We start from the raw sequence: 288,358 nt of genomic DNA on the forward strand, positions 1-288,358 counted from the left end.
ACATTGCTTGATTTGTTTCCTTTTATGGCTGTGCAACATTTTTGAAACACAAACCTTTGCCGGATAGGAAACTTAGATACAGGACTATAAGATCTTTTGGTCACCAAACTGAAATGATATTTCATATTCCACATGCAAACTCATCTGAAAAATCCCCGGTTCTTTTACGCATGACAGATGTGCTCCTGATGAACTTTCAGCCCTAGTAATCTGCATGGATTCTGTGCTTTAGTTTGTGGTTGGGAGAGATGTGTTACAGTGAAGACCGCTGTGGGTCATCAGTGTCATTCTCTTCTATTTTCTAATTCTCACCGGATACACTTTTAATTGCTCTCTGAAGTGACGGGTAATTATCGGTGTGAGTTTCAGATGCACTCTGGATATCATTTTGATAGCGATTAAAGGAAATAATTGATTTGACAGTGGCGTTTAAGTAGGGATAAAAGCTGTGATAAATACAATGTAAGATGAAAGCTCAGGTCGGCTTCGTTCTGTTCTGTTCTGCTGATTATATATTGATCATGCACGGGGAAAACAAGTCGACTTCAGTAATGAGACTCAAGCTGGATTTATTGGCTGTATTGAGCTCAGTGTTGTAAGTGATTTCTTGACAGGATCAATCTGAGACTAAACAACTGATTGGTGTATTTTGCACTTTGATCAATTCATTGGTACTTTTCTATGAACAACGTACAAAAACAAAGACTGAAACACAAAAACAACAGTATTTATTTCAAATTTTTCCGAGTATGAAATCGACACTGAACTAAACTGAGCTGAATAATGCCACAATTGTCTACCGTAGAAGAAGACAAAAGTTTCAATGTTACAATGCTCTAAAAAATAATAATTGAAAATATAAGTGTACATATTATATAAAATATTAAATATTTGTATGTAATATTTTATATAATGCATAAATATTATAAATATAATATAATATTTAATATTTTGATTATTGCAGTTGCTAATATTGGCTACATAGAAATTAAATATGAATGAAGACATTCAGAAATGGTCTATTGATAATACATATGTCATCGTTATAAAAAATACAGGTTATAATTATAAAAGAGTCTATATATATATATATATATAATATATATATATATATATATATATATATATATATATATAAATCACAATTCGTGATAGCTATAAAATATCCATAGACCATGTCTTCTGTCGACCTGAAATTTAGTTTCATAATTGATGATTTTTTTGCAATATTAAATTAATCTGTATTTTTTTACAGTAATTAAATTGACAGATTATTTACAATACTGTTATTTGATAAAATATATTATCTGTTAAAACTGTTATTTTTATAAATGTTTCTGTTTATAAATGTGACTGATTTTTGCAATAATAAAACTGTTATTTTTCTGCTATTTGTTAAATACAGATTATTTACAGATAAATTTACAATAAATAAATTTACAGATTATTTACAATATTGTTATTTGATAAAATAAATTGTTATCTGTTAAAACTGTTATTTTTCTGTTATTTCTTAAAAACAGATTATTTACTGTTTTTTTTTACAATAAATAAATTTACAGATTATTTACAATACTGTTATTTGAAAAAATAAATTGTCATCTGTTAAAACTGTTATTTTTATAAATGTTTATTTTTATAACTGTGACTCTGCTTTGAAACAATGTCAAGAAAAAAAAAACATAAAACACTATTTGAATGAATGTGACTTCAGCAAATGGTCAGTGAAAGAAATTGCTTGGGAAAACATTGGTGGTTAACCTCAAGAGGTCACATTTTATGAGCTGCTTTAATGTCTTTTGATTTTCTATCAGGCTCACAGCCCTCTTCACAGCGTGTCTAAATACATTTAAACCCTGATTTATGTGATTTTGTGACTATAATGAATTGTTGTTGTATTGATTCTTTCAGTGCATCATTGAAATGTGCTGCTCTCCAGATGATGACGTTGGAGAAAATGTTTAACATTTAATTTCTGTTCCTCCTTTAGATAAAATCGAGAATGGAGAGGTGTACCAGAGACACAGGGGTCCCAGCACCGGCCACACGGAGGAGCAGGACGTGAGTCCTAAAGCACAGGAAGTGAGCGGTCAAACAGGAAGCAGCTGGAGGCGAATCATTCTGCTGATCCTGGCCATTACTATACACAACATTCCCGGCCACACGGAGGAGCAGGATATATATATATATATATATATATATATATATATATATATATATATATATATATATATATATATATATACACTTTACAGTATAGTGGATGTGTTGCACATGTTCAAATATAACATTACTAGTGATTTTAAGAGCAAATTGTTTAATTTAGGGTTTTTGCATAATGATTCATTCATGAGTCTATGTGGCCTAATCCTATGAGAAGGCACTGTTGCATAATTATTCATATCTGCATGTGACCTTTCCCTATGACAGGCGCGTCAAATGGTGATTTGATCCCGTACTGAAACATGAGTTGCATAGGTTCATTTGCACACTGCAAAAATACAGGTGTTTCCTTACGATGCTGACAAAGCGACAGGCTTTCGATCAGCACAATTTTTACATTTATGCACAGGTGAACTGGGGCTCATTAAAACAAGATTCAGTCTGACTTCGGCCAGTTCATTATCACAAACACATGATTGTATATATAAACGTGCTACATGAGCATTTGCACCATGCTGCCTGCATTGTCCTCTTATCAGCAGTGCTTTGGGCAGCACTTGATCACAGCTCCCCGATGCGTTTGCCGATCTGAGCAGCGTGAGTGAGGTGAATGTGGACGACAGGTATCTGAGCTCTCATACTGGCACAATGTGACCCAGCTGTCCTCAATGTGCGTCTCACGGCCCTCGAAATCAGGCACGCTGATGGACCAGCTGCAGAGCGACCAGTGAAGAGTGAAAGTGTGTAGAACACAAGATTTAATTACACAGTGTCTCTCAGCTTGTTCTTTTCATCCTGGATTAGCAGACTCTGAAACGGACGTATTGTCAGCAAGACAAGCATTTCTCAGAATGAATCATCTGAACGAGGAGAGATCAATAGAGCGCTGTGCTTTAGCATGGCTTTGAGAGGAAGGTACAGCACAAGGTCGTTAAGAAAATTAGCTGTTATATAAAAACTGATGAATCAGACGTGATGGTTCAACAGAGTACTACATTGATTTGAACTCATTATATCAGCCACATTTTCTGTAAAATTGTATAAAATAAGTTAGTAAGAGTTAGTACCTTTTTGTTTTTATTTTATTAATTAATATTTTTTTTCTTTAAGGCTGCATTAATAATCAGAAATGTGTCTCGAGCAGCAAATCAGCATATTCAAATGATTTCGGAAGATCATGTGACACTGAAGACTGGAGTAATGATGCTGAAAATACAGCTGCGCATCACAGAAATAAATATCATTTTAACATATATTTACATAGAAAATAGCTATTTTAAATTGTAATAAAATTTAATAATATTACTGTTTTTACTGTATTTTTTAAATTAAATTAATGCATCCTTGGTGAGCATAAAGTACTTTTTTCATTAACATTGAAAAATCTTACTGACCCCAAAAAATTTAACAGAATATTTCAAAATTTCATTTTATTTTATTTTATTTTATTTTATTTTATTTTATTTTATTTTATGTGAAGTTAAATTGAATATACAATAATTAATTTTAAATTCATGAATTGAACGGAGGAAAAAAAACTATTATAAATGGACTTTTTCCCTGACTCTTAAAACAGTGACCTGCCAACAGGTCTGTGCACAGATCAGATCAGTCTCTATCCACCACATACTTCAACAAGGAAATAAGCCCTTTTCTGTGAATGTGCAAGATTTCTGGTTCATTAGATGCCGTAGGGAAATAACGAGAAGAAAAAAAAACAAAAAACAAGTGCAGTAAACTGTTTGCACTACAAGCAGGTGTGTTCATAATTAAGATAATACATTTAAAATAATATGGAAAGACACACCAATTTGCAATATCAAGCAGCAAAAAGAGCTATTTTGCACAGGTAAAAATAGCTGGATGCAGATGAGACCGGAAGCTAGACACATTAAACTCTTACGGGGAAATTAAAGTGGATAAGGTGCAGAGCGTTGAGTTGAGTGCAGATGTATTCGCGGCGCCTTCCGTGACATGATGATGAGCTGACCTTTGCCTCAGGTCTCTGATATATGATCTAAAGTGCTTTTGGCCGATTAGATCTTGAAAAGGTCAGTATGACAGACAAACGAAGCCATTGTCCAGAATACACCTTTACCAGCCTTCATTCACTGCTGTAGCTTCAAAAGTACCTCCTTAAAGGTGTCAAAAGCAGTACGTTCCAGCTTCAAAAAGATATTAAATGCTTTTTTAATGTCCAGATTTACATTAGTATAGTGTCTTGACCTAAAAAGACATTTGCCTGCACAGTCCTACACTTATTTTGACATCTTTTCAACTCCTTGTTTTTATTAGATGCAATAAATATTGCATGCAATATGCCATATTTTATCCTTTTTTTTAATGCTGAGGATATGCTGCCCTGCATCATATTTGCTGAATGAAATCCAGTACTAGGATTGCTGTTTTTAAAACTCGTGCCTGTTTTGCATTTTGATGCATTTCGTTGCATTTGTGCTTTCAACAGCCATTTGTTAAGGTGAAAAGGTCTTGTATTATCATTAATCAGCAGAAAAGTTGACGGAAATATATGATTCCTGTCTGGTTTTGAGATTGCAACGATTTGTTCAATACTCAACCCATTTTCAACTTTAACAAATGAGTCAAATGAGATGTGGAAATGCACATCTATACACACATTTATAAACTTATTTGACATTAAAATGGAGTACATGAACATATTTTTAAGTATAAAGCAAGTATAACAATTCTTTTTGTCATTAAAATTTTAAAACATTTGACATTAACATTGTACAGCTGATATTTGTACATTTTGCATCGTCGGATCTGTTAATATTAGACTTTTTTTCAAATCAGCAGGGTTTTTTTTTTTCTTTTTTTTTTTTCTTCAAGGTGCTTTTTTTCAAGGTTGCCAACAACATGATCAGTTGATCAATTCTTCATCCAAGACCACAGTAGATCTTTTTTCTCTTTTGCAAAAGCTAAAAAAGCCCCAGTGCAGTGGATATCAATGCTGGCCCTCATGCAGCCAGGTTAGGATTTCATGCATTTTAAAAGCCTTCTTTTCTTTAAAATCAATTTGACAGTGATCTCTGTAGATTACCTTCACAGCCTCAAAACTGGAGGAAGCAGCAGAGCCAGTAAATGAAGCCATCACTCTTAACAACAGAGTTTAAATGCGGTCTCTCATCAGGTTGTGCTGGTCCTGTGACCTTAAATGTCCCTCAAAACACAAACGAAATCACGTCAGCAGGTAATCAGACTCATTTTGTGTCAGTTTAAGCTGTGTGTTGCCTGTTAAGAGTTGTAGCGACCTGTTGTCAGTGGAACATTTCCATTGTAGTAAACCGTTTTCAAGTAATTTCATGCAGTTTTCTTCTTTAAAAGTTGAATCTGAATGGAACTGCATCTGCGTTTCTGTTCGACATCCAGGACACATGCACAAAAGCATCTGAAGGAACAAAAACCAGAGCTGTCTCTGATAGTCTAACAGCTGCTGTGGTCCAAATAAAAAGAGGCAAATATAAAAAGCATATTTTTTGCATATATTAGCATAAATTATATATTATTTCCATTTTATTGAAAATGCTGCAGCACTTTCAAGTGACTATCATTTATTATTTCTCTGGCTTTGAGTCTCATCACAATGAATTGTCGAGTCGTCTGAGTCTACAGCATTTGGCATGACGTTAATTACCACAAAAAAATTAATAAAAAATAAATCACTTTAAATCAGGTTACAATCAAGTTAATGGTGAGGCACTTACAATAGAAATAAATCTGGCCAGCAAATTCGAGAGTATAAATATGAGCCCATAATTGAATTAAAACACTATTAATTTGTCTGTTTTATGGTTTTAGGCATGTTGTTATTGTGGCACAAAATAAAATTGAGTATAATTGCACACAGAAAAGGTTATGAAGCCATTTTTCCCCACAATAAAATCGTAATAACACTTTTACTAAAAAAAAAGATCTTTATTGGAATTGATGGTTCTGTGAATCTTTTCTTCGCACAAAAGGTTCTTTAGATCATTAAAAATTAAAATTAAAAACTTAATTTAAGAAGTTACTGAACAGTTCTTTGGGGTTTGTGAGTTGATTCAATGTAAATAATAACTAAATTATAAATAGCTACTGTTTCTCGTTTTAAGATAGAAGCACTCAAAATAAAACACTTGAAAAGTTCAAATAGGAATATATTTAATATATTTTATGGGAGAGAAATAATAATTTTTGCGAAACAGTAAAGTATGAATAATCTACAACCATTGTGTGAATAATATGCAATCATGTACAGTAATTAACCTGATTACGAGTATTTTAATGTGTAATATGATCTAATGGAATCTGATGTCTTCAGTTACTACCAAGCACTGATAACAACCCACTTCATAATCACAATCATTACAATCATCTGCAGCATCTTACTCCACGCTGTCCTTTCATCACGTTCACAATCATCAGCACCAGCACAGACTCCACCAGAGATTTCTGAATTCATCTCCTTTATAACACCAGCTCTGCATCATGACAGCGGCGCTTGTGTAACACGTTCACTGCTTTTATCAAGAGATTTCAGGATAATTACTGTCTGACTCCAAATTGTCCACCGTGTTCCTGCTCTCAGAAATAAACCCTTTTTTGTGCTTTTTTTCATTTTGTCAAGTGTTGTGACAAGTTAAAAATGCCTGAGCGTTCTTTTCTGTTCTTTCTTGTTCCAGCTTGCTGTTTGTGAGTGAAAAAAAGGGCAATGTGAACAACTGCTGTATCATTTGGTACATTTTCATGTATTATTAAAGTCTCTAAATGATCAACGTGATCTAAACTTTGCTGTTAAAGCTGTCGCACTCAACCTACTCCATGCATTCTGTCTCTGATTGATAGTTTAGAGTTTATTAACTGTTCAAAGGTCTTTTAGTGTAATTGTAGAAATGTCCAGCTTCAGCTGGAGCTTCACGTGTCTTTTCTTCTGTCAAGTCTTGAGTGATTTTGATCAAGTAAAGGTCAGAATAACTGCAGTAATATTTCCAGATGAACTCTTACTGGACTGAAGCAGCTCAGCTTTACTTGATTCTCCATCAATCATGTTTCAGAGTCTCAAATCTGATCATCAGGATCTTTTGAGGAGTGTTTGTTTCCAGAAGCTTTACTTTCACTGTTCCTCAGCGGAGGAATGATCTTCACAAGCCTCCAGAACATCTCACATCTTCTGAGGAGCATTTATTTCTTCATCTCTCAATCAGCATTGCATTGCATCATTTAAATCTCATCTTAAGACATATTACTGGAGATATAGAGTAATGACTGATATTTATATATCAATCATTGATTTACATTACATGCATCAGAATTTCTTGATCATAAATATCAGCATCTGTAATAAAAAAATATATTTTTGCTGTTTTTTTCCTCCATGTATCACACTGTATGAGCTATAAACTGATGCATCAAATATGATACTTAACAAGAAAACACTTTTTTATTTTTATTTTGTCTGTCATGGTTTACTAAATAAAAAACAATGTCAAAACATTTATTCTTTTTTTACCATTTTCATGTGAAATTATTTTATTTGCATTTAATATTCAGGTTATCTCGCGTCCCTCTTAGATTTGTACATTGCTTTCAGTTGAGAGCCTCTTTTATTCAGCGCTTTTGGACCAGAGCCCATGCTATCATGACCTCCCATCACTTTCTCCAATAAAATGTTCAGTGTTCAGTGCACGACCATTTCTTGTCAGTTTCTGAGAGTGTGAGAAAACAGGACATGAGCTGCTCGCTTCTTCTTTATGAGCACCAGCTTTCATCTTCTTCTGTGTCACATCAAAGATAGGAAGCACTCCAAAGAGAATAAAAAAGAGCAACATCTCCTTGAATAATGCTGGGATGTGCTTTAGGCATTTTGGCTCTTTGTGGCCTTTTCGAACCTCAGATCTTGATTGCAAAGCCACAAGGCTCTACCGACATGTTAATGAAGCTCTGAAATTAGATGAACCCATGCACTTTGGGGGAAATAACACATGTGGATTTGCTCTCTGCTACAGTCTGGATGTTTGATAAGGTTGAGTGGAGTGTTTCTCCTCGGCGGCTCTCTGATGGCACGGCGCAGGGCTGTGCTCGCATGATTCCTCCGGTGGATTCATTAGGATCCTTTGCTGGTTCTTAAGCAGCGGTGAAACCCAGCAGGCTTTGTAGAGCCTCGCTGTTTCTGTATGTTGTTTTCCATTGCTTCTTTTCTCTCCCAGAAATCTGTTTTTCTGCTAGACAAAGTGAAATGTGCCGCTTTGAACAGTGTTTGCGTGCTCCTGCTGCACATCAGATCTACTTTTCTTCTGATAAGACAAACAAGTTAAAACACTTGCATGAAGCATCATTGCCAAAAATATTTAGGCTTACATTTAAGCTTTATGTTTTTGAATTGCATTTAAAATATCCATCCATTTGGATAACACAGTTGCAACATAGAAATACCGGAAAAACTTAATATGATGCATATTTGTAAGTAATGCATACAGATGGATTAGATTTATTAACTATTTGCATCCATTTAAATAATCATATTTCAAAATGTAATCATTCAAATAGCTTAGAATCAACATAAATCTTTTAAATATATATATACACACACAGTTAGGTCCATATATATTTAGGGTTATAAAAATGATAACTAAGCATGTTATAATTATTAAAGCTTAAAGTCTGCACTTCAATTAAATTTTAAATTCTATTCTGGTGGCACAGAGCCAAATTATGAAAATGATAAAGCTGTGGAATAAGCAATAATCAATTTGGAATCAAAATGTATTTTTTGATGCTAAATATATAAATCTGGTTATTGCGTATTTAAAACACATTCAGTTTATTACTGAAATCTGAGCTGTTTCGTTTATGTACAATATGACTGACAGATATGCATCACATTAAGTTTAGTAAAACTGTGTAATCCAAATGGCTCAAAACTTTTTTCTTTTTCTTTTTGATGTCCTAGTTGCATGGTACGAAGACTTTAGCCTTTTATTATCATTACTCAGAAGATTCCTGGAGAAGACTCTGGTTTTCATGTTGGTAAAAACATCTGCAGACTTTTATTCACAGTGCTGAGGTCAAATGTCTGCAGAGCAAAATTGCGTTCATGTTAAATGTCAGTGAAATGAAGAAGCTGGCAGACGTCTAAGAGTGTGCTTTTGTCTGCTGTAGAGCCCTGCTGTAACCCCTGTCAGCCGCTGATGGCGGGGTTCTGCTACTTTTGTCAGGACATAATTACAGTGTTTGCAGTGCAGCGCTCTATTGATATTCCTCATACAGTACATTCTGTAAAAATGTGTTCAACGTGCAATTAAATCAGCCTGAACCATTGAAAGGAATAGTACATCCAAAAATGAAAATTTGCTGAAAATGTGCTCACCTTCATACCATTTATGATGCAGATGAGATTATTTATTCATCAGATTTGAAGAAATGTAGCATTGCATCAGTGTCTCAGCAATGGATGCTCTGCAGTGAATGGGTGCCGTCAGAATGGCCAGAAACGTCAAATGCTATCAAGGCATTATTTGATGGACTGGAGTGCTGTGGATTATTGTGATGTTTTTATCAGCTGTTTGGACTCTCATTCTGACGGCACCCATTCACTGCAGAGCATCCATTGCTGAGACACTGATGCAATGCTACATTTCTACAAACCTGATGAAGAAACAAACTCATCTACATCTGGGATTGGCCTGAGGATGAAGACATTTTCAGCACATTTAAATTTTTAGGTGAACCATTCCTTTAAGTAACATAGACATATAGAGATTTTTGGTATACTTTTTGAAAATCTCTCTCATTTTTGACAGCTTTAAGCAGGTAAAGACACTTTTCTCCCCAAAGGCAGGCCGCTTATTCTAATTCTGTGCAGACAGATAGCAGCTGAAGTGAGAAGGGCAGTGAAGTAAAGCTCATGGAGAAAGTTCCTCACTATGTCAGAAATGATTTACGCTGAGAGCGGCGAGTGGAACGGAGAGCAGATGCAATAGGCGCTGTGTTTGGTGCCCTGTATGCTTTTTTTTTTTTTTAATATATTGTGGGTGTTTTTTTTGTTTTAAACAGAATTAAACACATGGGAAAGATATAATAGTTAGCTTAATGGGCCGTTCCTGTTCTACAGTACTTTTAAAAAATTAATTTGGCTTTGTCGTAATCTAAAGAAGACTTGCAGAAATTTGTCAAGCTCTGACACTTTAATTAAACTATTAATTATATCTTAATTATTTACCCAGTGGACAGGAAAAGAAAGATGGAAATAAGGAGCTGAAGATTACTGTTGCTCAGGGAGGATTGAATGATTTTTTTTTTTTTTTTTGAGGAGAATATATATATATACACACACACACACACACACACATGAATGATTTTTTTTTTTTTTTTTGAGGAGCACACATATATATATATATATATATATATAATAAAATTAGGTTATAATATATATTACAAAAACAGAACAGTTAACTTGATCAGTTAATAATAATTAATAATAAATATAATATACTAATAATAAAATTACTATATTTATTATCATCACATTTTATATGTATGTATTGATATATTGATTTTGATTTCACATGGTTAAATGTTCATATTAAGCTGTTCATTCGTTTAGTTAAAAATGGGATGCGCTGATGACAAATATATAAATCAATTTATTGTGTATTTAAAACAAGTTTATTAGTTAGCTGTTAATGTTAAAATTGTGTCATCCAAATACATGGCAACTGAATTGCAATTCAAATAAATCTTACATTTAAAATTTAGAAAATATCCTTGGGCTGTAAATTATGTGTGTTAACTCCTTCTCATTGTACATCCGTTCTTTGTTTCTAATGTGACAGTCTCATGCTTTATCCTGACCTAGAATTAAGACACGATTCTGAGCTTAACTTTGAATGCATGCATGCATAAAATGCATCTCCCAAGATACTCTCTGCTCTCTTTCTGCTTAGTTTCATCAACATCACACCAGACTCAAGGGTTTGAGGAGTTTTAAAAATTCAGATGTGATGCAGAATTACGGATTTTAGTTTATTTGTAATAAGCATGAATTGTTTTGACTCCATAGATAATTTTTTTTAAGTGCAAAATCTGAAAAAATAATGCACATGTGAATCATTAGCATAAGCTCCGGGTTTTTTAATGCACACAAACACACAAGCATTGTGAGAGGATCAAATGCAAATTACATAGTTTAATAAAGTTCATTGCTACATGTTGACATTATTAGTTTAAGCACGAAGATCAATGGCCTTAAGTCTTTCTATGTGTGTGTGTGTGTGTGTATGTGTGTGTGTGTGTGTGTGTGTGTGTGTGTGTGTGTGTGTGGTTTCAGTTTCCTTTGGGAAACACTGGGCTGATTTTCATATGCGCCTGCAGTTCATTAAGTTAAGTGCAACTAAATGCAGTGAATAACCTTGTGAAATACGGTCATTTGGCTGGAGGTTTTCTTAGCACTTCCCATCTGAGAACTTATTACAAAAGCATTTTATGAACAAAGCATAAAAAAGCCCTTCTGCAAAGATATCACAACTAATCTGAAAGCAAACAGATGGTCCTTTGAGAGCGAACCAACCCTGATTCAATATATAGATTGCACTCAGGAAAAGAAAATTATATATTGCACCAGAACTTTACTCTCTGTTTCCCATTGGTTTGCTGTCCGAGCTGAACACAGGTGAGATGGTCATAAAGTGTTCAGTTATTTGCAGTCGTGTCTCTTGTGTATAATCAAGCATTGCTCTCTAATCTCTAGTAAGCATGCATGAAGCCGCTAGTATGACTCTTTAATTAAACTCACTGCTGGTATTTGACTGCCACACACTTTATTAGACTGATGTGTGAAAGAGACATTGTAACTCGTCATGTATTGATCTTATGCATCGACTACCTCTTGTTTTTGTCCAATTGTAGTTGTAGTTTCATATATGCTGCAGAAAGGACTGCACTGTAACCGATTATGACTGTGCATTTGAAGCAGTGTTTTATTGAGCGGAGTTTAATCACTTTGAGTGTTTTCTCGCTGTTATTTCTTTCAGATTTATTTCAGGAATCCATAGGGAATGTATGATGGGTGTGAGACTGTTAATGTTGCTGTCGAACTTGTGGCCATAGTGAGCTGGAAGATTTTTATTTTTTATTTTTTGGCATACATGTAAGACAGATTTCTAGACATTATTGCAATTTTTCAATGTAATATACTCACATGACATCTAATTTGTATATATGATTGTTTATAATAAAATGACAGTTACATTCACAATCAAATTTTTTAAAATGGAAAATATAGTTTTTTTTTTTTTTTATTAACACTGATATTTGCATATTTCATACATTTTATGATATTCTTATATTTTCAAATATATACAATATGTGACCCTGGATCACAAAACCAGTCATAAGGGTACATTTTTTGAAATAGAGATTTTATACATCATCTGAAAGCTGAATAAATAATCTCTCCATTGGTGTATGGTTTATTAGGAGGACAATATTTGTCTGAGATACTTTTATATTGAGATGTAAACATCATCTGAAAGCTGAATAAATAAGATTTGAAACTATTTGAAAATCTGGAATCTGAGGGTGCAAAAAAATTTAATTTTTATGATAATAATTTTTGTTTTGATATATTTACAGTATAAAATTTACTAAATATCTTCATGGAACATGATCTTTTCTTAATATCCTAATGATTTTTGACATAAAAGAAAAATCAATAATTTTGACCCATACAATGTTTTTTTGGCTGTTGCTACAAATATATCTTAGCGACTGGTTTTGTGCTCCAGAGTCACATTTAAATACAATATACTTGTATAGATCTGATATAAAGACAGAGAGAGAGAACAAGTGAGACTGGTGTAATTATAATATAGTTGTTTTATAATAACATTTTAATCTAATATTCTTACAGTATATTAGATCAATGTGTGTGCATATAAATACAGAACAAATCCTTACTTTTGAGCTCTCAATTTAGCATTTAAATTAATAAAATGGGAATATAAAAAGTATATACATTAATATAGAGTATTTTGACTTACAGTACACATCTATTTCAGTAAAAGAGCATGCAAAATATTCCAGAGGCAATTGGTGCATCACCACTTTTGGTGATGTGATGAAATAAAATAAAGAAAATAAAAGTGACTGTATGCTTTTTTTGTGACGATGAAGATTTATTGTGATGGGAGTCCCGAGGCAAAGAAATTAAGCACAATTTGTCCATTTATGATGTGCATGACTCACTTATTAAAATAAATTAAACATCAGAACTGTGCTGCATCACTTCGGCGTGCAGGACTAGATACGTCACTGTGTTTTAATAAGCATAAATACTGCGCACATGCATCCAGAACACACTATAATGCTCAACTAAATCTGCATTAGACATTTTAAATCATTCATCTCACCTTTTAATTATTGCTTTTAAGTCAAGCCTTTCTCTATTCTTCAAGTCAAGAAATGTCTGTTTTATGCTGGAGATTTGGTCGGAGAGATAAGACGTCTTCATTTGTCTCTTTGGGAAGATCATGTTTTATGTATGGAGGTGGAGTATAGATCAGCTCGAGGGGACGTTTGTAATGAATCTGTCGATGTGATGCGTTCACGTCTCAGAGCATGCTGGGATTAACATGTACATGTGTTCACCTGCGGTGTATTCCACACAAGAACAATGTGATTTCTTATTGTGTAGTTCATCAGCACTGCGGTGGGTCCTAATGACAAGAGTTATTAAAACTGCTCTGAAATGTAGAATTACAACTATTAGGCTTCCAGCAGCATTTATTTCTCATCAGATCTCATGTGGGCAGAGGAAAATGCAGAGGATAGTCTAAAACAAGGCAAAGTGGATCAAATATAGGCCTACACAATTGTTTAGTAGATTTTCTGCTTATTGTGGGATAAAAAACTGCATAATTTAATACATTCTATTAAATTTAAATATAATGTATATAGTAAAGCGTATTAAGTTGATGTAACCCATATGGTCTTAATGTTTATGTGGAAAAAAGAAGAAGAAGAAGAAGAAGAAGAAGAAGAAGAAGAAGAAGAGAAAAACTGATGATGCTTCATACCAGGGTTATTATTATTAACTAAAACTAATACCATAAATAAATAAATAAATAAATAAATAAATATAACATAACATTTACATAAATAAATATAAAAACAAACAAACATACATACATTAACTGAAATAAAATAAAATATACATTTCAGCTATTTTTAAAAAAGTACTAAAATAAGTAAAAGTAAATCAACTAAATATGAAAAAAAATATACATAAATATACATAACATACATAAAAAAGAGAACTATATATAGGTGTTTCTAAGGCTGCATTTATTTGATGCAAACAGTAATATTTTGAATATTATTGCAATTTAAACTAACTGTTTTCTATGTGAATATATGTTAAACTGTAATTTATTCCTGTGATCAAAGCTGTATTTTCAGCATCATTACTCCAATCTTCAGTGTCACATGATCTTCAGAAATCATTCTAATATGATGATTTGCTGCTCAAGACACATTTCTGATTATTATCAATGTTGAAAACAGTTGTGCTGCTCAATATTTATTTATTTATTTATTTATTTTTGTGGAAGCTGATATTTTTTAATTGTCATGATCCTTTAAGGAATATAAGTTTAAAAGCACAACTGTCACTTCAACCGCAGCACAAGTGTTTACTTCAGACTTTTATCTGATTTAATGTCAGGTTGATTTGATATAGAATGCATTTACATATCCTCAATTTCCTCTGAGCCCAGAATGATTTTTTCTGGCTAAAGATAAGATTGACCTGATTAATCTGAGTGATGGCTTTGAATTAACGTATTTACACAAACACACACGCGCGGATCTGTCCGGAGGTGTGTGCCGCTGCAGTGGATGATGGGAGCTGAATTGGACTCTGATTGGATGTCAGTTTATCAGATGGCTGAAGCGCGTCTGTCTCGATGCTGTGTGAGATGTTTGAAATCTAAACTCAAATAGCAGAACAAACCACATGAGATCGAGACAAATCCAGCCCCACACATGCACCGATGACACGCTGATAACAGGAAATTGAGAACTGAGAGTAAACAGGAAACGAGTTTGGAAAGTGTTTCTGAACATGAACTTTGTCCGACGTTACACGTTTAATACAGGGGTCCCCAATGCATCGTTAAATATTAATAAACATTTGACTCAAAAAGGAAATCATAAGAAAGGTTGCCAGAATTTAACCGTGAAAGATACAGTAGCAACATTTTAAGTTTACAGATTTTTAATAAACTTAAATATTGTTAATATACCAATTTACTAAAATCTGATTTTACCTTTATTATAAAATAACAACCACCTTAAAAACACGTCTAGTGAATTTCCTTCTCAAAATTATAATTTCTTGCAATTCTTAGTTTATATCTCACAGTTTTGAGTTTCTATATTGCAAATTTTACACTTTTTTTGTTTTGTTTGTTTGTTTGTTTGTTTGTTTATTTTATTTTATTTTATTTTATTTTATTTTGTTTATTTTATTTTATTTTATTTTATTTTATTTTATTTTTTTTTATTTTATTAGTGTCATCATGTCTATGAGGCAAGTAGCCTATAGACTGCATTAATCACTTTATTTTATTTTTTATTTTATTTTATTTTGTTTTGTCCTGTGGCAGAAACAGACTTCCATAAAAGAAGAAAGAAAAAAAAAATCTCTGCCAGTGGGTTAAGACAAATAAAATTAATTCAAAGAGCAAACAAGCAAGATTATTATTCTTTAACTGTTATTTCCCTCTTGTTTATGCAAACATTTTAAAATGAGATATTTTTCAGAAACACATGAAAAATACACTAATTGACACTGAAGTAATGTAATAAATATCAATTTAACGACATAAAATTGAACAAAATTGTGTGATTATGAAGTATTTTACAATGGTTTCAAACACAGCTCAGCCAATCACAATCAAAGACCAAAACTCTCTACTGTACCTCTCTATCTTTAAAAGGAATCTGAAAATTAAAGTCATGACCTAAGAACTAGACGATTGCTGGACAGAAGAGTGTTAACAAACGTCCTCACAAAAGCAGAACATCTGAGCTTCTGAGCGATAGGAAAGGCATAAAAAATGTTGAGCATACAAAAATGTATTTCAGTCTGGTCCTTACAAAAAGCTAAATTCAGAAGAACACGGTGCACAAGTCATGATTTTAATATATAATTATAGTGCTTTTTTATGAGCATTCGCCATATAAATCCCCAATCTTTTGTTGTTTGAAGAAGAGCCTCTTAGATGTTCTGAACATCTTATTTTGTGTTTCACAGATAAATTGAATTAAATCTAATATGTAGCTGGAAAAATATTGGAGTGAAGGCAGACAAAATGTAATGATGTAATGGTTAAAGACAATATGTGCTAATGCTTTAGGTTGAAAAGACAAAACAAAAGTTGCATTGGAAGAACATCTAAACTTGCTTACATCTCATAAACTGACCTAAATGGAGGGAAAATAGTTTTGTTTTCCAGAACAAATATATAAACATTCTTATATCAAGAAAATTATTTGAGAAGCAAAATGTCTTCTTTTCTAAAAAGTGAATGGAAATGTATATTTATGTCTAAAACATAAGCATGAGATTAAAAAAAAGAGAGAGATAAAAATTGATAAATGTACATTTATGTCTTATAAATTTTAATGATTTTTAAAAGTATTGCAAGATATAAACTTATAATTCTGTCTTTTTTCTCTCACATTTTTCCCCCACACAATTTAAATCCTGCAATTATGTTATTTTTTGTTTCCACCACGGAATAAAATTGTAAAAAGGTAATTGCAACTATTTTTTTTAATTTTATTTTATTTTATTTTATTTTATTTTATTTTATTTTATTTTATTATTTTATTTTATTTTATTTTATTTTATTTTATTTTATTATTTTTTATTATTTATTTGAACCCTTTTTTATGTTATTTTTTAATGTGGTGGAAACAGGCTTCCATAAAAATAAGAAAAAATCCATGCTAATAGAATCAGAAAAACAAGATTATTTTTCTAACCCCATTGTTTGTTTTTTATCATCCATTTTGTGGTATTTAAATTGGATTTATTTTTTTCTTGGTTAGTGAGAATTAATATCTGATATCATTTTGCTTCTGAAGTAAACTTATCTCGATTTAAGAATGTGTAGATATTTGTATTGGAAAAAAAAGCAGAAATACTGAAGAAGAAGCTGATTTTCAGTGACTAAGATTTAATGAGTGAAAATGAAATGTTCTGTTAAGAGTTGATAGCTCGGTCAGGCGTGTTGCAGAAGAGTTTCTGCCTAATTGCTCTCTGTCAAACTAATATTGGGCCAGAAGGATGTGAGGATGAGGAAACGATGACAGAAATTTCATTTCAGGGTGAATTATTTCATTAAAGGGCACATGCAGTGTTTTCTGACAGTATTGCGTGCTGCTGTCACCAAGTGGACAAAGCTGGTATTGTGAGATCTCTGCACACACACACACATTTTGACACACATGTTTGTTTTTGTGAAAAGTGGGGACATCCCATAGGCGTAATGGTTTTTATACTGTACGAACTGTATATTCTATCGCCCTACACCAACCCTACACCTAACCCTACCCCTTACAGGAAACTTTGTGCATTTTTACTTTCTCAAAAAAAACTAATACTGTATGGTTTATAAGCATTTTGAAAAATGGGGACATGGGTTATGTTCTCATAAGTCACCCTCTCCTTGTAATACCTGTGACATGCCCATGACATTATACAAAGTTGTGTCCTGATATGTCACAAAAACAAACACACACACACACTCACTCACACACACGTGCTGTTGTGATCATGTTAGTATGTTTTAAGCGGGAGAATCTGGCAGACAGGGTTGGAGCGAGCGAGCGAGAAGGAAGTGTTCACATCACACCAGATGGAATCTATTAGCCGTCGCTGAGAATCAGAGCCGCATTGTAAGCACTGAAGCACCTGGACTCCACTATGGGTCTCAATGAGGTCCTGTGTGTGTGTGTGTGTGTGTGTGTGTGAGAGAGACCAGCATCCAGATGTGAGCTGAAGCTTGCAGATGTTGAGATATAATACGTGTCTTTATTTAGTATTTGTGTCGTACCGTCTGTGTGTTTCTCCATAGGGAAAGCTGTTCTGCATTAGTCTCTTTACATCCGAGGGCTTGTGCTTTCGTTTTGCTCTTGACTAAAGGATGGATAGATACATGGTTTGTTCAATAAGTGACACAGGCAGCAGCTGAACTTATGATACGGCATGAGGAAGAGGCCTTTGTCAGTGTTTTTCACAATGCACATCGTCTCAGCTGGACTATAAACCATGATATTAATGTTTGTGATATCTTGATGTCACATTTAACAGATTAAAGCTGGTCGACAATGTAGTTACATTTTCCTTATAGTATATTTTGCTTAATAAAAGCAATATATAAAACAGGATAAAGCTACTTATATATCTAACTTTGAGAATATGGTGTGAGATTTTCATTAAAACATACCTTATACATGTTTGGAAAACTTTAACCTAAAAAGGAGTTTAATAAAAAAATCATTTTAAATAATAATAATTTAGCTTTGCTTATGAGGCATTTATGTCAGGCTGTGGCAAATTAAAAAAGGTACTTGCAAAATTTTTCACAATTTGCACTTTTCTCAGAGAAAAGAAAGAAAGAAAGAAAGAAAGAAAGAAAGAAAGAGAAAGAAATATAATTTTTTTTGGAGTTCCAAGGTATAAACAGAATTCTGCGTTTACATCTCACAAATACTACTCTGCATTAATTCTATTATACTGCACTGTATTCTGTTCTCATTTATCCTTCTTTCTGTTCTTTCTGGTTAAAGCAGTAATGGAGTGGATACTTGCATGACCGTAAAGTCCTTGAGTTTGTTGTTTCGAGGAACCGGGAGAATCCCAGCCCTCTTTGAAGGGATTTCTGGGAAGAGAAAGCGTTTACATTCGCGTGATTAGTTTTTGGTAATTAAGGTGAGCTGGCTGAGCATCACAGGGAAGCCACGTCAGATCTTTTCCATTCATTAAAGAACTAAAACTTTCCAAATGCTTTCCAAACATCAAGAACCCTCAACAAATGATAATAGTAGACATTATAAACTGTGCAGTCAGCCGTGACTCTTGAAAAGCCATGTTTATCAACCAAGAACTACAGCCTCTTTTTGGATGTTACTGAAACCATAAACTTTCTGGGCCTGAACTTTATGCTCAATCCCGTGTCGTGTATTTCTGTGATCTTCCAGATTGGACAGGTATGCACAAGCTGAAGTGCTCCTGCTAACATTATTTGACCTTGACTCTGGTTGTTTATTCAGAGAGGCGTCTGGACGTCTCGACCTGACCTCCTCACGGCCTCAGAGCTCTGTAGGAGGTTTTCGGATGTGTTTGTGCAGTTTCTGAAACTGTCTGGTTCTCCATCGCGAGCCGCAGACAGGCAGTCAGACAGTCTTCTCTCTCTCTGCGCTCTGAAACAAAAGTCTGTTTGTTTTCCAGGGAAAGCCACTCTTCTGTTTCTCCCCTCTTTCCCAGCGCTCTTCTCCCAGTCAAAGCAGTCCTTGCATTCCCCAGTACCCACATACTCAAGTGGACTGTTAAAACCAGATGCTCAGAGACTCTTCAGAGAAACGGGGAAGGGTTTGTGTAGCTCCAGTGTAGGCAGCGTTTGAGGTACAGAGCACATGTTTCTGACCGGATCCACTGAAGCCACTGGCCCAGACATGCAGTGTAGAGTTATTTTAGCAGCATTAAAATACTATCATTGCTTCTGCTAATACTTTGAATTAGATTTTATTTTTCTATTGTCTATTTTACATTTTAAAATAGTAATTTTGTTGCAAATACATTCATTTATTAATGCTATTTATTACTTTTTATTTAGTAGTTTTAGTTTGTTTAGTTTCAGTTATTTTTTTGTTTTTTTTTTTTGTTTTTTTTTTTAGTCATTTTGTTGTGCTTTTGTCATTTTGTTATTTATTTAGTTTATTTAGTCTCAGATATTTTAATATTTTCTCTTTAACTGGTTACTTCTAATAATTTGTTGTGTTTTATTATTATTATTTTTTTTATTTATTGGCTATATAGTATTTATAGTTTATATTTATTAGTTTTAGTTTGTTTGGGTTTTACCTGATTTAATTAATTATAAACTCTAACAAAATGTTATCATGCAAAAATAGTATAGTATTTATGGTTTATAGTTATTAGTTTTATTTTGTTAAGTTTCAGTTATTTTGTGTTTTATATTTTCTCTTTAATTTTAATTAGTTTTAGTAATTTTTGTGCATTTTTGTCTGTCTGTCTGTTTATCTCTCTTTATGTAGATCTTTATTATTATTTATTTATTTATTTAGTCTTTATTATTTTTAACTTAAAATGAAAAGTATTGCCTTGGCAACTATAGATAAAATAAAATGTTTAAAATATTGTTTCAAAATATTATTCATTCATTCATTCATTTATTTATTCATTCATTTACTCATTTATTTTAGTGAACTTTTCTTGTATGCAAAATATTTGTAATGGTTTAGTTTTAGTTAACTAACTAGTCCTGGCTGGATAAGTGTGACATGAGTGAAGTCACTCCTCGTCGCGTTCAGCAGCGGAGGTGACGTGATCTTGGAGCTGTCAAAACATTTTACAACAAGTTTATATTATTTCTAGCTAAATGTGATGAACTCAGCTGGAATAACAGTCTCCCGTCTGCTTCTCTGCTGGAGGTGTTTCTCTCAAACCCTGAATCATACCAACATCAGTCCACACACACATTATAATAAAGTGTCACAAACTCATTTTAATAGAAAGAGATCTTATGCACGCTTTAACTTCAAATAAAGCAAGACAGTTTTCTTCAGCAATCTCCTCAGATGTGCTCATTTAAACGATGAAGGTTAGAGAGGAAAATATGCAAATGAGCATAATGGGCAAATGTGTTTGCAAGATATTAACACAAAGTGGGTCAGTGAATTGATTAAAAATGTCAAAATGGATAATAATAATTGTTTTATCATATATTTAAAATTGTGACCAAACAGTAAGACATCCGCTATTTAATATCAAGCCATAATTAAATAATTTGCCTGGGAATCTCATATGATTTATAGTTATTACATTACTGACGTCTGCACTGTTTAATTTCTAAATTAGTTGTTTTTAGAGATGTTTTAATACATTGACTAAATTTACGGTAAAAAGCTGTGGTTGCCAGAATTTTACCACAAAAATTTAATAAAAAAAAAAAAAATAGTATTTTACCATAATTAAATACGTAACACACATGAAAAAAAATAATGCAATTAACATTAATTTAACAACATTAGATTTTACATAAATGATAAGAAAAAACTAAGAAACAATGTTTAAAAAAAAAAAAAAAACAAACAACAACAACAACAACAACAACAAAAACATCAAGTTTGAAATGTAATGCAGGGAATCCTGGGAAAGTCAATTTACGGTTATTCACTGTAAATTATACGTTCTTTTTCCACTTCCAAAAACAGTATACTACTGTAAAATTGCATGTAATGCCCAATACAGTTCTTTCACCGTGTATAGTACGGGAACTTACCGTTAACCATTTAAGAGGTTTTTGCTGTAGCATTTTTACAGTATTTTACCGTTAAATTCACAGTCATTTTTAACAGTGTATCGTACATTTGGTTTTAAACTAGTTGGATCTTCTTGGCGAGAAAGACTGTTTGGTGAATGTTTATAGCACACTTTTTCACCACAGTTTATGCTCAAAAGTCTTTTCATAAGCTGTAGCTTTTACTCTGTCAAACTGAAGCACTGGCGTCAGCGTTCGATGTTTGTTGGAGCTGATCTAGCAGCGGTGTGAGTTATTTGTGTTAAACTGTTTACTAGTCCTGTGAGCGGGTTTAACCAAACACACATGCTGACAGGAATCTGACCTTCACAGAAAATCATAAACAGCTCGTCAGCCAAGACCCAAACACTTCCAGACTGATTTCTTGTTGAATTGAGATGGGCATCAGTTTGGGCTCCTCACAGACGGCTTCTGTATTTATCTGTTGGTTTTGATTGCCTCTATTGTCCTTTGTAAGTCGCTTTGTTTTTTATTTATTTATTTGTTTTATTGTGTTTTTGGTTTTTGTTTTTTTGTTTTAGTATTTTTTGTGTATTATAAAATAAAAAAAGTCTGCCAAATCAGGGTTATCATGCAAAAATAGTTCAGTTATTTATTTATTTTTGAGAACAATTACATGTATTAGATACGTATAAAGTCTGTCAAATCCATGAATTTGTTTAAATTAATTGATTCTGTTTCTGTTTCAGTTTGTTTTCCTCAGTATTCAAGTTCATACATAAAATATTAAATTAATTAATTTAAATATTGTAGTAAAAATATGTAGTTAAATATTGCTTTTTTAAAAATGTTTTGTTTGTTTTTATGCATTTTTTTATTTTAATAATTTTTGAAAACTATAATATATTATATATGTAAAATATTATAAATATACATAACATCCAAAGGCTGTCAAATCCATATTTGACCTGATTTAATAAATGATAAACACTGACAAAATGATATCACGCATTTTTCATCTGGATTGATTGATTGATTTAGATTTATTTATTTGAGGACTGTTAGATACAATAGATCAAATCTAAAATCAAGATCAGGGTTTACTGCATGCACACGCATCCTTCTTTATTCCTTCTTCATGTCAATTGCTTTTTAAGCTAAGATGAATGCAGTCTGACTCATAATTTTTTTTTGCATGATTTAAGCTAAAGAAGCACAATATATGGTACTGTTTTGTCAGAGTTTATCCTTGTTTTGACATACTTGCATGCTTGTTGCCTGGATAGAAATACTGTAGGCTGATTTGCCTTTAGGAGACTTTGGTGCAAACATAATGCAATTATAGATGAAGTAGTGCCCTTCTCAAAGCCTGCATTTACTGCATGATTCATTTTAATACTGCTTATGAAATCACTCATAGCAAGACTTGATGTATGCAACACTAACGACTTGAATATAATCTTCTAATAAGCACAACAGTGCATTTCAGCATCTTCTTCTCCACGCTCTTCTCATATGTCATTTTCATATTTTCTGCATTGTTTTCCACATGCGTTCAGATGAATTGTTTTCAGAATAATGAACAACACTAATGTCCCGATCCTTCGTCTCCAGCGTCTCTGTGTGCCTCATCATCACGCATTATGTTGCTTTTGACTAAACGAGTAGCTGTTTCTGAAAATTCATTTTGTGTGTTGTGATTTTTGAGAATAAATGGAGTCTGGAAATCCTCATTCGCTTCATATGTCAGCGTCACAGCTTCAAAACGTCCCAATGTATGCTGAAGTCTGTTTCTCATCTTGTCCACGTGTCTTTTTTTGCACAAATGCATCAGTTTGTCAGCGATGGATGCTTCATATTTCTCTCCATATGTTCTATATGTCTCTAAATGTATATTTTTGCTTTAGTTGCAGTAAAGCACCATTAACACTATGCTGAAAGCGATCATAATTTCTCATCTGCTGAATTTAAGTGAACGGATGGGTCAGAAATGACCAGCGCTGCTAAACAAACATGTTTTTGTGGATTTGGGATGGTCGGTTTGTGATAAACCTGTTTCTGTTTCCTCCAAATCCATCAGGAATAAGTCGGCTAGAGCTTGTTTTTGTCTGATATTTCCCATCTTGTACTTGATGTATTATTCAGGCTGTTGTTGCTTGATTTTTTTTTTTTTTTTTGTCTGTGGGGAAAAAATGCCCACTGTATTTACTAGCTAAATTAAAATCAACTATTGAATTTAATGATCATATCAAGATAGTATCTCAGGTTAATAAGAGGTATGTGTGTAGTTAAATTATTTTAAAGCTTTAATTGCTCATGAATTTATAAATAACAATTTTAACCCATTAATTGCATTATTTTTAGTAATGCAAAATGATATAATTTGCATTTTACAATTTGAATAATTGCTTATTTTAAAATGATTATTATTATTATTATTATTATTATAAATGCATAAATGAGCTTATGAGTATACGATTCAAGTCAAGATCATAATTTAACTGTCATTTAATAATTGAAGTGTTTAAAAAAATACATTAATGATATTTAAATTCTCATGAATTACTTTCACTTATTTTTTTATTTATAACGTTCTTTATATTATTATTTATATTTTACAGTTTGAACAATCTCTTATTTTTCTGATGATCAATATTATATATTTATATATATATATATATATATATATATATATATATATATATATATATATATATATATTTTATATATATATATATTTTTTTTTTACCTTTATTTAACCAGGAAAATCTCTCTGAGATTAAAATCTCTTTCACAGGAGAGTCCTGGCCAAGAATGGACAGCAGTTACATCACACTTACAAATTAAAACAACAAATACAGCAACAAATACAGAATTTAAAACACTAAAAACAATTACAAATCAGTGAATCTTCTTCGAGTGACCGAGTAATAGATTTAAAATGTTCCATAGGCAACAGAGTTTGTAATTTCAATTTCGTTTGGATTGAATTCCATTCAAACGGAGCTGCATACATAAAAGCCCTTTTTCCCAGTTCAGTTCTCACAAATGGGACAGAAAGAGTAAAATAATTATCAGACCGGAGGGAATATTTCCCAACACTTTTCTTTTGAATTAGACAACCTAAATATGAAGGCAACAACCCCAGAATAGTTTTATAAATGATTAAGTAAAAATGAATTTTCCTTCTAGTAGACAAAGATGGCCAGGATACTCTATTATACAATATACAATGATGAGTTAAAGGTTTACTATCTGATATAAATCTTAAAGCGCTGTGATAAACAGCATCCAATGAAGAAAGAAGTTGAGAAGAAGCATATTGATAAACCACATCACCATAATCGAGTACAGGCAAGAAAGTAGCAGAGACTAACCTCTTTCTTACATTAAATGAAAAACAGAACTTATTTCTAAAATAAAACCCAAGCTTTATTTTTAACTGTTTCGTTGAATTAGTTATATGAGACCCAAAAGATAATTTATCATCGATTGTGATACCAAGATATTTATATTCTTTCACTAACTCAAATCACATTACCTTGCAAAGTCTGAAGAGGAATAAAGTTGTCTACCGCCTTTTTCGAGCTTGAGAATAACATGATTTTAGTTTTATCAGCATTCAGAACAAGTTTTAGTGTATGAAGCCGTGACTGAAAAACATCAAATGCCGCTTGAAGTTTAATCAAGGCTTGCTGTTTTGAAGGTGCACCACAATACATAACAGTGTCATCTGCGTAAAAATGTAAATTAACGTCTTGATTACCATGATCGATACTGTTTATGTAGATAGTAAATAAAAGGGGCCCTAACACGGATCCTTGAGGAACTCCTTTAACAATCTCCAATAGTCCTGAATTTTTGCCCTCAGCCTGAACACATTGGGTTCTATTGATTAAATCATTTTTAAACCAAAAAATAACATGTTTTGATATATATATATATATATATATATATATATATATATATATATATATATATATATATATATATATATATATATATATATTAATAATGAGCTTTAAATGCACATTAATTATTCAATAAACATTTTAACCCATGAATTGATTTACTTTTAATTATGCAAAATTATATCATTTACATTTTAGAATTTGAATAATCGCTTATTTTAAAATAAATCTATTATTATTATTATAAATGCATAAATGAGCTTATTAGTGTAAGAATCAAGTCAAGATTATAATTTAACTGTCATTTAATAATTTAAGTGTTTTTTTAAAAAAAACAATACATTAATGATATTTAAATTCTCACTAATTACTTTCACTATTTTTTTTTATTTATAATGTTCATAATATTATTATTTATATTTTACAGTTTGAACAATCTCTTATTTTTCTGATGATCAATATTATTATTATTAATATATATAATAATAATGAATATATAATAATATTATAATTATTTTATTTTTAAATAATGAGCTTTAAATGCGCATTAATTATTCAATAAACATTTTAACCCATGAATTGCTTTACTTTTATTTATTCAAAACATTATTTGCATTTTACAGATTTAATGATCTGTTTTTTTTCCCCTCTCTAATGATTCACGTTGACTTTATGTGGTTCGTAAACTTACGAGACGAACTGTGTGCTAAAAGTTCAGTCTACGCTTCAAAATGTACTGTATATGCAGGCTGTGAAAATATTTAGTGAAAATGTGATGTAGTGAGAAAAGAAAGCAGAGAGAGAGAGAGAGAGAGGGCTGGACTGATGGCTCTCTATCTAAACGTTATTCTCTGCAGTCCTCAAAGAGCACATTGTGCTTTGAATCTCAAAAACATAGGGCCCCTGTTCTCCGGCTCTCTGTCTCTCATCCATCTCTCTCCCTCTTTCTCCACATCCCTCCATTTCCTCCACCCCACCCTGTTTTCATTTCTCCGTCTCTCATCTCTCTCACATGATAAGGGCTTTAAGAAACCTTAAGGGATTGGAAGAATTCATTTCTCTCGACCTGCTTTTATTCTTTGTTTATTGAGTTTTGGCAGAGTCTGTCAACCCTCCCTTCCCTCTTATTATTTGTTTGTCTTATTTTCCTAGAAGGAAAAGCATGCTGATGGCGTTTGATTAATTGACCATAATAAAAGAATTACATTCATTACCAATATGTACATAATTTTCCAGATTTTCCCTAAAAATCAGTGCTAAACGTGCATCTGGGTGTCCTCAGAACAGAGAAGGTTTTTCTGTGAGCAAATGCTGTTAATCAGAGTTTGGACATCATTCAGGTTAGGTTTAGAAGGACTTGGCTCCACACTACAGGTGTGTGTGTGTGTGTGTGTGTGTGTGTGTGTGTGTGTGTGTGTGTGTGTGTGTGTGTGTGTGTGTGTGTGTGTGTGTGTGTGTGTGTGTGTGTGTGTTTATACATGAAACACGGCCCACAATCCAACTTTCTGTCTGGCTTCTTCAGAGACGCACCTGCCGTTCTCAAAGCTGCTTTTATAAGAGCTGAAGTTTGAGAGGAAACAGTGAGATTCTGCATTACAGTGCTGGAAGTTAGAGTTATATGGGACAGAATGTGTCTGTATAATAGTTGAGCTTTAATTGCTCACATTATTGTTCCCTCATGTAGCTGAAGTACAAGGTGTTTTAAGCACTGCAATTGTAAACATATACTTATTAAACAAGTACTTACATACACAAATACACACACACACACATGTAGCCACACAAAAAACAAAAAACAAACAAAAAAAAAAAAATATCTATATATATATATATATATATATATATATATATTATATATATATATATATATATATATATATATATATATATACTAATAAGCTTTTTTTATTATTATGATATTGACACTGGTTAGCTACATTTAATAAAATAAAATATATATGTTGAAAGTTAGTCAACTAAATGTGTTTGTTTAAAAGTTGCTGAAATAAATTGATTGTAACCACTTACCTTTTTTAAAAAAAAAAAAGAAAGAAATTCAATTAATCTTTTTTTTTTCTCTCAGTTAGTGATTTAAATTTGTAAGTTTTGAAAGTTTGGTGTTTTTATTTTTTTAATGTTTTTGAACAGTTCTTTTAAATTGTAATAATATTTCACAATATTAATGTTTTCACTGTATTTCTGATCAAATAAATAAAATCTATTTTAAAGACAATTAAAAATGGTAATTATTTCAGTCTTCTGATACATGTGTGCTTCATGCTTAAAAAAATACTTTAGTCTTCCGATACCAAAATCAATCATTAAACCAATAAATGAATTAAATTGTAAATGCAATTAAAATTTAATTGCAGTTTATACTTGTATACTTCATGCTTATACAAATACTTATATATCCATATATATATTCATCCAATAACAATAAATAATTAATACTTAAATAATGCAATTTATAATTACTGTACGTACTTTTGAGTATACTTACTCATGCTTATACAAATGCTTACACAGCTTTGTAGATTGTAGATACAGTAGAAGCTGTATGTACAGTATGAGATGTGAGTGTGGTGGCATTGACTCTGGTGCAGCAAAGCAAAGCTCTGGTCTGTGCCTTCTTTGAAACAAACTAATGGCAAATGACAAGCCAGCACAAACATCTTACACTCGCCAGTGAAACTTTGCATTAATATCCATGCAGTGCAGAGCAACGAGAAAATAATATATAATAAAACGTTGTATTTTGTATATGTACAGTATTTTAAGAGTCTTTTACTGACTTTAGAGCATTAGAATTTGAATCTTCTCATGATTTTAAAAAACGTTGATCTGAAGGCTTAAATTCTTGAACATTTAATGCTTTAATAATTGTTAAATTTTGCATATACGCAATGCATATCCTTTTGACTGAAGGCCATTTTTCCTGGTAATTATCTCACATTGAGATCAATGCTACTTTTTTAATCTCGTTAAAATTTGCTTAAATTCTTGAATATTTAATGACAAATTTCTATGAAGATTGATTGATTGATTGATCGACTGTCTTTTAATAACTTTTTATTGCTTTTTAATCTTGTGTAATCCTGACATTTGTAAAAAGTGTTATTTATTTTACCTTTCAGAAACCAATATTTAGCATAACCTTTTATAATTCATTTTTATAATAAATTAATTTACATAGGACTGCAAAATGTAATCTATAATGTTTCAGCACTGTTCGGTGAAGCATTGCTTTGAGCCAGTTGCGGCAAAACCGAGGCTGTTCTAAACTGTTTGTAGGTAAATTTTCCCACAGTTGTGAGTGAAAAGCAGCGGGTGCGCAGGTCAAAGGTCGCTGGAAAGCCGTAGTGATTGGTGCAGATGGTTTAGGGGATTTTCCCTCATTTCGCCCAGATCCCCATGCTCTTCCCAACACACAGATGCCCATTCAGGGCAGACCCCCGAGGATGGAGGGGGGCTCCAAAGGCCCTTTGTGCCCAGAGAGGAGCTCTGTGGTCAGACACTGGAGCCACTGTCTCCCCTCTCAATGGAGGCTTCTTCATGCTTTCGCAATAACGCTGGAATGTTTCCCTTTATGCATTTATTTTTTGTTTGTTTGTTTGTTTTAATACAGACGTCAGCCCAGACACACACTGTATCACAAACCCACTCTCTCTTGCTCTCGAGCTCATAGACAGAGCTAAGAAAGGGCCGTGTTGTAATGGCATTGTACGTTTTGAGATCTCCACCCTGTTTTACTGCCGAGAGCTTGCGGTTACTGAAGCCTCACAGAAATAGACCTGCCTCAGAGGAGTGAAATATGCCAGAGAAGAATTCCTGGGGATGGGAAAACATGTTTCTGAAGGGCTGTTGTTTCCACTCTGTGTGAACATTAGGCCGTGGACTCTTCAGTTGGGTGAGCGAGTTCGCTTCGCCCTTCTCCAAAAACTCCCCTTGGTTTTCTCTTCAGTCTTTCATTATGCCACACCACAGTCTCTCCTGTCCTCTCATCCGCTCTTCATTTCTCTTCCTCTCTCAAGTCGACATGCAGTGGAAAATCACCCCATCTATTTTCTAAATGCATCTCATAGATCTTATCGTGAATGATTAATCCATGCAAAATCCATGCATCCATAAAAAATTAACCTCAAAACGTTTATTAAAAATGTCTTATTTTCCACACTGCCAATTTCATATATTTCTCATGATTAAAAAAAAAAAAAACTTGATCTGAATATTTAAATTCATGAATGTTTAAATTTTTTTATATATATATATTAGAATATATTATTAGAATTTTTTTTTTTTTTGTGAAGAAAAATGCATTTATTCCTTTTTGTGTGTGTGTGTGTGTGTGTGTTTGTGTGTGTGTGTGTGTTTGTTTTTTGAAAGGGCATTTTGCTTGGCATTTCTTCAGTTTATCTGGTAATTATTTCACATTAAGATCAATGTTATCTCATAACTCGATCTTCTGGGGAAACGTCACTTCTTTCTGATGACATATCATTTTATTTGATTAAACCCCGCACCTTTCTCCCTCCATCCAATCAACAACTGATGCACAGAACCGAGTCCCCACCTTCCTTTATTTTATTTATTTTTTCTCCAACAATGACTCGGATGTATATCACAATATCTGCTGATTTGCTGCTGCTGCTACTTTTTCACTTTTTAACCTTTCTCTGAACTGGAAAATTAGTTACACCTAACCAGACACAATGCATTAACGTGACGCGTAATAAAAACTGTATTAATGTCTGCTGCATTGCATGTTATAGCCCCGCCCACCATGAAATCTCATTGGTCGAAAACCCACTCCGCATAGCTTTTAATGTTATGCATGTTCTGGTCGGCTGGAATTTGTGTCATGTTGCGTTTTCATCGTCAGTGTGCACAGACTGAAAACTTATTGCATCAGATGTTCTCTTTGTATGTTCATGTATTCTTGTATTGTTGTCGCTTAAACAGTAGAGCTTGACCTTAAGGTCACGGGCTTGATTTCCAGTAAATTTCCACTAATGAAAATGTAAATAAATGTTCGAATCAGTACTTTTTCAACCTGTAACTCCAAAGATTGGTGCACATGGATTGAAGGATTTTGTTTCAAACTTGTATTTCTTCTGTGCAGCACAGAAGGAGCAGTTTTGAGTCATGTACTCATCGCTCATTTGCATACAGTTACAATGAATGAGGACCGGACAGACTAAACAGAACAGACTGAAGAACCAGTTACAGTACTGCATCAGATGACTAGGAAGAAGAGTCATTTTGCATTACTTTAATAGTAGTTTAATGCTGTGTTTTGTCATTTTGGAGCTTGACGGTTCTAGTTCTCCTTCATGCACATTCATTTTGGTTGCATTACTTTGATTTGAATCGGTTCTATTCAGTCTCAGACTCTCCAGCATTACGCAGGTTCACTGTAAGCCTTTCCGTGACTAGCTGTCATTAATCTGACTTCTCTGGGGGCAGTGCCTTGAGCGCATGCCAGCACACATCGTACAGCAGGAGAGATTGAAGAAGGCTGGTGGAGAGGGGGAGTCAAAACAGAGCAGCCTTTCTTGCTTTGTGAGCGCAGGACTTCGAGAGGCTAATTGCATTGCGATGCAGAGAAGTGCAGGCCAAACAAACAGAGCTGCTTATCAGTTGTGCGGCCGAGACCACCCTCAGGAGAGAAACCGGCTCCCAGCACCTTCCCACAAATCTAAATCATCCTCATAATGAAGCGTTGTTCGTTTGAGTAAATGCCTGCTGACACACTCGTGAGCCGTTTACAGTCTCCCTCTTGGCTTGTGTGAGAAACTCTCACGCAGGATTATCCAAACACAACAGCGTGAGTCCAGATGTAGCTCGTGCCCCATCCGTAACCCGCTTTTCTCGTGCTCTTGTGGTACGACACACCCGTGTGTTGTGCTTCAGAAAGCCTTCGTCTGGAGAGCTTTAGTCAGCAGTCGTTTCTCAAGCCGGTCGCCGCTGTTAAATCTCTCGCTGAGATCACGTGTGAAGTTAAGAGAGTTGAAAAGATCTGCGTGTGCTCACCGTTGGGAACTGATTTAGCTGATTTTAATGTCTGGTTCTTTCAGACATGTGGCATACAGAATAGCTGCCACTGGGGCATAACAGATATGAAAATCATTAAATGAGGTTGTTGGAGAAACAAATCCAAGTTGACAGCATTTGAGCACAAAGCAGCTTTAAGTAGCACAGGTATATTTGTAGCAATAGCCAAAAAAACATTGTATGGGTCAAAATTATCCATTTTTCTTTTATGCCAAAAATCATTAGGATATTAAGTAAAGATCATGTTCCATGAAGATATTTAGTAAATTTCTTACTGTAAATAAATCAAAACTTCATTTTTGATTAGTTATATGCATATTATGCATATGCTATTTTCAAATAGTTGTATCTCGGCCAAATATTGTCAAACCATACATCAATGGAAAGCGTATTTATTCAGCTTTCAGACGATGCATAAATCACAATTTAAAGAAAAATGGCCCTTATGACTGGTTTTGTGGTCCAGGGTCACATTTCTTCAGAAGATTTGGAAAAAGAGGAATTTGGACTGCATTAATAATAGTGCTTTTTTGGCATTTTGGAGCTTGAAAGTTTTAGTCCTCATTCACATGCATTACAGTATGTTAAAAAGAACAGCCAGAATGTTCTTCAAATTCATACAAATTAGCCACTTGTTGGTCAAAATGTAAAATAGTTATGAATTGCCATTTTAATTTAAAGGAACAGACACAAATGTACAGTGTTGCTTCAGAAGATTCAGAAGCAGAGTCATTTGGACCACTTTAATACCGATCTGCCAAAAAGGAAAATAGTTGCGAAAAAGTTGAAAAGATCTGTGTGTGCTCACGGCCGGGAACTGCTTTAGAGATAATGTCTGTTTCTTTCAGAAATCTGGCTGTTGGCATTGGCATTCAGAACTTTCCAGAAGGCCTTGCCGTGAGTCTCCCGTTGCGTGGTTCTGGGGTGTCCACATGGTGAGTCCAGACAGAGACACATTCACATCCAAAACCTAGTGAGCTGCCTGCATCGGAGCCCTTTTGAGGTGTCATCTGCACTTCCAGTGCAATGGCTGCTCCGAACAATTTAGAGATTGTAATATGGACAAACATTTGCAGATAAGGTGATCCTAGAAGTTACCAATTTAAATAAGCTATTTTTTGAGTCCAGTCTGTTTGATAAAATAAGGCCTAATCTGTTTTATTAAACAGGCTATGGTTTGGGGTAATTTGGTGTAAGATGTAGCTTTGTAAAACTTTTTAACTCTGTCGCCTATGAGGTTTATTTCAGTTAGGATTAGTGGTTGACAGATATGGAGCTTTTTTGGATGGCCAATGCCGGAGTTTGTACGTTTGCAAGGTTCATGGATTTAAATACATTTATTACATGTTCAAAGACTCACTTAAAGTATAAATTGTCTGTTTGTTAAATGCCAAAAAAGTGTGAGAAAGTATTATAATATTTGCTAGTAATTACTAATAATTAATTATTATCAGACAATTAGGATAAATAAATAAACAAATACATATTATTTATTTATCTATTTGGTTAGTTAGTTAGTTAGTAAGTCTCACTTTTGACACATATTGGCCAAACAGAAATGTTAAATCAATCAATAAATAAATAAATAAATAAATAAATAAATAATGTTTAAGTCCTGCTTCCAACACTTATCGGCAAAACAGAAAAACTTAACAAAAATAAATACATTTTTTAAAGTTACTTTTTAGTCCTGCTTCTGACATTTATTGGCAAACAAAAAAATTAAAAACAAACAAATAAATAAATAAATAAATACAAATTACTGTTTAAGTCATGCTTCTGAGTTCTGACATGTATCGGCAAAACAGAAAAAGGAACAAATAAATAAATAAATAAAAAATACTGTTTATGTTCTGCTTCTGACACATATTGGCCGAACTGAAAAATTAAAAACAAACAAACAGATCAATAAATAAATAATTACTATTTAAATACAGTTTCTGACACTTATTGGCCAAACAAACAAACAAACAAACAAAAAAAAGAAAACATAAATAAATAAAATAAATGTAATATCAGCCTTGGCAATATATTGGTCAGCTACTAGTTAGGATGCTGTCTTAGAAGGAAGCTGCTCATGTAGGCAGCTCTCTAGGTTTTGGTCTAAGGCCACAGCCACACACATTTATTGTGGTCTATTTGTCTTAATTTATTCCTAATATGTCCTGATTGATTTCTGAGATGTTCTAAAGCCTGCTAGTGGAAGAGATCAGAGCGCTGCAGTGTTTTGTGTGTGTGTCTGTCTCACAGGTACGGCCAGCTGAGTGGGATGGTGGAGCCTCTGGCGGGGTTGCTAGGGGCCGTTGCCGTGGTGCTGGCGGAGCCGTTGCTACCGTACGCTCTGGCCTTCGCCGCAGGAGCCATGGTGTATGTGGTGGTTGATGACATCATTCCTGAAGCCCAAGTCAGGTGAGCAGCAGCACAGTGAAAAACTGCAGATGCTCACATGACACAATGTGTGTTTCTTTCACATTCGTCCATTCTGGGCTTCATCTTCATGATGTCACTGGATGTGGGGCTGGCTGAGCTTTTTCATTGGACGAATCTTCGAATGTCAGCTGACTGAAAAAAGAGACCAAAGCAGCCTTTCTTCTCAGTGGATAGGTTTATTGATCAGTGGAATATTTTTCTACTTGGTGTACTTTGTCATTTTTTTGTTATTTATTTTTTGTTTTATATGGAAGCCTGTTTCTGCCACTGGTTAAAAAATAAAAAAAGGTAATTGCAACTTTTTATCTCAAAATTCTAACTTTTTTTTTTTTTTTTTGTGGAAAATGAGATATAAAGTCACAATTTTGAGAATTGTGAGTTGTAAATTAGAAATTTGGTGGAATTTGTGTGGAAGTTGTATTTGTATATTCTTTGTTTGTCTTAATTGGTCTTAATTGCGAGTTTTTGTCTCTCAATTCTGAGAAAGTAAGTCAGAATTACACTCAAAAAGTCAGAATTGTGAGACATAAAAGTCACAATTTTGAGAAATAAAAATTGCAATTCTAAGAAATTGTCATAGTTGTAAGAAAGTAGTCTTTTTTTTCCTCAGAACTGGACTTTGTATCTCACAATTCTGAGAAAAGAAGTCAGTTTTCTAATTTTTTATTCAATGGCAGAAACAGGCTTCCATAGTTTCATAAATGACTCACGGACCACATTTATTTAGACGGCGGAAAGATTGATTGCAAAATACTTGAAAAATTATTCAAACTTGAATGAGTGACTTGAGGAGTTGTTTAGGTGTTTTTGTTTTTGTGTGTGTGTGTGTTTTTGAGTGTTTAATTTAATTAATTATGTTCTTAATATTAGTGTTGTGCACTCATTTGAATGAAAGGCAATGATGACTAAGTAAATTGGATGTTTTTGAACTAGTCTTTCCAGTCAGCTGTTTGCTTGCAAGTTATGAAATGAAGTTGTCATTTTATGGACATTGATATTTTTGAATTGCTGATGATTACAGATATGCAACAAGACTATGAACAATAAGGTGAAATGTGAGGTAAAATTCACACGTGTATATGATGTAAAACGAATACTGTACAACTCATGTGTGTTCATTTGTTCTGCACTGTGTGTGAAAGACATTGAACCTTTTTATTTCATTGCTCAAACAGGGAGAAATAAGTAATAAACTGATTTTCTGACTGCTGTTGTTTTGAGGCTAACTGATGTCTTCTGGCACACATTGTTACTTTGAGTGTAATTTAATGTTTTCATCTACTGTGCCATTAACAGTCAAACACAAACATCCAGCTTCTTCCTTCTGTTTATACTTTATACTGTATGCATACATGGAATTACAGTACTCTGGCATTCATAAAAGACTGCAAGCTAAAAAACGTGAAGAGCAATAGTTGTAATAACTCTTATCAGGAAATACTTTACATATCATAAAAAGTGGCTGAAAAAAAAATCTGAATTCTTTTTTTTATATTTTAATAAATGATATGTTAAAATACCAACCTACTGGAGTAGTAAAATCATTTTTTGTGCCTTTATAATATGATACATTATATGGATTTTAACATTCTTGACAATAATTACATTAATCAAACTCTAGTTATCCTAGAAAATCTTATCAATAATGTTGATATCATTATATTATAAGTTAAGTTTAGCTATGCTATGCTATGCTATGCTAAGTTAAGTTAAGTTAAGTTAAGTTAAGTTAAGTTAAGTTAAGTTATGTTATGTTATGTTATGTTATGTTATGTTATGTTATGTTATGTTAAGCTATGCTATGCTATGCTATGCTATGCTAAGTTAAGTTAAGTTAAGTTATGTTATGTTAAGTTAAGCTATGTTATGTTATGTTGTTATGTTATGTTATGTTATGTTATGTTATGTTATGTTATGTTATGTTATGTTAAGTTGAGTAGCTATTGTAGATATTTTTATAAGTTAAGTTTTGTTTTGTTTTGTTTTGTTTTGTTTTGTTTTTTTAAGTTAAGTTAAGGTAAGCTATGTTATGTTAAGTTAAGTTAAGTTAAGTTAAGCTAAGCTAAGCTAAGCTAAGCTAAGCTATGCTATGCTATGCTAAGTTATGTTATGTTATGTTAAGTTAAGTTAAGTTAAGTTAAGTTAAGTTAAGTTAAGTTAAGTTAAGCTAAGCTATGCTATGCTATGCTAAGTTATGTTAAGTTAAGCTAAGCTATGCTATGCTATGCTATGCTATGTTATGTTAAGTTAAGCTAAGTTAAGTTAAGTTAAGTTAAGTTAAGTTAAGCTAAGCTATGCTATGGTATGCTATGCTATGCTATTCTATGCTAAGTTAAGTTAAGTTAAGTTAAGTTAAGTTAAGTTAAGTTAAGTTAAGCTAAGCTATGCTATGCTATGCTATGTTAAGTTAAGTTAAGTTAAGTTAAGCTAAGCTATGCTATGCTATGCTATGCTATGCTATGCTATGCTATTCTAAGTTAAGTTAAGTTAAGTTAAGTTAAGTTAAGTTAAGTTAAGTTATGTTATATTATTGGCAATATTTGGTCCCAAACTAGCTCTGAAAGCTTAGTTTTTCCCCCGTTTCTTTTTGTTTTTTAACATTTATTTTAATATTAATTGCTAAAATACTAGATACAATCACACAAATCTGTCCCAAAGGTTGGTAACATGTTTTAAAAAATAGCAGCTTCAATAGAAAATAAGAACAGCACATATAATTTGTAGTTTTACAGTTCATGCCGAGGGTTGAGATTTGAACATTTTCTGGATGATAATTACTTCAGACTCTGCTTTGTACTCTGTATTCATGGAAAGTGCCGATGAAGTAGTCAAAATAGTATCTGAACTACGAGGAGAATGTGGAGGAAACCCAATGTGGTCATTAGTCTTGTGGTTTCCTCTTGCAAAGTGGCTAATCTACAACAACATGTCACTCCTATGCATTTATGCAAAATCTTTTTCCTTGGTGTAAATGTTTTAATGCACACAGAGTTAGAGTCTGAGCTTCAAATGATTTTCCCTCACTGTCTCATTTTTGTCCTCCACGGCATAGCTTAGGTCTTTTGTTCAAACTGCACATTTACTTCTTCGTCCATCACTTTGTTGCATTATCCTACACGTCGACCAAAGAAACTAAATGCCAAATTCCCATATACCAGTTGAATATGCCTCTCCATAAGCTTCTTACCGAGCTCAACCAGCTGGATCGCATATTTATGAATCAGACAATGCATCGTGGCAGCAGTTTGACGAGAACCACAATGGATTCAATTTCAGCCCCTAAACTTTCTGATCATGCCGAGGTGGATAAGAAGGTTGCAATCAATACTTCATCACATCAGAAGCCTTACTTAAAAGATTTCGTTGCTGATCCCTAAGTCTTTAAATAAGAGGTAGACCGACCGACTGCTTGCACCGAATCGCCCTTCATCTGTCTTTTGTTGAGTCAATAGAGCTCAGTTCTGAATGTTAACTCCAGACTGGAGCTAGTTATTGCAATTAACAAAACTCACTCTGTCTTGAAAGTTACATTAGATATTATTAGTTTGTCGTGTAAATGTAACCATACTGTAGAAAGCCCCAAAAATAAAATAAAAAAAGCTCAGTTTTGAATAAATGGCACACAACAACTGTTTATGAGTCGTGCCGCTCTCATCACCCTGACCCAGATCATGAAGAAAAAGCCCTTTATGTTGTGTTTTTCACATAACCTGGAATAGAGCTGTGGTTTTGGTTATGGCATGTGTGAAGGAATGTGTTGGGGTTAAACAGAGAGACGGCTCACAATGTCTTTGTGTTTGGTCACACAGTAATGCAGCTTGGACGAGCTCACCTACCAAGAATTATGTGTGTGGCTGAGCACATATTATTCATAAATCATTGCTTCTGACCACATATGCACAAGCTCCTTCAGATTTATTTCACTATATGGTGTTGTAAAGGAAATAATTCTATCAAAACTAAATCTGAATATATAATAAATCCTAAATATGCTGCTATACTCTCTTAAAAATAAACGTGCTTTAAAAGGTTCTTCACAGCGATGCCATAGAAGAACCATTTTGGTTCAATAAAGAACCTTTTAGTCAAAGTTTCTTTAAAGAACCATCTCTTTCTTACCCTTTTTATAATCTGAAGAACCTTTCACCTTTTCAACCTTTTTTTCAATTATGCTGTGATTCAATGATTCAGTGATGCTGTAAATTTAATTTTGAAGGTAATTTTAAGCCTCAAATGCCATGTAGTCTCTAAATTAATCTGGCCTCATAAAAAACTGCATGCAAAATATTATAACACACATTGAAAATATTGGTTAATTTATGTTAATGCATCATTAATATTAGACATACCGAGAGTAGATGAGATATTACAAAGCCTTCATAGTACACACCATATATACAAGAAAATAAAAAAATAAAAGTTTTGGGCAAACTACATCCCCCATGATGCAGCGCGGTGCTGTGCGCGTGTGCGCGCCTGTGGAATGAAGAGCGCACTTGTTGAGTTTGGGAACTTCCAGAGGCTTGAACTTCTCGGTTTGGACGCAGCGGAGCTCTCTCATCAACATTATCATCAGGCCATATGGATTCCTGCTGGCTTTTTATTTCCAGGACTATGTTTTTCTCTGTCGGAGTGAATGTTGATTGTCTCGAGTGTTTTACGCGTTAGACGCGCACCGTTACAGCGCGCAGGAGGAATGCATAACATTACTGCGAGGATGAAGAAGACGTGCCTTTAATCGATTTATAGCTATAGGAGAGTTCATGTTTGGTGGAGAGATATGGGATGCTTTACAGAAGGACGATTTATGGACTATCATTGGACTTTAAATGAGACTGGAGAATGGAGAACATCGCTGCTCTGCCAAGGTAAGAAGAGAATTATTGCATCTTAAAAGACACGCTAGAAAAACGCTACAGTATTATAAAGACTGCTGACTGTCACACTGAAAGCCTCACATTGACTTTATTCTTCTTCTGTGGCTCAGATGAAACACTGTGTGTGCTGTAGTGGACAGATGTGATGCACCTGCGCAAGCTTCCCTCAAAGTGATTATTATTTCCCCACCTGTGGTGTCTGATAGAGGTGTTTGTACTGCATATAATTAATAATTGTCTTCTGTAAAATGAGTTTGACGAGTACCAGCCTGTCTGATGAGGATGGTGTGGTTCCTTAAGCTTGTTTAATTACAGTACGTGTGTTTTCAATATCAGATCTATAGATCAACTCACTCACTTAAAATTATTTTGAAGATTTTTTTTTTTTTTTTTAGAGCTGAGACATATTTTCTTGTTAAGTTGGGTGATTGAATCAGTTATTAATATTTATTTTTTTAATGTTATGTTTTCCCTTATATTAAATTAATCTAAAAGTCTGTTAAATGTCAGCTTTCATTGTGACAACTTACCCCGTATGGTATGACAAAATGCAATATGAAGTGTATTTCCTGCTGTTGATTAACATGTCTAAAGAAATCTATATAGTTTAGGATACTTTTTTTAATGGTGATTATTATTATTATTATTATTGAGTCAGGATGAAAAAAAAGTACCTTACAAATGTGTCCCTGGAGCACAAAAGCAGTCATAAGTAGCACGTAAATATTTGTTGCAATAGACAAAAATACATTGTATGGGTCAAAATGATACATTTTTATTTTATGCCAAAAATCATTAGGATATTAAGTAAAGATTATGTTCCATGGAGATATTTTCTAAATTTCCTACTGTGAATATATCAGAACTTAATTTTTGATTATTAATATGCATTGCTAAGAACTTCATTTGAACAACTTTAAAGGCGATTTTCTCAATATTTAGATTTTTTTGCACCCTCAGATTCCAGATTTTAAAATAGTTGTATCTCAGACAAATATTGTCCTCCTAACAAACAATACATCAATGGAGAGATTATTTATTCAGTTTCCAGATGATGCATAAATCTCAATTTCACAAAATTTACCCTTATGAATGGTTTTGTGGTCCATGGTCACAAATTAGGGAATTGAAGGGGGAAAGCATTTTATTGGTTTACTTTTTGTTCTCAAGAAGAGCATTTGAGTGGATTTGAGAGAGAAAAAAAAATTAGGCATAAAGGTTTATATTGCTGACAAGGGACTAGATCATTTTGTGTATCGACTTTGATTCTCAAAAACAAACACTTATATATTAGTACCTCAAGAAAGTTAAAGAAGACTCTTTTGTCTCTGTAAGCCAGTGCAAAAACCAATGCCACTGCCACTTAAATAAATAAATACAGAAACTTTACTGGCCACTTCCATTCTGGACAGTTGCCCCGGAACTGGAAGAAGGACTTCTGGACTAATAAAAAAAGAACACAGCTACATCTTCAGCAGTCTGTTGATCTGTACAGAAAATAAAGCCCACTGATTGGCTGGCAGAAAGTGCATCAATCCTTTGATTGGTGTAATCAGAGAAACGGTTTCCTTCTGTCTCACCAGGGCATCTGATTGGACGAGAGACCAGAAGCTTTAAAGTTCATGTGTAGGGCAGCAGATCAACCTGATTGACTTTACACACTGGCTTCTGCTGGTCTCTGCTGGTCTCTGCTGGTCTATTTCAGTGGTGCAGTCATGAGTCCTGGATTTTAGTCTGTTTGTCTCCATCTGCTGGTCATTTGCTTATTCTTGCACTGCTTTTATAAATTTTTTTTTCTCCATTTCTCTCCTAATTGGGGTTGAATGGGCATGTATTGTGTGATTTATGCATATATTGCTGCCAGAAATGTAGTGAATGTGTGACACTGACAGTGTTTTATTTGATCCATTGTAGAGTCATAAATGAACATTCGACTGTTAATACATATTTTGTTTATAATGTACTGTAGCTCTCTTTGCCATATGCACTTTTCATCATGGATTATGCAATCCTGACGTGAAGTATCTGCTCTCGTTATTTTAGTACACATACGATTATTAATCATGAGGATTTTCTTGAACTAATGCTCCCAGAAGATCATTAAAATGGTTAATTTTTCTAAATATCTCCGCTGAGGTCAAAACATCAGGACTGCGCCAGTGCTGCGGGCTTCTAATGAAAGTAATGACTTGCACTGTTTGTAACTGATACTGGTCATTAGGACAGTGTTTTATAAGCTAATATGGATTGTGTTTCTACACAGGGTTTGGAGTGTTTTCAGATATGAATCGGCTAATATTTTCCATGTGTACTCTTTGAAATATTTTGAAAAGCTTCATATTTCTTAGTCCTGTGAGCTACACAAGATGTTGAACTGGATATTCAAGACTCACATATTTATTGAAATAATATATAATGATATTAGACAATGTTTTTACTATACTAAAAGACATATTTAAAAAACGTCTCTTTTCTTCAGAAGAATTTTAGAATTTTTATTATTGATTAAATTGAAAGATTCTGTATGATTTTTATCAGTACTATTGTTGTTACTGTATGTTTTTTGTATAGCAACCTCACTGATCTGAGCTCATGCACTTCACATTCACATCTGAGTAAAGTATTATTATATTTGAGAGTATTATTCACAAATAATGCGTTGTTTCACTCGGAAACTGGTGCATAAATAAGATCAATAAGGGCTTATGACCTAAATAAACACAAAACCTGTGCTAACTGAAAGAAAACAAGTTGACTCAAAGATTGAATGTAATATTTGGTCATAATCTAGCAGAATGAGAGATTTTTTAAAAGGCAGATCATTATTGATTAAATCAAGGATACAAATCAAGGGTTAAACATGCAACCAAACAATGCCATGTGATGTAGCATCATGCTGTTTGAAACATTAATTACTGCGTGATTTCAAATCCAATAAAAAATCAGAAAATTTTATTTTCTGCCAGGACATTATTCATTGAGGTACAGATATTTCCATTAACCCTAAAAAACATGTAATGTGTAATTTAAAGTATGAGTAAAACACCTGTGAAAAATCAAAATAAAGAATTCCTTTATATTAACATTAATGCACATCAGTACTTTGGGCTTTATTTTCACTGAGTTTTTCTAGTGTTCAGGAGTTTCTGTTCCAAACACAGCCAGAAGATGGCAGCAGCGCTCTATTACTGAACAACTGGAGCAGGAGGTCCTGCAGAAGTGACAAGTCCGTGCATCTGAATTTGATGCATCTCAGTGTATTAGAACATGAATAAGCACGTGACATCAGTAGATCACAGCACATCTGAACACCATTTAAACATCTCACCAAAACCGTCTCTCCTCAGCTGTTTGGATTTAAGTGTCTTTTTACACTCTCTTGTGTTTGCAGGTATCAGTGATTATAAGTCTCTTCATCTACTTCTGTCACATCTTAATCACACTCTTAAATCCTCTCGATTACAGTAATATCTCAGTGTTTTAGTTTACGCTCAGCAGTCATGCAGATGTGAACCTCACAGTGGAAATCAATCACACACATTTACACAAATATACTAGCAAAGACGTTTTGAAGTTCAACCAAATAAAGATTAAAATATTGTATTTAATTTTACCAGTTTAGACAGACTATATATATAGGTCCTATCTCCTGTGAGATTTGTATATTAAATATATTTATATACAATATAAATTATATAAATATATACATGTAAATGCATGTAAATATTTTCAAAATATATACTGTATGTGTGTGTATTTATATATACATAATAAATATACACAGAACACATATAGAACGTAAACAAAAACTTTTATTTTGGATGCAATTAATCTCGATTAATCGTTTGACAGCACATATATATATATATATACATTTTGACCCTTAAAGGCAGATCATTGTTCAGTATTTCATCAGTCGTTTGAATGGTAATGATGAAAATGTACGAAGTGCTAAAACTTTCAGTGCAGCAAATCTCAGTATTTCTTATCTAATGCATATGCAGCTGTTTATCCCACAGGCAGTGCTCCAGCTGTATTTTATTAAAAATCTTTGGCTTTAATCTTTTGTCCAGAAGGCTTTGGAGGTGTTTCTTGATGTTAGTCTTCATTTGTTAGCAGCTTTGTGAGGGCGGGTTGGTTTTAGATCTCAGTAATACCTAGTTCCGCTTTAATAGGATTAGGCTTTGGACTGCAGCGGTGTGTGTGTTTGTTTTTGTTTTTGTTTGTGTGTAGTTCGGCTTTATTTGGTTCTAGGATGGCAGGTGAGCTTCAAACTATTAGAGAGGCATCTTGTTGTTTACACTTTCAAAGGGTATTTCCAGCTCACATGTAATGAAATCTGACAGTATTCTGCTGAGAAATGATTCCTAAAGGAACAAATTAAAAAGAACTCCATAATCTTTGCTTCTTTTTATTTCCATGCATTTTTTTCTCCTTCCGTTGGGTGGCTTATATAACCAATGAGAGACTAGATTGCACAAACATAACACAAAGCAGGTAGAGTCTAAATAAAGGTCCAGATAGATGAAGGCCGGTGAGCCAAGAAAACCTTCAACATGATGTAACTAGTACAACCACCTACACTGTTTTAGTGAAAACAGAGAATCGGTTCTTACCTCAAAACTGTTTGCTTGACATTCTGGTTTTAATGTTATTCATTTAGAGTAGAAGTTCATCCAAAAAAGAAAATTTGTTGAAAATGTCCTCACCCTCAGGTCATCCACGATGTAGATGTAGTTTGTTTCTTCATCAGGTTTGTAGAAAAGTAGCATTGCATCAGTGTCTCAGCAATGGATGCTCTGCAGTGAATGGGTGCCGTCAGAATGAGAGTCCAAACAGCTGATAAAAACATCACTGTAATCCACAGCACTCCAGTCCATCAGTGAACATCTGGAGAAGACAAAAGCTGAAACACATCCAGCATTATGATGTTTTTACTTTAAACCTTTGCTTCTGGCTAATATATGAGTCCATAATTCAGATTTCTCATAGCGCTTGCATATTCTTGCAATTTTTATTGGTCGCTTTGCATAAAAGCATCTGCTGAATTACTAAATGTAAATGTATAATATAACTTCCTCCAGTGAAAAAGTGCATCTCCTGTTGTCTCTCACATCAAAATCCAGTCACATATTTGTTTAGAGCTGTTTAAACGCTGCTTGATCTGTGCAGATTTCTCTCCTGATTCAGACCAGAACACTTTTTCACTGGAGGAAGTGTTATTATGGATTATGCATTCGTATGTTAGTTAAAAACATCTTAATGCTGGATTTGTTTTATCTTTTGTCTTCTCCAGATGTTAACTGATGGACTGGAGTGCTGTGGATTATTGTGATGTTTTTATCAGCTGTTTGGACTCTCATTCTGATGGCACCCATTCACTTCTGAGACACTGATGCAGTGATACATTTCTACAAACCTGATGAAGAAACAAACTCATCTACATCTGAGGGTGAGGACATATTTAGCAAATTTTCTTTTTTGGGTAAACTTCTCCTTTGTTTCAGACGTTTCTTCTAAATCTCAGTTTGGGAAGTTCTGGGAAATTGTGCTTGAGATGTCATCTGAAAAGGCAGTTCTTTTTTTCTCAGAAGACGAGTTGAGAAGTCTCTCACTGCTGTCTAGGAGAAGCGGCTCACAGATGCCAGCTTGCCGTCTTCCTTTAGTTTAGAGTCAGTGTAGAGAGTAAATACACGTGTGATTGAACGCTCGGGCTAGTGATGCAGCGTCAGATGTAAGACATGAGGGCTTCCTTCTGTAAGGCTCCAGGGTGTTTTTTGTTTCAAGCACAGATTTGCATTGTGGCGAGCCAACTGGCTAACCAAGTCCATAAAGCACAGTAGAGCATTGCTTTTACTCCTGAATCGCAGACTATTCAGTGTGTTTGACCTGCAGGCTTGCTGCTCCCCGCAGCTTTAGACATTTTTCACTGTCATCTGCTGCTGTTGGAAGTGAAATTGCAGTGTTCACACACAGCTAATAGACTAAGATCATTGATATTACAAATATTTAGATTTATCAATATTTATCAGTTTAGATTAGGCATTAATATGCATAAAAATGAATGTAATTTGGTTTTAAATGCTTTATTTCTGTGCAGTGCATTTTTTGTTTTTTCTCTCTATGGGTTCTCTCTTGGGGACATGATCACGGCTTCAATTGTAACAGTACAGCTCAGAATGAGTAGTTAATACACAGTAACTTACATTTTAGACACAAAATGCTTTGTCAATCATATTCCACAGCTTAAACTAACTCTTAGAAACAAGTTATGAAAGGAGTTATAAATAGGTTCCTCTATTGGTTCTTAATGACCATTAAGAGTTATTTTAAGAGACCATTAAATCGGATGTACAGTATGTCAGATGCATCAGGTTTTAAAGAGACAGTGCTTAAAGTGAAAGCTGCTGCAGTCTATCACTGACTATGTTTACATGTGCACCAATAATGTAGAGTATGGACTTAAGTTAGTTTACATGCAATTTTCAATATTCTGATTATTTGCTAAGAAGTGTGTTTTTTCTTACCGTCATTATTTGCACAACACAGATGATGATGTGACATACATTAGACGTGTTACTGGCCACTGTCCACTTACATCAAATGAAAAACATGACTATACACACATATATTGGAAGGTTATTTGGCACCGTGATGAACATCTCACAAAGTTCTGTTACAGTCGCTGACACAATGAATGCTATTTACATCGAGTCTACACTTGAGAGGATTCGCGAGTTTCCGTAACTCATCAAGTGATGAGTGGATTCTGAATTACAATGCCTCTGATTGGCCTTCGTGTTCAAGAAATCATCAGATATGTCTCTGATTGGCCACATTGCTCAATGCTGCAGAACACATTAAACACAGTGTTTAAATACCAAGTTCACATGAACCAAATGGATGCAGATGGTACTGAGTGAAAACAGTTACCCAGTCATCTGGGGAATATAGACTTGCAGTTTTAAGAAATAAAGTCAGAATTGTGAGATATAAGCTAGCAAATAGAAAATAGTCTTTTTTTTTTTTTTTTTTTTTTTTTTTTTACTTGCAGTTGCAAGTTTATATCTCACAATTCTGAGAAAATAAATGATAATTGTGAGGGGAAAAAGGCCGAATTGCAAGATATAAACTTGCAGTTGCAAGAAAAAAGTCAGAATTGTTAAATGATGAAAATACTATGTGGCAGAAATGGCCTTCCATAATGCTTTGACAATATTTGATGTAAACACGATCATGTCAGTGAAGTACTTTCAATTGAAAATTGTATACATAGAAATTGCATATTATATGGGTCATTCCAAGTCAACTTCAACTTTTTAGTTTCGAAAGCCAAAATATTAAATGTCTCGGATGTGTATCTACTGAGTAATGGGGCATCAAAATGACAATTTTGAGCCAGTGAAAAAATGGGATTCAGAAATATTGCAGCATCACTATATTATTTTCACACAGAGATTGGTAGGTCTGTTGACCTTGACGTTATATGCCAACGGTGACAGTTCAAAAATGGCAAAAAGCACGACTTGTGGTTTTTTGTCTCAAGTTTGCATGCCTGTAACTCAAAAGGTGTTTAAGATATCTTAAAGGGATAGTACACCCCAAAAATAAAATCTGATGTTTATCTTCATTTTTGGGTGAACTATCGCTTTAATATCTTTTTAGATTCTGGTTCTTAACAAACTTTTCTTTTGTTATCTTAATTGTAAAGGCCCAGAGATACGGAGATCTTAATGCGGCTCCATGAGTAAACTGGAAAATTGTCTCTAAATCTTGGGTGGAAATCATCATTTTGACCCCCATCTACAAAACAGTGGATCACTCAGTAAATATACATCTATTTCATTTAATATTTTGGCTCTCACTGCTATTTATGTTGGTCTTTCTACAGAAAAAAATAAAAAAAAACATAAATCTAAAAACTGAGCTGGGGACGTTTTATTGAGAATTAAAATGAATATACAGTACTGTATTCAAGCACAGAAATACAATAGGGGACTGACACTACGCAGTATGCAAATTAAACTCTGTGATGTCATGAATATGCTAATTAGCGACCGCAAGCAAGTTTAAGTTACTTTCCCTTAAGTAATAGTTGTCATCAGTGGCCTGAACGCTTTCTAATGTCATCATCACAGATGAGGAATTGGCACAGGCCACTGAGTTTGGCCTTGGCTACACTTCCAGCTCTTTTGACATCCAATCTAAAGACATTTATTCCACATGCATATGTCACAACATCACAGTATGTACAGAAGCTCAGAGAACACCGTCCCCGTTCTGTTCCCCCGACGGTGGCTTTAGGAAGCAACAGCTCTTAATGGGGATGGATGGCACCATTATGTAATTCTAGACTAAAAGAGCAGATCAACATAGAGCAGGGGAAAAACTGTGAGGGTAAGAAAACAAACAATGAAAAGAACATTCAAAGTTTTCTTTCCACTTCAGCTCAGTGTTCATAAAAAACACACTTTCTGCTTAGTTCAGCCTTCCCTCCGGGGACTGAAATGGAGAGTTTGGCCTTGGAGAAGGAGAGGGAGGGAGACTTGTGTTTTTGTGTCTAATTGTCCTGGTGATTGAGAGGGAGAACAGAACGGAGAATGAAAGCGTGAAAGAGAAAGGGCCCTCGGTGACACGCTGGTACCCATGACGACGGGCCCTCGGGGGACCGAGCTCCACCTCCAGCTAAACACCCGCAAATTGGGCCACTTCGCTTTGTGTGCTTCTCCACTGATCCTCGTGCCAGAAATATCAACATCCTTCTTAATTCTCTGTCGTCTAATCATTTTCTCTGGAGCTGGTTTGCAAGTCGTTAATCGTGCTGCTATAGATCATAAGGAATCAAGAACGTATGACGGAACAATGAAATCACGGCTCGTATAAACTCTGCGAAGTGAATTATACAAAAGCTCTCCGTCTCCTTCATGGGGAACAAACCTAAACCTTTTGTGGTGACCAGTTTAGTCGGCATTCACCAAATGAATTCAGTCTGGAGAATCTTGGTCAGAAACAAGATGGGTTCACTTGCGACTTTAATAAAAAGGATTAACCATGTAAACAAACAAGGTCATATTATAATAATAATAATAATTGCTTATGGCAAACAAATGTAGTTGTGTAAAAATACTTGATTTCAATTATGTAAATGTGAAAAAATGTTCTTAATTGAATGTATTACTTCATTTTCTAAATCTTTGATTAATGAAATCAGGAGATATTTTAAGAAAAGGTATTTAATTCTAATCTGTAGGGCTTCAGGACACATCAGATGTTACTCTAGAACCTGTTAGAGCCTGAAAATGTTACACATTTAATTCAACAGCTGCTGATTTAGTAGTTGTTTGACACTCGAATATGATTGTTTATAAGTTCGTCCGTCTTCAGCAGTGTCTGTAATTAAAACACACTGCTTCAGATCACATCCTGTTGCAGTGACTAATGAAACGTCTCTTCACAAAGACAAATACGTGTGTGCAAAAGTTTACACTGAAACGGATGTCAGATCATAACTGAATTACCTTGTACTGTAAACTCGGAAATATTTATAAATATTTAGGCTCTGTGATATTTTAAAAAAATGTACTTCATTCTCTCTCGAGGTCTGAATGAAATTGAATAATAATGTAAAAACTGAATAATTACTAAAAGAGTTAAACTAAATTAAATGGAAATATAATTTAAGAAATTAAAATAGCATTATTTTTTAAATATGCACATAAAATATTAATATTAATTTATTATGTTAATAATATTAATATTCAAATATTATTTTATTTTTTTAAATATATTTTATTTATTTTTTATTTAGTTAGTTGTGTGACTGTTTGCATGCCCGTGTGCTTCAGAGTTTGACTGCATGCATCTAGCAGCTCCAGAGAGTATAACATCAGGGAATTTGAAAGCAGCATAATTGCCTTACAAAAGAACTTTGCAGTAAATGTTTACTGCCGGTCCACTAAGATTACCTGCTGTTCTGCACGCCGGCCTCCTGCTGAGAGATCAGACTGCATTTAACATGATGCTGAACTTCATCTGTTTTATTAGGGTAATATATGCTGAATAATTATGAATATCAACCAGGTTTATGAGATAGTGGTCCAGCACAACATCATGTGAGCTTGTTTGCTGAAGATGACAAATAAGATGATGCATGGATATTAAGAGTCTGGCATTATTATTATCTTAATGATGTATTATTGGCATTGGCAGCCGTTTGTTCAGGTTACTCTGGGCCACACATCTCGTAATAGTGCAGGTTAATGTTTTATAGGTTGTGTAAAATGCAAAATATTTCTACGATTTTACAATATTCAACAGTAATTTCGTATTTTCGTCATCATTCTAGAATTTTACTGTGAAACCAATGGAGACTAGGTTATTTTCCTTTAATTTAATACATTAAATATATATATATATATATATATATATATATATATATATTTTTTTTTTTTTTTTTTTTTTTTTTTTTTTTTTAATACATTTTCTTAATACATTTTCTCTTTTATGTTAGAGAAAATATCTAAAGGGATGATTGACTCTGATTATCAGTTGCACTTTAAAATATTTATATTAATAAAGTTTTATAATCCGTTAGGTGGGATATTTTTTGCAGGACTGGTGTACAGAGGCAAAGACAGTAATTATAAATTTTACAATATTTAAAAAAAAAAATCTTACTGTAAAATACTTGTATATTCCTCTACTTTTATCTTTAAAGCCAATGTTTTCTGACCTTATTTAATAAATTAAATAAAATTGTGCTTGACATGGCAATTGATTGGAGGGAAGAAAATAGCTAAATTAATGATTTAATTAAATTTCTCACTTTTTTGAAAACTTCCAACTACAGTGTGCTTTTCATACTATTTGTATAAAAAGTATAAAAAAGATTTAAAATAGACAGTCCTTCTCTTCCATGCGAGCAGACCTACTGTAAATATTAATGACTCATTATGCACTACACAGATTTTTGTCCAATCAGATGCTCTGTAGAATGAGAATGTCCCGCCCCCCTAATATAAAATCACTGTTCATGACGGTGGCTGTATTGCGACAGATATATTTCACTTTATTCTCAGCTGATTGGTCCAGTTTGGGTCTGCGATCTCTTACTCTAAAACCAGTCCATTTTCTTGAACCCAAACAACAGTTTGCTCGATTTAAACACAAACTTGCACTGAAACAGGCTTTGTTGAGGCCATTGGAGGATAAAAAGATCCACAAGCTCTGTTTGTATCAAATGAAACAATGCAAATCATGCGATTACGTGTTGAACCTCCAGCACTTTCTGGCCTCTCTGAACCCTCCGCTGGCGTCCCGTCCAACCTTGGGCGAGGAATTTGGGCGCTGTGAACCCATAAATGCTGTTGTGTTGTTTTGGATTTTATTTCTCGCAGCATTGTTCACCAGTCTGTCTGTGTGTGTGTGTGTGTGTGTGTGTGTGTGAGGGAGGATGATGAAGAACAAGATCACATCAGTGCATATCACACATCGGTTTTTAATCAAGCAGTGTGTAAACTTGAGTTTATCTCAAATCTACGATGAGACCCACAGAGAGCAGAATTCATCTTTCCTGCAGTTTGTGGACAGTGTCTGGATTGTTCTGTAAATAATCTGATTTCTGAACACTGTTCTGTCAGTTCTGGATAATGTCTGAGTCTCTTTAGGTTGGAGTGGTGTCCAGCTTTCTCTTTTTCCAACGCTGCTTACAGTTTTAATCGATTAGTGTGAATAACACAGAGCTGTTCTCCAGGCATCTTACATTGAAGCGGCCCTGATAGAGAGATTCCAGTTTGATTTGTCATGCTTGCAGGTTTAATCCTGCCGTCCTCTCTCATGCTGGACAGTGGTGTGGCTTTAATCTGAACACTCTTCCCACCGTCGACATCGACTGCTTTCATAACCCATAGGAACACTTAGGGTACCAGATTAGAGTTCTTCAGCTTGTAACAATAGCAACCCAAAGAGAAGCATATTAGATAAAGAAACATGCTTTGAAACTGCAACCCTAGTGAGAAATATCTACAAGTATCTTTCAGTAAGAAGTGAACCACGTTTTCCTTAATGTGAAGATTATTTTAATGATCTAAAAGACTTTTTTCCATTATAAAGAATCTTTTGTGGAATAAATGTCAGAGATTCTTAACCATTGATGCCAATAAAGAAAAGTAATGAAGCTTTTAAAGAACCATCTTTTTTGTGTTATTTGGCAATACGGAGTGCTTCAAGAACGGTGTAAATATAACACATGGCTGGTCAGCGTAAGGGTTTGCTACATTTTGTCTTTTTGGGCGAGAATGTGCTTTTCTGATATCGCTGTTTTACTCCTTAGGCACATTGCGTAGTTTATGATGTTACAAAGTTACAGGTACAAACCACAGCCAGACGTTTCAAGGCCAGATAATCAGGTCTTCCTGAATTGTAAAGATACATTGTATACTTTAGGGATTTTTTTTTTTTTTTCTGCAGTCAAACATCTGATATACTGTAGTAAAATAAAACACAATTTACAAGAGCCTTTAAAAAAATATATTAAAACAGCGCTTCTATTCCCAGAGGTCCTTGTCTCTGAAGTAAGGTGTCCTGATGAAAGTGTTTATGCACAGGCCATAAACACTCAGGAGGAGAAAAAGCTTTAGAAAGTTTCATCTCTGGTGGCGAGGAACAGTTGTAGTGCATGTGTTTTTTTATTTATTTTTTTATTTTTTTGAAAATGTTCAGAAAATGTTGTATAATCATCCAGACACTATTTATTATATCTGTGTAAATATAACCCTCGTTAAAATGTATTTAGTTGATTCGATTGTTTATGCTTTTAAAAGTCGTTGCACCAAGGCTGCATTTATTTGATCGATATGCTGTAAAAACAGTAATATTGTTGTGAAATATTGTTACAATCTAAAACAGCTGTTTTCTATGTGAATATATATTGTAAAATATAATGTATTTCTGTGATGTGCAGCTGTATTTTCAGCATCATTACTCCAGTCTTCAGTGTCACATGATCTTCAGAAATCATTCTAATATGATGATTTGCTGCTCAAGAAACATTTCTGATTATTATTAATGTTGAACACAGTTGTACTGCACAATATTTTTGTGGAAACTGTGATACATTTTATTTTTCCGGATTGACAGATGAATAGAAAGTTCAAAAGAACATGTATTTATTTGTTTAATTTTATTTGTGTCCATGCCTAATTATCAGACTACCCTGCTCTTTCTTCAGAATAAAGACCTGAATAAACATGATCCCTCTCGATTAACTCCTTGGCAGCTCAGAAGTTTCTTCAATCTGCAGAATGTCAAACCTAGTTTCCCGAGGACAGCGTGGTTTTCATTTGCTTTGACGTTGGCCTTCCCCATGTCTTTCTGCTTGTTCATTTAAACCGTGGAAGACAATCAGCACTAATGGATGAAAAATGTGATAAACATTAGAAAGAGGCTGGTTTGGGGTCATGATGCTCTCTGGCTGGAAGATGAAGAGATGAAGTTTCGCCAATTAATGTGATGGTCTGTCCTTGAAGGGTTCAGTGCTTACAGTGGAAATAATAAGAGACAGTCATCTTCTTCTCTGTCTTCACATTGATCCAGCTTGTAGTGTTCTAGTGAGATCAAATTAAACCTGCCCAATTTTTATCAGCCATTAAGTAACCCTAATATGAAAATTACACTGCCATTCAAAAGACTGGTAACACTTTACTTAAAGCCTTTATGTATAATCCATTATAAAAGTAGTTTTAATGCATTAATTATGCCTTGTTATGCACCTTTGAATGCATTGTACAATCTCATGAACAATTGTAACCACAGTTAATACATATAACACTTATCAATTCATTGTTACATTATGCATTTTAAATTTAGTTATAATTATTTACAACAAGAGATAATTTATTACAACGCACATTATGAATAATTTTAACGAATAATACCTATTAATAATGCTGTCTTATGCACTATTCATAAAGGCTTTAAGTGAAGTGTCACCAAATGTTTCCCCACCAGTAAGACTGATATATTCTTGAAAGAAAAGGAAATGCAAGGATGCATTAAATTGATCAAAAGTGACAGAAAAGTCTTTCAAAATGTCAAATTTCAAATAAATACTGTTCTTTTGAACTTTATATGCATCAAAGAATTTATATGCATCAAAATTAATCATGATTTCCACAAAAATATGAAGCAGGAAAAACTTAAACTTGATTTAAATATTGATAATAATCAGAAATGTTTCTTGAGCAGCAAATCAGCATATTAGATTGATTTCTGAAAGACTGGAGTAATGTTGCTGAAAGTTTAGCAGGGGTCAGGTTTAAAAGGGGGTCATCAGATGCCCATTTTCTACAAGTTGATATGATTATTTAGGGTCTTAATGAAAAGTCTATAACATACTTTGGTTAAAATTTCTCAATGGTAGTGTAAAAAACACTTTTTTTTTACCCTGTCAAAATCAGCTCTGTTTTCAGTGAGCCGTTTTGGTGCATGTCCCTTTAAATGCTAATGAGCTCTCCTGACTCCGCCCCTCTCTTCTGTGGGGTGACGAGCCGCTCTCTGAGAGACTGTTAACTTTAGCTGCATTCGTTGTGGAACTTGCTAACTAGTACATTATTAGGAAAGGTGAAGGTGAAGCTGGACCACGAATTAGTCGCGCGAATCTGAGAATGGCTTGATCTGAGAAAAGAGTTATGATTTTTGGGGATCTAAAAAAAAAAAAAAAAAAAACACTGGTTGGATTTTTTTCATTGTAGGGTGGTTGTGTCAACTCACTGCTAGCAAACATTTCAGCTCAAATGACATGTTAAAGTGAATTGTTAAATGATCACTATTTCCTGAGGTTTAAACGCCTCCTTTGAGGTTTTTCAGCCCTGAATTCATATCTCCTCACGTGCTCATATCTAACCAGGCTTTCTGGTGCCAGTTTCGAGTTCCTTTATCTATCACATCCTATTTCTGTTGGTTGCAGGTCAGAAAGGAAGGCAAGCAGGGGAATTTGGAGGTGTAAAAGAATATGCATATTCCCATGTGGATGAGATAAATTGCTGTTTATGTTTCAGCGTAGGCTGACAGACATAATGTTCCTTTGTTTATGTTTTGGATGAGGACCTGCCTGGCAGCGGCCGCTAGATACTGTACGTGTTGAGACAGCCAGAGCTGCTGTATAACTGTACCGCCGATTCCCAGAATGCCAAAAACTGGCACCTGAAGGCGTTTGTCATGGGATCATGCGATCTGAGCTCGAAAAGTCACATTTGAATATATTTATTTGAATTGGTATTCCTCCTTCGCGTGCTGAAACACAACAGCTAACTAGATCTTGGCGGCCAGGCTTTACTAATGAATATTGAGGTGGGCCCAAAAGGAGTATAGAGTGATAACTAAATGAGAAGTCAGCTCCTCTGCCTGCTGTTTCTCCCTGATGGCCTGCCGCTGGGAGCCGTCATCAATAGCTGGAAAGGAAATAATCCACAGTGGGACAGGAGCCCCGAATCAAGCCACTTCCCACGGAAAGAGCCCATTGCGGAGGACACCAGCGCACAGGAACCGCAGCAGACCAAAATAAATGCGAATCCTCAAAATGTTAAATCCAGCTTCCCAGCGAGTAGCATTTGAGGACAGCGTGGTTTTCATTTGCTTTGATGTCGGCCTTCGCCGTGTCTTTCTGCTTCGTCATTTAAACCGTTGAAGACAATTGATGAAAAATGTGATAAACATTGGAAGGAGGTCACGATTGTTGAAATCTCGCCAGTGTTTCCTCTGAAACTGAAGCGTGTATTTGAGCCACACGTCGCCGCTTTGGCCTTCTGTGCGCATCTATGGGAGAAAGCGGCAAAGATTATGCATCTGGTTACTCAACGGTTCCCGCACAATGCAGATGAAATGGCAGATGTATGCAAGCTTTAGCTGATTCGTTCCAGGTTTCTTCCACGCACAGTGACTTTGAGGAGCTCTCCGGGAACGGATCCGAGAGGGAGGTGACGAGGGGAGCGGACGTGCTTCCAGAGCTCAAAAATGTCGTCCTCAGAAAAACCGAAGACCTGAAAGAGAGCCATGTTTGCTTTGGATGCAATCAAAAGAGTCACCGAGTGATAACGGATCTTTCTCTGTTCCTGTAAATGACCCGTTGACAGACGGAAAGGAGACCGTCCTTTGTCCTCGTGCCATCGCAGTACCAAAAAAAGAGCGCTTCCTCTTGTATTAGTTCTATTTCGGTCTTACTGTGGGATTAGAGGCAGAGCAGGAGAAACCCTGTGCTTCTATATTGTTTTAGTCATTTCGAAAATATTGATATTCAATACCAAAAATGAATAATTAATAATAATAAAAATACACAATGTTAAGGACATAACATTTGAACAGTATCTGTTAATTTATCTTTGCTTATTTACATGCTTATTTACCTCTAGCAGCATGTAATCATATTTGTTGCTAATTTTAGATTGTAATCCTTGCAAATTAAAATCGTTTAATCACACAGAGTTACAATTCTCTTTTGTAAGTGACCTTCGAGTCACGCTGCGTCAAACAGGCAGAAAATATCCGCTAGAGTTACACAACCAGAGATTAGAGGATTTTGGTGTCACAGCGGCATCATGTTTGTGTGTCAGAGAGAAAGCGTTTCACAGTCGAATGTTGACCTGTGGCTGGTGTGAAACACACTCATATCACAGATGTTGAACTACCTTTTTATGGGATATTCCTGCTTGCTGTCTCTGACTGACAACATAAAGATGTTCATCGATTTTCAAAACCAGAAAGTTCCAGCCTTGGCTTCTGATTGGTCGATACGACATTTTAGCCATGCCAAACATGTGCAATATAGTAACACGTTTGTTTTTTTTCTTTTGTTATCAGTATCTTTTAAGCCATGACTATAATTGCGATACAGTGATCCCTCTCATATATTCTCACTTAAAAGTCAAGTTTGTCATTTCTGCACCATCAGTCCAGTTTGACTGGAAAGGACTAGTCCTGCAGGAATTATGTATTTTATGTCATATAATAAAACGTGAAAATCTCACGAGCTTTTGTTGAAGGCATTTTATTTCAGGTATTTAATCTAAAAACCCATTAAAAACAGACAAAAAACAAACAAACAAAAAACATTGATTTCAGGACGATGGAGCTGAAAGTGCAAAATTACTCCTAAAATTTGTGTCTGGACTATTAAATCAGCTCAATGATTTTTGTTGTGAATTTGATGTGGAACAACCTGGTTTTCTGACCAGCGTCAGATGGCAAGAAAAACAAAAAAACAGAACAAAACAAAATAAAACCTTAGGTTATGATATTAATTTAGCTTTTTTCTTTGCTGATGCTTGTGGTGCATAAATAATGCATTTCACTGTCAAGTTTACACTCTGCAAATATTTTCTAAACAGGTTTTATTGCATAACGCAGGAAATTTGACTCTAATTTGCTTAAAAGTGAAGATTTGTCATGAAGTGTGAAGATCTTCCTGGGTGCCACCATGTCCGTGTAACATCATACCGATAACATCAGATTTGGGGATTTCCGTACAAGTTTCCAAGTTGATCGTTTGTCTGTTGTACAGCACTTTTCCAAACAGGATGCAGGGTAGTGTTATATATTAACTACAATTTCAAAAGAACACACGAGTCGGGTTAAACTGATCATGAGCATGTTTTATTATCTGCGAATCACAAACTGAAACCACAGAGGTACATGTAACATACATGTCTTGAAAAATAGCCACAGAGAGGCTCTCAGTCACATACACAGATGCAAAAATAACAGCGTAACTAAGATGTTTTGCCTGTATCAGGAGAGCAGACAGAAATGTGCTCTTAACTGATATGATGAATTGCTTGGGTTGGCTGAATTATGACCGGCTCCTGCTTTATTTGATCAGTTTAAGGGATTGTGGTGGAAATGTAATGCTGTAAATAAGGTCTCACTCCCTCACAGTCTTTGGGGATCAGCAGAAAAAAAGCTTGGAAGGATCTCAGGTCGGCGGTTGTTTTCAGCAGGGAAGCATTTAGCTTTATCATGCTTCTTCTCCCAACTTTGAGCATAGGCTGTGTGTGTGTGTGTGTGTGTGTGTGTGTGTGTGTGTGTGTGTGTGTGTGTGTGTGTGTGTGTGTGTGTGTGTGTGTGTGTGTGTGTGTGTGTGTGAGAGAGAGAGAGAGAGAGAGAGAGAGAGAGAGAGAGAGAGAGAGAGAGGGTAACATTTCAGAAGGTGTAATGGACCACATACCTTGAAACTCAGGTATGTGAGATGTTTTCTCCCTTGGTGGCCAAACATACCTGTATAAGTAACCTTTCATTATGAATGAAACCTTGTTACTACAACTACAGTACTACTCTTTCTCTCTCTCTTTCATGATTCCTCACAGAATCCAGCCATAAAAATGGAATGTACATTATAACATGCAGATTGTGGATGAATAAATCAAAAGTAGGGCTGTACAGTTAATTGGGAAATTGACTAGTATCTGGGATTATTAAAACACAAAAAGAAATCTGCTATGAAGTCTGCATGCTCTGCATGCTATTTCAATTGATAAAACTAGCACCAGAAACACACAGCAAAGATTTTCCTGTACAACCTGCCAAAATAAGAGTCTGGTTTTACTTGAAGAATTTGTGACAGAAATATACTACTATTGTACAGTAGAACATGCTTTACATAATAATAATAATAATAATAATAATAATAATAATAATACAGTTGCAATCTTTGTATTATTGTAATATTATAATAAAATATCTGACCATTTTTCTTTGAAGGTTTCATTAAAAGTTATATAATTTTATAGTTTTAAATATATATGATATCACTATTTAAATATCGTAAATAACACATGCATAACAAGTTCTTCAATAAAATTTTAATTTGCGTGATATTTCCTAAAATAATTACAAATATATTATTTGAAAATTAATTAATGTAAACAAAGAATTTGAACCATGTAAAATGTGAAACTTTTTGATTCTGTAATATAGCATTTTCACGAATAAATAAGTTGTTAAAACACAAATAGAAAAGTAGACACTGCACTCAGTAATCTTGTAAGTTTGTCTGCAGAACTATCAAAATAAAAGTCCCTTCTGACGCTAATTAGCTAAATAAAACTTGATGCCAAAAATGTAAAAAATGTCAAATATTGTCTGATTTATCGGTTTAGGCAATACATCGGTCAACCACTAAAACTGAGTGCTTTGCATGACCTACAGATGACATTATGGCTTTGATAGGATAAGCAATTTTAAAGACATTTCAAAAATACTTTCATACATGAAAAATATTTTACTTTGCTGCCACTTAAAATCGGGGTCTTTAAGTAAAGCAGGTTGAAAACCACAGGGATCGATGTCAAATGTGTCAAACTGGGAAAATGTCTTTTTTTTTGTAGTTTCTCCACTCAAAGACCGAGCAAGCACACAAAAGAAGGTGAAACCATAGAGCCGAGCCAAAACAGCTAATGGACAAGTGATGAAACCGTGTTTCCTGCGCTCTGAAAGAAGTGCTGAGAAGTCGCTCGGGCTTGATAAGTTTGATGGCTGGACATGAAATTAGTTTGTACATTAAAATAGTTCGCCAGATCAAGTCAAACATGGTCGGAAAACATGATGAAGCTATCAGCCAAACCTGAGTTACTTCTCCTCTGACAGTCGCTGCCTTTTTCCAAAAAGTATTTCAGAGGTCCAAAGGATGTTTTTTTTAAGGAATACTAAAAAAAAACTTGGTAGCAACCAAGAATATTGTTTTACTGGCAAGGCAGAGTAATTTACTGGAAATATGCGTCAGGGAAAAGTATATATTACTCTGTTTGTCTGTGTGCATGTGTGTCTGCAGTGATGAAGTGTGTCGTCAAAAGACACGGTGCCTACGTGACTTGGATTGATTGTTTCAGGTAAAAGAAGAGTCCAGAGGATTTGGCTCAGGCCCATGTAGTAGTGACATTTTTATTTATGATACTTTCTCCATGACTACCAGGCAGTGTTTAGCAGTATGATCTTTCAGTAAATCCTATTATATTCACTTTAATCTCAGATATAAACCCTGGCAGGGCTCGTTCCAACAGTGTGGTTTTAGCATATTACTGTATTATCCCACTATCACTCCATACATCCATGATGGCTGACATTACCATTAAAGAGATCGTTCACCTAAACGTTGCTTTTCTGCCATTATTTTTCTAGCCTTTGTCGTTCCAAACTCGTAAGACTGTCGAGCATAAAGGAAAATGATTAAGAATTGTGTTGTTGATGAGGCTTCAAAAACACTCGGAACCCAGTAGCATTAAAGTACTTTGTGCACCATTGTCAGCATCTGGATAGTTTCTATTTAAACCTTCATTCGTATGCATTTCTGATGTGATCGCAAAATGCAATTCTTACTACATAAGTGGTTGTGCTGACTTAAAAATTTCCATTATTTAATAATTTTAAAAACAATGAGTCCCATTAACTAATAATTGTGTGTCAAAATGGCAAAATTAGGAATGCACGATTTTTTGTTGATATTGATATGCCGATATTTCTCAAATCATTTTGGCCTACTGTATATACGATGCCGATCACTTTGTTTTGAAACAACACAAAGTCTCTCCTGTGTGGAAATTATAAACGTATTATTTTTAATTTTGGTTAGTTTTGAGCAAAAACTTATTTGTTGGAAGTAATAAACATTACCAAAATTATTTGTAAAGAGGATACATCGAAAGCCTTGAAAATAACTGTAAAAAAAATCAATCACCTCCTGGGGTTTATTTGATTTATTTATTTTCAGACAGATGCAGCTGAAACCTTTACATTTTATTTGTGGGCTTAACATTAACAGATGTTCCTCAATGTTAGTTTATAAAGTTTGCAAAAATAAATAAATAAATAAATAAATAAATCATCAAAAAAGGTATTTTTTTTATTTTTATCTAAGAGCAATATTTCTCTTGGAATTGATAGAAAGATGTAAGTTGTTCCTCCTCCTTTATTACGTAAGATAATGGTGCATTTTAAGGGGTGTTTCTAGGAGAAAGTTTTTAAAAGGGTATTTTTTTTAAATATAAGTACAATAAGACCTCTTCAACTGTTTTTTTAAGAATATGTTTACGTGAAATGTTTTTCCTTTGCGTTTTTGAAAACTTTGTGTACAGGCAAGGGCAGGGCGATATATCGCATGCGATTGTCACGCGCATTTCGTCAGTAAAGACGGTTCCCTGATTAGCGGTAAATCGCCATCACCTGCTTTCAGATGGAGCGGCATTTAATAGACAGAGCTGTAGTTCACTGACAAGCTACACAATATTGCGTTCATTATCGAAGGCGATTCATCTGCGATAATGAACGCGATATTGCATAGCTTGTCAGTGATATATGGCTCTGTCTATTAAATGCCGCTCAATTTGGAAGCAGGTGATGGTGATTTAGCGGTAATCACGGAACCAGATTTACTGACTAGATGCGCATGATCATATCGTTCGATATATCGCCCAACCCTAGTACAGACGACATTGACAAAATGATCCCCATTCACACAGATCTGCGGAAATGACTAAAAACGCTGCATTGTGCAAGCCAGGCCAGTAGTTGGCGCTGTCACTTTGTAAATAAACACTACATGCATGCGCACATACACATTCCTATAGACTTAACACGTAACATGCATGTGCATGATGTCGCTGTTTCACAAAATCACATTTTCGTAATTTACGTGGGGGCCCTGTACATGACAGTTTTCTAATAGCTAAAAATGGAACACAACAACAGCATTTTGAGGGCCCAAGAATGCAAACATTTGAAAACTGTTTTTAAAAATGATACCGTTATCGTCTCTGTGTAGACTACAAAAATGCTATTTTGTGAAAACTAGTGCTGTCAAAATTAACGTTAGTGCATGCAATTAATTGTTTTTCAGTTTAACGTGTAAAAAATATTTAACACGATTAAAATAAAGATGCCATTAAACAAATATTAAAATATACTCTTTGTTTTTCTAAATTAATTTGAAAAATGACTGTGAAATTATTACAATATAAAAGTATTTTTAAAAACTTTGTAAAAATGTGTGATTAGTTTTTTATGGATCAATGACAGCACTAGTGAAAATGTGATGTCATGCACATGCATATTATGTGTTTACATAGTGTTTCTTTAAAACATGGCATCGCTAATGCATAATACAGTGCTTTATGTCATTTTCATGGATTTGTATGAATGGGGATCATTTTGAGAATGTTGTCCAAAAAATGCAAATTACAAAAGTTGTACCCATTGTTTTCATAAACGTGCACTTTGAAACCCATTTTCAGGCCCCCCAAAATATACAAATGTCAATTTTTAGTTGAAAGCGGTGTTGCGTGAATACCCCTAAATCTTCACACATAAATAGAATTTAATTTGAGTTGAGTTCTCCTGAATCATTACTGACTGTAGGGTGCTCCTCACCTCCATAGGAATTAATCTGGAGAGATATCAGAAAGACTTTCCACTTTCCCCCCCTCAGACTCTCCTTACACAACTGTTTGTTGATCCTCCTTTGATCTCGGTGAGAGTCCACAAAGCCTATGCTTTCAGTCAGACCGCCTTTTGGAACTTCCTGTAAATACAGTACATAATGAGACCCCAGATTGGATATTGTGTTTTCATTTATCCCAATGCAAACATTTCGCGTCACTGGAATTAATTAAGATCAAGATCTGTTATTATTACTCAAAATGTCTCTTTCCCATACTTGGCACACCATTTTTTAGTTTCCTTGGTGCCATCCCAGTCAACTGTAGAGGCATGACTGCCCAAAACTGGTTTGACAGCATGCGCACCGCTGCTCGATCGAGTGGGAATGAGTAGCAACAAATGCATGAGCTGAAAAAACACAGGAAGGAGAGGTATTCCCACTGGGTTGTTTATCCAGGCTTAAAGCTCTGCTAGACCTTTGCCACGCTGCCACGGCTATGAAGTCATGCTTTCTGACAAAAGCGGCCCCAAAGTCCAGTGTGTGTATTAACAGGCAGAAGTGGTCAGCAGGGAGTGCCGGTCTTTGACCATTCTTTGACATCATTGGAAAAGTTCTCTCGAATTCGCTCTATAAATGTGCAAACAAGCAAACAGACCCCATTATCTCTGAGCTAAAGCGTTCTATCCTGGCCTGGACTTTTTCAAAGATATGCTCTTCACTCCTGGGACGTTTTTTGATTGAGTTTGATGGGTCTGAAATAATGATGTCTGTTTAAATGGGTGGTGTTTGCATGGTTTTGGTGCATTGACATTATATATATATATATATAAAAAAAAAAACTGCATGATTGAGTGTAAGAAGAGGAGGTGTGAACTGCAGATATTTAAGTGTGCAAGAAGTAAAATGTGTATGACTTGATGCCAAGCACTCCCTAAAATGATTATTTCATGCTAACTTTAGCATGTTACCATTGACATCTATCTATCTATCTATCTATCTATCTATCTATCTATCTATCTATCTATCTATCTATTTATCTTACAGTAGTTAGCTAGCTAGGAGGTCCTTGAGTTCATATCGCCCACCCCTAGACTAGTGCAGTCTGGCTCAGCTAGATTATTTACGTCTCTGGGTTTGTCAAGGCGCACATGACCTGGTAAATCAAATATGTAAAGATTGTCCTGAACAGCAGGCCTTGCTTTGAAAGCTCTCCAGTACCTCCTAGGGTTTTGTCTCACCTTTAATAGATTCTCTAACCATGACAATTCAGTGTGTTTTCCACCGCCTTTCCTCCCTGTGAGTTCTCTAATGCAGATGTATGTTTGGAATAGTCTGGAGTTTATTTCTCCGTTCCTAAATCGACCTCACCATTATTATGGCTCTCTTGCCTTTGTGGCACAAAACCGCAGTGGTTTCTATAAAAATATTCTCAGTGCAAAGAAACAAAAGCCTGACGTGTTTAACTCTGATATTTATATTATATCAAGCTCTTATTATCAAGGAAATTTGTAAGCACTTCTCGTCGAGCTCGCTCATCAAAACACTGGTTAGGGTGCCATGCGGTGCGGTTCAGGCCATCGACCCTGATTTAGTATGAATGATATGCTACAGCGTATTTATTTGAGCTCGGACTGCATTCTTGGAATGAGGACTTGGCTGGTGTTTCTGACCAAAGTGGCCATGCTAATAGCGATAGCACGTCGACCCAGTAGAACTCAGCACCTCTGGAGTCTGGAACGCCAACGTGCAATTACACAGCCATTTACTGCGAACCCGACATGAATCATAGCAGCTTAAGCAAGAAGAAGAATTATGAATATTATCATCGCTTAGCAACAAGTAAACTTCGGGGTCTCTGTGCATAGTGTGGTCGTGTGGGAGATAGAAGAGCAGAGGATCCCACGGCCTTCACGTACAGATAACAGCACCACATTCCCACAAACCCACTGTGCTTTTGTGCTGTCATGCCAGCAGTGTCTAGCCGAAAAGAGCAATAGGAAAGATAAAACATAGACTCCATTAAATCAAATTAGAGTGATTTAATGAGTTCAACTTCGAATTCACAGACAGCATAAAGGAGAGGAAGCAGGTCATGAACGATTTGGCCCACTTGGTGAATCGAATCTGCCTAGGACCCCAGAGGGTCTGACATTTGTAATGCCTGATCAAAAAAAGACACTTAAATAAAACTGTGTAAATGTGTGCATAAAATTGTTAAATTAAACATTGCGTATAGATTAAGTGATATTCTGTAAAAACACAAAGAACGAGAAATTTTATTATATATGTGGTGTACTATACATGTCTTTTGTGACTTCATCTCATCTTTTCATTGGATTGCTCTTTAAAGGGGTCATGAACTGAGAAACCAAAATTCACTTGATCTTTTGACAAGTCATTGTACAATAAAAACATCCTGTAAGTTTCAGAACTCAAAACTTAGTTGTAAGCCTAAAAACAGCTTATATTGAAGGTAGTCTGCCAAAACGACAGATTGTAGAATGTTCTACTCTATGATGTAATAGTGTGGATAAACCCAACCTCCACAGAAGATCAACAACATCGCTGCCTGTTTAGCCCCGCCCACTGATTGTACATCACAGCCTGTTTAACCCCGCCCACCTAATCTACATCACAGCCTGCTTATCCCTGACCATGGATTCTACAGCACTGCCTGTTAAGCCCCGCCCACTGATTCTACATCACAGCCTGTTTAAACCCCGCCCGCCACCTAAACTACATTACTGCCTGTTTAGCCCCGACCAACGGTTCTACATCAGAGCCTGTTAAGCCCCGCCAATGATTCTACATCACAGCCTGTTTTTAACCCCGCCCACCTTAGCTACATTACTGGCCTGTTTAGCCCCGACCAACGGTTTCTACATCACAGCCTGTTTAGCCACGCCCAATGATTCTACATCACAGCCTGTTTAACCCCGCGCCCCACCTTAGCTACATTACTGCCTGTTTAGCCCCGCCCAACGGTTCTACATCACAGTACGCAACTGCCTGTTTAGCCCCACCCACCGATTCTTCTGAATGTTTTAAGCATGATGTGAAAATTTAATTACTATACTGAATGAAGTAGTGTAGTATTCTTAGTTTTTTTTGTTTATTGTTTGATATTGTTGATAACGTTATAAGATTTACACTTTCTTGAAAACGTGCAACTGGTTTGTAAATGTTGTCATTATAAATGAGTTGTGTGAAGCAATTGTTTCAGTTGATTCAGATTTTTGAAAGCCACTCTGATGTAGCTAAAGTCTATTGGCTAAACCATGATCATTTCCTGCTTCAACTTCCTTTCACTATAGCAAATATATCAACACAGGAAAGAAAACTGCGCTTAGCAAGACATTTCGTGGGATCTTTAAGAAAGAGTGTTTTTGTAGCTCTTGGAAGCTCAGACGGAGCCGCTGGAGGCTGCTGGGTTGGGAAATGCTTGGAATTTGACTTCACACCTAATGAGAGCTCAAACACACACTGACAAATGCATGTTTCCTTCAAGGCAAGAGAGTACAGGGAAAAAAAAAAAAACATTGTTTTTGCATGCATTGGTCAGTTTTGAGCTTTTGGGCTATTTGGCTTTTCATAACGTGTTGTTTCACACTAGCAGAAAGAAAGCATCCAAAATACATATTTAAGTGTTCATTTTATCTATTTGTGTCTGTAGATGTAAATTACAGTACATATCTATCTAATTACACCAAACTTCACAGTTTTATTCCTATGAATATTCTGAGGGGGTTGTTCATACATCATTTCTTTTTCATTTTATTCTTAAAAACATGGTGATTTATTGTTATTATTTTTTTCTGGTTGTTGACAATATTTTCTGATTTATGAAGTGCTCAAAAGAGAAATCTATTATCTATTAACTATGAGCAGCACTTATATGCAAATCAGTGTTTTAAGTAATTATGAGATACTAGTATCAATTTCAACAAGTTTATATATATATATATATATATATATATATATATATATTTCTTCTGTTTTTAAAGGTTTAGTTGTGTTTTTTGTTTGTTTGTTTTTTTCCCATTTTATTTATTTATTTATTTATTTATTTATTTATTTATTTATTTATTTAGTTATGTTTTTGCATCAAGTTAAACTAAATCAAAATGAGAAATGTTTCCTTGGGAATTAGCTGAATTCCGATAAGTTTTGTTTTTTTAAATTAACATTTGTTTTTTTTCAAGTAGCAGTTAAAAATAAAATAAAAAATTCATTAAAAAATGGTTTTATTTGTATTTTTTGTTAAGTATAATAAACAATGCAAGTTAGTGCATATTTAATTTGATATCGCCTCATGCATATGTATACAGAATTTCATAAAACTTGTAATACGAAAAATGTTTGAAATTATTAATTTTTAATAATTAATTAAATTACATTTTTATTTAGTTAATTTAATTAATTTTGCAATTATTAATTGTAGAAGTATGATGATATCTGTTTATTTAATTATTATAATTTATTTTCTTTACCCTGTTCATCTGAAGAGTCTTACCTTAAGACAGCAGCTGAGGAGCAGCAACAGGGAAAATGCTCATCGTGTTGCAGAACAAAAGTTCTGACAATTTCTAAAACATGCGTATAAACACACATGTGCGCATATTGTGAATGTTTGGTTGTGTCTACAGGCAGCGTTCCACATCGCGGACGCACCGAGCCACACACTAAGATACCAAAGTGTGTACTAGAAGACAGTGGAAAAGCTGAGGTAACGCTATTACACAGCATTCTTCTGAACGTTCAGCAACCACTAAGTAAACTCTTGATTGTTCAGGTGGAACAGAGACATGAGGAGCTCAAGAAAAGGTAAACATAATCGAGCGAGGAAACAGACTTTATTTTGAGCAGCTCCAGTTGTGAGCGTTGCTCATTCAGCACAGATATAAATTTATCTGGCAAGTGGACTGAAAATGAAAAAAAAGAAGGGAAGGATTTTGTTTTGGAGGTTGGGTTTGGTCTAAACCACCACAAACAGGCCTGATGTTCACAAAGGTGGTCACGGTGGCCACAAAAGAGCCTTCGGCAGCTCACAGAGCCCACACATACCCTAGCGACACAGAAACACGCTGCTTAGTTATTTCAGAGCAGGAGAAAATATACACATGCAGAGTTTGGCTTTAGTTAAGGAATCTGAACATGTTCTGCATTTCAGTGTCAGTGAACAATTACTGTAGGGAGTTCAAGACTGATACCGAAGACTGTTCAATTGATGCTGATATATTCAAGGGCTCAAATGAACTTTATTTTGATAACTTCTATTAAATCTATCAGTCCCAGGATTTTATACAGGTCAGTGGATAAATGCATGAATTGGTAACTAAATATCAAGGTGATTTATGCGAAGTGGTACCATTTTTGTTTGGAGTTTGAGGAGTTCCAGGTTTAGTTCACGGTATAACTTTTTTATGTAAAGTAAATAGACTGAAATTGCCTCTGTACATTGGTGGATGCATGTCATGGGGTAGAATACATTTGTTTCATTTTGTGTTGTGTTTCTTGTTAGAATGGATACTTAGCATTGCAAATGTGCTTAACTGATGTTTATGCACAACATGTAAAGGGAAAATGCACTGAAAGGGTGTAATCTTTGCTATAATCTGTTGCTGTCTCTTCAAGTTAGTGCTAGATGATGAGCTAAATCTTAAAATTGCCGCAAACAATTAAACATTCAGTACTGTATTTTCTGTGTCATAATGAGTGTCGATCCAGCACTGTAATGTATTTTTTTTTAGGGATGCACCACATATTGAGACCATGTTTGTCATTGGCAGATATTTTATTTTATTTTGTTTTTGTACCAGATGATGGTGACACATTATGTATACTCATATATATATATATATATATATATATATATATATATATATATATATGTTATTCACTAATATCTAAAGTTAAACTTTAAAAACATTTTAAAAACAATAATTTAATAACATTGTTGAATTTAGTCTTTATCCGTGTGTCATGCTGTACAAACTATTGTGATGCCTAAATTCACTTGTAGCCTTTAAAACAGCTGCTTTCATTTATTTATTTGCTTTTTTTTTTCGAAAAAGTATAGAAATTTTGTATTGTTATTTATATTTTGTATGCTATCAGCTTATCAATTTTTGAAGTTTTCATTTTGTTTATACTGTATGTGTTGTACAGTAATTAGCGATGCTCTTTTATCAATATTCTTACTGATGTTTTCTCAGTACTAGATGCATCCCAGCTGTCTTTTTTATAAAGTGACAAAAAGTCTAAAAACGGATAAAGTCAGCCATGACAAAACGTGTCCCTGCTGTAAATGAAGAGAGAGATGAACAGAAGTCTTCGTGCCTTTTGCAGCAGTCTAGGCTCTTGTAAACCACTTCATAAGTATCTCAATATGTCCATCCTGTTAGTGGCCAGCAGTATTAATATGGTCTCCACTGACCTTAAATTACTGTGTGTGTGTGTGTGTGAGTCAGAGAGAATGAGATCCATCTGTAGGTGCTCCTTGCATGTGCTTCAGTTTAACCCCCTAATCAGAGCAGTGTTGCGGCCGTAGCAGAGGCAGAAGATGTGCCTCATCTTACCGCCTATCCTTGCCTGCCGAAATCAAACTAATATTAAACTACCCTGTGAAACTATTCCATTTCCATTCATGCATTTAGCACATGCATTTATCCAAAGCGACTTACAATAGAGGAGCATAAGCAAACTGTCATACATGGTAGAAGTCATAGCATGCAACACGAGGGTGAGTAAATGATGACAGATTTTAATTTTTTTGCATGAACTGTGCCTTTAAGTGAGATGTCCTGTCTAGGTTAGTCGGTTCCCACAGCCTAGAGTTACCGTGCACAGGGAAGAAGGACCCGTGGTAAGAAGCTTACGACTTTGCCAGGAACCATTGGTTATGGAATGCACTTCCTCCCGGTCTTAGCGCTGCCGCTTGACCACTTGGGAACGGAAGGTTCATTTATTGGGGGGTTTTTGTGTAAAAGCACTGGAGTAAAGATGGAGAGAGAGGGAGCCATGTACGGCTGCATACAGAGACAAGAAAAGTATTCATTTGTGTAAATTTATGTGCTTGATTCTTTCTTATCATCTTCTCATGCCTAATTTCTCTCTCTTGAGTCACGCTATACCACATTCTGCAGATTGAGACATTACATTGTCATCATTTATTCAGTCTCATGTTGACCCTCAACCTGTATTATTATCAATTGTTTTTTCTGTTCAAACACAGAAGAGTTGAGACAGGATCATGCACTCAGGATCAAGTGTACTTCAGATTCATTAACATATTTATTGACACAAATGTTGAAGTGGCACAAATGTTCACCCATGATGAGCGTCCATTATTTATCATTATTATCAGGGTAACCACAATATATTTTCTAAATCATGTGAACAAGCAAATGTTTGGCTGACATGTGTTTCTGGTACATCATCCTGGTGTCCACTTTTGAGCTCCAGGACTGTAAACCTCTAAACAACAGTTGCATCAGCTCATGACATTTGCCTGTGACGTTATGGGTTGTGTTATGCAATGCTGGGCAGTATTTAATCGAGCAGACGGCCTGTGCTGGCCCATGAGCTCCAGGGGGGATTGGCCGGAGGAGATCCCGGTTAGGCTGGGCTCCGAGCACTTTGATGACATCATCTCCACCACATGTGTGAAAAACCACATTATCGATCAGTTCTGTGGTTCAAAAGCAGAAACGCCCTCTGTTTCTTCCAATCACTTTCTCTTGAGTTCCTGTTAGGGGTTTGCGATATGTATCATCTACAATAAGATTGATTTAGTATTGTTGTAACGATGTGCAAACTGACTTTGAGTGTCACTAGCTTTGCAACAACACAGATTCAGAATGCACCCTTTCATTGCATAATCCAGCCTATTCAAATTCAAGATATAGAAATATTCAGAGCCATTTTTTCCCTTGTGAGTTTTGTTTTTTTTTTTTTTTTTTTTTTTGTTTATATATATTGATATTTTTTGACTTTTTTCAGAATATATGCAAATGTGCAAATGTCACATTGTTTTACATTTTAGACACGATATTGTCTATTTGTTCTCATTGTTAATTAAATTTTCGATTAATACCACAGCAGAAGTGTTTTGCGTCTCTGAGAAACACAGCAGTCTTTCATTAGTTAATAATTCTGTGTTTTAAACAAATTTGTTTGATGAATTAATCAATGATCAAACGGATCAGCCATTTGAACAAATTGGTTAAATTAATGGTTATTCATTATAAAACGGATAGTTCCAGTCCTTGATTCTGATTGGCTGAGCTATGTTCGAAGCTGTTGTGAATTACTCTACAAACATACACCTTTGTTTACGTTTGTGTGTTGCTCGGCAACCACTTTGTTGCAACCACAACTGATTCTGATGAACTACATTGTTTGTTGGAAGAATACTGTTTTTATTAATATCACTACACTGTATTTGCTCAGTTTTATTTAGTGAAACCTTACTACATATATGGAATAAACGTTTTATAAAAGCAATAAGCCCTGTGAAGCCGTGGTTTACAGTGAATTTATAACAGCTAAGAGGGTTTTAGTCACTCTGCTTCGTGTCGTGCCTAACATTGCCCTAAGCTGGTATAAATTCACAGTAAACCACGGCTTCTTGGGGCTTATTGCTTGGATAACTCACTCATTAAGACAAGGGCTGCATCTAAAATCTTATTCTTTCTGAGTAGGTACTTATTTTTAATAACTAATTACTCCGGGACTCGGAAAGTAGTTTCTATATAGTATGAATGTGTAGTATGAATGTAATCACAACATACTGTATTCGTCATGTGACCTTTTAGCATCAGTATAGCATCGCTTCACTGCCTTTCATAAATCCTTTCCTGTGACCTCATGGGATAGTAAAGTGTTCACAAAATGCACACTTGAAAATCTGGGGTCTTTTGGCCTCCTGTTTTATGAATAATGTAAATTCGGAACAAACTACTGTACTGTTTTTCGTCTGCTATATACAGTAGTATGGAAGTGTGCGATTTTGGATGCAGCCAGTGACTTGCCGCTACCTATTGGTGGTTTGAGTTACTTCTAAAAGATAGCATTATTTATGCACTTTTTCATAAATGCCGTTTAAATGCATTCAAGCCACATCTGAGCTGCATTGAACAGTCTGTGTAAATGCATCTAAATGTCACTTTAAATGCATCTTCTGTTCCAAAGGTGATTTTTTTGACAGTGATTGGTTATTATTGTAATTGAATTTAATTAAATATTAAGATATAATTTTTTTTTGTCAGTATCGCTCACCCATAGTTCCTGTACTTGTCTGTATGCATTACGTCCTTTTGAGTGACAGGTTATAATGTCATTGGAGGACATGCTTCCTTCTCACTCTTTAGATTATCCACGCTAATGCTAGACTAACCACAAAGTCAGTATTAGGTTCTTGGTAGTAACATTGTCGGGCACTTTCCTACGTAAGTACCATTTTCTTCTTTTCAAATTCATGCATGTACAGCTACAAGTACAGTTTAAAACACACACACACACACACACACACACACACACACACACACACACACACACACACATTAGAGAGGCAAATAAGCTCAAGCCACATCAGACGCAAGTGAACTCGATCGCCACGGCATATTTTCCCATCAAACATCAGCTCATCAAAACAGAAGAACCCGCATTATGAGATTTTCCTCTCCATCACTGCAAAAAACGCTGTAAAATGGCACATGAAAGATTTTGTTCAGTCTGTTTAAAGTTATTGTTGTGATTATGGATGGCAAAGCTGGAAAAAGGTCAGGACTCAAATCACAGCTCGTAAAAGGCAGATTCTGTCGTTTGTTTTGGGTCTTAATTGGCGACGGGGTGCCACAGCGCTTCAGTACCAGCTGCAGCTGGGATTTAAGATGGAACCGTTCAAAGACGAGCACAAGGACTTCTTCATTGTGCGATCTGTTAGAAGGCGTAATTGGAGTCCATATTATGGTCTTAGGCCTCATGGTTTCTGTCAGTGATGTTGTTGTCTTTTGAGTAATAGGTTACTTGTAATAGGTTTCTTCTGCTGTGATGCTGGCACAGAAATACTCACATACCATACACACTTAAACCCACTTGGTAGGCAGAAAGCTTCTTTATTGGGCTGGATGTGGATGGACGTAATAAACAGAGCCCAGCAGATGATCCCTGTGAACACACTTGTCTTCTGTTAGTGTGTTTAGGTGCTGTGACCAATCTCAGTCAGGTTTAGAGCATATTTTATGTCATGAAGTGATTTTTTTTTTTTTAATGTTTCTGTAATGATTGTATTTTATGTGCAAGAGAAATTAATGCTCCATTATTAAAACGTGGAATTCTAATATACAATCCCATGGACAAAAAGTAGTTTGGCACAATCTTTTAGTATTTCTTGGCATATTCTTTTATTATTTCTTGTGGTTCTAAAAGTGTGACCACAAAAACCTATAAACCAGGAAATGATGTCACAGAGAAGGACCCCCGGAGACCCTCATGACTGTGTGTCAGGGTCAAGAAGTCTCTTAAAATATCAGATTATTTGACCTTTTGATGAGAGAAATGTGACGTGACTCTTAAAAAAAATCATAATATTTGAATAATATTTGTATTTTATGTATTTTAAATACAATTGTATGCATTATATATACAAAAACACTTACTTCATAATGTGATTTCCCACAACACTTTCCATTTTAATGAAAGGTTATATTTTTGTTAATTATTTGAATAAAATATCAAAAGGTTAAACAATGCCGATATATTTTCAGAGCCTTCTATACCTTTACTTTGAAAAATGTTTTAAAAAAATCATCAAATCACATTTTAGTAATTAAATATAAACTTGTTTTTCCCTCCAAAACAATGTTTAACAAGTTTTAAACTAGATTTGTATTATTTCAGATTATATTTTATGCAAGATCTATATTTTGAAAGATGTTTATCATAGGCACTCTTGTCACTGACCTGTATGCACGATTCTGATTGGTGAACAGATATAATTTTTGTCATTATCGCACACCCCTAATAGAGACCTGTCAGGTTTGTGTCGGGGTCCCGTTCGCATTGTCAGGTTTATAATAACCGTTTGACTGCACTTTTGAATGCTTTTTAAAGAACCAAGCCTTAAAAGCTATACTGCCTCTCGTGAAAGTTATTATAAAGTTTATTATTCTGTATGGATTTATTTAGACCTGATTGCCATCTAAAAGCTCAAGACACACTTTGAAAGGTGAAGGTGGAAAAGACGCGTTGTATTCTCTTCCATGACTTGTCAAAACAATTTCTTATTCAAATACCCCAACAAATCACCACAGCCGTAACTGCCTTACCTTGTCAAGACTCATCTCAGCAGTGGTCAGCTGACACACATGAAACCGTAACATGCCACGTATGGCAAATCTCTCTTGACTTTTACATGTGGGGAAAAATGAATCAGAAGCAGGTCCTTTGACTTTTGTCTTTTATAAACTCGTTTCCACTTGTTTTCCACTGGATTATTAAAGGAAGGAACACAAACACTATCCAATCGCTCCGTACCAGGGGCATTATAGTAGTGATTTACACCAATCATCTTTAGATGTTATTCGTATTGACGTCAACTAATAGTGGTGCGATTATTATGATTAAGTCTTTGGCAAAAACGGCACGCAAAGAAAACAGCTGGGAGTTTTAGAAAACCTTCGGAGGGAAAAGCTGTGCCGTTTTTGAAGGTACTCCAAGAAAAGTAGTATTTTCATCAGGATGCCAGCCTCTCCCCCTCCGTTCTTGCACACTGTTCATTTATCCCGCTGTGGATGAGGGGAAGTAAAGACTGCAGACTAAGTATGGATGTCTTTTAGCAGCCACTGAGTGCAGCAGGATCCACGGCTGAATGATCCGTCCGTTTCATTAGCAGCAGGGCTCTGCTCCATACTGGAACTCTACACGCCGCCTAAAAGGGTCCAATATCAATTGATGACGACGCTCAATGAGTCTGGAGTGGTTTTGTATGTGTATTTGCATGTGTATGGGCTTTTTTCCCCAGTGTTTAGTTGACTGCCTCTGGCACGAGCTTCCTGCTCTTCTAGATTGCGTTATCGCCAAAGTTTAATTTCCGAAGAACAACAGGACTTTGTCATTTATCAGTTTAAAGATTCATTTAACATTTATGGAAAGGTTTCTTGGACCTACACTCTCAGAAAAAAAGGTAAAAAATCTGTCACTGGGGTGGTACCTTTTTTAAACGGCCTGCTTTTATGTACTTATATGTATACTTTAGGAACTAATTTGTACCTTTAAGGTACCAATTTGGACTCTTTAGGTACAAAGGTGTGCCTTTTGAGATGGTACCGCCCCAGTGACAACTTTCGTACCTTTATTTTTTGAGAGTGTACAAGGAGTAAATCACTGAGGAATTCTGTGATTTTTGTGAAAGTCGAAAACATTCCCACAACACCTCAAATATGATGGAAACAACAACTGCAACATTTTGAAAACAAATTGTTAGGCCGTGTCCTAATTACACACGACAAGACAATCAATTTGGGTGTCCACACCAGCCGCGACAGAATCAATCAAACATCACAGCCAATCAGAAGAGAGTGTGGGCGGGCTTTCTCTGGAAGCTCACTGCTCTCACAACGAAATGGATACGTTTATAATCTAATTCATAGATATTAAACCTTTTTAACATCATTAAATGTTCATACTGAGTGACTGATAACATCTTTGTCATGAAATACACTCGTTGTGAGTTCGCAGTGAGTTCACAGTTTTAACGGACATCTTTCCTTTAATTTATTTTCTATCTGTTGTTACTTTCAGTATGGATATTAGTGAAAGTCGTGACATTTGTCAAGTATGGTAACCCATACTCGAAATTGGTGCTCTGCATTTAACCCATCCGAGTGCACACACACAGCAGTGAGAAGTGAACACACCGTGAACACACACCCGGAGCAGTGGGCAGCTATATCCAGTGCCCGGGGAGCAACTGGGGGTTTAGTGCCTTGCTCAAGGGCACTTCAGCCGTGGGTATTGAGGGCGAAAGGGAGAGCTGTTCATTCACTCCCTCCCACCTACAACTCCTGCCAGCACCGAGACTCGAACCTGCGACCTTCTGGTTACAAGTCCAAATCTCTAACCGTTAGGCCACAGCTGCCCCCATTTAAGGTCACGCAAAATGATATTTAAACTCATATTAGACACGTTTAACTTTGAATAAAGCACCTGAGATTATCTACTGTCATATAGTTTGTATGTTGTTGTTCCAGCTGCAACGTCGCGAAAAAATAGAAACCGTTTCAAAATTAGAAATTTTGCGTGTCGCTTTCACGGCTAGTTTGGACAAAAACTCAGATTTGTTTGTGTGCCACGGCCTCGTGTGTAGTTAGGACACGGTGTTACACTGTACACTGTTGCTAAGCCTTGACAGCTGTGCAATCTGCATACAATTAAACGTTTCAGTGCTTTCTTGCTTGACTCGTGATTGACCCGATGATGACCAATTAAAAAATGGGGAAACGGCACTTTTCAAGTTTTTTCTCCAAAGTTTGCGTGTCTGTAACTCAAGAAGTATTAAATATATTTTAATGCCCTTTTAGATATTGGGTCTTAACAAACTTTCCCCATTTTTGAATGGTAACAATTGGCACATAATGCAACAAAAATTGCTAACGTCAACAGATTTTACTAACAGACCTATCAATCTCTGTGTAAAAATAGCATTATAATGCTGCCATCTTTCTGAAGTCATTTTTACCCCCCTGTAATTTGGCTCTGAATCTCAGGTGAAAATTGCCATTTTGACCCCCCTCTACAAAATAGTGGATTACTCCATAAATATTCCTCCATGTAATTTAAAATTTTGGCTTTCATCACTATACATGTGTGTCTTTCTTCAGAAAAAACTCTTAGCGGAATCAAAAATGTGAGCCGGGGACCTCTGGTTGAGTTTGACATGGAATGACCCAACTGCAGCTTTCTGCAGAGTCACAGTCATCTATTTCTCGCTCTCTCCTGCTCTTTCACGCCTGCCACTGTTGATCCAGAAGATGCAGCAGCTGTAATGACTAACCTGCCCGCCTCGGCCCTTTCCTCCGCCCTGTGCCAACGCATTGGACCAAGGATTCCCTCGCCTTTTTTCCTCCGTTCCGCTACTTATTCGCCCTTCTGTCTGTTAGCGGCCCGTTAGTCACCCACTCAATCCCTCGATGCATTCCTATAATTGTACTTCCAGGGATGCAGCCAGGCAGACTGACTGGCGCAAGCTTTCAATTTTTCATTCAGATGACAGTGATGTGATTCACTGCTTTGCTTCAGTGTTTTTGTGTTTGTTTGACGTTTACCATGTACTTGTCACCATTGACACATGGCAGGTTTTTAGCTCGCGTTACTGGAGTGTACTTTGCCCGTTCTCGATTTTATTATTTACGAGAATGATCGTAAATGAAATTTGGGAAATGGATATTTTAGCGCTTTTATATCTAATTGTGAGTCATGGAACAGTTTCTCTGGCGCTCCAGAAGCGATAGTCACCTGCTACTCCATGTCCTCACCCTTCTGCAAGCCAGTGGAAAGAAATGTTCCATCGGGTTTTATTTCTGTTTTCTTACGTCTCCAGGAGCGAGATGCTCGTGTTGCAGGAACAGAAGCACACCCTTGCACCTCGTCAGCAGTGACGCGGGTTTCAGCGAGCGCTTTAGTCTCCTACTGTAGCGTGTCCATTTTTACTAGTGGAAAAAGGCTAAATTTAGTGCAGAATAAAGGACAGCATGTTCATTTTGAGATATGACTATTACTACGTGCACTAAGTAGTGCATCAGTCAGGGAGGACAGACTGAAGATTAGGTCACACTTTATATTAGGTGACTGTAACTACTATTTACTAACATTTGGTAACTACAGTACAAGTACAAGTCTATATATTTACAATGTTGTTCTGTAAAATTCTTACAATTACTTCTAATGAGTTTGAAGTACAGTATGGTTAGGTTTAGGAGTAATGGTAGGGTTTGGGTTGTAGGGTTAAAGGTTAAAGTTTACAGTGTACTGTAACTCTTCCCAAGTTTGTAATGAGAATGGTTTATACATCTGTTGTCAACAAACCATTTTAAAAGAAGATTTCCTGTGGTTTTCTACCAAAATAAAAGCTGTGTGGTATGACTTTTGCAACATAATATAGCAAAACATAAATATATGTGTACAAATATTAGTATTGTAATTGTACTGTTGTCTCTTGCTATATATTAAACAACAACAACAACAATAATACTAATCAATAGTATTACAATAATATGTCTTTATTGTTTTTTAATAATTTTTTTTTAATATTATTATTACTATTTGTTGTTATATACCTTAACAGTATTAATATTGTTAAAAAATAATCAGTAGTACTATAGTAATATTTCTTTATTGATTTGTTTAATTTTTAAAATTTGAGATGATGCAGATAATAATAAATGCTATTATAGTATTTTTTTATGTTTCATTATTGTTGTTGTTTTTGTTGTTGTTCTTGATATATAACTTAATATTATTAATATTATTAATAATAAATAGTAGTAATATACTGATATTTCTTTATTGATTTAATTTTAGAATTTAATAATAATAATAGTAGTAATAATAATAATAATAATAATAATAGCTGTAAGCAGTGGCTACCAGGCTTCAAGCACTTAAGGCATTTAAGCATGTAAGGAAAAATACATTAAATATTATTTAGCAAGGCTGTACCCACCTAAATCAGTAATTAAAAGGCATTATTGGCAAATCCAGGTAAATAACCATAGAAATGTAACGTTTTTAACGTTTATGACTGTTATTGTGCCAGCTGTGATCTGATCTCCTTAAAACTTAGCATGCTTGTTTAGGATCACCTGTCGCATGTGCTCAGCAGGTTTCGTGAAGTTTTGAGTTTTCCTGTAGGCTTTATAGGATTTGGGGTAAATTTGGACGGGCCCCTTTTCTAAACTACCCCATTATATCGTCCAACAGGGTAAATTTCAATATTTTATTTTATTTATTTATTTATTTATTTCCAGATTGAACAAAAAACCTAGGACTAGTTTGCAAAAGTAGGTTTTTACATCTCTCAATCATTTCACAAACAATTTGATTTGACAGCATTGGTTCTAGAGGCAAAGTTGTCCGGAATGAGGAGTTCTTATGTATGATACAAATATCATGCCTATTTGCGAAAAACACAAAGTACACGTTTATGCCCTTGAAAAAAAACAATATTGCCCCACCAGTGGCCAATTTCTTTCAAAGTCCTTTCAGACATTAAATTTCCTTGTAGACCATGCACAACAGTTTTCATGTTGATAGGACAAATGGTTGTGCAGTTATAGCCAATTTTGTTTTTCAGTCTTATAGTGCCACCAAGTGGCCAAACTAAAAAAAATAAAAAAATAAAAATTCCCCCTGTAACTTCAAATTGAGCTCTTACATAAGTGTTCAGAGTTTGGCGAAGATATCTCATTCCGTTCAGGAGTTATAGTCATTTTAGTAAAAGTTTCCCCGCCCCTTTCAAACATTTTGGTGCTCCTTTGTGACAGTTGGTCAAAAGTTCAACTTTTTTTTTGATAATTATTGATATTCATTTTCCAGAGATTCTTTCTGCACTGGTTTGGTTTCGATCGGACGAAAAACCTAGGAGAAGTATCAAGTCTCTACGACCTATGGTTTGGTCTGCACGATCAGTTTTATGTGGAAATCGCTGATCCGTGACCATTCTAACAATTACAATAGGCTTTCAGCACTACACGCTTGAACCTCTAATGATAATCATTGCTATTAGATTAGAATTTTAGATTTGTTAAATGATGCACATGCAGTAAAAATATTTATGGCCAGTAAAGGCCCTAGTTATGGGTTGATGTTTACAGTGTAACTACAGATTACTAATACAGTACAAGTAAATTGTAAGTAAATTAACATAAGTAAATTGTACCAAATGATTAAGCATGTACAGTAGTATTTAAAGTCACTTTATAGAAAGTGTGAATGAAGAGGTAATAGACAGGGAAAGAAATGTTAGACACGAATGCTTTTTGTTTGAAAGGGTTCAGGATGGGAAGTTCCTAATGAGAGCCACTCGATTACGGTTATTAATGCAAGATGTTTCAATTTCCCGCTTCTCAGTTCTCTCTTCCTGGCGAATCAAATCTCAGCGGGAAGGAGCGCTGGGGGGCTTCTCAACGCCCAGAGAGATCTTCTGCGGAGCATCATATATCTGACATGCTGAAATCCAGCTTTTGCGTGAGCGGCGTCCTGGAGATACGACAACAGCAGAAATGTGAGAGGAAATGGAAAGATGGGATGGAAAGCTGTAAGTGTGAGATGGATAGCTGGTGAAGTGTGATTTGGAAAGGATTGGGTGTTTTAAAAGACTAACCTTTTTTTGTCCAAATGGGCATGAATGCCAACAATAAACAAAGTGGCCTGGCAGGAGATTTGCTCCATAACAAAGAGAAGAGGCCCGCAGTTGGAAAGATCTCACTGGAAGCGCTTGCGTTTGTTGGATGATAACGAGTCCTGCTATAAGTGGGATTTTGGCCTCCGTTTTCCTCCTACACAACATTCTCATCCTTTATAACGTATACTGTACTTCTCACTTTTTCTCTCCCCATCTGGCTGTCTGTTTAAAGAGACACACACTGACTAGAAACTCAGATATATTACACAGATACTGCCAATGAAACTTTGCGATGCGCGAGTCGAGAGCGTTAGGGAGACGGAGAGAAAGATATGGCCTTACTGTGATCTTAACCATAGTGACAATCTTCTGCTCATGATGAAACTCAAGTTTGATAGTTTTTACATTTTTAATAACAAGTATGGTTGAAATATAAATATATTTATATTTTTTAAAATATATTTTCAAACATTTACAAAAAATGGGCAAAAAATATTTTGGTACAAAATTTATTTACATAAATATATTTTGATACTTATTTTAGCAAATATATGAAAACTTTAAATGCAAAAATCTCTTTCTGAGAGATTTTTCTTAGATTTTTTCTTTGAAATGAGCATTTTTATCCAGGTCCTGATAAAAGATTTTTTGTCAGTCCTTTTTATTTTATTTTATTTTATTTTATTTTATTTTATTTTATTTTATTTTATTTTATTTTATTTTATTTTATTTTATTTTATTTTATTTTATTTTATTCTGTGAATGAATTATTGAATTAATGAATGCATGAATGAATGAATGCCTGAGTTTTTATTCATTTTTATTTTCTTTTGTGGTTTATTGCATTTTATTGTAGTGAGTATTCATGTTAACATAACACGTTATGTCTTAATTGAACATAAACAAGCAAAATTAATATTTTACTATTACTTTTACTATTTATTTATTAATATTATTATTATTATAAATTAATAGATAGGACAAAAAATGTCATTTTCCCAGTCGCTGCAGTATTCTGCCTCATTTGCATAATGTTGAGCTCAACTTTGTCACTGCGCCAGTGGTGTCTGTCGCTGACAAAACACAACTCTCATTGAAAATGAATGTTCAGTTGCTTTGTTGCGGTGAATCACTGTCTGTATGAACATCTCTGTTCGCATATATTTCAAAGTCCTAGTAATTATGCATTTTCTTTGCGTGTGAGTTGAGGTTTCACGGTTTGCACAAGCACAATAGGCACAAAGAGTATAAAGGTCACAAATTCACTCAATGTTTTGCTTTAGCACATTACTGAAATTTACTTTTTACTTTTTTGGCAGAGGATCCTGACCAAATGGATTTGTGTTTATTGTGTTTATGACAAGAAGTTAAATAAAACCTGTCAACTTCAGTAAGTTCAAGACAACAAAAGCTCATGATGCACATGATTTGAGCAGCGAGGAGGGCCTGTCGGTTTCCTGCAGGTTTCTGGGTCCAGCTCAAAGCCTGGTCTCATCAGCATCTGCAGTCCAGAGTCGGACTCCAAGTCAAACAGAGCGAAGGGGGATAGTCATTGATCCGGTGGCTCAAGGGGAGAACAGACATCCTTAACAACTGCTAGACCTCCCTACCTTCCTCGCTGCTGTAACTGAGAAGAGTTTATTCGTGGTATATGGTCTGAACTCTGTGCTTTAGTCCACATTAGCTTGAATTACTGTTTGCTTATTTGGCTATTCATTTGGGTGTCCCCAGAAAAACGTTCTTGCACCTTGCTGGCTCTGGTTTCAGGAGTCTGCTTTCTTTGGGCCTGATGTTAAAGCGTGCATGCATGCACATTTATAAATATGTATTTAGTCTAGACGAAGAAAGAAACTGCACTTGACACTGATTTGCAGGACTGTGCATCTGTCTTCATGCATTGCTTCTATCCATGTGTGCTTTTGTACTTGCATTAGCTCTGAGAGTACATGTGTTTGTTTTCACAGGCTGTACACTTTATGGGGGGATATTAATCCCTTTACACTTTCAGTTTGAATCAGGTGTCTTATTAAATATTAGGCCTAAACCTTTTAATTTGATTCAGTTTGTGACAAACACTCAATAAAGATGCCTAGATGCATGTTAGCTATAGTTTTTTAAAAATGTTTTGTTTCATGTTTTTACACATTTTGTTTTTTGTTTCATGTGTTTGTTGTGTTTTGTTTCATGTATTGTTTTTTGTTTTGTTTCATGCTTTTTTCCCCTTTCTGTTTTGTGTTAAATGCATGTTTTGTTTTGTTGTTTTATTTTATTTTATTATTGTTTTGTTTCCTGTTTTGTGTTGTTTTGTTTTCTATCCTTTGTGTTGTTTCATTTATTTATTTTTATTCATTTTTTATTTTTTTGTAATTTATTAGAAATTGCCCTGATGTTGATTGGCTAGTCTTTGATAGATTCTCTCAACGGTTAAGTTTAGGCTTTGGAATGCTGGCCCCATTTCAGTAGTAGTGCTATCTATACTGTATAACTTAATTTATTATATTATATTATATTATATTATATTATATTATATTATATTATATTATATTATATTATATTATATTATATTATATTATATTTATGTTATTAGAAACAGAAATATTACATCAGATGGAAAATTTTTTTGCAGACCACCATCTTCGTCCCTGTCCACTTTTGTTTGATTCTAGCAATTCAGATGAGGTATTGCGGCATGTGTATGTGGGAATGTGTTTATGTTTTGGGGGTTGGCATAGAAAGTCAATGTGAGACAATTCATTCCACATTTTTTATTTATTTTTTGTCTCTTAAAAGGTATTTATTTGCATATAAGTGAATCACAGTTTGTTTATGCGAGTCTGTGCGTGTGTGTTGATTCATTTTTGCATGTGTTTTTGTACTTCTCACTCTGTGTTTGTTATGGCGGACAGAACGAGAGAACCGTCTTAAACAGGCAGTTGGGAGGCGGAAGAGACCTTGTGGTCGGGGTTGAATTATTGACATAGTCCTGGCCCAGACCTTACCCTTGTGTCTCCAACAAATCCCTGGGCCTGGAATTTGACCCACTCATTTACATGCATACTGAGAATAGGCCTTATCCTGGTCCAGTAAAGCAAGCGCGCACACACGCACACACACACACACACACACACACACACACACACACACACACACAGCGTTCCCGGGGGCAGAGTTTCATCGGGACCAATCTGTACTCATGTGGAGCCTCCGGCTTTGGGGTTTGGAAAAAGAAGAGAGTGGGATCATGTTAAAGAGTTGACTCGTTTTAGATCGGATTGCATAATCGTGTGCAACATTCAGTTTCGGCCTTCAAAACTGAAACATTCCACGTTTTAGGATTTAGGTTAAAGGTTACTCTGAAGTGGAGCGAGCGAGTGGTTTTACACTTGTTTGAGCCCATGCTGGACATGTTTAGAGGATACTGGTCAGTTAGCAGGATTGATGTTGCTCCAGAGATGCTGCTCGACGGCATATTTATCTTCACCTCATATTTCGTATGTGGCGCTCTCTTCAAGATCTTTGAGTGCAACACTGCTTTTAATTTGTAGTATAATTAAGCTTTTTAATTCATTGATTCCTGATTCAAGTCCCTTTCTTTGAAGCCAAATGGAAATAAATAAACACTTTAATTAACTTTTAATGAAAAGGCTTGAATGCCTCAGCCCCACTCTAATATCCGAAACATCATGGCACCAGATTTTTATAATTTGAAAATTGGATTAAAAGAGGACTGGAAAGGAAAAGTATTATTTTTTTTTTGCTTCATTTTACACACAGGCTTATAATGAGTTGATATTTGTCTATGTTGTGTGTGTAAGTGAGAGAAAGTTGGCACTTGCAATATTTTTAGTGGCTTTGCATTCCCAAATAAATTAAAAAATGGAGTTGAGTAAATTTATATTCAAATGTATTTATAAAACCCCTAAACTATTCCGACAACATGTTTTGCTAAATATACTTAAATATGAATTTATGTCAGGCTGACTAGCAGTTATGTATTTATGCGATTTGTGTGTGTGTGTGTGTGTGTGTGTGTGTGTGTGTGTGTGTGTGTGTGTGTGTGTGCACGTGCATTTGGAAAACATATGCGTTTGGCCTGCAAGGTCTGTTCCCAGAAGCAAGAGATAATTCCCCTGTGACAGATGTTTCCAGATGTGTGGAATAGTTACTAATTGCAAAAGACTCCCACAGAGCTGTTTCTAACCCCCACCTCCTCCACTTTCCATGCAAGCCTCTAACATTAAAACCCGATCAGGGATAAACTCTTGCTAACGCTCCGCATAAAAGATCTCGCCCTGTGGATGCGCACTGGCAAACGTGCGCAGTGGGATAGGGTTCGTTTTTACCAATTACATGATCTTTGAAATGTCTTTTACTAGGCTGAGAGGATTGCCAAGCGAGGCTTGATCTGTTCCAAAACCTAGTGCAGCATCATAGATGCACTCCCAATACGAGATCTGTTTCAAAAGGTCGGAAACTTAGTTATGCTGCCTGCTAAGATACTGTCTTTTGGCGAAATTCGAAGGCGCTTACTGCCAAGCTGCCAGTGTAAGCAAAAACTAACAGGAGATATTCGCAACCCAGGCTTATTGGAAAAACGTGTCTCTGCCTACATTTTTGCAAAACATACCTGTACATACAATTCAGTTCCCAACTGTACATACAATTCAGTTCCCAACTGAATTGTGGCAACTTTTATTAGTTTCCACTAGGGGTGTGACGAGACACTTATCCCACGAGATGAGACGAGACACGAGACTGGGTTCACGAGAACAAGACGAGATTAGATTTTTAGACTTTTTTTTAAAGAAATCCTCTTTTATTCAACTGAAAAACACAAAATGCAAAAAAAATAAATAAAATAAATAAATAAATAAATAAATGTAGGTTCATTTTGAAGTCAAATTGTACTTTATGAAATTAAACATCTATTTTAATAAATTTTATGCAGGTATAAACAACATGTAAACACTGTAAAAGGTTTTGCCACAAACTCAACTGACAGGCAAGTAATTGCACAAATTATATAGTATACATAAAAATAAATAATAAACAACACTAATAATATCCCTTTAAAGTAGCAGTCAGTCAAGTTTTATTATTTAGTAAACTGATTTACACTTTAATAATATTTTTTTTTCCATTTAATTTTTCTCAACTCCTTTTTAATAGTATATACATTTTCACATCAATTTATTAAAAGTTTAACAAAAAATACATGTTTAGGGCCCTATGAAATGTTTTATTTTTTCTCACCATATTATTTATATTTTTTTATTGTTACCAAATTCTGTGTTTTAGCATGTCTAACTATTTGAATGCATAACACAACTTAATTTATTCTTTTTTTTTTTCTTAAAGTGGCCTTATTAATTATTTTTTTTCCCCTCAGAAATTCTGTGTATTTACGTTTTTCTGGTTATCAAATGAAGGCATAAAACATTAATTTCATCATTTCTAATTTAATTATTGAAAATTAAGCAAACTTAATTTTTTTGTCAAACAAAAGGGGATTTATTATTAAAATTAAAACAAGGAAGAAATGTTGTGTGATTATTCCTTTAAAATAACGTTTGTTTCATTTTAGTAGTAGTAGTAGGCTGTGTACATTCTATTGTCGTTATTTCAAACCGGAATTTTATTTTGACGGGTTGCTGTGAATACCTTTACAGTTCTGTGTTGTGATATGATGCTAGTTTTACTCAAATCAAACATAATTTTCCCGCTTATCATGCGGCCACTTGCCTGATGTGAACATAATATCTTACATACCTTACATTACATACCACTGGTGAATCTCGTCACTGGTGGATCTCGTCACACCCCTAGTTTTCACACATTGTGATAACGGGGCAGATTTTCGGTTACAGACTTGCACAATTCCTTGCACAATACTATGAAAATTCCTCAAAAAACTTCTATCATAGTGCACGATTTGGAAACAAATGCATTTTGAATTTTGAGTCATGTAACCAGCTCAATATGTCTGGCTTTTCTGACATAGTAAACTTGCTTGGTAGCACACCCGGTACAGCATTACACTTGTGATGTGAAGCACTCCTGTGAAACACGAGTCACGATAAAAGAGCTCAAACACTTGTATAAGCAAGATAAATTCAGCAAATGTGTTTTATATCATGTTTGTTTTTAATAACCCTGTTGGTTAAGTATAGTGTAGGTGGTATGTTATTTTCGAACGCAATTGGGTAAGGTTCGTCTAGGGTTCGACTGGGTTGAATGTTAAGGGGAGAACCATTGCACACAATCTCTACAGATAGTTCTTCTGGCCAGGAAACATTACCTCAGACAGAGGACTTCTTCCTCATTAGGATGCTGTTTGGCATGTGAGTGTTTCTGTGATTGCATGCTCTCTACCTGTCGTCTTAAATATCAGCATGAGAGCTGAGGCAATGAAGATTTCTAGAAGAAGACGTAAGCCATACAGATAGCTCATAAAGACTGTTGTCTTTTCCATCTGCAGCAGAGGAAATAAACACAATGACTTACAGCAAAGGCAGAACCAGTGGAATAGCTAACTAATGGTATTGTAATAACTTTTAGTAGCATGACAGTAAATATTTTCATAAAAATTTGATTCATCTGATTCATTTTAGTGAATCAGTTCACTTGTACATTGGTTCAATAGAATGATTTGTTTTGGAAGCATTTTATGGTGTCTTTTTTGTCGTGTTATAAAAGTGTGTATTACATTGTCTGGGATGATCCGGTCAGGTGCCGTTCCATCAGGATGGACTGTCTTTCAGTGCTCCCGTGGGCTGGTTTGCGTACTGTACGGCTTGTATTTTAAGCAGCCAGAAATGTTTATCTCCGTTTCTCTCTGTAGCAGGTAGCATTAGCGCGTACCCTTTCTTGAATGATCCCTATCAATTCATGATGTAATTCCAGTGAACCACAGCCATCTGGGACCATAACAAAGTGCTCAATGTTCTAATCACACGCCACGTCTTTAAAGGGCAGTGAAAAAAGTGTTTTGAGACACTAACAAATATGTTTTGCACAAGATGAATGGTACTTTTTCCAAATTGTTTTCGGAAATTAAAAAAAAATAACAAATTATTTAACATTGAGGAAACGTCACATGAATGTGATGTTAAAGTTTTTGATTTACACTAGATTCGAAGACATACGTCAATAGTTTCTCTGTGATAATAATGAGATGGGCACTTTTTCAGCCTTTCAGGAGCACTGGATGCCAATTAATTTGTGATATTCAATTTTAAAATATGAAATAATGTAATTTATATAATTTATATCATTATATTATTATTGATGTGGTGTTTTTTTTTTTTTTTTAGGATAGATTTGTGGAAATTATTTTGTGGTATATTTTGATAAATGAATATATATATATATATATATATATATATATATATATATATCACATAATGTAAAGTGATGTATATATTATATTATATTATATTATATTATATTATATTATATTATATTATATTATTTTTTATTTTTTATTTTATATTTTATTGTATTATTTTTTAAGATTTTTTTTTTTTTTATTTTTTTTTTGTATTTTTGTACAATTTAATTAAAAATATAATTATTTATTTATATTATATTATATTATATTATATTATATTATATTATATTATATTATATTATATTATATTATATTACATGTATATTATATTATAAATCAAGTAAGCTTGTTCAGCTTTCAAAAACAAGACTATAGACTTAATCCATGGCTTAGCTGTTTTAAATAATGTATTCATAAAAGGATACATGGACTCATACAAAAGCAATTTGTAAAAATTTCTTGTTTAAATGATTAAATTCTTTTAAGTACTGAATTCACCAAACGCACCCTCATATCCCAACACCCTGTTGTCCTACACGCCCCGATCCCAAGATGAAGCCCGCTTAGATGTTCCAGACACTGTAAGAATGTCTGTTTGTGGAAGAGCGTTTTAATAAAGTTGGAAAATGGAAACTGATGAAACACACACCCTCATCAGAGTAACATCAGCATTGCATCATATCAGACAAGCATTATTAAAAAGGATGAGGTTACAAAGAGATGATGTTTGATGGTCTGTTTTAAGGGTCTTCATTTTATTGATTGCAATGCTTATAATTTAATATTTTATTTAATTTTATAAATTTGTACATTTATTTTTATTCATTTATTTATTTTTTGATTCCCCCCAAAATGTAATTGATTTTTATTTACTTATTTACTTATTTTTCATTGCTTGACTCCCTCACTTATAGTTCATCCCTCACAAGCGATGCTGATATGATTTGGTCCAAATACCAAAGACTTCATTAGGTTTTTCTCAAATAGAATCTGCCAGGGATTCTATAAACAAAGATAACTATAGACCATTGTTTTGGGACCAAGAGATATTACAGCTCTATTTGGTTTCAAAATTGCTTTTCTATGAAAATTCTGACATAATTTAGAGAACAAGTAGGAAAGATGATGCCAAATCTGTTGATAAAATTCCACCGGGTGTCCATCTGGATCTGTTTGCAGTGAGGCTGCAAGGAGGCGGTGGAAAAATGAAGTTTAATGACCTTCAAAGTTAACATGTTTTTTTTATGTTTAAGACAATCAATTTTAAACATTTAATGAACTGGATATTTTCCATTTCATACTGCTTTTTGGACTTTTCTAGGTTCTGAATGTTTGGAGGAGGAAGAGATTTGAATTACTTCTATTTTTGAAGTTCTATTTTACTCCAAATAATTGAATTTGGGCAGCAACCAGTGATTATTTTGATCATTAAATAAGCTGATTAATTGGATAAAAAGCCACTTTTTATTAAAAAAAAAGAAAGAAAATATTCCACATACTGTCCAATCTTGTCCTCCAAACAATGGACAGGCTACGAAAATGAATATACATCATATAAATGATTTTTAAGTAGTAAATAAAACATTAACAATTATTTGAGTACATGTTTAAAAGGAAATACTGTTTACATTTTTCTACATAAGAATTTCATGTTTCACATTTGTGAAATTTACTAGCATATTGTGAAATTTGATTCACAGGAAATTTTATACCAAATTTGATTGTGCCATATAAGCTAGGAAGTGAAAATTATGAGGAACATTCATAATGTGAAGAGTGCGTTAAAATGGAATCATTACATTCTAAAACATTTATTTGTTTGTTTGTTTGTTTGTTTGTTTAAAGCAAAAGATAACCCCCCCCCCACAAAAAAAAAAAAAATAGGTTACTCTTTACAATAAGGTTCATTAGTTAACGTTAATTAATGCATTATATGCATTATATTTTGACCAGGTCTCCCTGGAAGAAGAGATTATTATATCTCAATGGGATTTTTTTCCTGGCTAAATAAAGGATAAATAAATAAATAAATAAATAAATAAATAAATATTTACATTTAGTCATTTAGCAGACGCTTTTATCCAAAGTGACTTTGATGGAAGCAATCAAAATCAACAAAAGAGCAACGATATGTTTAATTAAAACCAATTAAAATAGAGACAGACTAAATATTAACTAGTAAGAGGTTGTATGAACACATTCATTCATCTGAGCATATAATTATATTACTGTACATTTGCAAAAGGATCATATTTGGGGTTCTTGACATTGAAAAGTCAAGTCCTTTCCTAAGTTCTTCTGGATTTAATGTTATTGAAAAGTTTTCCGTAGTGAGACGGTCATCTTCTGTCATTGATCTGCAGCTGGGCGAGCAGTTCGCTAATGTGTGCCAGTTTTACTTCACATTGTTTTTGTCTTGAAAAAGAGAATTCTGTTCTTTGTTAAGAATTCATCAGATTTTGTTATTTAACTCCCATTTGCTTTGACTGTCAGAAGTCAGGAGACACAGCCAGGTTTCCAAATCACGTTCATTGTCTTGTTTTCTTAAAAAAACAATGATTTTCCCTCTTATAACTACTTTTGCTGTTTCCCCTATGAGTCATGAGATGAGTCATTTGTTTCCAGGAATAATGTCCATTCTTACAGAAGATAGTTATTAAAATGACTGTAATTGATCAATGAGGCATTAAACACCATCTGCTAGTGAGGCGTGAAGGTGAGTGTGTTCAGAGATGATTCTGCTGCCAATAATTGGTTATTCTGAGTGTTTAGTGATGAAGTATTTATATGTGAATATGATTATTGTGTAAGTCAGTATGAGAATGTTTTTTTGTTTTGTTTTGTTTGCATTATATCAAAATATTTTACCCTGTTTATACATCAGATGCATCACAAGATGTTCTGATTATCGGCAGGTTTAATAAAAATAACTGTTAATATTGAGCAACTCGCATTTCAGGCCAAACTTGGCCAGTTAATTTGTATATTTGTCACTGCCAATGAAAATCATTCCAAAAGAAGCCAACTTTCTGATCCATAATCTGACATATTATAATATACAGCTGTTCTAAAGTGTGGGGTTGGTAAGATTTTTTAAAAAATGTTTCTAAAAGAAGACCCTTTATGTTCACCAAGGTTGCATTTATTTGATCAAAAATAAAACAATAAAATCAGTAATATTGTGAAAATTATTTGAATTTAAAATGGCTGTTTTCTATGTGATTTATAGTTTAAAATGTATTTTATTTCTGTGATCAAAGCTGAATTTTCAGCATCATTACTTCAGTCTTCAGTGTCACATGATCTTCAGAAATCATTCTAATATGCTGATTTGCTGCACGAGAAACATTTCTGATTATTATCAATGTTGAAAACGGTTGTGCTGATGAATATTTTTTTTTGTGTGTGTGTGTGGAAACTATGAGAATTTTTTTCCAGGATTATTTAATAAATAGAAAGTTCAAAAGAGCAACATTTATTTGAAATAGAAGTCTTTTGTAACCTTAAGAATGTCTTTACTCTCACTTTTGATCTATTTAATTTGTCCTTGCTGAAGAAAAGTTCTACATTTATTTTTAAACCAACCAACCAATCAATCTAACCAACCTTAACCAACCAACCAATCTTAACCAACCAACCATCCTTAACCTACCAACCAACCAACCTTAACCAACCATACAACCAATCTTAACCAACCAACCAACCAACCAATCTTAAAACCAACCAACCATCCTTAACCTACCAACCAATCTTAACCAACCAACCAACCAATCTTAACCAACCAACCAACCAACCAACCAATCTTAACCAACCAACCAACTAACCAACCGATCTTAACCAACCAACCAACCAACCTTAACCAACCAACCAATCTTAACCTACCTTAACCAACCTTAACCAACCAACCTTAACCAACCTTAACCAATCTTAACCAACCAACCAACCAACCAACCAATCTTAACCAACCAACCAACTAACCAACCGATCTTAACCAACCAACCAACCAATCGTAACCAACCAACCAACCAACCAACCAATCTTAACCAAACAATCTTAACCAACCAACCAATCTTAACCAACCAACCTTAACCAATTAATCTTACCCCAAACTTATACTGGTAGATAGGGCCTGTTTGAAATTGTGGATGCAACCACATAATTCAAGTATGGTTTGATATAAAATGTACTTAACATGTCTAGTTCACTGAGGTGTTTTTTAAATCCTATTCCTATGAAATGCATGCCACTCTGCTCTGTTCTGGTAAGGTTTAGTGTTGTTTTTATTGCTTTGAATAGCAACGGTTTTTGTCTTCACTTACATTTCCTTTAACCCTCTGGAGATGTTCTTATGTTCAGTGGTTTGGTGGTTGGATGCTGTACATGTGTGAACTTCAGCTCAAATTCTCCTACAAAAAAGTACTGATCATTTTAGTCTAAGAGCAAACACGATTCAAGTGTTTTATAAGGATTTGTTCTTTTCCAGGTAAATATCATTCATTCAGGTACGAAAGTAAACAGCCACGGCTATTTAAAAAGAAGCGATAGGAGAGCTACCTCTGTTTGGAGCGATTAAAGGAAAGAGATATATATCGGTGATAATTGACATGTCACAGGGAGTGGAGGGCTGGTTCTGCTTGGCTTCAGAATCATGCTGGATCTGTTATTTGTTTTTCCATCTGTTCGGAATAAAAGAGGGAGGCTCTGTTGTCTCTGAGACAGCTGTGATGTCAGAGATGGAGAAAGATTGGACGGCTGTGGAGGATTGTAGGGATGAGATGTGAGTTGTTTTCTGTATTATGGTAGTAGTAGTAGTAGTAAAATGCATATTAATTGGGTTTATCAAGTTTATCAACAAGCATTTTAGCTGATATTATGACTTATATGTCATGGCGTTAGTGCTGGTTGCACTTTTTCCAACTGTGTCAGGAGACAAACAATGAAAAACCTGCAATATGTTGGTCTTTCTGCACTGAATATTATTTTTTTTTTTACATAATTTTCTTAAGGTAAGTGGTTGCAAACATTTTAGTTTAGCTACATAAAAAAAAAAATAGTCAACTAAATTTGTTTATTTTAATGTAGCTAAAATAAATTGATTGGAACCACTTACCTTAAAACATTAGTAAATTCAAATTAGCAAATTACTGTCAAAAGTGACAGTAAAGACATGTATAATGTTAAAACATTTATATTTAAAAATAAATGCTGTTCTTTTGAACTTTCTATTCATCTGTGAATCCTGAAAAATAAAATTTATTGTGGTTTCTACGTAAATATTATGCAGCACAACTGTTTTCAACATTGATAATAATCAGAAATGTTTCTTGAGCAGCAAATCAGAATATTAGAATTATTTCTGAAGATCATGTGACTCTGAAGACTGGAGTAATGATGTTGAAAATTCAGCTGCGCATCACAGAAATGAATTACAGTTTAACAGATATTCACTTGTAAAACAGTTATTTTAGATTGGAATAATATTTCACATTTTTTAAAAGCCTTGATTAATAGAATAGACTTTCAAAAACAATACCAACCCCAAACTATTGAACGGTAGTGTAGATGCACCAGATAAACAGACGAGAGTTTGCCACATGAGAGTCAGTCCTAAAGATCAATTATAAAAATGCGAACAAAATGTCTTTGACATTTGACTTCTATGATCACTTTACTTGTTGATTCAGTGCCACAATTCTGACTGGGCCTCTTCTGTTTTGTTTCAGATGCATCAACCACCCAACTCCGATGGGAAACCACGGCATGCTGTCATCTGTTCAGACGGAGTGACATTTGTCTGGTAAAAATCACACCGCTACATCAAATAAACTCCCCGACGTAAACACACACACTGGGTCTCACAGGAGGCTCTGGATAGTATTATTGAGGAACTGTACAGTAAATAAAAGCCGTGTAGATTTACAGAGCCTGAATTTATCACTCGAGCGCTCTCAATCTCACTCAGCACAGGAGAGCAGATGATCCAGGACTATAAAGTCCATCCAGCCGTGAACCCAAGGGAAAGAATGTTATCGTCCTCTAAGCTTTCTGACATTTACAGCATTCGTCCTGATCCTGCCTCGTCACACCATCTCCTCCAACCCCAGGCCTTTATTTATACCATAATTTATACCAGGATTTACTGTATGAAGAGAACAGTTTGTTCTCTACTGGATATATTTGACTACAAAACAAATATAAATTACAATAGAGTTGCGTTTTCATTCAGCCCATCTGCCTTTTTTAAATTTGTTTCGCATTGGTCTGAAAGGAGAAAGCACTAAATATTTTTGTGCCAAATGTCTGTGTTGGTGTGAACAGGCCTTAAAGTCACTTCATCTGTTTTAGAACAGATGTCAACAACCTTAGGAAGCACATCTTTAATTGAAATAGTTTCCAAGTATTTGTCACTTTATCAGTTTTTTGAAAGCTTTTACTTTATTCCAAAGGATAATAGCTTTTACTCCACTTCATAATAACAGGGAGCAATGCCTTAATATATAAATAAATAAATAAATAAATAAATAAATAAATAAATAAATAAATAAATAAATCATGATCCAATCTAAAGCGCAATGACAATCTGAAATGTCCGATTCATGAACAAATCAATTTTATGGGACAAATACAGAGTTCTGGCATGAAACTCTAGATGGCGCAGTCGGATAGGTCACAATCTGATGTAATGACATCATTATCACATGGCAACTGATTGGTTCTCTCCTGTATCAGTAGCCAGTGAGCACGCTGCTCAACATTCAAATATATGAGTAGTGCTTGCCGTAGCAGTTGCATCTTGCTTCAGAAACCCTCCCCCTTCCCCAGCTCCACCTGTATAGATCTGCTATGAGGTGATTCATGTATTCTATATGGGGGTTATTTCATGTATGTTATGTTTGCATCTCAATGGCAGTAAGTGTCCTAGTTTACCTGAATTCACCCTTCATTCAAAACACTTTTACTTGTGTTAAAGTTTATACTATTTATACTTTTACTGGACTAGTATTTCATCACTTTATGTACTGTCAGGATTTGTATGCTAAGCTCATCTTTTTAATTTCTCTAAAACCTTAAGTGCTTATAGTAAAGACAAAGTGGTAATTTTATGTCCCAAGGTATTTAACATGTCCAGAAATTAGACTTAAATTGCACTTGCCTTTTCTTCATATTTACTTATGAAGTTTACTATATAGTACTGGATTATTTTGATCACTTAAGATGCATGAATTATATTTTAAATAAATTATCGCACATGATGCAAATATTTGTTGATAATGTTGAGTAATTCACTTTTATTTTCGCATTTATAAAATAAGATGTTTTCACACCGTAAATATTGCAGTGGTGACTTATAAATACTTACCTAAATAAAACTGCAAACATAAAATTAGCCCATTTGAATTTAACATATTTGACATTTTAAAATTAACTGGATTAAATATTTTCATATCTGTTTTCAAAACAAAAGAAAACTTTGCAATGGTGACGTTCATATAACAAATGGAAAAAGCAAACGAGTAGATGGCTGTTGTTCTGACATGCCGTATGTAAAAGTCGTCTTTGGTAGAGATGGAGTGAGATGAGATTGAAACTGACCCGATTAATTGGTGGAGAACCTTATTGGTCTTGACCCGGTGGGAGTTCACAGTGAAGGAGGAGGTCAGCATGACTCTTCAAAGTTTCTCTGATCTTTGTAGTAGCGCTTATGTGAAAAGCAAAGACCGAAAAGTCTCTGTCCTGATGCGCTAATGCAGTCTTTCATCTCCGCGGTCGCTGCCAACTCGCCGGTTACGGTCACATCGCCATGGCAATGTACAGAAAACAAATGGCTAGCCGTGATGTCATAGTTGGACAGCTTCAGTCACGCCCACGGAGTGGAAGACGAGGACTGTGGGAGTGGAGTAACTCTAGAGAAGGATGCTACTGTATCCCATTGTTTCTCTGTGCTACCTGCCGTCAATGCGCTTCAAAAGGTTACAGTTAGCATGACAAAAGAATCCAACTGGAACAAGGCCTTCTCTTAAGCGGCTGTTTGACCGCAGAGCGTGAGAGTCCTGCAATGTGAAACTCATAGAGTTATTTATCTTTTTTTTTATTTTTTTTTTAAATTACACATTTTCACAAGTAAATATTGAAAAAAAAAAACATATACATATTGCAAACAGAAAACTCCTGGGACTTAAAAGTTGCCATAGTTGAAAAAACACAATTGTACAAAAGTGTAATCCTTCAGGTGTCATACACCTGTCCTGCTGGCCTCCTTCACCAGTAAATCTGTGCCGGTCAGCTGGAATAAACACAGGGGTCATGCTAGCACCTCTTCAGAGATCTTCACAGAGAGACTTTCTCATATGGAGAGTGAGCGGCTGTGAGCGGCCTCTGAGTGATTGTCAGCGACGTACTTTACAGAGAAGGGAGGTGGTTTTGGTTTGGTTGAGCTTGTGCATCTGCATGTGCCTCCATTTGTTTGTTATAGTGATGGTGTAAGGAGAGACACCCTTTTCTCTTTCTGACCCCCTTCCTTCTGAGTCCCACATCAGTCCATCTGGTTTATGTTTGTTTGGTTGCATCGGGGTCCAGATGGCTTCAGAGCTGCGCTTTAAATGTCCTGCATGGGTCATCTGTGATGAGGAAGCCCTTCCTTATACATTGAGCCATGGAGATTAGAGTCTAGCGGTGAAGCGCTGGTCATTTATCCTCTACGAGCATCCCAAAGAGAGATACAGCGACTGCTAACCTGTGGAGGGCAGCGCTTGGGGCCAGTCGGCTAATGTCAGGCATCTATTCCGGCGCTTCTACAGTGAGCGGTGGAGAATGTCTAAATTCGTGAGACAGATATTGGCGAGGACGCTTCAAAAAATGGCCTCCTGCATCACATACGACAATGTCATGAACCAGTGCAATGCATAATTGAAGAATTCCTCTGTAGTTAAATCTTTTAAGGTTTTATGGTGAACTGTCATTGCAAACAGAGCTGGAATGTTTGTAATATACAAAAGCATCGTTTGTGGCTTTGTCTACGGTTCATTTGTTTTCACTAACCATAATGTTCGAGATTCTTGGTCGGTGAAGCACAATAAATCAAATCATTTCAGTCTTTTTGTTCATCATTATGCTCAATTGTCATTTTGGATGATGACATCATCCCACAAACTACCGACAGATGACGATAAATGAGGGTAAATGCTGTTTAAATGATGTTTTAAACAGTTAAACATCCTTTTTTTTATCCAGACACATGGATTTGTAACTTTAGTTTATGAAAAGCTTGAGGTATTTACATCATAAGGGATTGCTACTAGACCAACTCTTCATCCTAGTAAATATAATAATGCTTCATATGCTGCATTGTTACAGAGTGAATTTGCCATTTTTATGCTCTGTATTTCTTTGCAAATCGCTGTATTATTCCCTTAAGATAAATGCTAAATGCACATTTTTACATTAGATTGCATTTTTCAGTGCAAACATGATTCCTTTTTGTTTAAATTAGAATTGTTAGGTTTCATTTTCAAAACCTGGCTTGCTGCCCTTAAGACTATAATTTCTGTCTGCAGAATTGTATTTAAGAGAGATGTTTGATGTGTTTAGCACAGATATTTGAACATGTTTGCAGCGTTACCTGTTTTGCATGATTCCCTTCAGGTGCCACAATAACGCAGACGGCGCATGCAAATAAATAACACCATGATTCGTTCTTGGTGAACCCCCTCTAAGAGAACAACAGCAATGCTTATAACGAACTTCAGCAGCACAGAGAGAAACTAGTCTGTCTTTCACAGCAGAAGCTTCTTGACATTTAAAAGCGGTTTCAGTAAAAGTATTTTTATGCAAATTTTGGATATTGCATAATGATTAAAATGCACCAATGTATGCCATTGTGTCATTGAGATGCTATTGTAGTTTTTATTAATATTATGAATTAGTTTTTATTTTTTAGATTTTCTGTTTTCATTTGAATTTTAGGTAATGTATTAGTAATTATGTTGTGTTTTTGCAATTTTTTTAGTAGTTTTTTTGTGTTTAGATAGTCTTTATTAGATTGCATTGGCAATGAGCAGAAAAAAAAAAAAAAAAAAAAAAAAAAAAATTTTTATATATATATATATATATGTGATCATCTGATTCTGCCAACATGGCTAACTGAGGTTTTCTACTGGAAAATAACTTAAAAAATGTTCTGTACTGGAAAAATAAATTAAAATAAATAAATTAATAAATGTTGTGACTGGATAACTGTGCTAACCACCACATCAAATACCTTCAGTCAACCTGAAATGCCTGAAAGTTTGTTGTGTAATTACAAAACTCACATAATTATAAATTGTATAATTACTTCCAAAACTTTCTCACATGATTGCGTTCCTGAACATCATGCATCTGAGCGTAAGATAAAATGACAACATTTGTTATCATGTTCCAATTCATTAATTATGTTAGAAAAGCAGTCAAAAAAGTTATTACTGATACTTTATACAATATTCCAAGTTTGATTTTCCACTTTTTGGATGGGAGCACAGCTACTGAAAAGCTTCCCTTGGTTTTACGTTGTGCATTCAAAAAAGTTCATGATTTTGCAGAAGAGGTTTAAAGGCCCAGCGTCGGATATTTGCAGAGGTTAAGCTGAGTTTGATGACATCTTTATAGCGGCGCTGTTAGCTTGTCCTCTACCTTAGCCTGCAGTTTCTCACACTTCTCTCCTCAGGACTCAATTCAGGCCAGATCTGCTGCACTGAATGGAGACGGGCAACAAAAGCTGACATCATTCCAGTAGGATCTGATTGCACGCATGCACAAACACACACACATACACACACGGCCCCTCGCCGGGCCCCCGGAACAATGACATCACAGGCTCCCCTTCACTCGCGCTTTCTGAGATGCTGCGTTGCCCTGAACAACAACACTGCATCGGGTCGTCATGTTTGTGTGTTTGTGACAGAGAAAAAAACTGACGACAACAGGCAGCTCTTAAAGGGACACTTCACCCCAAAAAATCATCATTCTGTCATCATTTACAAACCTCCGTGACTTTATCTTTTTCTGTGAAAAACACAGATGATATTTTAAAGAATGATTTGCATGCAATAAGTGTCAGTGGGATTTGAAACAACACTGGACCCCATTGACTTTCACTGTATGGACAAAAACCAAGACATTCTTCAGAATATCTTATTCTGTGTTCAACAGAAGAAAGTAAGTTATACAGATTTGCAACGACATGAAAGTTAATTTTTAGGCGAACTATCCCTTTGAGCGTGTACAGCTGTAAGCATGCAATTTACAGTGCATTTTATCCAAATGTCGAAGCACTGTTTTATTTTATTTACAATAAAATAATCTTTTTCAGGTATTGAGTAAAATATCTCACATATTTTTTACTTTTACGATGACGTGTCCATTTTAAGATGACCTACACTGAAAGAAATTTTGTTTTTCTCAGAAATTGATAGTAATTTCACAAACAATTACAAAGAAACAGCAAGTATAACACACTGAATTAATCCTGTCATTTTGTTGTAGAAAAACTTAAATGGTATCTTACATTTAATATCCCAGTTGCTATTTTATTTTATTTTATTTTATTTTATTTTATTTTATTTTATTTTATTTTATTTTATTTTATTTACTGAGAAATATAATAGAAAATCTTGGTTTCCCATGTTTAGAGTCAAATAATAACAACTATTATTATTATTTAATTTTTTTTTTTTTTTTGAGTATCGAGTAAAGTATCTCAAACAAAAGTTTTTTATTAGTTTTTTTTTTTTTATAATTATATGTTGTTTTATTATTATTAGTTTTTAGTATTATTATTTAATTTACTGACAAATACAGAAAGAAAATCTTGGTTATCCATGTTTAGAGAATGAAATCTGTTCAGGTATTGAATGAATAATCTAAAATATTCAAGTTACTATAATTTATTTATTTATTTATTGGTTTGTTTTACAAACTAATACAATGCAAAACATCCATTCCCTATGTTGGGAGAATCATATGATCTTTTTCAAGTACTGAGTAAAGTATCTAATATTTGTTTAATAATACACTTGTAATGACGATCTGCATTATTAGATGAAGTACTTTCAATTTATTGTTAAAGGTACACATAATATTGATCTTTTTAGTACTAAGTGAAGTATCTCATATTTGTTTTAAATGACATGCATTTTTTATTTTTTGATTAACTATCTCTTTACGATTGTACAGATGAAGCAATCAAACCTCAATAGAGCTAAATTTTAGTGCAGACTCCATATTTGACCTAGCAGTTCAAGCTGTGGTTTTCCCAAGAATCTGTGTAGGATTGATCTCTGAGAACATGGGAATAAATGAGATGCGTGCCGCTCTTCATCTGCATACGGCCGACTCCCCATGACTCTCTTCACTAATTCCATGCCTGTACTCTCCTCCCACGATGCATTGTGCTGCCGTGATGTCAGTGTCCCTCAGAACTTCATCAAAGAGAGTCGAGTGAAAGGATCGGGCCGGGAGACGTGGACAGGAATATCAATTTGCTCTGGAACGGGATGCAGAGGCTGCAGTTTTCCCGGCTTCGGCCCTCCGGGGTTTGAAATCAACCAAACAAATTTGTTTATTAGATTTTTCCACCTCTCTTCCTCCGAAACGACATTCTTTCTCTTTTCTTTTAGCGTTTTTGTGCAGCAGTGGGACTTGATTGTCTTCCTTCCCCCTCACGGTGTTTTGGAAAAGGCTTCTGTAATTAGTGCTCGGCTGAATTAATTACGGAAATGAGGATGTGAAGGATGAGAGAAAAGATTTTGGGGGTTGGGGTTGAAGCGATTGTATCAGAACCCAGTGTTCCCACTAATTAATCTCTTCATTCACATGACAGGAATTAGCAGGCCAAATCATATTTGCCTGATTCTCAGTCTCAGTCCGTGTCCAAAACAAGTGCTCTTTCGTTCCCCTCTTCATTCTACACCATGAGTGTCCTGTTGTTGGGAAAATCATGTGACTTATTTATTATTAGTTTTTTAAAGCATTAAGTATCTCAAATATTTGTAAAAAAAAAAATTAAAAAAAAAAAAAACGTGTAATATGTACATGTAATATCCAAGTCACCTATTTTATTTTATTTTATTTTTTTATTTTATTTTATTTTATTTTATTTTATTTTATTTTATTTTATTTTATTTTATTTTCAGTTGAAAACCTTGGTTCGTTCCCATGAAAGGACAATCATGTTGTTGTTGTTGTTGTTATTATTATTATTATTATTATTATTATTATTATTATTATTATTATTATTATTATTGTTGTTGTTGTTGTTATTATGCATAATCACATAATCTACAGTAATTAGTCATTTTAATTAGTAATTTTTATAAAATAAAATACAAGTTTTTTATTATAATTTAAATTAAAGTAGAAATATAAAACTTGGAGAATTATATGATCTTTTTTCAAGTAGAAAATTAGTTGAATTTACACATAATATTCAAGTTAATATTCTTTTGTGTTCATTTTATTTTATTTAAAAATACAAATTGAATGTTGTTCAGTAGAAATGCTTCCAATTTTTGGACTGAGTATATGTGTGTGTGTGTGTGTGTGTGTGTGTGTGTATTTATTTATTTACATGACTTTTCCAGTTTTATATTTGTTACATTTACACATAATGTAACAACTTTGATATATTAAAATATTTGACTAGAATTTGTTTTATGACAAATACAACAGAAATCCTCAGTTTCCTATGTTGCATTTTTCAAGTATCGAGTGCATCATCTTGTAAAATTCAGATGTAATATCAGTGCTAGTATTTTTGTTTTTATTTTAATTAATAAATATGAATAATTTCGTCAATAAATGTCATGGCCGTAATTCTATAGAGAGTGTGCGTCAATAATGACGCACAGAGCTCAAGTTTGTTTTGTCCCACCTCACTACTGCTGGTAAATTGCAAATTTCCCTCCTCTGTCCTCTCTTTTTTTAAAGTATGATTCCCGACGCTGCTCTTTCTCTCTTGTCTCTGGATTGAGATGTTGAAGGCGTCTTACCCCATTTTTTATTAATTTTCCCATGAAATACCTTTAAGCTTCATTCTGGCCGGGTCTACTGAGTGATGTCAAACATTTGGAAAATACGTGATTATCTGCACTCAAAGACACACACACACACACACACACACACACACACACACACACACACACACACACACACACACACACACACACACACACACACACACACACACACACACACACACACACACACAAATCCGAGTGATCAGTCCCAGTGTTTACAGCGGTTTCTTCTGTTATTTGAAAAGCAGAATGGCTGTTAATAGCAGTAATGGAATATAAGTCTGTCACTCCTCATGAGCAGTGAATCGGTCCCAGACTGGCCCATCCAGAGGCCAGCATGCATTACTTCAATTGCATTAAGAGACATTTGCTATAGCAATTACTGCCTGTGGGAAATGAGCTTAACCTAACGCTCCTCTCTCTACCCAGAAACAGCTGCGAGGCTCTCGAGCGCGATCGTCCTCGCTGTCATTTCCTTTCCTTTCAGACAGATACTCTACCTTCATCCATCTTTTTTCACTCGGTTTCGTCCCTTTTCTCTCTCTTTTTCTGTGGATTTATTTTGGAAAAGATGCCCAGTTCTGTATTTCAACTAAACGTCAGTGTTATTTGTGGCGTTTGGGTCAGTGTTGTTTTAGTATCATTGAGATACTACAATTTTTATTAATATTTTAAAAATATTTTTAATTAATATATCAGTGTTTTAATTTTAATTTAATTTTTTTATTTTTTGTTTTAGTTTTACTTGTTTTATATGAAATCTTGTTTAATATAAAGTCATAAATTTGTGAGATAAAATGTGTTTTTTTTTTTTTTTATTACATAAATATAAACTCAGAATTGCCAGATAAAAAATAGCTATTCCAAGGGGGAACAAAATCAGAATTGCAAGATTTTAACTTGAAATTGTAGATTAAAAAACCTAACATTTCTGAAAAAAAAAAAGATTTTTTATTTATTTATTTATTTTTTTTATTCTGTGGTGGAAACAAAGACAAAATTGCGAGATAAACTTGAGTGTGAGTTTCTAATTTGCAATTAAGAGATATAAACTCACAGTTTTGAGATAAAAAGTTTTAATTGGGAGATAAAAATTTAAAAAGTTTTATAGTTTATAGTTTTTATTAATATTTGAAAATATTTATATATATATATATATATATATTTTTTACTTTTATTTTAGATGTGTTTTTTTTTTTTTTTTTTTTTTTCTTACTGTTGAGGTTTGGTTTTTGTTTTTATTTTAAAATAAGTAAAACCATCTCGAGATTAAAGTCATTATAACGTGAGATTAAACAAAATTTCAAGAAAAATGGTGAAATAAAATGTTGAGATGAAACTCAATTAAGAATAAAGTCGTTACGTTTCGAGAAAAAAAAGAAAAAAAAAGAAAAACTTGTTAATTTTTGAGAAAAAAATTCAAAATAAAATGTTTAGAATAAACTCTCAACATTTTAACTTAACATTTTTTCTTTAAATTTAGTTTAATCTCACATTATAATGACTTTAATCTTGAGATGGTTTTATTACTTTTTTTTATTATTACATTGTTATTCTCAAATAAATTACGAGAAAAAAGTCGTTAAATTTTGAGAAAAAAGTCAAGAATAAACACACCCGTGTCATGTTCGTTTCACCTCGTTGGAGCGTCTGCAGTGGCATAGGTTGAGAGAAATACATGGATGTAGTATATGATGCGATCGACTGGGTTCGAATACGTCTCTGGCCGAACTTGCTTTACTTCCTTTTGTCATCACATATCAATTGCTAAAATAAGTATTAAGTGATTTAGTTTCAGCTGCACATTTGAATCATAATCTGAACTCATACATTGTTATATTGATCTCTATAATTACCACATTCCTTAGTTCCTGGGAATTCTGTCAGCGTTGTGGTAACGGGGGAAAAAAAAATCCCAAAACTCCACGCAAGCAACAAGCCAGAGAAATTTCCAAATGAAAATAAACCATGCACACATATTACAACAGCAGTGTCAAACAAAACAAAAGTTGACATGGTGGAAAATGTTATGAGCGCTGTGTGCACTTTTTGTGCTTCCACAGACCCGCAGCCTTTGGTGTGGTTTGAAGGGACGGCCGTTTATAAATGATGGGCGGCAGTGTTGTCACACACACACACACACACACACACACCCAGACAGCCGGACTCGCTCGTCTTGTAGTCGATCTCACACAGGCAATTTAATGCATAGGTCACCCAAAAATAAAAATTCGCTGTTAATTTATTCACCCTCAGGCCATCCAAGATGTAGGTGAGAAGATTTTTAGCTGAAATCGTGTTCCTTGGTGATTCATAAAATGCAAGTCAGCGGCAACAGTCACTTTGAGAATCAAAAAAACATATCAAGGAATATAAAATGAACCCCAGTGACTCCTGATGATATATTGAGGTCTTATGAAGTGAAACGATCAGTGTGTGCAAGAATCTGTACATTATTTACAACATTATCACCTGTAATCCAGAGCTTCAAGCAAACGGTTTGGAGTCATGTCCGGTTCACAAACAAATCATTCTTTTGAACAGATTCTTTTTAGTGAACTGAATGAATCAGTTCACCAACTCGGACCGAATCGTCTGAATCAGTTCATGGCTGGAGCAGCACAGATCTACAAGTTACTCAATCAAAACTTACTTTCAGACGCCTGACAGTCACTCCGACTCTAAATGAGCCCAAATAGCAGCGTATCTGATCCTGTGAAGAACGAACTGATTCAGTGCTTCAGTTCCTCCAGCAGTCACTGAACTGAGGAAACCGTTACACTCGGACCGAAGACTGATGAGCTGCTATACGCAGACGTGAACAACACGTTCTCACTCCCAACTCATGAAGAAATGGAGGACCCTGTGCATCAAAAAGTGACGCCAAAGTGTCCTGACCATACATCAGTATGAGACGAGCTGGGAGTGAGAACATGTTGGTGCACTTGAATGAAGGGGCCAAATGAAAGCTTTTATGGTTTCTCATTTATCATGATCTTTTATCTTTTTATACCTGCAATTATAGCACTAGATCTACTGTTAAAATTCTTTTAAATGTTGGAAAGTCTCCCTCCTTTAAAAGTGTTTAAAAATCTCTTATGGACTGTTCTAAAGGAAATAAATTCTCTGATTTGTTATCGCATGAGCACAGGACTAAATGTTGTTAGTTTTATGTGTTTGTAACTTGTTTTATTGTGAAACTTTTTGTGCTGGACTCTCTGGAAGAAGAGATTTTGCATCTAAATGGGACTATCCTGGTCAAATAACTTTATATACTTTAGACATTTTAAACATACACATTTCACATTATTATTGGGTGCTTTGGTAATATAATTACTCTGTTTAATTAGATAAACAAACTGGTGAATCATTTTTTTTAAACCAGTTCATTAAAACTAACTTTCCGAAAGAACCAGTTCACAGAAAAGAATCGTATTTCCCCGTTTGTCTGAAACTACAGGTAATAATGTTGTGAATAATGTTAATAATGTTTCTTGCACAGACTGATCATTTCGCTTCATAAGACCTCAATAAATCGTCAGGAGCCTCTGGGATTAATTATGTGTTCCCTGATATGCTTTAATAAACTGATTTGTATTTTATTTTATGAGTAATTCAACTGCAAATTTTCATTTTTGGGTGAATTATGCGTATGATCTGAATGAAGGTATAAACATGCAGGTGGCCGGTCAAGCCTCGTTTTGTTTAGTGTGGGACTGTCACAGAGTAATGAATGAGGTGGACGTACACTGACCAGATATCCTGCTTCTGTTCATCGTTCATCACATGTCTGAACAGCTCTAGCTGCCTTTCTGCTCGTGTACTCTCGGTTTTCTTGAGGATGCAGTGACCGCTGTCATCACCCATGACACACTCCGTCCTGTCCTCCGCTGTCACCGGAGGGAAATTATGACTCCCATTATGACTCCCATTTACCCCTCTTTCTTCACCTGGCTCACGGAAAACAAAACAGAGACAGACTTTCCCTTCGGGCCGAACAGGAGCTGTTGTTTTTCGCAGTTTAGTCACTTTTAATTTTAAGGAGCGTACTGGGGAATATTCCAGCGCCGTGGCGTCTTCAGAAATGTGTGTACTTGTATTTTTGACTCTTAGATGGCAGACGACTTAAATCATGCTGCAAAAACTAAAAAAGAATTTTGGTGAAGATCGTTTAGAATGGGGAATTAATGACAGTATAAATATAGGCTAGTTGCAGTGTCTGTGCTTGTGTTTTCAGCGTGTGGGTGCAAGATCAAGAAACTGCAGAAAACCAAAAAGAAAATAAATAAAAGGTCTTTCTTTCTTTCTTTCTTTCTTTCTTTCTTTCTTTCTTTCTTTCTTTCTTTCTTTCTTTCTTTCTTTCTTTCTTTCTTTCTTTCTTATTCATGTTTGCTTTATTTAATTATTTATTTATTTAAAATGATAAATATTGCTAATAACCAGGTGATAGCATATATTTTCATATGGTTGCATAGACAATATACTGACAGTATCCAAAACAAAAATAAATTATGGTACAAGTGATGGTTTACGCAAAATAGAATTCATAAAATTCCTTGTTTTTACTGAATTTATTTAACATTTTAACATTTATTTATTTATATACTTAACTTTTGTTTTTTGACAGTTTGTTTTAATGTATTTATTTTTATTCTTTTTTTTTCCTTTTTTAATTATTACTTTTTTGTTTATTTTTTTTCATATTTTAGTTATTTATTTAAAATAATAAATAATGGCAATAACCAGGTTATAACATATATTTTCATATGGTTGCATAGACAATATACTGACAGTATCCAAAACAAAAATAAATTATAGTACAAGTGATGGTTTATGCAAAATAGAATTCATAAAATTCCTTGTTTTTACTGAATTTATTTAACATTTTAACATTTATTTATTAACTTTTGTTCTTTGACATTTCACTTTTATGTATTTACCTTTTTTACCTTTTGTTTTTAATTATTATTATTCTGTATTTATTTGTTGTTGTTTATTTATTTGTTTGTTTGTTTGTTAAATTTTCAAATAATTATTTTCAAAGCCTTGTCTGCTTAGCTGAGTGCATGTGCACGACATCCATGACCATAAATGTATAAAGCTAGCATATTTTCATATGTTTGCATAGACAATGTACTGACAGCCTCTAAAATTAAAACAAATTATAGTACAAATGATGGTTTGTTGAAAACAGAATTCACAAAATTACTTTTAAAGCGAGATTATTTACATGTTTTATGTTTTAAAATTATGAAACGGCTTAACTTTTATTAGTCCTGTCAAAATATAATTCGTAAGTGCATTTGGCACTCCAAGTTTCTCTGTCATTTCTAAATCAACGAGTGTGCTGCTTTCAGCTGAATTTCAGTGCAGACTGATTTTCAGATTTGTATGTCTGTGCATGCATAAAAGTGTTTCCAGTTTAGGTGCCGTAAATTCATTAACAGTCTATCTAAACATACTAAAACGAATAGCAGTGAAAACAAATGCAGTCTTCCAGCCGCCGACGCTCACAAAAACACACAATATTCAAAGCAAACCGTAACCGCAGTGAATATGCAAGGCTTATTTTACAAACATTTGCATAAAAATAAGCAGGATGCCGAACTTCTATTTAGTTTCATCCCACACCATAATAATCTGTAACAGAGCATGCAGAAGCGTTATCATACGTTATTACAGATGAGTATCGTAAATCATTAAATAAGCATGGCTTTTTAATGATTGCAGATTGATGCTTTCTCTATGTTGGATGGTATTACTCCATGCCATTGACGTCAGAGACGTTTGATTAATGAAGAGATGCAGTCAGCCATCAGCTATTTGTGATTTTATCCTCCACTTGCATATGCAAGAAGGGCCAGCGCTTAAAGCCTGGATTAAAACGGCTAATACTCACTTCTGCTGCATCACTCTGAATCACCGCGGCTTGCATTGCTCGCTTCTAACCAAACAAATAGGAGTTTCCCAGTTTTGCGGTTCCCTCGTCCCCAGAGAGGCTTTTTCAGGATTGTGAATTTAATTGCATGTGACTTTGTGTTCCATGCCAAACGCTGTAAGATCTGCTGGGACTGACAAGAGGGCTTAAAAGGGAGAGTATCTCCTCAGTGGCCTGCACATGTACCGAATTATCGGACATTTGTAAGTGGGTAGATAGTGTTACCCCTCCCTAATTTTCCAGCGTTTAACGTCTACCTCTCTGCAATTTTGCCTGTCCGCCTGCCACGGAGTCCTGTTACTCGGTAAGAGATGACTCCTGGATAAATCCCATAATCCATCTGTTCCGCCCTCCTGCGTGGAGGTGTTTTTCTGAGAGAGGCAGCTAAGTGTACAACAACGCAATGGCCACTACTATTTCACAAACACAGCAAACAATGAGCATTCGCGATCCCCGACGTCTGCTTATATTTTTGTCCTCTTCATTTAAAGGCCATGTTTATAGTAATTGATAATTTTATATTTGATATATTTCCCATTTGTATTTTTATTTGAAATTTTTTTTTTTAAGATTTTGCTGCTCGGATTATCATCATGACTGTATTTATTTATTTACTCTTTTTTTATTTTTTTTTTACATTACATTTACTTTTTTATGTTTTCTATTTATTTATTTAACTTTAATTTTTTTTTTTTTTTTTACTTTTTTACATTTTATCTTTATTTCTTTAACTTTTAAAAAACTTTATATTTGATATATTTCCCATTACTATTATTATTTAAAATTTTCTTTTTCCATCTATTTATTAATTTTATTTTTAAATTTTTATGTATTATTATTATTATTATTATTATGTATTATTATTATTTTACATTTTCTTTTTTACATTTATTTATTAATTTAAATTTTATTTTTAAATTATGTATTAGTATTATTTTACATTTTCTTTTTTCCATTTATTTATTAATTTTAATTTTATTTTTTTACATTTTCTTATTTATTTGTTTATTTATTTATTTATTTATTTATTTATTTATTTATTTATTTATTTATTTATTTATTTATTTATTTATTTTCTTATTTATTTATTCATTCAAGTAATCATTTTCAAAGCTTCATCTAGTTGAGAGCAGGCCCTGATTATAAAAACGAAGACGGAGATATTGCTCTCTAACTCTGTTCAAAGAAAGCTTTGTTTGTTGTGCTCTGCTGAAATTCATGCCGGAAAGCTGACGCTGCTCGGATTATTATCAGCAAGACCCTGAAATTGCTCGGATTGTCCTCTTGCTCCATTTTGTCATTTGATCCACAAGTCGCTTATTAGAAGTCCACCAGTGAATCAAAAAGTTCATTCAGTTATTCAGTCCAATTCAGAGATGTTGTAAATAAGATCCTGCTTATTTATTTGCTCCACTTCTTTCTAATTATTTATGTAATAAATTGCAGCTCTTAGTCAAAAAAATGTTCTCCATTGTTTTTTCCATACTTTTTTTTTTTTTTTGGTTCCAAATACCACTTTCTATTTGTTACAAAGTTTGGGTTTTGTGAAATACATATAATTTTATGTGTACTTTATTTGTACTACACTAGATAAAATAAATGATAAATTTTTTTTTTTTTTTGGTACAAAAAACTTAAAGGCAATGCAAACACTTTGAGAATATGAGAAATCATAACAAATGTAATTTAATCTTCTGAAGCCTGTAGCCTTATGTGAGGGACACATTTAAGTGAAAATGAAATGCATTTTCTTTTTGTAAAACTCTTCCTCTCCTCCGTGCCTTTTTAAATAGTCAGACTTAATAATGCACACATTTAAATCTTGCTTTGCACATTATAAGGAAAAGAGCAGCATGAACATTCTTCAAAATACCTGCTTTTGTGTTCCACGTAACTTTTTGGTCAACTATTATTTTAATATATATATATATATATTATCAATATCCAGAAAACATCTTGGCCTCCTAAAATAGAAACATCACTTCCTGGCTAAAAAGAAGGTCATGGGATCTCAGGTGATGGTTCCGTTATGTCAGGCAACACGGGTTAAAGGTTAATTTTGGGGTCAGTGGGCCAATTAAATCATTATGTTGACGGAACCCGAAATAACAGGTGAGCACAAGGACAGGACGTTGACCTTTTGTGTGCAGGGGTCACACAGCTGGAGGAAACTGGCTTGTATGTGAATGTTAAGACACACCTCGCTGCATCTGAGTGTCTCTACTGTATGTGTGGGTGTTTATGCTAGAAAACATTGCTTTAGGGACATTGCTCACTAATCTAATGTGAAATATCCTTCTTGTGTGTGTGTGTGTGTGTGTGTGTGTGTGTGTGTGTGTGTTTTAGCATGGTTTCTGCCAGGAATCTGCACAAGCCAGTTCTCACCCTCGGACGGGACGCCCACGGACCCTTCGCAGACTTTCTGATGATTACTACAAGTCAAACATTTTCAAAATCGTAAAACACTTAGCCTGAGGAGAACTAACCAGGTTAGTGGCATTAGGGCTTTGACAGATATAATGTTCTTGCATCTAAATAAGAGAGATGGATATAAAATAACCATTACTGCAGTCTAAAGTGTCTGCTCAAGAAACATTTCTGATTATTATCAATGTTGAAAACAATGTGCTGTTTGTTATTTTTGTTGTTTTTTTGGTGAACTTTTTTTTTTCAGGATTCACAGATGAATAGAAAGTTCAAAAGAACAGCATTTATTTGAAATAGAAATCTTTTGTAACATTATAAATATCTTCACTGTCATTCGATCAATTAAATGCATCCTTGCTGAATAAAAGTTATTTATTTATTTTTTATTATTTAAAAGCTTTCTTAACCCAAGCTTTTGAATGGTAACATATCACAGATTCCACAAAAATAAGAAGCAGCACAACTTTTTTTATGGCTAATAATCAGAAATGTTTCTTGAGCAGCAAATCATCATATTAGAATGATTTCTGAAGATCATGTGACACTGAAGACTGGAATAATGATGCTGAAAATACAGCTGCACATCACAGAAATAAATTACACTTTAACAGAGATTCACATAGAAAACTGTAATTTTAAATTGTAATAATATTTCCCAATTTTCCTGTTTTCACTGTATTTTTATAATCAAATAAATTCAGCATAAGAGACTCTTTCCAAAATTAAAAAATCGTAATTATTCCAAAATGCATGACCAGTATATTAGTGTAGGTGGACAGAACTCTGTGTGAACTCGAGTTTCTTTATATAAATTCCCATCAGACTCGAGTGTTTTTTGATATTTTTATCTCTCAAATCAATGTCATTCCAGGCAATATCTCACTTGTTTGTTTGATTTGTTTAGACTGAAGCCGATGATCAGCGCCGCCGGAGGGAAGAGACGCACTCAGAACCAGACTGTCTTTGTTTCGCTCTGACAAACAATGGTAAGCAGCTATTTTTGTGCTCGTTTGGTAAAAAACAAACTGTTGGAGTTCAATCAACTTGAATTTGGCAGGGATTTTCGATCCATTTTGCAAGTAGGATGTGGGATTATGCACTTTCTTTGAACACATCAGTGTGTGTGTGTGTGTGTGTGTGTGTGTGCATACAGACTTGTTTACGCATGTGTTGCTGCGGTGGTCTGAGACTTTGGATCTCTCTCTCGCTGCACATTTATTTAATCATTCCTAATTATCGGCTTTAATTACGCATTATACATTTTACACTCCTTTTCCAATTTCCTGTACCTTCTCTCCATCCAGAAAGCTCAGTTATCGTCCTGAGTTCACGTAAGCTATGACGTCATAGACGACTGTTGTCTATAAAAGAAACGTCTGGTGCAGTCGCAGAAAGCAAACATCTATAAAAGCCAATCAGGCTCTGTAATGAGGTGACATCATCAGGGTCGGGAAGACGTCACTGGCCTGTATTTTGATTGGTTAGCGCTGCAGCAGGAAGAGTAATGCTTATTCAACAGGGACAAACAGAACGATATTGTTCCTGCCGCTGGCTCTGAAATCACTGGCAGAATTGGTTTCGGTGAAAGCACTTCCAGGCTTATAAATTCAGTCTCAATGAGGAACATGTTTTTTTAGTGACCACAACTTACCAGTCTATTTTTTTCTTTATTGTTCCTAATCAGACTAAAGTGGGGACTGCCATTTTCACATTAGAATGACTATACACACACACACACACACACACACACACACACACACACACACACGTATATATGCTAATAAATGCTTTTTTAAAACATGTTAACATCTTTACATTTCAGTGCTAAATATAGGAATATATATATATATAATTAAATTTAAAACAAAAAATGGTCAAAAGTTCCCAAATATACTTAACATATAAAATATATCATATACTGTAAATATAATAAATAGTAATGTAAATATATTTTTAAAGGATGAACTGATGATAAATATTAATATTATTAATTAATATTAATAATAACATATGTCAACATAAATATATGCTTATTCACACTTAAATGTAGGCATGTTTTATTTAGTGCATGCATAAACAAACAAACAAACAAACAAATACATACATACAGCATCCTACACTGAAAAAAAAAAAAGTTTCATTCATGCAATAAAAATTAGGGTAATGATTCACATCTATATTTTTTAACTTGAGCCAATGAAAAATATAGATGTGAATCATTACCCTAATTTGTTTTTAATTGGATGAATGAAACATTTTTTTCAGTGTAAATCAGTAGTTCTGGAGCACACAGACAGCACTGTTTCGTTAGACTGACCTGCCTACATAATGAGGCAATGTCTTGACTGCAGTCAGTGATAATGGCATAATGACTCAGAGCAGCGATACGAGAGTTTACTTAACTATCAGCGAGAGTGGAAAAGTGATTGTGTTGTATATTTGAGGTCGTTTTGTGCTTTAACCCTGAATCACTTCTGAAAGTACACAGCCTCCTCCTACAGAGAGCGGATCTCCAGCATATTTAACCCAGTGGATGTTCACAGGGATCTCTCAAGAGTGTTTCAGCTCTTTTAAAACTTTTCAACATTTTTTTTTTTTTTTTTTTTTTTTTTATTGTAGGGACAGATTGCAAATAATTTTTTTTTTTTTTTTTTAATGTAGGGACAGATTGCAAATAAGTTATATATACACCCACAAAATACATGAAAAAAATTATAATAAGATTTCATCTTTCATCCTAAATTCTATCTTTTCATTACACATATCTTATTTAATCCCATGGAAGAAGTGAGGAACACATATGTATGCATGTAGTATTAAAAAAAGATGTTTGTTTGTTTGTTAAATGAATATAAGTATGAATAAACATAAATTTATGTTAAATGAATATAAGTATGAATAAACTTTTTCACCAGTTCATCCTTCAGGAATAAATTTCCATCATTGTTTATGGTAAAACTTTTGTACATAAAATCTATATATTTTTAGTCTTGTATCTTGATATTTTGTATCTTATATCTCATCTCAGATTCAATTTGAAAACTATATTTCCTTAAGCTCTGCTGTTTACAACAAATTTTTGTAGTCAAACATAATAAATTAATAAGTGAATACATTTCTTTATTTTAAATCTAAATATATTTAGATATTTAATATATTCATGCTCAAAACATATTTTTTTAATAATATTTTGCATTTATCCAAAGTAGATTTTATCTTATATCTTAAAGTCTGTATTTTGAATTTGAGGAAAACAAAAAAAAAAAAAAAAAAAAAAAAAAAATATATTATATATATATATATATATATATATATATATATATATATATATATATATATATAGCTATATATATACTGCTTAGAGTACATGTGGTTGTTGAAGTGCACTAGTTTGTAGCTTTTTTTATTTGTGTACTGAACTTGGCAAATGTCATGAATTTTGAATATTTTTGTGCTGATCTGTGCTCATAAACACTCAGGATAGAGGCTAGTACTCTCACTGCGCAAAGTGCAGTAGCCTTGAGTTTTATAAGTGTGCAGAGAAAGCAAAGAGAGGCCTGGGGGTCGAGTTATTGCTGAAAGAAATTTAAATGAGAAAATAAAACAGTAAAGAGGAGTTTTACTGCGGTGCCACCGCAGAGAGAGAGCAGGAGGCAGAGAACAATTATGTGTACTATTCTTACTGAACAGAGTAAAAGCATATATAAAAGTGAGGGCGACATTTGATAAAGTATAACAAGCAGCTCACTGCGGTCTGTTGGTGCCAGGTGAGCCCTCTTCCCCTTCACTTCTTTCAGGGTTTTGGTTCTTTATGATATCAGAAAGCAAACTTTCCAGAACAATGTTGTCACGTTTCTCTTTAAAACAATGCTCTCTATTGTCATGTTTTTTTTTTTTTTCAGAGCTCTTGTACCTGTGAGATAGTGGTCAGATGTGTCCTTCCCCTCTGTGATGAACAATCACAGTTGTTTTGCTCTTTTGGTTTGGCCTCATTTCTAAATGCACAAATAAACAGATTTGATTCTGAGTTTGATGGATTTGCTCTCGTGTGTCAAAGGTGATGATTAAACTAGATTTACAGGCAGAAACCGATGTGAAGATATATATGTGAGCGCATGAATAAACACATATTTATGACTTAAAGCATATGTCATTACAAGAAATAATTAAAATGATTAATTATTAATAATTAAAATTAAGTTATTTGTTCTTAATCCTTCATAAAAATCATATTAAAATGATTCATTTATAAATGAATTATAAATTAATTGTATTTCCAAATCATTTCTACATTTCTTTATTTTTAATCAAAATATATTTATATTGTTCAAAATATATTTTAAAAGTACATTTTTAATGCATTCACACAAAATACATTCTAAGATTTTGTTTTATTTAAAATTTTATTATTATTAAAGTAATTATATATTATTATAAATTCTATCTATATATCTGTCTATCTACCTATCTATCTATCTGAAATATTATTATATTTATATAATATTGTATCACTATGCTCAGACACACTACATCTCAAACATTTTTTTATTTTATTAATTTATAAAAGGTTTATATATAATAATAATAAATGAATCAATAAAATTGTTCTCCTCATTCCTTCACATTTACAAATATTTAATTTAGTGCAGTTCCGTCTTTATATGATGCAGCAATCTGCAGTTGATTTTTTTTAATGATGTAATAAGAATGATGTAAATGACTGTTTAATCATTTTTAGGTTTGCCCTAATCATTGGCTTGAACTTCAATCTTGGCCTTTTATTGCATTTTTCATCATTGCTTTAAACCAGCAGAGCGTGGCATCGCTCGCTTGTGTTTTCCCCCCAAACATTTCACAAAGGGAACTTGCCGTTGTTTCTAGGCCTCAGGAAAGGATGTGTTTCATAACCACATCACTAAAGGACTGCCCAAGGTTATCTTTTCAACCGAATCACCTGACGCTTGTATTTTCTGATGTTCACCGTCCTGTCCTTCACCATGTCGGGAAGTTTGTATGGCAGAAGGAAGCGAGATATGATCAGAAGCCTATTAACCCTTTGGCAGAAACTGAAAAAAAAAAAGAAACTGAAAAGAAATCTGAGCAGGATGAGAAGGTTTTAGCCAGCAGTGCAAAACAAGTCATAAAACAAAGCTGTAATCAAATGCTCTCACTTCACTGGAAACTTCTCTCATAATGAGGCTTTTTATGTGACAAACACACTCGTGCGGCCTGGGTGGTAATTGGACTGGAGATTTGCATAGCGATTAATGAGAGTTGGCTGGCGATCGTCTGCGTGAGATGATCAGGAAGATGAAATCACTGTCTTTGGGTTTTCGAAGCCTTAAAAACGTCCCAGTGCCTCTTAAAACACACGAGATTTGATAAGTTTGCCATTGTTTCGTTGGAGAGCTGTGGTGCTTGTTTGGATGGTGCGAGTCTTCAAAGTCAGACTGGGAATTTCTGGATGCATTTGGAGTCCAAATATTTCAGGCAGAAGTACATAGTGAGTTATGTCTGCGATACTCTGGACGTTTTTCCAGACGTTCTGCTTTTCAGATCCACAGTCTGTTAAGCTGGTGTGATTCGCTGTGAAACATCTCTATTCTCACATTAAGGATAAAATGAGACTTATCCTTCAGAAAGAGGCACAATAGATTGAATATATTTTAGATAGCTGTGGCTTGGTGATGATTTATGAATGCAATTAGATTAATTATGCATGTTAATTAATGAGCAACAATTTGCACTGCTTACTTCTATAAGTAATGAAGTTTAAGACAGAGTCCTAACCAGATGTGATTTGTTTTTTGCAGGTTAGCCCTGCCCACTTTGAAATCTCATTGGTCTAAAAATCTGCTTCTACAGAGGAATATATTCTGATTGGCTGTTATTATTTCATGTTGTGGAATTCCTTCTTTATCTACGCTACTGTTCAACAGTTTTGAGTCGGTATGAGTTTTGAAAGAATCTTTTCTGCTCACCAAGGCTGATCAAAAATTCAGTAAAAATTGCTAAATATTATTACAATTTAAAATAGTTGTTTTCCATGTGAACGTGTATTCAAATGTCATTTATTTTTGTGATGCGCAGTTGTATTTTCAGCATCATTACTCCAGTCTTCAGTGTCACATGATCTTCAGAAATCATTCTAATATGATGATTTGCTGCTCAAGAAACATTTCTGATTATTATCAGTGTTGAAAACAGTTGTGCTGCGCTATATTTTTGTGAAACTGTGATGCATTGTATTTTTCAAGATTGTTAGGTAAATAGAAATCATTTACTTGAACATTATAAATGTCTTTCCCGTCACTTTTCAACAGTCTATTGCATCCTTAATGAATAAATCTATTGATTTATTTAAAAAAAACCTTGCTGAGCCCAAACATTTAAATGGCACAAATGAGAAGCGTACTGTACTTTCTGGAGCTGAATAATTATTGCTGCTCTCTTTCATCAGACTCGACAGTCTGTTTGGCAGGGTTGTAGGTGTTTCTGTGGAAGCTAATGCTGATGTTCATGATGGATTGGCACACAGTGGGTGTGAGATTAAGCAGGATTGTGGGAAAGCTCATATAGAAAGACACTGGTGCTCCGAGTGTTTTACGGTCTGTGTGCAGCGGCTCTGGGCCGAGTGTGTAATCTGAAGCCATCTTTACAGCATTCTTACTATGATTAGTGCTTTAGAGGAATGTTCTGGCTTCCTTGTTTAAGCTCCATCGACAGCATTTAAGACAGAAGTTGATTTCCACAGAAAACAGCTTTCGGAATTTAATTTTCCTTCTTGTTTAGCAAGCAAGCTTAGTAACTTAGAGTGGAAGAAAACAGTGCCAGGAGGCCAAAAATGCAAATCATGTGTTTGTTAAAGCACTTGAATTAATTCCATTAAGAGTAAAAACTAAAAAACTGTATTATTTGACCTGCATGTCTTAGGCAGTGTTTTTGCTGTGGTCTAAACATCCAGTTTCAGTGGATGTGCCGGCATCTTGGCATCATTCATGATTAGCGACTTTACCTGCTTTGCATTTGTCATGATGACAAAACTGAAATATTAATATATCTTTAAACACAAATGGCTGGTAAATAATTCTATTAGAGTATTTCCATGTTTTTATGTTGATATAATGTCTTTCTGCTACATTGTAATTGCGACAGTAAATAGTGTGTGTTTTAATGTTTATTACCTGGCTCTGATTTCTTTCAATTGTAAATTGCTTTTTTACATTTTAATTGCATTTCACTGTAAACAAATAAAACAAATATTAGTAGTTCAGTCTTTCTGCTTCTAATTTATGTTTAATTCAATGTGTTATTTGCCATTTTTATGAAGCTTAAAAAAAGGTAATTCAGACTTTTCAGAATAATTCTCATAATTCTGAGTTTGTCTCACAGTTTTGACTTTTTGTCTCATAATCCTGAATTTATATTTCACATTATTTACTTTTTTTCCTCATAATTCTGTTTATAAATCACAATTTGACTTTTTTTTCTTAGAATTGTGAGATATAAACTCATAAACTCAAGATTTTTTTTGATAAAACACAACAAAAGTCAAAGCTGTAAGATTAAAATTATGAGACCATTATTATTTATTTATTTTATTTCATGATGGAAATTAATATATTATTTAATTAAATTTGTATTGTATGTTATATGATTAGTGTAATGAAAAAATAATAAAAAAAATTGAATTGCAACATATAAATTGTTCTATAAACTCACAAAGTTTCACAATTCAGAATCGCAAGCAAAAAGTCAGAATTGGTAGACAGAAACTCAGAATTGCTGTAATAAAATAAAACTGTGAGATAAGAAGTCACAATCAGCTTTTTTATCTCATGCTGGAAACGGGCTTCCACACATTTCTCTCTAATCATTTGTGAAATGTACTAGGCATTTCTGAGTGAAAATAGTTTCATAGAATGTCCTACACCAGTTTTTTTTTTTTTTTTTAGTGTAATTGTGTTAGGGTTAGGGTCAGGGTTACCCTAACCCTAACCCTAACCCTAACCCTAACCCTAACATCTTGCACTCTCAAAAAAATTATAAAGAATAAATAAAAAAATAAAAATGAAAAATACAAGAGCTATCACATATGTACCATTTAGGTCCTAATATATACCTTTAAGGTACATAAATGCACCCTTTAGGGGTAAATAAGGTATAGAGGTGTAATTTTTGAAAAGGTATCGCACTAGTGACAAGTAAATATCTTCTTTTTTTTTTTTTTTTTTAAGAGTGTGCTTCAAAATTCAGTTGTTCACAGCTACCTGACACATGCACACGTTCTCATAAATTCATGAAAAGTCTCACAGCTCCCCTTTTTCTTATAAGTACTAATGTTTTGTTCGATAAGCATCTTAAAGATGTGTGTGTGAGCCTGTGTGTTTTGCAATGGGTATGTATGGTGCTGCCTGACCAAACAAACACGGCGTGGAAGTCCAGCGAGAGGCATGCAAACCTGAGCCAGTGTTTAGAGTGGAGTCCAAGCACAGCAAAGATCCAGAGATCCTATCTGCCTTTCTGATTAGACACTGCTCTGTCTAGTCTGTGTAAGAAACGGAGGATTGAATGTGGTCTGGTGCTGCTTAATGGGAGTGTTTTCATGATTATTATGGGTGAGGTGGCTTAGGTGACTCTGGCCTCGATGTTGGCCAAGGAATTTCTATGGCTTCCTGCGGTTAGAGCGGCACAAATTGTACCGAGTCTGGATTGCGAGGGTTTCAGGTATGTGCTTGAATCCTGAATGCATTCCTGTTGATCACAATGTTAGATGGTGGGCTCCCTGTTAAACTTTATCCTTTAGAATGGAGTAGTTATGGCATTGCATCACTTGCTCGCCAACGGATCCTCTGCAGTGAATGGGTGCCGTCAGAATGAGAGTTGATAAAAACATCACAATAATGCACAAGGAATCCACACCACTCAATAACATCATGTGAACTGAAAAGCTATGTGTTTTTAAGAAACAAATCCATCATTATAATGAAAAAGTGGAGAGGTCTGAATCAGGAGAGAAATCTGCACAGATAAGCACCGTACAAAACAGCTCTAAACAAATATTTGGTAGGATTTTGATGTGAGAGACAACAGGAGATGGACTTTTTCACTGGAGGAAGCATTATTATGGACAAACACAAACATATGTTAACTGATGGACTGGACTGGTGTGGATTACTTGTTTTTATCAGCTGTTTCCACTCTCATTCTGACGGCACCCATTCACAGCAGTGGATCCATTGCTGAGAAAATGCCACAATGCTAAATTTCTCCAAATCTTTTTCTACGAAGAAACAACTGATCTACATCTTGGATGGCTTATGGGTGAGAAAATGTTCAACAAATTTTCGTTTTCATTTCAACCGAGTAAGAACTGGTGCAACCCTACCCAGACCCCTACAGAAAGTGGCTGTAGCAGTTTATACAAGCACGAGCCCTCCGTTTGTTTGCTTTAGTCTGACTTGGAGCGTGATGAAATGGAACGCCTCACTTTCATCCGATTCCTAAACAAGACAGTGAGATATAGAGGACCGAAGAGACTGAAAACCATAGCAAAGTCACGCCTCTGTGCAGAGAAATAAACACAGCCAGGGATAGCAACGATAAAGCCACATGCTCGCTAATTAGTCCCCCGTTCGAAGGAAAATAATATCAGGTGTAATCAGAAACCTTCCTCTTCATATCTGATTAGGGGCTGACCTCAGTCATGCCATAATATGTCAATATGTGGTCAGAAATGACATGCCAAGCATCGTCACAATGTATATTTTCAGAAGAGCGCCCAAAACGGAGTGGAATCCGTGCCAGCGCTTACTTATGAGTTCCCCCTAGTCATGTGCAGTAGTTGAGGTGAAGATCAAGAAGTCAAGAAATGGAAACTTGTTCCGATTCCTCTTGTTCCATGTGCTGCAGGGCTTTATCCTTGGCATAACCTCACGTGCAGATAAATAACATGACTTCTTTACAACACAATGAGGGTAGGCACTTTCGGAAACTTTTAGAGGTGTGCTGGAGTGAGGGGAGCGGAAAACCGTCGGACTTTGGAGAAGGGCTTTATCTGCCCTATATTACAGCAAGACAAGTGCTGTCTCCCTCTATTTCCCTCCGTCTGTTCCTGGGGAACAGCTGCATGCATGGTTTTCTCCTCATTTGCTGTGAAAAGTGGGAGTTGTGGTCCAGGCATGATTGGAGCTTGGCCCAGTGGCTCCTCATCTGAGAGTTTCCATGGGGCAGACACGTTTGCTGTAACCAAAACACCATGTGAGGTTCAGCCAGAGCACTGAATGGTCACTATCTTCCACTCCACTGGAGTGTCCCTGCCGGCCACTTGCATCCCTCAGAAAGTGGGGAAAAAAAGCTAAATGGATGCTATAAAGTGGATTATGCTCTACTTAAAATAATTTGTAATATTTTGTGAGAATTTGCATCTGCCCAGTGTAATGCTATTTTTTAAAAGTTATAGAAATGTTAGAACAAAATATCCTTAAAGTAATGTGTATGGAATGTTCTTAAAACATTATTAATATTTGATACACATACTCGTAACATTGAGAGATCATTCTCAGATCAAGATTATCAGAACATCCTCATGATTTGTACTTTAACATTCTAAGAAACATTTTTGATAACATTCTAATCACAACAACAAAGCGTTCTTAGAATATTAAAGGGGTCATATATTCAACTTTTCCTTTCTCTTTGGAGTGTTACAAGCTCTTGGTGCATAAAGAAGATCTGTAAAGTTGCAAAGATTAAAGTCTCAAATCCAAAGAGATATTCTTTATAAAAGTTAAGAGTCAACCACACCCTCCTAAAACAGTTCATTCTAACACACCCCACATCTCTACGTCACTATAACACCGCCCAAATGTTCACGCAAAGAAAGAAGGCGTAACTTTTATTCTCACTGTTGCCACCGGCGCCATGTGGTGGAGATGCTGTGTGTTTTGTTGTGAAAGCGAAGCTACTTTGTTTGGCTTTCCAAAAGAGGACACAACTAGATGTATTTACAACACTGTTCCAAAATTCAGATGTGTGCAGTGCATTTTGCGGAGGACAAGGACTGTTTCCTGTGAGAGTAGCCTACAATCCCGTCATCTGTTTCTATAAAGTGGGGCAATTCCAACTTTCTGGCGCTTCTGACTGTAAGTACGTTTTCATATTTAAAGGATCACAACGCACTGAATAGCTGGCCAATCAGCATACACCCTTGCTTTTCAGAACAATGAGCTTTGTAAACATCGATGTGTTTCAGAAGGCGGGGCATAGAGGAGAAACAATAATGTACAGTATGTGGAAAGTAATGTGTTTTTTGAACCTTAAACTGCATAAACACATTGCATTACACCAAATACACAACGTCATATGACCCCTTTAAAAATAAACGTCCGAACAGCGCCTTTATGCAAAATGGAACTATTCACATGAATTTCAAACATTTACATATGAGGATATAATGTTAAATGTTATGCGCTGAGGAAAACATGTCTCAAATGCATTAATCAGCACACACATCTATTAAAGCACCTGACAGCCACTGTACGCTTTTGTTTGTGTAGTTTGCTATATTTCTGATTTGTTTTGTCCATAGAAATGCGTAATTCACTACTGTAAATAGACATTTCTGGTGGATATTTTCTCCATATTAAATTCACTCTCAATTATTTTTGTTATTGATTATCATTGATTTAATTACTTAGTTGTCGATGCTTACCATTGGATTTCTCTGGTGTTATAAACCACATTGCCATCTATTTTAAGTTGTATAGCAGTGCTAAGCTCACAAACAAGCACTATTTTTAATATAATGCTCCACAGCTCCACTGAACCCCAGTGAAAGATTGAAAAATTCCTTCTGTAATTGCATTCCCACTCATGTCTTTTTTCAGTGAGCATCAAGAATACTGTTGTTGTGATGGACGGCTGCCAGGATCTTTCTGTAGACGCTCAGCAGCCTTTAATAAAGACACTCACCTAGAGTCAGCGCAGTGTTTTTGTAACTCTTTTAACCTCGACTGCTCTGCGGGTTTGTATGGCTTTATCCGTTCTCGTTTTGGCACTCCATATCCTCCCTCTTTTCCTGTCCCTCTCTCTTTCTCTCTGTGGGACTGATTAGCATCTTATTTTTAAGTCAAGTCTGTAGCTTTGGCATTCCTTAAAGGGACAGTTCATACACAATTCAGTAACACTTTAGTATAGGGACCAATTTTTGCTATCAACTAGCTGAACTGCTTATTAGCATGCCTATTTTTAACATATTGGCTGTTTATTAGTACTTATAAAGCACATACTTTGCATGTTCACTGAGGCAAAAGTTGTTCTTAATAGTTTTTTAATTGCGAGAATTGGACCTTAAAATAAAGTGCGACTAAAAAATTCATCATTTATTCACCCTCATGCCATTCCAAACCTTTCTATTATTATTATTATTATTTTTTTTTTTATATATAGAATTTGAAAATTCAAATAATTTGTGTGTTTTCCATGCAGGTTGGAAAGAAATATGGATTCGGAGTTGCATGAAGTAAATAATGACAGAATGTTCCGTTTTGGGAAACAGTTTTTCCAAGTTGTTTGTTGATTTATATTTCATGGCTGTCTTGAAGGGTTATTGTTTTGGCTACCTCGACTGACTGACTACATTTTGGTTGGGCTCATATGTAATTACAAACTCTTAGAAATCTTCACCCAAACGTATTTGCTTAATGCAATTAGTCAGCGAACAAACCAGGCCTGTGTTTAAGAGCGCATGAATGACAGTACAGGGATGTATGATGGAGGAAGTCAGAGCAGAACTGCATATTTAGCGTTCATGTCTGCGTCAGAGCATTGGAAAGCTTATGCAATGGCATGGGAGATTGGCAGTTTGTTCACTAAGAAGAGCGTTGCCCAGGGAACGTTGGGTTAACCACACACAGTAGAGCGGTCCAAAAGAACCGCGTCTTGATTGGGACGATCAGGCCTGCCAGTGCTGGGAGTGACAAGCGGTGCCAGTGGATCAGAGCCGGCCTGCCACTGATGTTTAATGTTCACACATGCACTGGGAAGCCCGGTCCAAGAAAACCAATTTGAGAATACACTTTAAAAGGGGGCACTTTTCCATCTGCCTTCTGTCCCTCGTCTTCGTCCAAGAGAAAAGCAGCAGAGAGAGAGGGAAAAAGACAGTATGAAGAAGTGGAGCACTTAAATTCATAATCAGTTACGATTGAGTTTGTTTATTGACGGCACCGAAAGAACCTGTTGGCAATGCCATGTGAGTAAGTACAACAATAAAAGCCTCAGTTAATTCTGTTAGTAGTCAGAAACTCCAAATTCAAAGTTGTCTCAACGGCCCCCTTTACATCTGGCACTGACATGCGAACATGCAAAATGGAAAACAGCACATACGTATTACTTCAAGGGTTGTGTTAACCGAACATTTCCGTCATTTATCAAATTTTAAAACCATTCCGAATGTTTTCCGTCATTCTGACGGATAAAAAAAAGGTATCTGGTCAACTACGTTTCCCACAGTAAAGGATGCTAATGCAGATTAGAAGTGAAGGGGAGAAAAAGAGGTTTTAAAGCTCCCCTGCGAATACAGACTAGGAGAGAGACGCCAGTGAGGATTTGGGGAGAGAAATGAGAGATTCCGGGTGTATTCCAGTCGGATAATCCACGGAACGTTCATGTTCGGTAAATCGGGTGACGGTGGGAAATTTACGACATGATTCGTCATAGCTATTGTTAGCGTAAGATTTGCTGACACGCTCATGTACAGCAGTTGCACTGTATGTAGATAATGAAACGCATTAGCATTTAAACTCGCTGGTCAAGTGTGATGCTACTGAGATCTGTGATCCGGTCACTGAAAATGCATGTTAATTCTAGGTGTATTTAATAAGCCCCACTCTTGCATTTTAGTGCTTATTGGTGTTTGTTTAACTAGGACGTTAAATTGATTAAAAGTGGTAATTGATACATGCTGTGCGCTACATGGAAATTAATTGCATAGATCAGTATTAGCTGAGAAAAGCACTCGAATAAAGATAATTTGTAGATATTAAGTTATCATGTGAAATGCAAGCATGTTAATTCATTGTTTGTTTTATTTCCATATCACGTTTGAGTATAATTCAGTATTTATATGCATTTTATCCAAACATGGGAATAGAACCCATGACCTTTGCATTGCAAGTGCCATGCTCTTCTATTTGAGTACAGAACAATCCATAGCAACTGGTTTTGAGTTTATCTGCCTGTCTGATGTGTTCTGTGATCTTGTTTAGTTGTCGTCTATGTACCCGTGCAGTCTGGCGTCACATCTCACTTACTCATTCTGTGCTGCCTGGTCTCGGTAAGTGTGGTTTGGCAAAAGGGATGGACTGAACTGGAAAACAGCCCAGGACCTATAATGTCACATCACAACCACATCATATAATCCCACATTCTTTCACATGCACATATGATGCAAACCACCGCCTGTTACATCTAACTGATACATGTTGGATTTTGAATTAGGCGACAGTTTAAAATAGACAGTAATTTAAAAACATTTTCAATAAGCCTAGTAACAGGAAAAATTTGATTGCATATGAACATTTATTATATATATATATATATATATATATATATATATATATATGTGCGTGTGTGTGTGTGTGTGTGTTTTAATTTTTTTTTATTTTTATTTTTTTTGCCCAATTAAGCTGCAGATGTACTGGTGTTTACAAGGACAGTGAATTGGCATAATGTCCATTAATCTGTCCATAATAAGATATAGTGACCTTGAGATACGGATGCTATTCAGCCTTCTTTGCAGCCCTGTGATGTCATACTTTTTGTGGTAACACTTTACTTAAAGCCTGCATAATGCATTATAAAAGTAGTTTTAATCGAGCGCAGCGTTAGTTCAGTCAGGCCACGGAGGCATAGTGCTGCGACCAGCTGATGCGGTCAGCTGTCAGATCGCTTCAATCACTACCATTCTCCTATTAGACACGGGACATATATACGTGGAATTACTGTTCGGTAAGTATGCTCAAACTGCTCACAACCCTCCCTTCCTCCCCATTATAAGCATGAGCATATTACCGTGCACCTTCTGGTTGTCGTCTTCTTTTGTTTCAGATCACTGGCATGGACCTCACTGCTGAGAGTCACTCATCCTCATAACCAAGCTACAGGATAGACGTCCCACTGCCACATCTACACGATTACCACTGTTCGCTTTATAGACATTACTAAGTGTCTTAATTGTTGATGTATTTCCAAGCTGATGGTTCCGGGGGGTTAATGTTAAAGCTCTTGTATGTTCAATTAATTTTGGAGCAAGAACCCCCATAAGGAACCATACCGCCAAAGATAAGTTGTGTTCAATAAACTCAAGTAACTTGCCAAAGTGGTCCTGTCTGAAATGCATTAATTATGCCTTGTAATGCACCTTATAATGCATTGTACAATCTCATGAAAAATCGTAACACTTATAACACTTATCAATATATTGTTACACTATGCATTTTAAATTTGGTTATAATTATTTACAACAAGATTTAATGTATTACAATGCACATTTTGAATTATTACATACTGTAAAGGCTGTAGGTAAAGTGTTACCCTTTTTGTTTTCACTATAGGCCACTCCATCAACTGAAGTGTGAGAAAGTGAGATACAGTCTGGCAGTGTATTTTGTACCCACAAGGGTGATATTGCATGGAAAAAGGGGAACATTAAAAATGTATCCATCTGCACTGCCATCCACCCACACGTATACATTTGAATTTCCCATTGACTGTCATACCGCTCAATCATTTGTACACACAGTCTGACAGACAGAAAGGGGAATTTCCACAAGACCTCTGTGAAAATCCATATGCAAACCAATGGTTTTGTAAAATGTCAAAACTGGAGATCAAACCGAATCAAAGGAGTGGCATAAGAATTTGCTAGGGATTTACGCAGTAGTGGTCACATTGGTTGTCATTTTTGGGAGGGGAATAATTGGCATCATTTGGTAATAACAGAGTAAGTGTGTGTGTGTGTGTGGGTGGGTGGGTGGGTGGGTGTATAAGAGAAGCTTATTATGGCGAATGAAGTTACATGTGATACAGCTCACCACAAATTCGCCTTACGGTATATGTAATGTATATTATATGAATTATGAATATGAATGTTTTGGGTGTGTAGCATGGTCCCTTTCTTAGCCTATCTATTGCTCTGGTACACAAACGAATTTAGTGCTTCAGAAGTAAATACATGCAAGTGATGATTCCCAACCCCATATCTGCAATTGCATTTATAAAAAATAAAAAATAAAAACCCACGCAGTACTAATGCAGCGTTCATGTAGAGATGACTAATTTGTCTTCAACCTGCAAATTACAGCTGGCAGCAAATTTAGGGATTGTTCAACTTTAATCAGTGTATTGCACCATAGGTTCAAGTTTTAAAAACATCAGAAATTGAGCATATGACATATGTACAGTAAGAATTAAAAAAAAAATTAAACAAAATTAAAGCCATAGAGCAATATAAATCAAAAGTGCATTTAAAATGAAAATATGGCTTAAATAAGCAGTTATTAGGGACCTAGTAAGTATAATGACTGCTCGTTTCCCCTCAGGTTCTCCTAGTGCTCTTAATCAATGATGTTATCAATGCTGTGGAATCTGGCCCACTTGCATCATGTAGAACCTCAATGGAGACAGCTCCTGTTTCCAGACCTTTCCTTCATGACAGAGCGGGGCCATGAACAATGCGTCTCTGTGCAGTTTGTTTTCTCCAGCGATCAACTTGTTTTTAACATCCTCTGTGTTGAGTGGTGGCAATGGAAAGAGTGGGCCGGGCCCTGACAATGCTCTGGGTTTAAGTTCTGCAGCTTAAGCCCGGTGGACAAACCTGAGAGTTCTAAGGGAGTCCCGTAGTCGCGGGCACCTACGGCAAGCATTGAGCTTACTGTTTTGACTGGGTATGTGTTGGGTGAGTGGGCGCATTCTTTCTGTATGGGAAGTGGCAGAGCGGTAGCTGCTAGGCTGATTTGATTTGCCGTTTCCCAAGACTGCCTATTCTAAAGTCTTTTCACCAAAGCCAGGCCATAATGGTTTTTGTTCAGTCAAGGGCAGCGGCAAGCATTGGATGAGGCATGTTGGGAAAGTGGGCTTGGAAGAGCTCTAGGGGAAGTGCCAGAATGTGATGACAACCGTGCGGTTTGTGGAGCGTCACACCACTCCAGACTCCTGAAGAAAAGGTACACTTTGCTCCTGCCTTGTCACACAAATAGAGTTGTTTTCTTCAAGAGAGGAAAATATGACAGCTAATGCATCTAAACTGGCACATGCACACACTCGCACACATGCAAAGACACACACCCCCTTCCCACCCACCCATGAAATTAGATGTTTTGCTAAAATTTGGAACCCGTTTTTGGGGTGGAGCACTTTGGGTCACTTTGGTGTTCAGCTATTGGTTATGGACGCCGATGGTTTCCACTGTTCTTACACCATTTTAGCTATGTTTTACGACATTCTCCACTTGAGCGGACACGCATGCTTCCTTAAGCACACTACAGAGACCAAAGTGGTGAGAACACACCCCGAGAGAGCCGGATTTGCCTGATTCTTGCACAACGGACCTTTGCTCTGTCTGGATGCATGCTAAGTGCGAGCGTCAGAGTGTTTCCGTCGTTACCTCGTTAGCTGGTTAGCTCAGCCTCGTGTTGGGATTATGGGAAATGTCTTGGTGACCCTGGAAACAAAAGCATGACTTAATCAGCCTATAAAAACAGAGACAGTGGCCAAGACACAGGATTCAGCCAAGAGCCTCGCCATTCACCACACTGCTACATGCAAGAGCTGCATACATGGAGGACGGAAAAAGTTATTGACAAGTATTGATTTTTCAAAATGGTGGGACTTAAAGTGATAGTTCTTCCAAAAATGATGCACTCACCCTTGTGTAGTTTCAAACATGTTTGACTTTCTTTATTCTGTAGAGCACATTGTGTTGGTTCATGAACTAAAAGTCAGTGGGGACCCAAAAAGTTCTTTAAAATATGTTTACTCATGACAGATTTTTTCATTTTTGGTTGAACTATACCTTGAAAAGATAATGTTCTGAGATTGGGATGATTATTCAGAGTAAGGGGGAAGGCTGCATGAGAAGTTCAGGTGTAAAGGAAGTATGTTTTTTATGCAATGCAGTTGGATTAGGTTTCATGCATCGGCTTATCAGTGTGCATACAAATTTGTTGCAAATTCATGTGTTCACGCAAAAATGCCTGTTAATAATTTTCACAGAGTCACTTCCTCTTAAGGCAAATAGCATCAGAGTAATAAATGACACATTTGGGAGTGCCTTAGACTAGCAATGATATCATGTTCTATTTTTAAGATATGACTTTGCACATTCACAAATTTGACTGAACTGAGAAGCTGCAATAGTTAATGTTTCATAGAGGCTGTCCCATCTGCTCCGTTACTCCAATTGCTATCACCACAACAGGAAATCTCCCAAGAGTTTGGAAATAATTAATGAAGGACCCAAAACATGGTCTGTCTTTTTTTCTGAGTCGTAGTGCATTACAATGACTTCTTGGCAACGGTGTGGCGGTAGCCAGCAGACCATTACTAGGACGCCAACTCAGTTACTGTCTGTGGCTGGGGTGGTGCTGTGTCTTCTGAGCATAGATCTGGCTTAGGCTTACCCTTGTGTGAAGTGGCTCCATATGGGCTGAGCTAACATCGTCCAAAACCATTGAGGTTGCAGAGGCAGTCTGACGCACAACAGCAGCAAGGGGCAGTCAACTCTATTTTAGCAATTACATACAGAAGAGGGGCTGAGAAAATAACGAAACACAGTGTAGCTATTGGTCAGTCTGTCAATACACTCACTACTGTTAAGTGCCTTTTCAGATTTAAAACATTCAGCACAAGAAGGGAGCCAAAATATTATTCTCTTGATAGAGTTGTACGTGAAAGATGAATCATCCTGAAAGGCATGCAGGGTGTTCAGACCTAAGCATAATTAACTGCATTTTAGATGGTAAACCTCAAGTGTATCGTATTCATGCTGCTTTATTAGCTTCAAATGAATGGTGGTCTCTGTAGAACAATTGATGACACCAGCATGACTAGTCATAGCATTAGCACAGATGTAGTTACATGCCATTAAATGTCATTACAACAATAGAGATATGATTGAGCCAATGAGCTGCAAACAAGCCAAAGCAAAGATAGTATGGGTTCTGACATGGTGGAAATGTGAAGCAGATGTACTCCTCTTATCCAAGACGCTGTCAGATGGCTTTATCAGCCCCAGGCCTCGGGGAACTGCCCCTTAACCCTAAACACTCCAAGAACTCTCTACCATTCGGATATTCAGACATCTGCTGGTGTACCACGATCTGAGGTAATTCACATTTTCTTTTATTTTCACCTAGTGTTGCTCAGCCTGTTGCTGTGCATTTTACTCGTGTGCAATTTTGTTAACAAAATATTATTTTTAGTCAGTGATTCATTTTAACCAATACAATCAGATATGATCAATTAAAGGAGTAGTTCACTTCCAGAATTTTTTTTTTCTTTCTTCAGTCGCAAAGAAATTAAGTTGTTTTGAGGAAAACATTCCAGGAATTTTCTCCATGTAATGGACTTCAGTGGTGGCCAAGGAGTAATGGTCATATTTAGTGAAACGATCATTCATTTTCTTCAAAAAAAACAACAAAAAATATATATATACTTTCTAACCACAAATGCTTGTTTTGCACTTGGTCTGCGATGCACATGCACAACTTTCACACATTGCATAATTTTGAAAATAATTGAAAAGTCACGCACGTTTAGTTCTTTGTCTGTGTACTTCGGTTAAAAAAGGTATAGGGCGAAAAACTCCATCTCATTTTCTCTTCCAACTTAAAAATCTGTTGCACAAAAGCAAAAAGAACAACTAATATTAACATTAAAATGATTGACATGCGCAAGCTAGGCATAGTTTCTATTTATAACACATGCTACTGTATTTATAACACATCACAGACTCAGCTATTGATTTCTGGAACGCAGTGGCCAATCAGAGGTGATTAAGTTAGAATCTACTCACCACAGTGCTGAAATTCCTTGCTCACGAATCCTCTCATTTTAACACCCTAAGTATAGACATTGTGAAAGATTCATTGTGTATATATTTATTGTATTATAACAGAGCTTTATGAGATTGCGGTTAACTGAGATGTCAGCTTTCAGTGATAATAAAGGAAGCGCTGCTCGCATTCTGTCATTTCATGTAAATTTCTTCGATGTATTGAAAAAAAATCTATATAGATTACTTTTATGCGGGACTTTTGCGGGCGGGAGAGGGACAAAAGATGAATGTCGTGGGCGGGAGCGGGACCAGATAAGATATATGTCTGTGGGAGCGGGCGTGTGTGGGACAGAATCTTGCGGGAGTGGGACTGAAAAATCCGTCCCACACAGGTCTCTACATTGAAGTCCACTATATGGAGAAAAATCCTGGAATGTTTTCCTCAAAAAACTTAATTTCTTTTCGACTGAAGAAAGAAAGACATGAACATGTTCAATGACATGAGGGTAAGTAAATTCTCAGGAAATGTTTATTCTGGAAGTGAACTTCTCCTTTAAAGGGATACACCACCCCAAAATGAAAATTTGGTCATTAATCACTTACCCCCATGTCGTTCCAAACCCGTAAAAGCTTTGTTCATCTTCGGAACACAATTTAAGATATTTTGGATGAAAACCCTGGAGGCTTGTGACTGTCCCATAGACTGCCAAATAAATAACAGTGTCAAGGTCCATGAAATATGTGAAAGTCATCGTCAGAATACTCCATCTGCCATCAGACGTGCATTCTGGGTTATATGAAGCAACGGGAACACTTTTTGTAAGTAAAGAAAGCAAAAACAATGACTTTATTCAATAATTACTTTGTCAACAATCTCCTCTGTGTCTCTCCATATCACCGTATGCTGCGTATGCTCTTCTTTATCATTCGAGCCACAAGGATGCGCTGTTTTATTTCAAATCAAAGCTAAATACTTGTAGAAACAGCGCATTCTTGTGGTAAGGATGACAAAGAAGACAGCATATGGTGATATGGAGACACAGAGGAGACCGTTGACAAAGGAATTATTGAATAAATTGAAAATTGTTCCCGTCGCCTCATATAACCCGGTTTGCCATCTGATGGCAGGGTCGCTGTGACATGTTCCTGGATTAACATCTTTTGATGATCCTGGATCAACATTACTGTCCAAAAATATAGACTTAACCCAATCCCAACCCTAAACCTAACCCTACCAATAATTTATTCCTAAAATCAGTGTGAAATGATAGGTGAATAACAAGGGTGTAGAACAGGGATCTCCAACCCTGCTCCTGGAGAGCAACTGTCCTGCAGATTTCAGCTCCAACCCCAATCAAACACACCTGAAGCAGCTAATCAAGGTGTTCAGGGCTACTTGATAATTACAGACAGTTGTGTTGGAGCAGGGTTGGAACTGAAGTCTGCAGGATGGTAGCTCTCCAGGAGCAGGGTTGGCGATCCCTGGTGTAGAAGCACCTAACCCTGATTTTAAGATATTTCCTGAAAAGTTATATCTCAATTCTGATTGGTTGATTGGAATTTTGTTCCAGCATCAACAAGGATGTTGATCCAGGAACATGTTGTATTTGCTGAAATCATGCTCACCCTGATGGCAGATGGAGTATTCTGACGACGACTTTCATACCTTTCCTGGACCTTGACACTGTTATTTACTTGGCAGTCTATGGGACAGTCTCAAGCCTCTAGGTTTTCATCCAAAATATCTTAAATTGTGCTTTTACGTGGTTGGAACGACATGGGGGTAAGTGATTAATGAGAAAATGTTCATTTTGGGGTGGAGTATACCTTTAATTTAACTGTATCAGTTGGAGGGATTCTCAGTGGTTCTAAATGAGTTTCTGTGAGCCCTACAGTAGGTCTGGACATAAGTGGTTTCAGAGAAGATTAGGTGATAGCTGATAACTAGAGAAAAATGTGCATTCTTCATCCATACAACATGAATATGTGCATGGTGATCTGCAACTTTTCCTCATTTGCACCTTTATTATAAGGGCCCTGCGGGTAAGGAACAACTGTTATAGTGGACCCCCCACAATATCATTACCAGGCAGAGCCCATATTCTGCTCTTAAGCCCCTACGGCCTTTGGAGTTGGATCAACTACAGATCAGAGAGTAAGCGTCAGGGCTGCAGTCCAATGCTAATGGCAAATAGAAGGATAAGAACCATATGACGAGCCCAAAAGCCTCAGTTCTTCTGCCACACACCTGGGGAGAAGTGAAGACTCTGGTTCATGGATAACAGAGCACCAGATCCGACTTCGGCACTCCAGAATGTCCATGAAACTTCACAAGGTGAGAGGACACTGGAGAATGACATCATCTGAGATGGCTTTTGGGGTCTTAACCTTGACTACTTAATCTCACAAGTCTCCATCCAACCTAATCCTCACATCTTTTTCACATCTTCATGCAAAAGGGCTTTTATATATTGGATTCTTTCACAGCTTTTTTCCTTGATGCCATTTGTTTCCCTTTGCTCTTTATTATCCTCAAGACGTCCATTTCAGATTCTTTTATAGGCTGTTCAAAATGGTAATGATGTGAGATCCCAAACCGCCGACTTGGAACCTGGCGGAGGAGTGTAGACTGGGTCGCACAGAGCATCCAAAGCCACAGAGGTACACTAACTGACCCAAGCGGAAGTTTGGCCTTTGTTTATCTACAAGGTCTCCATCAGCTCTCCCTAACTTTGTTCCCCTCCGCTGCTTTCAGCACCACTCCAGTCAGTTTATTTCTCTCCCACATCATCCTGCAATCTTCGGAAACACTGCAGCCCTCCCCTACTAAGAATTTGCATTTGTGATTCTGCACGAGCTCCTGAGCTCTCTTTCTCTACCTTCCTAATCGCAGTGTTGCTCAAGACAATGATTTCAAAACAGGGCAATTAGTGTAATGTTGGTGAACGGCTGGCATATGTGGATGTTTCCTATTAAAATCATTGTTGGCTTCAGTATCCAACTCAACTACTTTCTCTCTTGGCAGTGGGACCTCTTTTGCAAATGAGCTCTGTGAAACCTTATCCCCCACTGGATTCAAAGATGTTGTATCACTGTATGCAGAGTAAGTCCAGATGAGTTGATTCCTCGATATGGAGGCGATTGCCAGACCACTGAACTGTGGTGAAGGTCTGGTATTAAGGACCGTAACAAGTGACTGGCTTTCACCTCTGATACTCTGAGCCAATTTGAAAGAGCTCCATCGTATGAAGTCTCAACATGATATGAGGTTCCTCCAAAGCTGAGATGATTCATTATGAGGGCATAATCCAGGTCAGTCCTTTTTATTGGAGCACAGTTAACTTTATGACTTTACAAAGTTTGTATACTTAGTTTCAGACTTTTTGGTTTGATAAGGTAGCATTGGGTGTGCTCCAGCATAATTTTAGAAAGTTAATCTCTGCCATCTGCGAGCCAGCAACGTCTTTGGTTGTTGCCAGGCAAAGCTTCACAAATCATGCCAGGGTACTTTGTGACTGCTGACGCAAGAGCTCAAAATAAAATGGTCTTTTCCCTGCTTCACTTGATCAGAATGTGACTTAACCATTGAAGTGACTCGAGCATGACATGGTCAGATGGTTAGATGAAAGTCTGAGGTGGTGGCTGCCTCCCAAGATTTCCTCATAATCATAATCTGAAATTTATGTCTGCTGCATAAGAGCAAAATCAAGAGGCCAAAAGAGGTGCTGCTGTGCAGATACACTTGAGAAAAGAATGAATTGTTGGGTGGGGGTTTCTCTTCGGCAAATCTTCATAATTACAGGTGTATTTGGTGGCCAGGATTTGGGGGATGTGCATCTTTGTTTCCATGTCCTCCATCTCTCCATACAGAAAATGCTGGAAACATAGAGAGGGTGCGGCACAGATTCTTAATACAGACGAGTCACCAGTCCCTCTCTAAAACCAACACATGAAATTCTCTCAGTCTTCTTTGATAATCCTCAATCCTGCTCCCCCCACCATTAACAATTTTCTCAAAGCCTGCAGAATAGTGGGGTGTCCTCAAAGCAAGCAGAGATCTACCATTGTCAGTCTGTAGGGGTGTTTTGATTAAGGGTGAGGTGAATGGTGGTGATTATTTGCCGTCAAGGGGAACTTGAGCAGAAGCAGGCAAAGGCCTCTCCGTTTGTTTGTACAGGGAATATTGGTGTTTTGTCGTGGGAAAGCACAGCCTAGAAGACCGTCCTGGATTAAGACTTGGGGCTGAGGTGGCAGATAAAGTTTCTTTTGGTTAATATCCACTGTACATACCTGATAATCTCAATAATGGAAACAAAACATCCACCATAATTACCTCAGCCACAAGGCAGCCCTTAACTGTTGAGGCTCTCCTAAACAGCCTTCATATGCAGTAGGAGAGTAAAAGGTGCAAAGGGAGCTCCCAGAGTCCTCTTATTTCCACTGGCGTGTGGTGAAAGGGGATAAGAAGTGCGTACGTGTGTGTGGAAGTATCCATGTGCATAAGTCAGAAGAAAAGGGGCAAGCCTGGGTCCAACCTGACAATGAGAGCATATGGAAGTGATCAGCCGGCTGTTGGCTGGCATGACGTCTCCCGCACTGGGGCATTTTTGAAGAAGTGATGGAATTGGGGATACACATATCCTGCATGGCCTGTGTTGCTTTCTGAACCCGACTCAAATAGATGGGAATGGAATTCTGGGAGAGTGGAGGAAGTGATCAGCGTTCGCTCCCAGTAGTTTCCCGCAGTAATCCCCTGCAGGAGTGCTGAAGGAGGCCCACTTATGAACAAAGACCCTGCTCAGGAGGTTATGAAGAAAGTGACAGGAGAACGGCAATATGAAGAGACAACAGGGTTTGCCAGCGTTGATTTGTTGATGCCAGATTTCCTATCATTTGGTTACAGTACAGTATTCAAACAAGGCACATAATCTGCACAGTCACAGGTGTGTGAGAGACTTGGGGGGGTGTTTTGAAAATTAGATAATGTGGAAGTGTCAGGGCAACAGCAGCAGTAATCACATACTAGCAGATGGGAGTGCTCATGCTTGGCTGAACAGAGTATACTGTCATCCGGCTTCACTATTAAGCTACAAAAAAAAACAAAACAAAAAAAAAAAAAAAAACATACCATAATCATATTGCCATCATCATTAAAAAGAGTCGGGTATTGACCTCATTTCCTCTCTTATGGTTTTCCAATTGTTTTCTGAGCATCTCACTGATTGTTTGAATAGATTATCAGTGTGTTTTAGGCTCAGAGACAAGAAAAGGCCATTGGAGCATCAAAGTGCTTAACCGAGAGGTACGATTTCAAAACTCTGAAATTCTGAAAGCATGCGTGCTCTTAAAGAAAGGTTTTAATATTTTAGGTTTATGTACAGGAAGCATAAAAAGGATATATGCTACACATATCTTACAGCATCTGTTTAAATGACAGTAGCTAATCTGGCAAAAGTGCATCTGTTGTTATGCTTGGAGTGATGATGCCATTCTATAAAAGCCAGTTATAATGGATATGACCATAATTGAGAGTGTTGCTTCTGAGGTCATTTCCTGTCAATACTGTGGTCCGCCTCTCTGAGGGTGGTCAGTGAGAATGTGGGCCTCAGCATGTGGGCCTGTCGGGACTGTCTGGGGCCCTGATGGATCAACTCCCAAGGCAGCTCCTCATTCATCACGCGAAACAGCGTTTCACAAACACACAGAGGAAAATTCTCTTTTGGTGCTTAGAGGTCTGTCTTGTAATTTCATTTGACATGTGAAATTGTCACTCATTTCATCCAAATGTTTTTTTTTTCCTTCTTAGTGTGTAGGAGTTCCACTATCACATCATTGACTAGCGCGTGCGTTTAGCAAAGCTGACAATGATGAATGTGAGATCAGTGGGAGGTGATACAGCATTGTGCCTAATATTCTGTCAAATTCAATAACTATTTGTGGACGGAGAAACACATAAAGGAGGAGAAGTTTTGGAGGCAGAACGGACTGATGGATTGACGGAGATGTGGTTTTGATTAATGACCACTCATCTTTCTTATTACTGATGATGGGTGTGAAATCTTCAGGTCCTCTTTCTGGTCCTTTACGTTAACCCCATGACAGATCGCTGTCGTCCGGTTGCATTGTTCTTAATCCTCACAATAGCAACCATAAAGGGCCACAAGCACTGAATGTCGCACAGCTTTAGGTGGCCTTCATAACTCACGCTAGAATCCGACGTTTGACAAATGGTGTCACAGACTCTTCGGAGAACACTACCTGTCAAACTGTGATGTGTGAAACAATCTGTAAGGACATTCACACACTGTATGCATTTACATTTGAGATGCATCTGATTCTTGAGACTGTCCAACCTGCAGACACTTTCTATCATGTCATCATGGTATCTTTTCTGAATTAAATCTCTGTGTTGCGTACGCGCTATAAATTTGAATTTGGCACAATAAAAACCACAGATTATTTCAAGATGAAATTGATCACCACAGTGTTTTCAAACACCTTTTAAGCATTTAATGTGTTAATGTGGAACAGATGTATGTGCATATGTGCATGAGTGCGAGAAAGAGTCTTGCTGGGTCTCACAGCAGTCTGTTTGCCAGGTCCTCTCTATGTCCATCATCGCTCTACCAGTTAGTCCATCTGTAATCTAAATGGATAACTACGTGTGCTCTCACACACACACACACACACACACACACACACACACACACACACACACACACACACACACACAGGCTCTGTAAAAGCCAATTTGGGAACATGCTTCATCTTTGGCACAATGAAAATTGTATGCATGACCATTCTGAGCCGAGGACGTGGGGCCATAAAAATGTCTGGATAGCATTATTTCTTCAGATATCAGAAACACTTTCCTCAAAGTAATGGTTTATCAGTCAACCACATGCAAGAGAATATCCCTTTACATTCGTTTCAAAATATTTAGGAAGATATTTCATACTCGGTGTTGTATTCATCCTTCCCCGGTCTTCTGTCAGCCACATGTCAGGCTTTTGGATCATGTCTCATTTTGTAAGTCAGAAGCAGATGACCTTTTTCTCACCCTCTCTCACTGGACTAAAAGGACCCCCTAACTCTCCCATCAGACACCCCTTTCACTGACTGATTGATGAATTGGGACTGGCATCCACCCCCCCACCCAGATGGGCGATGTCCTGTTAGAAGGGTTGGGAGGGGGTTGTACACGTGGGGCGAAACTCAAGTAAGCTAAATGAGAGATTGTCACTCTTCCCAAACTCCCTCTAACCTGTCAATCATTTTGACAAATGAGAATTATATCATCAGGCGTCTTGCAGGAGGGAATCCTTGGGGGTGCCACGGATTCACATGCATATGCATGTGTTTGGGTGTATTCACATTTGTGTACTTTAGGCATCTAACCTAGTGGTTAATGTTGTAACTACACCATGTGTTACACAAAAGGCTTTCCTCTTTGATGCTATTAAGAAGTTTTTTTTGTTGTTGTTTTTCACACAGTATATGTCACGGTTGTGACTCGGCCTTAAATACAATACAAACAAGGGTAATTAACTAGACACAGGTGATACAGGTAAACTAATAATTAAACAATGAGCAAAGGAAGTAATAAACACAGGAACATGACCAAATAAGGAAAAACGGGATCCAAACAGAAAACACAATGAAAACTAACTAAACGTGTGACAGTATAAAGCATATATTGCTAATATTATATTGTAGTAGTTGTCCTAATCTTTTTGGAAGACTCCTAAAGTGTGAAATGTATTTACTTTCTCCCTGACTGCTTGCTTTGACGTCACAGCTCAGCATAGGTGCTACAGTGAATGGTTTGGAATTTGCACATTTTTGTGATGTCATCAGCTAATCAATATTGCATTTTCCCCCCTGCTGCTCCATAGTGATTGGTCACATAGTGATCAAGTGATAAGCAAAGATGGAAGATTTCATATCTCATATGAGGGTTTTGCACCAGCCAAGCAACTGCAATTGAGGTGAATGGGAACGCTAAGGAAAAACATTCTCTCATTAAGCATGTTGATATTAAGCTTAAGCCTTTTTTGTCATTTTTCTTTAAGGGCAAATAAATTTGTGTGTCATGAGCGTAAAAGTGAAATTGACACCCCGTGTTTAGAAAGAACAGTACCCAAAAGAAGCATATAAAACATGAACAAAACAGGGGCCAGAATAGAGCCCTGAGGGACTCCATAATCAAAAACAGAAACAGAAGAAGAAAAACCCATCAAGACAAACAAGAGAGAGTTCTATCATTCAAATTGGACTTAAACCAATTAAGAGCACAACCTTCAAAACCCACCTATTGTTCAAATTGTGAGATAAGAATTCATTGGTCCACAGCATCAAAGGCACAAGGCACAGAATCAACAGACAACAAAACATCATAAAAAAAAAAAAAAAAAAAAAAAAAAAAAACTTTTAATAAAGCTGACTCAGTACTGTGATATCAACTGATTTTAGTCAGTTTTACACATTGACAAAAATGGCATCTAACTTAAGCAATTGAATATCATTATGTGCAGATGCACATTTTAATATTAAGTTTATTGAAATTAAATTTTGTTTGACAATAAATGTTTTTCATCTAGTCTTTGTTAGCATTGCAAAAAAGAAAATAAAAAAGGCAGTAATTTAATTGATATCTTTATATCTTTTTAACACTTCTTGTCTGTTTCCATAATTTGTAAGTATTTGACATCTAGAGTTTGATGTGCAATTTGCAACATTTCTGGATGTCCTTGAAGCACTTTCCATTCAGCATTCAAAAATGAATCTATATTGAATGTGATAGTGTATTTTGACCATTGAAATAAAAACAGAATTGCGTAACGAGAGTGTGAATTATTCCAAAATAATTCCAACTTCAGCACATTTCACACAGGAGTGAAGTATGACAAAGCTAATGACCTCTGCTGTCTTCAGAATTAACGACTCTGTTGAATCAATCAGAGAATGAGTTCTTAAATATTATTCTGTCATGCTTGTCATTATTGGAGCAATCAAAATGATCAAGTTACAGTCGTTGATTAGAATATTTTTCTAAACAGAGTGGGTCAATTTTCTGTTCGTGAAGCACAAGATGTTCTTATTATCTCAGTTTCCAACACGTTCAGCTTTTTTCCACTGCTCCTTTATTACTATCAGATGCTTTCTGATTGTGGTGTCTGTTCTTAAATGCGATTTAATAACATAGCAGATTTTGCCAGCTTTAAAGCACTGACCTGTGAAAGGATATCCCTTTCCATGCGCAACTACTTGTCGGTTGAGTAATCGTCTTCTCTCCAATTTCTCAACCGCTTCTTTGGTTGCTCTTTTTTTTCAGTGGTGTTCAAGCATGGACGAGATAATCAAGGAGGCGCTTTGACGTTGGCTAGCCACGGGTTGGAGAGGCTGTGGATGAGAAAATCGTAAGGGAGGTAAATCTGGAGACCAAATGTTGTTTTGGTCTTGTTGTGCTTGTAAAGAGGTGAAATTACAAACATAAGAAAGCAAGACTGAGGTCAGAAATGGAAGTCCGTTGGTCTGAGCGTGAACGAGAGTGAAAAGCATCAAGAGAAGGATGGGAAAAAGAGAAAGTTCACTGAGATGATGTAAAGCAGTAGAGCCCAGCAGTGAGGTTCTGGACGTAACAATCCTGTTTATTTTTTTTTATTCCATAGAAAATTTATTATTTGAAGAAATGATGTATGCATTTTTTTTTTTTAAATAAACCTATATGCAATTTTTATTTTTTTTTTACTAGCCAAATTCCCAGTGAAGAACTACACTACCCATAATCCTCAAGTGAGATGCATTCATTTGATGCAGTCATTGTTATAATGGTAACTGGAACAGCACCAAAACAAATCAGTATTGACCACCCGATCCCATAAAATGTTGCAAATGTATTTGATTTTAAATTATATTGTATGTAAATATATTAATTATAGTTTTATATTTTTCAAATTTCTCTAAATTTCTACACTGTAATAAGCGATCAGTTGACTTGATTAAAAAAAAATGAGGAAGTAAATAAATTAAACAAAGGGTCTATTGCTATGGTATTATCTTCAGTCTTTAGTAATATACGTGACCCTGGACCACTAAACCAGTCATAAGTGTCAATTTTTCAAAATTGAGATTTGTACAGCATATACAAATCAAATAAATAATCTCTCCATTGATGTATGGTTTGTTAGGAGGACAATATTTGTCCTCCTAACAAACCATACAATAGACACAACAAAAAGATTTCAAATAAAACCATTTCAATATGAAAAACCATTCAAATAAACCATTTCAAATAGACACAACTATTTGAAAATCTGGAATCTGAGGGTGCAAAAAAATCTAAATATTGAGAAAATTGCCTTTAAAGTTGTTCAAATGAATTCTTGGCAATGCATATAACTAATCAAAAATTAATTTTTAATATATTTATGGTAGGAAATATACACAATATCTTCATGGAACATGATCTTTAATTAATATTATAATAATTGTTATAATAAAAATTTATGGCATAAAAGAAAAATCTATCATTTTGACCCATACATTTTGGATATTACTACATATTTCCCCTTGGGACTTATGACTGGTTTTGTGCTCCAGGGTTACATACAGAATTAATATATTCTGTATTCAGGGTTGTTTGCGCCATTTACTGTACGTTCCTTTCAGAATAAGACAAGTTCATTCTGTAGCTAATTTCAAAGGGTTTATTTTGCTTTAATGCCCATCTCACAACACTTCAAACATTACCACTACAGTTTTTTCCCTTACATATTTATATACTGTGGAAATAAATAACTTACCGTCTTTCGACAATACGACAGAAGAACATAAAAGTCCTTTGAAAATGTCCGCGCTGGCACTAGTGTTCGTGCTGGTCGCACGCGCCTGCCTGCTGCCCTCTACAGTGCATGCGCAAAGGAGCCACATTTTCAACTTTTTCATTGAGCACAAATAAATTAAGTTCAGTGAACTTAATTATAATGCTTAAAGTAACAGGTACATAACAGAAAGCAATAAGAACTCAATCAAACTGAGTAATTTCAACAGAGCAGAAACAAATAAGATGAACATAATTTTACTAATTTTACTTTATTTGTAATGCCATTGGAGAAAATGAATAGGACACTAACATTCAACGATTTTAATTAGGTGTGATTTTGTAATGTGTTTCACTTTGCATCAACTCCATCAGGATTTTTTTTTTTGTAATTCTGAATAAATCAGGCAATGCCAGCTGCATCTTTACCTCTGAGAAACACCCTTTCTTATTTCCTGCTCATTATGGATCTCACAGTAGGACACAGCCCTGGAAGTTTTATGTTTTCTCATATTTTATACAAACAGTGTTGAAGTCTCTGCGGTCACAGCTTTAACGTGTCAACTCCGTCATCCCAGTTTAATAGTTTCTGTAAACAGTTGTGGGATAAATCTTGACATTTTTGTTGTGTGTATATTAATACAACTACAACTGAACAAACAAAATAAATAAATAAATAATATGCTCCACTGTGCCAACTGTGATTAATGTGCAGTTATAAAACAGATAGTTCCGGTCCTTGATTCTGATTGGCTGAGCCATGTTTGAAGCTGTTGTAAATTACTCCACAAACATACACCTTTGTTTACTTCTGTGTGTTGCTCGGCAACAACTTTGTTGCAACCACAACTGATTCTGAGGAACTACATTGTTTGGTGGAAGAATAATGTTACAGTTTTTATTAAAATAATTACACTTTAATTTGGATAATTTGGATGCATATTAAGTGGCTACCCACTGCTCCGGGTGTGTGTTCAAGGTGTGTGTGTGTTCACTGCTGTGTGTGTGCACTTTCGGATGGGTTAAATGCAGAGCACAGATTATGAATAAAGTTCACCATACTTGGCTGTATGTCACGTTACATTTCACTTTTTTATTTGCTCTGTTTTATTCTGTGAAACCTTACTACGTATATGGAATAACCGTTTTATTAAAGCAATAAGCTCCGTGAAGCTGTGGTTTACAGTGATTTTATAACAGCTAAGCATTGTGCCTAACAACGCTTCTTAGCTGTTATAAATTCACTGTAAACCATGGCTTCTTTGGGGCTTATTGCTTTAATTTCAGACAAGATGGAGTTGACATGCTCACAAAACTCTTTATGGTGATATATGTTATGCATATGGGGAATAATTTAATTTTTTTTTTTTTTTTTTTTTTTTTGATGATTTTATTTACATACATATTTGGCCTGATTTACATGCCATATGCAGGTCATGCACAAATACCATTTGATATCTGATGGGGTTCAAAGACAGGCTACAGATAATTTGGATTCATATTAAGTAAAGGCACATATTAATGCTGACCATTACATTGAACCGAACATAAGCATCTTGTGTTTTGTGAGCTACTGGAGACTCAGTTTGAGTCATCCACTAAAAGCATTAATTTATTAAAATAAATATCAGTTTAAAAATGAGTTAGTTGTCTTAATTTGTTGTCAGTTGTTGTAACCTCAGTTGGACCTTTGTCATCAGTTTTTGACACTGTCAGATGAAGGTTTCTGTTCATTTTAAAATAATGATTTTATTGTTTTTTCAATGTATGGTTTTAAAATAGTAAAACATGAACAGAACTACTGATAATATGTCTGATTTTCCAAAGAACATTGGTTATATATGTTTAATATTGAAAAGGAGGGTAAAAAATTAAGAAGTTTAGCAACTGGATTGTTCATACTAGTGTGAAAATTGGGAGAAAAAAATGTAAAGGATGTATTTTATCACTTCGGATTGTTCATACTAGTGTGAAAATTGGGAGAAAAAAATGTAAAGGATGTATTTTTTTGATAAATGTCATGCTTTTTAATGCATCTGATGGAGTTGACACAAATTAAGTTATGAAGTGAATAAATGTACATTTTTACACACACACACACACACACACACACACACAAACAAAAAAAAAAAAAAAAGAAAATTCTGTTCCCTCAAAAAATTAGCAGAGACCTTAATATATCAATTTATAATAATGTATCATTAAATAATAAAAACTAACATTTTAAAACATGTTTTGTCCCTTATCTCAAGAATCAGTGATTTCTATATCACTGGCTATAGCTTTTATTTTTGATCTGAAATGAAAGGGGCAGGGACTCAAGACCCTCTGTACCTCTGAGAGAAGATTAGGCACAGTAAAACTTCAGCCTAGATAACCCACCTGACTTCTCAATCGCTTTCTCTCCTGCTGTCTTTCTGATTTTCAGTGAGCTACAGAAACCCAGTGCTAAATGTCAAAAACAGGCCTGGATGGCTCAGCTCTAGCTCACCTGGCGTCTTCTCTTTCTTTGTTCAGCTCTTGTGTCTGCACTGATATTTTAAGCCCATGTTTTTAGGGCCGCGCTGAAGACGCTTAAAGAAAGACCTTCCTCTACAAACGAATTTTCCAGAAATGAATGCAGCAAGTATTTGCTATCCTCCATGTTTTTATTTAAAGTAACAGTTCTCCTAAAAAGGAATATTTGCTGAAAATATCCTCACTCTTTCAACATCAAAGATCAGGATGAGTTTGTTTCTTCATCAGATTTGTAGAAATGTAGCATTGCATCAGTGTCTCATCAATGGATGCTCTGCAGTGAATGGGTGCCGTCAGAATGAGAGTCCAAACAGCTGATAAAAACATCACAATAATCCACAAGTAATACACAGCATGTCCATGGGTGTTCTTGCTTAATAATAAATATTCATCTTTTGATTATTGCTGTTGCCTAAAGTAATTCTGTGTGTGATTTTTAATTCCCAGCCCATTTTAAGCCAGCAATATAATAATTTTATAACACAGCATGGTGGGTAAAAAGGTTTAACCCAATCAGCTGGGTCAAAATAACTCAGTGTGTGTTCTGTCAAATATCTACCCAGTGCTGGGTTGCCAAATAACCCAAGTTGGGTTGTTTTTAACCCAGCATTTTTTTAGAGTGTATGGATCATGGACTCGTATTTTAGTTAAAAAACATCTTAATGCTGGATTTGTTTCAGCTTTTGTCTTCTCCAGATGTTAACTGCTGGACTGGACTGGAGTGGATTATTGTGATGTTTTTATCAGCTGTTTGGACTCTCATTCTGACGGCACCCATTCACTGCTGAGCATCCATTGGTGAACAAGTGCTACATTTCTCCAATTCTGATGCAGAAACAAACTCATATACATTTTGGATGGCCTGAGGCAGAGTCATTTTTTTTTAAAGCAAATATTCATCACTATCCTTTAAGATCCTCAGGTGATAAGTGCATGCGTGGGAAATCTGCTCGTCTGCTTAGTCACTGAGATGTTCGAGGCTGTAATCAGTGTCAGCTCATCTTCCAGGGAGGCCAACAATGTGTCTGGTCTGACTCTTGGTGGTCTTTGATCTCTGAGGCTACCAAGTCGTGGTTTCTGAAATCATAGAGTTTTTATTGCTCCACCCCTTTCCACATATACAGACAAACGTGCACAAACACACACGCACAGGCTTCCTCAAGCACATAAAGTTCACACAGTGCGTCAGGTGGTGAAAGTGTTTGGAAAAGTGTGTGTGTGTGTGTGTGTGAGATAGGAAGAGATAAAAAGTGACGAATTGCTGCATCTGTTGGCTGTGCAGTGCATGCCTCTGCTAATCTCTAGTGATATATGCACTGTCAAGACATAAAGCTGTGCAACTTGTGGGGTTATGTGAGTGTGTGTTTGTGCATTCACACATGTTTTACGCACTAAGTAGGTCACACTTCCAAGAGGTCTATGTCCGTGTGTCTCTGTCTGTCATCTGAATCACAATATGAGAAAAATCCCCATCTTATTTTGACTTTTAACTGTGTGCGTTTAACTCAACATTTTGCACAAGACATCAAGACTGTGGAAACTACAAAAAGCGTTTGCTCTGATGATAGGGGATTATGGGTAATGTTTGCATCTGTCGGGCTGCAGTGAGTCAGTGGCCTCACCAGCTGTGCAAGCAACTGGTTTTCTGCATATGGGGGTCAGGGTGAGATAACCCTCATGCAGATGATTTATGTTTGCATACACGTGTTTTCCTCTGTGTGTGTGTGTGTGTGTGTGTGTGTGTGTGTGTGTGTGTGTGTGTGTGTGTGTGTGTGTGTGTTTCTTCCTGATTGTCAGATGTCTTCCTGGTTGTGTGGCTCCACAACTGTGAAGTTCTTCAGCTGCAGCATTTGTTTCTGTCCAGCATCTTGTTCGGTCAGGGGGGCGTTTTCCCCGAGGAGGAAACGGAGGGAGTGCCTATCGCACAATCCACAGTACGAATCAAAACAAAGTACATATTAGATAAATAGTACGTACTGTTTTTTAAAATGTTGCATCTTACTATAATGTGCACTGGGTCAGTACTGCATTGTTGAGAGAAAACATATTAATCACTTTTTATTATAGTGTTCAGAAATAATGATGTAAAATATTGGTAAACAAAACATTTACAAACATTATAAACACAGTAAAATATGTATTTTAGCTTCCCACACTCCACAGTTTTAATAGTATTCAAAACAAAACAGGAATAACAAGTATAAACAATTCTATTTGTGCTATTAGTTATAAAAAGCAAAGCAGCCTAAACAAAAATCTTTCTAAAGTGATACTGTCCAGTTATAGTTGCATATTTTATTTTATTTTATTTTATTTTATTTTATTTTTTGACTAATGGTCATAAAAGCACCTTTACTCTAAAACTACAATGTAAAACATTATTATATTATAATGTATTGTATTATAAAGATTGATTTAACTATATAAAGTAAAAAGTCGAAATTACGTAAAATATCGAATGAAGTCATTGTTTATTTAATAGCCCATTATTTGAGTATTAAAATATTAAAAATAATAACTCAAAATCTATAATAGCAAGAACTTACAATGTCAGGTTTGGAGAAGGTCAAACTGACTTTTATTTTATTTTATTTTATTTTATTTTATTTTATTTTATTTTATTTTATTTTATTTTAAAGTTGTATAGCACTTTTCACAATAAACATTTTACAGTAATTATATCTTAATATCATGCATTATAGTCCATTTAGCAAGTTGGCTGTGAATATATATTTACAACTTTATATATAGAGCAGGCTGAAAATGTAATATTCATCTTTGCAAAAATAAACAATATAACAAATATAAAACATCATTAGACATATAGTATATGTATATAACTTTTCTGTGATTTTTCTGTGATTTTACTATATTTATGCAGATAAAGTTGAATATACTATCTATATAATTAGCAATGATATAAACAATCACACAGCTGAAATTTGCTATATAATATATATTGCTTTACATGAGTGTACTGTATGGATCATAGAGTTTATATAAATAACTGGACAATATAGTTACATTATAAACAATCACATATCCAAAATTTGCTATATAGTATATATATATATATATTTCTGATTATACTGTTTGTAAATAGATCAGGTTGGATATATTATATATTCAACTTTATATATAGTGCTGAAAATAAATGATGATGCCTTTAATATCAAGTGATTAAGTTGTATCCAGATTGACTCTTGTTTTAGTTGTAGGTGCTGTCAGAGATTTCTTTTAGGCATGTGTATCAGATGGAAGCTTTGCCTCTGCCCTGTAAGACCATAAAAAACCCACCCTCGTCATGGTAAAAGCCCCTAGTCCAAACAACGTTCCTCCCATACTCAGTGTCCACACCTTTCCATGTCACCTCAGTAGAGCCTGCTAAAGCTCTCGCGCTCCTTTATCTCTCCGGACAGCTCAGGTCAGCACGCCTGTGTCGCCACATTTAGACACGCCATATTTTCTAAAAGTGCAGATGTGTGCAGAAAACACTTTTTTTCTATCCAAACTTCCAGCGAAGGCACTGAACCCTGAACCCAGACGCACAGATCAGTTTGAAACCGGCCTCTCAGTGTAAACTCCTTCCAGCCTCGGTTACAGAGGAGGTGCGGACTGTGTGCTGTGTGTATTTACCCTGGTTAAAGATGTTTTTTCTACCACATGAGCCGACGCTTGGAGAGCCTGCGTTTAAATGTAATCATACTTAGTGAGCTGATCATAGCTGTTCTGCCGTAACGGGATACGTGTGTAGCCGGGTAAAGATGCTGGCCACTTGAATAGGAAGATATGGTGGATGGCTGGGCTTTATTTGTGTTGAGATATGAGATGTTGTCCGTGTCACACGTGTGATGTCTTCCTCCACATGTCATCTGCTCCACTCAGACCGTGTAGTTTTAGCCAAACCCCACAGATCGAGTCATTTCAACCCCTCTAAATAACATTGGTTAGTCTGAAGGCTAGTTCTGTCATGACAACTCTCAGAGGGATTGGCATGGTAATACATAACAATGTATTTGGTCTTGGCGGAATAGATCTGCTACGCTGCTGCTGCTGCTGAGGCAGAGCAAGTACTGAGACTTACTACTGCCAATACATCCACAACATGCTGCTGTGAGCATGTAAGACATATTGCTGCTGCAAATATAACATACATGAAATAACCTCCATATAGCATACATGAATCACCTCGTAGCAGATCTATACAGGTGGAGCTGGGGAAGGTGGAGGGTTTCTGAAGCAGGCTGCACTGCTATGGCAAGCTCTAGTCATATATTTGAAGGTTGAGCAGCGAATTCATTGGCTACCGATACAGGAGAGAACCAGTCAGCTGTGCCATGTGATAATGATGTCATTAGGTCAGATAGAGTTAGTCCTATAGGACTGCGCAATCTACAGTTTCATGCCAGAATGCTGTATTTTGTATGGAAGCATGGTAATTTCGACTTTTTATATTGCATTTTTGGACCTTTATTCTCGCAGTTGTGAATTTATATCTTGCAATTCTGACTTTATAACATGCAATTGTGAGTTATTGAGTCAGAATTGTGAGAAATAAACTCGCAATTCTGAGAACATATCAGCCCCCACCCCCTCAAAATTAAGCTTTATAATTTGCATTTGCGAGAAATAAAGTTAGAGTTTATATCACACAATTCTGACTTTATTTCTTGCAGTTGGGGTTTTATATCATGCAATTCTGAGAAAAAATTCAGAATTGTGGGTTTATATCTCGCAATTCTGACTTAACTCGCAAATGTGAGTTTGTCGCACAATTCTTAAAAAAAAAAAAAAAAAGTTGCAATTACCTTTTTTTTTTTTTTTTTTTTTTTTTTATTTAGTGGCAGAAACAGGCTTCCGTAGGTTTGTGTGTATTAATGCGCTGGAAAAGCTGGCCGGCATCAGGTGAAGTAATGATGACACACGACACCGAACTCGACGTGCTTGTCAAATGTTTGGTTTCATTTTGAGATAACACATTTCATTCATTTGCATTATTCCTGTGAACTGTGGCAGTTAAATGCCAAATAGATAAAAAGAAGTGTCCTTTAGCCTTGAAACCACTTCCTTTTTTGGATTCCTTTGCATAATGAGCCTTTGATAAGGCGCTTTGGGAAATGGGAGGGGAACTGAATGCAGTGAGCAGCATCATTACATACCCAATTCATCACAGTCACCGTTTAAAGAAACATGGGCAGGAATTAAATTCTGTCTATTTACTCGCTTTATTTTAGTGGAACTTAATAAATCTGTCCTTGCTTTGGCATCTCATTTGAATATGCAGATTTGGTGCATCACGATTGGTTTTGAGACACCAATGGCATCTGGCTTCAGGCTAATGAACATTAAATGACAACTGGTGGTTATATGGATCAGCAGATTCTTTTATTTCATTTTAGAAATAACATTTACACAAAGCATCTAAAAAAAGCATACAAGGAGGGCTGTAATACCATTTTAGTGCGTTTTGAAGGTTCACAGTATTTTCCCTTTTAATAAAGAGTTACTCATGGAAATAACAATATATACTTAAGCTTGAACTAAATGTAATTTTCAGAGACTTAACCTTTTTATTTACTTTTTTTACTTTTTTTTCTGTTATTTACTTTTTTTGTATTGCAGTTAATTTTTTTTATTAAATGCAATTAGTTGAACTGTTTTGACCCATTTCAATAGAATTATATCTTTAATTTAATTTCATAAATATTCTTGAAATATGGTTAAAGTGTGCATTCAAATGTACTGACAAGCATGTATGCATGTATACTAAAATATACTTTAATGTCATTTTAATAAAAATTTGTGTCATGTATTTAAATATATTTGTGATTACACATTTGTAATGATTAAGTTGCAATTCAGTACATGTAAAACACATGAACTTTCTGTAATATCAAATAACACACTACCGTTAAAAGTGTTTTAGTATGTTGGTCAACGTCAAAAATAAGTGCACTTCTTTAAAGCATGATGAAAGATTAATAAATTGTACTTTAAGGTAAAACTTACAAAGTGTGCATGAAAGTGTCTCTCTTTAAGTGGCTTTTTATTTAATTAACATCATATTAGTTACAGTTTTTAAAAATATATGCTTTTAATATTTTAAGTACATGTCAAGAGCACATTCAAAAAATTAAGCGCACTTCTTTATCACAGGGGTGTTCAGTATTAATTTGCATTGTGTGGAAAAGAGCAGCGTGAGCATTCTACAAAACGTCTCATTTTGAGTTCCACAAAATAAACTCATACAAATTAACCATTTTCATTTCTGGGTGAACTGCCCCTTTAAAATTGAACACATATTGACAATGCATGAAATATTTCAAAGCGTATATGCCATTCAAAGATGTTGCAATAATAATTCGTAGGATGTGACCTCGCGCATCTATCTATCTATCTATCAACTCGGAGGTCCGAGGGAGTCCGGCCACACCAAAAACTGAACTGTGAACTTGCAACTTCCCGTGCTGTAGGCGTCTGTTGCTAGGAAACAAGTGGCCCACTCCGTCAATTTCAGCTGGGGTGAAATGCGAGTGTTTTTCTTCACTTTTTTCTATGAGCTTTGGCTGGCCATCTTTTATTGATGTACAGTTTCCTTTGAGTCGCAATGAGACTTTCTGTGGGCTGGGACACTTTCAAAAGAGAGGAAATGGGGGTGTGTTCGGAGGTCAAATGGTCCCTTTTGTGGGGCTCCTGGGGGACAATGACAGTGGTGTGATGCTATGTGGAGGCGAAGGGGTGAGATCCTTTGGGACAGACAGGGGTATAGCAGGTCTGGGGAGGGGAGAGACTGCATGCTGCCAGAGCCCATGCAAAAAAGTCCAGCACGACTATATGGCAGAGGCACAGAGAGATCATCAATTTTTAACCACGCTTCGTACTGTACTCTTTTTAGCGCGGCATAAGCAAACAAGTTCGCCCCAAGGGCTAAAATTTGAATAAGCAAATTCTTGCTCCTGATGTTTTTAATGAGTTCAGTGCAGATGCAACAGAGTAGGCTGGCTTTTTATGGCAGCCAAAAACGAGGCCACAAAATAATTATTTTCCTTGTCAATAGCAGGGAAGACTGTAACGCTAAATAAATAAGCAATAAAAGCACAATGCCCTTATACCCTTGTCATAGCAGGCATGTGCAAGTACAAATTCAATCCTCCACCTTCTTCCAAAAATAGACAGATATTACAGTACAATAAGAATTCATTTGTAAACAATAGTTAACATGAACTAACAATGAAAAGCATTTTATTCTTAGTTCATGTCATTTTTTTGTGTTTTTTTAATGTTATTAAAATTGTTTGTTTTATGTTTATGTTAAAGTTTTTTGTTAATATTATATTTCATATATTTTATGTATTTTAGTTTATTTTTTATTATTATTTATATATTTTTTAATAATTTTATTTTTAGTTTGGTGCCATTTTTTTAATTAAATTACTACAGTGTATATTTTTCAAAATCCCTCCTTCACAAGTTGTATATAGTATCAGATTCAATTGTTATTTAAGACATTGGTAATGACTGCTGATATGACTTTTAAGGCAATCTTTACTGAGCAGTTTTAGAATAAAAAATAAAAATAAAAGAATAAATGAACAAAACCATAAAGTGTTACAGTTTCCTGGCTCTCCATGCTTTGTAATTCAGTGGGTGTTTCTGCAATGATCCAGTTAATCATGCATCATTTTATTGTAAAAACCATCTTAATTTACTCAAATTCTGTATTTTTGTACTTGATAGTGCAGTCCACCTGCTTCAGTCATGTATGTGTGTGCCGTTTTCCATTTTATGCTTTAAATTTTTCATGCTTGCTTTGTTAGTGAAGTGGAAAGTTGCCAGATTCTTCTTTTTCATCCTTATTTTGTGTTCTTATTTTGCATTTGAAAGGACCACCCATTGGGCTCGGAGGAGAGAGATTCCCTACACGCCGTCTCTTTGGAATATTAATGGGCTTCTCCTGGGAAAACTGCCCACAGAATAGGCCACTCCATCGCTGTCTCTGTTTCCGCTCAGCTGTCCTGAGGGTACGTGAGGGTGTTCGGTGCAATCCGGCCTGGAGAAACCTCAAGTACACCTCAAACTTTTGTTTTGATGTTTCATTAAGGACTCTTGAAAATTGAGCATTTCTTTTTTCCCCCTAGAATATATTACAGCTTTTATTACACAATAAAAAGCACAGGAACGGCTACATTTATGATGTCAAATTCCTCAGTCTCAATTTTATAACCGCAATCAATAAGGAGACATATTGATTGAAATGAGGGGGCCATTAGCACGTGAGGGATTGGGGAATGATGACAGTGATGACTGGGGAGGTGACAACGATGCCGATCACCAGTGGTTGTCATCACTGGAGCTGCACTCGATGGCAGAAGCCCAGACGTCTCATCTGTTTGGCCGTTATGAGAGTGACCGTCCTAATGGCTTCCACAGATGGCAGAGCTCGCTGAAGTCATTGCACTTTTCTTTCAATCCCTTTTGCATTCTTTATCTGTATTTGAGTCTCTGTTACTTGCTTTCAGTCATTCCACTATTTCCACTATTTGAGTTTTCGGCATATTTATGTGAAGAATCCAGTTTTTTTACAAGCCTGCCAAGCTGTGAATGAAATAAGATGAATTTGAAATGGTAGGGAGGTCAATAACAAATTGTGTTAGAATGCTAGAATGCTTGTGTTAGAATTTTATTTTGAATCCAAAATAAAAGTCTGTGTTTACATAATATATGAGTGTGTACTGTGTATATTATGTGTATATAAATAAAAAAACATGCATGTATATATGTAAGAAAAATATGTTATGTTTATATATTAAATATTTATATAAAATATAATAATATAAATATATAAATGTATATACATGTAAATAATTTTTTAATATATACTGTATGTGTTTATTCATATATACATAATAAATAAACACAGTACACATACATATATTATGTAAACAAAAACTTTTATTTTGGATGTGATTAATCATTTGTCAGCACTAGATATATACAATCATTCAAAAGTAATATTATTTTAGTAATATTTTATAGTAATATTTTTAAATGTTTTTGAGTCTCATGCTCACCAAGGATAATTTATTTGACCAAAAATATTGTAAAAAAAAATATAATATTGTGAAATATTGCTTTAATTTAAAAGAACCATTTTCCATGTGAATATATCTGTGATCAAATCTGTATTTTCAGCATCATTACTCCAGTCTTCAGTGTCACACGATCCTTCAGAAATAATTTTGATATGCTTATTTGCTGCTCAATAAACATTTCTGATAATTATTAATAAAAACATTTGTGCTGCTTCATTTTTTTATTTTTTATTTTGTGATACAATTCTTTGATTTTATTTTTCCTTTAGAGCATTTATTTGAAATAGACATGTTTGTAACAATGTACAACATCTTTATTGTCACCTGCTTAATTTAAATACAATTATTAATTTACCTGACATTTTTAGAATGCATGGCCATGGATGGATGGATTTGCAGTTTGTGCATATTTCACGCAGTCTGTGCATATTTTACACAGAAATGTCCCACCTCATATCCTGGGTAAATGTTAGTTTTGTGGGCATAATAATTTCAAACTGGCCCTGTATTGAAACAGCTGGGACCAATAGACCTCTGAACCTTCACTGGATCGCTGTGGGCTTCTGTTCCTATCGTCTCTCCTTCACATATGAATCAGATGTTTATTAATACTATTTACAAAGGGAATGCTGTTTTTTATTGAGCTTATAATGGAACGTGACTGCAATCAGACAGAGAACATTCTCGGTACATTCAGCATCACTACTGTGCCATTTGTAAACTGACGATTCTACAGTGTTAAAGCCAGAAGATGTTTGTTGTTCCTGGTTTTGTAGTTATATACCAGCACAGATGATGCAATCGCGAAACAGAGCTGAAAATGACAATAAATCGGTAAACCATCATGTCTTTGGCATGACGGGCTTGTCGGTATTTCCCTTTGCTGACCGTTTAGAGGAACAAACCTGGGGAACCACATATGAAAACCTTTCCGTTTTCACACTAACAATGCGAGTGTTATAATGAGCTGACTATAGGCCCTCCTGCTGCTTCATCTGCGAGAGGGAGGCACTGCTTGCGTAAGAAAACTGACGTTCGTCATTACCGAAGATATTCCACCCCCTAAGGCTAAACCCAAACCATACGCATTCATGCTTAGCGCTGTAGAAGCGTAACTAGATGCAGATTATGAGACAATAACACACTAGGTGTCTGTTTTATTCTCACTTTTATTGCAAATATAATACAAAAGATGAGCTTCTTCAAAGGCAGTAAAATGTTAAACTTTTTAAAAGACAAAAAACTTGTTCAGTCTTGTGTAAAAAAGATACCAACATCAGTTCTGAGATCACTGAAGTGGAGTAAAGCACAAAATCGGAAAGGGAAATGTATAAGCAAACAAAGATGCCAACTAACTAACTATCTACTTAAAAACAACTACAGCTTCAAATTAGAGCATCGTAAAACTTTCCAAACGAAAGACTACTCTTCCAGTTATTTTAGAAACTGCAACAGTATTTTGTGCATGACACAACTGGTTAGAAATAAGAACAAATAAACATTTAAAATAGAAAAATCTACATATGATAAATAAACATGATGAATACAGAATTAAGTACCAGCCCTCTGTCTAAATGGCCCGTTGGGTTATATGTCACCACAGTCAGAGGAGCAAAATAACAATTCATTTTTTTCGTATAAAGTATTAAAGAATAAAATGCAAATCATTTCTTTGAAATAAAATTAATACTAATAAATAAATTAAAGGGGTTAAGATGGGATACAAAAGGAGGGGCTGTAAGATGACACCTGTAGGACTGCAGGCAGCTAATGACAAGCAGAGGTCAAAGGGCACTTCCTGGAGCTGCGACACATGCTGTTAGACACTCAGTAAATTCTCAGCTGCCGCTGCCACGTACATATTCCCGCTAATTCGCTTCCAACATTTGACAGGCACTGATGCTGGTTGGGGATAAAAGCGTGAATGAGAGCTGGTGTAAAAAAAATAAAAAATAAAAAACCCTTGGATAGTAATGATATTTTACAGGAACATAAATAAAGGGCACAGAGTCAAACTATAAAACATTAAATGCACTGCAAAAGGAAAAAGGGTGTTACTGATGGAAAAAGACAAGGAATGACTACCAAGAGTGGTTTAGTAAAAATAGACTTTTCTACAAGAAACACAGAAGGCCGGAAATACAAAAAAAGTTGTGTTAAGAAAACATACACAGTACATATTAAAGTATCAATATTCAATAAGTCCTCACAGAGGAATCATTTCTCAAAAATGTTTCTTTTCTTGCAAACAAGGCTAAAAATATATATATTCTAATCACGATTTCAGGCGATTAAAAGGCACGTCGGGAGCCGTTTTTTTTTTTTTTCTTAAAGTCCAGCTTTCTTTCCTGCATTTCAATGTTTCGTGTGTGTGTGTGTGTGTGTGTGTGTGTGTGTGGGCAATTCAAGTGTGTGATAAAGAGAGTGGATCCCAGGTGAAAAAAAATAATAAAAATAAAAAAGACACTTCCATAATATACTTAAAGTGCTTTATTTTCACACTAATTTGGTTCTTAATATACTAAAATGATTCTTCAGTACTTAAACTTAAGATGTGTACTCAACTGTGCTATTTTGGGACACCATGAATGTTAACATAAATGCACTTTTAACATACCATCTCTGTTTTTAAAAAATGTATTTAGCTACCTATCTTTCACTAGTACACTAGTACATTCAAGTGTACTACTAAAAACATTTTTTAAATACAGAGATAGTATGTTAAAAGCGCATTTTAGTTTATATTCATGCTGTCCCAAAATAGCACAGTTGAGTACACACCTCAAGTTTATCTTAAGAAGTACTAAAGAGTCGCTTTTAGGAATTAGTGCATGAAAACAGAGCACTTTAAGTACTTTATGAAAGTGTACTGGGGAATGATGTGGTATCTGCTCAGGGTCTGGACAGCTGTGTGTAGACCGGCTGCTGGTCCCAGTGCTGGGGACTGTGGTTGGGTTGGGGAATGGAAGGAACCCCGGCAGAGTCAGCGATGGGTGTGTACATGGGCCTCTGGCTGGAGCTCATGTAGCTGAAGGTGGAGTACAAGCCGGAGCTCTGACCTCCAGCGTGGGTGTAATAGGAGTTGGCGCCGCCCTGGTGGTCGGAGTAATCGTACTGCGCCCTGGTGATGGATGGAAACGAAGTGCTGTAGTGCTGGAGGTGCTGGACGTTGAAGGAGCCGTAGCTGGCTTGCTGCGGAGAGCCCTGATCGTTGTAGTGGCTGGGGCTGAGCTGCTCGGTTTTGATGTGCGTCGTTCTCGGTTGCTCTTGCTCTCCAGTAAGCTGGGCGTTCGGAGGGCTGCCGTTTTGAGGCTTCCCCATCCAGGTGGCATAGTAGGATGCATTGGTGGCATGCCCATTCGGCGGCAGGTACTGATCAAACTCGTTGACGTCGAACGTTTCGATGACGTCGCTGCTGAGCTCGCCGATGTCCACATCGCGGAAGTCGATGTTGAGCGGGCGTCCCGTGCTTTCCTGAAGCGGACGGGCCTCTCGCTTCAGATCCACTTTGCCTGGCTGCGCGTCAGTTTTCGGAGTGGTGGGAGGAGTGGGCGGCCCTTGGGACTGGCCTGTTTGGAAACGGTGGAGGAGGGGAGAGAAGTTAGAGCGCCGGTTAAGAGATGACGCAACAGCGAGAGCCAAGGAAAACAACTGAGATAAACTCCAGTTGTCAAATGATTACTCCCGATTAATCGCTTCTAAAATAAAGGTTTTTGTTTACGTAATATATATATATATATATATGTGTGTGTGTGCGTACTGTCTATATTTAATGCTTATATAAATACACATGCATGCATTTATTTCAGTAAAATCTGTTATGTTTATATATTATATGAATATGAATATATACATGTAAATATTTTCTAAATATATACTGCATGTGTGTGTTTATATATATACACATAATAAATATACACAGTACACCCAAATGTGACCCTGGAGCACAAAACCAGTCATAAGTTGCTGAGGTATATTTGTAGCAATAGCCAACAATACATTGGGTCAAAATAGTTGATTTTTCTTTTATGCCAAAAATCATTAGGATATTAAGTAAAAATCATGTTTCATGAAGATATTTTGTACATTTCGTACTGTAAATATAGCAAAACTTAATTTTTGATTAGTAATATGCATTGCTAAGAACTTCATTTGGACAACTTTAAGTATGATTTTCTCCATATTTAGATTTTTTTTTTTTGCTCCCTCAGATTCCAGATTTTCAAATAGTTGTATCTCAGACAAATATTCTCCTACCCTAACAAAACATACATCAGTGGAAAGCTTATTCATGATGTATAAATGTTTTTTTTTAATGACCCTTATCACTGGTTTTGTGCTCCAGGGTCACAAATATATTATGCAAACAAAAACTTTTATTTTGGATGCGATTAATCACGATTAATCGTTTGACAGCACTACTCGATTTCACCCACCTGAGTGCTCGCTGGGCGAGTGCACCTCTCCCATGCTGGATGCGGGCGAGTCGGCTTGCTGGAGGGCTTTGAAGATGGCATTCGGGGAGATGTGAGTCTGCTCGCTGCCGTCCTCAGACTCGCTCTGGCCGTTCTTCACAGACTTCCTCCGCCTGGGCTGATACTTGTAGTCAGGGTGATCTTTTTTGTGCTGAACCCTGAGGCGTTCAGCCTCCTCCACGAAGGGACGCTTTTCACCCTCGTTCAGCAATCTGCCAATCAACACAGCAATGAATCTTACAGTGCATAGTTATACCATTGTGTAGACAGCATGCAATTGCATGCACCTTTATGCATATGAATTAACGCAAATACAGTAGTCAGCATTTAAAGTGGATCAAAACCGTTCATCAAAGTTTTCCTAAAACCAAAACAATACCCGTTCTTGTCTTAAGACAACTTTGAAAAACTTTTTTGATCCACTTCAAATGTTGACTACTGTAATTAATTGCAAATTTAAATCTGCCAGTAAGCACAGCAATGCATCTTATAGCGCATAATGTTACTATTGTGTAGACTGCATGCAATTGCATGCACTATTATGCATATGAATTCATGCAAAACAAATACATAAATAAAAATAAAAAAAATAAAAAAAAAAAACTTTACCTCCAAAGTTTGCCCAGAGTTTTGCTGAGCTCGGCGTTGTGGAGGTGCGGATACTGATCCGCGAGCTTCCTGCGCGCCGCTTGCGCCCACACCATAAACGCGTTCATCGGTCTCTTCACGTGAGGCTTGTTTTTGCTCGAGCCGTTCACTCTCACCGGCATGGGCACCAGCGTCCAGTCGTAGCCTTTCAGCACCTGAGACACCGCCTCTCGGATGCACACCGGGAACTTGTCTTCTTCGTCCTTCTTGAACTCGCCGAGCGTCGCGTCCGGAGCCGCGAGGCGGGTGTTTTCGGTGTCGGAGCCCGAGCCGGAGCCCGGGGAGCCCGCGGAGTCCTCGGACATGCTCGGACTTGGGGCATCAGACAGACACTTCTCTTGCTCCTCTGTCATTTTCAGGTAGGGATCTAGTAGATTCATGCGAAGACTGTAGATGGACGATCTCAGAGAATCGGTGCGGCTGAGCGTTTCGCCTCCCCAAAATACGTTCCAACTAGGTTCCTGCAAATCCACTGAATCGCAGCGCTCGCTTTCAGAGGGCAAGCGTTTGAGGGTGTTCTGCTGGTGTTTGCAAAAGCAAAGCGCTCCCTGCGCGCTCCTGTGTAGTATTTCCGAGAGAGAGACGAACTTTGGTTTGTCAGCTGAGCGCGCACTGGCTTTTAAACCCGACGCGCAGTGACGACAAGGAAAACGATGCCTGCTCGTGCCCACCCCTCTCTCACTCTCAATAATTATCACTCACAATTTAACATTTCAGAAATCTACTTCAGAAAGCACTGTTTTCATAAGAAGCGTTTGTTGGAATCTCTTACTGCTGTATTCTGAAAACGCGTACGTGCAAGTGCGCAGCCGGAAAATGTTTATCTTTAGGGTTGTGCAAAACACCACACACACACCACGCAAGACTTCAAACGTTTGCAAACAATCAAACGGGCTAAATATACAAGCCACTGGCTTTAATTCGTTTATTTAGTGACACATATTGGACAGCTCGGCTCGAGGAAGTGTTACTCAATCAGTGACTCGGCATTAAAGCTTTCCACTCGCACCAATTCCTTCTTTTCGAGAGGTTTGGAGAAGTTGCAAATATTGTTGCATCTGTTCATCGAGTCAGGCAGTCCAGAGATGGTGTTTTCATGAAACTGACCGATAGGGGGAGACAGAGTTCTGTGCTCAGGTCGCTTCAGTACATTAGTGCTGGTCAGACTTGCAGAGTTTGCCTGTGTATAATAATGCAAATATTGGTTATGGATTCCTGATTAAAAACAGCTAACGTCTCTGTATTTTCTTTCACACTTCATTCAGGGGGAGACTGGGGAGTGTTGATGCATTCTGTTTAAATATAACTGTTTAATCTGTTTATATAATAGGCCTATATTTTTTTTAGAACATGTTTCAAATCTTTAAAACAATACATTAATATCCTGGGAATTGTCTTCTACAAAATAAAGTACATTTTGAAATCTACAGACCATTCCTAAATTGATTAAATTTGTCAAGTACATTGTGATATTGCAACCTTCCCAACTTTCATTACACTAACAGAAAACTGACATTTTACATTGTATTTCATTTGTAATTTATTTAATCCATGCATTTATTGTTACAATCAAATTGACTTGTTTAGAACCACCTCATCTCCATTTCACCTTAAAACTCTCAATTAAAATAGAAATGCATAATACACATTAAGCTTTTTTAAATTTAGTTTATAATTCAATTTTCTTTATTCAAATATTGTGACGCTCATGTGTGAAACTGATTTCACCCTGTAGCTCATTTTTAAAACTAATCACTTGGATTGATTGAAGACGTCTTTCGGGATTCATTTTTGTGCAAACTTTCAGTTGCATATGCTTGTGTGAACTACAAAAAAAAACAAAAAACACACACAATAAAAGGCGACTGCCGAGCGTTTTGTAGTGTGCATGCAGATCTCTGATTCTCTCTCCTGATCAGTGCTCGGGCCGAGGGAGAAAGGCATACTTCTGGATGTTGTAAAGCTGTTTGTTTGCGTTATGTCAAGCTCTTGCAATGCACAACCAGTCAGTAATCCTATCTGCCCCGCAGTTTAATTAAGGCTCAGCTTCCACACACAGAATGTGAACTGTGAGCGTTTTGATTCGTCCTCGCTCCGACACACAGCGTTTATTTTCACTGGATGTGTTTATTTAAATTATTCACTTCAAGCATAAACATAACAGAACTTTTAGGACCTTCGTCAATAGCACATTCCCTTTTTTGTTAACAGCACACTGCTAATAGGAAGGAGAGGTTTCGTTTATTTATTGTAATGCGGACTTAAGCGAATACAGGAGTGAATGACAGCTTTTCAACTTTGCATACGCTTATTAAGCCATCTTTTAACAACTGCTCGATTTTATTTTGCATTAAGCTCCTGTTCGCTGCTGGCAGCGACGATACTATTACCTCTGATACAGCCAGTTAGATAAGTGTTACCATATTTGCGCTATAAAAGTAACTTGTGCTTTAAAAGTTTCACTAACCACTGGTTTTACGAAGGTGTTCAAGTAATAAAATGTTATGGGAGTGCAACTTCTGATTAACTTATACCACCTGTTAAGCAGAACTCACATCTGAGTCACAAATAGCAATTGCAGTCAAACAAGACGGTGATTTCACACGAGATACACCTACGCCACATCCTGTCAAAAACTAAAATGTTTCAGGAACAGATGGCAAAAGTTGTGCATTTTTTACGAACTTGCCCCTATATGTTAATTTGATCTGTTTTGTCTTTCCGTATTTTTATTTTGTTAGTTTTGTCTTAGAGTTAGAGTTCTGTTACAGCTGTCACAGCTTATCAGTCAGCCGATGTTAACCAAATCCGTCATTAAAGCAATGATCATGTACAGGGCTAAGCATCCTACAAAAGGCCTTGGGAAACTTGTCATCTTTTCTTGGAGTGGAGGTGTGAAGATTTTGTGGGATAATTATCCTACAAAAGGCGAACCATGTTTGCCGTTTCTTTGTCTCTGAGTTGTTTAAGGAGCATTCTTGTGCTATTCAGAAGTTCTTGTTTTGGCACAGATACGTTATTATGGTAATTATCATGTACAGGGCTAAGCATCCTACAGTAGGGCTTTGGTTTGATAAACGTGACTATTTCTAGTATTTCTTCATGAATGTTGAAATCCAAAAGAGGTTCCTGTCACTGCCATCTTGACCCCTCTGCCATAGACAAAAATACCAGAAGTATAGAAACTCTAACATTATTAACTTCTGACAGACTTTGTGGCCAGTGATTTGTACTTAAAATAAAGTTATTCAGAATATGAGAAATAGTCACAAAGGTTGCACTTATGACATATAAAGTCGTAATTCAGGAAATAAATTTGCAGTTGTGATACATAAAGTCATATTACACAAAACATCACAATGTCAAGAAATAGTCACAATTGTGAGAGTCACATTGTAAGAAATAAAGTTGTACTTGTGAGATATAAAGGGTGTCTTCACACGTCTTATTTGGTTCAATTGAATCGAACTCAAGTTTGTTTCCCCCCTGGTGTGGATCTTTTGGGCAGGTGTGAATACAGCAATTGCACTCGGGTGCGGACCGAGACCCAGCTGAAGAGGTGGTCTCGGCCCGCTTCCATACGAACTCTGGTACGGTTGAATGATGAACCAATGAATGGATGACCTCAAGCACACATGTGGTTTTGTTTACAGTTTCTGGTTCACTTGCAAAAAGGGCAGTGTGAAAGTGAACTGCACCAAAAAAAAAATAAAAAAAAAAAAAATCAACATTGTATTTGGTCTGGACCAAAGCAAGTGAGCTAGCAGATTTTGTGGTGTGAATACACCCAAAGTCACATTGTGAGAAATAAAGTCATAATTGTGAGATAAAGTCACATTGCGAGAAATAGTTTTAATTGTGAGATATAGTCACACTGCTAGATATAAATTCATATTTGTGAGATTTAAAGTCACATTGCGAGAAATAGTCAAAATTGTGAGATATAGTAAAATTAAGAGAAATAAAGTCATAATAATGAGATATTAAGTCACACTTTGAAAAATAGTCATACTTGTGAGATATAGTCACATTGCGAGAAATAAAGTCATAATTGTTAAATATAAAGTCACATTGTGAGAAATAAAGTCCTACCATAAATATAACAAAAAATATTTTTTGTTTAGTAATATGCATTGCTAAGAACTAAGAACATTGTAAAGCAATTTTATCAATATTTAGATTTTATTTTAATTTTTTTTTGTGTACCCTCAGATTCCAGATTTTCAAATAGTTGTATCTCAGACAAATATTGTCCTCCTAACAAACCATACATCAATGGAGAGATTATTTATTCAGCTTTCAGATGATGCATACATCTCAATTTCAAAAAAGAAAATTGACCCTTATGACTGGTTTTGTGGTCCAGGGTCACATATATACAGAGAGATACACACACACACACACACACACACACACACACACACACACACACACACACACACACACACACACACACACACACACACACACACACACACACACAGAAACGAGCTTCCATGTATGTAGTATCTGTTTTTCAGGGTTGTGTTGAGGTCAGAGGTTTGTCCAGGCACTCAGTCGTTATCTGTGATTTACGACAAAGTAACTAGTTTCAGCAGATCAGAGTATTTAACTGTTTGTTAACATGCGTCCTCCTGCTGTAAGTAAAGTCTGAATGCCCGTAGTCCGATCCAGATGTCACTAGGTCCTCCTAGCTCACTACAATACATGGATGCATTTTAATTTTGCTTGATTCCACAGCAACCACAAAATCCTGATGTGAGTTATGAGATCATTTTGACCAGCCGAGCTGATGGAGAGCGTGAGCAGTGTGCAGGGGAAGTGGACACACTGAGCCGAACAGGCGCAAAGCCACGGGAATCCGCACACGCTCCAAAGATACAGCTGGTGCAAACACTGGCTCTTAAAAATAACAATGTGCTTTTGCGCCAAGCTAAATGTGCTAATGACAGATCCACACCTTTAAGGACTCTTTTGGGCATTTAAGGGGGCGGCAGCGGATGGGTTGAGGCTTAAGAAATTGGTTTGTCAGCAGGAGGGCCGAGCCAGTGGAAAAGCAGACGCTAAGCGTGCCCGCTCTTTTCACAGCTCGAGAATCTCTGATGCAGCGAAACGCTAGGCGGTCTGGACGCTGGTCCAGTCATAGCACAGCACATTTTTAATTGAATTGTGCCTTGCAGACAGAGGTGTAGGCATAGTCGGATTTCAGAGAGCTGGATGACCGATAGTAACCTACGATAGTTATTCTTGCAGTATTTAATTGGTAGTGTAATATCTTGTTATAGATTGCACCATCACTAAAATTCACCTCGACAGCAGTGATTAAAAGTCATTGCAAAAATGGTTCAGAACGGAGGAATTGCATTTATGCAAGCATATATTTTTACTATAATGCAAAGATTAAATGTGTGACTTATACAGCTTCTACCTGTTTATATGTCTTGACAGCTGTCATATATGTATCTTCTGCACGTTGCATGCTTTTTCATTTGTGTTCCAGGTTGAATCACTTTTGTTGTGCTGTCTGATTCAGGATCTGCTCTAACTGGTTGATCAGCTTTTGGTACTGATGTCATCACTGGTCTCTGTGACATTCATCCAGACGTGTTCAAGTGTTACCTATCAAACCACAGACTATATAAAGCTGCTCATGTCATAGCGGCGTGGGTTGAGCAGGTTAATTCTTAACCATTTCCTCTCTCTGTGACGTTTACTGTATCACGGCTACAGATAACACCGTGTCTGATGATCAGCCCCAGACACACTTTTTAACATTTCTGTACATATTTTGGTTGTAAATATGCTGAATTATGTAAACTAAGCTGAGAGTGCAACACTATTATCGACAATGGAAAAATATTCAAATTAAAATTTACATATGTAGAGTGAAAAAAGATTAGAATCAAAAGCTTTTGAAATATGATTCAAAGGCCTCATCAAATTCATTTTATATTTTCTTCCCAAATTCCATTTTATTCTGTTTTCTATTTATTTTTTTATTTATTTCTGGGTTACATTTTTTGTTTTTGTTTTAATGGCTTAATTTATGTTAATCATTAAATAGGTAAGGTAATGTAAAACTTTATTCCATTAGGGAAATTTATGTATCAGACCACTCTTATACAAAACATACAAAAGACTCATATACATAATAATTCCAATAAATAAATAAACTGTTTTAATAATTGTATTATTATTATTATTTTCATGCTTTTCATCAGTACGTGTAGTACACAAAACTGCACTGCTCATGCAGACATCATACTTTAATAGCAGTGTTTTTTGCTTTAATATTCACATACGTTAGTCCATATTGTGATTTGATTACTTGTACAGCCCAGCTTTTGATTTATGCAATCAAAATATGCCGTGACATTCTGCATTATACTGTACATTTTAATTTTTTTCTCTGCATCACTGAAATCACAGGGCTCTAATAATCAGAATGTAGATTTGTGGACAGAGACCCAGCTTTGTGTAAGAAGTGCCCGGCTCCTTTCACTCTGCTGTGTCTTTCTCTCACTCCTGCTCTTACTCTTACAGACTCTCTCTCTTTGACCCTCCCTCTCTACCCTGCAGGCCACGCTAAATGAAAGGGCCTATTCTTTTTGCAGAGTCAGTTTGATTCCTGGGCATGCCAGCGTAATGAAGGAGTGATGAGATCCAATGGCTTGGGCCACCAGCCCAGCCCAACTCTCTCTAATTCCTGCCCCCAGCTCTTTCCACCTCATACACACAGGTAACTGTGCTCAAACGCCAAGAAACGCGCTTGAAAAATGATGGCAGAAGGAATGACTGCATAGATAAACACTCGCTGGCGAAAAATCCACTTTTCAGACCATAACTAACCGTCCTCCATCGGTAACATCCAAACCCGACCGCAACTGGACCTCAGAGGTTCAGAAGAGCAGCGATGCTGTGCGCTCTCAAAATAAGAGCTTGTTTCTTACCCTTTTCTAGTAATTAGAAGGAAACAGAGACGCCCGTGTACGCTAAGGTTACATCCTCGTCAGTGTTATTGAAGATGTTTTTTTGGAGGGCTGGCGCTGGATTTGAAGCGTCGTGTGTTAACGGATGGAAGCAGTGTGAATCACAGCGAAACGCGAATAGAGGTCAGCCGAAATGTAGGATGAAGCTGTGTCGCGTTCACTCACTCACACTCACACACACGTGTCCGGTTCAGGCCTGGGAAACTGAAGTGGCACAGCAAGACAGGAACCTACTAGAAACAGAAACTGCCACTTTAGACGGCGTAAACGCACGCATAGACATACATGCATAATGATACCGGTGTTTGCACGAGATTGCAGCAGCTCTCCTCACTGCTGCTGGATTCTAATATTACACTCGGAGGAAATTGTCCAGCTTGATTTCCTGAGATCTCTTCCGTCAGGACTCACGAGTGTGACTCGAACTGAAGGGAGAGGGAGAAGTCTGAAGTGAGAATGGGAAAAAAAATAATGCTACTGTGAGATATTGTGGGATGTAACACTAGCTTTATGAGTTTCAGATTAGGGCTCTAAATACCAGGACAGCTCCATCCCTCCCTCTCGTGTTTTTTTTTTTTCTCACTCATGTCACTTTCTTAAGCCTTCTTCCTAACAAGTTTTTAAAGCTTTGGAAACAGCACATTTGTTAGAGCCAGAGTTCTCACAAAACCATCATTTCAGGAGTTGATATTTATTTAATAAAGAAACAGCAAGTAACATGTTGAAATTTTAAAGTAAAAAAACTGAAGTGGTATATTCCCTAGTGAGCAATAAATGTACTTGTATTTAAAATACACCACACATATATTGACATATTTATGTACTTAATTAAAATACCCTGCAATTGTGCTTTTGGTATACTGATCTAGTTTACTTGTCTGCTAAGTTGGAACAACTAATTATGCACTTAATGCACTTTAATTGTGCTGAAGTCCATCTAAAGACATACTGAAGTATATTTGAGTGGAACTATAACAAGTATACTTCAGGTACACTTTACATATCTTGCATTTAAAGGCTAATATTATTCAAAGATCATGCAATCATCATCAGTAGTGACCTTAAAACACATTTTAGGCTTAATATTAAGAAATGTGCATTGTGCACAAGTAGTACTCCAAATAAAGTTTCATGATAATTTGTATATCAGTAAGTTTAGGGGGACATGCCAGTAAATATGTTAATAGATTTGAATTATACTTTGTATGAATTAATTGTATTTTAAATATATTACTTTTTACTAGGGTGTGTGTACATATAGTTAGTATTAATATTTAAAGTTATTCTGGCCATCAAAATTTGAGCTTTTTGTATTTCACATTCATTTTCAAGAGTGTGACTACTTTTTTAGGACCACTTAGCCTTTTCAAATCATGCTCACAATCTCTGTTTGTTCGTATAGGCAGTGGCAAAAAAGAATTCTAAAATAATTCAAATATATGAATTTTAAGAAAACATGCAATTTATTTGTATGTAATATTTATTTGTAATTAATGTCATATGCCCTGAACTTAACTCTTTCCCCGCCAGCATTTTTGAAAAAAGTTGCCAGCCATCGCCAGCGATTTTGATGATTTTTCTCTAAAATTTGATGGCCTACAGTATATTTTTTGCTGTATGAATATTTGAATATGCAACACACCAAATAAAGACCAAAGCCTCTACTTTTAAACAAAAAAAAATCTGTTTTATTCTAGCTTAAAGCATTCTTTTTTTTTATCAACAATTGAATATAGGTAGGTTTCATAAAAAATTATAATTTTGAGCAAAAAGGTGAGAAAATCAAAAACTACATCTGGATAATATTCAGTATGATTATCAAAGCATAAATCCAGTAAATCGCTTCCATCAACACCTCCAAAGCTTGCACAGACATATACCACTTCCTGGATCAACATTTTACGCCGTAACATTATGCAGTTTTTATTTATATCGCTGATGATCACATTATTTATCATATGCATCTGTTTACATAAGAGATCGCTAGTTTTTCCGTCCTGTTCACGTGTGTTTTTGTTCGATAGGTTTTGTACTCGTTCATAAGATGTGTAATAGCGCCCCCGAGTGTATAACAGTGAAAAACGAAAAGCCATAAAAACTCGTCAATGGCGGGGAAGCGTTGTCTTCTAAATGATGAGATAACTCATCAATGGCGGGGAAATAGTTAAACATCTTAAGTTAGAGTTATTATTTGTTCTTTGGTTCATATATTTGCAGATTTTGCAATTTAAGACAAAAATAGCTTATAAAATACTTCAAAGTAAAAGCTGACAGACTGATGTCTTCGCACACTATCACTGTGCTTGTGTGAGGTGAAATGTTTGTGGGTTTGCTGCACCATTAGCGGCTGTTGACGGCTGACTGAAGGTCATTGTTTGCGTCAGCGCAGCACATTAACGTGTCTATTTATGCGCGATTGCTCATACTTATTCAGAACCGAATCCTTACTTTTTGTCTGTTTGGAAGCGTCAGCATGCATGCATGCATATGTATGCAAAGCATTTATACGTGTGTGTGTGTAACGTCTCAGGCCCTTGGCGCTGCATTGTAACGCATATTAGACTCGTCATGCAATAAAGTTTGAATTTCCAAAAAAAAAAAATGCAAAGTCTGAGCTTTTCAAAACAAAACCTTTTAGCAAGCGCTCCGGTATCAGCTGACAGCGCAAATAAACACAGATGAATGTCACTCTATTCCCGAACAGAACTGATGCTGTTTCCAACCCAAAGCATCGGCCTGCACTGTAACACCAATGTGAAATAACTCGCTGACCTTCCAAGAATCCCCCAGCTCCGTGTCTCATTGCCCAGACGTGTATATCGCAAACAGCTCACATCAAAGCCATCGACACGGACTCCTTTATTGCCAATAATTGTTGTTTGCTTGGAATTAACACTTTTGAATAAACCCATTTCTGACTGTGCACTCGAGCTAATGTTCACGGTAAATATTAGCAGAGGGTCGCTGACGTCTGCCGACCTAATGTGGGGTTTAGCGGGCTTAGATTTCCTTTCCTTTCCATAATACAGAAGTGTACAAGGCCTCCTCACACAGGAAGGCACCGTGAGTCTAGTGACGGGAAAGATGTGACTCGCTGTAGACCGTCACACTCAACAAACAACAAGAAAATAAACAAACAGATTTAATGAACCGATAAACGAGTGGATACGACTGGATGAGGTTCCTGGAACTTTTGAGTGATTCAAAAGTAGCTGTACTTCTTATATTGCTTTTACAAGAAATATATATATATAACATATATTTAATTAGAGTATCGTAGATGTTAATCATTACTTACCCTTGTGAAAAAGATGCACACTTTTGAAAAGAGTCATATAAAATACATATAAAAATACATTTTAATTGCATATACTGTGAACTGAATGTAATGTTTTCAGACATTTAATTGATATTTGGAATAAATGAAAATGCTAGTTTAAATCTATATTAAATGCAATTAGTTGAACTTTAGAGTGATTTTTGACCTATAGGAATTAAGTACATCTTTATATGTAATTTCTTTAATAATTCTATTGACTTTGTAATATGGTAACTGTCAAATGTACTGACAAGCATTTATGGTAAACTAAAATATACTTTAATGCCATTTCTTTCCAAATCTGCATATCACGTATTTAAATACATTTGTAATGATTAAGGTGCGACTTTATTAACACACTACAGTTAATATTATAATCAAGTACTTAACGTGTGCTTTAGTATGTTAGTCAACACATCAAAATAAGTGTACTACTTTAAAGCATGACAAGATATTTAAAATGTACTTTTATTAAAAACTTTTATTTTGACATTATTAGTAAGAAAAGTTAGTGTACACTTAAGTGCCCTTTTGTTTCTTTAATATTATATCATCTGCAAGTACAACTTTTTTAGACAGACTTTAATGATTTGAGGATGCATTACAATTAAGTGCACTTCTTTGTCACCAGTGCTTTCACAGTAGAGATAAATGAATGCTAACCGATATTAGCCTTAGCATTATTAACCTTTTTAGGGACTGTATTACGGAGCTTCTTGGTGTAGTGTGCACAATGACGCAAACTATCAAAGGGCTAAATGAGGATTTTAACACATGAACTTCTCAAATATGTATATCTAAAGAGCTTTGGCTACTACTGCTGAGGGGGAACACTAGCAGTGGAGGAGTTAGCGTGTTAGCATGTTCCTTTCTTTCCTGCTCCCCCTCTCTCTCTCTCTATGTGTCTGTCTCACTCTTGTTCGTCCCTCCCTCTCTGTTCGTGGTCTGCTGGCCTCTTCTTTGTGTTCAGATGGAGGGCCAGTGCTGTGGGCTTCTCACTGGGTGCCAGCCGATGCTATCGCTCTTTCAAAACAGTCTCCTTCCCAGTCTTTGCATATTTCACACGCAGGACCAGGCAGCGTTTGACTGAATTTCTTGTGTTTGCATGTACTTTTCTGTGCGCAGTGGGATCCAAAAATCAGAAAACTGGGATTTTTAAATGCATAACTAAAGCTGATAATGGGTGATAGTCGAAATGTCCCATTTTGGTATCCACATCAAGTTTACAATATGCATAAACTGCATCCCAAATGACGCCCTAAACTCTCACTAAAAACTATGCTCTATAAACTATACTCTTATCTAATCTATGCACTTATGTATGCACTCATTTATGTATTAGTGTATGAATTATATAGGGAATTATATATATATATATAAATAATTTATTTATTTATTATTATTATTATTATTATTATTTTTTTTTTCTTTATTATTATTGTTTTTTTTGTTTTTTTTTTGTGCACTTTTTTCCTTCAAAATAATTTATTAATTTAAACATTATTTAAACTACAAAAACAGTATGTACGCAATTTGGGATACACCCTTTGAAAGCGTTTTAAATTCCAGTAAAGTGTCTACTTTTATGTTTCAGATTTACATTTACATTTACATTTAATCATTTAGCAGACGCTTTTATCCAAAGCGACTTACAAATGAGAACAGTAGAAACAATCAGATCAACGAGAAAACAACAACGGTATACAAGTGCTATGACAAGTCTCAGTTAGTCTAGTACCGAACACGTAGCCAGGGTTTTTTTTTTTTTTTTTTTTTTTTGGAATATGATAGAAAAGAAAAAAGAAAAAAAAAGGTAAGTACTAGTATTAGTTGGTTAAGTGCAGGCGAAAAAGATGAGTCTTTAGATGTTTTTTGAAAATGAGTAAAGACTCAGCTGTTCGAATTGAGACTCGGGAGGTCATTCCACCAGCTGGGAGCAGTCCAGGAAAAAGTCCGTGAGAGTGATTTTGAACCTCTTTGGGATGGCAACACAAGGCGTCGTTCACTTTGCAGAGCGCAAACTTCTGGAGGGTGCATAAGATTGAACTAGTGAGTTTAGGTAAGTTGGCGCCGTGCCAGTGGTCGTTTTGTAGGCAAGCATCAGTACCTTGAATTTGATGCGAGCGGCTACTGGTAGCCAGTGTAACCTGATGAGGAGAGGAGTAACATGGGCTTTTTTCGGCTCATTGAAGACAACCCTCGCTGCTGCATTCTGGATCAGTTGTAGAGGCTTGATAGTACATGCAGGAAGGCCCGCCAGGAGAGCATTGCAATAGTCCAGTCTGGAGAGAACAAGAGCTTGGACAAGAAGTTGGGTGGATTGCTCTGACAGGAAGGGTCTAATCTTCCTAATGTTGTATAAGGCAAATCTGCAGGACCGGGTCGTTGTAGCAAATATGGTCTGTGAAGCTTAACTGATGATCCATCACAACTCCTAGGTTTCTGGCTGTCCTGGAAGGAGTTATGGTTGACTAACCCAGCTGTATAGAGAAGTTGTGATGAAACGATGGGTTAGCGGGAACCACCAGCAGTTCAGTCTTAGTAAGGTTGAGCTGAAGGTGATGGTCATTCATCCAGCTAGAAATGTCACTCAGACAGTCTGAAATGCGAGCAACTACCGTCGGGTCATCTGGTTGGAATGAGAAGTAGAGTTGAGTGTCATCAGCGTAGCAGTGATAGTAAAAGCCATGCTTCTGAATGACAGATCCTAATGACGTCATGTAGATGGAGAAGAGAAGCGGTCCAAGTACTGAGCCTTGAGGAACCCCAGTAGCAAGTTGTTGTGACTTAGAAACTTCACCCCTCCAAGACACCATGAAGGATCTATCAGACAGGTAGGAGTTAAGCCACTGGAGTGCAGTTCCAGAGATGCCCATCTTTCTGAGGGTGGATAGGAGAATCTGGTGATTAACAGTGTCAAAAGCAGCAGACAGGTCCAGCAAAATGAGCACTGAGGATTTTGAAGCTGCTCTTGCCAGTCGCAGGGCTTCAGTAACCGAGAGCAGGGCAGTCTCAGTTGAGTGGCCGCTTTTGAAGCCAGATTGGTTGCAGTCCAGGAGGTTGTTCTGTACAAGAAACATAGAGAGCTGGTTGAACACAGCTCGTTCGAGTGTCTTTGCAATGAATGGAAGAAGGGATACCGGTCTGTAGTTTTCTAGAAGTGCTGGATTTAGAGATGGTTTCTTCAGCAGTGGGCTTACCCGAGCCTGCTTAAATGCTGAGGGAAATGTTCCAGAGTGAAGAGAGGAGTTGATAATGTGAGTAAGTGAAGGTATGACTGAAGAAGAAATCGCTTGAAGGAGGTGAGTGGGGATCGGATCCAGTGGGCAAGTAGTAGGATGACTGGAGAGGATAAGTTTGGAAACGTCCGTCTCTGAGAGTGGAGAGAAGGAGGAGAACGAGTGAACATTAGTCGGTGTGAAGTTATCCTCAGTCTGCGGTGTGGAGAATTGGTCACTGATGGTTCTTGTCTTATTTGTGAAGAAAACTGCAAAGTCATCAGCTGTAAGAGTCGATTGAGGAGGAGGTGGAGGCGGATTAAGAAGAGAAGAGAAGGTTTTGAAGAGTGTCCGAGCGTCACAACAGTTGTTAATCTTGTCGTGGTAATATGATGTTTTAGCAGTGAAGACGTTTGCAGAGAAGGAAGAGAGGAGAGACTGATACACACTGAGGTCGGTAGAGTTTCTTGATTTAAGCCATTTCCTCTCTGCAGCCCTGAGTTTAGAGCGATGTTCACGGAGTACATCGGACAGCCAGGGGGCAGATGGGGTGGTGCGTGCTGGTCTAGACGACAGTGGGCAAAAGTTGTCCAAGCAAGAGGTCAGAGTGGAACAAAAAGTGTCCGTAGCACTGGTCGTGTCCAGAGCTGAAAACTGCGAGAGTGAAGGAAGTGAGGATGCAACCACAGAGGATAGGCGAGATGGAGAGAGTGAGCGTAGGTTCCGTCGAAAGGTGACCCGCGTTGGAGCGTGTGCCGCTTCAGGAGTAAGTGCTAGATTAGCAGGTAATGAGGAAGTGGTCTGAGGTGTGCAGTGGAGTAACTAAAGTGTTGTCCACTGAGCAACAGCGCGTGTAGGTGAGGTCCAGTTGGTTGCCCGATTTGTGAGTCGCTGTAGTAGAGACTCGCTTAAGATCAAATGAGGCGAGCAGAGTGTTGAAGTCAGCAGCCTGGGGTTTATCTAGGTGGATGTTGAAGTCACCAAGCAGTACCAGAGGAGTACCATCTTCAGGATAATTTGATAGCAGCACGTCCAACTCCTCCAAGAAGTTTCCCAATTGACCTGGGGGACGATAAATGACCACAAAGTGGATTTGAACAGGGTGGGTTACAGTAACAGCATGTGATTCAAATGAACCGTGACCTGTAGGTGGTGGTTGAAGATCAAATTTCCAATCTTTCGATATAAGGAGACCAGTACCTCCACCCCTCCCAGTCGTACGAGGGGTGTGGGAACAAGTGAAATGAGTGGAGAGGGCTGCGGGAGTGGCAGTGTCCTGAGGTTTGATCCAGGTCTCAGTCAGTGCCATGAGGCTGAGACCAGAATGAGTAGCAATGGAAGAAATGAAGTCTGCTTTGTTAACAGCGGACTGGCAGTTCCAGAGACCAACTGGAGTAGAGAGCGTTGGAGTAGAGGTCAGAGGGACAGGCCTTAGATTTGTCAGGCAGGCCTTCCTTTGACGTACATAGCGTGCTCTCCGAGTGTTAGTAGTGATAGTAGAGATCTTCCTGGCGAGATAACTTTTGTGAAATTAAAATGTCAAAATATAAGTGAAATAATGTTCCATTGTCATTCAGCGTAACCGATATATTCATGTAAAAATTAAACAATGTACTTATTCTGACCTGTTCTTATTAAAATATACCAAAGCAAGTGATTATACTAAATGTTATTATAATTTTAATTATTATATTATATTATATTATATTATATTATATTATATTATATTATATTTATATTATATTATATTAATAGTTATTATTAAACACTACTGGGTGACAAATGGGTAAAACCTAGTAGTTTGACGTATATTGGTTAAAATGAGTTATAAGTTAATAAGTTAAAGTTAAATAAGTTAAAATGACAATTAGTTTGTATTTTGGGGCTGAATTGTTATCCTAATTATTCTTTCTGGTTCTTGTCCTAAATATGCTGTTTTGTGCATGAATGTATGTATGTATGTATTTATTTATTTAGTTACTGAATGATTGATTGCTCGCTCATTTTTTTACCATAATATAATTTGTATTTGATCAGAAAAAGGCATTTTCGTTCATGTCTCAGACTTCTGGACTCCATTAAGTGTGGCATAAGCACATATTTTATATATCGTGTTTTTTATTATGTCTAACATTTATTACTTTCATTTTAAGGAGGAAATTTTGAGCTTCATAATTTAATCTGGTGTTTTATTTTTTTATGTTAACATTAAGAGCTCATTTGAAGCGCGTTTGTTCTGCCTTCCATAAAATGTTGTTTTTTGCTAGGTTTATGACTAACCATATTGCTCCCATTTTACGGTGACATTTTCGTCTGCAGTGAGAAATGAAGGGATTTGTGTTTCTGTCCCAGGCGTGTTCACGAGAAACCACACGCACTCGTTTCTAATGGGAGTCTTCCTGGCGAGCGCCAGCTCATGAACATGGAAACGTGGTTGCCCTCGTCGATCCAAAACCTACAATGCATCTCTCTCAAAGCAGACTGAGCCAGAGGAAAGCGCCGCGTCCAATACGGTCTCCTCGGCAAGTGCCATGTTTGTTTTATTTCATGATTTTATTTTCCTAGCCTAACTCCCCCCGCCTTTCGGACTATTGAATGCTGAGGCGTAAGTGTTTATCTAGAATTTTTTTTTTTTTTTGCAAAACGTCTCACAAAATGAAAATAAAGGTAATGTCACACTGATAATATTTGGAGTGGCAAGTGGGTTGTTTTCCTTTTATTAAATGCTGATTAATATTCAGTGGTAGAAAGGTTAATACTGGCCTTTATTCCCCTGTATCCTGCAGAAAGCTTGCTTTTCTGGGTCTGGGGGCCTAAATGGCAAATGCACGGATGTCTGGTTTAAATTACTGAATAAGCTCAGTTTCATTCACATTTTTGCACTTCGTTTTTTGCTGTCTTTTTTTTTTTTCAGGGTAGTTGTAATTGTCAAAATTAGGTGTCTTTCACAGTCTGGGTAAACCTTAAACGGAGAAAAACGGTCTCATTACTTTAGTCGAATTTCCCGTTTTTTTACCCCCTCGACGCAAACCAGGAGAACTCTTTAATTAGCAGGGAAACAGAAGTGTCACACGTTCACAGTCTCAGACGTTCCACAACACGCCGTGATTAAGACTGCGATGATGAGACGGTAAAATTAAGGCAACCCCTCTGATTCACATGTAGTTATACGGTGGTGACAGTGGGCTTGCCAAGCTGGCCTCCAGTCCTCCCACAGTGAATCATACAGAGCAGTGAGTGGGTGGGGTTGCCAGTTCAGAGTCTTTTTCATTTCCAAAATTGTGATCACCCATGTTAATCATCTCCACATTGAATCTAATGCTGCTGGTCCGATGCTCCAAAACGCAGCTCCACATCACAGCCTCCATATTCGTCTTTCATATCAGTGGGCTTTTTTTTTTTTTTTGTGGCAGCATACGAGCTCATGGCTCTGGTTGTGACTCACGGGTGACCATATAGTGAGAAGTTAGAGGTGTCCTGGAAGAACTCAGTAACAGAAGGCTGTATTTTGACAGCTATTCTAAGGTTTCCTGAAGGAAAAAGTGATAAAGCCCAGGTTTCATCAGTGCTGAGTCACTTACCAAATCGCAGTCACAGTTTGTGATTCTCTAAGAGCGACAGTAACAAGCCCTCCGTCACTAAGAGTCAAGTGAGGTGACGGGAAGCACTGATGTGACATATCAGATGCAAAATGTGTGCTCTTATGAGGTTATTTATTGATTTTGTTTGAAATGTTGCTCCTACAATGAGGGACTACCATTGAACAGCTGAAATAATCGATAAAGCTCAGAACGGCAAAATTATGAATTGAATATTAAACTATTCATTTTCAAACGCTATCATTTATGTGCATAGATAGACGTACAAATAGATAGATAGATAGATAGATAGATAGATAGATAGATAGATAGATAGATAGATAGATAGATAGATAGATAGATAGATAGATAGATAGATAGATAGATAGATAGATAGATAGATAGATAGATAGATAGAGTGAGTGAGTGATTAAGGGGTAAAGTGAGTTCTCTAAGATCGTCTGTCTGTGAGACTCACACATGTTTCCGTCTGTCACTTAACTGTCATGCAAGACCATCTTGTTCCTTATTTCCACCCTAAACATACCTAACACTGCTGGCTTGTAAGAACTGGAATTCAGCAAATGCAAATCTAACTTTTTCCACATTTCTCTTTAAGTTTGAGATACCTGGAAAAGCACGATCTTCCAGAAACAAACGTCTGTTTCTTCTCGTATACAGTATGTCGAAATGTACTTGTTTGAACTTACAGGACTGAATGTGAGTAAACTAACTACAATGATAAATCTCTGCTGTCTGAAAGCATGAAAGCGCCTGAGGCGTTTACTGAATCTTGGTAAACATGTGGGTGAGGTGACCGGCAAAGTATAGAGAAGCTCTGCTACTTTTTAAAGCTGTGCCTACTGTAGGACCACCTACACGCTGGCATTTACAGCCAAAGCTGATTGCTCTTTTTGGAGGCAGTGCAACATATATGCCATTTCTGGATTAAACATTGGTCCAAACAGCAACATCCATGATTTCTGAAAATATTGGTGAAAACATGAAGAAGTCTGTGCACATTAAGGCTAATTCTAGCCATTTTGGTTCCTGCATTCACAGGCAGTAAACATCTAATGCGTCACTTGTAAGATTGTGTCATTTGGAGCTGTGGCCACTTGTTGCAGTTAAGTCAGTGTGAAATGAAGAATTTAAAAATGATGCAAGTGTGTCACGAAGTGCTGAAATACAACATCACGCCAAGTTATTTATTCCATGTTTGGAAATTCATTGTCTGCTACTCTTAGGAATATTGTACTCCCTGAAGAGACAAATCACATATGAAATAAAAATACATTATTATTATTTATTTATTTTTTTATATATAAATTTATTAAGTAAATAAATTTAAATGTTTAAAAATCACATTTATTTATTTAATTCATTCATTAGAGTTGTAAGCCTCAGTTGAGCAATTTATTTATCTAAATATGTTTATGAGAATCCATGCACATATATAGGACATACATTCACTGTTCCAAAAATTGGGATTGGTAAGATTTTTAATGTCTTTGAAATAAGTATCTCATGTTCAGTAAGACTGAACTTATTTGACATAAGTTATGGAGTAAAAACAGCAATATTGCAAAATATTAAAAATGTAAACAAAATATTTAAAATATAAATACCGTTTTCTATTGTAATACATTTTAAAATGAATATTGTTACTGTGATCAAAGCTGTATTTTCAGCATCATTACTCCAGTCTTCAGTGTCACATGATCTTCAGAAATCATTCTAATATGCTGAACCAATCTGAACCAGCTGAAATAATCCCCCAGCATGCTTTGCTCCAGACTGCAGGTAGCACCATGTACAGTACCTGGCTTTCCAACCTCTCGTAAAGTTGCCACATTGTTTTATTTTTTTTTTTTTTTTTTTATTATTATTATTATTTTTATAAAAGCTAAAAGAAAAAGAAAGAAAACTAAATGCTGAAAGGGATACTTATGCAACCTTTGTGCATTAGTGAACTTTATTTTTAAGAGGTATAAATAAGTTTCCCCAGGGCAGCTGTAATTTGTGGTTTATTTTCGGAACTTTCGCACATGTATTCTGATGTTTTACTGCTTATCTTCTCGCAGTGCCGTTTCACCGCCAGGACGGCTTGTGCTCATTTAGTTCACAACATATGGATCGCAACAGACGATCAGATGTGTCAGATGAGTGTTATGGCACTCAAACACATGCACAATCCAACATTAAAGAGATGCCAAGTTGTCAAGGCTCGCACTTCTTTTGCATCTTTTTAACTTTTAACCAAACACCACACGTTTAATTACTGGAGCAAAAGACGCCGAACACATAATGAGATAAGAAACCTCTCAATTAACTAAAGCTGGATGACCTGTGAGCTCCAGGTTCTCTGTACTTTACATATGTTCATTTCTACCAGATTCACAATCCCGTCGCACAAACTATCCCATCATCCCTGCCTCAGTCAGCTGTCTGCTCACTGTGTCTGCAGGATTACCCAAATCACATCCATATGGATGAGTGTGTGTGAGCAACAGAGAGAGAGAGAGGTCCAAAATAGTATATGCTTACCAAGTTAAAGCCAATCAGCTTCATCGTGAGACAATGACATCATAAACCTGAAATTCCATAGCTTGCGGTTGTCGGCAGAACCTGTTTGTGACGTTTTCATGAGAGTTGGTCAGACAGGTAAACCTGGTCGAGAAACTTTATCCATTTGCACGGGTAAATGAACGCCAGTGACTTTCACACAGGTGTGCAGTAACGGTAGAATCAAGAGTAAATGTCGGCTCGGATTGCATTTGTAATTGTTTAATGTGCATCGGTTCCTATATCAGATACGACCAACGTGCTTGATTAATGCTTGTCTAGCAAATCGTTAGTGAAGTGGGATTCACACACCCGGGGATTTCAGGAGAACTGTGTGTGTGCCAAAACACAAAAATCCACAGTATCAACTATCTGTAGGAATGTGAAAAATATATAATTTGGCTCCTCAATTGAATGTTAAAAAAAAAAAAAAAAAAAAAAAAAAAAAAACCAGACTGTGAAAACTGGGTGTCTGTTGACATGCTGAGGAAAGAGGTATAATGTGCACCATCCCATCAAACGGAAGCCCAATTCCACCTCGAAGTAAAAAGTTAATGGTAATTTAACAAGCTATATGAGAAAATGTAAGGGAGGGAGGGGAACAAAATGCAATAAAGAGAAATTAAGTTGCAATTGTAAGATATAAAGTTGCAATTATAAAACATAAATTCACATTGTAAGATGTAAGTCACAGTTTGGAAATACGAAGTCACAATTGCAATACATTTGCAATTACAAGAAATAAAGCAACAATTAGGAGATATAAAGATGCAAACTAACAATAACAAGATTAAAAAAGTCTAATTTTAAGATGTCAAATCTCAATTACAATAAAGTTTGAATTGAAAAATTCTTAGTTGCAACTATGGGGAAAAAGTGGCAATTATGAGATAAAGTCAAAATTATAAGGAATAGTCACAAATGTTTTAACCGTTATGAGATCTAAAGTCACAATTGGAAATGGTGAAGTCGCAATTACGATAAAGTCACAATTACAAGAAGTAAAGTCACAATTAGGATATATGAAGTTGCAGTTATGAAAAAGTCACAATTATGAGATAAAAAGTCACAATTACAATAAAGTGTGAATTATGAGGGGAAAAGTTACAATTATGAGAGAAAATTGGAAGTTATGAGAAATAAAGTTGCAACAATGAGAAAAGGTGGCAAATATGAGATATAAAGTCATTTTTACAATAGCCGAAATTATAAGAAATAGTCACAATTGTTAGAAAAAGGTCACTGTTATGAGATATAAAGTCACATTGTGAGACATAAAGTCACAATTGGGAAATGTGAAGTCACAATTATGATAAATCACAAGTACAATAAATAAAGTTGCACTTATAAGAAATAAAGTTAAACTTAGGAGAAAGTTACAATTACGATAAAGTTGGAATTATGAGAATAAAGTGAGAAGTATGAGATAAAGTGTTAACTACGGTGACGTCACAATTGTTTGTTGCAATTGTTGCAGAAGTCACTGTTATGAGATCTAAAGTTACATTGTGAGATATAAAGTCACAATTGGGAACTGTGAAGTCACAATTATGATAAATCACAAGTACAATAAATAAAGTTGCAATAATGAGATATAAAGTCACAATTATGGAATCAGGCTTCCATGTTTTCATACTAAAGAAAATAAGAGCTTTAAATTAACAGATTATTTTTTTTATTTATCTATCAGTATGTGAATTTCCCCATGAGTTTTTGACGTGGAAAATATATTTTATTTTTATTATTATTATTATTATTATTATTATTATTATTATTATTATTATTATTATTATTATTATTTAAAGATTTTTCTTTCATCTGCCTACTTATGCATATTCACACACACACACACACACACACACACACACACACACACACACACACAAGCACACACCGCCTAGTAGGTTGCTTTTGCAGATCTGCAGAGCGTTGCCAAATTCACCCTTGCCAAGAGGTAATTGTTTCCACATTGTTCCATATATTACAGTCCCTGTTTTGGCCTGAGAAGGTTGTTGCACCCTCTTCTCGCCAGACTACCCCGTCTCTCTGTTTGCCAAACTTACCTAACATATTAATATAATTCGGTTAATACGCAAGTGTAAAATTGAGAATATATCGCTCATAGCATTTAGCTTCGGGCAGCGCTACCCATCCGGCTTTTCCAAAACTAACAGACATCCTGGAATACTTCCTAATTGCTCCTCCACCATGCCAGGGGTGCATTTCCATATTAGCTGCAAATAAATAAATAATACAAAACACGATTCTTCTTCATTAGGAGGCTTTCACGACGTGCATGTCGTCAGAGGAGTCGTGCACCGAACATTTGGTAAATATGTTTTCTCTGTTGCGGAGGGAACAGGCAGACCAGGTTCTGCTTGGCTGGGATCGGTTGGGTTTTGTAGAGCAGCTGGTGTAATAGGAACCAGGACGGTTCCACTGCAGCTGCTTGGCTCAGGAACCGACGTCTCAGACCAACCCGCTCTATCATTAACCAACCACAGCCCACTGATGTGGGGCTAACGGTGATGTTGCCGGCATACCGCCACGCCTACTGATGATGGAGCGGGATAGAGGCATACGGAAAGAGGAGGGGAAGCCCGAAAGGATTTGGGGTTGGATTTAGGAGCGAAACTCTTGGCTCGGCGCTGCTGGCATGTGTTGTTGGACGGCGTACATAACAATGCCTCTAAGCTGAGTTCGCACACACACAAAGTTCCCTAGTCTGCTTCCAGGAAAGGCAACTTTCTCAACCGCCTTCGTCTTTCTTGAAGTCTTCTCACCTGTTTGAGTTTATTGTCAATTTCGTATTGAACATCCTCTGTAAATAAACGATTCCTCTCCCACTGCAGTCAGAGGGCTCCACCGACCAACCTGCTGTCCTGCGCACACATCTGCTTTCGTTTTTCTGATCATATGGTGAAATATACAAACAGTCTCCAAGCCATATGTGCTCCTGAGTCATCACACTTAAATGTGCCGCATAACATATTCAAAAGTAATGCAAAAGTTGCAAACTAGAAGCAGGGATTAATTACACTGCAGCTGTACAAATGTTCAAATGAACAAGAGTATACGATTTTCACTTTTTATGTTATGTATATATGCAAGTGTCTTAAGTACTATGAAATGTGCAAATGCTACCGTGTACTATACAGGTCATTCTACAGAACTGGTGCCATTTCTGCCCGTTTTAAATGCATCAACATGAATCCAGTAATTATTATATATATATATTGGCTTGTTCTTATCTCCTGTGCTTGCAACTTACTTTAATTGTTATTTTGTTTTTATTACTTTATTAAGATTTTTTTTGTTTTGCACTACCAATTTATTTATTTATTTATTTATTTATTTATTTATTTATTTATTTATTATGTTTTTGAAAGAAGTCACTAGGGCTACTTTTATTTGATCAAAAATACAATAAAATCAGTAATGTTCTGAAATATTTTTACAATTTGAAATAACTTTTTCTCTGTAAATATGTTAAACTTTAATTTATTTCTGTGATCAAAGCTGTATTTTCAGCATCATTACTTCAATCTTCAGTGTCACATGATATTCAGAAATAATTCTATTATGCTGAAAAAAGTTCAAACTTTAAAAATAAATATATTTTTTTATATTTTTGATTGATAGTATTATTTATTATTAAAAGTATTTTTTTTGTCCACAAGATTATCATTTTTTTATTATTATTATTATTTTAGTAAAGCAATCAACTTTTTAATGAAAATTAATGACATCATTGTACTTTCATGCACTGAAAAAAGTTTGTTTACTCATTTGTTTTGTTTTATCTTAAAAAAAAAAAAAAAAACAATGCAATATATTAAACATTACATGGGATGTTTAAAATGTTTAAAACAAAAAGCTACTATAGTACTTTAAAAATGAACTAGAAAAGCCATCATTTCACAGAATGACATGTTGTATGTTGGGCTTTTAATGATATGCTTTCATGCAGCCAAGCTAAAAATTAATCTCAGTGTCATCTCTTAACTACTTCCACACCTTCTCTCTTCCTGCGATAATACCACATACTGTCCTCAGCCACAGAGTAATGCCATTGTGTAAGCTGTAATCATGGCTCGGTTTGGTGGTAAATCTAACAGGGATTCAAGGTGAGAGAAGTTAACATGCATGATTCATAGGCTAAATTTAGCCTCTTTGTTATGCTGGCTGATGGACTGATTCGGGTGATTTAGCCCCTATAGCCACTGTTGCTTCTTTTACAACACTCTTGTTGTTTAAACACTCAATTTACATCTTAGTCTCTGAAAAAAATGGCCTGATGCTTAAAAATGCATGAAACTACCTAAACTACTATGTGAAAACAAGTGTGCTTAATGTGCACTTGTTGTGTGCTTCAAAAGTGTATTTAAAAAAGCTTTACTTGCAGATAATGTCATTTAATAAAAGGCCACTTAAGTGTTCTTAAAGAGAGTACATTATCACGAGTATGTTTCTTAAGTACACATTTAAGTACACCTTTAAAAAGTGTAATAATGCCAAATTCAAAGTTTTAAAGTACAATTTAAATCATTGTTTTAATAATCTTTTGCCATGCTTTAAATTACAGTTATTTTGATGTGCTGAATAACATACTAAAGCACATGTAAAGTGCTTGATTATAATTTTGTAATCTTATTTGATATTAAAGTTAATATATTTTATGTATACTGATGCAACTTTATTGCTACGGCTGCAGTTTTAGTGTTATGTAAAAATATATAATTAAACATGATGTAAGACTACCAGAATGAAGATTAAACTCGTAATATGAGAATAAAATCATAACAATTGGAGAATAAAGTTTTTTATGAGATTTAAACTTGCAATGTTTTGAGAAACAAAAGTCAAAATTATGAGAATAAAGTCGCAACAATAGAAGAATAGTTTATTTTACAAGATTAAGATTATATTCTGAGCATAAAGTAAAAAAAAAGTAATATATTATGAGAATAAAGTCAAAATTATGAGAATAAAGTTCTAGCAAAATAACACTGAAATTGTAATATTTTGATACTTTTGACTCTTTTTTAATATTTGCAAATTATTACAACTTTAATCTCACAATGCTACACATTGATCTTATTATTTATTTTACAGTACACATGTATTTAAATACCTGACACACAAATTTCAATAGTAATTACATAAAAGTATATCTAATCTTACCATAAATGCTTGTCAGTACATTCAGCTGTACACTTTAACCATATTTCAAAGACAATATAATTAATTATGAAATTACATATAAAGATGTACTGAAGTTCTGAATAAGTGGGTCAAATACAAAGCATTTTTAAGTTCAACTAATTGCATTTGATATAAACTTAAACTAAGATACATTTTAATTTAATTGCAAATAACATTCAATTAAGTGTCCAAAAACACTGCATTCCATATTTCAACAAATACTTGCTGAAGCGTGCTTCTTTTTCACGAGGCATAGACTAAAGGAATGGGGGTAACGCATTGCAAGTAACGTAATCAGATTACTTTTAAAAAAAGAAACTAGTAAAGTAACACATTGCTTTTTAATTTAAAAGGAAATATTTGAGTTACATTTTCAAATAAGTTATGTCAGTTACTTTGTTTCCATGTCTTGACTGACAGCTCCGGTGTTGCCATGGTGACAGTAATCGGGAGTAAGTGCAGAGTGTTGTGTGTGAACATGATCTTACTGTAGTTCTAGACTAAATATGAACATATATTTACTCATCTCACTGCACAAAAACACATTCATCGTTCCTTAAAATGAATAAAAACAGTCACATGCAAACTAAGACTATTATAGCTACAAACCTGTAATAATTAACTGTTAAATAAGTCAAATTTGATTAACCAGTGTCTTTGATACTGACCTTCGATGATTCAATTCAACCATACTTAGCAAAAACTGACACATTTTTATTTTAATTTTGTTATTGCTGAATAGTGTTGAACGTTCTTCTCCTGCGTCATCTTCTTCATGTGATTAGTTTGAGCAGCGCCCTCTACTGTAGTTCTACTTCAGCTTGAGGTGTATTCATCTCACTTTTGGTGTGAAAGGGCTTTTATGTTTGTAAAAGAACAACTTTTTTAATATTAAAAACAAATAAGCAAGCCCTGCCGAGATTTAAAAAGTAACTAACGTAACATTACTTTTCATAAAAAAGTAAGTAATTAGTTAGGTGTAACACAGTAATGTAATGCATTACTTTTCCTCGACACTGACGCTCAGTATAATGCATGAGTGTGTTAGCATGTTTGTGGTGTGGTCCGCTCCCGGCGCGGTGACGGATTGCACCCGTAGTGCTCTGTGACAGTGGGCGCCTGCAGTGATTGCCCTCCAGCACTCAAGCAAACCTACAGCTGAGGGCCAGAGGCCTGCTGGGACGCGGGGCTCACCTGGTTCTTCTCTCCGGCTGCCAAGCTGACACACAGTTAAGTCACTGCAGAGACGCGGCGAGGCGGAGAGTGTGGCATGCTGGTGGCGTGGACGACCACCTTTGAAGACGTAGTATTTTAAGTGAAGACTGAGCACCCTGTTGTCATTCTGTGCTGGTTTTACGGTGACCTCACTTCAGATTTGCGGCCTGTAAACATGCTGCGCTCTGCTTCATGTCATTGCATGAAAAGTCTATCGTTGCTCTAAAGATGTGAGCTTTGTCACAAATCTTAGGATTTCCTTGCTTAATCCCTAAAATGATTCATAATGTATTACTCATGCTGTAAAGTAAATGTTTCTCTCATTTCCAAACCCTCTGTTCAAACCGCAATCTCTGGTTTTTACAGTCATGACTCTGCAAAACAATAAAATCACACACAATCAACTAAAATCCTCCTGATATAACTTTTAGACAGTTTAGATCAGGGATCCCCAAACATTTTTGCCAGCTGAATCCCTTAGATGCAAAATATTTACTAGAAGCACCCCTGAGATTTGAGTTATATTTCATCAATGTAGTGAAGCATTTGCATGTTCATCTCTGCTGTCGATACATATTTTGATTGCTTGAATTTAAAATGATGTATATGTAGAGCTGCATATGATGAATAAACACAGTGCTGCTCTTGACTCTGAAACATACTGTATTTGTCTTTAATTAAATCACAATTTGATAAGGTATATTGTTATTTCAGTTTCATTTAGCCCCATTTGTTAACATTAATGCTACACTCCTAAAAACAAGGGTTCCAGAAGGGGGATTTTAAAGCCATGCAATAAAATAATCAACCTTTCAATGAACAGCTGTTTAAAGAGTGTTTCATTTTTCTTAAACTCTTAAGAACTCTTTATTGGCATCTGTGGAACATCTATGGAATCTTTCTGTTCCACTAAAGGTTCTTTTTTTTTTTTTTTTTTTTTTTAGATCCTTACAAACTTTCTTCACACAAAGAAAAAAAAAGGTTCTTTTAAGAGCTGATCACTGAAAGGTTCTTTGGGGAAACAAAAATGGCTCCATTTGTGCAATGGGAATATTCCTTGGACAGGGTTTCTACAAGATTCATGAAGGTAAATTTAAGACTTTTAAAAACTTTTTTAAGACCAAATTGAAATAACACAATAGCTTAAAAGGAAAAACAAAACAAAACATATAACTTATTACATTCTTAAACCAAGATGCATTTACTTGAGAAGGAAAAATAATACGATATTAAGTCACTTTTTTTTCAAAAATCAAAATGTAACGAGTTAATGTTTAAATCAAGAACACATATCTCTCAGTGGGGTCAGAAAAATAAACTTGTTTTCCCTTTGAATTAAGTTTATTTTGACCATTGGCAGATTTTTTTTCAGAAGTTTTTTTTTTTTTTTTTTTTTTTCAGATATTTTTTTTTTTTTTTTTTTTTTTTGTGGTTTTGGTTGTTATTTTTTCCATTATTAAACTAATAAAACCAATATAATTGTACTGGGGGGAATTTTTTTTTTTTAAATTATATATTACATTTATTATTATTATTATTATTATTATTATTATTATTATTATTATCATTATTATTACCATTATTTATTATTATTATTATTATTATTACCATTATTTAAAAATGCATGAAAATAAATAAATTAAAATTATATTATTTTATATTTTGTGAAATCAAGATGCATTTACTTGACATGCAACATGACATCAGATAGAATCAAAATATCATGATTAAAATACGAATATCAAGTAAATATATCTTGAATTAAGGATGTTTCTACATTTGTACTGGAAAACGATAAAAATACTTAGGAAGAACATCACCTTTTGTGCCATTCCTAGTTGAAAATAAATATACTAAAATGTTTTTTAATTACATTTATTTCATGCTAAGTATACAACAAAATACATTTACATGTTTATGTAGCCAATAAAAATACCCTGCAATTGTAATTTTGGCATAGTAAACTGGTATTCTTAAAGTCTGCTAAACTGGAACAACTAAATGCAGTTTGATTGTGTGGAAGTAGTGCTGAAGTCCATCTAAAGACATGCTGAAGTATATTTGATTGTGCTAAAGTGGAACTATTGCAAGTACTGTATACTTCAAGTACACTTTAAATATCTCGCATTCACAGACTGATATTATACAGAGATCATACAGTCCTCATCAACAGTGACATTAAAACACATTTTAGGCTTAATATTAATAAAAGTGCATTGTGCACAAGTAGTACTCCAAATAAAGAGAATTATAATTTTTATATCAGCAAGTCTCGAGCGACATGTCAGTAAATATGCTAATAGATTTGAACTATACTTAGTATGTATTTGAAATATATTGCTTTTTTACTTGAGTTTACTTTATGAATTTAAGACTCTTTTAAGGCTCTTTTAAGGCAGAATGGACGGGTGAATTAAGACCTGGAGAAACTCTGCATGGATGTTAAAGGTTCTTCATGTAGCCAATTAAGAATCTTTATTTTTTTTAAAAGTGTATATTCAATTTCATTAGCTTTTCATCAACTCTCGAACCCCTGTTTGGGAGACCCTATTTTCTTTTCTTTACCCAGTACGTGTGCATGCATGTTTATCCAGGCGTAATTGGAGCGCCGCTCGATTCTGTTTTACCCTAATCTCCTCTCTGGCAATCTGTAGCTACACATGCCCTGACCCTGATTAACCCGCACTTGGACTCTACAGAAACACAGTAGTGTGTGCTGGCCAGACCTCCCCCACTAATTTGGACTGACACCAGCACCAGGGACCATCAGCCGCTGCCCCTCAGGTCTGCAAACGAGAAGACGACTTTAAGTCAAACGGGGTTATTTCCAGAAATGGCCTCTAATTGCTTAAGTCTTAAATGATGTGTAATTGTCCCTTTTTCGAGGGGTTAAGGTAATAGAGGTAGGTGAGAAGTGAAAGACCCTAGTCTTCTCCAGCTGTTTAATAACAGGCCAAAGTGAGCAAACCACGGCCGCGAAGTTAGCCAGAGCTCGCGTTGGATGAATATTGGGTTCCTGAGAAGTTTATTTTTGTAAATGTCCAAAACAGTGTCGAGATTGTGAGGAAACGCGCGGAGAGGCTTGGCGTCAGTGTGCTGCTGTTTCTGTAAAGTATGTTGCTCACCTCACGCTGGCAACCGGCCGCCAACTTGACACAAATCATTATGTTATAGAACGTTACGCATTCATTTATTAATACGAATATAACATGTGGAGCATTCGAAGGCATGCTGTGAAAAAATATCACATTAACGCGAAGAAATAAATCAAATGATGATTGATATTGAATCCTACAGGTAAGAGGAAACAAATTTTCCACCTTCTCAGGCTGAGCATTATCCAGAACCAGGGTCCAAAATTGACACTCGCCAAGCGCCAAATCCGAATAAATAAAATGTTTTTCTCACCTATTGGACAGAAGCTATATTAGGATGGTTCACAAAATAAAAAAATAAATAAAAACAACAATTATTTCATCATTTACTTCTATGGAACACAAAAGGATACATTTTAAGAATGCACTGGTTATCATATGCAAGCAAAAAACAATATAAGATAATATGCAAGCACTATATATATATATATATATATATATTATGGCTGTCAGTATACAAACACACACACACACACACACACACATATATATATATATATATATATATATATATATATATATATATATATATAGTATATATAGCCACAAAATAAAAGATAATGATAATATATGTAAGCAATGCTATATATATATATGCAATATATTATATTATATATTATATTATATTATATTATATTATATTATATTATATTATATTATATTATATTATATTATATTATATTATATTATATTATATTAATAGTTATTATTAAACACTACTTGGTGACAAATGGGTAAAACCTAGTAGTTTGACATATATTGGTTAAAATGAGTTATAAGTTAATAAAGTTAAATAAGTTAAAATGACAAATGATAATTTGTATTTTGGGGCTGAATTGTTATCCTAATTATTCTTACTGATTCTTGTCCTAAATATGCTGTTTTGTGCATGAATGTATGTATGTATGTATGTATTTATTTATTTTTTTGCCAGATTCTTATTTTTGTGGAAATTGTGACACATTTATTTATTTATTTATTTATTTATTTATTTATTTATTTATTTATACAGGATTGTTTGATGAATTCAAAAGAGTTCAAAAGAGTTGGCATTTATCTGTCTTTACCATCACTTGTGATCATTTTAATGTGTGTTTGCTGAATAAAAAAGTATCAATTTCTTTAAAAAATAAAAGTGAACAAACAAACACAAAAGGTTAAGTGAAGAATGCAAATGTGTTTAATGGTTATACGCAATCATAAATTAATTAATTAATTAAAATTAAATAAAATATCCAAGCAAAAAAATATTGTTAATCTTGCATTAAAAATAAGTTAATTGTGAATCCTGTCCAGTACACTTCAAGTCATCAACCAAAACCTATCCACAAGGATAGCTGTAAGTATAAGCCCATGGGGACAACGTGCTAAAGTCATCATCATCCGTACATGAAGCTGATAATAGCCGCTCTCAGCTGGGCAAACCCTCTGTTTGAGCTTCTCTCCTCTGCATCTCCCTCATCTCTTTATCCTTTTCTTCATTTGGATGCTTTCGCTGGTTTCTAATCCCTTTTTCCCTTGGCTCATGACGGCAGGTGAAGCATCCAAGTGCGTTTCAGGGATGGCCGCCTATTATTCCTCAGCTAAGCGAAGGCATGGGAACGGTCGCTGCTCTCGTCTGCTCCCGGATTTTAGTGCCGCTTATTGATTTTCCAGTCTTAAGGCCAGACTGTGTGGTTTCAGCGCTCCAAGCTCTTCATGCATCTCCAGCCGCAGAACTGGAGTTTGCGGTAAAGACCTGGCATCGGTTCGGCTGCACGCCTGTTATGGGTCAACGTCTTTCTCTTCACCCTCTCCGGAGCTCAAAGGTCTGCTTTGTGCTCAACTGTTTCAGACAAGGTACATTTTTTGCAATCAGGGTGTATATTTACCGTCATTATCAATGCATTTACCTGTGATTGGATACAATGCATGGACGCAGAGAGACAAAACGAGGGAATGAGAGTTGCATACGGCGCTGTAGCGCATGCAGCGGGTCCCTGCTTTAAATCAAGTGGCCTGACGTCTCGCTCAGTGGCTAATTAGAGCAGAATGGCCGGGCTTTGATTGTAGGAAGTGCTGAGGGACGCTGGGGGCCAGACAAAAGCCCAGCTCTCTGATCAATCATGTCCTGTTAAGCCGTTCCTCTGAATCCTGATCCCCGGCCACTGCATTATACTCAAGCACAGATAAGGCTCATTTAGTGCTTATTGGTTTTGCACATCATTGATTTCTTTGATATTTAGTCTCAATAGTTGATGGTCCATGTTTCCTCTTCTCTCGGCCCGTCATTCAGTGCTTTTCCTCAAGCTCATGCTTCTATGTTAATCAGTGGCCACAAAGCTTTAAGTATCTTCGTAATTAAGATTTTTTTTAAATAGTTTTGAAGGATGTCTCTTCTGCTCACCAAGGCTGCATTTATTTGATGAAAAATGCCATGAAAACAGTAATATTTTGAAAAATTTATAGTTTCAATGCTGCTTCATGTTTGTGTGTTACATTTTGTTTTTCAAGATGCTTTGACGAATAGAAAGCTCAAAAGAACAGCATTTATTCGAAAGCAAAATCATTTGTAAGGTTATAAATGTCTTTACTGTCACTTCTGATCAATTCAATGTGTCTTTGCTGAATAAAAGTATGCACTTCTTTAAAAATAAAGAAAATCAATAAAATAAAAAGTAAATAAAAATGAAATAAAAGGTTTGTTCCCCCTTGTATCACTGTTTCCACAGTGTATATACAGTGTTATACAGTGTTTCATTAATTTAGTTACAGTAGTTAGTTTTGGACCCCATTGACTTTTACTGATCAAACACAGCTGAAACATTCTTAAAAATATCAACGTTTTGTTCCACGGAGCAAAAGATTTAAACGACATGAGGGCGAGTAAATGATGAACAGAACTTCCGTTTTTGACTCTCATACTCCATTGCTAAACTAAACACTCAGTATGCTTTGATACAGTTAAAAATGGACTTTTATCTGCTGAGCTGTATTTGACTGTGACACAGCATCTTTAAAGAATGCTGCAAGAACCTCAAACATGATTGTGCATGTCCTGCAGCAAATAACTTGCTTGAATCTTTGCAATGTCAAAGGGGTTTTCCAAGCACAAACACTGGCCTGCGCTGTAAATCACTATTAAGTGGGCTACTATCAATACAGCCGTGCAGCTGATTTTAACTAGTATTTGTTTGCCTTTAAGCTTTCCTGGCATAAATGCAAACAACAAGGAGCGATAACGATGACAGATTTGTCCTCAAGACGTTACCTGAGAGATTACCCACATACTGACAGATGACTTTACATCAGCACCTGCACATCTAGCGTTCCCTGAGCTCACATGGAGAAACGTGCTGACAGAAAAATGTCGTCATGAGAAGCTGAGAGCCAAAAGTTCATGACTAATCTAAATTTCGTTTATTGGAAGGTTGAACCCGCACTTTTAATCGCCAGGTCTGATTGTGGGTTTGCATTGCATTGTACTAAAGAATGCTTAGTGGACTGTAATGAATTAATTCTCCTTTACTGTCAAATGTTTTATTACATGCCTGTTTTAATATGTTTTTAGTTTACAAATTATTTGCAACTGGTGTGAAATAGTTCGATAAGCTAATGAAGTCCCACAAACTCCTCCACAGAAGGAAGACATAAATCCCACTGGACGTTTGGAGGGGAAAGTTGGCCCGAAATAGTTTGTTGACAAACAAGATTTAATGTGAAATCTTAGAGCGACAGGGTCAGAAAAACAGCAACAGCTTGAGAGTGGGCTGCGAGGGCGCTGCGGTTTTCCACGGGGTGTGTTGACACACTTGTAGCCGGGTGTTTCATCAGCTCACGCTCCAGCACAAACACACACACGTGTGGTCTCACTCTAAACATGTCAGCGCTGGACGCATGCAACGCACACAACGCCTCAGTGAGCCGCAGCTGAAGCCTTACGTTCAGAGCCGTAATTCTGCAACATTATCTGCAGTATTTGCATTTTTGGCTGAATTGCTCGTGTGGTTGCAAACCAGAATGACAATCTGAAACGCCTCGCTTGCACCATGTGTCTCTCAAAGATACCTCAAATCTACACAGTGTGTATGCCAGCATCTCCACTATTACTGCAGTTGCTTTTTTTCATTCATTCATTCATTCATTCATTCATCATATTAAATTCTAATTATTTGTTTGCATCATCACTCAAAAACATTCACAGGTCTTTTTCATGTCATAAACAAACAAACAAACTTTTGTTACTTGAAAATTAATTAACATTAATTGAAATATAATAAAACATAAATAAAAAAAAAGCTTTATTTTATTTCAAAACAAACTGTAAAAGTACAAAATCTTATTAAAATGAAAATAATAATAACAATAATTCTAAAGTACTTCTAAGGTCATACTTCTACTTATAAAGTAATACTAAAATAGCAGATTTAAATGTTACATTTTTTTTTTTTTTTTCATAAATTTTTTTTTTTTTTTTTTGAAAAGAAGTTGTTGTGTTTTTTTTAATTAATTTTTTTAAACTGATTTGACTAAATAAACCAGATAAAACTTCAGTGCTCATCATATTTTCATACTTGTGAGTTATAATAAATAATAATAATAATAATAATAATAATAATAATTAACAATAAACAATAAACAAAAAACAATAACAAAAACAACAACAATGATTTTTGTTTTGCCAACAAATAATCATTCAAACAAAATGATCTGACTAGATAAAACATCTGTGCTCATCATATTTTTATACTCGTGAGTAGTAATAATAATAATAATAATATTTATAATAATAATAATAATAATAATAATAATAATAATAATGATAATAAACGCATTAAAATCACTCCACAATGTATCTTAATTATATTGGCAGCATATTGATCTGAATATATATTGGATATTTGATATTCCCACACTAATCAACATACTATTACTTTATAGTGCAAACGAGTTTCTCTCATACTAACAAATAAACACTTTAAACTGCAGTAACTCTGATAGATTAAAATAACCTAAAATACCTGTGAGGCTTAAACACAGCACAGATATAACCTGATGTCTGCATTCATAAAAATAAATAAATAAATAAATAAATAAAACCTCAAACTATTACACAAAACACATTTGCGGTTTGTTAAAATGATGGCAAAACGTCCTCCTCCCAGATACGTAAAATATCTGATCTATAATCTGTAGCTCTTTCAGAAGTGCTAGTACTACTCATGATGTGACCAAAGAGAAGATGAAAGGCTTTGGTGTTGTTGTTTGGTGTCTGTACACAAGGCCTTTCTCTGTTGGTGCCCATGACGGCTCGTTCAGGTTGACCTGGCCTCTGCCATTGTCCTGAGTCTGACATTAAGAGGAGGCGGAGACGGCCCACAGCTACGAGAGCTCCTGACCCCCGCCGTGACCTTTCACCCTCAGGTCATCTGTGCAGAGGAAATGATCACAGCACCAACCGCTGCCACAGCCTCAGATCTTCAGCCACATGTTCATCTCGTCCAGGAAGCACCTGAGGATTCTGCTATCTTGGGTTTTTTGGGTCAGATATGGCAGATTTTACAAAGTTTGCAACTTTTGATCTTATTTTACTTCTACACTAAAAGCACAGATTCCAGAATTGGCTCATGAGGGATTTCAGATTACAGGAGACTCTTAAACTTATTTCATTTTAGCTAGTTGCCAAGGTAACTTATTTCATTTTAGCTAGTTGCCAAGGTGACATTTTAAGTACTAAAATATGTAATAAAAAAAAACTGTACATATATAATATATATATATATATATATATATATATATATATATATATATATATATATATATATATATATATATAATAGAAAGAAAGAAAGAAAAAACAATATTAATAATAACTTATTACATTTTGTTTTCTCTGCATGTGTTTTATATTTTATTTTATTTATTTATTTATTTATTTATTTATTTATTTTTTTACATAATTCTGTACACACATGGATGGATGCAACAAATAATTGAGTTTTTAATCATTGATTGTTTTTAATCATTGAAACTGAATGAAATGAAACCCCAATAACAATTTTTAATTATCATACTTGCTATAATAATAATAATAATAATAATAATACAATTATTAAAATCACTCAACGGTGTTACTTAATGACTTACTTTTAACAACTTTGGTACAGTCTTGGATTTAAAATTCTTGGATTCTTTGAAATTGAAAAAATGAAAATAAAATAAAATCATGTTACCAACTATGATATGATATGTTATCTGATTGGCCAAAAAACAGCCTTCTTTGCCAATTCAGAGCAAATACATAATTATTGAGATGATCACGTACACATTGTGTAGCCATACGAAATCAATAATCTTTAATCAAGATTGAGAACTTTTATAAAATAAGCATAATGACAGACTTTGTACCCATCGTAAGAAGATAAGCCATTGTCTGTTTCTCATAAATATTCTGTCACCAACACATTGCAAAATATACTTAACACAATATTTTCCTTTTGGGAGTAAACCTGATTTTTTCACTTCATTTAAATTTATAAGAATCAACCGAATGGAAATCTTTTTTTCTCCTTGGTGGGGGCAGTTTTATGGCTACAAAAACAGAATTTGTGGTTTCAACGGTTGAGGTTTGATGCAAAAGGCTGTGGAACCTTTTATGCAACCTGGCGTCCAGGAGCCTTAAATAAATATTTGGCTTTCCACCCTTTTGAGCCTTTTAGCCTCTGCTAAGGGAAAAGACTGAGCTCAAGAAAAAAAGAAAAAAAAATCAAGGTCAAATGTCCTGTGCGGGCCAGCTGCCAGGTCTATATCATAACTACTAACACACGCACGTATAACGCCCACCAGGAGAAAAACTCTCACATATGCACACACACACACACACACACACACTGAACAGGCTTTATATGAAAAAAAAAAAAAAACAAAACGCGAGCGTGACCATGCCACTGTAGGGGGCAGATCTCAGATTAGATTAATGACTGGCCCGAGCGGGTTCTGTGTCGCTTCGCTGGGCTGTTTTATCCCAATGCATTATTGTGACTTTGTTGCTCATGCATAGACAGGCCTCCCCTCTGACAGCGTGTTAAGTGGCCTCCGGGATCAGATAGAACCGGCCGCGACCGCTCACCACAGCCCAAGCATTGTTCCCGGACGTGTTTGGCTTCCATTGAGTCATACAGTGCGGGTAGCACTTTGAGGTGTTGTTGCCTCATGAGTGATTTCAGATTACGGGTGACACCAAGAAGAAACAGCCATGGCTTCTTGTTTAGGGCCGCTTTAAGTCACTCAAGTGTTTATGGTTTGCTTTTGCAGTAAATGGGGCAGTTTTATGTGGTTATAGTATGGTAGTCGCTAACAGAGCAACACATGGTGGACTGTAGGTCATGTCCTTCTTTGAACGGCACGTGTAATTTACAGGGCCACACAGAATCACAGATTGTCATTTCATAAAGTTCTAAACATCCCCTACTCATTTTATAAGTGTTATATTTTAAATTTGATTATTAAAAAAAATAATTTTGTATAATGGTTCCATTCTGCTGAAAACGCAAACAAACAAACAAAGCATGCATTTTGGAAACCATTTGGCCAACCAGCTAACACCAGTTTAGCTGATCTGGGAGTCCAGTTTAATCCAGATCAGCAATCTGAATAATTTTCACTTATTAAGACTCATTTGAATGTTCAAGGTAAATAATTTACTTATAACACAAAAGTAATGACACAAAAATTAATTTGCTGAAAAGTGACACTATGCCTTCTGCTTTATAGCTGAACAAAATTAATTTTTACTTTACAAATGTGACTGATAATGAACTGAATTGAATCAAAACTAAATTAAATTGAGCTAATGGCTATTGCCTTCTGCTTTATAGTTGAATTAATTTCATTAATAATGAACTTTGCAACTTTAACACTTGTTATGTAAAATTGAATTTGTTTCATATTTGGTAAACTTTGTAAAATTGACACTGTTGTTGAAGTAAATTGAATCATCACAGCTGTATTGAGCTGAATAATGACAAAGATGTCTTCTGTTAAGCTGTTTTCAGATAAAATGATGAACTTTGCAAAACTTACACTTTTCTTGAACTGAATTGAATCAGCATTGGACTTTGAGTCGAATAATGACACTGCTGTAAAACCGCTTTACAACTAAAATTAAATTTGTTACATAAATAATAAAACTGACACTTTTTGAAACTAACTGAATCAACTTTGAACCAAATTGTGCAGCATAATGACAATATTGTCTTTTGTAGAGCTGCTTTACATCTAAAATTTAATTTGTTTCATAATTGGACTTTGCAAAATTGACACTGTAAGTGAATTGAATCAACATTGAACTGAATTGAGCCGAAAAATGACACTGTTGTTTTCTGTAGAGCTGCTTTACAGCTGAAATAAAATTGGTTTCATAATTGATATACTTTTGCAAAAATTACACTCTTATTGAACTGAATTACATCAGCATTGAGCTTTGAGGCCAATAATGACAATTTGATTATAAAAGAGAATTTTGTATAATGGTTCCATTCTGCAGAAACGCAAACAAACAAACAAACAAACAAACAAACACTCTTTGAATTTGTTCACTCTTCTTGAACCTAACTGAATCAACTTTGAACTTAACTGTGCAGCATAATGACAATATTGTCTGTTGTAGAGCTGCTTTACATCTAAAATAGATTTTTTCATAATTGAACTTTGCAAAATTGACACTGTAAGTGAATTGAATCAACACTGAACTTTGAGGCCAATAATGACATTGTTGTCTTCTGTAGAGCTGCTTTATAGCTGAAATAAAATTTGAAAAATGTACACTCTTCTTGAACTGAATTGAATCAGCATTGAACTTTGAGGCCAATAATGACATTGCTGATTTCCGTAAAGCCACTTCTCAACTAAAATTGAATTTGTTTCATAATTGATGAACTTTGCGAAATTGGCACTGTAAGTGAATTGAATCAACACTGAACTGAATTCAGCCAAATCATGACACTGTTGTCTTCTGTAGAGCTGCTTTACACCAGAAATTGAACTTGTTACATAATTGATTAATTCTGCAACATTAATTCAGATATTTTCATGTTTTATTAAATTGGAAACTATCTGTATTGTATAAAGTGCTAAAGTAATAAATTAGATTTTTTTGTGCACTCTCTCAACTCTTTACGACGCTCTCTGTCCCTCCAGTGGGGTCTCATTGCTCATTAATATCCGGGGTAGATGAGCTGTGACTGCCCCTGGCTGGACTCAAGGTGAAGATGTATGGACAGTCCCCTCATCCACTCCCTTCCAGCTTCTCTAAGAAGAACCACACTCACCTCCGTTGGAGAACGTCTGCTTTGTATGTCTCCTTCATACCTGCAGGGTCACATGGTTCACCTTGGTGAGCCTGGAGACGCGGCGCTAGTGAGATTTACACTTGCATAAGTGCAGATTTTAGAAGTCGTATTTATATCAGAGCTAAAGCCTGTAAAAATGCCGTGGGGTAAGAAGCTTGGTCAGTTTGGCTCCTGAGCATGAGGCGATTACCTCGATTTCCTATGCAAAACAGCAATAATTTTCCTCCTGTCGAAGCCACACAAACTAAGGTCAACAAACCCGCTGACCACTCTGACATCAGCACGGCCCACCTTGAAGCATTGCCGCGAGCTATCAAACACCCATCAACAACTTTGTATCAAGTCCTCCTGATGCTTATGCATCATTTTATTGATTGCATGAAGGTGCAACACTTATTTTATAGAATTAAAAATAAGCAAATGTTCTTTTTTTAAATGAATGTTTTGCTATTTTGGTCACGGTCCTATTTATTCCACAAGCAATTTAAACGCAGCAGCACCACCCTCCTAAATAAACCTCCTCCTGCCCTCAGCAAACAAATAGGCTTGGCGGAGAAGGTCCGGTGGTCCGGTGCTGGTTTAGATGGTGTTAGACCTGGATGGAAGAATTCTTTTGAAATCTAAACTGTCACAGGAAAGATTTCACAGCTTTAATCGGGTGCCAAAAGGCTGGAGGTGACTGGTGAGGGATGGTCAAGGGCGAGTTTGTGCTTGTGATATACTGTAAGCGTAATGCTCAGGCTAATATGTACTTCAGGTATAGAGAGTGAAAGCCAACTTCAGCAAGACCCTGCATCACACCTGATGAATGAGAGCATTGATAAACGTGTGTGGCACACGATCGGGCACATCACATGATGTTTAACCGCAGAGCGAAGAGGGAGATAAATAGTGTTCAGTTGGAAATGTATTTATTTTTTTAATAAAAATTTCATTTCATTTATATTTTTTAATTTCCTCCAATATGCTGAAAACGGCCGACTCAGCGTTTTTAAACATGTAGGTTTTTATTTAATACAGCTCTTGATGAACACTTGTGGCCTTTAATATTTTTCTGGATCATTCAGTTATATTAACCATAACCATAACAAACAGCACTATTCTGTGCTTTTTTTTAAAGATACCTCATATACTGTAGCACACTGAAGAAAAAAAAAAGTTTTCTCATCTTTTTTTTTATAATTTTTTAGTCTTTTTGTTTTTAATTGTTATGCAAAATTACATAAAAAGTTGTTTTCTGAATGAATGAATGAATGAATGAATAATTCAATGGAAAAGATAATTTTTTTCTTATCCCATTGGCAGATATTTTTACTTGCTTTCAGCAAAAAACTCACTCAATTATAATATATATATTTTTTTTTCTCAGAAGACTTGTCATTTAGCATCTCAGATGAGTGTATCTTGATTTAAATGTTTGTATATTTGTACTGTAAAGCAAGACAAAAGTACTATGTAAGAAATGTTCTCAACTGCCAGAACAAATCTAACAAAAATATACATATTTGTGTCATTTAAATAATAATAATAACATGAGGGTGTGTAAATGTTGACAGAATTTGCATTATTGGGGAGAAACACCCCTTTGACAAAAGATAAAGAAAGTGTTTTGGCCAGCTTAGTCATATTAAGCACACATTACAGACTATTTGATTAAACATGAAGAGATGAAGGGCTGTAGTAGCTCACAGTGGGACATTGCCTGTAAGTGATGATACTTACTGAGCCGTGTATGAAGGGAATCCAGGTCTGTCGTCACTCATCTGGGCTCGTCCACTTACAGTACAGAACATTATACTGTACCTGTGTGAAGATCAGGCTGATGAAGTACTTTGTGACTCATCCTCAACGAGAAGACTAAATATTTACTTCCTTAATCCACCTTACATGAACACAGAGTTTCCTGAAAGGCAAAATAAATGGAGAGCAGTTCCCTGGCTGATGCTGAACAGCAGTTGCTTCATTTTTCTCTTGTCTGCCTAAACTGGTCTGTTCAGCTTGTTGGCTGGAGCTGAGAAATGCATCTGTCAGAGAAAACGATTACATTTACATTCGACTGGATTAAAACTGTGGGACACATGAATCTGTAAAAATATCACTTTGATGTTCGTTATCAGATTAAATAGTAACTACACTTGAATGCATGGTCATGTGGATTCTGCATCAGATCATGTGAGAGTATGGAAATGTAGGTTTTTAGGCAGATGCCAACATGGAAATGGAAAACCATGTATAAAACGATGAAAGTTAAGCAAACACATCTAAACTATGTTTGATAAAGGTTCACTTGCAGCAAGAATGATCATGGTTTGTGCTGTGAATTTAAAGCTTGGGAACACTGTAATTCAAAGGACATTTAGAAAGCAAGACTACAATTTCTTCATGTTATGAATTTTGCAGGGATGTAATGTACTGTATGTATTTCATACCGCTTGTTGGATTGTATTAGAGAGACAATCTAAATCCACTTGTAGCATTGATTTTATTTTATTTTATTTTATTTTATTTTTACTTTTTTTTACATTTACTTAGACAAAATTGAAGGTTTTTGTTTGTTTGTTTGTTTTTCAAACAGAATTTTAATATCAGTGCACAAATAAACATATACTAAGTGGGCATGGTTGACATTTCTGTTGCATGAAAAATAAAGTTTTCAAGCATTTATTTATTTACTTCACAAATAAGTTCTGCCAAAAAAGTCACAGTTTGTCATGTACTCATAATCGTATAATGTTTGTAATTATTATAATAATTATTATTATTCAAGTACTTCTTTACTTTATTTACTTATTTATATATAAGGTTATTCAATTTTTTGGGCCAAATTTTATAAGACGAACTAACCTTCTCTTGTCATAAAAAGGTAAGATTTTGTGATATTTTAATAGACTTATTGACCTTAACACACAGTTATGAGGGTCTGCATGGGTCTGTAAATGGTTTTGTTCTCTTGAACACATGAAATGGAATTGCTGATTTATGTGCATATTTTGCCCTCCCTTTTTTATTCCACAGAATTTTGTTACAGTGTAATTAGATTTTTCTATTGTAAATGCTCTTCGATCATGGGCACGAGCAACATCTCTCGGTCGGAGCATCTCATTGTCATCTCCGAGCACATGCATGTGAATTTAGTGCCTTGACCTCGCACCCTTGGCTCTGTAGCGCTCACAGACGGCTGTCTGCGTTTTCTTCATTTGTCAGGCTCCGGACAGGAAGCTGATGACTTCAGTTGTTGTGATGCATGCATAATGAACCAGTGTGCACAATGGCCCACCTGTGACCAACAAAGATGCACTCTTCTTTGGCTTGGAGGTGCCCTCTCCAGCCCATTGTCCCTCTCTACACATTCGACCCAGCTGCGTGGGCGTCCAGCCTCCATGGGTATTCATGTGGCCAAGAGTCAGAGCGTCAGTGAAAGGCGAAAACCGTGATTGTGCTCCCTCCCCCACCAGCCATCTCTGCTCCCCAAGAAAGAGCTCTTTATCTGGGCCTGAAATCGGGGCCAACCAGCTGTGTACAAATGTGTGGAGCTTGCGTTTTTAGGGAACTCAGCTGTTGTTTTGTACTGAAAGACGAGCTTCCATCACACTTGCTGAAAACACTAAACGATATTGGATGCTCTCTGGAAAGGATCCATGGTTTTTGGCAAAGCGCACATGAGCCGTCTCGGTAAATCTGGGAGATTTCAAAGCCATCGTGGCACTTGTCAAAAATCAGGCAGGTTTGATTCAGAAACTGAGAATGTAAGGTTCCTGCTAGTTTACTTCACAGAACAAGTCCAAATTGTTAAAGGAACCATCTTTATACGTTAAATTTCCCTTGCAAAAGTCACGTCGCTTATAACGTGCTGCAGGGATGATGTATTTTTGCAGGCCGAAGTTCGGAAACAAGCATTTTAGCACTTCCAGTTCCATTGTCCTGAAGTCAATTTTATTTATTTTTTTCAATTTTAGTTATATGCATGAAGTACATTTGCATAAAAGATATGCATTTGGCACATGATTTTATCTTACACTGTGCATTCCTATACTGCATGGTTAATATCAATGAATTTAATTTACCTGACTAGAGTAATATAGATTAATCTCCTATTAAAACATAGGCTGTGTAGACTGCAGGCAGCACAGCATCAGGCTCTGGCAGTGTGGATAGTGTTGTCGATTATGGTGGGAGTGATCTAGTTTGCTTGCAGCGTTGATTGTGTGCAACAGGTGGATTGTGATGACAGTGTTAGTGAGTTTCCCAATAACTTCCACTGAGATAAATGAATGTGTGGATAAGATTAGTTTGCAAGTAAGAAAGATTATTTTCTCCATGAAGTCATTGGATTTAAGAAAGTTTTTTTTTTAAATGAAGTTATGTTTTTTCATTGTTATTACTTTTAAGAAGGATTCTGCAAGTTTCTACAACAACATTTTCATTATTTTAGTAAAATGTTTTATAAGCATATAGAGATTATAGCTCTATATGCTTCGAACAATTTTGACTTGTTCTATGCATTACTTGATAGGTCAGATAGGTCAAAATAATGTCAAAATTGTCCAATTGAACAATTTTGACTTGTTCTATGCATTACTTGATTCGGACTCCCAATCGAAGGGTTGTGAGTTTCGAGTCTCGGGCCGGCAGGAATTGTGGGTGGGGGGAGTGAATGTACAGCGCTCTCTCCACCCTCAATACCATGACTTAGGTGCCCTTGAGCAAGGCACTGAACCCCCCAACTGCTCCCCGGGCGCCGCAGCATATGGCTGCCCACTGCTTCGGGTGTGTGTTCACCAGTGTGTGTGTGTGTTCACTGCTCTGTGTGTGTGCACTTCGGATTGGTTTAAAATGCAGAGCACAAATTCTGAGTAGGGGTCACCATACTTGGCTGAATGTCACGTCACTTTCACTTTCACTTTCAATTTTGGCTGATTGTTAGGTCAGTTTGGTTTTAATAATGTCAAAATTGTCCAATTACATTTATATGCATACATGCAGTTTAATTTACAACATCATCACACACACACACACACACACACACACACACACACACACACACACACACACACACACACACACACACACACACACACACACACACAAACAAAACATTACTAGTGAACCATATAATCAAAGCAGAGTTTAACAAACTTTTTTTTGCCACTTTTTTTGTGTGTGTTTTTAAAGTTATACGGTAATACAGATAGTTAATTTAAACATTTGCTGGCCAGTCATTTTGTTGTTGAAATATTAACTTAACTAAAAAAAAAAAAAAAAAAACTGAAATAGATTAAAAAATAAATTTTGAGTCTTACCTATCAGATAGGTCCTTCAAAGTATCTTGGAGAGGTGAGGTGTCCAAGTCGCAACATCTAACTACTGGGGTGCCTCAGGGCTCAGTTCTTGGACCACTTCTCTTCTCTGTCTACATTGCATCACTAGATTCTGTCATTCAGAAACATGGCTTTTCATATCACTGCTATGCTGATGACCCTCAACTCTACCTCTCATTCCATCTTGATGATCCGACAATAGCTGCTTGCAATTTCAGCTTGTCTAACAGACATTTCTTGCTGGATGAAGGACCATCACCTTCAACTCGACCTTGCCAAGACAGAACTGCTTTTGGTTCTAGCAAACCCATCGTTTCATCACAATTTCACCATCAAGTTAGGCACATCAACCATAACTCCTTCAAAAACAGCCAGAAACCTTGGAGTTATGATTGATGATCAGCTAACTTTCTCAGACCACATTGCTAAAACTGTCCGGTCCTGCAGGATTTGCTTTATTCAACATTAAGAAGATCAGGACCTTTCTTTCCGAACTTGCTGCACAACTCCTTGTTCAAGCTCTTGTTCTGTCCAGGCTGGACTATTGCAGTGCTCTCTTGGCAGGTCTTCCAGCCAGTTCTATCAAAACTTTACAATTAATCCAGAACGCGGCAGCAAGATAAATTTTTAATGAGCCGAAAAGAATACACGTCACACCTCTGTTTATCAATTTGCACTGGCTACCAATAGCTGCTCGCATAAAATTCAAGGCATTGATGTTTGCATACAAAACCACCACTGGCTCTGCACCCCTTACCTAAATTCATTACTTCAGACTTATGTGCCCGCTAGAAGCTTGCATTCTGCAAGTGAACGTCGCTTGATTGTGCCATCCCAAAGAAGCACAAAGTCACTTTTACGGAATTTTAAATTAAATGTTCCCTCCTGGTGGAATGACCTGCCCAACTCAATCCAAGCAGCTGAGTCCTTAGCCATCTTCAAGAATCGGGTAAAAACACATCTCTTCCATCTTCATTTGACCCTCTAACTTTTTCACTCACTATTCTAATTCTATTACAAAAAAAAAAAAAAAAAAATAAAAAAATCTAACTACCTTTCTAATCTTTTTGTATTCTATCTATTTTCTTTTCATTTATTATACAATTATAAAAAAAGACCTCTAACACTAGCTTGCTCTATTCTTTTTCTATTTATTTATTATATTATTTAAAAGCCCTTGCTACGTATACTGTGTTTAGGCTAACTGAGACTTGTTATAACAGTTATATTTCATTGCTCTTTTGTTGTTTTTGATTGCTTCCATTGTCCTCATTTGTAAGTCGCTTTGGATAAAAGCGTCTGCTAAATGACTAAATGTAAATGTAAATGTAATGTAAATAGTATTTTCTTGCAAAACCATGCATTAATTATAACTTTACAGACATATATTGTGTAACAGTGGAAATGTTTCATGCTATTTTTTTTTTCTTTTGCAGCCAACACTTGCACAAAAACTGACTTTCAACAATAAACCTACTCTGAGAAATATACATTGGACTAAAAAGTGTGTATATATAAATATATACATAAACACATTATGCTGGTCTGAATACCATCTGAACCAGACAGCATAACAATATCAGAATTATTTTCCCTCTGGAGTTTGTGTATGATATTAAACATGTGGCAATGGTTAGAAAGGCGGAAAACAAGCCGAAACAGGCAACCCAGTCCCGGATGGACCATTTATCAGGCTGGCCGCCGTTTTCTTTTTCTTCATGCTGACAAAGTCCAGCATCTCACCTTCCAAATGAAAAGCGAGTAATAGGGCCAGCGGAGGCGAGCGATCAGAGCTTTCAACACGCGCCTCACACACAGATGAAACATAGCGTGCGCGGCAGATCCTTCACTAATTGTACTTTGTCTTGTTTTCTTTGTGTCTGAGCGCTGCAGATTCTGTCATTATTAGATGAGCGTTTTACAGTGACGGGCCCCACCAGAGTCCAATTGCTGAGGTTTAATGATTATCCTTTTACTTCTGAGGGTCTGTCTCTCGTGACAATACGCAGTGATCTGCTTAAACTCATCCACGGGGAAAACCAAAGCCAGTCTTTCCAGGTTTGTGTGGGTAGTTAGGGTTAATAAGAAAGCCCTGCAGCTGAGACATCAAGTACAATGTTTCAAAGTTAGTTCTCCTTTAAACGGTTCAATTAGCAGCTTTCTATAATGATAATAATAAGCAGCTTAATAGTTCACATGAACTCACTTGTTATGTAATCTTACACTGTTGCACTGTTACATAATTATCGAAAAGATTCATACAAAAAAACACAAGTTTCTATAAAGGGTATAGCGCTTTACAATAAGGTCCCATTAGTGAATGTTAGTTAATGCTTTAACTAATATTAACTAAAATGCTATTTAATTACAGTATTACAGTATTATCTTTGTTAACGTTAGTTCATAAAAAAACAACAACTCTTCATTGTTACTTCAATCCATGAAGTAATGTTAAAACACACACACACACACACACACACACACACACATACACACACACACACACACACACACACACACACACACACACAAATATATATATATATATATATATATATATATATATATATATATATAATAAAATATTCAGTGTCATATTTTCAAAACAAGTAAAATACAATGGCATATATTTAGACAACACTTCAAGTAAACTATATATTAAAGGATTAAATTAAATGGATTAATTTTGTATTTTTCTATTGTTAGTTGCATTCAGTGACTGAGAAGGTACACTGAAAAAAAATAACTGTATGATTCTATGATTTACTTAAAAATCTTCATAACAATTTGCACTTACACATTTTAAGTAAATTTTACTGCAACTGCTCTGTACAATTTACGTATTATTGAACTTAACATTCATAAAGAAATTAAGTAAATATTGCACACACACACACACACACACACACACACACACACACACACACACACACACACACACACACACACACACACACATACTGTATATTCACATATAGAATTAAATCAAATCTACTTACCTAAGTTAAGTAAATTTAACAAAGAAAATTAGCTTGGCCAGTAAAAGTTCGAGTAATTTTTATTTAGTCAAAGTTTATTTTTCAATAACTTAGATTTTACTTAATATAGCACCTAATTAAACCATGTTTTGAAAGTGTATGTTACTTAGAAAGATCTAAGTAAATAATGCAGTAGAGATCATGTGGACATCATATCTACTGTACATAATTACTAATGCGAACACAGAGACTTCAATACTTGGTACACAACACACAATGACGGTGTCATTATTGTGTTGTTTTTTTGTGTGTGTGTGTGTGTTTTTTTGTGTGAAGTGTGATGTGGGTGTGTTATATATCAGGTAGTGTTGTTAATAAATATAAAAAAAAGAGATGTTATAAAGTGTAAATATGGCTGGAAAACAGGAAAAATTATTGAATTTTTGAATTATTGAATTAATTATTCATGCCCCAGTGGATGATGGGAACACGAGTATTGGAAAATTTGAGTAGATTTTACTAAATTCTATAGTTTATATTTACGCTTTAACTTCTACAAGCTTGAATACCTATATAGAATTTATTTTTTTTTTTTTAATTATTGCATGAACTTACTTTTTCATGTAGAAATTACATTTGTTTTTCTGCAGTATTTACTTCGTAATAACCTTTTATTTTTCTCATAAAGATTTTTTTTTTCTTACAGTGCATTATTATAATTTGTTTAATTAGTTGTGTGAAATCTAAAATTCATGATTTATAGCTGATATTTAGCAATTTTAACAAACCTTCATTAAAGCTATAGAACTTTTTTTTTTTTTCTCGAAAACATTTTCTGTTCTACTCTTTGAAAGTCTCTTCACATCCTGAAAGCAATTAATAATTAAAATGATCTGAATATAAAAACATAAATCTTCTGTGGACCTTAAAATTTTCATCTAATCATTGCATTCTGTCCAACTGCAATGATAGGATGACCAACCTGTCTGTCAACCTTTGTATTAGCATACCTCAGCCAATAGCGAGAGTTTAAGGCGTGGCTAATGTAGCAGACTGAACCAGAGGGTGTTTATCCAGTGTTTAAAAACAAATTCAGACTTTGTTACAAAATGCAAGCCAAAATTCAAAGACTTTCAAAAGTGCACAAAATAATGGTAAATAACTGCAGTGCTTGCAAAAGTTGAAAGTTTGAAAGCATGCTTTATTTTTGTAGTTCTGCTAGGTGACACTAGTAGTGCAGAAACTGCCAACCATAGCTTTTATACAGAGTTAGTATAGTGCAAAGACTTGATATTATTTGCAAGTAAAGTTTTAAGATAAATCACAAGTGCATATACAATACAGTTCAGTGCATTTTTTTTTTCATTTTTTTTTTACATTCATTAGATTTATTTATTGAGGTGTGAAATCTGAAATTGATGATTTATAGCAAGATGTTTGTCATCTGAACAAGCCTCCATTACTATTAGTATATTACAGTCAGTACAGTTTAAGGATATTCTTGCTGCTCAAACAAAAGTCAGAATTGCTATGTAAAACAATGACCGTTTCTTCATTTCAGTGCATTCAGTGCATCCTGGTACATATTTTTTGTTTCCTGGAGAACATTGATATTACATTGGCATTTGGCAGACACTTTTATCCAAAGCATCTAGCATTTTATTGCTGGCATATCCTTTATTATTCCATGCATTGCCTGGGAATCAAACCCATGAGCTTGGCATTGCTGACACCTCGAACAGGAATGGACTGGTTAAACATGCACTAACTCCTGTGAAGTGTGTAGCCGCATGCATATCAGGCTGAATTTAGCAGTTTTTGAATGCTTTTTCCATTTTTGTGTGTAATGTGCATCAGACGGTCCGTGGGCGTGCTGTCTGAGACTGTGCCCCGTCTCCTCTCTCAGCTTTTCTGGAAGTATGCATTTGAGTTTGGAACAAAGCCTGGGAATACCAGAATGATTGGTGCATTTGTGCAAAAAGTGAAAATACAAATCTTCAAGAACGTTTTAAGTGATTTTGAAGTAATTGCAAAGTCCTCTAGGTGAGAATTTAACAAACCATGACTAAACACATAATGCATGCTGGACTGCTCAGTTTTGTTAATGAGGCTTCATTCTGAATAAGCATACCTCTATGTAAGTGCTAATATTTGTTCCAGATTTCATAATTATATCAATTTCGTCCGGACTAAATGCAGACTTTAACACTCAGACGGGTCTTTTGACTGAACTCAATGGGACACCTTTTTAAGTTCACTGCACCCCTATAATGGAGAAGACTGTATGTCTGCAGACTCTTGGACCGGAGACAAAACCTGCATGAGGTGAGAAAAGAACAGCGAGAGAAAGCCAATTAAGCCAATTAGGGATAATGATTTGGAAAATATAAATCACTCTGCAATGAAAAGAAAAATATACATATAAAAAAAAAAAAAAAAAAAATATTAGACATACTGTTGTGTTTTGTGGTCACTCACTATATATATATAATTTATTTATTTATTTATTTTTCTTTTTCTTTTTTTTTTTTATGTGTTCTTCATTGTGCATAAATGTTAGTTATTAGGTTCACCATGATACAATATGATATCGATTCTCATACCCAGGGATGTGATATTTGCTAATACATTATAAAAAAATCAGATACAATTATGATACAGTTTGATTCAGGAGTATATCGATCGATATTATGATATTATGTACCTATGTATATTACACAACCAACTACAGTTTTATATAAAATAAAAAAAAAATATATGTCTACACTTTTTTAAAAAATAATAAAGAAAAAATAAATAATTGGGGGGAAAAAAATACAAAATATCAAATATAGGTAAGAAACAACAAAACTGAGGTACTCCATTTGTAGATAAAATACATTAATGCAAAAAAAATAAAAAATAAATATATATATATATATATACACACAATAGAACAAAGGGACAAATTATATAACTAGTGCTTTTCAGGTACACGTCTAATAGAGGTTTTTCAGGTTACATTTTACAGGTACATTTTGATTTTTTTGTCCTTTTTGTTTTCAGGTACAGAAATGTAAAGTATTTTGCCAAAAAGTGGAACCAGTGCATTGTTAAAACTCCATCTTTTGTGTTGCACAGAAGAAAATCACACAGGTTTGAAATGTCACAAGTGAATAATGTTAGATTTTTCATTGTTGGGTGAACTAATTCTTTAATGCCCAGTAGGCCTTAGCAGACTATGCACTGACGCTTTATATTACTCACGATACAGGCAGGAAAGAAAACAGAAGGAATACCTTTATCAAAATGACAACTTTGACTGAAGCTCTTGAACTCGGTCTCCTAAATCTACGCTTTTTATATTCAGCGTCAAACTCCCCAATATATGGAGGAGACAGATGTCCACTCATTACAACTTCTCTTGACATTTCCTCCCATGGTCCAAAATGCCTCACTGGAGAGTCATTAGAAACGAGGGTCTGTTTAGTCTCCAGCAAACATCCCCCTCTGATCTGCTGTCAGCTGCATTATGAAGAGCATCATCAGTCACCGAGGACACACATACACCCACAGTCATGAAAACACACTCGAACCACTGACAGCATACTTATGCTCTGCACATCATTTCTACCATATGGTTCCTTTCGGTTCCTGTTTTCATGGCTGTAATAGTATTGAGATGCAATTACACCCTGATTAGTTTACAGTTTTCGGAGACTGAGGGGCGAATTCACTTTTGCATGTGGCATTTCGACTTGTTCACACGCAATCTAATGTAACCAGGCACTGTCTTCACTGATATAGTGCAGCATCGTGCATATTTATATTAAGTCATTGTCATTATTCTGAGTGCAAGCATGCCTCCTTCCTCCTCCTTTCTAAATTTTCCTCTTTATTGTTTGCAAAGTCTGGGCTATTTGCACAATCTGAGATAAACAGATATTTTGTTGAAATAGTGACATATGCATTTCATAGACATGCATTTGTAAGCATTTGCTTTACAGTCACGAGTGAATTATGCAAAATTGTGCTACATGATTTGCATGAACCTATTTATGATTCATGCAGTTTCAATTTAATAACTCATCAAAAATGTAATATTGTGTAACCTTTAATAAATACGATTATAAATGAATGAGTTTATACATAAAACATTATTTCAATCAATCAATCAATCAATATATTTTTCAATATACATTTTTTCATTTCACTAATATCATTAATTATTACATGTAAATATATTAAATTAAAAATATTAAATTTTTGGGCAGTAACACCACATGACATTTTACAACACATAACCTTGTCTTGTCATAAAAAGGATTTTGATTTTAACCTTCTTTTCACCACTAGACTTTGATTTGGTGGTCAAATAAATATTTAAATATTTTAAAAAAAATGTGCACACACACAATTAATTAATTTTATTTTGGAGATTAAAAACAGGTAGAACGGGTGTTTAAATCATATGCATTATAATTGCATTTTACAGTTTTTTTTTTGTTTATATATGAATAGTTATGGGGGGGAAATATGTGCATTGTGTCCCTGATGTCAAGATATCAAATGAAAATAAAAACCACCATCAGTAGGCGTGTTTCACTCTTAGTGAATTCCCCATTAAATCAGAGGCCTACATCAGTGATGCTAAATAAAGCAGCTTTCACTGTTCAGAAGAAGTGATGCAGTGTGCAGCAAAACCACCCTGAAGATCTCACTCATTACACACGGCATGACGTGAGTCTCAGCGATGCTGTCACTCTTCCACCGCAAACTTCCTTTGTTTACACCTACAAACACAAAAGTACAGCGCTAGCGTTCCTCACCTTCGCTCTGTGTGGTTTAACGGCGCTGTTACCCATCCAGCAGACAGTCTCTCACTTCCTAGACAAGAGCAGGAGGTCTGTAGGCACACTACAAAGAGAAGACTGCTTTCTGTCTCTTTGCAGGTTGTCACAATCTTGCTACATTCTGACTGGACGTCCCAACAGGGAGCCGCCTCTGCTTTCAATAAGCAAAGCCCGCTTAGCATTTGGACAGTGTTATTGCTGTCATAAACATAACAGAGTTTTCACGTTGCAAGACATTTCGAGGGAGTTTTACTTCGAATCTTGGAACAAATAAACTTGCCAAGACTGTAAAGTTAAACCAGCTGTTTTCACTATGATAAGACGGTCATTAGTTGTAGAATCCCTAAAGAGAAGAAAAAACACAGCTGAGATCTCTTTTATGTCTCAGTTGCTTCTCAGTCTTGTGCATTTCAGATGTTTTACTTGGTAAAAAGACAGTAACACCAAAGATCTTAACAATGACATTTAAACTGTACTCAGATATGATGCTGAATACTGCAATCAAAACCAGAGATTTCAATGTGAAATCAGTCATTTCTCATTAAATATATTATGCTTACAGCTCGTGTTAAAAGTCTTCTTGGAGAAAAGTTCTCCATTAAGTATTCTGCCTTTTGAATTCCCAAATGCGAACAGAATTGCAAACAGAATTGCATTTTGAATCTGAATTTAATCCAACCAGCTGTTCAAATTTTTTTTTATTTTTTATTTTTTAGTGTGTTTAGATAGTGGTTTGTAAGACTTTTCAAGAGGCTTTTATTTTAAATGTTAGAACAAATAAACTTAAAGACAGTTAACAAGAAATTAATGGTTTTTAATTAAATGAATCTCAAAAGGAAAGAAAAACAAACCTCATTTGAGACCTCTTATATCTGTTGTTTCTCATAGACAGTAATTGAGACTAAATCTCCTGCATGGCCAAATTTGAACTTGATAATAATACACAGCAATATCAAAAATCTCTAAAAACAGTGACTCTGTAAACTGTAAATAAAACAAAGATAACCGTGTTTTACAAGAAAATACCATGTCAGTTTTACTACCTTAAAATGTAATGTTCAGCTCAATGTGTTAATTGCTATTTATGATAATTTACTAGCAATTTCTGAGTGAAAATTGTTTTTTTTTGTGTGTGTGCCATTTAATTGATGCAGAACAAAAATGCACTCAGAAATTGCTTGATAATTTTCACATTTAACTATGCAGTTTCTTTATAATTATTGTTGAAGTTTACTAGCAATTGCTGTGTAAAAGTTGTTAAAATGTACCAAATATTGTTCAGTGTTCAATGTAATCAAAACACAGAGATTTCAATGTAAGTGTAAACATTTCTCATTAAATTATTTTAAATCTCTTGTACATCAATGTCTTTTTTGAGCAAAGAAAGAGCAATCTGCGAGCAATAAATTCTAATGGGATGTATGGATTGCATTTCCATGCTAAATTCTGTCAATAATGTCAAACATGAAATGTTGCAGGTTAAACTTCTGCTGTTGTCAGAATAAAGCGGACATCCGCTCACGTCATGTGTTTGAGATTAGCTCTACCTGAAGATGTGAGGTGATGAGGAACAGGTGTTTGCTTTGAGACGTCTCACCTCTAATGTCAAACACATGATAGGAGACGATGAAGCTCTTATGAGCTCAGAGAGACTCCTGAGCATCGCCACAGTCTCCTGCTGTGAACTAGGGCGGATTAGATGTTGCATGCTTTGCCATTTTGAAGACCTCTGGAATTAATTTTCTACAGCATTATAACTGATGCATGCTTGACTGTGCTGTTTACATTACGAAGCTAATGGGGAGGAGGAATCAAATAAATATGAGCTGCTGACACAGAGACAGTCTGGCAGAGGTTCGGGTGATCAAATGAAGATTTCCTTTTGAGCGCTTCCAAGGCTTTTCAGCCTTCCTTAAACATCAATAATGTGATATACTGGATTTTGAAACTTCACAGAGACTTCGAAGAAACTAATTTTGGCTTGTTTAAGAGAGTAGTTTGTCATGTCCCTATTGTTCCTAAACCATGAAACACAAAGAATTGAGTTGTTTGGTTGCTAGAATGATTGTTATAAATTAATGTGTTTGGTTGGGCAATTTTTCATGACATCTTGACAATATTCAGGACTTGCATTACATTTTTTTTTTTTTTTTTTTTTCATTTAAATAACATGCATGTGTTTGCATGCATTGTAATTGGTATACAGACACAACTGGATGGTTTTTCTGAATATTGCAAATCGATTATATCACTAATGTTGGGTATTTCACTTTAACATGCTGTAAACTAAAGAATGTTTTTATGCCCTGTAGAAACCATTGCAATAATGACTTCTTTCCCTAATTTGCCATAAGCCACACAGTAAAAACCATATGCCACAATGAATCTCTAAAACAAACATTAAAAGGTAGATATCCAGCAAAGCTATGCTGTGACTGTGACATCCCATATTACACTTAATTGCAACCAAATGGCTGTGAGGAAAAGTCCAAAATCCTCCAACCACCTGCTCCCTGCACTGTTTATATTTAAGCAGAAATAGAGCCAGACCGAGAAGATTGCTCCCTCATCCCCTTAAACCAGGACTGCAATTAAAAATGAGTGAAGTTTGCCAGAATTATTTAAATTTTATAATAATCTTGCGGGAACTTGATTAAGACAGGGTCTTGCCCTTTAAATCCCCAATGCAAACAGAACTGCATTTTGACTCTGAATTGAAGTAGAAGTAGAATTAAAATATATGAATGTAATTTAAAAAAGTGTATCTAAATATTCATGTAATCCATTTACATAAATTCATCATAGAATATTTTCAGAAATAATAATAATGATAATAATAGTTGTTGTTCTTATAAAATCAATACATATATTTAATAAAATTATATATTAACAAAATAAAAATTTCATTTTTTAAAAGGATTAAATTATTACAATTTTGAACACAATAACATCAACAATAATAATAACATCACAGCTCTGAACCATGATTTGCTACATGCTTTTTGCTAGTTTGAGGTATACGTGGTTTTAGGGATGAAGCATTCTCATATTAAAGATTAGAGAATTTTATACATGCCTGTGAGTGTTATATGTATTATAAATATTTATCTAGAACAGATGCATTACTTTTTAAATGCATATCTACTAAAAGGTTTTTAACTAACTTTTAGGAGTTTACTAGCATGTTTCATGTTTTCTCTTTAATATGTGCCTTGACTTATTATATGCATATACATCTGTTGAAAGTTGCTGGCATGAATGTTTAGACCTGTATCCACAAATAATGAATCCACAAATATTGTTTTTAATGTTATGTTTTAATTATACTTTGCATAAAAAATACAATTATACCATCTTAAAGGGGAAACAAATGTTATGACAGAGATTAATAGGACAATGCTGACTGAAAGTTTGAGGAAATCTCCTCGACTACTTAAAAGTTCCTTAAAGTTATATTTAAAGGAAACCTCATATATGTAGATCAGAAATGCATTAACATTGATTGCATGAATCAGATTACTGCTATAACACTGCACTTGCCTCACGTTTGGCCCGTTGTGCATGTTACCAGTGCTGAATGAATACAAGCTAATCTTTGTTCCATCTGGGGCTGGTCAGACAGTAGAATTACAGCACAGAGCCATCCAAGAAGTGTAATCATTTCATGAGAGTCAGAGGGAGACAGATCTTTGTGTCTGACACCTTTACACAGGAAGATTTACAGCTCTAATCAAAAAAATCGCCCACAGTTGCAAATTGTGCATGAGCGGTAGTTTCGTGTAGCACGACTTTTGATTAATGGCATCAAGTCTGGTGCACATTGCAGCACGTTCTGGCCAAGAATCACCCACTTAGACTGACGGAGACCGCCTGACTGACATGTGAAGTGACCAGCAGCAGCTTGTTTTGTTTTTACATGCCGTTTGAGGGTTTTTTGATATGTTTGGAAGCCAGTTCCACCTTAGAGGAAACAATAAAAAATAAATGAACTGATATGAACTTCTGTTTACAAGTTATGTTTTTAATAAAATGAAATACAAGCTATAGACTTTCATTCCATATATGTGACCCTGGACCACAAAACCAGTCATAAGGGTCAATTTTTCGAAATTGAGATTTATACATCATCTGAAAGCTGAATAAATAAGCATTTCATTAATGTATGTTTTGGACAATATCTGTCTGAGATACAACTATTTAAAAATCTGGAATCTGAGGGTGAAAAAAAAAAATATCAAAAATATTGAGAAAATCACCTTTAAAGTTGTCCAAATGAAGTTCTTAGCAATGCATATTACTAATCAAAAGTTTCAGTTTTAATATATTTACAGTAGGACATTTACAAAATATCTTCATGGAACATGATCTTTACTTAATATCCTAATGATTTTTGGCATAAAAGAGAAATCAATAATTTTGACCCATACAATGTATTTTTTTGATATTGCTAAAAATATATCCCATAGACTTAAGACTGGTTTTGTGCTCCAGGGTCACATATTTAGACATTCATTCCATATATTCAGACGTTGATTCCATACATACAGAGTTTCTTTCCATATACTCAGATTTCCATTCTATATTCTGTTCCATACACTCAAACTTCATATCATAAATATAATTATTTCCTGAATGGCATTCCATAATACATGTATGTACATATCTGCTTATAATTCACATTTATCCTTTTAAAGTGTGCTGAGTGCTGTACTTCGCATGTAAACACAGGTTTAACTTTGTGTGCGTGTTTATTTTGTCGCTCTGCTGTACACAAATACACACGTTTCTCATGATCGATAGTACCGACCCTCCCTTCATCAATTACTGTAATTGATTTCTTAGAAATTCAGCACTCTGTCTCAGTCTACCTTAAACCAGATCCACAGTCCCGGTCTGCAGGGTTCAGATACACTGAACAGACTCCAGTGAGATGCATCCATGCATGCCACAGACATCGACTACACAAAACCAATAACAGAGAGGAAAAGTACTCAGGACTGGACTGACAGCCGCTGGAAAAGCCATCATAACCTCTGGAAAGACTGCTGTCTGTTTCAGCTCTGCAACCTTAAAGCAGCGATACACCTTCACATCAGTCTTCTTTCCAAAGGAGAACATTAGTTTAAACCGGGGATACTCAAATTACACTGTTCAGAGTCCGCTTTTAGAAAATGAAATTGATATTCATTTGACTGAGCATCATATTTTTATCACTCATTCATTATCACAATCATAAGTGCTGGTTAGTTTTTAAAAGACCCAGAAAAACCTAATCAAAATGAGTTTAAACTGGCTGTCAATGTAACACTTTGACTGTGAATATATATATATATATATATATATATAATGCAATAATAATAATAATAATAAACACATTCAATTACTGTATGTCCTGTTACCCATATATAAATCCTATCATTTTAATTAATTTACATTTACACTTACATTTAGTTATTTTGCTGACACTTTTTTTTTTTTTGCAGCGTCTTACAGTTGGGGAATACATAAAGCTATTCTTCTTAAAGAGCCAAACAGACACAGGAAGTGCTTGTAATACCAATTTTCAGGTATTGTTCAAATAAGTACAGGCTAGAAAGAGAAGGAATAAATAAAGAGAAAGTCAAAGTTTTTTTTTTTTTTTTTTTTTTTTTTTTAATTAGGATAAAGTCAAGTAACATCAAAAGAGATGAGTTTAAAAAAATTGTCAGGGATTCAGCATACCAGATAAGGGGTGGGAAGATCATTCCACCAACCAGGAATGGTGAACGAGAATGTTCTGGAAAGTGATTTTAAACCTCTCTCTGATGGTACCACGAGGCGTCGCTCACTAGCGGATCTCAGACTTCTGGAGGGGATGTAGAGTCGTAGTAGTGAGTGAAAGAAGGCGGCTGCTGAGCCTGTGGCTGTTCTATATGCAAGCATCAATGTCATGAACTTGATGCGAGCCGCAACTGGTAGCCAGTGCAAGGAGATAAAGAGAGGTGTAACATGGGCTCTTTTGGGCTTGTTGAAGACCAGTCGTGCCGCTGCATTCTGAATCATTTGTAGAGGTTGGATTGTGCTTGATGGAAGTCCAGACAGAAGAGCATTGCAGATGTCCAGCATAGAAATGACAAGGGCCTGGACAAGAAGTTGTGCCGCATGCTCCGTTAGAAAGGGCCTGATCTTTCTGATGTTGTGCAATGCAAACCTGCAAGATCGAGCAGTCTTTGCAATGTGGTCTTTGAAGGTCAGCTGGTCATCAAAGGTTTTTGCAAGATTTCTGAATGAAGTTGATGGGGTAATTGTAGAAGAACCTAGCTGGATGCAGAAATCATACTGTAGAGTTTGAGTAGCAGGGAAGACAAGAAGCTCAGTCTTTGCCAGGTTGAGCTGCAGGTGATATTCTTTAATTCATGCCGAGATGTCTGCCAGGCAGCCTGAGATCCGTGCAGCTACTGTTGGGTTATCTGGTTGAAATGAAAGATAAAGCTGTGTGCCATCAGCATAGCAGTGGTAGGAAAAGCCATGAGACTGCATGATGGGACCCAGTGATGTTGTGTATATGGAGAAGAGGAGGGGTCCAAGAACTGATCCCTGAGGAACCCCAGTGACCAGCTGATGTGCTTTGGAGACCTCCCCTCCCCAGATCACCCTGAAAGACCTACCAGTGAGATAGGATTCAAACCAGCGAAGTGGAATCCCTGTGATGCCCAGTGATGAGAGCAGACAGGAGGATCTGATGACTGACAGTGTCAAAAGCAGCAGATAGATCCAGCAGAATAAGAACTGATGATTTGGTTTGAGGTTCTGTGCGTGTTGGGCTGAGAATGGACTACTGATTGATTGTTCTAGTTTTGTTTGGAAGAATGTGGCGAAATCATCAGCTGTTATAATAGCGGTGGGAGGTGGTGGAGGGGGTCAGAGGAGAGAATTGAATGTTTTGAAGAGATTACGTGTGTCTGGAGCGTTGCTGATCTTGTTGTGAAAGTATGAAGATTTGGCAGTATGGACTGCAGCAGAGGAAGATAAAAGCAAAGACTGATAGATACTCAGGTCTGACGGATCTTTTGATTTGTGCCATGTTCTCTCTGCTGTCCTGAGTTTGGTCCGATGTTCTTTGTGAGGGGTTAGAAGGGGCAGCCCGTGCTGGCCTGGAGGAGAGAGGACAAATATCGTCCAGACAAGAGGGTAAGGTAGAGTATAAAGTGTCAGTTGCTGATAAATTAATTGTCTTTTCATTAATATAAAAAGTAATTTGATTAAAATGTATTTTTCTTTAATTTATTAATGAATTAATTATGAATATATACTATATAATATAATAAATGGATGTAGTGGTTAAAAGCAATCTGTTTTCACCGCTAAAAGCTGTTATCACAGATTTTGGCTGCTATAGGGTGACCTTTCATCCTCATTTTGCTGGACATGTTCTGATTTTTAAATGGCCTTAAATGTCCAGATTATGGCTTCCTACTCGTTTCATACTTGCTGACAGTAATGATAGAAAAATGTGACCAATAGCATGCAAGCATTGTACAAAATCTACCAGTCATGGTGTGTGAGAAAGTGGGATCTATAGAGGAGGGTAAAAGCAATGCAAATACAGGTACATTTATTGTAGGAGCACTGTAGAGAGCATATTATGCAATTTAGAAATCCTGGCCTGGACATGTCTGGCAAAAAAAAAAAAAAAAAAAAAAAAAAGATCAAAATCAAAATAAATCAGTTTAAACCAGCCTAATGTGGTAGGTTGTGCATCTGGTGTGCTGATTTTAGAGGGGTTTTGGACTCTGGACCAGTTTAAGACTTAAAACCACAATAATACAATAATATTCAAAACCATATATTAAGTAAGATTTACATGTCTAAATCAGAACAGTTAAAAAAAAAAGCCAATTAATTCAAGTTAATCAATTATTTTTTTATTGCAGAATATAAAACAGAATCATGTATGGGTTAAGGGACATGGCTAAATGTGATTTAATTTTTATGGTATTATTTTTAATAAAATAACATTATTTAAAAATAAAATTGTAATATTTTTAAAAATAATTTTATTCAGTTTTTTTTTTTTAACTTTTTTTTACATAAAGTTTAGTAAATACTTTTAAAAATCATATTAAATGATTTTTCAAAGTATTTATTTATTTCACCGTTAAGAACAATAGTAAAAAAGGTTTTTTTCACAAATGCTAATGAACTGATCAAATTTATCACAATAAGTTATTTATTCCAGAATTTAGTACAGAAACATATATAGGTCAGGGGGCATGATTAAATAATAAAATAATCTTATTATTTAATAAAACTTTTTTTTTTTTTTTTATTGGTCACTTTTTTTTTTTTTTTGTTGTTGTTGTTGTTGTTGTAGTTGTTTTTTAAATTTAACACAGTTTAACCTATAGGAATTGCTGAAGTAGGATGACACAAAACCACAAAACACATGACGTTATAGCACATGTACTCAGCTACTCTATGATGAACGAACACACACACACACACACACACACACACACACACATGTTTTTCGAGGGGCATTGGCCATAATAAATGAGCTGCCACACTGCTGTTTCAGGCCGACATGCTGGAATAACACTGTACCTTACACACAGCTGCTCCCTGATCAGATGTTCCCTTGCGTGTGGTGGCCAGACAGTGTCTGTCTACCGTCACACACACACACACACACACACACACACACACACACACACACACACACACACACACACACACACACACACACACACACACACACACACACACACACACACCACCTCATTCTGAGTTCAGCCTCCACCCTCGTTACTTACCTACTATGGAGATGATAGATTGATGGCTGTGCCACGGAACAGACCCGAGTATGAAGTAAACAAGTGCAGGACTGCTCTCTGTAGAAGAGGGCAAGCGTTTTCAAGACTTATCCTGAAATGGAAAAACAATGTTTGTTATGGCAGATCTGGAAGCATATTTTACTTAAACCATTTATAATGCATTAATTATGCCTTGTAATAAAATCAGTCATGAGATCATACAATGCATTATAAGGTGCAACCACAGGTATTTATGAATCGATAATACTTATGCATAGATAAACCTTTAGAAAGTATAATGCATTAAGACACATGCCAAACAACCAACTACACATGTAACAAGGAATCTGCAATTATTATAATGCATTAACATGGTTGCAATGATTTATGAAATGATTTAATGCATTATAATAGACAATACGAATACCTCTATAATGCAATATATGTAAAGGCTTCAAGTTAAGTGAAACCCCCCCCTATTATTATATAGTTATGTGTATATTATGCATTATTTTTTTATTTTTTTTTTTTTTTGTTTTTTTTTGCTATTTTTTTTTTTTTGTTTGTCGGTTTGTTATATGCTTTTTTTGAGAGTTTACAGAGCATGCAAAGCCACCAGAAGTGCTTTAACACGCTCCATTTCATCAGAAATGTGAGCCCTTTTTATCCAAGCCTATATTTTTCAACACTCGTCTGATTGTGACAAGCCCTTCATGCATAAAAAACTAAGCAAACAGGGAATTACGACATTTCTACATATTACTTGATGTTCTTTCACCAACATTACCCTCCAATAGCCCTTGATGAGCGTAATTTCAGCCTTTAAATCAGATGTGGACAACAGAAGTTCACATACTGTGTGCCTGTTTACCAGCGACTCTGTGACAAAACTAAACGGTAGAAATGAGGCAACAGTGCATTATGATGAAATAAAAATCTCAGTCTCTGGACTATAGGGGCACTTTGTGTGCAAGAGGGCTGTGAGACTCAGCAGTATAAATAAAAGGAAATTAATTAAAGGTAGGGTGGTTAGTTTGGCGCCATGGAAAGAATACACAATTTAGAGGTGCACGCCAAATCCTGAAATGGACGAAATGAAGGTAATCAGTCATATTTCGCTGCAATTTGACAGTGGGCATACGGTTTTCTGGAGAGGCCGGCTAAAGAGTGTGGACAGCTTGGAAAAGAAAGTGTGAGGAGAGATGCTGTAATATTTCTGTCTTTCTAATTTTCATTCACTGAAAATCCACAGTATTGATGAATGTTATTTGTCATAGAGGTCTTGTTACAGTTTTTTTTTTTCCCCAATGGCTTACACACACTTGTCACACAACTTAATAATTAATATAATATAATATAATATAATATAATATAATATAATATAATATAATATAATATAATATAATATAATATAATATAATATAATATAATATAATAATAGTATTTTTTTTTTTTATTCATATGTATTTTAATTAAGGATGCACGGTATATTTAAGCATTATATCAGTTATTTATTTTACATTTATTTAGATAAATTAGTATAGAATTTTAATTAAAACAAAAAACTTGGACAGATTAGAACCTCTCATTTTTATAGTGAAAATGTTATTAACATTTCTATTAAAATTGTGTTTAAATGATTTTGGAATTTTACAGATTTTCTTTATACATTTCCAAGTTTTGGAAATGATTCCCAGATAAATCAATTAATCAGTCAAATGCTAAATTCTCAAAACGAACAAACAAAACAAACAATAAATACATACATACAAAAAAGGTCTCCACCACTTTTATTTTTATTTTATTTTAGATTTTAGTTGTTCTAACTGGCATGTATTATTGTGTATGTGTGTGCGTGATGCATGTTTGTTTCTTCATATTAGTAGGACATATCAATACTTTTAAATCATGGATTGTTATAGTTGAATCTATAAGGCAGGCATTATGAAAGCACTGAGTGTGAAGTGTCCAGCTCTGAAATGTTCCAGAGTATAGTCATCAAGCAGCAGAGATTCAGTGAAGAGAGGAGCCACTAGCTGAAGTCACTTTAAGTCGTGTGTGTGTGTGTGTGTGTGTGTGTGTGTGTGTGTGTGTGTGTGTGTGTGTGTGTGTGTGTGTGAAAGCCGATAGGATAGGAAACAAACCAAACAAAAACATCTTATGAAGGAAATAACACAAGCCAATGCTAAGTTGTGAGAGATCTTTTATATGCCAAGAGAACGTGTGGCTTACTATTCATAAATGATTGATTTATTTTCTAAAAAGGCTTCCACTCATGATTTTGCACATCTTACATATGGATATTCAAATGAGTTCTGCTGAGCTGTGTATTTATTTTATCAAAATACAGTAAAAACAGTAATACTGTGAAATAACCTTCGCTATTGTAATATGTAAAAATATGTAATTTATTTCTGTGATGGGCAGCTGTATTTTCAGCATCATTATTCCAGTCTTCAGTGTCACATGATCTTCAGAAATCATTCTAATATGATGATTTGCTGCTCAAGAAACTTTTAGCAATATTGAAAACAATATTTTTGTGGAAACCGAGATGCTTTACCATTCAACATGTTGATGTAAGTTTGAAAGAGAGAAAGAAATTAAAACTTTAATCAGCAAGGAAACATTAAATTGATCAAAAGTGACACTAAAGACATCTAATGTTATTAAATATGTGCATTTCAAATAAATGCTGTTATTTTGAATGTTCTGTTTATCAAAGGATCCTGAAAGAAGCGTATCATGATTTCCATGCTGCTTTTCAAATCATCATATTAGAATGATTTCTGAAGATCATGTGACACTGAAGACTGCAGTAATGATGCTGAAAATTCAGCTGCGCATCACAGAAATAAATTACATTCTAGAATATACTAACATAGAAAACAGGTATTTTAAATTGCAATAATATTTCACAATTTGTCTGTTTTTACCATATTTTTTATTGTAAAAATGCAGCCTAGGAGAACGTAACAGACTTCTTTCAAATGCATTAAACAATCTTAATGGTTCCAGTCTTCTGAGCAGTACTGTGTCATGTATAAAAGGACATGAATTGGTGTCACGTCTCCCCCCTCAGCTCTCACAGAGGGGCACTGCTTGCTATTTTCACTCGCCTGTCAGAGAAAAGTGAAGGTGTCAGTCTCCAGAGCTGTCAGACTCTAGTCAGTCACAGGCCTTAAATTCAACAAACCCCCCATTAGAAAAATATGAGCTCCCCTTATGCCCAGAACCTCACTTTCACAGTCAAGGCGCTCATTCTGAAGCCAAACCCCTCTGGTATTGATTGATACCATTTCTCCACCTTCACCCCAACAAATTGAGCTGGTTAAGGGCTTATGGGCATTATGTTTGTGGGGCTGTGCTGGTATCATACCCAGGTCATCCGTATTGCTTGCAGGCCTGCAGGATGGCTGGCGTTTCTCCGTCTCGGTGTACTGTAACGCAGAGTCAGGGTGGGATTGAAGGCGAGAGAGCTGCAGTCAGGAACGATCAGTCTCAAGGAGCCCAGTTGCTGGTTACAGTTCCCTAAAATACCAAATATCGATTCGCCGAGGTCTTAAGCAGCTGGTAATGGGCTCAAAGCTCCGTATGTCTTACTGCGGGAAATGTGAAAGGCATTTTGGGTAGATCTCATCAGATATAGTCCAATCAGGACAAGATTAAAGAAGTTTGCAATTTTGCTCAATTTAATGTTTGATTGCCTCCATTTTCACCAATTGGATTCAATAAAGTGCTATAAAGTTTCATTTTCCTTTGACCTCCCTTCTCTCTAACCAATTCATGAGATTGGTCATGTGTCAGCCAACTTGCAGAGCAATGCAATGTTTGCATTTATAAGAGACATTTTCCCACAACAAGCATTTAGGCTAAACTATGTAGAGGTGGATGCATGGATACAGTACATACGAGAAAAAAATAAAAATAATTGTTTGTGTTTATATATATATATATATATATATATATATAGATATATATAGTTTAGCCTAAATACATGCATAAAAGTTAAACAAACCAATATAAATACATACATACATAGAAATTTTACTAGAAATAAATGCATGCATGCATACATAAATAAAAATTGAACTAAAAATAAATAAATGGATGCTTGCATACATGCATAAAAATTTAACAAAATAATGAAAAAAAAAAACATACATGCATACAAATTAAACTATAAATACATAAATAAAACATGCATCTTCTTAAATATAAACTTAATAATTAAAATTATGTTGAACCTTTAGTTGTATTGTATAGTATCGGCTTTCACAGTATGATGGTTTGCTTTTAAACTGGTCTAGCTCAGCCAACTGGTCTCTCACTCTGATAAGGTCCAAAACTCCTGTAAAACCGGCAAACCAGATCAGCCTGTCCAGACTGGGAGACAGATCAGGTTTGTTTTGTTTGAGATTGTTATTAATTTTTTATTCAGAAAACATGTACAGCATATTCATACTGTGTGAGTTTGAAGGTTCAGTTTTAAAAATTTCTCAACATTCTCAGACCCTCCCGCACCTGCAGTCAAAACAGCAGATCGAACTGGATTTGATGAGCGCAGAACTCAAGCTGGAGTGACAGCTGGTGGAAAGCTGGGTTACAGCACTGAGGCCAGTTCTTTTAATTTGTAATTATTCTTCACAATATCACAGTCTTTATTGAATATTTTATATTTGACCTTTTTTACCTAAATAATAAAATAAAAAAATTGATTTACAAGAAACATTCCTGATTATCAGTTTTGAAAAACACTGTTTTCACAGTATTTTCAGTTTTGTTAATATATATATAAAACCAAATTTATGTGCACTTGTTGAATAGGAGTATATAAACACAGCAGGTAAAATAAGTATTGAACACATACCCATTTTTTTTTCTCAGTGAATAGAGTATATTTCTAAAGGGGCTCTTAACATGACATTTTCAACCCAACCCAAGTAATCCATACATACAAAGAAAACAAAACAAATAAGTTCAGAAATTGCTATGTAAAATATAATGACAGGGAAAAAGCGTAATGAAATTTATTTAATACTTTGTACAATAGCCTTTCTTTGTTGGTAATGACAGCTTCAAGACGCCTCCTTTAGAAAAAAACTAGTAGCATGCATTTTTACCAAACTAGTAGCCAATTTTTCTGTTCTGCGGGCCTCTTCTATGAACTCTGACCTTTAGTTCTTTCCATAGTTTTTCTATTGATTTCAAGTCAGCTGATTGGCTGGCCATTCTAGCAGCTTTATTTTCTTTCTCTGAAACCAATTGAGAGTTTCCTCGGCTGTGTTTGGGATCATTGTCCTCTCTCATTTCATCTTCATCATCCTGGTAGATGGCATCAGATTTTTATCAAGAATGTCAATTACATAAAGTTTGCCAGTGCCGTACAGTGTGCTGAAAAACATGATGTCCCCACCTCCAAACTTCACTGCTGGTATGGTGTTTTTGGGGTTATGTGCCATTTGACCTCCAAACATGGTGTGTATATATTCTCCCAGTATTTCACAAGCTTGTCTAAATGTTGTGCAGCAAACTTTTAATGAGCTTCAACATGCTTTTTCTTCAGCAAAGGAGTCTTGTGTGGTGTGCGTGTGTACAGGCCATGGCTGTACCTACTAATTCCAGGTCTTTCGGAAGCTCTCCACAAGCGATCGTTGGCCCTTGGACAACTCTTCTGATAAGTTTCTTTACTCCTCTGTCAAAAATCTTGCGAGGATCACCTGGTCTTGGCCGGTTTATGGTTAAATGATGTTCTTTCCACTTGCAGATTATGGCCCCAACAGTGCTCACTGGAACATTCAGAAGTATAGAAGGGTATAGAAGGGGTGGATCAGTGAAATCAGTGTTACTTAATACTGCTAAAAACACTGAGGTTTCATTCTATTACTCTATCACACCATAATATTGATTTAAAACAACATCAGGATGAATGTGGCAGCAGAGAGGAAGATAGACAGAAAGACGTAATGTTGTGTAATGCATCGGGCTTCTCACTCTCTCTCTCTCTCTCTCTCTCTCTCTCTCTCTCTCTCACACACACACACACACACACACACACACACATACACACACATACATGCATGCATGCACATGTGCGCGCACACACACACACACACACACACACAAGTTGAAGTGTTTGCGCGCGCACGCACGCACGCACACACACACACACACACACACACACACACACAGAGACACAGACACAGACACAGACACACACACATGCATGTGCATACACACCAGTAAAGTAAACACTGCATGCGTTCTAATCTGCACTGAACTTTTTGTAATACTCAGTTTAATCATTTTGTAATGACTGGGTGTGGCTGCTGTAAGATTTGCCATTATTTGCTAAAACACAGCCAAACCAATCCCATTCAACCCACAGCTCAATTCAGCTAATATCCTCTGCACTACAGAAAGAACATCAGTGAAGTCACATTTTTGGGAATAGATGCAACTGCACTGCCAAGTTCAGTTCACAGTGTTGAGGGATTCTGAATTTGAGAAACATATCTGGATACAGTAGCAACCCAATCTCACTCCCAACAGATGTTTAAATAGGAAGTGACAGTACAGTATACTGTATGTGAGGATGCAGATGCAAAAGGTGCACCAAACATATCTTTGTGCTGAAACAGACAGGAATTACTAAAACAATTGTATTATATGCATGTTCATATACTTCAAATACCATTCAAAAATAGCCATTCGTGAAGTTTTCTGCTCACCAAGGCTGCATTTATTTGATTAAAACAAAAAGGGATATTGTGAAATATTACAATTTAAACTAACTTTTTTTTTATGTTTATATATTTTTTATTTGTAATTTATTTCTGTGATGCGCAGCTGTATTTTCAGCATCATTCCTCCAGTCTTCAGTGTCACATGTTCTTCAGAAATCATTAAAATATGCTGATTTGCTGCTCAACAAACATTTCTGATTATTATCAGTGTTGAAAACAGTAGTGCTGCACAATATTTTTGTGGAAACCAAGATGTTTTTTTTTTTATTTTATTGTTATGTAATTTATTTATGTTCCAGAATTTTTGATGAATAGAAAGTTTAAAATAACATCTTTATTTGAAACAGAAAATATTTGTAACATTGCAAATGTCTATCCTGTCATTTTAGACCAAAAAAAATTTATAATAAATTTTTAGTTTGCATTTTTTTGTATGCATTTAAACGGATTCATATTTCTGCATATGAAAAACTAGAGAAGACAATAATTTAGGTTAGCATTTTATTATTATTATTATTATTATTATTATTATTTTTGCAATTTTAAAAATAATGGATTGTTTTAAGAATGAAACAAACAAACAAATACTTTTTCATATACAGAAGCAGCTGATTATATGCATTTAATTAAAGGCATAATTAATATTATGAAATAAACACTGATTACGCACATATTGGTCACACTTTATTTTATGGTCTGATTTCTCAATGACTTTTGCCCCAATAAACTCTCAATTACTGCTTATTAATAACTATTAAGTTAGTAGTTAAGTTTAGGTATGGGTTTGATTAAGGCATCTAAAATATGGTCACATGAGAATAAAATAAGCTATTAATATGTGCTTTATAACTACTAATAAACACCCAATATGCTAGTAATATGCATGCTAATAAGCAACTAGTGAGAATTGGTTGTTCCCCACATTTCTTAAGAAATAAAGAAGTATTTGCCAGCAAAAATATAATGCTGAGGTGCACCTTGTGGTCAAGCGCCACTGTTTGATGCTTTGAGAGCAGTTATTAATATTCTATAAGAATATTTGCTCAGTAAGGTGATTTACTGTAACTTGCTGACCTGACTTCATGCTCACTGATTGTGTTCTCTGATTAAATAACACATGCCTGCTGATTTTCACTCAGATACGATCAGAAGGAGGTTCGATTGGAGACGAATCTCTGATTTGTAACCTTCAGGACAGCTTCCTTTATGTAGCGAAGACTCGCGTGGAAACATTTTTCCAATTTGTATATTTATGGTGGTGAAAACGAAAGGGTCCAGGTTGGTAATTAGAAGAACTAAGTACTTCATGATGTAGAGTCGGCCATGTTGCATTGTAATGAAGCGTGGAGTTACTACTGTTCCTCCTGGCTCAGAGTTTATTTGATTTCTTTATTGTAATGAAAGTCAGATGGGCCAGTGTTTACACCAGTTCAATTCAGTGACATGTTTTCTAATTAGCAGTAAATGGGCTCGGAGGAAAAGCACACATTTTTCTTCTTCTCGCTGGGTCGTGAATCAAACTTCACATTTATTTTCATGAAAAGTGTTCGGCGGTGTCTGGGTGCGCGGCTCTGCGGTTTCCACCGCTCTGTTGCTGTTAGTAATTACTTTGTGTATCAGCGTGGTTTCATTATGTAGCGCCTCTCTCTTTTTGGCGTCCAGCCTGATAGCGTTCACCTAAAAACTGGGGCAGGTTGATTTCTAACCGGTAATTTGAAGGCTGATAGCATGCTTACAGGAGGGAATGATAGTTTGGCTGTAGAAGTGTATGTGTCAGCAGATCCCGGACGTGGAAAGCAGCAGAGATCAGCCTTTTTAAAGCAGTCCGTGCCTATTTTCCATTGTGAGTCTGTTCATGGAGTTCCGGTGATTTACTACGATTTTAGTGCCGCTGTTCCCTTTTTTTGTTTTTTGCTTCGTTCTTTATTCTTTTTTCCGAGTGTGACTTTTATGAGGGGTATAAAACATGAATGGGAACAAAACATAGCAAATTCTGTCAATATTCAGGAAGCTATGGGAAAACGAAAGAGACAAAAGTTTCTTTTTATCATCGCTCGCTGTCGCTATTTGATGGGGCCTCGGTATTGTAGTACAAATGAGCTCATTATTGAGCTCCTGAGGTCAAAGGTCAAACGCGTGGGAGGGTGTGACAGGAGCAGAAAGGAACAGGAAGTAGGAAGGTCAGGTGTGAGATGTGGGACGGGGTGTAACTCACAGCTTCCCTGTGAACTTGAACTTTTCCTTGTTTTTTATTTTTTTATATAACATGTTCAAGAATGGCTTTTGAAATAGTGTTATGTTTAAAAAAATATATTGCTATTTTAAATTAGATTACATTTAAAGTGTTATTGTAAAAACATATGAAATGCAACAATTGGCATTTGGCATCAAACAATTTATTTTTATTTTTTTACATTTAAAACTTAAAAAATATCATTAATTTTTTATACTGTACTATATGTATATATATATATATATATATATATATATATATATATATATATATATATATATATATATATATATATATATATATATATATATATATATATATATATATATATATATATATATCTTATATTATTTAGATGCTGAATGTTAATTTAGCCTACATATATATATATATATATTTGTAGGCTAAATTAACATTCAGCATCTAAACAATATAAGAAATATAATTAATATAGAAAATTAAAATTACATATGAAGGGTTCATTTGCAACAATTTTTAGTAATCATTTTTTTTCATTGTGCATCCCAGTTAATCTCAATCAAACTGCAGTTGGGTTATTTTGATTAGGTAAAAAGTAACTAAAACATACAGCTAACTAACACAATAAAGCACAATAAAATAAAAAAAAAAAAAAAAAAACATGATAACAAAAAAAAAAAACATGATTTTTGAAAACTTTAAAAAACGAAGTTATCTGTTTTTGCAAATAAACTCTTCATTTTACAAATTTTTCATTTCACACTTAAAAACTTACATATTTTTAAATTTATAGCCATTTCTGTTTGGTGACACTTCTTCATAAACTCTTGCAAAACACTCGGTTAGTCTGTTTTAACTGCATTAAAACCTGTTTGCCAGCAGCAACTTTTAATACTGATCTCAGACCAGCAACGCGACTGAAACTCACACTAACAGCAGAAGCAGGAGGAGAGGCGGCACATGAGCAGATGAACTCCCACTGATCACTGGCAGCGGCAGCAGGCTGGTGTTGGAGCTAAATTATGTCTGAAAGGAGAGAAAACAGCCCTAAATCCGACTGCAGTCAAAACACCCACACCAGACAGATCGGCCTCCTCCTGGAAACGCTCCCTTTTATTTCCCATTACTCCAGTTTTTTCCCTCTCTCCTTCCTCCTCATCCTCCTCTCGACCAACATGACCGTTGTTAAAGGAAATGACTCTAATTGTGTGGATATGCAGAGGTTGTTGCTAACCGACAGGGTCTATATCAAGTCATGCTGTAGGTTTGTGCATCAAAATAATGATTTTTGTTTCCTTTAAAATTAGGTTTTCACTATAAACAGCTCTTTTTCCACGATTCGTCTCTCATCAGCTTCATCTCCTGCCGATCAGGCCGTTTTAGTGCGGCTGAATGTCCCAGCGCCAGCACAAACCAGTCGTGTGAAGCCCTCATTTATCATTTATTTAGGCTAGAACAGAGCAAACGCCTAGAGCACAGTAAAGGCCAGACTTTGTACTTTGGTGCTACTCCAAATTCCTATTCATTTATTTGAACATGCTTTTGTAAAACTCTCGTTAAAAAAAGAGCAGTTCCGATTCTCATTCGGTTTAGATGAGCCATATCCTCTGATTTACATTTTTATTTATGCATTTAGCAGATGCTTTTATCCAAGAGAAGATCAAAAGCAATTTGTCAAAGCGCCAGCAATATTCTTAATATATAATGCATGGAATATTATAGAGACCTAAGATGCAAGCGAGGAGAAATGCAGATATGATAGATTTGTTTCATCTTTTGTCTTCTCCAGATGTTAACTGATGGACTGGAGTGCTGTGGATTACTTGTGGATAATTGTGATGTTTTTATCAGCTGTTTGGACTCTCATTCTGACGGCACCCATTCACTGCAGAGCATCCATTGCTGAGACACTGATGCAATGCTACATAGGATATTTTCAGCAAATGTTCATCTTTGGGGAAACTATTTATTTATGATTATATTATAGTTATTATCATATTGTCATAACAGCCCTATTTATTATCAACTGCTCAAGTCAGATAATAGTTTCAGAGCAGTTAACTTTTTTTTTTTTTTTTAACAATCAGATGACCACAGAACATTTTCCCACTGCAATATAACGAATGCTGACACAGAACATAATATTTCCAAAAGAGACATTCAGCAGACTTTGGTCTAAAAGACCTCAGTTCCATGAAATTAACCACTAACGTGCCATGCCAACAAAAGAACAGCTCAACCTTTCACTTCGTTGGCTGTAGTTGGTCAAAAAATGTCAGCATGATGTTTTTACTAACAGTTGTTGTATGGGTGAGAACATTTTCCATCTTTCTAAATCCATAAATATATATCACATATAGCCAGTATTTACGTATAGGAAGAGGGAAAACATAAATAAAGGCATGCTTGTGTTCAATACCGCGGCTTTATTGGTGGGCCAAAAACATTGTGACGAGTTCCATGACTGTGTGTTGCTGCGACTGTAAACCTGTTTGCCAGAGTGCTGTGAAATGTATACAAATGAGACTTAAATTGACCGGTAATGTAACTAAACAGTACACTTCCCTAATCCTTGCATCCAGAAGACAAAATGTTGTGGAACAATTCAACATCTTTCATAACAAAAATGTATATATATATATATATATATATTTAAAAAGCAGAACTGCTGTAAGACATCTGAGGGGGAAGGATTTATGTCAACATTTTACTCAAAGCCTTTAAATGCATAATGCATTATAACGGTATTTTCAATGCATTAATTATTCCTTGTAATTGTAATGCATTATAAAATTGCAGTATAACAACCACAGTTATCAGAAACAGTTATAAGTTGTTCAGCTTTAGAAAGTATAATGCATTAAAACACATGACAAACAACCAATTTCAGATGTAACAAGGAATCTGTAAACATTATAATGCATTTTGACTTTGGCTACAATTATTTATAAAAGATACAATGCATCACAATGTATATTATTAATACTTTTTAACATTAAAGTGTTAATAGATTTACTTAAAATAATTTTCACAGAAATAATTACAAAGAAACAGTAAGTAACACACTGAATTAAACATGACCTTGAAGTTGAAAGTCTGAATTAGTCATAATTATGAATAATGTAAACTGAATTAGTAAATCAGTTATTTATTTTTTATTTTTTTTAAATGTACACGTTTCTTTTTCATAACCAAGGTATGCAATTGTTTGGGCCTTCTTATATATTTCCTTATGCATATCTACATTCAATTAGCAAGAACGAGCTGCAAATAAACATTCATTCTCATATATATAATTGGTGTTTAAAAAAAATAGAAATGCACTAGTAGCTCTCATTTTTTTTTTTTTTTTTTTTTTTTTTTTTTTTTTTTTTTTTATGCATTTCTTGTTCATAAGCAAGGTGTGAAATGTTAGACCCTTCTCATGCAGTATACCGTAGTGATCCAGGCATTACATTATGTTTCATGTCTCAGGCAGGCCTTGGCTCATGCCTTTTCACCCAGGAGTCAGATACCGAGCCAAAGAATGACAGGTACACTGCAGACAGACCTATTAGAAGCAATTTTGGGGATTCCCATAAATTACTTTCAAAATAGGCCGTTGATTTTTCCAGACCCTTTGCACATGTCTCCAGAAGTGTGGAGAAGGGGATGTTGGGGGAACGTTCCTCCACCACTGCATGCTAATTTAAAAAAAATTCCCTCCACCTGTTTGTGCTTGTTGGTGGAGGTTTGTGTCAGTGACCTGAATTTGCTTGGTAGAAAAAAAAAAAGATGAAATAAAAACAAGCCTAAATTACACGCCTAGACACTGGCACGTTTCACTGAGTAACTGAGCAGCTTTAATTATGCTCTGTACAGGTCTGCTCATCAATTCAGCCTCGTAGCTACACCTTACACATGCTAATACCACGTCTAATTTACCAAACGCATGTAAACATGGGCCAACTCTTGAGAAATTGCAAAGTACCGTCTAATTTTGCCCCTTAACAATAATAGTTGCTTAAACAAGATCAATTATAATCCTTAATTATAAGGTTTGTGCCGGTTGTTTTCATGCGGATGAAAGAGAAACAGCTCTTGAAATGCTGGGAATCATTGGAACATCTTTTAGTCATGCATGTTTATTTGTTTTTTATGCAAAAATATGCATTACCTGAATTTGGTAGAATGGTTTAGAATATATCTGTACACAGTTTAATTTTGTGTTTTTTTATTATTATGATCCTATTTTTCATCTTTAAAATCCCTCTGATTTCCTTCACATTATATATATATATATATATATATATATATATTTTTTTTTTTTTTTTTTTTACAAATCATTAAAATATAGGCAAAAGAAAAATTGTGTCATTTTCAAGAGATTGATTATCAATGTTGCAGTAATTTTCCGGACTAAGTCCCTGTAACGCTCGTGTAGGGGCAATATAAAGTGTACAGTGACAAAGATACTGTAGTTCAAACAGTCCTTTAATTGTCATCCACAGAAGAATTCCAACATACGGTGTCCTCTAACAAACATCAATAACCAACCACAGACTGAACTAAAAAGGGAGCTTAAAGGGGTCATATGATGTTGCTAAAAAGAACATTATTTTGTGTATTTGATGTAATGGAATGTATTTATGTGGTTTAAGGTTCAAAAAACAGATTATTTTCCACATACTGTACATGATAGTTTCTCCTCTATGCCCCGCCTTCTGAAACGCGTCGATTTTTACAAAGCTCATCATTCTGAAAAGCGAGGTGTGCTCTGATTGGCCAGCTATCCAGTGCGTTGTGATTGGCCGAATCCCTCAAGCGTGTGATGGAAATGTTACGCCCCTTACCATACTATGATGACCTGTCTGGCCGGAGCGACGAGACATAAACATTAAACCCATTATAAACGTGATATAAACATGATTTCTAGTCGTGTCTTCTTTTGGAAGAAAAAACAAAGTAGTTTCTCTTTCTCAATGAAACAGCGTCACACACCGCTGCCTTGAGTGAGCAGAGGCGGGCGGCTTGAGAACAGCGCGGCCAGCGGATTCTACAAAGGAGCTTGCGTTGCGAAGGAGCTTGCGGCAACCACATGTGATGACCCTGGGCTGGATGCTGCTTCGTCCACGGTGAAAGCCGATTCTGTGATCCACAGTGCAAAGTTGATGTATTTCCTCAGCGGCCAGCACGGATCAGCTCCAGGCATCACGAAGCGGATATCATTCTCTTTTAGAAGGCCAAACAAAGTAGTTTCGCTTTCACAGTGAAACACACAGCATCTATACGACATGCGGCGGCGGCAACAACAATACTACAACGAGAATAAAAGTTACACCTTCTTTCGTTGTGTAAACATCTGGGCGGTGTTATGCAAATCTTCCCACATACTGAAGTAGAGATGTGGGGGCGTGTTAGAACGAGCCGTTTCAGGAGGGCATGGACGAGTCTCAACTTTTATAAAGAATATCTCTTTGGATTTGAGACTTTAGTCTTTGCAACTTCACAGATCTTCTTTATTCACCAAGAGCTTGTAACACTCCGAAGAGAAAGGAAGATTTGAAATCGCATCATATGACCCCTTTAAATACAGAGACTAATGAGGGGTAGACAGGTGCAGGTGATTAACAAATAAGGGAACACATAAAGGAGTTAATTCGAACTAAACGGGGCAGTAGAGAAAGAACTGATAAAACACATCAAAAGGTCCATAACTGTGACATTCCCCTTATCCAATAACTAACTAACTATAAAGTGTGTGTGTATATATATATATATGTCAGACTGAGTGCATGCATGTACTGTATATTGTGGGCTTTCTGTATGCATGCATTGTTCTGTAAATACACTGAGGTGTGTGGTCTCCACAAAGGAAGTGTTTATTTTTCACACTTTCAGTCTGAGAATCAGAACCCATTGGTTGTTGTTTGAAGCCAACTGTGATGTGCTACATAAATATTTAATGTCCTGCTACTGTATCCCGTGTTTGCTTCTGTACGTCTGAAAGTCTTCTCCCAAGCTTCTGGTTTATTTTGTAATGTTTTCATGGAAATGTTTTGTAAAGCCCTGTTGAGTCATGCTTCACCAATCTGGCTCGCTGCACACACACAAAAGGAAACTGAACCGCTTTTTGTTCGAGAAACTATTTTGACGCAGTCTTGGAAGACATTGCACAGGAGGCGAAACCCGGGCGATGGAGGAAGATGAGGAAGAGAGACAGCAAATCTTTCCACCAGCTAATGGCTGCCTTTATGCTTGTTTAGATAATAATCTGGATTCTGAGCACACTTTGGTGAAGCGCTGGAGAGGTGCAGAGCAGCGCTCCATGTCACGTTAGTTAAAAAGGGAAATGTGAAACATCTGATGAGTAAAACATTAGTCATTTCACAATAAGTCTCTGCCCTTCGGGATCCTTCCAGTGAATAATCATCCGTGAACGCGATGTGCTCTCTGTTTACTAGACAACAGAGTCGGACAAAACTGAGAATGTGTACACTGCTCTAACTCTGCAGGAAGTTGAACTGGAACAACAGGAAAAGGAATCACAGATTCAATTACTGAAATTTAAACTGAAAACCTAATTAGTCATCAAATAAATTTAGTTTTGACAGATTATGCCTATTGATTCTTTTTTTCCCTTTACCCAATGCTTATTTTATACATTTCAATAAAAGTTCAATACTTTTAAAGCAATGAACAGTCATCAATTTAATCAGCATTTTAATTAAGCACAACATTTTACCTATATATATATATTTAATATTACCCAAAATGATGACAGAATGCATTCATTCATTCATTTCAATGTAATTTATCTGTTATAATGTTTCAGTTGTGTGGTGAAAAAAAAAACTAGAATAGTGAAATAGTGAAAGAAAGAAAGAAAGAAAGAAAGAAAGAAAGAAAGAAAGAAAGAAAGAAAGAAAGAAAGAAAGAAAAAGAAAAGGTTTGCAGTGTTTCGAACCACTGAAACTTAGCATCTGATTAAGTGAGCGCTTGACAAGCTTAATATTTTTTCCCTTGACAAATGGTTAAAAGTTTCTGCAAATCCTGTGAAAAAAAAAAAAAAAAGAAAAGAAAAAGAAGAAATGTCTGGGTCTAGAAGGCACATTCAGACCTGCAGAAGGATAACAAGTCTGTGGTGGTGAAATCTGACCTGGTTGGACTGCAACCTGGACTCTACTCCCAACCACAAGCTACCTTCTTTCCATTTATTAGATTTACTGTAATCCTTTTTTTTTTCTAATTTCTGCTAAAGACAAAAAAAATTAAAAAAAAATAAAAAAAAAGTTGTGCTTACCTGGGTTAACACCAATGGGCCGAGCATCTCTTTTAAATTAGAGACTCCAGGAACTGAATGTTGGGCACAGCTATTCCTCATTTATGGTTTTTGGATGTAGTTATGCATAAGGTAATGTAAATGTTTACGATAAAACTTAAAAAAAAAATCTGAAATATTCTTAAATATTCAGGTTTCCAGCTCTTTACTTTGCCTCCCGGGTAGCAACGCAGGCCAATGCATCACCTGATACCATCTAATGGCCTACCAGAATATTTTTGATTGATTGCATGTGCCATTTTCAATGAGGTATTAATACGTCTATGAAGCATAAAAGATGGAGAATTTTGGCATGCTGGCGGATTTTCAATCCCACAATTTTGCAAAGATCATACACGGTAGATTCACCACAGTACCAATGTTTGATTTGTGTTTAATCCTTGTACTTTCGTCTTCCTTTCGTCGCACTCATGTATGACAAACCCAACATCCCAGCTAAATCTCTGATGATGGCTTTACCATCTTTCTTACAGTAACATCACGCAGGTACTTCTTTTGGAAAACCCAGACGAATCTCAATGTCCCCTTTGAAGGGTTTTGTTATGGTATCCTCTCAATGTCGTAAGTCTTCTGCAACCACAGAGACGCACTGAACCTAAATCAAACCCCCAAAAAACTTTAAATGAACTCATGTTTTAAACATGCCTATTCGCCGTAGAGGTCCATTAACAAAATTATTCAAGGAAAGGTCACTTCAGGCAAGCGTTCTCTCACTCAAAATGATTTAGGATGTAGTCTGTGATATTGCAATTGTGGAAGTTTTTTTTTTTTTTCATGCAGTAAATTCCAAAAGGGTGTGTATTTTTGGCGAATTCCATTTAATTTCAATTTCCTAGTATTCCTATGCTAAATAAAACCCTGAAGAGCTCCCGACAGTTGGCTCCGGTTAAGCTGATGCTGTTTTTTGCTTGCTCAGGAACCCAGAAGAGCAAGTGTTTTTCCAGCACCCCACAGTGCAATGCATCCTCCCCAAACCCACATTAGGACGGGGGAAAAATACATCCTTGAAAACGAAAGACTGGCAAAATGTTATTATAGGACAAGCTTTCTGAGATTTTTTATGCCACCTATTTTAGCATGTTTGCTCTCATACAGTACATGTTACAGGGTGAAACATTAATAACTTTAAGGGATGCAGTGCTATATTGTAGGTACCATGTGGACAGAGCAATGCAGAGGGGACAAAAAGGATATATATATAAATATATATACTTGATACTTGGCATAGATATACTTATCTTGCATCACTTATCTTAAAAGTCTGGCAACACTTTTGTTCAAAAGCTTGAGCTTAGTAAGGTTTTTTTTAATGTTTTTGAAAGAACTTTACAGTCTCTTCTGCTTCGTTCAAGTCTTCAACAAGGCTTCATTTATTTTATCAAAAAATACAGAAAAAAAGGTAATATTGTGAAATATTATTACAATTTAAAATAACAGTTTCCATGTGAATATCTATTAAACTGTAATTTATTTCTGTGATGCGCAGCTGTATTTTCAGCATCATTACTCCAGTCTTCAGTGTCACATGATCTTCAGAAATCATTCTAATATGTTTATTTGCTCCTCAAGAAACATTTCTGATTATTGTCAATGTTGAAAAGAATCGTGCTGCTCGATATTTTTTTGTGGAAACTTATACTTTTTTTATCCAGCATTGATTGATTGACAATGCTGGATAAAAAAAGTTCATTGATTGAATTTATGATTAAAAGTTTGATGGATGCATTTATTGATTGAGTGCTGTTGAATGGATTGAATGATGAGTGACATTTTTTAATATAACTCCGACTGGATTTGTCTGAAAGAAAAAGGTCATATACACCTAGGATGCCTCTGTGGTGAGTAAAACAGCCTAATTTTCATTTTTGTGTGAACTAACCCTTTAAAATGAACTTTTGAACTACTGTAAAAAAGCTTGCAGTCAGTAACATATATGTATATATAACTGGCTGCAAACCTTTTAACAGTATTGTATATATTATTAAAATATCACTAAGAGTATGTGACACAAAACATGCCAGATGTCTATAAAATTGAACAATACTTTATTAATGCTCTCACTGATGCCTTAGCAAACACCATCAAAACACACACATTCTCTTTATTTTATTTACACACATAACAATGTTTAAAACGTTTTCCAAAAGGTTTCTTTCTGATCACATCCAGAGGTTTTGACCTCTGCAGTTACATTGCTTGTATTAAAAAAAAAAAAAAAAAAAAAAAAAAAAAAAAAAAAAAACACCCACCAGCGAAAGATTAAACTTGATATTGGCGTCGTTTTTTTTTTTTTTTTTTTATTAAAATTATGAATATTATTCTTTTTTAGTCTTAGTCTAAGTATGAGATGTCCAGATTTTCTGCTTGACTGCAGCTCTATGATGATCAGCTCGCAACACTTCATTAAAGTCAGCCGTCATAAGGAAGTGGCCCGGCCATTCTCCGACAGAAAAAAGCAAAAACAAAACCTTGGGTTTCAGCACAACTGGCTGTGATGAGCATCAACACCAGTTAGCTTAACAGACACTCTCCAAAACCTCAGGGGTGCCGTAGAGCTGTGGCAATATTTACACGTCAGTCTTCACGAGGGGCGCGAGTTTCCTCTTCACTCAAAACGGCCCAGTCTTGGCTAAACAACCGGGCCCAGTGTTTATGTGTATGCCCAGAACCAGCGGCATCCACACAGATACCGTTTTTTAGATTTTTAAAAGTCACAGTAATTTTTTTTGTATGATGAGGCTGGTGGGGTGGTAAAAAAGCAGAAATGATGTTATTAGACTCGTGAAGAGCGGTGCTAAGTGGGAGAAAGGGAGGAGAAGGACAGGGTGAAGGGTCAGGAGACTCTGGGGTCGAGGTCGGGAGTTTGAGAGCATAAATCAAAGCTGTCCGGCTAATGATGGCGGGAAGGGTTTGATCAGCCCGGATCACATGTGACTGGCGTCTGGGGGAAGTCGTCACTCTCAATAACTGCACAATGGTCTTAAGGACCGAGCTGTCATGGACAAACACCTCTGGAGAAGAGACGTGGCCTCAGTTTCGTATACACTCTTAAAAATAAAAGTGCTTCACGATGCCATAGAAGAACCTTTTTTTTGTCTCAATGGTTCCATAAAGAACTTTAACATCTGAAGAGCCTTCCTGTGTCACAAAAGCTTCTTTGTGGTGAAAGAAGGTTCTTCAGATTATAAAAAGGTAAGAAAGAGATGGTTCTTTAAAGAACCTTTGACTGATGGTTCTGTTTTGTGATTTAATAACAAAAATAAAAAAATAAAAAAAATACAGAGAAACAGCAAGTGACATTAAAAAAAAAAAAGCTTGAAAATGTTTGATGGTGTTTGCTAATGTTAAATATATATATATATATATATATATATATATATATATATATATATATATATATATATGAAATAACAATTACTTGTGAAATGTACTCAAATAATCTTTCTTTGTTTTATTAACAACTTTGAATATCGAAAGTTATAGAAATCTGTTTGTGTGTGTGTGTGTGTGTATAAATGAAAATTTGTACATTTTGAAGTAGAAAAAAAATCAGCATTTTCTTGCAAAGCGTATTCCAGTAATATTTGTTTTATTTACAACTTCAATATATATATATATATATATGGGTAAATGTGCATTTGGCTTTTGATATAATTGGGAAAATTAAAAAATGTGCAATTTTTAAGTAGGAAGTATTTTATTGTGTATTTTCTTTTTAAAATTGTGCTTTTTTTTTTTTTTAAAACTTATTATTTTATTTATTTTAATTAATTAAAAACAATTACCATGTTCCCTTAAGACCCAATGAACTGCTGTCTCTGCATGCACAAAAAGTTTATTGAATTTCCCATAAATTCGGGGAAATACACATTTGACCTCTGATGCGATTTGAAATTTTGTTCTTTCCTTTAATTTTAGTTTGAAAATGTGTGTTTGATGTAATTTTCGATTGCTGTAGGATGATGCGATGCAATATTAACTCCTGTCCGCTAATGGATTATTGCGTTATTGTTGACGATGAACCCGTCAGGCCTTCCCAAATATTTATCAGACCTGCGAGCAGAATAACAGACGGCGAGACGCATCTAACACGCATGAAATCTAAATGAGGAGCGAGTGTGCAATCATTTAGCGCTGCGAGTCTATGACCTACAGAACGTCGCCGCTCTTCTCGCTCTGTTCTGTCATCAAACTGCCGCTCACCGTTGAGCCCGGCAAGAAATGTGGCTCCGGCGGGGGCCATAAAGGCTATCAATTCTGTTTTGTTTTATTCTCTGCTGATCCACTTCAGTAAGGAAGACTCCCCTGTAGTGACATTGCTCCTGTCCGTTGCCAGGATCAACAATGGTTTCGACTGCGTCTATTGACCCTTTGATGGCCCCACCCCAGAGTCCAATTTTGGTTTCTACACCCTCCAGCTCTTCTGCCAGGTCTGAAAGCAGCTCCATAGCTTTCTCTCCCCACATTTCTCTCACAGTTTCTGTCTGAGTAACTCGATACCTCCAGTTTTGCTTTATTTTCCAGAAATGAATTGTTTTGCCAGCGGTGTTGCAAGTGCAATGAGTTGGCAAAATATTTTCGTTTCAGTTACGGAACTTCCCTCCCGTTCTCGCTCTTACCTGTCGATGACACCAGCGAAATTTACAACAATTGGATCATCCGAGCGACGGAGAGCAGAGAAAATAAATTCCCGGTGAATGGAAAACATACTTAGTAGTTTCAGAGGAAAGCGCGGGCCGTGATGTCTGGCATAAATCACTGCGTGTTTTCTCTTGTCACAGCACTGTTTATAGTGCAGCCTTCCTTCACAAATTCAATGAGATCGAGAATCATTTGTCATATTCTGTGCACGGGATGAAAAGGAACTCCTGGAAGTATGAAATTATAGGCCAGTGGTATTGGGATGATGCATGGGAGACACCGGGAGGCTGGATGAGGGATGGAAGTGTGTCGGAGCCAAGAGACGGACAGTTCAGGCCGTAATGAGGAAATTATTACCTCGAGATCAAACAGGAACGTGCATTCTTAATAAACCCCACTTGGAAACCATTGGGAGTATTATGAACTCTTTCCCTGCCAGCATTTTTTAAAAAGCTGCTAGCCACAGCAGCATTCTTGATCATTTTCACAAAACTTTCATGGCCCACAGCAGTTTTAGGGAAAGTTCATTCATTCATTCATTCATTCATAAATGAATGCATACATGCATGAATAGGGTTTATATGTTGTTGAATGTTTGATGATCGTGTTAACTTACATGTGCATAAGCAATGCTTTCATCGCTTATTTCTGCTTCTTCATCTTCTCTTGCTTTTGTATGCACAGGTTCTTACGCATCTTTCAGATGATGCATTACAGGGCCTCTACTGTATAACAGGGAAAATATGGATTGCCGGAAAATTCTGTCAATGGTGGGGAAAGAGTTAACAGGCTTGAGAGAAAGAAATGTTGCATTGCATGAATGCATTTCCTATTTGGCAGCCTCAAACCACTACTTTGTTTTGAATTAGTGACATGTCATCATAACAGGGGCTTTTTTTTTGCCAATAATCTGAGATGAAACTCACACTTTGATATGCAGAGGCACATCCACACTCATCTCTGAAGAATGTGAGGTCATTACCTGTAGTTTCAGGGTTTGTACTGGACAGGTGTGGAAATCCCCTGCAAAGCATCATGGACAACTTCCGCATTCCTCGCCGACAGGATAATTTCCCTTGAGGAGTTTTATAGGCGATAATTAAACAGTAATAATCCACAAATCAAAAGCTGCGTCATTCTGTTAAAGTTTATCAAAGTAATCTGAGGATATCATTTAAAACAAGGTAATGAATGCACAGATAATGGTTTTGTAAATTCACAAAAAAAAAAAAAAAATCAATGTTTGTACAACTTTAAACAAATGAACTAGTCTGTATGGCTTTTTCTAATTAAACTTCCATAATTGTTTTAAGTGAATGTTTTGACTGCTCTTTTGGCATCATTACCTATTTAGATTCATTTTTAACATATTTTAGGTCAAATAAACTTAAATATGGAACGGATACATGGTCTTTATTTAAATAAAATATTTGAAAAACAAAAGTAAATATTGAGGTAAGGGTTTTTTTTTTTTTGGCAGTGTAACATAAGTAAACAAACAAACAAACAAACAAACAAACAAAAAGTATGACTACAATTTGTACCATGACAAATAAAGTTGAGTACAATCAAATATTTATGAATAATGAGAACTGATCACTATAATTTATCCATTCTCAAATATTAAGTAAATAATAAAATATAATTGGTTAGTCATTTACTAATTTATATTAGCAAACATGTTTCGGATTACAAGATTGTTGGGAAAAATATCAATTCACATTTAAAATTTTACAGATTCATCTGGTTACAGTCACTCTGGAGAAGAAAAAAGAAAGAACTTTTCTATAACATTTCTATTGAATGCCAATTAAGCCTCATTCACTTGTGGACACAAGGAGGGAAGCGTGAGAGATTTTTTTTTTCATAAAGGTAGAGAAAGTCATCAAGTTCAGATCCTCTCAGTGTCTGGATGATAAAAGCAGATGAAAATGAACGTGCATGTTTATAGTCCACTCAGAGGCGGAGATAGAGAGATTATGAGTTATGACTGTGTCTGAACCGTATGCAAAGTACGCTGACAGAGGGTCACAGCGGTGGAGATACAGTGCATAATAATGTACAGTATCATATGGCATGAGAAACTTACAGTAATCATGGGAGGAAGATCTGTGCACATTAAACATCTAAAAATGACTCTTGAAACTTTAGGTCACACATTTCGTGGAGCCCAAATGTCTGAGAACATTAATGCAGATGGTTTTATTATGCACAGCATGTTTAATAATAATAATAATAATAATAATAATAATAATTTTGGAGTATCTTAGTATTTTTTTTTTATGTAATGAGAATTAGCTGGAATTAGTTACCTTGAAATAGGAAATAATGCTAAATCTTAAAATGCTAAATTATTCAGTATCCTAAAATAAATAAACTTTGTTTATTTCTAGGTAGAAAAGAAATTAAATATATTATTTATTTTTTAACTTTTGACCCCTGTTGTAAATTGTAACATATTATTAATTAAATATTGATACTATTATTAATAAAATAATTATATTGTGTATATTTTTATTTTAAATAATACTTAATAATACAGAATTAACAAAAAATATGAATTATAAATTGCTCATTAATTTTATTTTATTTTATTTTATTTTATTTTATTTTATTTTATTTTATTTCATCATTGTGAAATAACCAACATACTGGAAAGGCAAAAAAAAGTACATTAAATATATAGGCACAAACCACATTCCTACAGGGCATTGCCGCAACCACATCTCAACATTGATCTGATCCTAAAAATCCCCACGTTCTTAATTCATGTCTAAAGACTTTCAAACATCCAGCAGCGGAGGTGAACGTGAGGGTAGAGGAGGGTGAAACACATCTAATGGGAGAAACAGCAGCGGTTATTATCTTAGACAGCTATCTTTGCTCTGGAGGTAATGATTCTTTTCCCATTCACACTTTACTGCATCATACAACACACACACACACACACACACACACACACACACACACACACACACACACACACACACACTCACACACACACACACACACACACACACAAACCTCTGCTTCCTCTCACAGTTTCTCTCTCTCTATGTGTGACCATTCATGTCTGCTGTAAATCTTTAGCTTTAGTGTGTTTGGAGGCAGGGGGTTTGATAGTTTAAAGCAGAAGGTAATGACTTTAACCGCCTGAAGCTGTCTGTCGAGGGGAGAATTTTTTTTTTTAAGGCAACAGTTAGCAACTCATTCAGCAGGTGTGAGTGGCGACCCGGGTTTGTGTTAATTAGGTCATTTTGGTAATTAGAATGCATACTGAGAGGATAATAACTTTATCACTCTAACTTATGCTTCTCCTGAGAATTTTGGGGGTGTAATAACTCTCTCTCTCACACACACACACACACACACACACACACACACACACACACACACACACACACACACACACACACACACACACACACACACACACACACACACACACACACACACACCGAGCATTGAACAGTAAGAAAATGTCAACTCATACATAAGATCTCTCAGAGAGAGAAAATATTTATATACTGTATAATAACTAAATGCAACAAGATTATAAGAAGTGTCTCATTCTGTGTCTAATTCAGCAAAATCAGTGTTTGTAGAAAGTCTTACATGGCAAATTTTACACACACAAAAAAATAAAAACAGATAAAGTCAGTAATTATATTTTCTCAGCCTTGTGTTGTTTCAAATCTGTATGCTTTTATGTGGAATTTAAAATAATACATTTTCTAAATTTGTTATGCAGCCCACTTCCTTGTAGTTCAAAACAATGGCTGCAGAGAAAAAGCATCATAAAAGTATTTTAAAAGAATTTTATTTTTTAAATAAGTCCCTAATTAGACAATTTGACCAAAAAAAACAAAAAAAAAAAACAGTAATACTGTGAAATTTAATTAGAATTCTTAATAATGGTTTTGCTATTAAAATATATAATAAAACACAATTATTTTTCAAATGGGTGTTTGTATTTTCAGCATCATTGCTCCAGTCTTCAGTGTGACATGATCTTCAGAAATCATTCTAATATGCTGATTTGCTGCTCAAGAAACATTTCTGATTATCATCAATGTTGAACATTTTCAGCATCAAATATTGTAATACATTGTCCTTTTTTTCCAGGAGTCTTTGATGAATAGAAAGTTATTTTATTTTCCAGAAAAATTAATTTTATGTTTTTTTTTATATGTGTATATGCATGTATATTCAATTTCTAGAAATATAGCAACAACTTTACAGTTGTTTGTTCAGGGTTTCAACCAATTAAGAAAATCACGGGAGTAACTGAATTCATCCATCTTGCTCTCAACTTGATCCCGAAGTCATGAATTACCGTTCACAAGGCGCATGCACTAGCTGTGTGGCGAGCTCATAGAAACACTTTGCAACTAAAAAAAGCACCTAAATGATGTTTTGACGAAGGTTCGTAATCGCACAGGCCAAGTATTCACCTTGAGCTGAATCTCCTCCCTATAATGAAGCGTCCTGCGCAATTTCCCTTCATTACTGATTAATGGGAGGAGCTGGGAAGGCTTGACGACTCTAAACAGCGCTAATAATAACCAAAGAGTGTATTATCGGCTAATGTTTGCCTGTATTCTTGAGGTTTCTGCAGCGAAGCGTTCGGTAAGGTCCAGTCAGCAGTCTGCGGGTCCAGACTGTGTGTGTGAACGCATGTGCCGCAGGATCAGCGCACCGAAGCAACCTCAGGAACGCCAGAAAGCAAAACACCACTCACCTCAACTCAGCAGAAGAACAACATTGAAAACACTGAGACTGCTCCCCTTAAGATTGGTTTTGGCCAGAAAAGTCCTGTTTTAGGAAACACAAGCCCACGTTTATAACACATCCACTGAAATGTACAGCCTTTTCTTCCATGTAGCATCCATTTACTGTTCAGTCGGCCGACATGCTGTATTTTATCCAAATCTGTCCTAATGAATCTATTTCGAACGTGCAAGTGGATATAATCGCTTCTCGTACATGGGCTCGTCGTTTGCTGTTCTGCTTGGTAAGAAGCAAACAGCACACGGTTGTTTGAACTATGGCAACCATAAAAACAAGATTCTGATCTCAAGGAGGAAAACCACAAAACACTACTGTTTCTTAAATGGCTGATTATATAGCAAATACGCAAGGATAAACTCATCTAGAGTTAGTACGGTTCTATATGTTCCACACTCCGTGAAAGGCTTCAGATCTGCACAGATCGTGTTTGGCTGGCACTGACCGTCTGTCGCAGGCCAACACAAGCAGAAGAGGCCAAAGCAAGGCTAGCCACCTTTTTCTGGAAAAAGAAGTACACTTTAGCATGCCTTTAAAAAGAGCACATTTACATTTAGTCATTTAGTCATTTAGCAGACACTTTTATCCAAAGCGACTTACAGATGATGACAACAGAAGCAATCAAATCCAACAAAAGAGCAATGATATGCAAGTGCTATGACAAGTCTCGGTTAGTCTAACACAGGACACGTATACATATAGAGTCAACTCAACACATAGATAAAATAGAATTAGAATAGAGAGTGATAGATTTAAAGGGTCAAATAAAAATGGAAGAGATGTGTTTTACGTAACCAAAATGTTCCATATCTGTCTGTCACTACAAGTTACGTCGTGACTCAACATTAGGACAGTGCCACAACCTGAACCCTAACACAACCCTATGGCATCGACGACTGAAATCAGGGAATGAGGGTTACATAGACATTTTAATGCATTATATATGTCTTGTAATGCACCTTATGATGCCTTGTATGATATAAATAATTGTAAACACAATTATAATACATTATAATATAAATTTCTACACCTTTAGAAAGTAAAATTCATTAAAACACATGACAAACCCTCAAATATTAATATGCATTTTAACTTTGGTTACAGTTATTTATTAAAAATATATAATGCATTACAGTGTGCGTTATAAATATCTTTATAATGCATCATATTTAAAGGCTTTAAGTGTTATAGTATATTTATTGGAAGAACTTAAGAGTTGTTTTTGACACACTTAAGAATTTAGAACACTGTAAAAAATAAACCTACTAAACTTACAAAACTGTTGAACATTTAGCTTCTATCTATTTTAATTGTCAGAAAAAAAGCACTTTAAATATGTACAAAATAAGTTTAAACTGAAACCACAGAAACCATAATCCCCATTTAATTGCATTAACTGAAACTGGAAGGAGTTCATATTACTCACTTTTTTTTATTTTTTTATAAGCATTTAATTGTGTAATACATTGACAATACTGTTGAATTATTACAGAATGCACTGTTTAAATGTGTGTTGAGAATCTGTCATAAAAGTGTTACTGCAAGGAAAGTTTTTTTTTTTTTTTTTTTTGATGTGAAGTACACTACAAGTGCACATTCAATACAATTAAGTGCACTTCTCTGTCACAAGGGATGCTCCACTGAGTTTCTGTCTGCACAAACACACAGCGTCAGAAAGGGTGGAACCGAAACGAGTGAGTGCGGGATGAGGTTTCAGTACATGTCAAGGAGTGTCGGCACTGTTTGGCTGGCAAATTATTGCTGGCCGACGGTCTATTATTTTACAACCAGAGATCGTTGTCGAGAGTAAGGTAGAGGAGAGGGAGAGAAAAGAGAGAAGGGCAGGAAAAAAAGAGCGAAGCCTCTGGCTAACTGCCCGAGGGGAAAGGGGTTACTGAATACTGCAATAATCTTTACAAATATTACAAGAGTGGCCACAGCACTTGCTAAGAATAGGCCACAGAGAGAGAGAGAGAGAGAGAGAGAGAGAGAGAGAGAGAGACTGAGAGACTGAGAGAGAGAGAGAGAGAGAGACAGTAAAGGTAAGACCACTGGGCAGATTTGGATCCACAATAAATAGCAAATGTGGTGGGCTCAGTAAAATCAACACCTCCACTCCAGGACAGGAACATTTATATTTAACCACAGCTGAAGATGTTTTTGATGGTTAAAATATCTGTCTATAGTATAATATAGAATGTTGATATTCTTAGACTGCAACTAGGGATGGATCATGATGGTAGACTGTGTGTGTAATAACCGAAATACAAGCTATGACATTCGAAAGAAGTAGAAGCAAGGAGGAAGACAAAACAAAGACAAGACAAGACAAGACAAGACAAAAACAGAATTGCGAGAAATGAACTCAGAATTCTCAGAAAATAGTCAAAATCGTGAAATATAAACTCATAAACAAAAGCCAGAATTGCAAGATGAGAGCAAAGAACTCTGATAAAATAACTTGAATCGTGAGACATAAACTCAGAATTCTGAGAAAAGAAAGTTGGAATTGTGAGATATGAACTCTGACTTCTGAGAAGGAATTGGCAGATATAAATTTAGAATTCTGAGAAATAAGCACAGAATTGCGAGATATAAATTTGGAATTACGAGAAAACAAAAGCCAGAATTCTTGTTATTCCTAATGATTCCGGTTCCTAATTTTCACTCTTTCAACTACTTTAATATCTGTAAAGAATAAACAATTGTGACACTGTGATGCTCCTCTTTAGAATTTATATGCCAGAATTCTTGTTTTTTTAATATCTGCTAACACTTCATTTCGATTGAACCCCGACAGACATTCTACTGACTAGAAGTAACTTTGCAATTATATATCAACTCATTCTGCTAACTCTAACCTAACAGTCTGCTAATACTCTAACGAGAGTTAGAATCTTATGAGATATGTCTAAAGAAGGGCATCAAAATAACCATTATTTTCACATTCTAATATTTCACAGTTAGTTGTAAGCGGTCAACATCATTCTGAACCACATTCATTTATTTATATTTCCCATGATTTCCACACCCTGGACACTTACAGGCCGCACACAGCAGGGCAGCTCACTGGAGCCACTGAGTATTATTTATGCAGAAGATCCAATCACCATCCACACCCTGATATGAGAAGTCTGGGAAAAAGACGTAGCGTCTCGGTAATGAGCTTTAGCCTGATTTGCTTCCAAATCCACCCGAGCCAGACGCAATCACACAATTTACCTGCGCCCATAAAGTCAGGTGTAAATTCTCCCTGACTTTCATTTCCCCTTGACAGGGTTTGAGTGAGTCCAGAGGGATTTTGCCCGATCCAGACAAACGCTCGGAATGGCGTCTGTGCCAGCTCGCCTCTTCTGAGTCTCGAAACCGGGAACCACAAATAAGTTTAAAATGTCAAGTACCCGACAGGGAGAAACTGTTTTCCTAGCCTCATAAAATTATTTTGGATTTTAGTGTTTTTCTAGCACTCTTGCACACGTTTAACACTCTCCCTCACTTCATGAAAAAGAGGAGGGAAGTAGGAGGAGGTGTAAGTTATAATGGCCTGGCCTCACAACGAATTAAAACGCAACATTATATCTCTCTCGCTTCTCAATAGAGGTAATAAATTAAGAGTGATGGCTAATTTTAGGCGAAACCCAATCCTTCACCGTAAATTGCAGGCCAAGTGGGACCGTTTAATCAAACTCCGTCTGGCTTTGCCGCCGATATTGAAATCAAAGAGTGCGAGGGTTTTGTGAATGTGTGCTGTTTTGCAGCAGGGACAATGTAAAAATCACAACTTCTTAAATGTGGTTTGTCAGGTTTACCCCCTCTAAAGACGGAGGCAGGCGTCGACTAACTGCAGAACAGCAGAGTTGAGCTGCCGCAGCTGTACTGTATTTATGTCTACATGCTGTAGTGTACTTTTGAGAGCATGTGACTTAAAGTCCAGTGTTCCAAAAAAAAAAAAAGAAAAAAAGGTTTGACCTGATACAGTGTTTTAGTTTTATTGTGGTTGTTATGCCATTTCAAGCTGCATGCTTAGTGCAAAGCACAATCATTGTTAAAATAATGTTATATTCAGATGTACAGAAATGCATTTTCGTTGCAACTTCAAAAAAAAAAAAAAAAAAAAAATCATATTTTTTGAATCAAGTTCCGTGAAATTTGTTGCCTTTTGGTTAGTTTTACCATTTTAAAATATGTTTGTTATGTTGTTATGGACTGTAATTTATATATATTATATATATATATATATATATATATATATATATATATATTAAATCCTCATAGAGAAAATAAATGCTAAATAAATACATGCAACAAAAAACAATAACAACAAAAAAAACTTGAACCAAGGTTGCTAAAAATGTCTAGTTGCTCTTGCGTTGTATTGTCATCATCTCATTAAAGTTATATTATATAGTTTTAATACTTTATATGTCAGACCTAAAGAATGACCACATGTTTCCAGTCAAGTAGTTAATCCTTCAGAATGAGGAACATGTTATGAAATGTCGACAGGGATGTATCACATTAAGCGTGAGTTTTAAAAATGCCAGGTCAGCTTTTTGATACCCTCCACATTCATTTCACATTATTCTGAGGTCAGCAAAAAAAATAAATAAAATAAATTAGCGTTTAAAAAAAAATAAAACACTTTTTCAGCTCCAGCCGTGTGCCAAAGAACACGTTTTGGCCGCAATCAGTGACACTCACAATAAACTTTGATATATTTAATAATTATCCCCAGGAATGCTGGACATATCCAATCTGCTCCCGTAGCCTTGGAAAAGTTACATGACACGTCGAGCAGACGAGGGAATCGTTCCCTCAAGATTAAAACGGCCTGTTGAATGGGATTTCTTCTGAATCCCAAAGCAATTAACATATTGTCTTACGGCTGAAGGGAAACTGGCGTGATTACCTGCTGCGTCAGCTGCACAGCGGTTTGTGAGCGATGACTCGGATCCGACATGTTTCTGAGATTGTGCACTCCTTCTTTAATGACATTATACAAATCCATAAGTCCACACAATGTTTGTGTATTGTCTGAAAACATGCACCTGCTCATGGAAATGTTAAAAAGTGGTCTGTGTGGACATTTTAAAATGTAATTCCATGTTTTTTTTTTTTTTTTATTAGCATAGATCTCTCTCTCTCTGTGTGTGTGTGTGTGTGTGTGTGTATGTCTGTATATATATTATGAGTTATGAATCAAAATGTGTATACAATTTTATGTTGTTATGCATTGCTGTATTTACATATATTTACATATAATTTACATATATATACATATACACACACACACACACACACACACATATATATATATATATATATTCCGAATTTCTCTTGCCAAGTATGAATCATAATTCTAATATGTAAGGGTAATAGTGCTTACACTGAGCATTGCTTGACTTTTCCTAATTAAATGTACTGACCCAAAACAAGCTTATTTTGGCAATTGGAAAATAAAGAAATAAATACTATAACAAAAAAAAAAAAAAAAAAAAAACAGTCTGTATAAATATTTGCACATGCAAAATGGAACATAATTAGATTCATTATTGCCATGTTTTTGCTTTCTTCCTCTCTCAGATGACTGTTAATTGTAGGCCCTTGCAACTGGAAGGTACAAATAAACAGCACCTGCGCCAGATTGCCATAAACACAAAATGCAGTCAACCACTTTAAATCACCTCCCACCATATTACATCAGCGCCTGAGGCAAACCTCTCCAAAAAGATCAACTTATATTGGGCTGGACCGGTGAACTGTCATGCCTGTGGTGAAATAACTCGCATCCAGCGGTGTCTGAAGCTTCATGTTTAATTTGAAGTGGCCCGTCATTCAAACTGGCCTCAGTTACCACCAATCACTCACTGAAGAAAACTTGTCATTCGTCTTGTCCGTGAGCCCGATGGCTTTCCTCAAGGCAAAGGCTGATTGGAAAATGTGAGGAGCAAGGAACTGGATTTGTCTTCCAGTCATCACTGCACAAAATGCCACCTAATAATGTATATTTACAGTGCCATGCTGTCTTTGCTTTGAAGAGCTCAATGCTGCCATGGATTTTCATGCTGCAATTTTCTACGTCACTCTACTGAATGCTGTTTTCTTTCTTTATTTATTTTATATGCTGGTAGAGTTCTTTGGTTGATGCATAAATCACACTGTGTTTTTAATTTAACTTAATTCAGACTGTTAGTAAATCTTACTTTCCCATCAATCAGACGCTAAAAAATCCTATAGACTAATATTGGACTCGAGCCATATCTAGTTATCAGAACTCAGACCAGTACAAAACCACCTACATGGGACTTTTTGAGTCTCAAATGCTAAGAAATCTTAATCTGAATCCATAAAAACCCACAGATTTCCCCCAAATGTTGTCCCAACTAGTTAAACAGAGCTGTCTGAACAGATTAAACAATACTGATTCACTGTTAAGGTTTTGTGAGTTCCTGACATGCATTGCAGCATGAAAAAATTCAAATTGTTTTACTGACAAAAAAACAAAAAAACAAATGAAACCTTAAAATTGCTAAGAGCTTATCTTTTTACATTTGTTGATTGTTTTTCAAATTCAAATTACCCAAAGAAAGTTGTTATTTATTTTTTTTTTTTTTTTTTTTTTTTTTTTAATAGTTGAGAAAACCTAACAATCTAAATGCATCAAGTTGCATTTTTATATTTTTCTTAACAAATATTTTTTGTAATGTAGCAGCTCAGAAGACCTCAGCAACTCTATATTAATGAGCTAAAAACAGCTGATGAATGTGTTGAATGCAGCACCTGTCTGGTGCGTATTCTGTCTGATATCTGTCTGACAGTCTCTGGAACAAATGACATCACTAAACTATGACAGTCAATCCGTGTCTGTGCTTCTTTGTCTACACACGTATGCTTTACTTTCACTTTATACACCATGAACTCAACCCAAGAGAACCATCTTTCGCAATCTTGCTGGACTGTAATAAAACACGCATGTCTGTCAGGTGGCAGGAGGAACGAGAACTGCTAGAATTCTTCTTCAGAAAAACAGACAAAAGGAAAACTTGTGAAATCAGATGTGTGGAATAAACAGAGGATGTTTAAATGTTTCTTTTTTTTTTATTTGTATGACGGAAAAAGGGCTGCTTTTCATCTGAGAACAGCTGAAGGATGTGGTATGTGACTCAGCGGGCCTCACAGGACGACAGAACACCAAAACAATTCACTCATCCGTCCGCACATCCTTCCTATTCACACTCTTTTTCCCATCTATATGCTCTCAACACCTCGATCTATTAATCTGCAATCCATCCAATTCATCCTTGTACATGTAGACTTCAAGCTTCAGTCCAGCTGCTGTCATTAACATCAGAAAAATGCCGTACCTGTGCAAAAAATTACTCAGTAATTGAGTGTAAAATAAAGATTTAGCTGTATTTATTTATTTAGTTAGTTAGTTGGTTGGTTGGTTGGTTTGTAATGTGCTGTTTCACAATGCCACAATTTTAAAATAAAATTATGTGTTTAATATTGTGATTATGAATTATTTGTGAGTTGCTGGTATAATTATGTGAGAGGTTTATTTCTAGCTATTATTCCTTAAAAATAAAAAAAAAGGAAAAAGAAGGAAAATATAGATATGTTTGAAATAAAACGAAGCATATTGAAGAAAAAAAGAAAAAAAAGAAAAATTAAATTAACTTGTGCGTTAAAAATTTTGCCGAACCAACAGGCAAAAAATAAAAATAAAAAAGAGAAAATGAAAAATAAAAAGTTGTATTATGGGGAATCAAATTTTACATAACATTTTAAGGCAGTATATATTTAATTTAATTTAATTTAATGTGATATAAAAAATAAAAATTTGATGGATATATGTATGAAAAACTTATAATAATAATAATAATAATAATAATAATAATAATAATAATAATAAGTATTAATAATATTAATAAGTACAATTATACATTTATAAATAGTGCATTTAAATTTATAAACATTTAGGTAGAAAAAAGAAAAGAAACAACAAACAATCTTAGAGGAGTCATATCACAAGGTAAATATTAAATGCATAATGCATATAAATAAATAAATAAATAAATAAATAAATAAATTAATAAATAAAGTATGAATGGAGTAAAGTATAGTAAATTAATGTATATTGAAGTGAAGTGAAGTGAATTGATGTGTAGTTAAGTGAAGTAGAGTAGAGTAAAGATAAATAAATAAATAAATAAATAAAGTACAAATAAAGTCAAACGTAAAACATGCAGGGAGAAAAAATTGAAAAAAAAAAAAAAGTTAATTAAATGAAATTGTGCATTAAACATTTTGCCGAACCAACAGGTATAACCTTAAAAGAAAAAAAAAAAAAAAAAAAAAGAAAATGTTGTATTATAGGTAATCAAATTTTACGTAGCAGTATTTAAGGTTTTAAGGAATTATTTATTTTATTTTATTTTATGATAATTTAATATTTGATGGATATATGCATGAAAAACTTATAATAATAATAATACAATTATACATTTATAAATAGTGTATTTAAATTTATAAACATTTAGGTAGAAACAACAAACAATCTTAGAGGAGTCATATCACAAGAAACTAAATTAATAAATATTAAATGCATATTTTTAAGGCAGTAAAGATGTAAGTTAAGTTAAGTTATGTTAAGTTAAGTTAAGTTAAGTTAAGTTAAGTTAAGTTAAGTTAAGTTATATGTTTCGAAAATTTTGGAAATCTACTTGATTGCCCAAGCAAGAAGAAAAAAATAAATCCTTACTGTTGAGCCCTGCTATCAGCTGCTAGCTACCTCAAGTTTTCTGACTTGTCCTAACCCTTTACCAACCAATTATTCTGTGTACACCACATTTACAAATCATATCTGTTCTTGTAGTCAGAATATGTTCTAAGGTATCCTCAAGCTGGACTCTTTAGAGCTCAAAATGACAGAAACATTGGATTGATGAACCTGTAACAAGGCAGTTAAGTGCTCTTAAATTTAGACAGCCACATCTTTTAATAGACAGCACACAAATGGTTTTGTCTGTGCCACATATGCTCTTACCTGCCAAAGCCCAAATCAGTCAAAATCCTCATTCCTGAGCGGGTTCAGAAATACTGCTTTCCAAAATAACACTGGGGTTGCATGCTCCTGAAATTGACACTGAATTGCCAAGAAGCATGAAAGACAACATTCTTGACCTCGGCATGTCTTCTGTTTGCCATAACATCTAAATCCGATTCAAATACGCTCCTGCTTCCAGACAGCTTGAATCCAGTACCCAAAATACAAAGCACATCTAATCGGACTTATTAAATGGCTTTTTAATTTGCACAATTGCAAATGCAAGTTTGACTCTATGAAAGTGTCTGTGAATGTGTTTCTGAACTAATAAATACATATATAAATAAATAAATAAATAAAAAATCTAAGTCAAACATAAAACGTGCAGGGAGAAATAAAATAAAATAAAATAAAATAAAATAAAATAAAATAAAATAAAATAAAATAAAATAAAATAAAATAAAATAAAATAAAATAAAATAAAAAGTGCTTTACTGCTTATTGGTATTTAAAGTATGAATTGTTAACCTGAAGACATGTTGGTGCAACCAAAATGCAAAATCATGCTGAGAAAAAAATACAAAGCGTTTCCAATCTGTTATTAAATAAACTTTTATTTTTAAATTTTAAACATTTAAGTGTAGCAAAACAAAGAAAGTGTGTGTGTGTGTGTGTGTGTGTGTGTGTGTGTGTGTGTGTGTGTGTGTGAGAGAGTGAGTGAGTGAGTGAGTGTGCATTTGTGTGTGAATGTAAGTGTTTCAGAACTAAGTGAGTCTTCTGTATATTTTTCCACAGGATCAATGTCAGGTAAGTGGGAGACAGAGAGAGCGAGATGGAGTCGGTCAGGGGAACCTCTCCCTCTCTAATGATAGTGTAAATAAACCCAGGTGAAAGGCGGCTTGGTGCTCATAAGGGAAGAGTGTGTCATGTCACAGCTCCCAAACACAAGTGGAAATGAAATAAGAAATAAGAAAAAAGAAAACCTATTTGTCTGATACTCAACAGGTTCTTGAGCTTTCATCCAGGAAGAGCAAGGGGACTGCAAGACAGATGATGATGGTAGGTGATGTTTGTCAACTGCTGACATGCAAAATAAAGAGTACAACATTGAAGTGGAGCCACATACAAGTTTTACAGAACAGATGCTATTATTACTATACACCAGAATAACTTCTGTGAAACTGTGTGCTGTTCCTAGAGGTGTAACACCTACAGCACTGCATATCGTTCTGAAGGATCCATATTATTCAGTACCGCTGAATAGTTTGAGTGACAGAGGTTGAAAAACTGCATTAAAAGCGATACAACTTTACTGAATTAATGACTTGAGGTTTTATCTATTATATTACTCCAGAATACATTAAAATGTGGACAGGAGATGGGGGAAAATAAATAAATAAATAAAAATAAAAACAAAATAAATAATAAAATAGTGGACAGGAGAAAAGCCTTAAATTAAATTAAATTAAATTAAATTAAATTAAATTAAATAAAATAAAATAAAATAAAATAAAATAAAATCTGCCTAATCAAAGTCATGTGGTGCTACCAACATGAAGAAAACATGCAAATAATACATTTTATATAATACAAAGAACTCCTGTAGACCCTTAAAAGTATAAGTAATGTTAGTTTTAATTATATATGCTGAACCCATTTTTTTTTATTATTACATATATTTTTTTTTTTTTTATATACAGTATATATATATTAAATCATTCATTCATTGATCCAGTAATGTTTTATTGCCTTTTTATGACCTTTTTTTTTTTTCAAACTCAAACTCAAAAAAAAAATACAAATAATAATAAGTTGCTCAAACTATTCATGTGGTGTGACTTAAAAGCTACATTTTAACTTTCATTAAGAATAATAAGCTAAACTTAAAAGAAGAAGAAAAAATAAATAAATAAACCAAAATGAACATAAAAACTACATGTACAAGAACCTTTTTTTTTTTTTTTTTTGAGAAACTTTTTCTTGTCTATTTTTTTTTTTCATTGATTATACTAACATTATATGTGAATCTCAGTGGGAAATGGTGTAATAATAATACTAAGTAATGCATGATATGATCTCTGTAAAGTAAAGAGCCAAATAATGTTTTGCCGATGTTTTCGTGACTGTGTATGAGGGAAAACACAAGCTGATATACATATGTTGTGTCGTCCCCAAAGTCACGTCTCCACCAGCTCAATCCTACGCTGTGCCCAACCAATGTTACACCGATAAGCCACTTTCACAGATTTTTGGCAGCGATCCACTTTCTTTAGGAGCGAAGGGCACAAACGCCCCCTCCTCTGCCACCGCATGACAAACACACAGTCTGCCGCTTTGGGTCCAAACCAAGAGAGGAGATTGAAAACACTCCAAAAAAAAACTTTCCACAAAAACGGCAACTCAAAAACAGCCAGCATTCCACACGGATGGCTTACAGACGCTCAGCAGAGCAGAGCTGTTGACACATTATTATTATGCTCAGAAAATAATTATCCCAGTGAAACCAGGAAGAGCTTTCATTTCCTCCTGTGCTTCTGATGCCTGTGAGCGCTGCTCCCACATCGTCACTCTGTCTGTTTTGCTCACACCCAGAAGTGCAGCGTGATCTTTTGTTGTGTCTGGTGTTTCTGGGTCAGTGACATCATATGCTGGAAACAGCTCGCACTAAAAATAAACAGAACGTCAGCTGACCGGTGTAACGTCCACATGTGGATGGGCTGGGCTGATGACACACACCTGCTTGTGTGTAATGACCTGCACTGTTACACTTAGGCGTCACTTTAAAGGTGCCCAGTCAGTCACACAGTCAGAGTAACATTACACACACACACACACAGAGAGAGAGAGAGAGAGAGAGAGTCTAGTGCTTGTGTTTCTATTGTAAGTCCTCTGAGGACATCTCTGGGACCCTGTGTCATAAAACACTGTTATGTTCAAAGTAATGTTTTTAAGGTGCATTCAGGCATGTTTCCTTATTTAAAAGTTTAGATACATTTCTTCTATTACAGTTTTTTTTTTTTTTTTGCAACTGCTTACACAAATTTTTTAAACTTTGCCTCTTTTGTTTTTCAAAACTTTACACACAAATCCGAGAATTGCACACACAAAAAGCAAAATGCCTCACATCTCTTGAAAAATGAAGCACTGCACTCAAAATATCACAAACACAACTCAAAAGAAAACATTTGCAAACACGTTTGCCATAATATTGTTTCCTGTTAGATTTAGAGTATTGTGTTTTGCAAAAAAGTGTTTTATGAACTTGACAACTGAGTCAAAGGCTGAGAATTAGTGTATGGTTTTGCAGATTTAGTGTGTGCTTCTGCTGTTTTAGTGTCAGCTTTCAGAAATTGTGTGATAAGTAAAGTTTTTGTGTGTAAGCAGTTGGAGAAGAAAGAAAAAAACTGTAATATTAGATATGTCTCTATTATTTCACTAAAAGAGTTTGATTCCTGAATAAATCAATAGTAGTCAATATGGTCACAATAATATACACCTATGAACATCTATCTATCTATCTATCTATCTATCTATCTATCTATCTATCTTTCTTGCATGATGTTACAGACAGAAATCTACATTCATCGGCCCTGATGCCTCTTGTAAGGCCTAATGAATGATCAGCGTTTATGCTGTGATAAAAAAAATAATGAAGAAAATGAAGTAAAAGCAAATATTCATCACCTCCTCTGCCAGTTTTAATAACTCAAAGAATGCAGTCTGCCGATCGAGGCACAGACAGAGGCAGGGCCTTGCGGTTAAACACCGAGAACAAAGCTGAACAGCATGACGGAAAAAGAGCAGAGTCATGGTAGAGCGCCCCCTGTCTCTGGCCGAGATGTGCTTCAGCAAACCACAGAAGCACCAGCTTTACAAACGCTACCCAGATACACACATGCACAAACCACAACTTCACCAGTCAGGTTCAATCTGCGCAAGCCAGCGAGGTTTTAATGCTGCTCCACAGGCTGGAACAGTATATTACATTCACTTTGTGGCCACCAACAGCTAAATAAAGTAATGTGCAGTTTCCTTGTATTTAAAGACTCTCCTAGCAGCTCTAACAAAGTTTTGAGAAACCTCTAAGCCTCATCTTTTGAAATGAACATGTTCAAAAACTCCATATACTTCATGTTCATATACTTCATATATATTTCTTAGGGATAGGTTACCCAGTAAATTAAAATTCTGTCAGGTTTACTCACCCTCAAGTTGTTCCAAACCTGTATGAGTTTCTTTGCTCTGTTGAACACAAAAGAAGATATTTTGAAGAATGTTGGTAACCAAATATTTGCTGTAGACATTGACTTTAACAGTATTTTCCCCCTACTATGGAAGTCAATGGCTGCCAGCAACTGAAAGAAGAAATAAATTCACAGGTTTGGAACAAAATGAGAGTGAGTAAATGATGACAGAATTGTCTTCTCTCTCTCTCTCTCTCTCTCTCTCTCTCTCTCTCTCTCTCTATCTTTTGTCTTTAACCTGTTTTTAGTGAAGTCTGGGGAAGTTTCTCAATGGTTTATGTGACTGGAAACTCAGTGGTGGTTAAATAAACAGAGATGATTCAGGTTTCGCTACATTAAATATTTCAAACATTTGATGGTATCTCTGCAGCTGTGTTTCAGCTTTTGGGCCGAAGGATGATGTTAGATTAGATTTGACAGATTTGTTGCAAACTGAGCCGCAGCACACGTGTGAAATCACAGGTTACGCGTGGCATGATGTGAATGGCGATTATGCTGTGTAGACAAGAGAGAAATTAAAATAAATGTGACTGATTTCAATGATTTGATTCTAGTATTTTTAAGTCTGTATGTGATTTGGCCATTCCCTTGAAAAATCTGGAAGTAATCATTTTGTTAAAAAGAACAACTACAAAAAAAAAAAACAAGACAAGAACAAAATTTAAATGTGGGACTGGGAAAGAGGAATTAAGACAAAATGAGCATTCATTTCATGTTAAATAGTCGAATACAGATGATCAGACTTGGTTTCCTTGATGCACTTTAAAGATCACCTCTGCCAGGAATTTATTCACATTCATTCACATATACATATAAGCTTAGAGGGCTTCATGTGTCACAGAAATGTGAAAATATAATTATAATAAAAATAATACAAATAATTAAAAATATAAATACCTAGAGTATAATTAAAACCTACATTTAAAAAAAATGCTCCCAACAATTTAATGTAATGTGTATATATATATATATATATAAATGCACAGTTTATGTCATATGAAGCTAATGTATGTGTCAGAATTATGGACTGGTCTGTGTGTGTTTTTTGCCCCTGTGACTCATGTTTGTCTTCCATTTGATTGTGTTAATTTGATCCCAGGTGTGTCTCGTTCTTCCCCAATTATCTTGCCTTTAAAAACCCTAGTCCTTTCAGTTCAGTTTTGTCGGGTCTACCAGTAATGCACATGTGTCTTCCTCCTGTTCTCCATGTTGGATTTACCCCTGTGTTGGATAAAAAAAAAAATAAAAAAATAAAAAACTCTTTAGATTATCCTCAGATTCATGTTACTTCCAGCAGCATAGTGTGACAGAAGACCCAACCTATAAACAGTTTATTGCATGTCTCCCCTCCGTTTGTTTTCCGTTTTTTTTTCTTTCCATTGTGTATGGATCCCTACAGCAGCCCAGAATTCCTCTTCCTTCTGCTGGAGCAGGGGGGCATTCGCTCGAGGGTCATACCAGACTGTTTCTGACCATAGCCCATCTTACCACCTACCTGGACGACGCGCTACGCTCGTTCTGTGACCCCAGACAGATTTTGCCACCTTCGTGGAGTGGATTCTGGTGAGAAACAGATCGCCATTCACCATCGGCCCCGAGGAGGATCTCGCCGAATCCACTCCAGCCCCAGTGCCCAGCCGACCATCTCCCCATGGTTCGCAGCATCAGCCCGAACCCACCAATGATGGAGAGGCCATTACTTCCGCAATCAATGAGCCAGCGCAGTGCCGAGCAACTGAGTGGAGGATTGCCCTGGATTTGGAGCCCAACCCATCAGACCAGGTGCGAGAGCAGCTACAGTGCCCACCGCAAGGGAGAGAGATGCGGACGGTGTGAGCGCAGAGAGGAGCTCCGCCCCCTGCATCGCAGCTGAGGGGGGGGGTGGGGGGGGGCGAGTATGGAGTGCCAAAAGGGCTAAAATGAGGAAGAGGATCTTATAGACTGAGAATCTGAACTGGAGTTTAAACTGCCCCCTCTCCTCTCTCCGTTGTCTTCGCTGGTCCCATCCATCCCTCCTTCGTCCTTGGTTTCCTCGTCCAGCCCTGAGGGGGCTCCGATCCTCCAGTGCCCGCTCCTCGAAAATGCCCGCCCTCCCACCTGCTCCTGCCTCCTCCACCGCTGTCGTCAGGCCCCTCTGCTTGCCCTCAGCCCACCATCTATGCGATACGAGGCCCGCAGGACTGCCATCCTCCAGCGTCGCCATGGTTGGAGTCTCCCTCACCTCCGCCTCCAGCCTCCAAGGCCCGGACTCCGCCTCAGCCCGTAGTCCCAGTGGCTCCACCTCGGCTCCTAGCTCCCTCGCCTCCACCGTCAACCATCGATCCATCAGCTCCACTGGGCCCCCTCTTCCCTCCGGATCTGCCTTGGTCGGGCGTCGACCCGCCATCAACAATGGACTCCTCTCCACTGGCTGTGCCTAGTTGCTCATCCCACCAGCTCCGTTGGGCTCCTTCCTCCTGCCAGCTCCACCTTGGGCCTCAGTCGCATTGGCCCTCGGCTCCACCCTGGCCCCCCGGATCCTCGGCATCCCCCTGGCTCATTGGATCTCCGTCTCCTCCTCGGGCTCCTCCTCCACCTGCTCTGCCACATTGGTCGCCCCCCTGGGGGCATGTTCTTGCTGTGTCCTGGGTCCTTCTTGTTTTCTCTTGCTCCTCCCTCCGTGGTCTCTGTCTGCCGGTCCCCTCCCGGGGGTCCATCCTCCACCGGAACCTCCCAAGTTCCCACCCACACCTCCCTCTGTTGTTACTACTGTGCGAGGACGCAACTTTCGGGAGGGGGCGCTATGTCAGGATTATGGACTGGTCTGTTTGTGTTTTTGCCCCTGTTACCCAGTTTTGTCTTCCAATTGATTGTGTTAATTTGATCCCAGGTGTGTCTCATTCTTCCACAATTATCCTGCCTTTAAAAACCCTAGTCCTTTTCAGTTCAGATTGTCGGGTCTACCAGTCAAGTACGTGTGTCTTCCTCCTGTTCTCCATGTTGGATTTACCCCTGTGTTGCATTAATAAAGACTCTTGCGATTACCCTTGGCTCCGTGCTCCTTCCAGCAGCGTAGTGTGACAGTATGAAAGAAATGGTGCTGAAAGTAAAATGTATTGTCTTGCTTATTGATAATTAACTGAACATCAACTCTGCACTGACACACATTTAAAGGACAGGACATTGTGTGTGTAGCAACAACACTTTTTCAGCTGGACTTTCCCATAAGGACACAATGGTTCCAGTAATACACCCGTTATTATGCAACATGTTCCATTATTTAAATAACTTTGCTATTCCTGCACAGGTATGACTGAAATTCCTGAACATCGATCAGGAAGCAGCACGTTTTTGTTCCTTATTATTTCCACTCAGTTCTCAATCACAGCGATCTTGACCTACTCGTATTGCAAAGATGGAGCAATTTCCAACAGAATGGCATCATTTCCATTAAAGTCACCCAGCGAGGGTCTGGATATCTCAAAACACAATAAAACCAACAGCAGGAGCTCAAGGGCTGCAGGAACACAGCTTGTTAATTAGAAAACTACACATGGACATTCCTTTACTACTGCGCTGTGTCCCAAGAGAGAGGACACTAAAGCAAAGGGAAACAGAGGGTGACATTTGTTAGTTTAGGGGCGCAGATAGGCCGGTGTTAGTTGGAACAGTTGAGAAACATCAAGAGTATCATGGTGAAAGGTGTTTGGTACCTCAGCCTCAGGGCAGCATGGGGTCTCTGGAGAGGCCTGTCCCAGTCTATTACTGGCTGGTGGACGGGCAGGTCTTTGGGGAAAGGCTTGGGCTGGAAAAAATGATGGAGGCTGACTGACTCAGGCAACGCCACAGACGCTTCACTAAGAGGATCAGGTCTGATGACATCATAGAAACTGGCCTATAAATTCATTTTGCCATGGTTAGGGGACAATTTGCAAATCTTCCTTCAAAAGAGCTGTCTATTAAAAAAAATATATATATATATATATATTGAAAATATGTGATATTAAAAATGGGCATAATAAAGGATGAATGTCCATTCTTCCCACTGACGGATGTCAGACTATTTATGCATATGTTTTTCCTGCTTTTTTTGAGAGAGATGACACATTTACCACTGTCTCATTGCCACCCTGTCATCTTTGTCTCCAGCTCACACAAATAAATCCAACATAATGCCTCTTTGTTTCTACCAGACATTTTGTCTAACAGGTTACTTAAGATATCTGATATGGTTAATAAAAAAAACAAAAAAAAACAGGAAGGTATGTATGTACACAAACACACTAACAGTCAATACACTACCAGTTGGAGGCCAGTAAAATAATAATAATAATAATAATAATAATAATAATAATAATAATAATAATAATAATAATAATAAATAAAAATAAAAATAATAATACTTTTATTCAGCAAGGATGCATTTAATTTTCAAACGTGACAGTAAAGACATTTATAATGTTAAATAAAATATGTATTACAATTTCTACAAAGATATTCAGCTGCACAACTGTTTTCAACATAGATAATAATCCAAAATGATTCTTGAGCAGCACATCGGCATATTAGAATGCTTTCTGAAGGATCATGTGACACTTAAGACTGGAGTAATGATGCTGAAAATTCAGCTTTGATCACAGAAATAAATTACATTTTACAATATATTATCTTAGAAAATAGATATCTTGAATTGTAATGATATTTCACAATATTTACTGTATTTTTAATCAAATGAATGCAGCTTTGGTGAGCAGAAGAGACTTCTTTCAAAACATTAAAGCATCTAACTGATAGTGTAAAAATTGTGCTTATCTTATTGGTAGTGGATGTGTTAGTAGTGGTAATATTAAATGGGGTAAGTTGTCACAATCTATTAAACAGCCTATTACAAACTTTTTGTCAAAATAAACAGCACAATAATGATGGAAACAGACAGCATCCAAAACAAACAAACAAACAAACAAACAGATAAGTATGTAAGTATGAAAAATTTAACAACATGCTGTGACAGTGCCAAAAAATATTTTACAAAAATATTATTTAGTTTTTCATTGGAAATTTTCCTTCATTATATAGTTGTCTCTTCCCTAAATGTATCTTAGTGAGGATTTACTGTAGTAAAACAGTAAATTCCTATAGCAAAAATATGATGACATAGGAGTGTTCATAGTAATTTTAGGAGAATACAACACATCAATTTATTTAATTTAAGAATGTTTTAATCTAAGGGTTTGAATTCACCATGCAAAACCACTGCTAGAGTAAATAAGCATTGGTGCAATTGGGCTTTTGTCTGTAAACCTCAATGTTACTACAATTTTTGGCAACTTCACAGTGTGACAACTAGCCCCGGTGTCCACTATAGCATTGTGAGCAGTTTCGGTTATTCTAATTCCCCATTAACTTACCTCTCACAACCTGTGTGTTTCCAAATGTGGGGCTATGGAAGACATCCTGCGTCTCACTCTTGCACACATGCAGCTGACTGCAGCCATGGTGATTTCACATCAACACAGACTCGAGGTACCCCCTCTGATTTTATGGATTCTTTAATTAGAAAATGGCAATAAAGTCTGTCGCCAAGCCTGGGTGTGTTGAGAGTGTTGTAGGCCCATAAAGCCATGCGGTGCTGGTCCGAGCTGCCGGTCTAAATGAGGGGAAAGGGGGGAAACTCTAGAGGTTGATTTTACCTTTTCACCTCTCTGCTCAGATGAGGGCCCTGTCAGGCTTCTAGGGGTCACCCGCCAGACCCTGTCGTCACAGCAATCTGTGCGCTCACACACACCCGGTTCACCCTTCAACCGACGCTGTGTGCATAATTAACCCTTTAAAAACATGCAGGCATCTGTCGCCATACAGAAAAGCTGTGACATTTTTATTCCTTAGATAGCTGGAAACCTTATTTCTGTACATTTTCATGCCTGGAATATGCTAAAATACCCCCAAAATGACTCTGCCATTCAAATAAAGGTTTGTTGGAAAAAAAATGTGTTGATTAAAATTATATTATGTTAGCAGATAAACATGAATCTGGCAATGTTTTATTATATTGCTTGTGAAATTAAATGTCCATTGAGTGGCACTAAAGTGTTAATGCTCTATAATAAAATAAAGTACCACCTACACTAAACCTGATCCTAAACCTAACTGATAGTGAAGAAAAAACAAAAACAATTTAGATAAACTCATTTTCTGAAGCAACCATGCCATTTCATCTTGCTTCTAGTCTTTCAGCTCTTTTATCATGACTCATGTTCCAAGGGACTCGTACCGAACACTTAGGATCATAAGTGCAATAATCTATCGGGTGCGCTACCGAGCAAGTTTACTGCATTTAAAAAGCCATACATATGGAGGTGTTAAAGTTATGCAAACATCAAATGTATCAGTTTTGTAAATCATGCATGATGGTAAAAGTATTTTGACGACATAACATGTTATCCTGCAAGGAACTGCTTGGAAATAAGTCGGATTTTCAAAAGGAATAAAATGTGTTGCCGTTTTACTGCCAGAAGTATTCACTTCATCTGGAAACTGTAGTGAATTGTATGTATGGGTATGTTTTTAGAATTTTGCACAAGTGTACAAAGATGCATGCTTTTCCAAAGAGTCTATGGTGGATTTAACTCTATGTTAGAGTGTAGCAAGTGGTACCCAGTTAAAAAAAAAAAAAAAAAAAAAAAAAAACTTTTTTTACAGTTACTTTCCATAAAGACCTCAACAATCCAGCAGTCTAGCCAAAATCATATATACGAGGCACATGAGGCACCTAATAGTGGATTCGGTGAACAGCTTGCTGCAATAACCAAGAGTGAATTCAACAACAAAATGTGGTCAGGATCAAATTAATTTCCACTTTCACCTTGCAAACATGCCAGTCACCCTGCCAGAGTTTGTTAGCGTGGACTGCGCCAGACGGAGTCTATATGATCGGAACAGTTTGCTACAAGAGTGTAATGTTACAGTCTGAAGTTCTTAGCAAGTGGGCTGCTGGATAAGGGTTTGCGGATTTGGTTTTGAGCTTAATTAAAGGGAAAGGACTGTTGCGTCTACACTGACAGTGTGTTGCGGGAAACATTAATTCTAGCCTTATAAGCAAGGGCACAATTTACAAGAAATCGATCATCTTTCCCACCTCAGACATGGTCCCAGCCTTCAGCCAGAAACCAGAACATGATTTTCATGCAACATATGAACCTCGAATGCCAGTGTGATCATTTGTATGTATATATATATATATATATATATATAGAAACCAGAACATGATTTTCATGCAACATATGAACCTATATTTGTATTTTTATATTTATAAAGATATGGAGCATATTATAAAACCAGAATAATATGCAAGTGGTTTCCTGAGTTCCCCTCAAATTCATCCCCTCCCTCATTCCTCCAGGTTTATTTTTGGAACAAGAGTCTATGACGTCAATGAGTCCGTGCTGAATAAGAAACACGCAGACAAAATTGGAAAGATTTCTAAAGTTACATAGGTGTGGATACTTTGTAAGGAAACAGTATTACTAATAACCAATGAAAAGGTGGAAAAGGAAAAAGTCTGCATTTACGATTTTACAGTTGAAAGATGGATTTCAGTAAGGTGGAGCGTAACGCTATTAACGCAGGTTAATTTCTCCCCTCTCTGTCAGGTCTATTTATGATCCAACCTCAATGTGCATGGATATTGCTCATTACTGCTCATTTTCAGTAATTATCCATGAGTATTTTTGCTGTACGTTTTCTTTTCCATATGGTGTATGGCTTGGCGTGAAACACTCAGAATATACAAGTAAAGGAAAGATAAGGGGACATTTTTATTACTTGGCCATTTTTAAAGCATTTAAGCATGGCTCTAAAACTATTTTAAAATGTAGACATGGGTGGAAAAATAAGTGAACTACTAAAATAAAGTAGTAACTTTTTAAGGGTGTTAGCGATTTAAAAACTGACCCTAAATACCAACTTGCAGGTGAAATATATATTGCATTAATGTGGGCAGTAATGATGGGACATCCTGACTGGTTTGAGGAAAGTTAAAGGAATAGTTCAGCCAAAAATGAACATTTACTGAAAATGTCCTCACCCTCAGGTCATCCAAGATGTAGATGAGTGTGTTTCTTCATCAGATTTGTAGAAACGTGTCACTGCATCGGTGACTCATCAATGGATGCTCTGCAGTGAATGGGTGCCGTCAGAATCAGAGTCCAAAAACATCACAATAATCCACAAGTAATCCACAGCACTCCAGTCCATCAGTGAACATCTGGAGAAGACAAAAGCTGAAACACATCCAGCATTAAGATTTTTTTTTTTTTTTTACTTTTTTTACTTTTTTACTCAGGTTCTTGTATGGCCTGAGTAAATTTTAAGCAAATGTTCATTTTTGGGTGAACTGTTCCTTTAACGCAATAATTTGAAGAACTAAAAGAAAACATAACATAACATAACATAAACATAAATGCTTGAGAAAATATAATTTAATGTTGCATTAAGAAAAGGTAGAAGATGCCTGATAAGATGTTATGCGTGTTATCTTTGAACATTTGTTTGCATTTGTTCACTTTGCTTGTCTTTAAGAATAGGTGTTTCCCTAATTTGTTTGTTTCTCTTGGTTGTAAATAAACAAATAAACACAAACAAACAAATAAATAATTAAATGAAACTTGGACAAAAACTTTTTTGCCCCCAAGGTTTTTTTTGTTTTCTTATGTATTTTTTTCTTTTTTGTTTTAAATAGTAATTTCTAAGGAAACCATTTGAATTTGTTCATTTAGTGGATATATATTATATATACATAAAAATGCAAAATGCAAAATAAATCATTAGTGCCCCAACATGTCCCTGTATTTAATTTAACTTAATTTAATTAAAAACTAAACATAAAAAAAACTAAAAAATGCAAAAACTTAGTTTAACTCCATTCCATTATCTTCATTTGGAGGCTTCTCGTAGCCAATATTGACCATTTGCATTAATTGTGAGTAATTTCATGCATTAATCAATATATCTTAATGACTTAATCATAACACATTAGTAAAATCTGAAATCACTAAGTGAGTGCTATACTAATATATCAAATAATACTGATATATGTTTACAAGTTAGCCTTTGAAATGTTTTTATCAGAACTTGAGTGTTTAAGATCACAATTCTAATACTGAATGGTTACTCAGAAATATATAGAAAGGTCACACAGATCCAATATCAGTTCCAGTAAGTCAGGTTGTGTTTACACTAGTTTTTAACGTGATCATATTTGTCAACGCGCTCGCACTGAATGTCAACAAACGTGTAAGTGCAAACATGATCGTGACAGCTCTATCTCAGCATCAGTCGAGTACTTCCTCTTTGCATTGTTGTTGTTCTATATTTAGGAGGCGACAGGCCAGTTAGACCTGCACAGAGACTCATTCACCTCAGTGCTCACTATAGGCCAGTGTGTTGAGGCACAGAGAATACTGTTCCTCAAACCGCTCTTCGAGGGAAACACGGCTCGAGTTTCACTGTTAAAGCTGCAGCGGTGTGTCGCAGTGCAGTCTGTGGTTTCTGCCAGGGCACGAGGTCTGTCTGGGACCAAGTATTATGATAGCCCTGTCAAGTGCTGACCGATATAGCTCTCTTTTAGCTCAAGGTAGCAACTCTAAAAGAAGCTGTGTTCTCAACAGTTGTGTTAATGAATGTCAAATAAAGCTACAAACCCAAGCGGCCCTGGGTCAAAAGATGACAGACGGGGAGAGTGTGCGACAAAATTATGTGACAATAAAGAGCATTCATCTTTGTGGTATCACCTCTTTTGAAGAAAAATATATAACTAAAACTGTGGACACTAATCACACGCAATAACACTGTTTTTGTACTTTATTACTAAGTTCATATATTCTTATTAAGCAGCATTCAGAGGATGCCACTTAAAAGGATAGTTTACAGAAAATAAATAAAATAAATTATAAATATAATAAATAAAAAAATAAAACATTGCATCTACTTTATCTCATGTCATTCATTAACTAAAACTGTCTACAGTTTTTACAATGACACTGTTTCTGAAAAAAATATTATTATTATTATTATTATTATTATATATATTTTATAAAGCTTTAAAAACTTGACAATAATTTATATATATATATAAATTATTGTCAAGTTTTTAAAGCTTTATAAAACATATATAATAATAATAATAATAATAATAATAATAATAATAATAATAATATTTTTTTCAGAAACAACTTTTATTTTGGATGTGATTAATCGTGATTAATCGTTTTGACAGCACTAGTATATATATATATATATATATATATATATATATATTATATATATATATATATATATATATATATATATATATATATTGTGTGTGTTTATATGTATGATGTATAAATAAATGCACACACACACATACAGCATATATTTTAAACATTTTTACATTCATATATATATATATAGATAGATAGATAGATAGATAGATAGATAGATAGTCAGTATGTCTTGAAGCCTCCTGCAGTGAATCACACCGAGGAGAAGAACATCTTCAAAGGAAACTGAGCTTGATGGAAAGTCTACACAGTGAAATAAATGGGAGTTTGAATTCAATGTTTTTCTTCATACTCCACATACACATCCTGGCTCGTCTTATTATCAGTGCCGCTGTTTTGGAGAGTGTTTGGATCCTGGAGGTTCCTGACTGTATGGGGGGCTTGTTCTCTCTGTTTGCTTTGCCATCACTGGAGTGGCAAGAAGATGGATGGGACTTTAGGACGCCGCCGCAGAACGAGCACCACCAAGAGCGCCTGACTCCAAACCCGTTCTCCACCAAGCCACCTTGTAGACGAAAGAGTGCAATTCCCAAAGCCAACAGCTCCTGTATCATGCCCAAGATCAAGACTGGCAAGCAGAGCTCAAGCATCATTCAGACGAGCTTGGAACCGAGCGTTCCCGGATCTGTCCTCTCTCATTTAGAGCCGGGCATCACCGGTCACAATGGGAGGCATGGCAAACAGAACGAAGGTAAACATGTCTGAGCGCATGTAAACCCCATCATTCTAAATTCATTCAAATAATAACCTCTATTTCTCAAGTGGACTTCATGAAATTGCAAACAGCCATTTATCCGTGAAGACCATCGTAAATGGAGAAAGAGGCGAGCGCTGTTTCACGGAGGTAATGGGAGAGATGTGTTTTTCCTACCTTGTCAGAGACCCAGAGTGTACAAACACTAATATCATGCAGTAAAGCTGACTGTGGACATTTACAATGTGGGCGAGGAATAAAAAATATATATATACATGACCTTTCTTCCATAACTCCACTGCTGTGGTATTGATGGAGGAGTGTTTTAGGCCCAGGGCTAAGAGACAGAAGCTGTTGGTTCATTCTCAGGTAAAAGTCCTTCAGCAATGTTAACAAATATTTTATATTAATAATATTAATAATAATAAAAAAAATATTTGATTTATAAATATTAATAAAAGTTATTATAAATAAATATTTTATTGATATTGATGTAAAGTTTAGTAAAATTGAACCAACAGTCTTCTGACTTCTGTAACAAAAATGTTTAATGTATATCTGAAATATTTTATTGTATTAACATTAAGTAATTGCGTTGAATATTATTTTAATAAATAGATAAACAAATTTAAATGATTAAATACATACATTTAAATAAGTAAATAAATAAATAAATAATAAAGGTTTGTATCAATATAGTTATGTTTATATCCATTTTTATATTGATTCTATCTATATAGAATGCTTATTTATTACTTATTATATATATATATATATATATATATATATATATATATATATATATATATATATATATATATATATATATATATATATATATATATATTTATATATATATATATATATATATATATATATATATATATATATATATATAGTTTTTTTATCTTGAAATCAGAAGGCTATTGGTATATTTTTTTACTATAATAAATAGTAATATTAATAAAATATTTGTAACATATTAAGTGTGTATGCACATTTTTATTATTTATAATATGTATATATTAAAATATTGGACCAACAGCCTTCTGATTTTTTTTTTTTTTTTTTTATCAAAACTATAATTGTTTTGTGTGTGTGTGTGTGTGTGTGTGTGTGTGTGTGTGTGTGTGTGTGTGTGTGTATATATATAACTATTAAAATATATTTAATTTTACACACAATATATTATATATTTATATTAGATTAAATATTATAGATATATTAGTTAATAGTAATATTATTAATAAAACAATATATATTGTGATACATACAAATTATGTTATTGTTAATTGTTAGATTTGAAAGCTCATAGATTGGTTTAGAGTGTGATGCAGAAGCCTGACAAATGTTCTAGGGGTGGTTTGGTAGATAAGTAATGAAGGGCAAACATTTAGCCTGTGTTGAACAGCACTGGAGAATACAGGCCTCTTGTGTAGGTGTGTTGCAGCTCCCTCGCTCTAAATAAATATCAGCGGTGAGAATGTTTGCATGGCGCTCGACCTGATGGCTCTCTCCTGTTCATGCTCTGTCTTTAATGTGTCGGTTACACAGCCAGTTTGACCTACGTGAGAGCTTGTGGTGAGTTTGTGTGCACAAAAACATCAGTCAGCTCCTGATCAGACCTGTGTGCAGTTATGGATCACTCTCTGTTTTAAAATCACTAGCTAGAAGCATTACTCATGTGAAGCGATAAGCTTCAGTATTTATATAATATAAGAATTGTGTGTAAAAATGCATACTAGAATTAAAAGAAAGAAAGAAAGAAAGAACAGGAACAAAGGCAACACATCAGAGATTAATTAATATTTGTAATATAAAATGCCAATTCTTTACTAACCTCAGGTTATGAAAAACATTAGTAATAATTTAAAAGTGTTATGGCTTCAGGTTTATGAGCTACAGAAGCCCCGCCCCCTCAGCGCTGATTACTGAAGAACCGCTGCAGTGAAGTGTGAGGCCCGCTCAAGCCAACAAAGCTACTGTATTTCATGCCGGAAATGGACATTAATATTCAGAACCCTGCACAGTCTCTCAGGAGTCCTTCACACACGCACACACACACACACACACACACACACACACACACACACACACACACACACACACACACACACACAAATCAGCCTGACATTGATTAGCAGCCGTCCACTCGGCTCCCTCTCTCCCGCTGCTAAGGCTCATGGGACGGGAAACTTTAGGAACTATTAGTGGTTTCTTAAGGCCCGTGCTCTCTTATTAGAATTGGCGCCGCTTCTCCCGTCTTCCTCAGGTTGGCAGCAGCTGGCTGATCCTCCCTGGAGATGAGCGATACACGTATAGATTTACATCAGTCATGCTATACACTGTCTACTGCACTGAGAGGAGAGCCGACTGCAGAAACACAAGAACAGCTTTAGCCTATCAGTGTTTACTTGTGTTAGCTTCAAATGTTTAGAGATGTTCATTATTCAATCCATTCTACAAAATGATCTTCTAACAACGTCAGCTATATTCAAAGCCATTTTTTTTTTTGTTAAAATGGATTTGGAAATTATTTATTTTAGAACAGTAATATCGCCATAGATATCTGAATTCAAGAAACATATGTATCATTATATTTTTATGGTCATGGCGTGAGTCCTCTTGTAACATGCATTTTGAGACTAAAACTAAAGTGACACATTGTTTAGATGTTAATTATTCAATCAGTTATTACATAATAATTTTAATTAACAATCCGACATGATCTTCTCCTTAACCTATTACTGTCTTTAACAGTAAAAAATAAATATTATTCATAAATAAATAAATACCCATAGTTAATTGAATTAAAGAAAAATTTTCACCATAATAGTTTTACATTTATATTTTACTTTATATTTGTTATGACTTGCACTTTGAGTCTAAAACTAAATTTAGTAGATTTATTATTTCCACACTTGTTAAAGCTTTATGTAATGCTTATTGTAATGTAGTGCAATATATATATATATATGTGTGTGTGTGTGTGTGTGTGTGTGCTGTGTGTGTGTGTGTGTGTGCAATTTTATAAAGTTGTAAATAAAACAGACTATTGGAGTTAATTTTACAAGAATAACGTTTTTATGTGCATGTTTGTTATTTTATTTTAGAAATTGAATCGCAGTTTTTGAGTAAAGTAAATCCTAGAGAGAGAGAGAGAAATTGGGTCATTTAGTCTTTTTCTAGAGAATAATTTAATGCTTTAAATATTCTCTTAGCATCAAGTGTCCACCCTGTTTCTTTCAGATCCAATAAAAAATTCACATTCAATTCCATGTGACTCCACTGTGAGTAGCAGCAACAAATGTCCATTAAATTCTAATCGAGATGATTTATAGTGCTACTGATACAGATCATTTACGAATCCTGATACGTTCAACAGGTGCAGGTTTTGTTTTCTCTTGCTGAGCCCTCAGTGGGTTTCTGCACATCATTGATTTTTGTCATGCTTCTGATTCGGGACGACTCTGTGACAGCATCATCGGTCCACCCAGACTGCCCAGTTACAGCCTGCCTCTGGAATTCATATTTATAAGTGATTAATACAAAAACAGCTGTTAGTCATATAATACCTGATTTAACGCAGGGCACGGATTCAAAAGGCTGGTGAGAGGATTGTGTTACAAATCTACTGCGGCCCATGGGAGCAGAACGCATCATCATTGGCAGGTGAGCATTAATCTACAAGCCACATGCAAATGCACTGATTTGGGGGGGAGACGGGTATAATATGTTACCACCAAAAAGACTCGAACCATTTGCAGATTCTGCAGGGAGGCTCTGATTTATTTTCAGGGACAGATGGCTCAACTTTGCTGTAAACACAGATGCTTTACAGAACATTTAGAGCGGATGTTTTATATGCCATTACATGCCAAATAGCAAGGTGTTTGTAGAGTCACTGCCAGGATGAATATTTGAAGAAGGCATTTGGAATTTTAAAGTGGATTTTTGTCACATTAACTAAATGTAATGCTGCTAAAATGAGCAGTTGTGCTCTATTTACACTGTGATAAAGGACAGCATTTCACAGACATGCATAACCCTAAAAACATATACTTTTATATGCAATTATAACAATTCATAACAATTATAATCATTAAAATGAGCAGTTGTGCTCTATTTATATATATATATATATATATATATATATATATATATGTGTGTGTGTGTGTGTGTGTGTGTGTGTGTGTGTGTGTGTGTGTGTGTGTGTGTGTGTGTGTGTGTGATATTGTGTATTCATTAAAAATACAATGATTATAATGTATAAATAGTAAATAATATTTTTTATTTATGTAGTAAATTAAAACCAAAACAAAATTTCTTTGTGTAACAGTATGCACAGTGAGTATGTGTAAAAATATTGTGTATTATTTAAAAATATGATAAAAATGAAATATGCTATAAAATATATAGTAAGCAACTAGTGTTATATATAATATATAGTGTTATATAGTGTTATATAGAAAAAATAGTATACAATGTATTCTGCCATCTATTGCATTTTTTTTTTTTTGGGGGGGGGGGGGTATTATGCCATATATTATGGCTTATATATTATATAAAGCCTCTGTTGCCACTTTGCATATAATTCAGTAGCTATACTATATATATATATACAGTGTTAAAAAAGAGCAAAAAATAGTATGGCAATTTTAATATCAAGTTTAATATCAAGGTATCATGGTCAAATAATTAATATTAATTCATTGTTAATTAAATGTGTGTAATAATATTTTACATCCTGTATGTCACATAAAATGAAAATAATGTATATGACAGGATAAATATCACATTTTGGCTGGGGAGACACAGTACTCTGGATGAGGATAAGAGATGTACAGTAGGTGTGCAGCTTTTCAAATCTTTGTAGGCAGCAGTGAAGTTTAGTGTTCAATTTCAAAGTCATGTTTGAATTCTCTCCTTTCCTCAGAAGACACATTCGCTGACCTGGATCTTTAGAGTAAATGATGCTTGCAGGCAGGTAAGAGATTTCTGAAGATCTCTGCCAAGCCACAAAGAGGACATGAAGCAGATGCTCTTGCTCCAATGGTCCATATAGCACTGCTTCTGCATGTAGCTCTTTTATCTGAGGACTCAAATCTAAATATTGTTCTTGAGGAAAGTTTGATTGCTCCATCATTTTTAAGATGATGCACTAAATATCTCGCTGTCCTGCAGATATGAACTCATTCCTCTGGAGTTCGATGAGTGATTTCTCAGAACTTCTGTCCTCTATGGCATCTTTGAATAACATAAGGTAAAAATTGTACTTTGTCATAATTAGGATGATCAGAATTGGCAAATATGTATACAGTTCACAAACTCTCTCTCTCTCTCTCTCTCTCTCTCTCTCTCTCTCTCTATCTATCTATCTATCTATCTATTTATTGCTATATAATGCATCATTCAGTAGATTAATCAGGGTTATTATTGTTTAAATATATTATTAAAAATCTAAAACAAAAGAATCATTATTTGAAAATTAAATAATTTCAAATGTTATTTTATTTCAGTTTATATATATATATATATATATATATATATATATATATATATATATATATTGGTGCTATAATTGGTGTTTTAATAAAACACACACACAAACATATACATACATTTTTATTGTTTTGTTTTGTTTATTTTATGTATTTATTTGGTATAGTATCTGTAAATATAAAGCCGCAAAAGTCAATTTAAATATTAATCCTGCATGTTCAGCCTGTCTCTGTTAATGAATGGCGCAGATGCACGGTTTACACACACACACACACACACACACACACACACACACTGAAGCACGCGTGACACTCGCGGTGATTTCAGCGTCTGCCGTCTCACTAAATGAGGACGTAAACACATGAACAACATCTCCACTTCATGAGCATTTTACTGTTTGATTTGAGTAAAACTAGCCTCATATCACATCCACAGAACTGTATTTAAAGGATTTAATTTGCACGTAGGACTGTGGTTTGTTGAGGTAATCGGGAATTTGCCTTTTTGTGAACTTTGACTGTTTCAGGGATTCAGACTTAGTTTCTACATCCATTTGTGTTCATTCGCTGGAACTGCGTGTGTTGAACTGGTTGAATTGAACTGTTTTTGGGAGGAAGGAATTTATTGGACTCTGTTTGAAGTTTGGGGATATTGAACTGTTGTCATTGTTTAACAAAAAAAAAAAAAACATGCACATGCCACGTTTCTTATTATATGGTTAGTTTTTCTCAAAAGGTATCCAGCTGTTTATATTTCATTTGTTACTATATTACTCACGTACAGGAAATTAATGCAAGTTGAACATTTTTGTTGAATATCATTGCTCTGATTTATTATTTTAAATTTCATATTGCTCTGACACAAACTGATTTTGTTACAATGAACAGACATCATCTCTTGATGATGAGATTGACTTAACTGACCAATCTGCATGCTTTGAGTATCCACCCAGGCGGAGAGTACCAACATCAGCGGATTGCCTGGAGACACAGGTTGAGTCATTGAAGGAGGAAGTAGCAATGCTGCGGAAATGCCTAAGTGAGTCTCTTGATCTACAGAGAGGTATTATCGACTGTTGCACACAAAACCTGCTTCATACCATTTGCCTTTACAAAGCAGGTCTGTTGCTTCGTCAACCCCATACGCTCAAGCACAAACTGGTCAAAAACATGGACTTCAGTCTTTTAAAGGGGGACATGAACACTAGAACGGAAAATGCATTTGGCCTGGCTCAAAATTATCTTGAATTGAACAATGCAACCAGAATTTGGCATCAGTCTTGCATCAATCGAAACTGGAACCACCAGTGTTTGAGAACGATGGAAAAGTTCAACCTGATGATTGGATTCTTCTCGTGGATGCCTACAGAACTTATTTCAGCATTTTATTCTATGAGCATCAGTTAGCATTCACATCCCATCAAGGATAGTTACCTTTGTTGAATCCACACCGTAAGAAATTTTGAGTGAGTGGTTGGAGGCACCTGAGCTTGGAAGCTTAATGTTCTTGGATGTCTGCCAGTCTGCCTTGGATGAGAAAGTTGAGATGGCTTGACTGAAAACAGAACAAAAATAGAAATTGTTGGACCTTCTTAAAGACTTTTGGAGCTTGTTTGATGGACACTTGGGGCATACCTCATCGGGTGAGCATGAAATCAACACTGGTGATTCATAACCAGTTCACCTCCCACCATACCGGAGCTCACCAGCTAAAAAACAAATAATTGAGGATCAAATTCAGATGATGCTGGAAGAAGACATCATCGAACCCTCTTCCAGTCCATGGACAGCACCTGTAGTAATTGTCAAGAAGCCATGTGGAGACCACAGGTTTTGTGTAGACTACAGAGGCCTTAATCACCTGACACTTAAGAATTCATACCCGTTGCCCAGAATCAACGAATCATTGGATTTTCTAGCTAGTGGAAAATTTCTTTCGACACTTGATCTGGCTCGAGGGTACTGGCAGGTGTCCGTGGAGAAACAGTCAAGACCAAAGACAGCTTTTGCATCACACTGTGGCCTATTTCAATTAAAGGTTCTCCCTTTTGGACTCTGTAATGCCCCAGCTACGTTTCAGAGGGTAATGAACAATGTCCTTACTGGCTTAATCTATAAGTGCTGCGCAGTGTATCTTGACGACATCATCGTTGCATCTCCTACATTTGAGCAGCACTTGGAAGACCTCCGAGAAGTCCTGTCGAGGCTAAAGTCAGCTGGTCTTACTCTGAAGCTGAATAAGTGTCAGTTCTGCTTGAGTGAACTTGTCTTTCTAGGATACAGGGTCACTTCGGATGGTATTTCTCCTGACCCGAAAAAGCTGGAAGCAGTCACAGATTTCAGAACGCCGACAGATGTGAAACAAGTGAGAGGATTTCTCGGCCTCACAAGCTACTACAGAAGGTTTATTCCGAATTATGCAGAAAAAGCTGAGCCACTTTTTAAACTCACCAGAAAAAACACCCCATTCAGCTGGGATGACAGTTGTCAAGCTTCGATGGATTACTTGAAAAACTGCCTTACATCTGAACCAGTTCTGTGCTTCCCAGATTTCACATGCCCATTCTCCATCCACACTGACGCTTGTGACTTAGGCCTTGGTGCGGCCTTGATGCAGAAGGATGACATGGGGCGAGATGTAGTCATTTCTTTTGCAAGCAGAACGTTGCACAAAGCCAAAATATCGTACTCGACACCTGAGAAAAAGTGTTTGGGAGTGATTTGGGCTCTGGAACATTTCAGACCTTACATCGAGGGACTTCATGTAACCATTTATACTGACCACAACAGCCTGAGGTGGCTGATGAACCATCCCAACCCTCTCTGGATGACTGTCGAGATGGTCACCAGGTTGCCGCTATTGCTGCACACCATGACCCCATAAATGGGAAGTTCCTTAGAGGGGCCAGGAGGTTAAATCCTTCCTGGCCCCACTCTATACCCTCTTGGGACCTGACTCTAGTGCTTAAATCACTACAGCAGGGCCCATTCGAGCTTTTGCATTCAGTTGAGCTAAAGTTTCTTTCATTGAAAACTCTGCTCCTGCTTGCAATGGCCTCCATCAAGAGGGTAGGGGACCTGCACGCATTTTTGGTCGACGATTCGTGCCTAGAGTTTGGGCCGGCTGACTCCCAGGTAATCCTGAGACCCCAGCCTGGCTACGTGCCCAAGGTTCCCACTACACCCTTCAAAGACCAAGTGGTGAACCTGCAAGCGCTGACCCCAGAAGAGGCAGACCCAGCACCGGCTTTGCTCTGTCCCGTCCGATCATTAAGATGCTACGTAGACCGGACACAAAGCTTCAGGACCTCAGACCAGCTCTTTGTCTGTTACGGAGGCCGGCAGAAGGAGAATGCCGTCTCTAAGCAGAGGATGGCCCACTGGATTGTAGATGTCATTCCCCTGGCTTATCAGGCACAGGGTGTGCCCTGCCCATTCAGGTTGAGAGCTCACTCAACTAGAAGTGTTGCATCCTCCTGGGTGCTTGTTCATGGTGCCTCGCTGACAGATATTTGTAGAGCTGCGGGCTGGGTGACCCCTAACACGTTCGCTAGATTCTATAGCCTTCGTGTAGAGCCGATAGCCTCCTGTATTCTAACCTCAAATGGGTAGTGGCCAGAGGCGGACAGAGTACACAGCTTCATTACTTGAGTAAAAGTACAGAAATCCCTTGCTAAATTTTACTCAAGTAAAGTAAAAGTACTACAGTCAGATGTCTACTTAAGTAAAAGTACTGAAGTACTTGTTTTTAAAAGTACTTGAGTATCAAGAGTACAAGAGTACATTTTCTAAATATTGCATTACTACTGCCACAGTGCTCACATTTATGTACAGAAACGTCCTACATGGAGTTATGATGAAAATTTTAATGTTAATACCTTGGAGAATGTTGCTTTATTTAACATTTCTCACTTGCACACAATGGCAACGCTCTGACAAACCTCTGCTAGAGTTATAATGGAATTTTTGCACCCACATTTGAACCTGACTGTGTTAAACACACTGCATACTCAAGAACATCAAAGCAAATGCAAAGAAGGAAAAATAAAATTCAGCTAATTTGAGTGACAGTATTAAGCCCCTTCCTCTCACAGACATACAGGCAAAGGCAGGAGAAAATACTTTCAGCTGAAAAACACCATTCTCACACACACAATCTATGTGTGTGTGTGTGTGTGTGTGTACTGTACTTCAATTCAATCAAATGTCATGAAGTCTTTGGCGGATAGCTGAATGTGATTGCTGATAGGCTGTGTCCCAATCAGTGGCGCCTGCACAATCCAATCACGTTTGAGAGGGAAACAACAAATTTCCGAGATTTTTCTTTTTTTTCTGTTGCACAAATTTTTTATCGGATAGGCGTTTCGTCCACACGGAATCCGGCGATTTGGAAGAGTGAAGCCGATGTTTTTTGAAACCGGGTCCCAGAGTGGATACATTTGAAAACGCCGCCTTTGGGTTTTCGTCTGGACGGCGAATCCGTATATTTTCTGAAATGATGAAGTCATCAGCCCACGTCTCGCCCTAATCAGACGCCGCTACGTCACGTAATAACAACAAAAACATGAACAAACACTGAACGATTGTCTTTTTATTAACTAACATTAACACAGAGTAATAAATGTATTGTTCCATGTTCGTTTGTGTACCACGCGCAAGGTTTATGAGCATAGTCCCAAGTCTTCTCCATTTTTTAGTGTATCTCTGTGGCAGAATTACAGCGCCACATGCTGGTCTGGCATGTATACTACATGGTTTTGCAGTTTCGTGTGGACGCGGATATTTCTTGAGACAAAGAAAAAAAAGATCGGATTGGGGTAAACTCCGTCTCCGTGTGGACGGGGCAGAAGAAGTAACGGGTACTTACGGTTATGGATAGAAATGTAGTGGGGTAAAGAGTACAATATTTGTCTCTCAAATGCACTTGAGTAAAGTCATGAGTACTCCCCAAAAATGATACTCGAGTAAAGTACAGATCCCTCAAAATTGTACTTAAGTACTGTACTCAAGTAAATGTACTCCGTTACTGTCCGGCTCTGGTAGTGGCACCGAGAGACCCCGGTTAGTGTTGGCTTGCTAAAACTACTCCAGAGTGTCCGTACTGTAAACCCTGTTGAGATCCTCCATCTCCCTCGGCAGCTGGACGTGGCGGAATGTCCAGTGCCAGGCCTGCACGATGAATCCGTGAGAACTGTGGAAGGCTAGGTTCCATATTGAGACCTAGGTGGTACTCGTATGTGTATAGTCCATGGTATAGCCTTAGAGCCCGTGTTTGCCCGGCAGACTTCTGCCTCTCCAAGAGGGTTAAAATCACCTCCAATTTCTCCATATACACCTAAACAGATGCTATATGCTATATGTGTAAAACTCCTTCGAGAAGGATGGGGCTTCCACAGAGTGGAACGGGTATGTTTTTCCAGTGTTATCCAATCTCACCCAGTGAGGTAATGCTTTGACAATGTTGAGTGGAACTACTTGTTCCGAGCCCCGGCCTACACCAAATAGGGGCGCAGGTGGCTCGCACAGGAAACTGGAAGGGGCAGCTACCATGGGGATTTGGTAGGGATCCCGGATTCGTCGGTCACCGATATGACGTTGAGAGTGACCGACTGAAAGGGAACATCTCGGTTACGTATGGTAACCCTAGTTCCCTGAAGGTTGCCGGCTCGGCTCTTCAGAGAAAACCTGGTATGCATTGCACCTGCTGCCTTCTTATACTCACGCTGTGATCAGCGGCAGCTGGATGCAATAATTGCATACCAATGTGCATTGGCTCGTTTAGTTTACATTTGAAGTAGATTGGTCTATCGAAGCGATATCCCAATTCGTCGGTCACCGACGTGATGTCTCCGTTCCCTCCTTCAGGGAACGAGGGTTACCATATGTAACCGAGATGTTGTATGAGTATCTGAACATGCAATACAGTATATATATATATATATATATATATATATATATATATATATATATATATATATATATATATATATATATATATATATATATATATATATATAAACGTTGCTTTAAACAAACAAACAAACAAAGGCTCATGCATTTTTTTCCAACTGCTTACATTTTCAAAACTTTGCCTCTATTTTTCAAAACTTTGCACACAAAGAATTGCACACACAAATTGCAAAATGAAGATTTGCATTCAAAATATCACAAACACATCACAAAAGCAAACACCTTTGCTATAATATTAATTCCTGTTAGATTTGTATGTGTTACACAGATAATTCTATGTTGTGTTTTGCAAAAAAAGTGTTTTATGAAATTGAAAACTGAGTCAAAGGCCGAGAATTACTGTATGGTTTTGCATACTGATTTGGTTTGTGCTTCTGCTGTTTGAGTGTCAGCTTTAAGAAATTGTGTGACAAGTAAAGATTTTGTGTAATAAGTTGTAAAGGTGTAACAAATTGTAAAAAAGCAACAAAAGGTCAGAAAATGGTTTTTTTTTTTTTTTTTTTGTAAAAGACTAAATCCAGATCAGATTCAGAGCAATAATCAAACCATAGATGAAATAGCTCACTTCCATCAACACATCTTGCTTGCACAGTCCTATAACAATTCCTGGATTGACATTTCATTCGGTAACGTTAGACAGTTTTGATTTATATGCTGTTTAATGCTCGGTTGCATTATTTTACATGTCTTGTTTGTGCTTCTTCGTCATCGTGTTTTGACCCAGAGATTCAATACTCTTTGAGTACTCTTACAGTTGAAATTACATTAGATTTTATCACTGTTTCTTCTACAGATGAAGATGTTTCTCTTGGTCTTCCATCCATTAACATTCCAGTTAAGCCTGAATCATTTGGATCCTGTGTGAACTTCCACAAGCTCTTTGAGTTTTCAGTCAACATCTTTTATAAGCATACTTCTTTCCTCTAAACGTTCATGCAAATATGACAACAAACCGCAGAAACGTTAACTCAGGAAACCTCAGAAGAAAAAGACAAAAACAAAGGTGGTTCCAGCTCTTTGGGACATACTGAAATCATTTGACAGCATTGATCTTGCCTGGGGAAAGTCTGAGAGATGTTTGACCTGTCGAATGCTGATGTGGGCTGGGTCATCTGAGATCTGTATCGTGGGCAGGTAATGAACGTATTAGAAAGGGTGAGCCAGCACAGCTCGAGCTGACAGTAGCATGAGTAAGCCATTAACATGCTGGATCTCTGCGTTGGAAGGCATGAGTTGCTGACCTTTGGGAGTCATGGTGCAAAGCTGGCCGGGCAACCCTATAGGCATCTGGCCCATGATTTTCCTTTCAGCTCTCCTGTAGTGACTCATTCAGTGAGTAATCAGCCAAACCACTATCGGTTGCATCTGTGCTGTTAGATGCGATGGATGTCTGCCCCTTTGGCGGCATGCCGGTGTAGATTGGGAGTAAACGACTCCCCTCTTTGTCCCGAGAATGAGTGAGAGGTAAAGAACAATCTTGGCCTTAGTTACCAATAACACAGGTTCTGCCTCTGGGAGCTGGGGGAAAGAGAGGGAAGAGAAATTACTTAAATAATGTAATGAGTTTTATACAGTATCTGCAATTGAAGAATTCCATTGAGTTTTCCTAATCTAGGAGAATGTAATAAATAAATAAATAAATAAAAATCTGATGAGGGAAACACATTTTTAACAATTTACATATGGGTCAGAATTTATTTATTTATTTATTTTAGTGCTGTCATTGTTTATTTATTTATTTTATCTGTTTGTTTGTTTGTTTGTTTTCTGTTAACACTCTGATTTGTAGTGCTAATTACCTTATGGCAAAATATTTCCAGAGCATTTTTTTATTTTATTTTATTTTATTTTATTTTATTTTAATTTATTTTTTTATTTTTTTTTATTTTTATTTAATTTTATTTTATTTTATTTTATTACAAAAGTAATCTGTAAGACAGTGTTGCATTTGTATATTGCATTTATAAAGCTTTGTATTCCTGTTAAGAATACAGGGTAACGCTGTTAACACTACAATAACGTTAAATTGGTTAACATTGCTTAATAATATTAATATAACTGTTTTGCAGTATTTATTATTCTTAAATAAGTCAAATGCACACACACTGTACACAATGCATTTATTGCTAAACAAAGGAGTTACCCTAAAATAAATAAGTAAAAATGTACTTAAATTAAATTAACTGTATTTAAATGTAATTGTTATAAAAAAAAAAAAATAAAAAAAAAAAAACTTGTTGACTTATACAACTTTAAATACATTAGTATATGTCGAAACATTTAATACATGTGGGCATTATGGAAATCATCAACCGCAAACACAATCCATCTAATCCAATAGATAAATTAATACATAAAGACTCAAATCAAACACAGGAATGTGAACCAGACACAATCATATTCAACAACAAGCAAGAGCACTGGGGAATTCTGACACTCCTGAAAGCATGGCATCATGGGATACATGTCGACAGGCCATATGTACAACATTGATGAAAATATGTTAAGCTTGTTTGTTTGCTGTATATAATGCATTGACTTGCCCACATGATGCTCATTGACGACACTGGCGAAGTCTTCAGGCAAGGCCTAGAATTAAGCTCTTAAGTCGCTGACGCCCCAATCAGAAAAAAACTAACACAGCCCAATTAGTGGTGCATTTTTCCTGTCACAAAGATTGCGGCTCTGTCCCGTGGTGGAGACAGTCTAATTGAGTAATGTGTAGTTATGAAGGGCCGTAATTTCATATCTGCGGGAAAATCAATGCTTTGATCAGCTGTGGGAACACTGCAGCATCCTTACGGCAATCACAACTTACGAAAATGCATTTCGGCGCCAGAGAAGTGCATAATATCACGGTTTAAATTAGTACTTGAAGCTTAGCATAGTCATTTACTAACATTAGATCTGTTGGGTTATTTTCTTCTCTTCTCAAAACACAGCATGCATGTATTCGTATGCATGATCTAGCATAATCCGCCGTGACCTTTATCTGGTGAGAAACAGTTATATGTTACCAATAAATACGCTTTAGAGCAGCGCTGCTTGTTTAAATGTTGCTGACAGTTCTGGCTCTGGCTGCATTTGGGTTATTAATGAACACAGACTCGAGCACAGCTGGCTCGCGGCCCACAGTCGCTAACCTTTCACTCCCTCCGCCATACGGCCAGCATCTACACCAATTATAAGCAATTGGTACGAGTTGTTTTCTCAGGGAGTGAAATTGCTGGTCCGTTAAGGAGAGGCCAGCAATAAAATGTAAATGCTTCCATTTGTAGATTGTGCAGCCAGGATCATGTGCGCAGATAGAGGTGTGGATGCACACGTGCTCATCCTACGCATGTAAAGATCCTTAAACACATTTGTGTGCTTTGTATAAAAGTTTGAGCACTCTAGCGAGTAATTCAGCGAGTTACAGGATGCTGAAACAAAAAGTGTTACAACAATACACAGTCTCCCCTGTATGAAGACATAAAGCGTGTTTAATTATCATGTTTGTGTTCTCCAACAGCCCTGTGCCAAAATGCTTCAAGAAACACTCTATGTTCTTAGCAGGCATTTTATAGTCCAAGATACTCACAATCATAAGTCACATATTGTTTTATTAGCATCTATCAAAACAAGCAGCTGTGAACACATGAAATGAAACATACAGGTGCATCTCAATAAACTAGAATGTCGTGTAAATTTATTTCAGTAATTCAACTCAAATTGTGAAACTCGTGTATTAAATAAATTCAGTGCACACAGACTAAAGTAGTTTAAGTCTTTGGTTCTTTTAATTGTGATGATTTTGGCTCACATTTAACAAAAAACCACCGATTCACATCTCAACAAATTTGAATACTTCATAAGACCAATAAAAAAAAAAAAACATTTTTAGTGAATTGTTGGCCTTCTGGAAAGTATGTTCATTTACTGTACATGTACTCAATACTTGGTAGGGGCTCCTTTTGCTTTAATTACTGCCTCAGTTCGGCGTGGCATGGAGGTGATCAGTTTGTGGCACTGCTGAGGTGGTCTGGAAGCCCAGGTTTCTTTGGCAGTGGCCTCCAGCTCATCTGCATTTTTTTGGTCTATTGTTTCTCATTTTCCTCTTGACAATACTCCATAGATTCTCTCTGGGGTTCAGGTCTGGTGAGTTTGCTGGCCAGTCAAGCACATCAACACCATGGTAATTTAAGCAACTTTTGGTGTTTTTGGCAGTGTGGGCAGGTGCCAAATCCTGCTGGAAAATGAAATCAGCATCTTCAAAAAGCTGGTCAGCAGAAGGAAGCACTGAAGTGCTCCAAAATTTTTTGGTAAACGGGTGCAGTGACTTTGGTTTTCAAAAAAACACAATGGACCAACACCAGCAGATGACATTGCACCCCAAATCATCACAGACTGTGGAAACTTAACTCTGGACTTCAAGCAGCTTGGGCTATGAGCTTCTCCACCCTTCCTCCAGACTCTAGGACCTTGGTTTCCAAATGAAATACAAAACTTGCTCTCATCTGAAAAGAGGACTTTGGACCAATGGGCAACAGTCGAGTTCTTCTTCTCCTTAGCCCAGGTAAGACACTTCAGGAGTGGCTTAACAAGAGGAATACGACAACTGTAGCCAAATTCCTCGACACGTCTGTGTGTGGTGGCTCTTGATGCTCTTGACCCCAGCCTCAGTCCATTCCTTGTGAAGTTCACTCAAATTCTTGAATCGATTTTGCTTGACAATCCTCATAAGGCTGCGGTTATCTCGGTTGTTCATGCATCTTTTTCTTCCACACTTTTTCCTTTCACTCAACTTTCTGTTAACATGCTTGGATACAGCACTCTGTGAACAGCCAGCTTCTTTGGCAATGAATGTTTGTGGCTTACCCTCCTTGTGAAGGGTGTCAATGATTGTCTTCTGGACAACTGTCAGATCAGCAGTCTTCCCCATGATTGTGTAGCCTAGTGAACCAAACTGAGAGACCATTCTGAAGGCTCAGGAAACCTTTGCAGGTGTTTTGAGTTGATTAGCTGATTGCCATGTCATCATATTCTAATTTGTTGAGATGTGAATTGGTGGGTTTTTGTTAAATGTGAGCCAAAATCATCACAATTAAAAAAAACAAAGACTTTGAGTTGAATTACTGAAATAAATGAACTTTTCCACAACATTCTAATTTACTGAGATGCACCTGTATTTTTAATTATTATTATTATTATTATTATTATTTTATTAATTGTACTAAATTAACATTCTAATTTGTAGTACTTACTACTTTAGATATAAAAGTAGTGGAGCCGATTGGAGCCATCATTAATTGTTGATTTATTTATTTATTTTTATTAATTGTACTAAATTAACATTCTAATTTGTAGCACTAACTACTTTAGAGATAATGTTATTGGAGCTGTCATTCATTGTTAATTCAATTTAAGTTAAGTTAATATAATTTAATTGTATTTATTTTGTTTTTGTTTTTTTGGCGCAGAGTCATATAAATCATTGACATAAGCAAGAAAACCAGACAGAGTCCAGTGACTAATACGTGCAAGGCAGCAGAAATCTCTCTTACTCACCTCACAACAGAATGTTTTGCATATTGCAGAAGCTCTGCCATATTCTACAAGTGCCAAAATATAAGGGTGCTCCATTATGCATGACATAATTCAGCCCGAGTTTGTTTGTGTTTATGTGGGCTTGTTTGTTTTTGGGGGTTTTGGCAGATTCAGACTCATTACACTCAAATCTCCTGTTTGGATGGTTGAATTCTTCTCTGCCTCACAGGGCTGGACGCTGTGCGTGTCGGGAGCCGAGCCACACTGCCATTTATGCAACAGGCATTTGCTCATCGTTGTTTGTGTGGGAGATGGAAGAAGCCAGCTATAAACACTGATCTGAGTCCAGCTCTGAGGTTTCTCGCTCAGTGTTTAGTTTAAAGTCAGGATTTGAGAGCGAGCGCAGGTCCAAGATCTGTGCAGAGAGGTAATATCTGCTCAGAGATCCTGCGTGTGACGCACAGGAAAAGCTTGCGTTATGCTTTACCGTCAAATGTTTGTTTGCTTTGCTTTCATTTTTATATGGGAAAACTACTTTATGAGAATTACCAAGCATGACATAACTACCTGTCATAGTGGTACAACAAATTATGTTGATCAGGGTAAATAAGGATTTTCGGTAACACTTTACAGTAAGGTTTCATTACATAAATATATTCGTTAACATAAACAAACAATAAAATTACTAGAATTTATTAGTTATTGTTAATTTCAACATTTAGCAACATGTGTCATCTAAAAAAATAAGAATGTATCTGTGAGTATTATTTAATGCACATGAGCTGACATAAACTAACATTGAACAGTATGATTTTTTTTAATGAATTTTAACATCAACAAACTGTAATAGATACTGTAATAAATTAATTGCTTATTATTGGTTTGTTAATTGCTTAATATTAATTTTATTAGTTTTGTGTGTGTATTATTATTATTAATTATTATTAGAAATAAATTAATTATTTATTATGTGTATTAATAAAATAAATAAATTTTTATGGTATTTATATAATTAACTGTACTAATTTGACACTATAATTTGTCGCGTCAATTACTTTAGAGATAATGTTGCCAGAGTTTAATATATATGTATATGTATCAAATTTATATTTTTTTTGCAGTAATACAATTTTTTTTGGCAAGACAAGACAAACAGATGCTAGAAAATTCTCTAAGATAAAGCTCCATTCATTTTACTGTTTACAATACACACACAAATACCAGTTTAACAGAATTTGCAATTATTGCCTGCCCTTTCCATTCCGATTATGTACATAAGCAAATTTAAAATTGACTCTTTTCATTCCAAGGAAATTGGAAAATGTTTTAGACAATCATGGTGCCCACTTCTAATTTTTTACAGTATCCATGGAAACTGTGTTGTTTGATTGAATGTGTACAGTTTGGCAGACGCATGTGGAGACTGGACCTGGAACGAGGCGCCAATCAAAATATGGCCTCTAACCGCCACAGTGCCATTCCCATGCCACTCTGCCCAACTCCATCATATCTTATTGGCAGGACCGAGCCAAAAAAATGGGACAGAGAGAGAGAGAGAGAGAGAACGAGTCCACTGACATGTCAAAAGACAAAAAAGAAAAAAATTGGTATGATTCATAGAAAGCTTCTCAAAGGAAAGTGCTTTGTAAATAAATATTTAGCTTCACTAATATGATACTTCATATATTCCATTTTCCCCTGGAATTAAAGGAAACTCTCAGTGTCGTCAGTGTCATCAGAGCATTATGGTACTTGGTAGAGTGTTGCTAAGCACTGACTTCATCTATTACTGGTACAAAACTTACACACGCAATTGAATATGCCACATATTACCACAAATAAACCCTCCGTTTTCTTTAGATCTTTCTTAATAGTTAGCGGGCAGAAGCAGTCAGACTATATTAAGTGGAAACATTCAGCATGGGCACTGGGAGCAGAGACAGCGGTTGCGGGACGAATATATAAAGGTCGTGGGATGAGTTACGGTGAATCAGCAGCTCAGGGCACGCTCCCGCACCCTAAATACCTCAAACATGTTTCCTATCGCTCGCTTTATGACAGATGTGCAGCATATGCTCCGCTGGAGGAGCGACTGCAGAAATCTGGCCTGAGATTCCCATGATTTAAAGTTCATCCGCTGTCACTTTTGGAAAAAGTAGCTACACTGAAGATATGTAAGGCTGTAATATGATATGTATAACTTAATAAATATATAGTTTCTAGGTAACTGAACTAATCAGATTAATGTGTGTAACTCATTCAGAGCAGATTTGATCTGGCTCACAAATAATGAATCTATGAATGAATCTAATTCGGTGTTGGCTAAGTTACCCTAGAATTAATTACTGGCTACTAATGACCTCTTCAAAATTGTAATTGCAGTAGATTACTGGTTAGAAAGACATCAAATAAACTCCATAAATTATTCTTGAACTGAACAAAGTTAAAGGGAGAATTACATTAAAAACACATTTTAACATGTTAAAGGGATACTCCACCCCAAAATGAAAATTTTGTCATTAATCACTTACCCCCATGTAGTTCCAAACCTGTAAAAGCTCCGTTCGTCTTTAGAACACAATTTAAGATATTTTGGATGAAAACCTGGAGGCCTGTGACTGTCCCATAGACTGCCAAATAAATAACAGTGTCATGGTCCAGAAAATACAAGGTTGGTATCATGCACACTACAAGGATGTGCTGTTTCTACGTGTATTTAGCTTTGATTTGAAATAAAACAGCGCATCCTTGTGGGAAGCATACACAGCATACGGTGATATGGAGAGACACAGAGGAGACTGTTGACAAAGGAATTATTGAATAAAGTCGTTATTTTTGTTTTCTTTGATTATGTATAGTGTTCCCATCGCTTCATATAACCCAGATTGCACGTCTGATGGCAGATGGAGTATTCTGACGATGTCTTTCATATCTTTCCTGGATCTTGACACTGTTATTTTATATCTTTCCTGATGGAACAGTCTCAGGCCTCCCGGTTTCCATCCAAAATATCTTAAATTGTGTTCCGAAGACGAACTGAGCTTTTACGGGTTTGGAACGACATGGGGGTAAGTGATTAATGACAACATTTTCATTTTGGGTTGGAGTATCCCTTTAAGTTTTGATGTTAAATTCAGTATTGTTTTAGATTTTATGGTGTGTACAGTATTTAGATGCAATTACAGCAGACGTAACTGTAATTAAACAACAGAACAATTCAGAGTAATCCTTTACTTTACTTTTTTAAGGGAAAACGTAATAATGCATTGCACCCACACTGACCTCATTAAAGGGTAAAATAACTAAATACTATTAATTTGAACAAGAACATCACTAACTTTATAATATAATGTAATTTTCAATGCTAGAAATTTGATTATTGATTTTACACTTTCAAAAATATAGTATTATAGTATTAGGTTCACTACTTTTAGTTACTGCATGCACTACTATGTACTTAAATCATCATCTTTTTTTTTGGAAGAAGAAGAAGAAGTGGTCATTTTTAAAGTCAGCTTTTTTTTTTTTTTTTTTTTTTTTTTTTGGTAATGGTAACACTTTATTGTGATGGTCTCCATTTGAGCATTCTGTCGACAATAAGTAACATTACCCCTACATGTCAACAGACTCTGGATAGAGTATCAGTAGACTGTCTGATTAATATCTGCTAACTCTTTATTGTGATGGTCTCCCAAAAGACATTCTACTGACTATAAGTAACTTTGCAAGTACGTCAACTTATTTTAACCCTAACCCTACCAGTCTACTAATACTCTACTAACACGATACTGAGAGCTTGTAGATATATGGTGCAGTATTACTTATAGTCAACAAAATGTGTTAAAAGGACCATCAAAATAAAGTGATTTTTTTTTCTTCTTTTTTTTTTTTTGGATACTGGGAAAAAGCGTAGGGTGCATGGCTTGTGTTTTCACAGACACATGCTAAGCAGAACATGATTTCAGTGTAGTGATCTCACATGCACACCGTTTATTTTCACAGCACCGATCTGCATGTTTTCCTTTGGGAGGAAAGCTCATTACAATAACCCAAGAGGACCAATTCATTATCCTCATTAGACCAAACAGCCAGTTAAAAAACAGCCTAGTGAGATATTTCATGTTACGACTGCAGAAAGCTATATATAAATACATACATAAATATATATACTGTATAGTTGACGGGATTTTCTGTCTATTAATAAAGTTATCTGATGCAGAATTACTACCAAGCAAAAAAAAAAAAAATAAAAATAAAAAAAAAAAAATCCAATTTTTTCATTAAATTCAGATGCATTTAATAATATCTGCAATTCTGCAATTTATATTATTATTATTATTATCATTGTGTTTACATGGCAAAGGCAGCACTACACATTGACAAAAAGTTGAATATAGTACATGCAATTATGAATTAAAAATAAGGTGTTATATATTCAGCTGTATTATTATTAATGATGACGATTTATAGTATTTACGAGCATCAGCAGGCCCATAGCAATCGTCATAACTAAGAGGACAGGTTTCCTTTCATATACATTAACTCATATTCGCTTTTTGAGAGATAATTGTTACTTTCCATGGACGTAATGCCTTAATTTGTCCATTTTCAAATCGTTCCTACGCCCCTGACCGACCATTTCCAACCGTTGATTATTTTTGTCTGTTCTTCAGCTATACACAATTGTTG

At 35.7% G+C, this 288,358-nt stretch overlaps 2 protein-coding genes and 1 long non-coding RNA gene across 4 annotated transcripts; 2 read left to right on the plus strand and 1 right to left on the minus strand.

Annotated features, from left to right (window-relative positions):
• The first annotated feature begins 32,252 nt into the window (after positions 1-32,252).
• LOC122139050 (zinc transporter ZIP11-like) lies at positions 32,253-34,414 on the plus strand. The gene is made up of 2 exons (XM_042734766.1): positions 32,253-32,634; positions 33,950-34,414. Exons 1-2 carry the CDS (start codon positions 32,531-32,533, stop codon positions 34,110-34,112), a joined length of 267 nt encoding a protein of 88 aa, XP_042590700.1. The 5' UTR covers positions 32,253-32,530; the 3' UTR covers positions 34,113-34,414.
• A 4,096-nt stretch (positions 34,415-38,510) lies between these two features.
• LOC122139052 lies at positions 38,511-150,730 on the plus strand. Of its 2 annotated transcripts, XR_006155952.1 has the most exons (6): positions 38,511-38,997; positions 91,884-91,957; positions 108,496-108,638; positions 109,481-109,562; positions 137,967-138,060; positions 149,856-150,730. It is a non-coding gene; the product is annotated as an uncharacterized LOC122139052 (long non-coding RNA). The 2 variants fall into 2 exon arrangements; XR_006155953.1 differs by lacking the exon at positions 137,967-138,060 and having other exon boundaries at positions 38,513-38,997.
• A 1,484-nt stretch (positions 150,731-152,214) lies between these two features.
• Positions 152,215-156,854, minus strand: LOC109105342 (transcription factor Sox-9-A-like). Its single transcript, XM_042734739.1, has 3 exons — positions 156,148-156,854; positions 155,500-155,750; positions 152,215-154,632 (listed from the first exon to the last, which is right to left on the minus strand). The coding sequence occupies exons 1-3, from the start codon at positions 156,564-156,566 to the stop codon at positions 153,956-153,958; spliced, it is 1,347 nt and encodes a 448-aa protein (XP_042590673.1). The 5' UTR covers positions 156,567-156,854; the 3' UTR covers positions 152,215-153,955.
• Between the last annotated feature and the right edge of the window lie 131,504 nt (positions 156,855-288,358).

The sequence above is a fragment of the Cyprinus carpio genome, chromosome B12, assembly GCF_018340385.1.
Source record: "Cyprinus carpio isolate SPL01 chromosome B12, ASM1834038v1, whole genome shotgun sequence".
In the NCBI taxonomy this organism is placed as follows: Eukaryota; Metazoa; Chordata; class Actinopteri; order Cypriniformes; family Cyprinidae; genus Cyprinus; species Cyprinus carpio.

What these genes read in the sequence shown, in the direction of transcription:
- LOC122139050 (XM_042734766.1), top strand. Translation starts at nt 32,531, where the DNA reads ATGTCTGTTTCTTTCAGAAATCTGGCTGTTGGCATTGGCATTCAGAAC. An exon ending in GGTTCTGGGGTGTCCACATG is followed by an intron (nt 32,635 to 33,949) that starts GTGAGTCCAGAC and finishes TCTGTCTCACAG; the next exon opens with GTACGGCCAGCTGAGTGGGA.
- LOC109105342 (XM_042734739.1), bottom strand. Translation starts at nt 156,566, where the DNA reads ATGAATCTACTAGATCCCTACCTGAAAATGACAGAGGAGCAAGAGAAG. An exon ending in ACTCTGGGCAAACTTTGGAG is followed by an intron (nt 155,751 to 156,147) that starts GTAAAGTTTTTT and finishes GTTGATTGGCAG; the next exon opens with ATTGCTGAACGAGGGTGAAA. An exon ending in CTCGCCCAGCGAGCACTCAG is followed by an intron (nt 154,633 to 155,499) that starts GTGGGTGAAATC and finishes GTTTCCAAACAG; the next exon opens with GCCAGTCCCAAGGGCCGCCC.